This window comes from Anthonomus grandis, chromosome 10 (genome assembly GCF_022605725.1).
Source record: "Anthonomus grandis grandis chromosome 10, icAntGran1.3, whole genome shotgun sequence".
NCBI classification, from domain to species: domain Eukaryota; kingdom Metazoa; phylum Arthropoda; class Insecta; order Coleoptera; family Curculionidae; genus Anthonomus; species Anthonomus grandis.
Genome location: NC_065555.1, coordinates 16088583 through 16376940, shown reverse-complemented (window position 1 = coordinate 16376940; position 288358 = coordinate 16088583). Strand labels below are relative to the sequence as shown.

The 288358-nt window shown below is 33.9% G+C and overlaps 3 protein-coding genes across 5 annotated transcripts; 1 reads left to right on the top strand and 2 right to left on the bottom strand.

Annotated features, from left to right (window-relative positions):
* Positions 1–39637: 39637 nt before the first annotated feature.
* On the bottom strand, positions 39638–42547 carry LOC126741295 (uncharacterized). The gene is made up of 5 exons (XM_050447680.1): positions 41586–42547; positions 41321–41530; positions 41105–41265; positions 40806–41051; positions 39638–40340 (listed from the first exon to the last, which is right to left on the bottom strand). The coding sequence occupies exons 1-5, from the start codon at positions 41653–41655 to the stop codon at positions 39771–39773; spliced, it is 1257 nt and encodes a 418-aa protein (XP_050303637.1). The 5' UTR covers positions 41656–42547; the 3' UTR covers positions 39638–39770.
* A 12851-nt stretch (positions 42548–55398) lies between these two features.
* LOC126740990 (kynurenine formamidase) lies at positions 55399–84980 on the top strand. Its single transcript, XM_050447216.1, has 5 exons — positions 55399–55815; positions 55873–56016; positions 56070–56171; positions 56225–56444; positions 84514–84980. The coding sequence occupies exons 2-5, from the start codon at positions 55902–55904 to the stop codon at positions 84965–84967; spliced, it is 891 nt and encodes a 296-aa protein (XP_050303173.1). The 5' UTR covers positions 55399–55815; positions 55873–55901; the 3' UTR covers positions 84968–84980.
* A 201-nt stretch (positions 84981–85181) lies between these two features.
* LOC126740989 (protein dissatisfaction) lies at positions 85182–191541 on the bottom strand. Of its 3 annotated transcripts, none has more exons than XM_050447212.1 (8): positions 191404–191541; positions 177948–178028; positions 177683–177844; positions 101667–102034; positions 90859–91017; positions 86377–86616; positions 86242–86323; positions 85182–86137 (listed from the first exon to the last, which is right to left on the bottom strand). In XM_050447212.1, the coding sequence occupies exons 1-8, from the start codon at positions 191411–191413 to the stop codon at positions 85875–85877; spliced, it is 1365 nt and encodes a 454-aa protein (XP_050303169.1). In that variant the 5' UTR covers positions 191414–191541; the 3' UTR covers positions 85182–85874. The 3 variants fall into 3 exon arrangements, with proteins under 3 accessions (XP_050303169.1, XP_050303171.1, XP_050303172.1); XM_050447214.1 differs by having other exon boundaries at positions 90859–91014; XM_050447215.1 differs by lacking the exon at positions 191404–191541 and adding an exon at positions 178096–178233.
* Between the last annotated feature and the right edge of the window lie 96817 nt (positions 191542–288358).

The window sequence follows — 288358 nt, the reverse complement described above, 5'->3', positions numbered from 1 at the left end:
AGTTGCAGGTCGCAGTTTTTATATCAAAAAAATCGTATTGCTTCATTTTTATCAAATTAAATTGGTTAGGTTTCATTCTGGCATTTAAAATGATATTATCCCAATCCTCTGGTCTCTATCGGCTCTCTCCAGGCGTCTTTTCTTTTTCTCTATCAGGGCAAAATCCAAATCGTTTGGCAAAAAGGAATGACCCCTCATTGGAAATATGTATTCTACTGAATCAACGATTTTTAGAATATTGACCAAGGTGTACAAAAAATGAGCCATTTCGTAATTTTTATTTTGCCCTGGGCAACCGTCACTAAAAATAACCAAACTGCGGTTATGAATGTGGTTTTTAAGGAAATGCAGTAACATCGAAGTGACTTCATTGGCACCCTTTTTGGCTTCATTTTCAAGATAAGTGTACATCCAAACATTATCAGTTCCAAGGTCATGTACTCCAAAAACATTATACCAAAGTTGACGGCTATAAAAAACAGGGTTATGTACATACATGGTATGTGAGGAAGGGGCAAATTTTGCATAAAATCAAAACTAATACACATTACTTCTCCAGCTTTTGCTTTGATTTTAAATTTTCGTTTTAGGTCAAAAAAAGCTTCAGCTTTACGAAGGTGTATCTCCTTTTCTAATTCTAATCTATTTCGTTCTTCTATGCTAAGATCTGTACGGTTTAGTTGCTGAGCAAGTTTGTCACATTCTGAACAAGTGTCAGATTTTGGAAATCCAAATTTCGTGTTAAAATATGTCTTAAATACTTTCCAGTAACTTTTATATGGTATGTTTATATTATAACTTTGTAGGAACATTCTATGCATATCCCTTAACGTAAGAGATTCTGGTAAATAGGAACAGTTTGGATCTTTACGACGTGAATAATGCGAGCGTCTAGCGGAAAATAATTTTATATGGATTTTAATAAGTCCTGTAATGTGATCTGGAGTTTTTGTTGGCCTATTTCCATGTATTCCTTTTTTGTCGATGGGAGAAGCTCCAGTAGTCATAAGGGAATCTCGAATTCGCCTTAAACGAGCATCTTTAATGCCATATAAGCTGAGAAAAGCTTTCTTACACACTTTTATTTCAGATTCATCCACCCTTATTTTGTAAGTAAAACTAGCACCGTGAGATTTTTTATTTATTTCAGATTGGGGACCTCTTCTAATACTATGGTTCATTGATATGAGACTAGTTAAATGAGAATCTTGATTAATTTTGTCAGTCACATTATTAAACTGGGTAAGAATGGCAATTCTTTTTTCTTCAGCAACTTTGGAAAAACAGGAATTTTTGCAACTATAAAAAAATATTTTTTTTATTTTATAAAAAAATATACCCTCTAACATACCTGCATGCTTCGCCAGTTTTACGCGCTAAAACACGTTTGCCCTTGTGATTTATGTGCTCTTCACCACGAACTTTTAACTCTTTGATCACTGTCTCCTTCTTTATTTTCTTTGGCTTTTTTGTACGCCAATTAGTTAACACTTCTTCACGATCTTGCATTTTTTTAAGTATAATTTTTGAGCAAGAAAACGCAAATTCTAACCTCCAGTCAAAAATCACAAGAACACGTCTGGTTTATAGATAAAACAATAACAAACTGACTAATAATCAAGCGCTTCAGCGAGATTTTACGACAAAAAGCACACATGTCCTATCCTATCGCACGGACTAATGCTGTATTTGGTGGAAAAACAATGGACATGTGTGTTTTTTGCAGAATTATCGAATTTTCAATTAGCTCTATCTTAGTACTTGTGCCGTTTTTGTAGAATCTTATTTTAGGATATTAAAAACATCATATTTTTAAACTAGATGGTGCCACTAGCTCAATTTTGGACATGTGCGGTTTTTGTAAAACACGCCTCATATATATATTTTATTATTCTGATAATCTTGAATCTTATAAATCTAAACTTAAACTTGAATTTTATAAATTCTAATACCACGAAAATGATGATCTTCATTTAAATTTTTGCTTGTGTTTACTTAACAAATTCAGTTAAAAACAATTTTATTTTTTTTCTATTTTTACTTTACAACTTTTACTTTCCTTCTATGTACTGTTTCCACATTAACATGTACAACCATCTATAAAAATTAAATATAGATGATTTTGTGAGGGTTTGTAATTAGCAAGGGTTTATATAATAGAAATAAACAACTTTGTGTTTTATTCTATGTTAAACAACACAGACAGATAATTCACAATAATTCTGATGGTGATATATATGTTACGGGTAAAGTTAGAATAACGGTTAAACTTAGGTTTACCCGGATAAACTGCACAATACCCAGAAAACATGGGTAAGGTCCAAAATATTAATAAAATTGTACAAGTTTCGGGCTTTACCCGGGTAAACCGCGTTCTATCCGCCTTGGCGTGGTTAATATTAAAAAATAACGCCATAAATATTTGGAGAAATTTATTTAATTAAAAAAACAGATTTTACAAATCAAAGGTTACACTTAAACTGTATCCTAACAAAGTAAAAGATAATATAATCTATTTGTTCAAACAAGACAAGCTGCTGTGACATTTCGAATTACAAAGATTTCCAATAGCTTTACATTTACATTTATTGGTCATGCATTTAGTTTTACAGTTGCATCGTTTATAACCTTGACCTCCTAAAAGTGTTCGTTTGCAAGTTGTCTTAAATTTTTCTTTTCCGGTGATACACTTTCTATCTCAATAAGCTTCTCACTGCACACAGAAAATTGGTTCCTGGAAAACATTTCTTCGATAGTTCCTCTCTTGTTCGCTAGCTTATACAAATCGTCGTCAGTTTTCTCGATAACTGTCATGAGAATGTTTCTAAAATCACCCCTTCCTCGATCAACGTCTGGAATTTTTACTCTCACTGTATCTCCAACAGAACATGGAGGAAACTTTGAATTAGATAAAGCTTCCATCTTCTTTGTGTGTTTTTCTAAATTTCTTTTTGCGTCTAGTCTGTTTGACTGTATGTTCCTTTGGTACAAGCAAAGTTCACACCTTATATTCCCTGATGTATTTAAATTGTCACACTCTACACACTTGGTCTGACTTTCTGAAGTTTCTGTATTACTAGCGTTTTCTTGATAATTATTGTTACCATTTTCCATATTGCCACCTTGAGTAATATATTCTTGCAAATTGTCTTGTTCTGGGTCACTATCCATAGACTGGTTTATATTTATTTCTTGTTGAGACTGTTCACCTAAACCAAATTCCCTTACCACTTTCTCGAGCTCTTCTTCGGTTCGTAGATTTTCAATAGCTTCTTTTGGAAAAGCTGATGTGGATAGGCCGACTTTAATATCATGCCCAAATATGGCGGCATAAGGAGCTTGTTTTATCCCATCATGGTATGCCCTATTTTTCATTAACTGAACAAATCTTAGACCTTCTGACCATCGCGTGCAGTTTTTATCGTCCATCCACGTCATAAGCATGTTCTGTATATCTTGATTTGCTCTCTCCACGCTGCCTTGTGACTGACTGTGACGTGGTTTCTCATGGACTATTTTAAGGCCACTCCACATCGTACATAACTCTTCAATGACATGGTTGGCGAACTCCCGGCCGTTGTCCGATTGTAGTATAGATGGGGCGCCGAAAATACAAAATATGTCTACCAGGCTCTTAGCTACTTCCTCAGCCCTTTTCGACATTACTGGACGTATTTGGACAAACTTAGTTAAGTGGTCCTGATACACCATAATAAATTTGTATTCTCTATCCGGATGGGATTGCATGTCAATTTGATCCACTTGACAACGGCTGTTCATCTCCGAAAAAACCATTGGTTTAACCACAAGTCCTTTTTTGGCAGATTTCAGTTTCTTTTGGCACCCTTCACACAAGCGCATATATATAACTTAATAACATCTTGAGTTATATTCTTGTACTTTTTTTTACATTCGCTTTCCATACGGTGCTTACCGCCATGTCCTATAGCTAAATGTGCATCATGCAAAATGTCAAACATTTCGTCGTTTGTAACGTAATATTTAATGCTAGATTCACCTGACGATACACGAGCAATAAGCTTTTCAACGCCTCTAACAGAACATATGTCAAACCTCTTTAACCGCCGATATTGTAGCGTAGTCTTAGTTTTAGACTTTTTTGCCAACTTGACTGATTCTAACATTTCTTGGTATTGTTCATTATTAAAATAAAAACTATTTGCACTTTTCGTAGACACCAACTCGTTAAAAACTTAATAAAAACGCTGTGCTAAACGCGCACGTCCACTCTCTTCGGTTGCCATTTTAGAACTGAACTGAACGTGGTGAAAGATGATGCAATAAGAATTCCTACATCCAACTTTACCCACGCAAAAGCGGATAGAACGAGGTTTACCCGGGTAAAATCCGAAATATGTGTAATTTCAATATTATTTCGGACTTTACCCATGTTTTCTGGGTATTGTGCAGTTTATCCGGGTAAACCTAAGTTTAACCGTTATTCTAACTTTACCCGTAACATATACACATTTTTGGATAACCATGCTCATTTAGAGAAAAAGTTGGTTGGTTTATTAAAATTTTTTTAAGGACTTGTCTTTTTGTGACCAGCATGACATTGTAAAACAAATTGTTTAAGATAACACTAGCTTAATAATATATAAATATTTATTAAGGATTGAAATCAAAAGCCAGCTTCAACATCACAACAACAATCTTTAAGTGTTGGCCATTCTAAAAAACAGAAAAAGTTTTGACAGTCTAAAATGTTTTCAAAGAAACAAAAATCTTGAATATCCTCATGATACACAATCAGAATCATTTTGTTTTTTTTTTAAACTTTTCAGCTAATAGATAGCGCTAGATATTAGTAGATAATATCTTGTTTTTAAAAAGTCAATTCAGCTTTTTGAAAATCACTGAATTTAAATTATTTTAATTATCACTTAAATATTTTTAAAATACCTAAGCTAAATTACCTGAGACATTTTGATAGTAAATCCTATGCTTTTTACAGTCCTATTTTATTGCCTGACTCATAACTAAAATCATGTTATTTGCTAAAAGTAAAATTATAGACTAATATAAAACCCTTTAAAGTATTATTTAGAACCTTAATTTTGTGATCATAACTACTGTGATAATCAATACTTACTAATAATAAAGACTTACATATATTGGATCATTAGGATGAAATACTTATTAGAATAATTAATTTTAACCCAATTAGGATATAATATTGAATACACAATATACTGCCTTAATCTGTTTTATTATGTTTCATGTTCCATGCTTACTGGAGACAACCCCACTGACTTGTGACATCTTTACCTGATTGTGACTAACCAAAAATCAAAAGTTGTATTTTGTTTTCATTTGCTTATACTTAAAAAAATAAAAACATGCAAAAAAATATGTATTTGTGTGATATCTAGTCATTATTAATTAATTTATTCACAATGAGAAGCCGGATTTATTTTAAGAAATAGGTTTAGTTCTTGTTGTTATTTGAGTTTAGATTTTGTTTTCCATATGTGGATATATATTATTTTGTTACAATTGTATAGATGGTTAAAAAATATATATGTTTAATTTTTTATTTACTATGTTACATGTTTCTTATAATGTTTTAAACTCTTATGGAAACAAAAAAAAAGCAGGTAATTTTTTCTGAAAATCCAGAAATTATTAGGATTTTCAGTTAAAATATGCTTTATACCTGCAACAATTCCATTTTTTACATAAAAGGTCTTATTAAACCATACTTACAGTTTACAGTATTTAATTTAGAATATATTGTGACTATTTTTATGCTTTTTAAAACCTTCTATTAAATTTATTTTAATTCATCTTAAAATAAAAGATTTAAAAGAATTTAGTTTTGTTTCTTTTATTTCAAATTTGCTCCCATACCGTGCCAATTTATAATTCTTGGTAAGTATCTATATCTAAATATCTTAAATGTCCTAAGTAAGCAATATCTTGAGAACTAAATTTAAATCAAATAATATTTTAGCTGATGTGTTAATTCTTGAATAAAGTGATGAGGGATGTCCGATGCAATTTTTTTATCCCAGAATTTAAAATTAATATTTTAAAAAAATGTGGCTATTTCTAAACTGATAAGCGTATTTTAATAGTATTAAAATAAAATAAAATTCTATTTAAATATATCTCTCATCACTCGTCAGTTAACGCATCAACTTCTGTAATTCTACAAATTACTTCAAATTTAAATATCGCGTAATAGATCAGGCTTAAATTTCCCGCCAGACGCCATCCAAGATGGTTGCCCCCGTCTTCGTCAACAATGTCAATAAAGCTGTCAACAGGATTTCTGTCTATTCATTAGGCAACACGCATTTCTCTATATTTGTGTTCTGTGCCCGCCATGTTCAACCTTCATACCGGTGGTTCAGAGTAGTAAAAAATAACAATCCTATATATTAAGGTGCGTATTGACTTGCATCAGAATACTACGAACAAACCAAACGCGCCGCGCACTCAATCTGCAACAAAAAATTTTGCGCGGAGCGTTCTGGCTGTTTGCGGTGTTCGCTGCTTTTCGATCAGTAATCAACAAGTGGCACCGTATTTATATATTTGAAAATGTTTTGTGCGTTTTGTTCGGTTCGGCGCAACGTACTTACTAGATTTGTTACAGCGCGCGCGGCGCGTTTGGCTTGGGGTATTTTGTTGCAAGTTAATACGCACCTTTACCGTTGATTGAATATTTGGTTGCAAAACGTTGGTTAAAACTCACATTTATTTATCTAGATTTAAATATAAACTTAAAATAAAATAATTAAAATAAAAGTCATTGTATCTTATTCTATATAAAAATAGGTCTTAAAAGCTAAGGCGGACCAAAAATAATACTAATAAGTATGTATAATATACACAATACTAATATTATGGCTGCCACATCTTCAGGGTCCTAGGGTGGCTGGCCGTTGTGGGGGTGGTTTGCTGACCTGGGCGGAAGTGGAGGGGTTGACTGGGCAGGGGATCAATCCTGCCGCAGTGTGTCGCCGGGGAGGTGGTTCGGGGCATTGGGGGGGAGGGAGGGGGCTTTGGTTAAGTGAAAGATCCGGATCATGCGGTGCTTCAGAGCGGTGGTCAGGTACTTGTCCTTTAACTTCGTCAGGTGATCTGCCAAGGGTTAAGCTTGGAGATTTCGCAGGATGGTAGTGTTGTGCACATAACATGGTGCGCCTAAAGCCGCGTATCCACTGGCATTAACATTTGTAAACGTTTGCGAATATTGATAAACGCTTGCAAAACAAAGTACCCACCGATCAGCACATGTTGTTTGAAATTGTTCACAAAGCAGTTTTGAGAGCGTTTGTCGCGTATCCAGGTCTTTTTTAATTTTGAGGAAAACCGAGAATAGAAAAATTGTAAAAATGGCCTCATTAAGTAGAAAGAAACTTGCCGCCTGTGCTGCATTAGTATTTTGTGCACTAATAGAAAAAGAAAAGAAGAAAAAAAGAAGGAAACATAGATTTTAAGTGTCTCATTTTTTAAAAACTAGAGTTTCTATGCAGCTGATTTCTGATATCAAAACTGACAGGAGTAACTTATTCAAAAATTTTACTCGAGTTTCGCCAAGAGATTTTGATTTTCTGCTCTCAAGAATTTCTCCAGAAATATCTAAAATTGACACGACGAGATGATACTGAAATGTTGTCCCTGACTAATATTAAAAAAGTTCCTCGAAAGTCTGCAAAAATTCCTCAGGAAATTCGTGAAGAATTTGCAGCATATTTTTGCAACAATGGAGCTATTCCATGGCAAAACGAATATGCTTAGCTAAACGTACAGTGTTAGTGTTTTTGTAAAGAATGAGTTTTCGCTTGTGAAATTAAAGTAAAATAAAAAATATTTCTCCCCTCTGAATCTTCTATTTGGGAATGAGTCATCTTTTTTGTACTGCTGACAGATTTCCTGCATTTATTCTTATCCATAAGAAATCCAAATGCCTCATAGGCAAACCAGTGGCTTGTGTGTACCTCCTCCCGCTCTGCAAATTTTCAGTTTTATTGTTGGCCATCCTTACTAATAGTAAGCCTGGATCCACATGGATACGTGATCACGGATCCGTTGCGATCACGTGACTGATATCAACCAATGGCAATTAACCATAACAAACCCTTATTAGTCGAGAGCAGTCAAGTGGTTGCAACGGATCCGTGATCACGTACCCATGTGGATCCAGGCTAATGGTTAAAAACATAAAATACTGCACTTTAAAGCGATAATGCTGGAAGCTCCTCCAACTTTGATGTCAAAAAGTATTAAACAAGAAAAACAGGTTCACTATATATGTATACAGACCTTTTCCTGTTCCCAAACTTTGAGTTTCTTTGTTTCTTTCTCTTCTTAGCCTATTTTAGCCTTTACAATATCGATGGTTGCATTCATATTTTGGGCTTTATCGGCCCAGGCGTCATTTTTCTTAATTTTATTATAATAAAAACCATGTCTGGCATTCCATAGTTCCGGTTTTTGTCTATATAAATTTATTTAGTAAATACACTGCTCGTGGTCCCATTTCGTAGTAATATTCATCATAAATAAACAGATTAAATAAAAAAATAATGATTATTGTTCGAGTTATTGATCAATCACTTTAACCACAACTTTTATAAATACTAAATACAAGTAAACAAACACTAATCGGTTATATCTATTTATCTACAAACGTAGAATATCGCGTCTCCACTGAAATCAGGCAGAAATCCACAAACAAGTCAAATCCTTGAAGTTACCGACTTTTCGCGGAACAGTGACAAACGCCTGCAAACGTTTGCAAATGTGAGTGACCGACGTATCCACCGAATAAACATCGTGTTTGTAAACAATTGCAAATGTTTCTAAACTTTCCGTTTGTCAGGTGGATACGCAGCTTAACATAATTCAGAACGCCCTTTTTCCCACTGCTTAGAGCCTCTGCATGTGGCGGGGCTGGATGTCTGCCCAAGTAGGGGAGGCGTAAATGATGATTGGGCGGATTTACGTTTGGTAGATCCGAATCTTGGTCCTTCGTGACAGTTTATTCTTCGGGTGGAGGAGGGAGTAGAGGGACGACAGCTGGGCTTTGGCCTTGCCAGCTTGAGCCTTGGCGTGTTTTTCCCAAGTTAGCTTCCGGTCGAAGATGATGCCTAGATAACGGGCCTGGGCGGACCAGCCGAGATTAGTGATTCCCCATTTCAGATGGCCAGCCGGTGCTCTCTTCCTTTTAAAAAAGAACACCAGCTGGGTCTTCCTGGGGTTGACCTTCAACCTCCAGTGATCCATCCAGGAGTGGAGTGAATTAAGGTGTCTTTACAGCCTTATTTTAATGTGCTGGGAGAGGTAATTTATTGGGAGAAGTGGTGAGGATTGTCATCGGCGTACTGGAGTATTGTGTTGTGTTGGGACAGGGGTAGATCACGCATAAAAATGTTGAACAACAGAGGGGAAAGAGGGGATCTTTGGGAAACACCTGCTCTTATTGGGTGGGGAGTAGAAACGAAATCGTCGGCACAAACAAGAAATGATCAGTTGGTCAAAAAGGAGTGGATAAGTTTTACGAGACAGTCGGGAAAACGGGCATCGACTAGTTTATGCAATAAACCGTCGTGCCACATTTTGTCGAAGGCTTTACTTATGTCCAGAAAATCCATGGTTTGCTCCGGAGAAAATGTGGAAAGCAAGCCGGGTTGTTTGATGGGTGGTGGAGTGTTTGGTTCTGAAACTAAACTGACCATTAGGGATTATTTCGTGTCTGTTGCAGAACGTGGTGAGTTGGTTAAGGATAGCTCTTTCGGTGATTTTTCCCATTGCTGAGAGAAGACTTATTGGCCTGTAGCTCGAGGGGTTCGTTGCTGATTCTCCCTTCTTGGGGAGAAGGATGACATCAGCGGATTTCCATTGGGTGGGGAAGTATGAGAATTGGAATATACCATTGATGATTCTGGTAAGATCATTAACCTGAATGTCGACTAGATGTTTTAGGGCTAGATTGTTGATGCGATCCGCGCCGAATGCTTTTTTGTCATTAGTGGCTTTAATTGTTCTGAATATTTGGGAAGATGCGCAACCTTATGGACGAAAATGTACCCGACAATGGGATGGCAGCACCGTCGCGTCGCTTTCGGTGAACCCGAGAATTTTTCCAAAGGCCAACCACATGCACAAAATACAACTTTGTCCAGTCTTCTTGTCTCAAATATTACAATTATTTATATTCAATATTTAACACACTGGCGACATCTAGCGGCTCCAGATTTTTTCATCTTATATATATTGACAGTTTTAGCATGATGGCTTGCCTAGAAATGTTACTAACTAGAAATGTTACAACTATCGTTACTGTAATTATTCATCATTCAAAATTAATTAATGCCAAAAGTCATTTGACAATGGTAGGATTCGATCTCCAAGACGGCATTCTCTTAAGTTTACTCTTGACCATTTTCCTTTGACACCTAAGATTCCCAAATAAAGGAAAATTTACTGGAATTCGTAATCGAAAGAAATTCTTCTCATGTAAAAGCGCCATCTATTAATACATTTCAAATTATTTTCTTACATCTATATAGGGCGAATCCGATTGGAGAGCAAGGTGACTAGTTGCGGCGCCAGTATATTGAATTTTTAACGAGGGAAATTTGAAAATTTCAAGTCACAACCCAAATCGAAATTACTGTACAAAATATCGTGAAAAATTAATCATTCGCATTCAAGTTATGAGCGGAAGGGTTTTCATTATCGATTGATTAATAAAAGTAACCTTGAACGGCACACCAGACTACATACAGAGAGATATTTTTGAAAAATATCAAGCTCAACATACTAGCGATATCTGGCCGTGTTCCTGTTTACTAAGCCACGATATACGTTACAGATTCCTGCATTTTAGGAGGATCAAAAATTTAGCGAACTTACCTGTGAAGTTCAATCAAGTTTTGAAAATGTTTCCTGGCTTTTTTATGGGAATCCGTATTAGAACGTACTCATAAAACGAACAAACTCCTTCCAAGCGTCAACATTAATACAGGTGACGTAACTCAACTATTTCTGTCCCTAAAAAATTTTGTTAAGTCTGCGAAATACCACCATGTTCGAGACTTACCTTGATAGAAGCCAAAAACATTATGGAGGAAAAATATGATGATGATCTTCAAAGAAATCGAAAACGCAAAGTTTTTCCAGATGAAAAAGAGGGGGCGAGGAGAAAGGGAGTCTCTCGGTTTTGACAAGAAGAGATCACTTAAAAATTGAAACATATATTCCTATTCTAGGCAGACTTGCTATGGAACTAAAAAAAAGATGTGAAGCATACGAAAGTGTGTTTAAAAAATTTCGATTCCTCTTTCATCTAGAAGAAAGTACCCAAGAAGAGCTAATTGAAAGTGCTAGGTATCTACAGCAATGTTATAAGGATGACCTGGAAGACACATTCTCAATGGAATGCTTGCATTTTGCGGAGCTAATAAAAGAAGAAGCAAAAAGTGAAAAATATTCGTTGTCTAAAATGCTTTCACACATTCGGGATAACAATTTGGAGGTAGTTTTCCCCAATGTTGACATTGCCTTACGTATTTTCGTCACTATGGCGGTCACAGTTTGTTCAGCAGAACGCTCATTTTCTACCATTAAACGTTTAAAAACGTACCTAAGATCAACTATGGAACAAGAGCGGTTGAATGCTCTGACAATTTTAGCAGTAGAATCTGAATTAACTAACAGTTTGGATTTTAATACGATTATAAACTCATTTGCTGCTGTTAAATCCAGGCAAAAAATAATGTAAAGTGTAGTTTTAATTACAAATAAATAGCAAATTCCTCTAGTTTTTTATTATATATTTCCCGAATAAACCGGAATAAGGGAAAAAGTCACGCAGATTCCCTTCCACATATCCCATGTTAAATGGATTGTCAACCCAAAAAGTTAAAAAAAAACTTAAAATTACTAATAGGTATCAAATTTAAACAAAATATAATTATTACTTCAGATCTCGATTTTTAAACTTAGGTATATTATGGTATTGTAAGACCGTTTTGACTCAGTTAAGCCTTGATCTGTACTACAAATAATGGTATTTTCAGTGACGTTTTTGGAGTTAAAATAGGGCGTGGCACGGAATTTTTTTTCCGTAATTTTTTTCAATTTTTTTTCACAATTTTTCATTTAGGCGACATTTCACACAGGGCGTAAGGCGGAATATTACTACGGCACTGCCCAGTGGTTCTCAAAAAAATTAAAAAACATTATTCTAAATATTAATTCTCAGTCCAATAATGGTAATACTAGTCTTCCAAGTGAAATGTTTCTTGGTGATTCTAAAGCAGTAAAGCTGACTCTGCCCTTTCTATTGCTGAATTGTTTGCTTCACACTCCTCATCTGTTTACAACACTAGTATGTTAAACACTGCAGTGGGAACTGAAAATGTTTTATATAATCATGATTTTGAAAGATTTAACTTAGTGTCTGATGTATTAATAAGCCCTAGTGATGTTAAATGCTCTCTTTCTAGACTAGACATCAACAAAGGAGCTGGACTTGATCTTATACTCAATAGAGTGCTAAAAGAATGTTGGCATTCACTCTATCTACCTCTTTATTATATTTTTAATTAATCTTTATTACTTGGCGAGTTTCCCAATAATGGGAAATTATCAAAATGTTTGTCCAATCCTTAAATCTGGTAACAAGAATGACGTTTCGAATTATCGCCCCATTAGCATCTTGAATATAGATTAGGGTTTCTTAAAAAACCTACCTATACCTGCTCGAGCAACGGCTACTGCATTGACGAGCCCTTCGATGACATAGGTCCAGTTCAATAAATTACACAGTTGTGATTTACGATTACATAAGGGTTTATTGTACCTTTTGGTTAGTAATAATTAACAGGTATAGACTAATGAACGATTTACAATGTTGAAGTTAGTTATTTACCAGGGTTTACAATATTAGTTGACGTTACCAGCCTTCCAGAATCACAAGACCAATAGCAGGAACTTAGCAGGAACCAGGAACGGCATTAGCACTAACGTCACCTTGGTTTGTGCAGCTATTGACAACCACTGTTGCACTCACAACGTTGCACTCACTTTCAGTTCAGTTTTCCACCTTTACGCACACTTATTCACTATAGACCTTTTTACATAACTTAAACTACTTTATCGTAACAATTAGGTATACATATATGAACTTTAGACAAATACTTAAACGGAAGAGAGTGAGAGAGAGAGGAATTGCTTGCGCCAACTTGCTCTTGACTAACTTATTTTCTCGGTACTTTAAGCTTTGTGAATTCCTTCACTGGTGAAAGAAACCTTGTGTTTCGGGGGCGCGAGAGTAGGTACTTCTTTTTGCGGCGACGGAGTGAATACTGATTTTTTCTCGTGGGACTCGGGGTGAAATGTTGGGTAAAAAATGTGGGATGCACGTGTGTCATGGGGCCAACACTTAAGTGAACTTGAGGAGAAAAATGGATTTTTAAGTGCACTTAAGCTAAACTGGTAACAAAGGCATTTCTTAAAAAGTAGGTAAAAACACATGTTGGGATTTGGGAGAAAGTTCAGGCAAAAATTATTTACTTGAGAAAAAAGGTATTATTCGTTTGACAACCATAAACTTCGATTCCATAAAATCATAAAATAAAATAAATTGTTAAAATTAACTTTTAACATACTCCCCCCTTTTGAAGGCTTTGCCTTCAACAAACATTATACATTATAACTTATAGACAAAACTTATCAAGAAATACTATGGTTAAACTAAGTTACTATCAGATTTGGGCAACGGGCATAATTTGGTTATATTTCTAGTAAATATTCCATTTTTAGTCCTAATTTTTACCAAGCGTATTTTACCATCTTTATTAGGTAAAGTGTCTACTACTCTGGCCAACGGCCAATCAAGAGGTTTGGTGTTCTCATCTTTAAGAAGAACAAGGTCATTTGTTTCAATATTGGGGACTGGGGACATCCATTTAGGCCTATTCTGAAGATTGTTGAGATACTCTTTGGTCCATCTAGTCCAAAAGAATTGTTGAATCTGACTTAACCTTTGCCAACGATCTAAGCGGTTTTCAGGAATTGACGAGACATTGGGCTCAGGGTACGAAACGAGAGGACTTCCAACTAAAAAATGTCCAGGGGTAAGACAAGTTAAGTCCAGTGGATCAGCTGATAGGGGAAGAAGTGGCCTGGAGTTTAAAATAGCCTCAATTTGTGCTAAAATAGTGGAAAAATCTTCAAAGGTTAAATTCTGGTTTCCAATTAATCTTCGTAAGTGATGTTTAGTACTTTTTATAGCTGCCTCCCAAAGACCACCCCAGTGAGGAGAGAAAGGAGGTATAAATTGCCACTGTATTTCATGGCATGAGAAAAATGCAGTCAATTGCTCTTGTGTCTGTTGTGACTTAAGCGTGTCATAAACTTCTTTAATTTGATTGCTGGCACCAGAGAAATTTGTACCATTGTCACTAAAAATTGTTGCCGGGCATCCACGTCTTGAAATAAAACGTTTAAAGCATGCTAAAAATGCTTGTGAAGAGAGACTTGATACTAGCTCCAAATGAACAGCTTTAGTGACCATGCATACAAATAAAGCGATATACGCCTTTTCAATTTTGGCGCGTCGAAGAGATGACGATTTAATAATAAATGGTCCTCCAAAATCGACACCTGTTGTTAAAAACGGTCTAGAAGGGACAACTCTGGATTTAGGGAGATCTGCCATAATTTGTTCTCCTGTTTTAAGCTTAAATTTATAGCATTATAAACAGTTTATAGAGATCTTTTTTATTTCTCTTAATCCATTTAGCGGCCAGTATTTAAGACGAATATTTGACAATATCGTTTGAGGACCAGCATGTCCTAACCTAATGTGTTCCTTTTTTAGCAAGAGTCCAACAACATGGTTTTTTGAGGGCAATAAAATTGGAAATTTTTGATCAAATGATATGGGTGCTTGGGATAATCTGCCTCCAACCCTTATGAGATTGGAGGTATCGATAAAGGGGTTTAACCTAAGGACTTGCTTGTTTGAAATTTTTCTTTCTTCTGACTTTAGTTCACTGATTTCCTTTGAAAACGTTTGGTGTTGAACTTGCTTTACTATAAAAATTTCTGCAGCCTTTAATTCAGTTACAGCTAAAGCACCATAAAATTTTTTACCATTACCTTTACAATTATTTACAAATCTATGTATAAATGCAATAGTTCGTTGCAATCGCGAGAAGTTAGAAAACCGATTAAAAAGTGTTATCCAGAAATCTTCGGAGTTAACAAGCAAGACCGTTTTTGCTTTTCTTGCTTCTTCTTCAGTGGAGCAAGGTCCCTTTTCATACATTTTTAAATTTAAATTCGGGTCCAGTAAGAACTTTGGGCCGTTCCACCAAAGCGTAGAGGTGAGAATCTGGTCTGCGGTAAATCCGCGAGAAAGATGATCAGCTGGATTATCCGCAGTTGGAATATGACGCCATTTGCAGTCTTGGGATAAAACCTGAATTTGAGAAATGCGGTTTGCTACAAACACATTGAAACGAGAAGGGTGGGCATTTAACCAAGCAAGTACAATCTCAGAGTCAGTCCAAAGATTAATGTTGTCAACTGAAAATCTTTCTTTTAATATGGAACACACACGAGTGACTAAATTGGAAAGTAAAAGTGCTCCACAGAGTTCCATGCGGGGAATTGTAATTTCTCTTATCGGGGCTACTCTACTTTTGGCAGTAATAAGTTGACAAGAGACATTTTTGTTAGGATAAAGGGCTCTTATATACACACACGCACCATATGCCTTCCTGCTGGCATCTGAAAATCCATGAATTTGAAGTGAACTGGGATTATTATTAGCTAGGAAAAAACGTGGAATTTTTAAACACATTAGTTGGGGAAGATCTTTAATAAAGGTGGTCCATTGGGTTAAAATGGGTTCTTTCAGGGGTTCATCCCAATTAATTTTTTCTTTCCAAATGTTTTGCATAATTAATTTAGCATTTACAACAATGGGAGCTGTGAATCCTAAGGGGTCGTACATTTGCGCAATTTTAGATAAAACTATACGTTTAGTAATTATGCTTTCGGACCTAGTGTCAGGTAAAGAGATAAAAAACTCATCTGAGTCGGGATTCCAGCCTACACCAAGGACTTTATTTGAAATTCCCTCGGTTTCTATGGTGAAACTTTCTTGGGACCCATTATCACAAGTTTTAGACAAAAATAAATTGCTATTTGAACACCATTTATGTAAGTGAAAATTTCCAATCTTGCAAAGTTCCAATAGCTGCCTATGTAATTCTACCAAATTTTCATAGGTATCTTGCCCACAGAGAACATCGTCCACGTAACATTGAGATAAAATAGCTTGAGACGCAAGAGGATAATCGTCTTTATGAATAATGGCAAGTTCATTCAGGGTGCGTGTAGCCAAATAGGGGGCACAGTTCGTGCCATAAGTGACGGTGAGTAATTCAATGCATTGCATTGGCTGAGAGGGATGGTCGCGCCATAAAATATTTTGCAGGTAAGTTTGATTTGGGTTAACGCGCACCTGTCTATACATTTTTTCGATATCAGAAGTGAGAGCGAATTTAAAACTTCGAAACCTAAGTAAAATATCAAACAGTTCAGGTTGAACTGTATATCCTTTATGCATTACGTCATTGAGTGATAGCCCAGAAGACGTTTTCATAGATCCGTCAAACACTACACGAAGTTTAGTGCTTGTACTGTCCTCACGAATTACACAGTGGTGAGGCAGAAAGTATCGATTTTTGTGATTTTCAGTTTTAAGGGAAAGGGGAATAATTCGTGCATGATTGAGTGAGATATATTCACCGATAAATTTTTTGTATTCAAGAAAAAGGTCAGGAGATTTTTGAAAACGCTTTTCTAAGTGGTGAAACCTTTTCTTGGCTAATGAATATGACTCTCCTAGCGGATGTGACTCTTGGGGCCTTTTAAGGGGTAAGTCGACTTGAAAATGACCATCTTTAAATACCGTGGTATTTTGAAAATTCTGTTCAACCATAGAATCTTCAGGGGATAGGGGTTTTTCGTGAGTGGGCGAGACATCTTCTAGTAACCAAAATTTCTCAATTAATGAGTCCAGTGAGCAATCTGAATTTAATGATTGCACTAAAAAGCAATTCTTAGAATTTGCCAAAGGGGTTTTGTGAACGAGAGCTTGGGAGGGGATTAATCCTGAAAGAATGTGGCCAAAGTAGGTACCTACCAACGTTAAAGAGTCGTTGTTAACCTTGGTGTATTCGCCTGAAAGAATGTGGTAGTATACATCTGCTCCCAACAATAAATCTATTGTAGAAGGCGTATCAAAGTAGGGGTCTGCAAGCGGTGTATTATTGGGAAGGTTCAACATAAATTTGTTGACTTTAAAGTGAGGGGATTTTTCTGTGATTTTGTCTAATACACAGCAGTTAACATTCAGGAAGTAATCGTGATTGTGACAGGAATGAATTCTCAGGGAAATTGCGTGATTAGAGTGCTTAATTTTGCCGCCAATACCAGAGATTTGTATTGGCTGCGTCTTAGGAGAGAGATCAAGTCTTTGAACCAGCGATTGGGTTACTATTGATATAGTACTCCCGGGATCTAATATTGCCTTTGCAATAATAAAATGACCATTCTTGTCGGGTATTTGAATCAATGAAGTACCTAATAAAACTTCATTATCTTCAGTGGCGAAAACTGACAAAATCACAGGTTTATTAGCGTGAGGGCGATTCGAGTTAATTTCATTGCTTGTGCTTGGGATTTGTGGTTCTTGAGTCTGAGAGGAGCTTTGGCTTGAACCTTGATTCCGAGAATGGGAGCTATTTATGAGAAGCGAATTTCTGTTAAAATTTTGAGATCGTTCATTTTGGGTTTGAGGATTTGGCCTCCAATGTGAATTTCTGCTTTGCAAGGGCTGTGCTGCATCATCCATTGGATGCAAAAGAGAATGGTGTTTCATATGACAAATCTGGCACCTCTGAGATGTACAGGTTTTTACTTGATGCCTTGAACCGAGACAATTAAAACATAGATTATTATGATTAACAAAATCCTGTTTCTGTTTTAAACTAAGATCTTTAAATTTAAAACAAGTATAAATTTTGTGATCAGGGTGCTCACAAAAGGGACACTTTTGTCCTGCAACAAAATGTGAGCGAGAGTTTTGAGGAGAGTTTTGAGGTATGACTTGGTTGCCTTGGCGTTGCCTACCATGAGCATAGTGTGAATTTTTTTTAACAAAGGGAGTGTTGTGTTGAGAAGAACGTCCATGGGAATAATTTCTAGTTGAAGGGCTTTCAGAGAGATCTTCTAACACCGAACAACGCTTTTCTAAAAAGCTTAGAAATTCTTCAAGCTTAGGGACCACATGTGAGGAAGAGCGCATTTGAGAACCTCTCTCGGATATATATGCCTTTCTTGTGCCAAAGTCTAATTTTTGAGAAAAAATATAAATTAAAATTAAATCCCAGTGGTATACTGGAATGTTTTGATTTTTCAGTGAATCAAAGTTCTGTTTTATGCAAACTATAAATTCCCTAAGTGTGTGTGAGGATACCTTATTTAGGATAGGAATGTCAACTAAATTTTTAATATGGGCAAAAATAATTGATAATTGATTATCATATCTTTGTCTAAGGGTATTTAGGGCAATTTGGAGGTTGTCAGTGGTCAATTGTAAATTATCGACCAAATTTAGGGGTTCATCTCTTAAATAAGATTTTAAATAAATTAATCTTTGAATATCAGAGAGAGATTGATTATCTAGAATAAGGGTAGAGAAAAGTTGAAAAAAGGCATTCCATTTAGTGATGTCTCCGTTAAATGGAGGTATGCTAATTTGGGGCAAACTAACATTTGGGGAATGAGAGTGTTGGGGAACTATATGTCTTACTTGAGTTGGCGCTTGCGGGGAAAGTTCTAAAATTTTACGTTGCATTTTAGCAACACACGTTAAGTATTTGTCTTCTACATCATCCTTGTCTACTTTACTTATATCTAAAACTACAATTTGTTTTTCTACCTCTTCAAAATCTTTAAAAGCGTGGGTTAACATACTTTCACGTACCTGAATTTCTAAAAAGTCATGTATACTATCATTATTTTCTAAAAACCAATTAACAATTCGTGTTACTTTAGCCTTTAAATATCCGCGATTTTTAACCAACGCTTCTACTGATATTTCTATTCCTTCAGTCATTTTACTTTTTAGTTTTAGGCTTACAGAATAAACACAAAAAATTACGAGACAACCAGATGCTTATTTTTTGGGAATAGATTTTCTTTAAATTTAAACAATAATTGTTAAGAGAAAATAAACTAATTACCAATAAACAATTTAAAAGAAAAAGTAAAAAGTGAGTTGCTACTTATTTCCAAATAACAATTATAACAAGTAAAAATAACAAAATAACAAGGGACAAATAACTAAAAGGTTTGTTAGTAAGTAATTAACTAAAATACTGTTTACTCGAAGGACCACCGACACATATGTCGGAACCAATTATATACTTTTTACACAAGAAGTATGTTTTGTTTTTGCTTAGATGAATCGTAAAATCACAACTTGGGAAGATCCGGCTCGAAGGACCATGAATATAGATTAGGGTTTCTTAAAAAACCTACCTATACCTGCTCGAGCAACGGCTACTGCATTGACGAGCCCTTCGATGACATAGGTCCAGTTCAATAAATTACACAGTTGTGATTTACGATTACATAAGGGTTTATTGTACCTTTTGGTTAGTAATAATTAACAGGTATAGACTAATGAACGATTTACAATGTTGAAGTTAGTTATTTACCAGGGTTTACAATATTAGTTGACGTTACCAGCCTTCCAGAATCACAAGACCAATAGCAGGAACTTAGCAGGAACCAGGAACGGCATTAGCACTAACGTCACCTTGGTTTGTGCAGCTATTGACAACCACTGTTGCACTCACAACGTTGCACTCACTTTCAGTTCAGTTTTCCACCTTTACGCACACTTATTCACTATAGACCTTTTTACATAACTTAAACTACTTTATCGTAACAATTAGGTATACATATATGAACTTTAGACAAATACTTAAACGGAAGAGAGTGAGAGAGAGAGGAATTGCTTGCGCCAACTTGCTCTTGACTAACTTATTTTCTCGGTACTTTAAGCTTTGTGAATTCCTTCACTGGTGAAAGAAACCTTGTGTTTCGGGGGCGCGAGAGTAGGTACTTCTTTTTGCGGCGACGGAGTGAATACTGATTTTTTCTCGTGGGACTCGGGGTGAAATGTTGGGTAAAAAATGTGGGATGCACGTGTGTCATGGGGCCAACACTTAAGTGAACTTGAGGAGAAAAATGGATTTTTAAGTGCACTTAAGCTAAACTGGTAACAAAGGCATTTCTTAAAAAGTAGGTAAAAACACATGTTGGGATTTGGGAGAAAGTTCAGGCAAAAATTATTTACTTGAGAAAAAAGGTATTATTCGTTTGACAACCATAAACTTCGATTCCATAAAATCATAAAATAAAATAAATTGTTAAAATTAACTTTTAACACATCTTATCATCTATCCCTAAACTTTTCGAGCACTGTGTGGAAGATTTTTTATCTAAAGTTTTTCAAGAAATAATTGTTGATCAGCAGCATGGCTTTATTAAGGGGCATTCAGTCGAAACAAATCTTTTTTTGTTTAACAACTATATTTTTAAATCTTTTGGAAAAAGCTGTGAAACTCATGCCATTTATACAGACTTCAGTAAGGCATTTGATAAAGTCAATCATACCGTCTTACTCGATAAACTTGCTAAACTTGGCATTTGTGGCTCTTTATTACAATAGATTAAATCATATTTAACCAACCGTAAGCAGCAAGTAAAAATAGGAAGCTGCTTTTCTTCACCATTTCAGGCATCTTCTGGAGTTCCTCAAGGTTCCCATCTCGGACCCCTGCTTTTCAGTCTTTTTATTAATGATCTTGGATCTCTCTTGGAATCCCATTTCCTGCTTTTTGCCGACAACCTAAAAATTTATTATAAGGCAAATTTCCACTCAAAATGATGTTATTACTTTGCAAAAAGAAATGATATAAACACAATATATTCCTGGTGCCAATGAAATGACAGGCTACTTAACGTAAATAAATGTTGTTTTATGAGATTTAGTATACAAAAAAATCTTCATGCTGTTGATTATTCCATTAACAATGTTGCATTAAAGAGTGTTGAATTGGTGAAGGATCTGGGTGTTTATTTCGATCCAAAGCTTAGTTTTTCTTACGTTTTTATTTTGATATTATTATCTGTAAGGCAAATAAACTCTTAGGCTTTTTGAGGAGATCATGCAAGGATTTTACGAACATTCCGGCACTGAAAACATTGTATCTATCTTTAGTTCGATCGAATCTTGAATTCGCAAATATAATCTGGTTCCCTTATTGCCGAGGGTCAAAAAGCAGGACCTTGTAAGTAACATTTTGGAAATTTTTCAGGAGAGCAATAAAACTGTTTAATTTTTGTAATAAACGACAAGTAATGATTTTTTTCATACATTTATTTATTTAGCAGTAAAATAATGACATCAGTCTAGAAAAAAATAATAATTTTCTTTTTTTTATAGAATAAACTACATTTACGAGGTACTGTATCTAAATAATACAGATACAATGAATTGCATTCTTAAAAAACTACTAAAAAAACACAAATAAATTTTGTGTATTTATTACAGAAAATAAAATAAGAGAATATTCAATATTTTTTGCAAAGGAGTATTAAACATTATAAAAATTTGTGTACTAATACCCTAAACCTATTTCCTAACATAATTAAATACCTATTAACATTCTAATAATATCATCACATTATCAGGTACTTTAAAAAGTTTATGATCTGGTCTTTTTCTAAATTTAAAAACAACATCTTTTTATAAAAGTATTTTTTATGTAGCAACCTAATACAAATAAAATTAAATTAAAAAAATTAAAAATAAAAGCTGACAAAACTTTTCTTGGCAAAATGTTTTTACTTGTAAGGCAACTGTTCATAAAAACTCCAACAATCTTTAGGAATTGTAGCCTTAATGCTCTGTATATTATCATATTTTGTTTTCGTAATTGAAAGAGGCGATTGGTAAAGAGGCTGAAATATTACATTGTTAAAGTCAACATTTTTTGGTCTTAGGGGAAGAAGGTGAAAGTCTTCGTCAGAAAATTTTAACTTGAATAAAATTTGCCGATTACAATATTGTAACGCTCTAATATTGGTCACAATAGCCCGATCATTATTCATTCTTGAAGGCCGAATCGAGGCATACTTTAAAAAATCTTTAAGGCCGTAGTTTTTGAAAAACTCGTAGCCCATATTCTATACCAAATAGGGATTTTTAATATGTGCTTGCTTAGTGATTTTTAAGTAATCACTTGGTAAATAGATTTTTTTTGTTTTTTAAGCAGGTTTCAAATAGCACTATTGGCAGAGTCACACTCCATCTGAGTGTGACCCTTTTCCAAAAACTTTTGCGTAATTGAAACATCATGCTTCTCTGATAAATAAAGAAGAGCATTAGCGAGCACACTATTCCTATTTTGCGCCGTACAGCCATCAGAATAAATAATGAAAGATCTTTTGGCCTCTTGAGTTAAAAGTTGCTCTTGAGGGTAGTCTACTAAAAAGGAAGCATAAACAGATGCTTGCCCATCGGCAATAGTTTCGTTAAACCAATAACAAACGGCGTGAAGTTATGGCAATACAATTTCTGTTTATAGTACAACGTGCTAGCTGGTATTTGCGGAGATAGCTTCACAGCTTGCACATCCATGGTAATCATGTGAAACTCACCATTTATCGCCTTCTCCTTATCTATTTCCTTTTCACGTCTTGCTGAATTTTTTTTCTCAATGTGTTCCTTATATTCTTCCGCTTCTATATTTTCGTTCTTATACTTAAAACAGACATCACATTGGTCCTTTCTAGGTCGGAATATTGAGATTTTCATTTCGTCGGCAAGTTTAGTCATTGTAATAATTGACATTGCATTTTGCCCGTTTTCTTGGCATTGCCCCATGTAGACACGGTATAAATCGGACCATGACTGAAAAGACTGTTCCAAGTACATTCTGTTGGTATCTTTTTGACAGTAATGTGAAGGAAGCTTGTTTAAATTTTGAAAACACTCGGTAAGAAAGTTTCTGTCACATTTAAAAATATCTTGTCGTTTTTCTCTCCTGCCTATATCGGTTTGGTTGCTACTAGCCATGCCATTTTCAGAATTCATCGCCCAGGATCGTAAGGATCATTCTCCGAGATTAAGGGTATTCAAGTACATTTTCTTACAAACAGTAATGGATTGATTACCGATAATAAAAGAGTAATTTAGTGTTTGGGATCTACGAGATGAATCGATTTGTTTCGACAGCCTCGCATACTTGGACCGTATTTCCAACAAACACTTTTCGCTGCTCCTAAGTCATATCTTCCCAGAACTTCTTGAATAACTTTTCTCGATCCTCGTTTGACATAAGAAAACATTTTTTTGTAGCATCTTTCACTTTTTCTTTGTTTAAACACTTACACCTTTCTTTTATTTTCCTTTCCTGGCGATTTTTGTTTTGAAACGTATTTTTTTGATTTTTGAACTTTGTGAATCCCATGTAGCTTTTGCCTATCAGCCTTAGTTTTTTATTAGTAGCCCTTTTATTATATTCTTTTCGCTTTCTATTTTCATGTTCACCTACAGGTTGTTCTTCTAAATCGCTATCCTCTTCTGAAAGTTGCCCTTGCGGTCATTCATTTGAATTGTCTTCGACCATACTTTCTTCAGATGAGTTGGGGTCATCGGGCTCCATAGTGGCGTCGTAATCAGGATCAGACAATGTGTTTTCTTCGGCTACGTCATCCGTAAATGAATTTGTAACGCTTTCACCCAAACTGGCTTCCATAGAGTTTGTTTTAAGGATGGGATCTGATATCGTAGCTTCTTTGATTTCCATATTTGCCATTTGATCGGGAGAGGTGCTGAGAATTCCTGGCTCCGAATAGCTTTCGAATACGACCTCCGCATTATTGATTAGTTCAGAAATATCCTCAGGGCTTAGAATTTGGTCCAACTCAAGCTCGAGTAAAGACTCATTGTTAAAATCACTTATATTTGTCAAGTTCAGGTCATTTTCTTGTCCTAGGCATTTAGTTACTGTATTTAATTTATTTGAGTTTAGATTTTTAGCTATTGTCACCATTTTTCTTGCTCGGCTAGACATTATAATTGTATTAGTAGTCTTAAACAGCAACTCGTAAGCATTAATACAATTTAAATTTTAAAAAATGCAGGACCTCGTAAGTGTTACCTGGAAAAAAATGTGGTTTAGGTAAAGAAAAATTATATTTATTCTAAAATAAATTAAAAACAAACTACTAACAACAACTTTAAAACAACTATTTTCAAAGTTATATAAAATTTTAGCTATTTTAAACATCTTACAAGCCAAAAGTACAAAGCACTTCCACGAACAACAACAGTAACGGTCGCTAACAAGGGTTAACTGACAAATACGAGGTAATGCTTTCAAAACTGACGCCAATGTAAATACGAAGTTATGATTTTTGCGATTTGCCACTAAAATTAAAAACTGATTAATCTTGGTCAACAGATGCCAACCATCTATTCTACGCATAATGGTATATTAAAACTAATTTAGCCAAAAATGTTAGTTACGAGGTCCTGCGTTTTGACCCTCGATATCTCGAATTGAAAACATCCAATCCAGATTTATAAAGTTTGTAAGATACAGACTATTCAAATCTGGGGTAGTTCTTAGTACGGAGCAAACTATGTCTTATTTGTCTGCATTGTCACTAAGAAGAGAAATTTATGTCTGTTTTGCTTACAAGGTACTGAGTGGCCTAACTAGATGTCCTGAGTATTTGGCTCTTTTCTCAATCCATATCCCATTTTATGAACCTTCTGCATATTCCTTTTTGTCGAACATCATATCTGTTAAATAATCCAATAAATTTAAAAGGATTTCTGCAACTGTTAACAGGTATGCAGATAGCCTTGATTTCTTTTGCAGTAATTTTAACAAATGTGCACATGCTATCTTAGCTTAGTTTTCTATTTTTAGGTACTTAATAGTTAATATTATATATTATGTATACCTATTGTGTATTATTTTAGAATGTTTATGTAAACGTTGATAGTAATAAATAAATAAAAAATAAATTACCTCCTCAGCTATGTTCTGTGTTGAGTGCTGATCCTCTGGTTCATATTTTTCTTGGAGCGAGTTGGCCCTTCCTGCCTCCGTCCTCCTCTCTGAGTATAAAGAACCTTTTGAAGATGTCTTTCTTGTTGCTGACTGATGTACCCTAGAAGATGGTTTTCCTTTAGATATATTCAATTCTTTACTCAACTTCTCAGCTGCCTTAGCTATTTTGATCTTTTCCCCAAAATCTTTTCCAAAACGATATTTATCAACCTTTTGATTATCTGCAATTTCTTTGGTTCGAGTATTTAGGATTTTGGACACTGATTTTCTCCTTTCATTTTAGATTTAGCTGCATCTCCAAGACACGATAAGATTTCTTTGCTTATATCTTTATTGGAAAGTAAAAAATTCATCCCCATTGATACTGCTGAGATGGCTCTGACCTAGTTGAGTCTGCCAACCTACAATTTTTTGTTCCGCCTTTCTCAAAAAAGCTGATAGATTAGGAATTATTTCCTCATTTAATATTGGAGCTTTCACAATTTGTTGGAAAAAGATACAACTTGATAATAGTTCCTTCATTCCTTTCCTTCTTTTTAAAACCCAGACCTTTATGTAAAATAAAGTCACCTAGTAGCTATTCCACCATGTACAAAGGTCTTCTTTGATCCACTTTCAGGAGCCTCACCCAAGCAATTTAACAGTTCATGGTCAGTCAGGTCAATAACATCTTCATCCTTTGGGGAGGAAGTCTTATCAAAATTAGCAAAATTCAGGGGGACAGATGGTCTGGTATTTTCTTTATGGGGATTTCGAGACCTGGACCTATAAAGTAGGTTTGGGGATCGATATCATGCTTGTGTGGAAACTCCACGTCGTCGCAATACTTGGCGAATTGCGGCTCTAGAGTTAGATCTTGATGACGAAGAACTTTATCGACATCTTCTATTATAGGAGAAGTTAGAGCTTGAGGCTCTATTAAAGCTTTTACTATCGCTCGAAAACTTTCGATCTCCAGCATGGCGTCTACTTGATCTACTAGACCAAGTTGACCTTCTACTTTTAGCAATTGCTCGGTCTGATAACGCCTGCTCGAGTCGCTTAATACGAACCTCCAAATCTCTATCTTTCTTTTCCGCATCCATTTTTCCTAAAAAATTCTAAAAATCTACTAGGATGCCATAAATATAATTTCAGATCAATAAAATAATAAAAAAAATATATGTCTCACACATACCGCACAAAAAAGCAAGATGACTCAGATGACTGACAAATGACAGCCGGTGATACAAGGACCTGGAACTTTTTTTCTTCTTTAAAATTTGTGGCCCAACGCGCAAGAAGCACTACTACAAGTATAAAGCCGATTTTCAGCATGGAATGGTTCTTAATTAGTATTTACCAATGCGTTTCTGCGATTCTGGTTTTAAACAAAATAGGGGAAAACGTGACGTCACGGATCAGCTGTTTGGCGTTTGGTATTTACCAATTATTACCCGGTTTTAGACCCGGTTAAACTTTCGGTTATACAGTCCAGAAAGATGCTATGCTTAGTGTCGGGTGCATTGATGTAAAACTACCCGTCGTACACCAATACACGGTTCGTTCGAAATAAAAGCCCAAAAATATTGACTACACTTCCATTAACGAAAAATCAAGCAATTAAAAAAGTATACACGAAATGATGTACTAAAACTATAATCAACGTAAAAACACAAAAGAAGAAAACTAATTAAATTTCGCGGCACGGTAAAGAGCCCGTTCACCGATCAAAATCTATCAACGTTAAAAAGGTACTACTCTTAAAAAATATCGATGCCAAAGCTAAAGCGATCCACATAAAAGCTTCTTTCATGAAACATTTGTTTTGACTACAAACCGCCGATAAAAGCATACTAAGCAAGAATATGTTATCGTTATGTGTATCGCGCGAGGCCCTATAACTATCAAGGATATTCATAATTAAATCTAAACAAAACTAAGAAAAATACTGCGGCGGCTCTGACATCCTCCCACCTGAGTCAGGTTTTAACACAAAAAAACATCTCACCAAATATCAGAGACAAAAAATAAAGAATTATAGAAGGCATCAGATTACATTAACAAAATTTAAACAAACTACTAACTAGACATGCAAAACTAATGCGTCAACTAACATCTAATCTGTTCTAACAACTTAAGCGGAGCACGCACTATTCGGCCACTTCGCGTAACATACGGCATCACCTCACTTTCAATTGTTTCGGGATTTTCGGGTACTCTGTTTTGAATTACTCCCGAATTCGCGCCGTCCTTATCACTCACGTCGTCTGCATTCTCCAGATTTTCCTGATTCTCGTTCATTATCCCCATCGACTCTGTACCTTCCAGTGGATACAGACGTTGCACGGGTCACAAAAACTGACCTCTTTCAGTAATAACTCCAACAAGTCTAACCGCCCCATCCTTCCCAGGTAAGAGATCTGCCACACGTCCAAGCGGCCAGTTTGTTCTGTTCTCCACATCGTTTCCAATAAAAACAATGTCCCCTACCTTCACCTGATGGTTAGAGCTTTTCCTAGACCACAATTCCAATTGTCCCAAATATTCGTCTCGAAATCTCCGACGAAGATTTTCATTTAACTTTTGCCTGTGTTTTACCCACCTAGTTAAAGACTGCCGGTCAATAACATCACAGTCAGGCACACCACTCCTGATCGTTGCTTGGTCCCTGAGGAACATTAAAGGGACCAAAGGCGTCAAATCACTGGAATCCGTAGACACACAAGTTAATGGCCTGGAGTTGATGACATTCTCGCAGTCACATATTACAGTCATCAAACTCTCATAATCCAGTGAGGTACGCCCTAACACCTTTCGTAACAATTGTTTTAAAACTCCCACAAGTTTCTCCCAAAAACCGCCCCACTACGCGGCCGCTGGTGGGTTAAACCGCCACTGAATACGCTCGACACTACAGTTTTCAGCGATTTTTTGAAAGTCGACTCGCGAAAATGCATTATCGGTCCCGACAAAATTTGTCCCGTTATCACTATAAACAGTCTCCAGTCGACCTCGTCTGGCAATAAAGCGTCTTAGAGCCTGCATAAAACTAACCACCGATAACGCAGTGCAAAGTTCAAGATGAACAGCCCCATATATATCACACAGGTGAAAAGACATACCCACACCTTTTCTCCGGATCTTAAATACAAGGGTCCGGCGAAGTCAATTCCAGTTACTTCAAACGCCGCCGCATCCCTGACCCGATCCATCGGTAATGGAGGCGACTTTACAGCAATCGGTTTGGAATTATACCTCTTACAAACTACACACTTGGAAATTGCCGATTTTACTACTCGACGACCGCCCAAAATCCAGTAATTTTGTCGCAATATACTCATTAATCCCTGAATTCCACAATGACATAATTTCAAGTGTTCCATAAATATGAGCCGATTGAACAAAAAATGTTTTCCTGGCAAAATTATAGGAAAGAGAAAATTGTTACAATCAGGCCTATTACTTATTCGAAACTTCAATCTGATAAGGCCATTTTCATCTTTAAAAACATCCATACCATTTAATCGTTTATCGTTACCTCCCACAATATATTCATCTTGGATAAGTCTTAACACAAAAATTTCAGCCTGATTAATTTCCTCCGAAGTTAGATGCCCTGTGCGCTGCTCTTTATTCCTTACATTGTAAATAAATCGAAATATCCATGCACACATCCTAATGGCTTTCATATAATGGGAAAAATAACCTAAATGCCACTCCTCAATAGATATTCTCGATGTCCCTTGGTTAACTAAGACCGTAACCAATTTTTTCTTCATTTCCTTACCGATTTCTTCTTCATCACAATCGAGATCTTCTTGAATAGCGGTAAATGAATCCTGATAAGGTCATTCTGGTGCCTCCCACCATTTTGATTTAACCAGCTGTGATACGGAGCATCCTCGTGATGGGAGGTCAGCTGGATTTAATACTCATGGCACGTGACGCCATTCCAGATGACGACAGTTTCCTTACTTCTGTAACTCGATTCCAGACAAATGTAGACCACTCCTCGGATATTCGTATCCATGAAAGTACGGTCGTCGAGTCGGTCCAGAAGAATGTTTGTATCTCACCATCAAAGATTTCTTTTATTGTGTTATAGAGCCTAACAGTAACAGCCTCCATCAATTCAATTATATAGATAGCCTTCGAATAGATATTGCTTTTATTGGTGCCACCCTTGATTTTGCCCCTAAAAGTCAAACAAAAACAATGCCATTATGTACTCCCCTTAAAAACACCACTGCTGAAAAAACCTCCTTACTTGCATCGCAAAAAACGTGCAAAGCCAATTGCTCAGCTTCCTGCGCTCCTGATATGATCCATCTAGGTATTCTAATGGATGACAAAAGTGGAACTTCTCTAATCCAGTTCTTGAAAGATGTTTCTAGCACATTATCTACCGATGGATCCCAGCCCAACTGCTTTTTACATGTCTTTTGCAATAGGAGTTTCGGAATCAAAGTGGTAGGAGCACTGCAACCTATTGGATCAAACACGCTTTGTGCTAGTGACAACATGACTCTCTTGGTAACAGGTTTATCTTCAATGTTGTCCATCATCCTGCTTATTCCACTTCATACCCAGAACTGCCGTCGTAGGGTCGAGAGTTTCATCCTGCACCTGACCAGTGTACTCCCACCTTCTAAGGTCAAATTTACCTTCCGCCATTATTACTATTGACCCCTGGATAAATGCGTCTAGATCTTCGTTTGTACCTACGCTAGTCACGCAATTATCGACATAAAAACTTTTGAAGAGTTTTGGATACAGGAATATCATTTACTTCGCATTTTTCGGCCATTTTTGACAAATGATATTCCAGCGTCTCCCTCAGTAAAAATGGGCTGCTGTTAATACCAAACACCACCCTGCAATGACGAAATACCTTTTCTTCGCCCTTTTCGTTGCGCCAAAGAAATCTAAGAAAATCTCGGTCATCCTTGTTGACACTTATTTGCAAAAATGCTTTTCGAATGTTTGATATTACCCCTATTTTCTGTTGTCCAAACCTCAACAAAATATCTGGAATCAATTCTATCAAATTAACTTCTCCAGACACTGATTCAAAGAAGGGCTGTCCTTTTCCCTTGCTGAGGCATCAAATACAGGGCGAATCTTCGTAGATGCACTCTCTAATTTGACGATTGGTCGATGTGGTAAATAATGGGACTCTCCATTTTGATGCATCTCTTGAACCACTTCTATGATTTTTTCATTTTGCCACTCCCTAAACACCTCATCATATGCTTTGTAGTAACCATCCTTGGTTACCTTTTTGATCGTGTTATCTAATCTTCTTCTTGCAATGTTGTAGTTACTGGGCAACGCCAGATGTCCCTTGAACCATGGCAGCCTAACTTCATATCGTCCTTCAGCATCAATTAAAATAGTATCAAGAAACAAAGCTTTTGCTGCCAATGCTGTTTCATCACGAGCCTTCTTTTCCGCCGGATCACTTATACCCAACACGTCCAGTTCCCAAAGATTAGATATAGATGCATTATTGACAAAAAGCGATATCGTAGTCATAGATAGGGTTTTAGGTTCTACAGGTGGTATTCTCCCCATTAACGTCCAGCCTAGTAAAGTTTCTACAGCCACTAATCCACATTCTAAAATATGCCTCCTCCCAGTATAAAGCTTCCCTGCAATGTCTGCTCCTATCAATAACTCTATTGGAGCAGAATCATAAGAATCCGATATCTCAATATTCAAAGTCTGCAATTCTTCCATCCAGGGTCCATTAAATATGGAGGCCACAGTATTACAAATCATTAGCTGATCCAGAGCCTCAAAAGTGCAGCTATAACTATTGCGATTTAATCTGACGTCATAACAATCGTGAATCTGCGGTAACTCAGTCCCACCAAACAAACCATGAATAATATTTATTTTCCTTTTAGACTGGTACCCCATAAATTCAGCAGTCCGTTTCAAAACATAAGATCTTTGCGAACCAGTGTCTATAAGCGCGCGCACAAATCGCGTTTTATCCAAATGACACATCTTTATGCGTAATGTTTGCAAAAAAACCTAAGTGTTACAACTATTCGCAAGTGTCTGATCTACTGTATCGGTTGCATCCATGCTGCTCTTTTGTTCAGAACTTTCCCGGTTAGCTTTATTTGCTGAAAGTTCAGTACACATCAAAGGTGAATGTGACTTGCTGCAAATAACACAGCTCAAACGAGTTCGACACTTTCTGGACTGATGACCCTATTTCAAACAACGAAAACATGCCCCGCTTTTAGATAAAATATCCTTTTTTTGTTCATAGCTTAATTTCTGAGCCTTAAAGCAGTTTGAGCTATCATGAACATTTTGACAAAAAATACATTTTAATGCTATATCCGAGTTAACGAACCCCATAGCCGTATGAAACTTAGCGTCAGCTTCTTGACCCGTTTTTGATTTAAAGCCAACCTTCTTCGTAGCATTTTGTAGGTCAAAACCACCGTCTACAGATTACAACAAGTCAGACCACTTCCTATACCGCCCGTGTTAAAGCAAAATTGACCTTGAATCCCGCTGTTTGCTGCGTACGAGCGTTTACCAGGGTTTATCGTAAATATTGATGAAATCAAATTCTGAGGCGCGCTGATTATTTTTATACGAGGAGTATTCATAAGAAGTATTTTAAGTCATAAAATAAGAAATTTTTTTATAGGACTGGAATAGAATGTGTTTATATGACAGTGTTTCTTAATTATTAACGTTTTTACACATTTTTTATATTAGCTTTACTTCTTTGCCTTTATGTAGCAATGTTTGTATGTATGTATATAATAAATCTAAGAATTCTATTAAAACTATAACTTCTACTTGTCAGATTGTTTTCAAATTTTGTAGGTGCTTGGCTTTCGATAACAAGGACAGTTTTTAAAATGTTTTTGAGTTTCCCTTTTCTAAAATTGGTGTATCTAGAAGTTTTGATCAGTTCAATGAATTTGAACTTCTAAATAAATTGGAAGCGTTTAATATGGCGGATTCAAAATGGCTGCCTTTAAAGTCAAATATAATATATAAAAAGTGAATTTGAAAAAACCTTACTTGTTGAATTGTTTAAATTTGCTACATTTTTAGGAGTCTTATCAAAAAATAAATCTAAAGTTAAAATAAATAAACAATTAAAAAACACATTTAAACGCACTAAAAAATATAACATAATTTAAATACGGTATGGGTTATTTTAATTTTTGAATTAGGTCGTTTTAAAAATACAAAAGCGCAAAAGAATAACAAACAATTATCATAATAAGCGCTAAATAAGTAGTTTTGTAAATTATATACTTTGTATTCATTTGTGGATATAGTAAATATATATAAAAAATGTTAAAATCTCAAAATTTACCGGGTCTTAAACGCCGACATTGGTGGCCGACAAAAAGAAGTGGGGTGTGTTGGTTTGGGATAATAGGTTGTAAAATCGGCTAAAACTATTCCAGTAACATTAGGGGGAGAAAATAAATAATAAACTATTTTTTAAGATTGTAATGCTTTTATGTAAAACACAAAATACAGAACAAAATATTTAACATATAGGGATGAAATACATACTACTTTATTATTGGGTAATTATATTTATACAAGTAGTATGTAACCAAATTATTGTCTAAAACGCTACAAGCAAAAACTCTCTCGCGAAACGGATGCACACAAGTTAACGTACTTGCGAAAACTAAACCTGGGTTCTACCCAGCCGATGCATGGCGAGGTGAGGAACGGGGGGTGGGTCAATCGATTTCAGGGCCGCTCGAGTGGTCTGACTTGTTGTAATCTATAGACGGTGTCAAAACCTTCCACGGCTAAAGAAATACGTTGTTCGTTATCGACTTCCAATTTTAAGAACTGCATAAGATTTTTAAGCCGATTTTCCACTGAAGAAACCCCCTGTGCGTTTTCCAAAGATACCTGTGATCCGCGATCTCCCGTATCCGGTGTCCGTTGCCACATCCTTAATAATTCCGACGGTAAACACGATTCGACCAACGGAAACAACATTGCCGCATATTTATCGGATGTGATACCGAGAGTCTCTAACGCCCGTAACTGAGTTTCTAATTTATCATATAACAGAGTTATATCGACCTGCTTATAGCGAGACGAGGTATTGTTAATAACTAATTTAAGTAATTCCCGCACGTAAACTTCGACTTGTAAGTCCTCACGACCAAACCGCGATAAAAGACAGTCCACCATTTTAGTATAATTACTCCCAGTTGCGGGAAAACTATCGATTAGTTGCCTTGCCCTACTACCCTTAACTGTAGCTTGCACTAGATACTCTACTTTATCATTAACATCAATGTCCGGATCATCGTGTACTTTTTGAAACTGAGACCAGAAAGGCAACCAGTCTTTAATGTTCCCGTCAAACTTTTTTAATTCTAACGTCGGCAATTTAAATTTACACCTACCTCCGAAAGCACAGAATTTACCTCAATATCCTCCCGGTCCATTGGTCTAGGCTGCAAGCACTCTCCAGCATGGGTATTAAGTTCCGTAAATTTCCTAAAATACCCGTCAGCGGTTTCCATTTCTGTCAATATATTTGCTTCACTGCTACCTTGTTCCAACATGAGTTTACAAATCTCGCTATCCAGTTTCCTTAGATCCTCAAATGTATGCCTTAAAATTTCTAAGGAGACTGTTCGCGGCACGGTAAAGAGACCGTTCACCGATCAAAATCTATCAACGTTAAAAAGGTACTACTCTTAAAAAATATTGATGCCAAAGCTAAAGCGATCCACATAAAAGCTTCTTTCATGAAACATTTGTTTTGACTACAAACCGCCGATAAAAGCATACTAAGCAAGAATATGTTATCATTATGTGTATGGCGCGAGGCCCTATAACTATCAAGGATATTCATAATTAAATCTAAACAAAACTAAGAAAAATACTGTGGCGGCTCTGACACTTAGATTGTAAAAATTGAGAATTTCGATATGTGCGCCCTTTATAAATTAAGAAAAATAAATACCAATTAGTTTTAAATTATGAAGGAGAATAAGTAGTAATACGCTACTTAAAAAAAAAGTTAATTTAAAGGAGCGAAAATTTAAAATTAATTCCGGCAAATGTTTATGGCTTTACCCATGCAAATTTACATGACCATTATACAAAATTTATTTTAGATCCAATAAAAGCATTTTTATTCGAGAGAAAAAATGGTTAAGACTCTGGAAAATCAAAAAAATCAACCTCATGTTTTAATCAAACAAAAAAGAAAAAACATAAACTCTTTAATTCCTAATAACCACTTCATTTCAGCGACTGTTTCTTTAAATCGGAATTTTGAAGTGGTGGGGGAACAATACCTCACACTTACCTGTCAAAGTTGTCAAACAAAAGAGTACCCGCGGGTCTTACCAATTCAACGCTAAACATCGGCTTAAGTGATCTCAAGGACGAGGCGCCCAATTATAATTTTAATGTGGGTTTGTGGGTTGCCTAGCAACATTTCTCCGGCGCGATATTTAAATTTCGACAAAATTGCGAAAAACTTAAAAATATCAATACCCAAATTAAACCTGTAATAAACAATACAGCAGTATTTTCTCTTTTTATTCATTTATAAATAAATAAATAAATAATATCTTTATTTAGCAAAAGCTACATTCAATAAAAACATAAATAAAAATAAAGTAAAAGTATAAGTTGGCCATAACTGTATCAGGACACTCCGGTTTGTCCATGGATGGTCTTGGTAATCCAGAAACAGCATCCCGGTTCCAGAAATATCCTGTCAGAGGTAGACCATAAATTAAAACTAGACTTAACCTAAACATTATTTTAAACATTATTTCCTTGCCCACTTATTAAAAGCACAGTTAATTGTTGTTTGACTTATAATAATGAAAATAATGTCGACTCAGGTTGATCGAGTCGGTTGCAATCAGCCGATGACACACATTTGGAACTTGGTTGACCTTGCTGACTAGATACATTGGTCCCCCCGTGTAACACTTAGAAATGCTTCGGTAGTTCCAAGAAGCTGTAACCAGTATCCCGGTTGGCCCAAAAATACCCAGTCAACAGATAAACCAACAATCAAGATGATGATTGGAGCGGAAACAATGCATACTATAGTAAAACTTAATAAACTACATAATTAAAATAAAATAATAAAATAACAAACACAATTTTACTTATTCATAATAAATTTTCTCAAGAGCCCTCTGAATTGATTCAAAGTAATACAATTTTTGATGTTAGCAGGCAAGTTGTTAAGCAAGCAAGTTAAATAGGATTAAACCTTTGTATAAAACTGAATTATGCATTTGGGTTGTGTTACATCTGTCGACTAGTATGAAGTCTATACGATTTCTCGTATTATAGTTATGTATATCTCCAAAAACTCTTAATTTATTACAAATATAATCGGGGAGCATCTGATGTTTTAATTTAAAAATAAACAAATAAACGTTATACAAAATTCTTTGATGTACAGACAACATATCTAGGACACCCAACATAGAGACAACAGGCGTGTAACGATTACAATTTAGAATCAATCTCATAGCCCTATTTTGAATTCTTTCTAGTTGGTCAATTCTATACTGTGGCAAGTTAAACAATAATGTTGAACAGAACTGTAAATGAGGAAGAGCAATGGCGTTGTAAAGTTTTAATTTGATGTACATTGACAAATTTTTTCCAATTCTTGTGATAAATCCAACTTTTTTTGAAAATTTTCTCATTACATAATCTGCATGAGCACGGAAATTCAGATTGGCATCGAAAATTGTTCCCAAATATTTAATTTCTTTGGCATACAAAATACTTTCCCCATTAACAGAAATCTGTATATTGCCCATGTCTATAGAACTTAATCTAGATTTCTTGCCAAATATACAAAACTTGGATTTACTTGCATTTAAACTTAGTTTATTTCTACAGAGCCAGATGAATAAGTTATTGAGTTCAATGTTCATGACCTGTTGCAGTTGATGAATGTCTTTACCCACCACATATAACATTGTATCGTCCGCAAACAACACCACATTACACCCCCGCACTACCTCCACCATATCGTTGACATACAATAAAAATAGCAAGGGGCCCAAGACCGTTCCCTGCGGTACACCATGCTTTACATTAACACTTTCAGATGAACTATTTTTGTACATGACTCGCTGAACTCTACCACTTAGATAAGATTGAAACCACTTCAATACATTATGTTTAAGGCCTAACCGTTCTAATTTCCTAATTAACATTTCTCTACTCACGGTTTCAAACGCTCTCTTAAAATCCAAAAATACAGCAAGTACTAGATTATCAGAGTCAAGGGCCCTGAGAAAATTATCAACTATATTAATAATGACAGACTCACATGAATGATTCTCACGGAACCCCGATTGGTTAGGCACAACTATTTTATTTATATTACAATGTTCGAGTAGCTGTTCCTTAACACATACTTCAAGGAGCTTCTCATAAATAGGTACGGTGTTAATTGTCCGAAATTCATTACACAATTTAGTGTTTTGCACTTTTGGAACAGGAACAACAGTAGAAAGTTTCCAGGGTTGCGGAAAAATCCCAGTACTTAAAGATGTATTGATAATATCCAAAAGACGATCACCCACAACATAAGCAACATCGCAAAGAACCTGCTTAGAGATGCCACTCCACCACCAACGTTTTTTAGATTTTTAAGTATTTCCTTCATTTTAGTCATCGAAACTTTATTAAATTTTGTCAAGATTTTCTGGACTGAAGGTGGTTCAATGAAATATGTTTGGCCATTTGCTGCTGGTGGAATATCTGCAAGAATAAGATCAATACTATTCACGAAATAATTATTAAATCTATGTGCAATATCATCCTCCTGTGTAATGATTTCATTTTCAAACTTTATTTCATTAGGCATGTTTTGTTTTTTTCCTGGCAAAAGCGTCTTCAGATTTTTCCAGAGTTCTTTTTGATTATTTTTATTTAGATCTATGGTATTCGCAAAAAATCTATCCTTTTCTACTCTTATCTTGCTTACTATGTTATTTCTTATAGCTTTATATTCATTCCAAACGTTGTCGTTGTTTTCTATGGCAGCCCTGTTATATAATCGATCCCTTTCCTGCATTTGCTCCCTTATATCTTGAGTTATCCATTTTTTATGGGCATATTTCTGTTTTTGCACAATTTTAATCCTTGGGCACATACTGTCAAGAATTATTCTAATATCTCTGACAAAAGTATTAGCTAGTAAGTCAACATCTGAACTATTCTTAGAACATTGAAAGGCCTTTCAATGTTCTAAGGAACTATTTCTATTCCAATTGCATGTAAGCAGTTCTTCCTGAAGTTTATGGCATTTGTAGGTCTTAAAAGACCTAGTATAACTTACTAGATCCATTGGCTGTTCCTTCGATTGATCCATAGAAATTGACATAATAGAATGGTCACTAATTTTAGGAGTTTGATTGCTTTATGCGAGAGAGATTTGTCATTTGAAATTAAATAATCGATCAGAGTCTGACTTCTTTGGACTATTCTAGTTGGAGTCTTAATTATTTGACTAAACCCATTGGTATAGATGATACTTAATAATTTGTTACTATAAAAATTGTTTTTTAATAAATCAAAATTAAAATCCCCAAGGATAATGTTGGTGCCATTAAATCCACTAACTTGCTCTAAATATCCCCCAAAAAACTCTATAAATTTGGCATCTTGTTTCTGAGGCGAATGGTACAAAACAGAGCACAAATATTTACCTCCACCCATAGATAGCTCAAAAGACAACAACCAGACATAATCATCAATAGACAACACAGACCCCACCTTATATCTAATATCGTTTCTAATAAGGGCCAAGACCCCACCTGTTCTACTGTTGTTACTAGTGCATTGCTCCAAATTGTACCTCCATCAACAATCAACTCACATGGCTCTATAACCGGGGTTACGTGAGTCTCACTCAAAAGCAAGATCTTAGGCCTCCAGCCATTTACTAGTAAAATAATGTTATCTTTATTGTTTAGATAACCTTGGCAATTAAAATAAACAATGTTGGTGTTAAGTGCAATATTTAGGTCTAATTGCTACTTAATATATTTATTCCTTTGTAACTCTTCAATTCGCTTATAGGAATCACAACTAGTTACATCCCAAGAAACGTGATTGACGTTTAGCCTAAGACCATACTTTTCATTAGATACTACACAATTGATACACTTAACGCTACTTACATTACATTCTTTAACATCATGGGATCCACTACACTTTGCACACACTTTATTTTCTTTACACTCTTTCAGTAAATGACCATACCAACAGCACTTGAAACACCTTCGGATACCATATTCGTTGAAGACAGGACAACGGTTCCAACCAATGTTCATCTTCTCCTTTTCAATAAACACTGCATACGTGGTAGCATCAACTTCCAAGATCATATTGAACTTTTTGTTTACGATTTTAGTTTTTCTCAAAATTTGAATTTTTCGGTTTGGAGATTCTGGAACATTATTTTGACTCTTTATTTTGGCCAAAATTTCATTATCTGATAGGTTGTACTCAGACTCATTAATGCCCACCACCTTAATCCTGTGCTCTAAAAGTTTTGGTACCTCAACACTGTAGTTGTCACTCATGTTGTTCTGGATCTGCGACTGTATCGAAGTTAGCTCCTTCTCATTGCCACACTTAATGATAACGCCGCCACTTTTGGTTGCTTTTCCTAGAGATAAACCGGCTCCAATAACAGTAGGATTGACTTTCTTTCTCAAATCCTCCTTCACTTGCTTTACATCTTTCTCCGGACACTTTTGCTTTACAACCAAAACTTTGCTATCATTTTTGGTGCCTATTGCTGCAGCATATCACAACTTGGAGTTCACACTTGATGGGGCTGTTGACGGCTTACATTCCTTCAGGCTGGCAATTTCGCGTTTCAAATTCTGGTTTTCGTTTAACAGGAGATCGACTTTTTGATTTAACTCGTTAGTTTTACTGACTAAGAGCTGCAAGGTGGCCATAATATCTCCTACATTATCTAAATCAATAACAATATCATCTGTGCGGCTCCTTTTCCTAGCGCGCTCTGTTTTGTATGCACTATCACTAGATGCAGAGGGATCACACGATTCACATTTCCATGTCGATTTTCTCAAATGAAAACCGCGCATGTCAACATTAACACACTTTCCATGAAAATACTTAGCACACCTAGTACATTGTATTATCGACTTAATGTCATCAAATACTAAATTACATTTAGCACAATTACTTTCTGGATCACCGTCATCCGTAGTACTTCCTCCAGCCATTATTTCATTAGTTAATCACAATTTTAAAATCACCCCGTATATGAATTAAATATAAGTTAATTTAGACAAATACTGTTTAGAATATTTCATTTTGTTCAATTAAAACTAAATTGTGGTTTTATAAAAGTTCATTATTCGTAATGATTTTATTACAACAATATTACACTTTCAAATCTGAAATTGAACCTACTTAAAATTGTTATTAACAATAAAATGATTGTTTCAAATTGGAAGAACAAGCGAAATTCACGTATTGCACTTAAACGAATAAAATGATAGCTTATTAAGATACCGTTAAAATGTGCAGTTTTTTACTCAATTGCTTCGAATTTGTTATGAGCAAATCTCCAATATGAATCCCCTTCTTTAACACATTGGGTGGTACCTCTATATACACACAACTTTGAGTGGTGTAAGGCCTCTTCTTTTTTTTAATGTTGGTCTTTGGTACAAAACCAGCTGTTTTCGGTCGTTCTTTCAACTTTTCTTGAATAATATTGGGACTTATAGTACCATAACTACCAGGGCTCACGCTCTTGTAGCCCTTGCTTCTGTTCAACTGGTTTCTCAAGTTCGGCTCTTTCGACCTTCTCGTGACCTCCTTCAGCCAATGACAAAACACTTCTTCGTTTCGCTGCACCTTCAAAGCTCGATACTCCTCGATAAGTTTCTGACGTGTGATCTCCTTCTGACGCACCATTTCCATTTGACGGTCGCGTAATTTAATTTGGCGGGAGCTCAAGCCGTATTCGGACCTGTAACCGTTGTAATTTGGCAGATTTCTTTCGCTGTTTGACAGCCTCACTTCGTCGCAACATTTTCTTTGGTGAAGCTGAAGTGGTGGAAGAGTCACCTGTAAAAGAAATTTTTTTCTATCAAATTAATTGTATGAAGACTGGACGAATTAAAGTATTCGAACTTTTTAAACTTGGCGGCAACAGTCGTACGATTGGCAACATTGTATTTGTCCCGAGTAAGGTCACATGTTCATGCATCCGTTAATATGTGCAAAGTGAAGTGGCATCTATTGGTCGAAATCTTGGATTCTCATTGGGCAAAATATTATTATCAATAAGAGATTAGTATTTTAATCAATAAGAACGAATTAGATTCTGGTTAACAATAGGGCAGCATCCTAACATTGATAAAAGAGCTCTCTTTTACTCGATTGTGTTAAAGCTAAAATATCAAATAATAAAAACTCGAAGCAAGAGCGAGATATCAATAATCCATGAGAAACAAGGGTGGGAAATTGTGACAAATACAGTACTGCAGTTATATTTTGATCAGACCTCGTATATTTGATATAGTGACTTACTGGTGGCTTTTCATGAATTTCCAACTTTTTAATGGACATCGCGATGTTGTCTATCCTCTCAATACAGTGTTGCTTGCAATGAATTTCTTGGCTTTTCATTGTCTTCTTTTGTCTTTTAGCCGGTTTTTTAGACTTGCTAGAGCCAGTTTCCGAGTTAGGTTTTTCTAAGCCCCTAGAACTGTCTTTTAACGTTTCCTTGGGTTCAGTTTCGGAGGTAATCTCCTCACTACTTACTACTTCTTCCATCTAAAAATTGCAATCTTAGTGATAATTTCCATCTGACGTCATATCTCACTTACTTCATTCAAGTCGTTATTATACTCAGCTAGAACAGCCTGTTCGATCACTGCTTCATCAACTTCTTCAATTTCCTCTTCTATATTAAAAATTTCGATATCATTTCGCAATACTGTGTTATATGGCAGCTTTATTTCTTCAACTTTAAACTCCTCCTTTTGTACTATAAAATGATAAATAATTGTGTATTTAAAATATATAAGAGAAGAGGCTGTTACCTTCCTCAGTTCTTATTGGCAGCTCGTCAACATGATCGCTCTCAATGCTGTTGACGTCGTCATCTGTTAAATCTGGTTCAAACGACACTAGTTCATCTCTAAATTTAACTTTGGTGGATCTGGTGCTCTGGGGGGTTCCATTAAAGAGGTCAAAGTTAGCCTGCTGCACTTTTTCAGCAAGATTATACGGGGAGGACGAGGGTTGCAGGACTAAAATATTGAAATAATCGATAAAAAGCAGTTTATTTTAACGGAAAGTACTTACAGAAGCAACCGATCTCTTCCTCCTCCTCGTGGTCATTTTGCGTACTAGATACCTCACTTTCTAATGCCATATTAGTCTATTTTTCATTTCTTTTTTTTTTGAAAAATTGCCGCAATACGTATATGTGTCCTTAGCAACTGTGACGCTGTGTAACAATATGGTTGGGATAGCAACGGTTGCTGGAGCTCCCACAATTGATCAATCAAAGCACATCGTGATAATGCTCTTAGCTAATCAATGATTTTAATTTTTTTGCAGTGCTCAAGATATTTTTTCTTTCTTTTAGAAATAAAGTCTTTCCTGCTTTAGAATGTATTACAGATAAATAAAAAGATTTTACCACACTTTCAGAAAAAATCATTTTTCTATAAGCCATTCTCAATCGGTACCCACCCTGTCTATATATAACAAGTTAAAACGAAATAAAATTAAACATCGTGCAAACCAAGTAAACAAATGGAAATCGAGACGATAGCGGTAAAAATCGATCTCCTATGACAGCCTTTTCCTGCTGAAATGCTATAGACCAGTCGAATTAGAGGAGAACAAGAATAATATTATTTATTACAAGCCTCACAAAAATCTAAATGTTTTGAAATCCTATGTAAGAATTTTATATGAAAGCCGGTAAGTTACTTTACAAAAAAGGTCCTTACAAGTTTCCTTGTAAATATCTCCGTTTTAGAGTTTTTGAGTAGTTGATTATTACATAGAAATAACCTGGTTATTTAATTAATAATATTAGTGCTTACTTTATGTGTGCATGTTTCAGTTTGCCTTAGCTAAGCTAATCAGCTATTTTAATTACCTTCAACTTCAGCTTTACGAGCTTAACACTGTTTTAAGTCTTGTAACAATGCAAGTGTGCATTCGTGTAAGGGAGAGCGCCCACCAAAGCAGCCATATGCTTGAAGTGAAGCGTTGGTGAAGTGTACCTGAAACGAGTCAAGTGTACAACATGTGTGCGTCTTGCGATCGCATACCAAAATGGTGTACAAAACGCATGCAAATTGAAGATATTTTTTAAACTGTCGTCGTCCGATGAAGATGATTTACTTGCAATATTGCATTTAAATAATATTAACCAGGCTTTTATAATTCAGGTTATTCTACAGGATGAGTCAGGAGACTTTCCAACTTTTAACTGAGAAAGTCCGCCCTTTGATTTAAAAAAAGGATACAACCTACCGGCAAAGTGTGTCCGCAGAAGAACGTCTGCTTATTACTTTGAGGTCAGTATAAAAATGTTTCATAATATTTTAAAGCATAATACATTTTTTTTACAAGTAAAAACAGAAGTAGGCTGTGATTTAATTTAAAGTTAGCTAAGTAAAAAAATCTGCTATTAAAATTTTCTTCATCTGTCTGATAAATAACACTGGCTTATTAGAATTGTAAAATTTCCATTATTTGCGTTAAGCCAAGATTCGTAGCTTGTTCTTCTTGCTGAGGGTTGTTCCAAAGTAGATTAGTATCTTGTTGCTATGCTGGTTGAAGTACTGTAAACTGAACAACGCTACTATTTTGATTTTGTTCTGAGCACTAAGTTGGGGATGAGGGATAAAGTACTTTAATCACACTTTTCCCTTCTAAAATATCCGAAGCTAATGACATTATACCAATCTTGAATCTTCTCTTTTGTTCCGGATTCATTGCTTACATGTCCGGAACCATACTTAATAAACGACACTTCACGATCTTGCGTTACACCTTGTGGAAATGCAGGAGTTCCTTTGGACTTACGTCTTGATTCAAAATAATTAAGAGCCGAATGATTGACATCTTCGAGAGTAGTGCTTGTTTTGCATCTTTTAGATGAAAAATTCTTACTACTTCTATTCTGGTTCACGCTTTTTTGCTGAGATGGAATTGGTTCCCGCTGTACCTGATTTAAATGAGTTGACGAACTTTTTTGGCTTTGTCTTTGAATTCGGTCAGTTTGAACGTTTGAAGTAATATTAATTAAATCTTGCTGCTGCCCTTGAAGATCTTCTTCTAGATTATTTTCGGGTTGATTGGCAATCTGTTTAGCATCATTTGATTCTAGGCTCACCATACTCGTATATACGTATTTTCTGTCCCGTCTTCACGTTCTATTGCACCGATACTGGATTGGGAACTATCCGGAAGCTCAGAATGTGAAAAGTCAACATCTTCTTCAAAATCCTCTGTTCTCTGTAAATTGCTTTTGCTTTTTCCAGAAGTGGTGAAAGTGTCCAAAAAATTCATATATTCTGCTAAGTAATACTATTTATATTTTACACATCCAGATCCTGAAGACTTATAGTTCTTCTTTTGTCTAACATAACACCCACAGGTTTCTCCATCGTAGCTTACACTCAGAAGCGGGAATCGAATAAAAATTATAATACGTGTATTTATTATTATAATTAATATTATACTAGTTTTATTAAGCGTTAAAGATATTAAGCAAATTTTTATTTAGTTAATAGTACAAAGAACCTGGGATACTAAAAACTAATTAATACTATTTTATTACAGATATTTTGCTACAGGATGCAACTTAAAAGCTCTATCGTGCTACTTTTTAAGGGGGCATACCACTTTGAGAATGAATATTAGAGATATGTCAGTTGGAGAGATACGCTTCATTCATAACAAAGATATGCTTTGCAACAAGAATATATGCCTAGCCCTACTCTAGAACTTAGGACTGATACCGCAAAGCATTATTGGAAACTCTGGAATCTACCAAACTGCTTTGGAAGTATAAAGAGGAAGCACATCAGATTAAAATGCCCTTCAAATACTGGGTCGTCACATTTTAATTACAAAGGATATTTTTCTGTGGTACTATTGGCAGTGTGTGATGCCGATGGTATGTCTTTAACAATAGATGTGGTTGAATTTGGCAGAAATAGTGATGGGAGAGCTTTAAAAGAGAGTAAATTTGGTAGAGCTTTGTCAAAAGGAGTGTTAGGAATACCGGACCCCAAACCACTTTCAGGAGAAATAATAAATTTCCCATATTCTTTCGCAGCTGATGAGGCTTTTCCGCTGACACAAAACATTTTAAAACCCTATCCCAAGCGAAATCTAACAAATAAGCGCATGGCCGAAAATCAGTTGAATGTGCTTTTGGCATGTTAACATCCAAGTTTAGAATTCTAGAAACACCAATTAATTGAAACGTCAAGCAAGTAGATGACATCATCCAGGCTGTATGTGTTTTACATAACTTTATCAGAAAACGCGAAGGAGTTTTTTCAGTGCCAACAGTGGACCAGCAAATTCCAACTTTTCATAACAACGAGCATCTTCGGCTCAGAAACCAAAATCGAGCGTTAAATACAGCTCTAGCCTTTAGGGACCAACTCGCTTATTTTTTTATGACACCTACAAAATCTATACCATGGCAAAATATATATCTTGCGCAAGAATAATATTATAAGAAAACACTGTCAAAGTTTTAACTTTTTTTTGGCTTCACAGCTCTAAAAGTTAAAAACAATGGCATAATACGTATGTATATATTTGTACATAACATTAGAAAAATGAATCTAATAAAAACAAAATAAACAATTTTAAAACTTAAAAAAATAATTTTTTTTGCTTACCTGATGCATTTAATTGTTTTGCTATAGTTTGCCAAGCTTTCTCCTGCACATTCACTCGATGATAATCTCTGCTAGTAATATCGTAGAGACATGGGTGAGATTCTATTAACTGTACGAATTTAACATTAAGTTCTTGATCAGCACGCATATTTTTAATAAATGTATAAACAAAAGTATTAAAACTCAATTTTATGCATAACCAAACATAATATTAGCACCTCTACGTTTCAGCACGCATGCAGTGAGGCACTGCATCGAGATTATCAAGAAGCTTTAAAATCTTTCCAGGGACCGTCGCGCAGCTTCGGTGAGCGTCGTTCCATATAAAAGCAAGGAACACTGTACTTAATGCACGCCTCATTTGCTCATCATTCCTTTTCTCTTCAAGCGCACATCTTTGGTGGGCGCTCTCCCTAAGACAAGGAAAGGAGTTTAACGTAATGAGGAGAAGCTAAAATTAAGTGCAATATGAAAATTAAATTGTCTAAATTTTGCCCACTTGCTTATGGCTCATCAGCTGTTTTAACTAAATCGCACTTAAGCTGTACGGCTTAATACTGTTATCGGCTTAATACTGAAAAGCTTTGGCGTGTGTAAAAAGCATCCAGTATCAATTAAGTGCAATGTCGGAGTTAGATTGTCTAAATTTTGCCCGTTTGTCAAGGTCGATTAGCTCAAGCAAATCGTCCTTATGAGCTTAATACTGCTTTGAGTCTTATAATGTAAGTGCAAGCATTCGTTCTTATAAGGAAAACGCTATAAAGGCATAGAGTTTAACGGAAGAAGGAGAAGATTTCACGTGTGTATATAGCATCCGGTTGCCAATTAACTGTAATATTGGAATTAAATTGTAATATGTTCATTACTTATCAGCTGTTTTAAGTATATTCTACTGAATCTGTACCAGTTTTACAAGAAAATCGCCTCGTCTGACAATAAAAACACTATATAAAGGCACTAACGTAAAAAGTAAAAGTTTTGACATGTGTAAACAACATCCGGTGCCAATCAAGTACAATATCGGCAATAAATTATAATTCTTACATAAACTTTGACTCACTTCATGTCCTAAAAACTGTTCCTCTAAGTTATCATTCAAAAATATCGTGGCAACTTTGTCTTTTGGCACAAAATAATCTGTCAATGTCATCGCTGTCAAATGTTAACGCTGTTATTAATAGGACGCTTTTTCTGGTTTCATAATATAGAAAGAGAGAGATAAGTCTACGAAATGTATCCGCCATAAATTCTTAAGGTTGCTTTAGGTCCCTTTTGAGAAATTGTTACTCGTCACCATTCAAGAATGTCTTTAGCCTGTCTAAGCGAGGCTTGGTTAAAACCAAAAGTAAAAACCGGTTCATACAAGCGACATTTGGTATTTACCGAAAGACATCAAATGACGTCATCGGTTTAACCGCGGGTAACCCTACTTAGGAGGAGAGTTATATGCGGTTGACAGCTGACAAATAAAAAAATTCGAAACTGAATGTATAAACAAACAAAAACTACTATATTATTATATATATTTGCCAAAATATACAAAAAATGTATTAGGCCCAATATTTTTTAAGAACTGTAAAACCACAAGTGGGTTTTGTTCAAACTCCATCCAAAAGAATAATAAAGTTTTAAGAATAACATCCATGTACACAATACAGCGCCACAGAATATACATGTAAACAAGTAACCGATCGACCGCAATATCATAAAAATCCAGCTAAGCGATAGCCTTTACCGTGACGTCATTTGACATTTTTGACAGTAACCGTTGGTTCTTTCCAGACTAACGCTTGGACAGGCTACTTGTAAACTTTCAAATTTTCTTGTAAATTTTCTACTGGCAGTTGTCAATGTCATCACTGTCAGATTGAAAGAGATTGAAAGAGAGATTTAAGTTTATGAAAAATCTCTAAAAATCCTATTATGAAGAAACTTATAGATTTTTTATCGTTTTTGACTGGTCAGAGCCTAAAAGCAATTGAAAACCACCAGAACTTAAGGTTAGGTATTGGAATATTCGCAGCGAAACATATCCCTAAAAATATTCTTTTTTATAAGCGAATTTTAATATACGAGTATTGGATTTTTCACAACATAGATACCAAAGAGTTGTTTCATGCAAAAAGGTTACTCAGGAGACTTATTCTGGCCCGGAATCACTACAGCTACAGCAGCTATAGAATTAAAGTGCAAAATTTGTCATAGACAATAAGATACCTTATAAGACGGAGACCATGACAATATCTTCTTTAAAAAATGTGTTCGCAATAAATAACATTCCTCAGGATATATTTTCAGACAATGGTTCAAAAAGTCAAAAGTCAAAAATCATTTATTGTCTTAGATCCTAGAACCATAGCATAGACACGTTACAATTACTATACAAAGCAATACATGTGGTAAATGTATAGGTAGGTATATTCCCCAATCAGAAATATGTCAAAATAAAGGGTGTCTCACTAGGAACGCACATTTTGAATTGCGCAGCATTCTTTTTTTATCGCAGTATGTCAAAAAAAAAACTGAAAAGAATAATGTAAACAGTTTGCGATTAGTAGCCATGGAACGATATACGGTCAAACAACGAATTATTATTGTTAAAACACACTACAAATATGGAGAATGTTTTGCGGAAACAGTTCGTAAATTGCGGGGCATTTTTGGTCGACACGATGCACCAAATCACACGACCGTCCAAAGACTAATTGATAAATTTGAACAAAATGGTTCTGTCGTGGATGTAAAAACACCAGTGCGTCACCATACTAGCCGTTCTGTTGAAAATATTGCCGCAGTGCGTGAAAGTGTTGGCGAGAATCCGGGAACATCTATCCGTCATCGTGCACAGCAGTTGCACATTTCGAAGAGCACTACCCACCGAATTCTAACAAAAGATCTTCATTTACATGCCTCTAAGATTCAATTGACCCAAGAATTAAAGCCAGTGGACCATGCGACGCGCCGTACATTTTTTTCTTGGGTATTGCAAAAACAACAAATGGATGTCGATTTTTCGAAAAAAAATTTGTTTACCGATGAGGCACACTTTCACCTTAATGGCTTTGTTAATAAACACAATTGCCGGATTTCGGGCGAAGAAAATCCTAGAGTCATCCATGAGAAGAAAATGCATCCATTAAGAATCACTGTTTGGTGCGGACTTTGGACAGGTGGAGTAATTGGACCGTACTTCTTAGAGGACGAGGCTGAAAATGTAGCTACCGTGAACAGCGAACACTATCGTAATATGCTCACTGAATTTTTATGGCCTCAATTGGATGGTATGAATACGGGCGGTATGTGGTACCAACAGGATGGTGCGAAAGGTCACACTACACGTGAAGCAATTCAATTGTTGCAAAGAAAGTTTCCCGGTCGTGTCATTTCACGTAGTGGAGACCAGAACTGGCCCGCAAGATCATGCGATTTAACGCCTTGTGACTTTTTTCTTTGGGGTTTTTTAAAATCCCTCGTATACGCTAATAACCCAACAACAATTCCACAGTTGAAAAACGAAATTAGACGTATTATTAGCGAAATTGGGCCGCAATTATGTGAAAATGTAATTGAAAATTTCTCAAAACGAATAGGAGTCTGTCACGAAAGTCGAGGCGGCCATTTGCCAGATATTATTTTTCACGTTTAATTGCAGTGTATTAGCTTTACATTAAAATATAAATAACACTCAGTTTAAAATAAATTACGACTTGTACTTACCAATTAAAACGTGCGCTCTTATTGGGACACCCTTTATATGTCAAAAAATAAATATTAAATATTTTGTATGTATATTATGTATATTAATATGTAATGTTATTAAATAATGAAATGTAACTTCTACTACTTTATTCATCTTTTGGCAGTTGTCAAAGTCTGTCAAGGTGATTGCTGTCAAATGTCATTTCTCTTATTAATAAGTCCACGAAATGTCTCCACCATAAATTTTTTGAGGTTGGTTTAAGTTCTATAAATTGTTTCCCCCAAATCACTATTCAAGAATGACTAACAAGCTTCATTTTTCTTCTGGCAGTTGTCAAAGTCATCTGTCAATGTCATCGCTATCAAATGTCAACTCTGTTTTTTTCTGGGCTCATAAGATAGAAAGGGAGAGAGAAAGAGAAGTCTACGAAATGTATCCACCATAAATTATTTAGATTGCTTTAGGTCCTGAAAAATGCAAGAGTGTCTTGCAATCTTTTATTCTTCTTCTCACAGTTCTCAAAGTCATCTGTCAACAGCGCAAGTCTACAGTCGTGTGTCAAAAGGAAAACTCTATAAAAACATGGAGTTTAACGTAAGAAGTAGAAACTTTGACGTGTGTAAACAGCATCCTATGCAAATCAAATGCCATATCGGAAAATTAAACTTAATATAATAATTATAATTGATAATTTTGGTAGGTACAGTAACCCTGTATTTACCCCATTTATTATCTAAGTATCTAATATACACACAAAAGAAAAGAAATTAAAGCTTAACTAAACTAATATATCCAAACTGTTTATCCCAAGCAAAAAAATTACTATAAAACATTTAATAACCAGACAATCTATAATATTCCAAACTAATAAATAACAGCGGCTTACTTAGATAACTTAACACTTGTATGTGTAGTACTGTTATCCAATAAACAATAAATAAAATAAAATTATAAGAAATATCACAATTTCCAATAAAAATTTAATCACATTTAAATTAAATACCTACTTAATTAACACTTGCAAACTTAAACTTACATCTAAAAGAGTTTTTTTAAACTTTCTGTTTTCAAAAATATATGATCGCCATTTTTTCTTAAAAACATCAATTTTTTGGCAATTTTTAATTTCAAGGGGAACAAGATTATTTATTTTGGGTGCAAAATTATTCATAAATCTCAAATTTGCATTAGTATTACTTTTAGGTAATTCTATAAAATTATTGGTTTTATTTCTTGTTTTATACTTATGATTTACGTATTTTTTCAATTCACAATTTTTATATACAAAAATACTTATTTCCAAGATGTATAAAGACCGTACATCAAAAATAGTCTTAGAGTATAACAACCTCGTAGGGTAAAGCCTATTTTTTCTATAAATTACTTTAAGTAAATAATTTTGTACAACATTCAACGAACTGAATGTACTCTTATACATAATACCTCATACAACAATGCCGTATCTTAATAAGGATTCTACAAGAGATTTATATACAGATAACCAAAGGTTTTTATTTAAAATGTTTCTTAAGGCATAAAATTTATAAATTATTTTTTTAATAGAATAATAATTATATTTCTCGAGAGTTTCTAAAAGCCGGTCATGTGGAACTGTGTCAAATGCCTTTGCTAAATCTAAAAACACAACTATACATTTTTAATTGTTATCCATACTGTCAGTAATCTGCCTTGTGAGATGATAAAGAGCATTTGACGTACTCAAGTTTTTTAAAAAGCCAAACTGTTATTTTAAATTGATCTATATTTTAAATTGATCGGGTACAATACCATTTCATTATAATGCTTTGAATAATACCATTTGTGCTCCAAGGCTGACGTTTATCAAAACGCTTCTTAACTGTCCTAATAACTGTAGCTTGTCAAAGCTTTTTGTTTATTAATTGATAAAAAGCATCTGTAGCTTCCGTAACATTTGACGACTCTAGAACTATATTCCAATTTTGCTGTTAAATTAAATTGTGAAACAATTTTTCACTTATTATTTCTAAGAGTATTCTGCTTAATATTTTTTTATCTATTTTTATTACTAATAGGTTGTATTTTACCAATATTTAACATAACTGGATCGTGATCAGTTAAGTCCATGTTTAATCTAAAAGAGTTAAAATTAAAAGTTTTCTTTTTTGTTTTATTTCTAAGAAAAAATGTGATCAAGGCATGATTTTTCTCTGGTTGGAGCATTTATACATGATAGAAATCCGAAATGGTTAAACATTGTTAAGTAGGAGTTTGCAATGTTATCAGCTTTGTTGTTTTATTATTATCATTGTTTTATTTATTATATCAATATTAATGTCGCCAACTAATATATCAATAGTTTTAAGGGCGGCTTAATGTCCATTAAATAAGTTTCTATTTCTTTTAAAAATATTGAAAAGTTAGTAGGGGAAGTCTTTTCTCCACAAATAAAATGCTAATCCTCTAATTTCAGGAGTGATGCATTTCGGCAAGTGTTCTTGCCATCATCAGACTCTAAAATATATTACAAACAGTTCAAAAACATATACGAACATTTTTTTCTTGACAGGTGACATAAAAAATTATGAAATTGTAAAATACTTACTGAGTTACTTAACACATTAACACAATAATTTTTCCTTAATCTAAAAATATTACCTTATTTGTGTCTGGTGATCTGTATAAACAAATAATATTAAATACATAATTGTTTTTCTTTAACAAAATATTACTGGCTGTTACGTCACATCTATTTAAGAGAATATCCTTTACCTCATATAGAAGTGTTGATCTAATAAACATTATTGTCCAATCGTTTCTATTGTGTTTAGCACCATTAATATACATATTGAATCCTTTTATATGGTATTATCCATCATAACTGCTAAATGTTGCACTAAAAATTATTATATTACAATAATTTAAGTTGTAGGTCTCAAAAACACTCATGAATTGATTAAAGTTTTTGTGAATACTTCTAATATTAAAGTGTATTATGTTTAAAAGTTTTTGGTATAAATTAATTTTATTTTGTATTTCATTTCCCAATATATTTTCTTGCTTGATTTCCACCTCCATCGCTTCCAAGTCTTGAATGATCCCCAATTCCGGTTGTATATCAGCCATTTCCAATACCATAATCGATTTTATCGATCTCAAAATGTTTAAAAAGTATTGATAAGATGGACATTCCAAGTCACTCGTTTCATGAAAAGCATTATATTTTAAGTTATATTTTTCATTAGCTGTTTGACAATTTATGCATTTTTTATTTAGTTTTGGCAGTTTTTGCGATTATGCTCTCTTAAACAGTATTCACATACCTCAGGATTAGTACACGTATTTAATTTATAAGAATATTGTTGACCTAAATCATCTCACCATAGTCGAGTTCTCAATAACGGTATAACGTTGCCAGTTAATATATACTTTTCTTTGTGTCATAAGCTTGTGGAATACATCCGGAGAACATTCACCAAAAACTGTAGACGAGGCGTTTGATTTTTTGTGTCTACGTATGTAAGTTATTTTGAGGTCATCATTTTGGTCCAAGAAATTATTTTGTTCTTTAATCGCTTTTGTAATCTGCTTTACAAGAAAAGCAGATTGCAAAAGCGATTAAAGATTGGATTTGACTGACAGTCAAATCCAAGTATTTTGAAACGTGGTTTTCTCATCTTGGTTATTTGTACGCAGATGATACTGCATTATTGTTTTCTGATAATTCTTGGAAGAGAGTCTTTAAAAAAGCCGAAATTGGCCTTAGTAAAATGTATGAGTGGCTCAACAATAGTCTTTTAAGTTTAAACTTTAATAAAACTTATTATATGAGTTTTTCCGCAACATCAGTAGATCAACCACCGCCCACAGAGATTGTTATTCATAATAATGACTGCTTATCGCATAATGATGCATGTAATTGTATCAAAATAAAAAAAGTTGAAAAAATCAAATATCTGGGGGTTATACTGGATCAGTATCTTAAATGGGAGGAACATATTGCATTCGTTAATAAAAAAATTAGGAATATTTTCTATAAATTGTATCAGGGGTCGTATTTTTGAAACCATTCGACTTTGATTCGCATACGAATTTAGAGGATTTCGCACGAAAAATCGATATTCGTATTTTTGACCGCTTCGTATGCGAACTTTTTCGCATACGGTTTGTCGAATGGGTATATACCATTCGAATTTCAAAGTTCGTGTGCGATTCTGCCATTCGTCTTGTTTTGATTTTAAACTAGCTTTGTTTTTTTTTAATTTGTGAGTTGGTTAAGTATTTTCGTAGTGTTTTTTTGTTGTTTATTGAAAAAAAAATAACAATAATCAAATGGCAAGATTAAACAATCTAGTGCAAAGAAACGTCGTCGATGCATTGGAAGAGACTAAAACTCTGGCAGATAGAAGGAATAGGATGTACTCTTCATTTCTTGACCCATTTGAAATTTAAGCTCAATTTAATAAATTATATAGATTAAGCAAGCCTATTACGATCGAATGATTAAGCTTATTACAATGATGTGCTCTTTATGTGCTCCAGAGACTGTATAATCTGTCCGCTAGTTTTATCCACAAGGCTTGTGCAGTTTTAGCCGAAAAATTTTGGGTGAATTTGCCCGACTTTAATTCCGGGTGCTCTTCCATAAATGAAATTAGTTCTTTCTTTCGCTCGCTCGACACAAAACCGCAATATTTTTTATTTTTTTAATTCATTAAAAAAAAAGTCAATTCGCAAAAACCCAAGAAACGCCATGAAAAAACCTCAAAATTCCCTGATGTTTTTAAACTTACATTTTAGGTTAGGTTAAAAAATCTTTATCGTCTTCATCCCGGTTGACACGGCCTCCAATAGCACTCGACTTTGCTACGTTGCCACTACATTTCATGTTCGCATGCGAATGAAATTTCGAATGCTGTTCAAAAATGCACTTTTTAATTCGTGTGCGAATTTTGCCGCTCGACTTTGTTCGCATTCGAAGATTCTCGCATGGTTTCGAAAATACGGCCCCAGGTACGTGAAATCCTAAATGTAAAAATGTTAAAAACTTTATATAACGCACTAATAGAATCCAATTTAAGGTACTGTATTATTATATGGGGTTGCGCGTATAACAATACTATAAAGAAGTTGTTAATCACTCAGAATTCTGCACTAAAAATAATATTTAAAAGACCATATAGATTTTTAACTGGTGAACTATATAATAATCTAAATTTACTAAGTGTCAGAAATATTTATATCCATTCCACTTTAAACTATGTCCATACTACATTATCACCAATTAATAGTGATTCTATCAACTATCTCACAAGAGCAACAAAAGAGATAAATATGTTTATTCCATTTAAACGTACAAATGTGACCCAAAGATTTGTAACCTATTATGGACCAGTTCTTTTTAACACACTGCCTGCTGAATTGAAAAAATATTATAATTATCCAAAAATTTTCAAAGCCAAAACCAAACAATTTTTATTGAAAAATCAAACATTTTTTGAAACGTTGTTCTGAGTGTGTGTATATTGGATTATTTTAGTGCATATTAGTCGTAATTTTTACTACCTTTTTGTTCTCTCGCCTGTTTTCCGTCTGCATAGCGGCCGGGCTGTTGCCGTTCTTAACCTCTTAATATCTGTGCCATTTTTGGAAGAGGAAATCTGCACACAAGGTACGTCATTAGATGGCCTTAGGCCGATTCCTCTTCTTGGATTTTTACATTAGGTATATAGGTATTTAACGTTATTTTTCGTCTCTCATGAAATAGGGTTGTTATCTATTTTTATTTGTACCTGTTTTTCTTATGTAACAATAACACTTTTGTATATAACTTTATGTAATATATTTAATTTTGAATTTGAATTTGAAAAAAATTGAATTTGTATATCATAATACTTTAGTTTTCCTTCCGCTTCTTTTTTTAGAATATCCATGTCCGATTTTTCAGAACATTTAATTATAATACCTCCATTTTTTATGTTCCGTGTTCCTTTTATAGAGATTTTTAATTCTTTAGTTGGATTTCTTGTTTCAGATCGGTGTTTGTTTTGTTTGTATCTTGATGGTTCTTAGGCCGTATGATAATATTTAGCATATTAGTAATAGATAGATTAGTATTTTATCTCTCATTTTGTTGTAATACCGTACTATACTTAAGTGGTGAAACAATTAATCGATTGATTTATTTTTTGACGTAAAAGCTCTATTATTTGATCCTTGGCTGTTATAATATCTGCTTTATCATCAATAGCTGCTTTTAGAAGTTCGTGAGTTTCAAATTTTTCACATTTAATGCAATGGTATTTCATCTTCCTGTCCTTTAGTTCTAAGACCTTTATTTCCGATGACGTTAGTTGAGACACATACTAACATAATATATTCCATATAACGACATTATATTCCATTGTTATGAACAATAAATGAAAATGCCGTAATAATTGTACCGAATATTGTACATATTCGTTTCAGTCGGTGACCCTGTCTACCAATTTCAGACTGCTCTCGCGGTGATGAATGGCTGGACTTTGGTTTTTGTGAGTTGTTTATTTCTTTATAGATTTATTACGCGACTAGTTTTTTGCAATTTTCACCTATAAAATGATTTTCTACACTACAAACTTTACATAACTCTAATAAACGAATCTTTTACAAAACTATTGGTTCTAAATTCGTTTATATTATTGCACTTTTACCAGCGCAAAACACAAAAAACCTGGGAGAAGCGATATATGTTACTCTTTCGCGAAGGTGAAAATAATACTTTGTAATGATCCGTTAAATGCGAAAATTCAATTTTGAGTAGCCGATCATTGGATCCTCACTCCTCAATAATATTCAACTTCTTTGCACTTCTCTGTCCCATTCTACCGGGCTAAAATAGTGAATGTGCGTCAAATTTATGATATCGCAGTATAGAATGTCGTCATTGCTTGTTTGGAAAGGTTAAAATCGTAATAAAATATATTAGTTACTGGTAATATATAATCACAATCTATTTATAATAAATAAAATCAATATTTTTGTTTTTTAGTCGGTGTAGCAACGAGTTCCATTGGTAATATGGCTTCTTCAGAAACAAATATTGATTTGGAAACCTTATACTCGCCCAGTAGATGGTCAAAGAGAATGAACCAGGAACAGGTGTTGAAAAAACATATTGAGTTTCTAGACACAAGTAAGGAGATTTATTGTGTAAATATTGATGTATTTATTTATTAATTCTTTAAGAGAGTAGAGAGGTTAAGGAAAAAATACCGTGTGACCTAGATATACCATATGGAACCGGCGATTGCGAGAAATTCAGTATTTATGGAACAAATCTAAATGACGGTAATATCAATAATTTTTTCTAGTTACATCAGCTTATAATATGTTATTTTTAGGTTCTCCCTTATTAATCCATATACATGGAGGGTATTATCAAGAAAAAAGTTTATCTTACTCAAATAACGGATTTATTTCAAACATTTTTTGCCAAAATGGCATCAAAACCGTCCTCTTAGGCTACGATTTGAGCCCTCAAAAGTCGGTGGAGGAAATTTTGGAAAGTTTGAAAGTTGGTGTCGCCAAATGCATTAAATATGCCAGAACGGTAAAATCTGAGTAAGTAACACTCTTGGTAATAAGCTTCTGAATGCACCTTAACGTAAGTTATCCAGCCCGGTTGACAACTTTTACAATTCGTATGTAGGTCCTGTCATAGTTGTTAATACAAATTAATCAAACTAGAAGTATTCAGAGTATGAGCCATCATCAGTGCTAACTGGGATGAGTTGGGTGTTAATATGCGTAAAAAACATTATAGTTAAAGGTGAACGAATGGAATGTACACACTTGTCAGTTAAGCCCAGAAGTTTTCCATAGTGGGAACATATTTGATAGTATTAAAATTATACATAACATTTAGACACACTTAAGACTATACAGAACACTAAACAGGACGAACAGTATTTAAAAAGGGGAGCACGTTAGTCTCCTTTGTGTTTTGTTTCCATTATATTGTGGTTTCTTAGATGGCGGGATATACTATGTCAAATTAGGTTAACCTACAGTTAACTTCACTTTAAAATTAATATTTATATTATGCGAACCTATCAGAAAGGTAGTAGCGACAGATCGTAAATGATGTGCGGTAGTGCGAGTTTTATAGTGCGAGTTGGTTATAAATTCGTGGCACAAATTAGACTACAACAGTGAATTTTTGTTCGGATAAGTTGTTATCCTTTAACAATGTAAAAGCAAACTTTTAAATTAGAAAATATGCCAATGTTTATAAAAATTTTTAATTGTGGAGTTTTAGAGGTAACCTATTGGAGAATTTTAGAATTGGACCTGGAAATTTGTAGTTCTGATTGGTGTGTCTTGTTGTTATTGTTGATTTTCTTATTTAGATGAGAATTAATGAATGGTAGAGATATAAATTTACTATCTTTTTTAACATCAGGAAAGATCTGTTTTTTAATTTTAGCTAATTTGATTTTTCCGATTAAAAGGGTGTCCATTTATAAACTGACACATTTTGACTGCTTATAAGTCGAGAACGAAAAATGACAACAATGTGCGGTTTTCACAGAACTTCATCAATATTTTTAAAGTTTTATTTGACAGTGTTGCAAAGTTTCAAAAATTACCTGAAATAGGAGGAAAAAAATTGATAATTTTCAAAGGCCGATTTCTCAAAAATTTGAAATGTAACACCCTGTACTTTTTAATTTCACATGAAAGCCTGTTAAATCTCCTTTTCGAAAATGTATAAATTGTCTTAAATTCATTATTTTTTTTTACAGAGCCAATTTTAGTAAATGACACCTTTTTGAAAATTTTCCTACAATAAATACCTATTTAATAACATTCTCGGTATCAAGTGACAACAATAACAATTGTAGCTTGTCAAGGAGGTTATGAGTTTTACAATTTGTTTCATGGGCTTCAACTACTGTCAAATCTTTTTAACGTCATTCGTTGGGCAGTCCCAATAATTTGATTTCTATATGTATTTTTGCATTTTTTAAAGATTTTGAAAGGTTTAAATATGTTTACCACCCGGGAAAAGGCACGTTGCATGTTATTATTTAGTGAATGCAAATCAGTTACGCAGACGAGAAGAAGATTTAGGCTGATTTTTGAAAGGGCTCCACCTTCACGCAATTCTATACTTTATTGAGTACGCCAATTTTCCCAGGAGGGAACAGTTAAAAGAAAAGTTAGAACAAACCTAAATGCACAAGATAATCTGTTGGATGATATTTTGCTGGTAAAAGAAGTGTTGTCCCTAAACAATAACCAAATATCTATTAGGAAGATAGCTAAAAACGACAAATATGTCAAAAAGTAAAGTACATAAAATTCTAAAAATAATTAAGTTTAAACCCTACAAAATTCAAAGTTTCCAAAAAATAGAAAATCGGGCCCTTGAAAAAAGATATTTAATGTGCGAAACACTACTAGATCTTTTTAGAAATGAGCCGGATACCAATTTAATAATGTCTGATGAGGCAACATTTTACATCAGTGGTCGAGTAAATAAGCATAACTGCCGAATTTTGGGAGATGAAAATCTTCGAGTGTATAACGAATTTGAAAGAGATTCTCCTAAGCTGAACATTTGGTGTGCAGTATCGAAATCTAAAATTTATGGGCCATTTTTTTTTCAAGAAGCAACAGTGAATGGAAACAATTACACCGATATGTTGGAAGCATTTTTTTATCCTTAACTTCAGCAGGCTGGAATTTTAGACACGGTCTACTCCCAGCAAGACGGTGCACCACCACACTTCTCCAGGGTGGCAAGGGATTCCTTAGATATTACTTTTGGAAACAAATGGATAGGGCGAGCAGGTTCAATCGAGTGGGCACCTTATTCTCTCGATCTAACCATTCCAGATTTTTGTATATGGGGATATGAAAAAAACTGCTGCTACAATCTAACCCCAAGAAATTTGGATGAACTGCGCAACAACATAGTAAACGTTTTCAACCAAATTACACCGCGAATGCTACAAAACGCCTTCGGCAACTTATTTCTTCGTCTACATTTTGTGTTCCGAGCAAAATAGGGGTCATATTAAGCAGCTAATTTATTAGTTATAAATTAAAATTAATTTCTTCAATTGTTTGTTGTTAAAATTGTTGTAAATAGGCGTAATTTAATACATAGAATGAATACTTTTTATAGACATGGCAATAGCGCAAATTATTTAATTATGATCATGCTAAAGCGATACATAGGCAAATACCAGAAAATTTTCATCAATCACCGAATATGTATTCTAGAAAAATTTTCAAAAAGATGTCATTTACTAAAATTGGCTCTGTAAAAAAAATAATTTAAGACAATTTATACATTTTCGGAAAGGGGATTTAACAGGCTTTCATGTGAAATTAAAAAGTACAGGGTGCTACATTTAAAATTTTTGAGAAATAGGTCTTTGAAAATCATCAATTTTTTTCCTCCTATTTCAGGTAAATTTTGAAACTTGGCAACACTGTCAAAAAAACTTTTAAAATGATGATGTTCTGTGAAAACCGCACATTGTTGTCATTTTTCGTTTTCCACTTATAAGCAATTAAAATGTGTCAGTTTATAAATGGACACCCTGTATTAATTAGTTTGGAGTCATTATTTATGTATTGTTAAGTCTAAAAAATTCAAATTATTGTTCGTTTCTATTTCTAGTGTGAAAGAAATCTTTGGTTTAGCTTGTTTAAGAATAACTGAGCTCCTACTTTGTCGCAATTTAAGAAACAGAGACAATCGTCAACATATCTGTACCAATTGAAAATTCCTTTATTGTTATCAGACATTATAAAATTTGATTCCAAGTGATCCATAAAGACCTCGGCAAAAAATTGAAATAAGCAACTGCCCATAGCCAGGCCATCTGGCTGTTGGTAAAACGTATCATTAAAAAAGAAAAAATCTTGAGAAAAACAGAGGTTAAGTAATGTTATTAGGGAAATAAGACTATTGTTATTTATTTTTAATGTCCTTCAATTATTTTTAATTATATTCACACTTTCAAATTTAGGCACTGTAGTGAAAAAATTAGTTACAACAAAAGAAACCAATAGATAATTATTAGGTGAGTCTGTTAGTTTATTAACAAGATCAGTAGAATTTTTAACACCTAATTTAGGGTAGAAGGTTGTTAAATTTTTTAACGATTTAAGGATTATATCGGATAAAAAGGAAATTGGAGTAATGGTGAAACTAACTGGTGGTCTTATTGGAATGCCGATTTTATGTAACTTAGATAAGCCGAGAGACATCGGGTTGTAGGGTTGCTGGATATCTGTAACACTTCGGCCTGAGGTAAGGGGAATGCAGTAGGGAAGACAACATGGCCGACTTCATTCATAAAATGGACAGTGGCGTGTGGTATTATGTGAAACTATTTAAATACGATTTAAGGAAAATAATTTTATAACTTATTATTAATAAATTTTCCTAATTAATTATTCTTTTGTATGTTTTATGGTTTTAGAAATAAGTTCTTTTTTTTTTTGGTATACAGGGTGTCCCACAATCAACGTCACAGGCTATAATTTTTTTATTTAAAACTATAAAAATTAAAAAAAAAATTTAATAGCTATAAGACCACTACCCAAAATTACTTAAAAAAACTACCCCCAACAAAACATCCCCCAAAAATGAATTTGTCGGGGGTAGTTTTTTTAAGTAATTTTGGGTAGTAATCCTATGGCTATTAAAAATATATTTAAAAAAAAATCTACTTAAAAATAAAAAAGTTATAGCCTGTGACGTTGATCGTGGAACACCCTGTATACAGGGTAGCACGGAAATATCTCTGTTGCTAAGCCGAATTTAAAAACAAAGTTTAAACAAAAGTTGCTAAGGTCACAGGGGGCCACGTCACTGCAATAGTACGTGTATTTTAAAGGTCAATAAAAAATACAAAACAAAAGTCAAATGTCGACTAAAATGAGCCACCTGGTAAAGATTATAAAAAACGAACAGCATAAGCGTTTTGGCAATGATAAAAGTTCGGTTAAACTAGGAACGGGAATTTTTATGTGAACTTTTCACTCATTTTGGTATTTCCGAAAAAGTAAGGTAATTTGAGAAAAATATAAGGTGAATAACTTACCTAATTTTTCGTTTACTGTTATTTATGTTAATGTTTTTTTTAAGTCTCACACACTTCACTTAAACATGTTTTTATTTTCACTGGTGAAATTTTTTTGTGTTTTGTTTACCTTCAGCCTCGTATTCACTATCGTATTCACTACTACTGCCATTAGTATCACTGTCCTCATTTCCTATTGTGATGACAAGGGGCTCAATTTCTTCCATGATTTGGTCAGTTTCCCAGAATTTATCCTCCACAGTTCTGACGTGCTGGCAAAATTTCTGCCGATCATTTTCGGAAATCGAGGATATAGCATCCTCAGTAACCTCCTTTAAGGTTGTAATGTTAAAATTGCCAGTAGTATTCCGACTTCTTATTAAAAATTTGAGTCTTGCCCAAGTTAATTCAATTGGGTTTAACTCGGCGGTGTTCTTAATGGAGTATGCCCATGGGACCTTATAATGCGATCTACTATATAATTTTTTTGGTCACCAGGTGGTTTGTGGCGTAAAACCAAATCGAAAAGATAACATTTTCTGGCACTTGCATCGTGACTTATACCTATATGTAATACATAATAATATACAGGATAAACCTATTCCACCACATTTCTTTCAGCCATTTTCTTAAAAAAAAATTTTTTTGCCAATCGATATTAAGGGACAAATTTATTTGGTATTTTTAACCTCTTAATTTTAACCTTACGCAGGGGTGACTATCAACCCCAAAATCTTAAATGGTAAGGGTATCACTCGACACCCCTTCCTATTTAAGATTTTGGGGTTGATAGTCACCTCCGTATGGGGGTTAGAGTTAAGGGATTGAAAATACCAAATAAATTTGTTCGCCTAAAGTCAAAAAACGATCATCAAAAATTTTTTTTAAAAGAAAATATCTGAAGAAACTGGGGTGGAAAGTTTTAATTAGCTCACCGTGTATGTACATATTATGTAGGTACATTTATATAATTTAAATTTTAAAATTTATCAGTTCAAAAGGCTTAATTAAGTTGTTATAGCTACCTTTCTTAGTTAACCAGGCGATTATATCTCTTTTTAAAGAGGATTTTGTTGGGGTTTTATCCTCCTGCACCGAATGATAAGGAGCATTGTCTAACATTATTCCCGAATTGGCAGGTATATTTGGGAGAAGTTTTTCCGTGAGCCATCTAGTAAAATTTTCCCTATTCATTTGGCCATGGTAATCACCTGTGGCCAATCCGGCTTTAAATATTAAACAGGCATTGTCCACAAAACCCTTGTCGGAACCTGCATGAAAAATTATTAGCCGACCTAAAATATCATTTAAAATATATATATTTCTCAAATTTAACGGGTCCTTGCCCGTGAAAAAATATATGACTGTAACTTATACACACTGTTTTGTATTATATGCTTACCCGTTGAACTAATATTTTTTAAAACACCAGTAACCGTATCGCTCTGCCAACATTTCTTGAACGTCAAATCGTTATCCACCCAAGTTTCGTCCAAGTAAATAATGTTTCGGCCTTCTTCGCGATATTTTCGTATTTCGCGAAGATATTTGTATCTCCAGGAAAAAATATTGGGTCTCTCCATTAAGATTTTCCTCTTATTTTGACACTTACGCCAAAAAAAGCCATTTGACTTTAATAAAAGCCGAAGCGTTTCCCTGGAATAAGAAAAATTTGCCTCTTCTTTTAATTTTCTTAACAACTTTCTAGTTGTCGGAACCACTTTATATTCCAGGTAAAATCTGGTGATACAATGCCTAACTATTTGAAAATGAAAACTGTCATCTTTTTCGACGACAGTTTTCCGTGGCCGTTTTTCCCTGGACTGGCTAACATTTCATCAGGGTTATTTTGTCGTTTTTCTTCATCTTCCTTGTGAATTTTTCTCACAGATGATACGGAGACTCCGGTATAAAGGGAAACGCGATCAAGCTTACGCTTAAGAGGTAATTTCATCGAATTATTTGCAGCTTCTTCATCGCAAATCCTAATAATAACATTTTGAATACATAGTTGGTATACAAAAAGCAATCAAATATAATATAAACTACTGTTTTTTTAAAAGGCATAATGTATTTCACTTTTTTTTAAATAAATTATTATAACTTACCCGTAAACGTTTGCTATCACTTCCCTCGTTTGACTATGAAGGACCTTATCCTCAGTGAATTTATTCATTATAATAAATGTTATTATTCGTATATATGTAGATAATAATAAAACAAACTAAAAAATTAAATATTAGGTATTTCATGTAAGTAATAAAACAGTGAAACTCCAAACCTACGAAAATTACACACACTACATAACACTAATATCAGTTTTTTTAATTAATAGCCACAAATAAAACAAAATAATAAATAACATATAAAATAAACGGAATCCAAAAATCAACGATAAAACCTACGCCACTGTCCACCCTTCAATAGTAATCAATGTTTTGAAACGGCAGCAAGCATTGTAAACAGGTGACAAAGACGCTGTCCAATGAACTGTCGAAATAATTCATAACAAAAACACGTGCGGCGAGGGAAACCAATCACAAGCGTTCAGGTTCATAATGGCTGACCCCTATTATACCAGAAGTAGAGGAGTAGAAGTAGGAATGTAGAGGTGGAACGTAATGTTGCCAGATTTACTAAACATGATCCATTTTTTGGACAAACATTTAATTGTACCATATTTAATGGTAAAACAATTGCGTATTAAAATGGAATAACTATTTAGATTATAATTCTTAACATTTTACCCTCTATATCTTGTGATTGTAAAAAATCTTATATTGCATATTATTAGAAAGTAAGTCCCGCACAATTACGTTTTGAGGTTAAACGTGGCAACGTCGAATATTTTGGCCCACATTCCTGCCACTGGTTTCAGATCCACTTGTCAGACTGTAAGAGGGTATGCGGAGCATAATGTTCTTCTAAAAAACGGTCAAATTGTTTTATAAAAATGGAGGTCCTTCTGACAAAGTTGTTAAAAGGACTGGACTTTAGTGGTTTAAAGTTGTTTTCAGTTAAAAAAGTTTCAACTTTGAATACATACAATGCTTTTATCATGATCACCAAGCAATATCCTTTATCTGCTTTTGAGATCACCAAATTAGTGTTTCTGATTTTGTTTTTAATGGATTTTAGAACTTTGTCTGGAGAGTTTAAGTAAGATTTTGATCTCCTAAAATTAGATTTAAATTTATGCAATATACTAAATAGGTCGTTGCGAAGAGGCGTTTTTAAATTGATGTTGTTAGAAATTTGCTCAATAACTGTATCAGGCTCAACTGAAAATTGAAGTTAATCATTTTGGGAAATTTCTTTATTAAAACAATGTTAAGCCGAGTCCATTTCGGCTCTATCAAAATCAACGTTAGAAAAACTCTTTACCCTATCATGAAAAACAAATGCAGAGAATTTGTGAGAATTTTGTTCTGTCCTATGTTGAAGAAAATTCCTATGACTGATAAGATTATCAAGTTTTTGTTTTAATTTATTGTATTTTATTTTCTATTCAGTAATGATCAAGTCTTGTATATCATTGAGAAAATGTTTTTAGGATTTCACTGTTTTAACCTTTACACAGGTCAATATAAATCAGTTTTAGTTTACAGTTTATGAAGTCAAGTTTAACATAGTGTTTGCAGATTTCAGATTTAATTAACTTAAGTTCTATATATATAGTTGTTAATAGCATTCATGATAAGGGCCACCCCAGACAAATTTGCATAGTGCGTAGCATAGATTCATTGACCAAGTTTTGCAAGCAATTGATGCAAGAGACGTTCAGCACATATTGCTTTTACATAAGGATTTTCCATAAAAATAGAGAGGTTATGGAGCCTTACTATGCGTAGTCAATCAAATTTGTTTTTTGTAGGTCACGTGATTCTTGATAGTTGAGAACTATTGTGATTGATAAAGAATCAAAAACAAAAACTCTTAAAGTTATATATATATTAATATTTTTAAAATGACTTCAAAAATCGTCGTTTCTGTTTGGTCAAATTTCTTCTGCTATGTAATTTGTCTGTTTTAGCATTATAACCTTAAGTGCTTTATGGTCGTATGCGTCTATGCTTTGCATTATGCATGTTTGTCTTAAGCTGCCTATTGGTTCGGGTTACAACCGACCAGTTGACAACTTTAACAGGGATGTGTGACGTAATAGACAATAACCATAACCAATAGTTACGAGAAAACCAATTGACACTAACTAGGTTAGTTCAAGAGTTTCTTTTGTCAAAGGTGTCAATCGCTTAAGGTTGTTTACAGTTATTCCTTGGCTTGGTTAAATACCAAACAATTCCCTTTGAGAGAGACCTATGACGTCATGACCATAACCAGAAATATTATGCATAATGTAAGTCTGTATAATGTATTAACTTCCCATTAAAATATAAAATAAAATATAGGGTGTTCCATTTAAAAAAATTAACTTTTCACCATTTTAGTAAATGAAAGATTTTAATTTAGTTTTTGTCGACCCTGTATAATGCTAATTGAATCAGGCTATAATTAATTAAACAGGCATCAATCAGTTAATCAAGATGGTCTCTGAAAGTGAAGAAGAACTTAAATAGCTGAAATATAAACAATTACTTATTCCTTGATTTTTAACAAAAAACACGGAAAATTATTTTTTCTCAAAAACCGCTAGAGATACATAGGTATAGGCAGGTATGATTAAAAGAGACTCAAATTGAAACAGAGAATCAAAGTATCTAAAAATAAATAGGGTGTTCCATTTAAAAAATCAAAGGTGTTGCCATTTTTCTATATAAGCGGAATTGAAAATATGTTAGACCGATAGACCATTGTCTGTTACCATAGGTACCAAATTTTCAGAAACATGCCACGTTCCGTTTTCCATATACGGCTAACGTAACATCGATCATCAATCACCCTCTGTAATAAAATTATTTACTAAATAAATACATTAATGTGACCACTTTTTCTCTTGTACGATGACACCTTTAAATTTAAAATACCGCTTTCTGTCTTTAGAGAGCCATCATCAACTTTGTTTTTCCTTGTCGGCGCTTTATTAGTCATTTGCAGTTTTAAATAGCCCATTTAATGGCCATTTTAATAAGGTATCTTGTATTTTCAATGAGTATTTAGGATCACCCCTATAAAATTATATACCTGTCTCTTTTTCGCTCACGGAGTTCTTACCAAAATTACGTGCTGGTAATGCTGGTAAAGTGTGATACACTGTGAAAAAGTAATTAAAAGACTATTAAAAATTGCAAAATTCCAATATGGCGTCCATAAGAAAAAACAAGGTCCCCATTATAATGGAAAGTAGATACAGGGTGATTCCTTTGGACAGGCTGAGATATATCCCTAAAATCTTAGATATAAAGATACAGGTCAAATGATACATCATCTTGAAGCTCTTGAAAAATGCTTTCCAATGATGCTATAGAAAGCCACATTTTAGCAATTTTTTCTCTGTTTATCAAGGAAACCAATAAATGAAAACACATTTTTAAAATTTCTTATTATTATTTAATTAAATGTTCAAAATAATGGCTACCGATATATACTGGCATGAATCAATAAGAAATGTACTTAAATTTCATAAGTTATATCCCTATAAATTGCAAGTTAGTTGCTTCAGTAACTAGTGTAACTTTTATTTAAATAGGCATATTAATAAGCAAAACTGTCGTTACTGACGAGAGTCCATACGTTTATTAGAAGGGCAGACCCAGTACACCCAGAAAATTAATGTTTGTGCAGGTATATTGGGAGATGGTATTATCGGCCCAATATTTATACCAGGAAATTTAAATGGCGACATGTAGGGTAAAGTCGGGTGAGATGGCCACCGTTTTCAATGGTAGGCGCCTGTGAATTTTTGGTGAGGGATATGTCTTACGATTATTTTTTTTATCATAGCCTATTTATCATCCTAACAGGTAGATAAATAAATACGATCAAAATACTTTTATTTTTTTTATTATTATTAGTATAGAAAAAAGCTACATGTGGCCATCTCTCCCTGTTTGATGGGGATAGTTGGCCAATGCAGTGAGGGAGAGACGGCCACCGTCTAAAAAAGAAAATAAAATGGAAAACATCTGAAATTAACACATTATTCATAGGATTAATAAAAAAGATAGTCATTAGCAAGTATTTTGCTTCTTTTGAAACGCAGATTGACCACAATTTTGGCAAGTATTTATATAATGAGAGCAATTTTCATGAAACCACTTTTGGCATATTATGCACTGCAACCAATCTTCCTTTTTTCGGGTGTTGTTGTAGCTTTCTCCGCATCCCGCACATTCCGTATCATCCACTTCGGAAAGGGTGGGTATCGCTTTCCTCTTCATACTAAATTTCTATGTCCTCGTTACCAGAGCTAGGTGAAGGTGAGCAGCGTTTTCTCTTTTGAACTTTCGTCTTTCCTCGAATTTTCTTTTTTGTGGGGTCGTTGAGTTTTTTATTTTTTTTTTTGCGGATCGCTCTCTCACAGTTGCAATATGTTCAGGAGAGGTTAAAAGGGTAGCAACCTTCTTTGTTCGTTTTTTTGCAGAAACAACTAGTTTGGGTGTGGGATTAATCTGATCAAGAAATTTACCAGGTGTCAAATCTGGAAGAGTTGTTCCTCCCACTGGAGTTGTACATCGAGAAGGTTCTGATGTGTCAGCACAGCTACAGGATAGCACTGCATCATCCATCATATTGATTGGGCGTCTAACTTCTTGTGTTTCTTCCGCCTTATTTTCTTGAGAAATGGAATGTTGACTGTTTGTTACTTGTGTGAGTGTTTCCTGGCGTCCTGTGGTTTCGCTGTTTATTATTCCATCAGAAACTGTGTATGCATAATTTGGTATGGAATCGGGGTTAAATGGAAATATGCCAGTGGCTCTGAAGCCGGACATTACATTTCCAGCGGTCGCTGACTTTCCCCAGCTTTTCATTAGAACTTCACCAATTGAAGACGTTCATGAATTGAAGTGTGTGCATCCATTCTCTATACAAGCTTGATAGTAGAATGACTTCAAAGACTTAAAAAAAGCTCTATCGAGAGGTTGCAAATAATGAGTGGTATGCGGTGGTAGGCACAACAAAACGACATTATTTGCCTCAGCTGTTTCTAGAAGTTCAACACAGGAACAATGAGATGCATACCCATCAAGAATTAGTAATGTCTTCTTCTCTTCACCTTTACGAGGCAAGAAGTGGTTTTTGAACCAATCCAAAAAAATTTTAGCAGTAACATAGGCTGATTTTTGAGACATGACAATATATGAGCCAGGCGGCATTGAATCGGTCCAATCACTCTTCAAATTCTTGCCTTTAAATATGCAGACTGGTGGCAGAAAAACACCCTCTGCATTACAGCATGCGTTGCACGAGATTGTCTCACCCTTTTCCCCCGATCTTACTGTAACAACATCCTTTGCTCCTTTTTTGGCTAAAACATGGCCAGGTCGATTATTAAGTCGCAGGCCTGTTTCATCAACGTTATAGATGCACTGAGGTTTCTCGAAAAGATCAGGTCCCATTTTACCAGTTGTGGACACATTATTTTTTATTTTTCTTTCAAGGGTTTTTCTAGGAATTCCATAGTTTTTTGAAGCGCCATTGACAGAACAACCATTTCTGACATCTTTAATTGCCCGTCTGAGATTTTCTTCAATATAATTTCCACGATTTGATTTTCCTTTTATAGTTCGTTGGCATTTTTCCGCAGCAAACACTGGAAACGAGGTCAAATTGCAAAAAAAAAACACGTTAAGACATATGGTCATCTATCCCTACTGTTAGGTGGCCATCACTCTCGAATGCTAGGGAGAGATGGCCAAGGTGATAATCAAAAACCCCTGCACATTAATAATTTTTTTTGTGATTAGGATTACCTAATGAACATTCTACTCACCTAATTTGTTGAATTCGGCAGTAATTTTTCGCCCATACATTCACAGTAGAAGGTAACACAGATATATCATAAAATTTCACCAGGACGTGATATTGTTTTTATTATTACGGCGGTCAAATTCGACCTCGAGGTGAACATATACACACTGGCTGTGCTGATGCATAAATGATTATTGGCGGAGAGGGCTGGCAGCGCCATCGCATGGTGCGTTCTTCAAGTTTTAACCGTTGGCCATCTCTACCGGCTGGCCATCTCACCCGACTTTACCCTATGCTAAAATGCTACAGAGGTCTATCGGATTCCAACAGGATGGAGGAACTGCTCATTATGTAGTTCCCGTTAAGCAAAAGGTTGAAATCATCATTATTCTAACCAATGGATTGGAAGAAGAGGTCCTATTGAATGGCCACCTAGATATCCGGATCTAACACTTTTTGACTTATTTTTGTGAAGTCACCTAAAATCTGTGTTTTCTAAAATGCAACCTGAGTCACTAGAGCAATCCAGCATAGAATATAGTTTAGAAATTACTCATTACTTATTTTTATTTCAAAAATTTTGTACAAAAAATTATTTTTTAAATTATAGTTAGCTTGCGATAAATAATAACTCAGTTTTTCGTTCCTAATATATGGCTATTTTAAGTTTTCAAATTGTCACCCTGTATAAGTTTGATTATAATACAAATACATACACGACATAGCTTTTAAAATAACATTATGGGAAAGAAAATTATTTTGAGAAATTTCGGTTAATTTCAGAAATGTTTTGTTTTTTTTTTAAATTTTAGAAATAAAGTACTAAATTGCGCAATTTCTCTCTACTGTAACTGCTTTCGAGACCCTGTATTGATAACTTTTTGGAATTTTGGCTCTAAGGCAAGTTTAGCTAAACCGCAATATTCTTGGTGAATCCTAACTAGTTTTTACTTAAATACCATAAAATTAATAAACTGATTTAAGATTTCCTTAAAGAAGTAAAAGAAAGAAAAGAAGAAGTAAAGAAAGATGTAAAGAAAATAACTCATTTTAATTGTTGCTCATAATAATTGAGAGACAATTTTTTTAGGACATCGGTTTAGTTTTTGTAGATAAAATGAATAATTATAGATTGCTAATATAATAATATAATTATAGATAATAATAAATAAAGATTTGTTAATAAGGCTTTGAGTTTTCCATTTTAGGTTATTATAAATCAGAATCTTAATTAATAACTGCAAATATTTATCAATCTGCTATGGACATAGGTTCAGTATATTTATTTTTGTTTTGTCTAATAATATTTTATAAATTGACTTGCCGAAATTATTACTTACTTTTGTATGAGTATGACAAAGTTTATTAAATTAAAATAATTTTTTTAACCAAACAGAACAACTAAATTATCTGTAGGTATATCTTATTTTATAATTTTTAATTATTATGGACCATTGGGTGTATATCTGTTTATTTTTATACTACTATTAGTGTTACCATTTTAAATGTTAATTTTTCGTTCTGTTGTGCTGTCTAAAATGATTTTGCTTATATTTGTTAAAATAGGTTGAGTAGATTAGCCTTTGGCTAGACTTCGCCTATGTACACTATATTGGAAAGTACAAATAAAGCCCTTATTTATTTAAACACTTTTATGGTTTTGACATAAATTTAAAAAAATGGTCTGATGGCGTTATTAGAGAAAATATATTATTTGATTTAGTAATTTTTATTAATTTGAAATGTTTCTTTTTTATCGCTTACTTCTGATTTATCTTTTTTAGAAAATATTCACAATTGTTTTCACATTTTGGTTTCTTTATAAGTGGAACTACTTATATTGCTTGTAGATGCAATTTCGGAATAACCCTAAGTTACATTTTTATTGGCTTTAATATCTGAAATTAAAACTTCACTGGTTTGACTATCATCGAATTGTAAAAAGTTTTGGACATCTCTTTTACAAATTCCACTGCCCAATGATTTTTGCGATCTAATATTAATGTTACAGTACAAAGCAATTCGAAACTGCTAAACACTTGACTTTGCTTTGTATATACAGCTATTTCTTATTACAGAAAATAAATTTTCTAGGGAATCTTCATTAAGTTGTCTAGTTAAAACATATTCACAATGAAAGGAGTTTGTCAAATAAGGTACCGGCGGCAAATAAAGCCCGGTGGTCAATAAGGCCCACTGACCATATCTTTAATATTTAAAACTATAACCCAAATCTGACAACTTCAACCCCCCTCCTTAGATATACCACATATTACCACAGTCTAACACAGTCAAGTCACTCGACCCTTTTCGACTAACCATCCGCACCTGCCGACGCCGCCCCTCTCGCCTATCGGAGTTTATCAATCCCCCGCATGCGGGGGACGTATACCGGTTCGTCGACGAAATGTGGTTATAGGGTTAACTCGGTTCAGTTTATTTTCGACGTTTACCGAGTGTGCCAATATTTTTTGTTTTTGTGAATTTAATATTCTGTCATTTAGTGCTAGTTTTACGGACTTTTACTTTAATATAATTTATATTAATAGTAGTTGTTTGATAATGGCTTCTCACGGACAATACTGCTGTGTTGAATCTTGCAAAAAACATTTATTATTAAGAATAATAATGCTGGATTGAATAAAATAAGAAATAAAATAAGACTAAAATAAGAGTTCAATTTACACAAACCCCCATAAGGCATTTATACAGCAAAATAAAATAAGAAGTTGGCCAAAATGCAACTAATATTTTATTATATTTGAAAACGAGTACGCATGCGTTTTGGTCAGAAAACCCATTGAAAGACAAAGAGATAAAATTTACCTGGTATGTGATTGGTAATTCCTTATTTCTTATTTTATTTTATTATGCTGTTATATAATGCATAAATGTCAAATAAGGCCTTATTTTATTCTATTTGTCTGTATAAATTCAGCTTAACTAGTCAATTAAGGTATACATTTAGGTTTACACCCTTTATATTAGGTACACCTTTATTAAGATTAAAGGGTTTTTCGGGGATTCTAGTTTTCTTAACAACATTCCTAAGATTTTGTCTCAAATTTAAGCGTTTTATTAGTATTATAACAAGAAATAAAAGCAATGAAAAAATGGCGACTGGATGCATACATAAATATATTACCTATTACCTAGTTGTTGTTTATTTAATGTGTCACGATGAATAAGCGTCAAAACTCATCAAAATATTTTAAAATAAAAAACCTTGATTTTACCCAATAATATTATTACACTTAATACTTTCCGTATTGCCCCCCGTAAACGTATTTCTAATGTGAACTTTGTGGACGGACTTGTATCCTGTCATGCGAGGGGTGCCGGCGTAGTTTACAAGTGATTTACGACCGCTTATAAAAACAGGCGGCATTTTGAGGCGATCAAAGAAGTGATTCTACTTGTTGAAATCTATATACTTTGATATTACTATAACGAACTCAAAGGAAGCAGCACGCGGGAACAGTGTTAAATTATCTTCGGAGTTGATGTGTCGCAATTGTTCGTTTTATAATTCTCGTGTGCCACATTTTCGTTATATTTTTTTGGACTTTTTGGTTCTACTGTTTGGGTTTCTTACATTCTCCGTTTCACAGAGCATCTTTTGATGTAAAAATCTAGTCAAAAAGGTAAATAAGTTTTTAATTAAGTAGATTTTAAATAAAAATTGCCAATTCGGATATTAAGGCCCACCGAATAAATGGCGGGCCTTATTAAACGACAAGGTTTCTATTTTTAATTTCTCTCCAGAAGGATACCTAAAATGCCAGGAGAAAGAACAAAACGTGCAATATGGACGTTAGAGTAATTTCAGTCTGCCATAAATGCCATACAAACTCAAACCATGTCACAAAGACAAGCCGCAGAACATTACAGAATTCCGAGAAGAGCAAACAGCAAAAGGAAAATCAATTTTCGGAAAGAATCATTCGTTTGTGTGAAATTGGCATGCCTTTAACTCCTCTGTTAGTGAGACGATCGGCTTTTAAATTCTGTGTCGACAATAACATTAAACACCCGTTTCGCACGTCTAAAGGTGTAGCTGGAAAAGATTGGCTTTACGGATTCTTGAAGCGCAACCCACATCTTGCTAGACGGAAAGCTCAACTTATGAATCCTGGGAGAGCTCAAAAGTTCAATAAATTCATAGTAAATGATTATTTTGCTTTCTGAGATTTACAGAGAAATGAATATTCAACAGAATCCCATGCAGGTTGCAGGTTGACCATCCACCACCAGCAACAAATTATTGGGAAAAGAGGTGCCAAGCGCATCCATCTCGTGGCACCTGAACATGCCGAGAACGTGACCATTGCAGGATGCTGCAATGCTTTGGGGAATTCCATACCTCCTATGATCATATTTAAGGGCAAGATTGAAGCCTGAATGGCAAGATGGTCTGCCACCGGGTTCCCTTGTGAAAATGGCAGAGAAGGGTAGTATGACGACAGAACTTTTCATTGCATTTCTACAACATCTATCTCGCTACAAGACCAACGGACCGGCTGTACTTATCTTTGACGGAGCTTCTAGCCACCTAGATATTTCAATCATTGATGCTGCAGATCAAGTGGGACTTAGACTGTTTTGTTTGCCGTCGAATACCACCCACGAGCTCCAACCCTTGGACAAGGCTGTTTATCGCTCGTTCGAGTATCATTGGGATCAGGAGCTTCTTCGATATTGGGATACGCATCCAGACCGACGTCTTAATAAAAGCCGCTTTGGTTATATTTTCTCCAAAGTCTGGAGCAAATGTATGACTCCCGAAAATATAGTCAATGGATTTAGAGCCACTGGTTTGTTTTCACTGGATCCAAGTGTCATAACTGAATCAGCGTTTGTCCCATCGTTAGCAACTCAACGTCCTCCAGAAAATATTGAACAGCCTCAGCAGGAAATTAACATAATTCCGGAACCAACAAATGTTACCGTTGTGAGCACTATCAATAATATGTCACGTGACTATGACTCAGATGACTCTGAAGATCACATGCCTTTAACTACGCTAAAGGAGATGATGAGAAATTCCAAAATAAACAAAAACCCACAAGCTATTACTAACACTACTTCTACTCAAAACATTATTAATGACCATCTTAATAAATCTTTTAAAGAATTACTACCAACCCCTGAACCTTTCGAAAGAAAAACTAACATAGCAACGAAGAAATCACTTAGCTACAGGACACTCCTTTTGCATCATTTACCAAACCCACCACGAAGCCATCCAAAATATCTGCTTCTAAGGAGCCGATACCGTCATCTTCAAAAGGTATTGGAAGAAGGACTTAAGGAAGGTATTGGAAGAAGGACTAGAAGTAAATCCTTCAATTACGAACTCTTGGTTTTGTTTTGTTTGCCAGACACAAGATAAAATCGACATGAGACAGTGCATAGCGTGCGGGACTTGGTGTCACGAGGCGTGTGTTGGTTTCTCACAAGATGATGATGACCACTTTATCTGCCCAAACTGCTCCTAGATTTTAGTAGTCAAATTTGTTTCTTGGTTAGAAATGTATTTTTTACGTTTATATTCTTAATTAACCGACATCATTAATTTAATGGGGCCTTATTTACCGAACAGTCGGATAATAAGGCCCACTTTCATATTTTTTTACAAAGCTTGTCAAAAGCCTAATCAAAATAATAGACTTTTTAATTAATGTATTATTTTGTTAAAAAGGCTTCATATTTTCAATATTTGGAGTGTCTTGTTTTTGTTTACATTTTTGATAACACAATAAAGCATTTTTTCCTTAGCTGGGCCTTATTTGCCGCAGGTACCTTACTGAAGTAAAACGAAGACTGAATTAAGGATCTAAATAAATCCGTAAATGCAGTGCATATAATTTCTTTCTTCAGTTTAATTAAAATAATTAAGACCAAATTTAAAAAAAAAAATAAAAAATTAAATCTGAATGAAAAATTGAAACAAAATAGCTTGTAGGTTAAATTGAGTTCCATAATTATAACTACATATTTTGTGAAAATTCTGTAATAAATGAACCTCTCTTTTTAGTGAACAAATAATATAAGAATTATATGTAAACCAACTTTCGAACAACATTTCTTCTTACTAGTTTTTTTTTGTATGTTCTTACGTAAATATCATTTTCCAAAAAATTATTTTCGCATATCTAAATATATAAAAATGAATCCATATTTTCCTTGGTCATTAAATAACTTGAAAATGACTTTATCGATTTTATTAATTCTTTTTTCTTAAGATGTATTTTAGTTTGTAGAAGGATATTACTGAATAAACCATCAGGAAAATTGCACCAGAAATTGGAAATTTGCAAAAAAATTAAAAATGCTTTGCGCGACATCTATCAGTTTCGATTAGAATAAGACAGTCTAAAGAAATCTATCGGTCAAAGTAATTTAAGAAATAGAAAATAGATAGCGCTTTCAGCAATTTCTATGTGGGGACTTGTATCGCCCTCTCACTCACTCCGAGAGTGGAGTGGAGGCTGTCAATTGTCAGGATGGATTCGATCCATTATGGCGGATTAGGTTGCACCTGAGTCGTGACAGAGACTGGTTGTAAAAGTCGTTGACTTCCACGTGTCTAAGCTATGTAGCTGTTTTCTTGTACGATTGGTACAATAAAGTATTGTTACCCGTTAACGAGTGTATTATTTTGGTGTTTAAGAGTATAGGATCTCTCGTCTGGTGACTACAAAACCTACAGTGGTGACCCCGACGTTCATATAGTAACGGTTGTGCGTGTGCTGTAAGTTAGCAGTGAACTAGTACGCTATTTGGTAATTTTACCCTGGAACGGTGATGTGATCGCTCAGTAGTGTTGTTAATGAATTTTATTGAAAAATTGTGCCGTCTTCAGTATCCTTACCGCCAATTTTTCCCATCTGCCATCGTGTGCGTCCGGCTTTGTGATTGTTCGTATCGCTAGGCAGAATTCTGGCACGCAGTTGCTGCCGGTTGAAATTGTGCTGTGTGCAGCCGGCTTTTTCAGTTCGACTGTTGGCCGCACTTGTTGGTAGTGTTCGTACGGTTGCTGTTTGCCGGTTGCCGGATGTTTGGCTGGTTGCTGTACTTTGGGGCGCGACGTTTCGCCACTTGACTTTTGCATCTCGCCGTCTGACAGCAGGATCAGCTGATTTCAAACTTCAAACTTGTGATTGAGGGATCAGCTGATTTGATACTTCAGTGCAGTGCGTAAAGGTACAAAAGTTTAAATTTCTTAAGTTTTTTATTATGGATGTGTGATAATCATCCCTTTTGATTAATTATCGTCACTGTTTTTACTGTATTAAATATTGTGTTGGAAACTATTTTTAATTTAAAATTAGATCATACTTTTTTATTTTTTTTTATTCATTTATTTCACATATATTATTCATTTGGTTGCCATAATGTCGGCTGAAGAGCTACAAGTGCAATTAGATCAAACTAATGTTCAACTACGTGATGTCAGGGACGCCCTGGCTAATGTTATTGCCGGTAATGGCCGTAATGAAGGCCGCATCGACGCTGTTTCGCCTAAAATTCCCAAAATTATAACTTCTGACATTCAGTGCTGGCTTTTTCAGGTCGATGCCGCTTTCCGCCGTTCCAATATAACTGTAGATTCTACAAAATTCGATTATTTAGTTATGGCTATTGACGATGCGGAAGCCTTCAAATGTATCAGCTCAATTATTAAATCGAGTCCGCTTCCGGGTGATGCGTTTGAACAAGCAAAAGCCAAGCTTGTTTCACGTTTTTCCTTATCTAAGGAGGACAGCTTAAAAAAGTTATTAAAGGGTCGTGTCGATGTTAATTGCAAACCTTCTATAGTATTGAGTCAACTTCGTGATTTGAATGAAAGTAACCTCTCGGATCAAGTTCTTAAAACAATCTTTCTCGATTGTCTTTCGCAACAACAGCGCGACATTCTAACGATTGTATCAGACAAGGACCTTGAAACTTTAGCCACTATCGCCGACAAGATATCGTGTCAACCTGGTTCGAACGCTGAATTTCCCCAAGCTTTCGGGGTGTTTAAAAAACCCGTGCCATCATTGCCGGTAGACCGCTCTGAATTTCAAAAGCTCGAGGCAAAATTTGACACCATGATGGAATCATTTAAGCAAATGCAAACGGAATTTAAACGCTTATGCAGTCGCGGTCGGTCACGGTCTGGGTCCAATCAGGGTCGCAGGGGTAATTCTGCGAAATCCGAGTTATGTTATGCGCATCAGAAATACCCGAATAACGCTCTTTCGTGCAAAGAGTGGTGTAAAATGTTCGCGGAATTTTCGGCTAAGCCAAAAAACTAAATTCTACACCTTCCTGTTTGGAGGCGGCAGGTAAAGGTGTGATTGGACCTTCTCGACGTCTTCATATCCGTGACAGAACCACAGGTCAAATTTATCTTGTCGATACCGGTGCGGACATTTCGCTAGTGCCAGTCGATCCTAGGTTTCGCGACAGACCGGCTCGGCTAAAACTTTATGCCGCTAATAATAGCTTCATAAATACTTATGGTGAGGCGCTTCGTACTCTGAATTTGGGGCTGCGGCGCGACATATCCTGGAACTTTTGTATCGCGGAGGTTCCATATGCCATTATTGGCGCCGATTTACTTTTTCAGTATAATTTGGCGGTTGATCTACGCAAGAAATGTTTACTGGACACTTCAACTGAGCTATGCTCTAAAGGAATTGTCAAAGAGGCTCCTGTACACTCCATACATTGTGTGCTGATAGATAGTGAGTGCAAAAAAATTCTTTCAGAATTCCCAGAAATTACAGGCAGCTCCTGCAATATTCCTCCAAACATTCCTAGGGTTTTCCATCATATAGTTACCTCAGGACCTCCCTTGTCAGCTCGGGCTCGTCGGCTACCGCCTGATAAGCTTAAGTATGCAAAAATGGAGTTCCAGCATTGGATAAACACTGGTAGGTGTAGACCCTCTTCTAGCTCTTGGGCAAGTCCCATTCATATGGTCAAAAAGGGTGACACCGAGTGGCGGGTGTGTGGTGACTATAGACCGTTGAATGCGGTCACCAAACCGGATAAATATCCCATTCCCCATTTATATGACTGCTCCAGTGAATTACATGGTAAAAAAATCTTCAGCAAGCTTGATCTTATTCGTGCTTATCAGCAGATTCCAGTTCATCCTGAGGACATCGAAAAGACTGCTGTAATAACTCCCTTTGGTTTGTTCGAATTCATGTTCATGACTTTCGGCTTGCGTAATGCTAGCCAGACCTTTCAGAGATATCTCAACCAAGCCTTGAACAATCTTGATTTTACCTTTGCTTATCAGGACGATATTTTGGTATTCTCCAAAACCATTGAAGACCATCACACTCATTTACGAGTAGTCTTCGAAAGACTTAGAGAATTTGGTCTTCGCTTAAATCCCGCCAAATGTGTTCTTGCCGTTAATGAAATTGATTTTCTGGGTTATCGCATTAACCATCGTGGTATATCTCCTATTCCTACTAAGGTTGAAGCCATTTTAAGTTTCCCCAAGCCTTCTACGGTCTCTCAGCTTCGCCGCTTCTTAGGCATGGTAAATTTTTACCATCGCAATATTCCTACCGCGGCCTCCTCTCAAGCTCCTTTAAATGCATATTTCAAGGACTCGCGTAAAAATGATCAAAGTCCTATCATCTGGACGGATCAGTCTGAACGAGCTTTTGAAAAAGTTAAACAGGAGCTTGCTAGTGCAGTCTTACTAGTCCATCCCCGCGCTGGTGCGGAACTCCGTGTAGTATCCGACTCCTCTGACATTGCGATTGGTGCTTCCCTCGAACAACTGTCTGAACCGATTGATGGAACGAAGCAGTCTTGGGAGCCTTTAGCATTCTTTTCTCAGAAATTGTCCCCTCAGCAGACTCGATACAGTCCTTACGATAGGGAATTGCTAGCCATTTACGAGGCTATTAAATACTTTGAGCATTATCTTGAAGGTCAGGAGTTCAAGGTTGTGACCGACCATAAGCCCTTGATCTACGCTTTTCTTCAGCGTCCAGACAAAGCTTCTCCCCGGCAATCTCGCCAACTTTCATACATTTCCCAATTTACTACGTGCATTGAATACATTAAAGGTTCAGATAATGTGGTGGCTGACTGTTTGTCACGTATTGAGTCTCTTTCTCTACCCATAGACATCTCTCTAAAACAAATTTCTGATTTGCAGAGCAAAGATGAAGAACTGGCAGAGCTTATTAAGACCCCCCATAAAGACTTCTGTTTTAAAACCTTCGACTTTGGTCCTGACAAGACATCTTTATATTGTGATATCTCTGGCGACTCCATTCGCCCCTTTATCCCTTTGCCAGTACGGCGCGTGATCTTTGATCGTATACATAACGCTGCCCATTGTGGAACCAAATCAACTGACAGGCAAATTCGCATGAAGTACATTTGGCCCGGTCTGCACCGTGATGTTGCACTATGGTGCAAAACCTGCTTAGATTGCCAGCATGCCAAGGTTTCTAGGCATGTCAAATTTATTCCTGAACATTTTGTAACCCCTGATGGTCGTTTCGACCACGTACATATCGATCTGGTGGGCCCTCTGCCTCCAAGCAACGGCTTCCATTATATTTTGACAATGATTGATCGGTTCTCCCGTTGGGTAGAGGCCATTCCAATCCCGGATAAATCTGCCCAAACTGTTTCGCGGGCCTTTTATGATACATGGGTCTCTCGTTATGGGTCTCCCAAAGTTATTACCTCTGACCAGGGTCTTGAGTTTGAAGCCACCTTATTTAAAGCCTTACTTAGCCTTATTGGCACTCAACACATCCATACGACTGCTTACCACCCCGCGGCAAACGGAATGATCGAGCGTTGGCATCGTTGCCTTAAAGCCGCTTTGAAGTGTCACAAGACAAGAATTGGACGCGGACCTTATCCACGGTTCTTTTAGGGTTGCGCTCTCATGTTCGTGCTGACACCGAGGCATCGCCTGCCGAATTCTTGTTTGGCAAAACACTTCGCATGCCTGGCGAATTCTTTCTTGAAGGGGATTTTACTCCTGATCCTCGCACATTCATTGAGGAGTTTCGTGAGTTTATGCGACTCGTCAGGCCTGTTCCAGTCACACATCACCACAAGAGGCGCGCGTTTGTTTTTAAAAATTTATACGAATGCTCCCATATTTTCTTACGTAATGTTGTTGCAAAGACACTCGAACGAACTTATTCCGGACCTTACAAGGTTGTTAAAAGACTGTCCGATAGGGTGTTTGATATCGATATCAACGGGAAAACGAAAAGCGTCTCGGTTGAGCTACTTAAGCCGGCATATCTCATGTCTGAAGACTTGTTAGCTGATACACTTGATAGCGACCCTCCTTTAACCACCCCTTCGAGTCTAGCTGGAACCCAGGACTCGAATGGTGCTGGCAATTCGCCAGTCACCTCATCCAGTTTGGCTGGAACCCACGACTTGGACGGTCCTGGCGATTTGCCAGTACCAATGGTTGAAAAGGTTTTAAAAACTTACGCTCGTAAAAAGCAAGTGAGATTTTCAAATATATAATTTTATTAATCTTTGCATATTATAGTGTTTGTAACTTTGTGTTATTCTAATGTTGCTAATGCATAATTTTATTAATCTTTGCATATTATATAATGTTTGTGACTTTGTTGAATTGTAACGTTCACACTAGGAGGGGAGTGTGTGGGGACTTGTATCGCCCTCTCACTCACTCCGAGAGTGGAGTGGAGGCTGTCAATTGTCAGGATGGATTCGATCCATTATGGCGGATTAGGTTGCACCTGAGTCGTGACAGAGACTGGTTGTAAAAGTCGTTGACTTCCACGTGTCTAAGCTATGTAGCTGTTTTCTTGTACGATTGGTACAATAAAGTATTGTTACCCGTTAACGAGTGTATTATTTTGGTGTTTAAGAGTATAGGATCTCTCGTCTGGTGACTACAAAACCTACATCTATTTAGCGTGCATGCATTCTGCAACATAATAAGTCAGTTTTTCGCGTTTGACAGTTGCTTTTAATAATTTGCGTCATTCGAAACAAAAATGTATTTGTTTACCGAGTTATTTTCAAGTTTGTTTAGCGAGTTTTAGTGAGTTTTCTTCTTAGTTCAGCTTAGTGAAACTTTTTAGTTTTTTTTTAGTGCAACAGTGGTTGTTTAGTGTAGCAAATCGTTTCTATTGAACAAATGAACGTTGTGTGTCCACATTGCAAGCCAATGAACTTTAAAAATGAGGCATTTGGATTGTGTTGTGCAAGTGGTCAAGTCAAATTCATTATTCATTCATTACACCATTGGTACCGCCTCCAGACCCACTATATTCATTAGTTTCCGGAAATTATCCAGATTCAAAACATTTTTTAAATAATATCCAGCAATATAATAATTGCTTTCAAATGACGTCATTTGGAGCAACAAAAATTTGTAGAGATAATTTTATGCCTACTTTTAAGGTAAGTAGCTTTCAGTAATATGGTACGGAAAGTATATTGGTAACTATAAAAAAGCCACTAGAAGTAAAAGTGTTACAGAAGTTGCTTTTGCCAGTATACTCTATATGTATAATATTTTATCAGGTATTGCAGCTACGTTGTTAGAAGACGGTCGAACAGCTCATTCAGCACCCAAGTTGCCGTTAAACATGCAAATTATCGAAAATCCAACTTGCAACATTTCGAGGAATTGTGCGATGGCCAAAGTCTTACAACAAAGCAAATTAATCGTTTGGGATGAGTGCACAATGGCAAACAAAAAATCTCTGGAGGCATTAGACCGCACAATGCAAGATTTAGGACACACCCAGAACCGGTTTGGTGGTGCGATGATTCTATTGGCAGGTGATTTTCGACAAACATTGCCGCTAATGCCACGATCAACATCAGCCGACGAACTTAATGCATGTTTGAAGTCGTCAAATTTATGGAAGTATGTCAAAACACTTAAATTGAATATAAACATGCGAGTCGAATTGCAGAACGATCAATCTGGAGAAGCTTTTTCAAAACAATTGCTTAATATTGGTAATGGCAAAATTCCAGTAGACACATCATCGGGATACATTAACTTCCCTCCCAATTTTTGTAACTTTGTTGAATCAAAAACCGAACTTATCGAGGAGGTGTTCCCAAATATTGTTCAAAATTATAAAAACCACGATGGGTTAAGTGAACGAGTTATATTGGCTGCGAAAAACGTTGATGTCAACGAAATAATATTTGAAATTCAAAATAAGATTGCAGGCGATCTTATGACTTATAAATCCATTGATTCCGTTACAAACCAAGATGATGTCGTTAACTATCCAACCGAATTTTTAAATTCGCTGGAAATACCCGGATTTCCACCTCATAATCTGCTATTAAGAGTCGGATCGGTTATTATTATGTTGCGGAAGATAAACCAACCACGTCTTTGCAATGGCACCCGCCTTGCGGTGAAGAAACTGATGAACAATGTCATCGAAGCAACAATTTTGAAAGGGAAGTACAAAGGCGAAGACGTTTTAATTCCACGCATCCCCATGATTCCGAACGACATGCCATTCGATTTTAAGCGGATGCAATTTCCTGTGCGACTTGGATTTGCAATGACGATAAATAAATCGCAAGGGCAGTCATTAAATGTTTGTGGCATAAATTTAGAAAATCCATGTTTTTCACATGGTCAATTGTATGTGGCCTGCTCCCGTGTTGGAAAACCTTCCACATTATTTATTTTCGCTCCAGGAAAGAAAACTAACAATGTTGTGTATCAAAAAGCGTTACAATAAATATTTACTAGCTTTTTGTAATATTGTTTTGATTTTTTTATTAAATTGTTAGGTATTAACTACGGCGGTACGAAGTTCGCCGGGTCAGCTAGTTACTTCATAAAAAAACCATATTTCCACGAGTTTGAATCCACTCAAAAAGTATTTGATTTTAACCTTAAGATTTAAAGAAACTTACATTATTTTTTTTGTTTATTATGTTATTATGACGTCCCCTATAAATAATACTTGTTTTGATTTGGTGCCAGGATAACGTTATGTACATTACGTGTACATTATGCAAGAGAAGCAGCTTTTAACTACGCTACTAAAGATAATAAATAAATGTGTATCTCCCAAAATGTCCACAAACATTTAAATAACCTTTTGAAATACTCCTGTTAAAAACATTAATAGATATTAACTCAAAGCGCCTGAGTTGTCAGGTTGTAACAGTTCGCACAAGCCTTTCGCAACATTTTCGGATTCATCGAGAGCAATGCGACGGTGTCGCCATCCCATTGTCGGGTACATTTTTGTCCATAAGACTGCACATCTTTCCAAATATTCAATAAACGGTATAAATTTAAATCAAGACATGGTTTTTGGTTTATAATGCAGAAGTAACAACAACGACCGATTAGTGACATCGCACATCCTTGGCAAACCTCTCCTGGTTTTTCAAGTCAATTGATTCGGAGATAACCCATTCGGTTGACAACTTTGACAGAGATGTCTAAAGTCATGATCATAATCAAATCCGCCGGCACGAGTCTTTGTCTTACTGGTTATTATAAATTTGATTGGGGCCCGTTCATCAATCGTCTGTTGGTTCTGTCAAAGTTGTCAAACCTTTTCTGTACTGAGATTCTAAAATTACGATTCGACACGATTACTCGATATGACTGATTCTAAATAAAATTTTCAATTGTGAGTGTCTTGCGGATTGCCTAGTTTTTAAGGATTTTTCGACAACATGCTTGGGTATATCGTATGCACCAGACGATATTGCTTCTTCCTTATTAAATACGTGCATAATGTGTCAGCATCCTTTTTTAAACGTATTTGTTTCATTCATTGTTTACCAATAGTCCTTCCATACTAGGTTTTCATTAGTATATCAAGAAGCTTTCTTAAAAGCAACAACTAATAGATCTAATTCGACCCTATTTTCTACAACCTTCTGTTAATATTAGAGGCAGAGGAAGTAGAGTTACCATTGAATGCCACAGATTGTTATCAGTGAAGCATTGGACAATATTTTAAATTTGGAATTAGCGAAACTACTGCAAGTCGTTGGATCCATAAAATTACTGAAATTATTGACAAGCACCTTGCTGACCGACTCATTAATTTTCCAAATATAAGAGATGAGAGACAAATTAATAAATTAACATTTATGGAGAGATCCAATTTCCCTGGTGACCTTCCTCTGCCTCTATTATTAACACAAGGCTGTGGAAAATAGGGTCGAATTAGATCTATTAGTAGTTATGTTTTAAAAAGCTTCTTGATATACAAATGAAAACCTGGCATGACTATTGATAAACAATCAATGAAACAAATACGTTTAAAAAGGGATGCTGACACATTATAAACGTATTAAATAGGGAAGATACTATATCGTCTGGTGCATACGTACTGGTGGTTTGTGCCTGTCGTCGACAAATCGTTAAAAACTAGTCAATCCGCAAGACACTCACGATTGAAAGTTTTATTTAGAATTAGTCATATCAGTAATCGTGTCGAATCGTAATTTTAGAATCCCAGTACAGAACATGTCAACTGACTCAGATATTTTTTTGGGTTAAGCTGCGTTGCTATGGAAAAGACGAACGTGGCTGGAATTTTTTTTCTTATTCATTGTAACAGTGATTTAATTTATTATGGCAGTGATTGTAAAGGATCATCGACTAGTTAAAAACTGTCGTTCACCTGTTTTTAGTATTAAAAACACACCTATATTATCATTCTTCCTTGTTTTAGGGCAATTTTCATTTCCGGACACTCGGTCGGTGCTCATGCAATTGCCACAATCCTGGCCGATCTGAAAAAGTCTCTCCCCGAAGAAGATGCGAGACTAATAAAGGCCATCTTTTTAATTTGCGGAATTTATAACCTGGTGCCAATAACAAAAATGTCCGCTAACGACCTTCTGAACCTTAGCGAACAAAGAGCTCTACAGCTAAGCCCAGCTTTGTTACCCAAAATCAGCTATGGGAGCACTGTGGTGTATGTGATTGCTGCCGAAAATGACAGTCCAGCGTTTGTAGAACAGAGCAAGGAGTTTACCGAGAAGTTGAAAAGAGACGGAAACGAGGTGCACCTCCGATGTTTGGATCAAGTGGATCACTTTGACGTAGTTGAAAATTTATATTACGAAGATTTCGAGTTGACGAAACTTATGTTGAATGTTATTAATAATAAAACTGATAAATAAAATTAAATAGTTACTTTATGTGTTAATAACTAACAAAAATGTCTTGGTTATTAATGCATCACTGTGCACCAGATATACAAATGTAAAACGGTATATTAACGGTCTTTTATAGCGTTTTACCTTTGTCTAAAAAACCGTCGTTTAGTGACACTTTTACGACGGTTTTACCACTCTTAAGGCATATGAAGAAAAGTGAATTAGGTATACTCTAGTTCGTTCAAAGAAAAACACTATTTTAACTGTAATATAGCGTTTTCCTTTACTACACTAGCGCGATGAAACGAAAACGCTATTATTATACTGTTTTCTTTTGTTACATTGCTAAGATTACAGAGAGAAGTTGCAACTTTCAGGGCGGAATCTTCAAAAGGGGTAGACAAAGGTAAACAAATTTTTAAAATATGTTTTATTACACATAGTTTTTACGGAGACACTTATATTCTTAAATGCATTAGAATTTAATACAAATTTAATGAATAATTTATTTTGCGCCGGTTACTTTTACAAGATAATAAATATTCGTACATCACCATTTAAAAATCGTTTCTATTCTACAAATTTTATCTTACAAATCCTTAATTAACCAAACTAACAAAGTAATATAATTAATATATCACAGAAAAAGACTAGTACTCGGTAAATAAACTTTGGGCATTATCAATTTTTCGGTCATACCAGTGTTCTTCTGGCCACATCTGACAACAGCGCTTGCTCTAGACGAGCCGAGCCTACCCGATTTCTAATCAGCACATCCCTACTGGGTGATTCATATAGGGCATGGCATACCTTTAAAGCGAGCGCCGTTGCCACATGTTGACAGCAAGTGGAATGCCTTTTTGATATAAATTCAAAATGGTAATAAGTAATTGCAATTACATACATCAACTAAACATAATTATAAATTAAATTATTGGGCACCGGTAGCACATTTTTCCATATAGTACATGTCGCCTAGAAGCTGCGTAATCGGTATTTCTCCGATGGTTTCTTTGAAAAACAGCAGCTCCACCGTCATTGACCTGATGGCTCTAAGACTTGGGACGAGGAGCAACAGTCTGCCGAACCTGGTGGGTTGTCTAGGATAGCGCATGCGCACATAATCACCCAGAATGCATTGCGCTTGGTCCTGGAGCATTTCTACCGGTTGCACGTCACACAGACCAGCAGTTTCTGGAAAAGAACACAAAATTGTCTTAAGTCTCCAATTTCTGGATAACACCCATTACAATATTATAAAATTAATTAAAAAAATATATGCAGAGATGTTAATTTACCCGGGGTGAATAATAAAATGGCCTTCATACATCCGCATTCGCTCCCATCAGGAGATATTTGACGGAATCTGCACATAATTTCCTAAAAAAAAAATACATAAAAATTCATCAGTAATATTATCTCTATCAATTTACCTGTATAGTCTTAATTTCGGTAGCAGTATGGATATCATTAGGCAACCGTTCTCTGGCTTGCGAGCACCCCAATAGGACAGACAGGTCCCAAGGAACACTCCACTGGGCCAAATGTAACAGGAACAACTCTTTCCAGGACTCCTGGAGAAGCAGCAGTTGGTCGTTTTTGCTGAGAGTCTGGAATGGGGCCAGACAACGCACCCATCGGACTGCCATGAACAGTAGACGAGCTGTAGTTTCCTATTAAATTATTTTAAAATGATATACCTTTGTATTGCTTTTAAATATATTATTATCAAATTACTGTTTAAATTAAATGAAAAAAGTAAAAATCTCGATATTTGTTATTTAATTTTAAATACATTATCACAAGTGACGTGTTTTTTTCAATTGAACCTTACGATATAAAAATTGTTTAAGAACTCACTTTCTTAATTAATTTGCATGTAAATTACTAAATGGATAACGAATGAAACGGTTTGCTGCGAATTTATCAGGGAAAGTATCGAGCAAGCGTTGCAAGGCATAGAAGCACCAGAAAAGATCATAAAGTTAACCAAACTATGAATAAAATAGTTAAGATAGAATAGAACAACACTGAAATATTTTTCACCAACGGAGCTTATCACCATTGCTCTTAGCATAATGCTGGTCATGGCTATCAAAGCAACGAATATTGGTCTGGAAATATTTACAGATTATGGCACAGAAATTATCTTGGCATATGCCGATGACATTGACACGATTAAAACAAAAGAAATGTTAAACGTAGATAAGGGTACTAAAAAGTTAGGCCACAAGATCAACGAGGACAAGAACAAATATATGTTTGTCAGAGGTAGAGCAGGAAGGGCAGAATAGGATAAAACATAACTATGGACACTTATAATTTCGAATTCGTAAACCAATTTCAGTACGTAGGAGCACAACCTCGTATAACGATATAAATAGCGAAATTCAGCGAGAATACAAAAGAGCAATACATTTTTTTCGCTTTATCAGATCCGTTTAGCTCCCGATTGATATGTAGGAACTACGGATATATTCGGTAGTAATCAAACCAATTGGACATAGACAATAACGAAGAAGAACGAATTAGTGATAAGGCGCTTTGAACCAAAGATTTGCGGAAAGTCTTTGGGTGTACAGTAAATGAGACAAATCCAAAATCAATATCGAATGAGACCGAATGAGGACCTCAAGAAAATATTAAGTAACTGAAATAAAATCACAAATGTTCAAATGTACAAAGATCGTCGAATGAAGGTCTCATTAAATAAATAAATATGCCTTTATATTACGGAAATAAAAAATTACAATAATAATTATAAATGCTTTATTATTTATAAAAAACGTTTTTAATTGCTGGTGCATGGCTTTTTCCAGTATTTTGGAAAGGGTAGGCAGGATGCTTATAAGACGGTAATGTGAGAGCTGAGCAGGGCTATTTACTTTGGAAATGGATTATAAATCCGCCTTTTTCCATTCGCTGGGAAATCTGGATAACGAAAGAGCCTTATTGATGATGTGTGTGATATAAGGAGTAAGGTAAGGGACTAAAAAAGAAATCATCTTAATGCCAATAGCATCAGACCCAATTAAGACAGACTTTATATTAGATATTATATTCTCAATATGACTCTCACTCATCTCCCTAAACTTAAATTTGTTCTCAACATTAGGGTGTACTTTATTAATATATTTGATATTTATTTCATTATTAAGAGGTAATGAATTAGTTTTCGCAATACTATTAATAAAAAAAGAATTAAACTGTTTAGCATCGATAACAGTATTGGAGTGAGCTAGTAACTTTTAATTTTTAGGTGTTATATTAAGACACTTTAAATGAGGCCGAATCCTCTTTAAATTTATAATTTAGAAAAGATTTTTTTTCATTTCGAACTGCGCTTGTTACTATATTTCTAATTTGCTTAGATTCATTAAAAGAGTATTCAGATTTTAATTTTTTATACTTTGTAATCGCTTTTTGTCGCAATTTTATCATGAAACGTATATTATCAGTCATCCAAGGCTATGATGAATCTTGAAGTTTTAAAAGGTGCATGAATATTAAACACATCAATCACATTTTGCTGAAAAAAGGAAACCATTTCATCCACATCAGTCAGATTAAATCTTGCCAATTTATATTAAAAATGTTATTAAGAAAGTTCACAAAAACGGAATAATCATTAAGAGATTATGAGCGAAAAACCCAGTGGAAAAGAGACTTTTAGAAAGAACAAAGCTCAGATGAAGGGACAATATTGAAAAGTATGTAAAATTCTTGGGATTACAAGACTGACAGGAGGTTGCGTTGGACAGGGATAGATAGAGATGAGTCGTAGATGTAGCTAAGGGCCACGATGGGTTGTGACACTACGAGAAGAGAAGAAAAGAATGAAACGTTGAAAATAATAATAATAATAATAATAATAATAATAATAATAATAATAATAATAATAATAATAATAATCGTATTTTATTAAAAAAAAAAAAACAGATTGACAAATATTACAAATGAAAAAAAAGATGAAGTCTAGCCTAAGGCTACTCAAACTTAACCCTAATAAATAATAATTTCGGTAATCATACATAATAATAATAAGAAAAATAATATAAAGATGAAATATTATAAATAAAAGAAATAATTGTTATAAATACCCAACACGGGGGAGATATAAAACTCACAACCTGCACCAAAACAATACTGTACACAAACAAACACCCTTGTATGTAATCGTACACAACCATCATGCTACCTCTGAGGCACACGATACTAGTGAGAAAAAAAAGGAGCTCAACTGTTCTCTAAATAAACAACCTAAATCCTGACTTAAACTTGGTTAAATTATGAAGTAGTAAATCATTGTTTGGCAAGGAGTTACATGTTTTAATCGCATTCTAAGTAAAAGACTTCTTGTATGTTCTTGTATTATGTCGAGGAATAATATATTTAAATTTATTTCTGGTATTTATATCATAAACGCTCAAATTGGTTTTAAATTTATTTTTTAGAGATTTAGATATAAATTTCGAATTAGTAATTAAACCATAAAAACTCCCAAATGTTGAGTTCTATGATTTCACATATTCGTCAGCAAAAGCTCGTATCTTTCCGACATAAAGAGAGCTTATAAGTTCAGACGTGTAAATAATAAAGAAAAGGGGATCAAGGATAGAGCCTTGAGGTACTCCTGATAGTATGGCACTAGATTCCGAGTACACACCATTAACAAACACTTTTTGTGACCTGTTAGAGACGTATGATGCGATGAATGAGAGTGAGTCGAGGTCAAAACCGTAATATCTTAGCTTTGCCAACAAGAGTCGATGACTTATAGTGTCAAATGCCTTGGAGTAATCTAATAGTATAAGAATACTTTCAAGTCCATGATCCAGTGCCTCTATTATATCATCAGTAACTACAGCCAAGGCGGAGGATGGGGAATACCCCTTACGACACCCGTTTTGCAATTCTGAGATTATACCGTTATCATATAAGTATGAGTACATCAGGCTGTATAAAATTTTCTCCAAAATCGCACTGAAATATTAATTTTTTAGCGTAGTTTAACTTTGCACGGACAAAAAATAATATTTCATTATAATCGTTAAAGATTCTTGGGGCTGACGTGGGTTTTAATATCAAAAAATTGGTGAAAAGTCTACTTCCTAAATTCAATTAAATTGTAAAAATATCTTTATAACATGACTTTCTACATTATTAGACAATATTTCATTCCGACCGTTAAAGTTCCTTGGAATTGAAATGAGGTTGAATGGCAAGAAATGGGTCAGAAGTGTACTTCTTGTGTTTCTACCGCAATTTATTCAATCATTACGGTCTCAATTTAATTAAATTGTAATACTTTTATGTAATTTTTGATTTAGATGAGAGGACATTTCTGAAAAATTTAAATCAAATTTTTTAAATAATTTAAGTAAAATTAATTTTATATTGCCAAATGAATATGATTTAAAAAATCACTTTCGTGATCGACTTCCAATTTTTTTTCCTTAACACTTACTTTTAACCTTAACACTTTTATCTGGATTTTCTTATTATCCAAAAATTTAATATTATCCTTTAAGATGAAAATTTAAAATGATAAAAAAAAATATTGTTGTGTAATTAGTCAAATTTACATAACAACATATACATGTTCAAAAGTCGTTTCCTTAATCAATCCGTACCTTAACGATAAATTAGTGTCCCTAACACGCAAACTCCTTAAAAAACCATCCTTTTTACCCAAAAACAAACTTAAAAACCACCCTCGCTATCTCCACATAAATCCCCAAGTAGGCGTTCCCTTAAAACCGACTCGTAATATGGAGCCAACGAGAGATTCCCAGTCGAAAAGTCACCGCGAATGAAAGTCAAAGGACCTCCCTTCCCTACGAATCTCCAGCTATTCCCGGTTTGCCGCAAAAATTCCCAGTTATATCCGGATTTTTGCGTTTATCCTTGCTTACCTGTAACATTTCCCAAGTGGGTGTCAAAGGAAGCGGTGGTGGCAGGGTAGGACTCAACGGGGGTGGCAATGGTAGTCCTGGACTCGATATACTCAGTCTACTGCTAGACTCTGAGGCTGAAGAGTCTGTCGGGGTGATTTTTGTTCCCCAAACGAGCTCCTGGAAGAATTATCCCTATAGTAGTGTTTTTAATAAAATAGTATTTAAGCTCTGATTTACTGTCTATAATAATCTACCAAAGAATTTTTGGAAATTTGTATACGACCTATGAGCCTTAAAGAATAAATTATTTGTGGGAAAAAGATGGAAAGTTTAACAGTTTTCTAACTCAAATATGGTAAATAATAGCATCTAACTGCCCGAAGTCCTAAGCATAATTTACACGTTATAATCCTTTATGGCCGTATTGAAGTGGGAGATGTGAATATAAATCGCCGAGATATTATGAAAGTATACGTTAGGTGCTGGATAATAAATTTAAATTTAAAAGATGGAATTGTTAATGCAGCGTTAATAGTTGAGCTCCTCCTTGAGCAACAAAGCTATTACCTCAGTTTAACAATTTTTGAGGTTATGTCAGAAGTTTAACGGTTTCTTAGTTTAAATTGTGTGTTTTTTAGTGGCAAAAACTTGCATATGAAAGACTGAATTTGAATTACACATGCGGAAAAATCTTAAGTTACACAGATTTTTTTTTATTAATCAATACTCTTTTAATCTATGATTTTCTGGAAGATTAATATAATCTGTGACGAGAATAAAATAATGAGTTTTGGCTAGTGGTAAAACTGTCTTGTGATTTAAGACGAAGCTCCCAACCATAAACCATAGGACTAGGACCCCTTGTTTTATTAATATCCAAATATCCTCGTACTTTAGAATAAAAATTAAATTTTGTTATCACTTTCGTGGGAAATTCAAATTTCGATTTTACTCTATTTAAAAAAAATTGAGGTTAATCCAGGGGCTAAGAAAGCATGAACTAATGATCTCAGGGATAAATCACACCTAGCAATTTATTTTACAGCGATAAAACTTTTTAGAACTTCAACTCAAGGTTATCCTTGATCCTTATGTGGTAATTTAAGAAAGATGAAAGCTTACCAACTGCTAATAGATTACGCATTACAAATCTAGAAGTCTAATTTTGATAAACTGCACATGAATGTTGGCCTTACAAATGAAATAAAGCGAGTTGGCAAAAAATTTGAATTTTTATCTCCGTGAAGTTTTAGCTTAGTCCTCTATTTAGGTAATAATTTATTAATCCAAATTTAACAATGAGAGTTTTAATCTAGGTTACACGTAACAATAATTCGAATTAGCGGCTAATGCGAATTAGAGCAAAAACGCTTTGGCATATGTTTACACAACGGTTTTAGGAAGAGGTTTTAACGTTGACGTTAACCACCTATTTTGTACTACCAACCTAATTAATTTATTAAAAATTACTTAGGTTGGGAAGATTGAGTAAAAATATAGATATGCGCATTACAGCGAGATCATCCATATACTTAAAATGTATTAAAATAATGCGAATTAGGAACGCAAAAACACTTTATGGGTGTCTATACATGCGTTTTATCTTAATTAGCATTTCGCAAATGCGCATTAACGGTTGTGTGTAAACATAGTATATGATAAAAGATTAAATGATATCTCAAATTATGCTAAGGCAATTACCAAATACAAAGTAAAAGATACATAAGATCACACAAAGGTGAAAAATGCCGCAAAGCGTATTTTAATAATCACCCTCTAAATGCAACTAAAATGAATATATAAATAGGTTAAAACCGGTTAAAATTCACAAATTACAACAGTTAAACAATAAAACACGTAATCAGCATTGCATAAAAATGTTCAGGCTCATGGTTCATTATAGTGTAACACAATCACAAAAAACACCTGGATAAATAATAGCTCAATAATATAATATAATATTTATAGACACAACAATTAATCTGAGACAATATTCTTTAAATGGCTTTCAAAAGCAAAATCGCCTAAGGTTTTCATGGCATGCGGAAGCTAATTATACAGGGTGTTTGGAAGGTGAGTAGCCAAACGGAAATGATGAATAGGTGAGGTTACTGGTTATTTAAAACGCATAGTATTTTTTTGTTTTTCCTCAAATTTAAGGAGTAATATATTTTTTCCTTTTTTTATTAGATTTTCCCCGTTTTTTTACTTTAACCTTCAATTTTTTTTTATTTTTTGGCCAAAATGGCGCACAATTAATTTTATTTTAAAGACTAATGTTGTCTCATTCAGATTTAGGTAATAGCTGAGAAAATTATTTAAAGAGAAACTAATAGTGGAGTAACAAACTTCCTCAAATCAATAGAAAAAAATGTTACGTGAACTTTACAATGGAAAAAATAATAATAAAAAAAAGTTGTGTGATATTAAAATGTATTAAAAAAACTTCTCTAGCTAATAGTCTTTTTAACGATGTGCCACATGTAACACAAATAATTAGGTAACTTACGAAAAACAAATAAGTCTGTCTTCAAGGACGTGTGAACCAATGTCTTGAAAGCAACCTAATTGTGCAGGTATAAACTTATGCCTCTTTCTAACACAGCTAAACCTGTTACGCTATAATCTCCTTTATCATTCGGCGACACTCCCTTCGTGCCCCGCTACCTTAAACTGTTACTGTTGCCTACTATGGCTGGTGCCTTTACAAACGAGGAGTACGCCGATATCCTAATGGCATATGGTTGAGCTGATGGAAATGGACGAGAAGCAAAAAGAATTTACCAAGAGCGTTTTCCCAATAGATGCCAACGGTAGACGCTTAAGAGAAACTGGTAGTCTAAATCGCCATGAACTTGGAGTTCGCAGACAACATAATGTTGCTGATGACGAACGAATTCTGGAAGCTTTTGACGAAGATCCCACAACGAGCATCCGGACTGTAGCTGCCAATCTAAACCTAAGTGTATGGAAGGTCTGGTCTGTTCTTCATGCCAACGGAAAGCAAAAAATAAATTTTATTTTGTCTTTGTTATACACTCATTTACCCAATGTTGAAGTAAATGCTTTTAAAAATAAGCTAGAACTTAAAGTTAATAAATTTAAATCTAATCACTTTAAAAAATTAAATAAAAAATTAAGAACTTTGACTCAAGCAAAACAAGAACGAAATACGGAAGATCAACGTAAATTTTCAGACCATGTTTTCCTCCAAAAAGTTTTAAATTTATCTAACTGTCAATTTCCTCCTATAGAACAGAAATTCTTAGAAAATGGTCTTAGATATAGCCCAAAAATATGTTATGATGAAAAAAGTATTACTTCATTATTGGCTGACATAGAAGTGGCTTTGGGTTATGATACGTTTGAATTAACAAATTCCATAAAAGGTTATTGTTAGCAAGATAGGCAAGTCAAATAAGAGATACGCAAAAAATTGCAATTAAACGAAAGATTAAAACTCGTGACTTAGTTTTGGGAAAAGCAGATAAGGGCAATTGTTTGGTTATTCTCGATAAAAAGGATTATCAAAATTATTATGGTATGGTAAAAATTCACAAAAATAACTTTCCAATTAGACCAGTTGTTAGTTTTATAAACTTAGCTGCCTATTATTTAGCTATTTGGCTAAAAGATTGCTTAAAAAATGTATTGTCGTTTTCTAGTAAATGTAGCATTAAAAACACTTATGAACTAATTGACGACCTTAAAACAATTTCTTTGCCAGACAATTATCTTCTCGTCTCCTTTAACATAGTTAATCTTTTATAACTAAGCTAAGCTATAATAGAAAATGGCTTATATAAACATCAAAATCTAACACCTAGAACTAAAACGGGAATTATACATTTGTTGCGTGCGTGCCTTAATTTAGATTTCTTTAGGTTTAATGATAGATATTATAGAATGTCGGATGGTTTACCAATGGGTTCTGGTTTGTCTCCCCTACTGGCTGATATCTTTATGTTAGATTTTGAAGAAAAACTATTTAACACACAATACCAGTGGCGAAGCGTGAACTTTTTTTTCGGGTAGACAAACAATAAAAGTCGTTAATTGGAAAAAAATGTGTATTCAATATTATTCACTTTAATGAAATAGAGAATGAAAGCGCAAGAAATATTAACTCAAAGAGAAAAATTATGTAGTGATATAAAAAAGAAAAAAATTATTACTACTAGCATAAAAAGATAGATAAAAAAACACAACTAAAATACAATTGCCAATATCGAACAGTCGTTCATAAATAACCACTAAAATATCCACTAAAAAAACCTTTTCTATATACCCAAAAATAAAAATACTTATTAAATTACTATAGCACGCGTCCGCATCAAATGCCAAATGCAGATTGATCAAAAAACAAAACTGATGTATTGCGGCCGACCAGATCAAGCGTGTCCAAAAGCAATAACCCTCAACAGCATAATAAAATAGCTGGTCGACTTCGATAGACAAAAGCTCGAATGTCTTTCCCGCGAGTAAATTTTGCATATATGTAATAGGCTAAATGCTGATGCGGCCGGACCTCTGTCACCTGCTTGATGCGTATATGGTTCGATTAGATGCTCCAAATTTCGGAAGACAAATATCAATGTGTCTTCCTGGGGCTCAAATACTGGGTTCTTAATAATTAAGTCTTTAATAATTGGGTGTCAGCCCTGCATTTTTATTTCAATTGGTTCGTCAGGCGGGGCGCGCCTTAGATATTATAGCCGTTTAGATACTATATAATAATAGTAAGGAGAGCGACTACGTTCTGTGTTAATTTTTTTAAAATTTTAATTCAACAATTACATGAAATAATTACGTAATAAATTAATGACAAATAACTGGATAATTTTGGGTAGACAGTGTCTACCTTGTCTACTCGTACGCTTCGCCACTGCACAATACAATCTTATCAACAAGATTTTAATATGGAGACGGTTTGTGGATGATATATTTTTTAATTTGGACATGTTCCAAAGCGGAATTGCAGAAATTTCACGTTTTTCTCAACTCTTTAAATCCGAAAATTCAATTTACGGTCGAAATAGAGTGCAATAATAAATTAAATTTTTTAGATCTAACTATTAATAGGATAAGTAAGAGCTTACAATACTCCATATATAGAAGACCAACACAAACCGACAATGTCATTCCTGCAAAATCAAACAATTTCTTTGGACATAAACTGGCAGGTTTTTACGCATTAATTCATAGACTCTTTACGATCCCTCTTTTACCTTTGGAATTCTTAAAAGAACAGAACAATATCTATCAGATTGCAATTAACAATGGATACAAAAAGTCTTTAATAAATAATTTGATTAGAAAAAAGTTCTCAAAAATGTTATTCCGGTCCCTCTCTAGTGAGCCCCTTGATCAAACCATTCATCCTTACCAACCTTCGAAATATGTAAAAATTTCCTTGATTGGTCCGATTTCTTTAAGAATAGGTAATTTACTTTAAAAGCGAAAAATTGAATATATTAGAAAATCTAGAAATAGCAAAACTAGAAATAAATACACAAGTTAATTGTCTGAACGAACCTATTAACGCCCACTACCGAGAAGCGACCAAAATTGTAAATTTATTTAAGTAGTTTCCACATTCCTGTGAATTTACTGTTTTTTAAAATGTTCTGTTAACCGCATTTAATCCTAGATGTCTCTATTAGTAATAGTATTAAATATCTGTGTATAATGTAGTACCCATGTAAAATTTTTTAAAAACCAAAATCCGTTATTGTTTGTAAATACGGTGTGATGGCATGCTTTTAGATTAGTGTATTGTCATGTTATGTGTGTGCCGTTTTTTGACCTTTTTATGGACATTTTGTAATAATATCATGTAAGTTTTACTATGTTTTTAATTAATTTATTAGTTTAATAACAACCTTTTATATTCTACTTACATAGTTTTCGCTTGACAATGGTTTAACAACCGAAACGCGTCGGGATTCTTGAAATAAAGATTGTGAAGTAAACAGGACCCTTCATCTATTATTTTGCTTTGCATAATGGTACTTCACCCTGGAGAAATTTATGGTTTTCTTGGAAAGCATCCCTTTCATTACACTCCCGTGCAAGATCTTGCAGAAAACGACTACCAAAGACGCATTCAGTTTTGCCGCCTCCTGCTACATATAGACGTGGATAACCGCGATTTCTTGAAAAACATACTGTGGACAGATAAATCCAAGTTTTCAAGGGAGGGAATTACCAACTTTCATAATTTGCATTATTGGGTCTCAAAAGAAGAAAACCCAAAAATGAAGAAAGTCGTGTCCTTTCAAAGGAAATTCTCAGTAAACGTTTGGGCAGGCCTAATTGGTAATAACCTTATTGGTCCACACTATTTATGGGATAATTTGAATGGGGATAATTATCTAGATTTTTTATTAAATGATCGGGGTTCCAAATTTTCTGAATGAAGAACAAATAACGTTCCAACACAATGGGTGCCCAGCGCACTGGAGATTGGCGATCCGGGAGCACCTAGACAATACATTTCCCAATATTTGGATTGGCAGAGATGGCCCTATCCCATGGCCTGCAAGATCACCGAACTTGACGCCGCTTGATTTTTACGTCTGGGGCCGTGCAACAGAACTTGTATATTTCGAACCTGCACTACAAGTAATAATGTGACGGGAACTAACATTACAGTATACCACAAGAGAAATAAGAAAGCGATGTTACGCGTGTATTAGAAATAATGACCATCAATTTGAACAAGACTTATAAATAAACGATATGAAGTAAAAAATTTTTTTTTTTTAATCGACCTGTAAAGGAAAGGGTCATGAAAACGAAAGGGCACAATAGGTTTAGCTGTTTTAGAACGGTGAAAGAGATAGCGCAACAGATTTAGCAGTGTTAGAAAGAGACATAAGTTTATACCTGCTCAATTAGGTTGCTTTCAAGAAATTGGTTCACGCGTCCTTGAAGACAAACTTATTTGTTTTTCGCAAGTTACCTAATTATTTTTGTTACATGTGGCACATCGTTAAAAAGACTATTAGCTAGAGAAGTTTTTTTAATACATTTTAAAATCACACGACTTTTTTTATTATTATTTTTTATATTGTAAAGTTGACGTAACATTTTTTTTCTATTGATTTGAGGCAGTTTGTTACTCCACTATTAGTTTCTCTTTAAATAGTTTTCTCAGTTATTACCTAAATCTGAATGAGACAACATTAGTCTTTAAAATAAAATTAATAGGGCGCCATTTTGGCCAAAAATTAAAAAAAAAATTGAAGGTTAAAGTAAAAAAAACGGTGAAAATCTAATAAAAAAAGGAAAAAATATATTACTCCTTAAATTTGAGGAAAAACAAAAAAATACTATGCGTTTTAAATAGCCAGTAACCTCACCTATTCACCATTCCCGTTTGGCTACTTACCTTCCAAACACCCTGTACATATGAGCATGACTTGATAGATATGTAAAACAACATTTAAGAAAATCTGTTCTGTGGCGTGGAATTGATATGTTATGTATGAAACAAACATTGAACTAATGAGTGTCCCCTATGAACTTATTAGCTTAGCTAAATAGATGGGTTCTTTAGAACTTTATGAATGAGGCACCCTATATGAATGTACCATCTCCGAGTCATATTATGGCCGAAAATATCAATGACATAAGCACTTACATGCTCTCTTCTAAAGAGACATCTCACATACAGCATACATGTATTCTGCGTCCTATATAGTATTTGTTATTATTCGCAAGAAATCGCCTATATTAAAATATCCAGAGATAGACAAATCCAAACTTGTCCAAGGCTTATCTTTTGATAGAATTTATTTAAAAAGACAACTCTTAACTCACAGTCTGATATATTCTACAGTAGCAAAAAGACGAGCTGGAGACGTATGTAAACACACTTGGAGGTCATCAGCATACATGTGGTACTTACAACAGGATATCTGATGAAGAAGGTCCGACGTGAAGACAGCAAACTGTCAAAAGCTTTAGTCATATCCACCAGCGCTGAAGGACAGCAAAGTAAATTGTGGAAAGCAGCAGATGTGTCGGTGATGATTCTTAGTAGAGCGGTAGCACATCCGTAATGTGACCTAAAGCCTAACTCCGGCAGTGTATTCCTAACAGAGAGAAACTGCACTATCTGACACTTTATCACCTTCTCAAGGATTTTAGATGCTGCCTGTAATATATTTATTGGTCTTAACTCATTAAAATTTGATGGATTATTCACCTTCGGTAATAGAGTAATAAGGGCCATTTTTCAGAAAGCCGGTACAGTGCCTGACTGTAAAGAAAAATTTACTACAATAACTAAAGGCTTCAGACCAGAGAGCCAGATGATTTTAACATCCTTATTGAAATCTGATCCACTCCAGCGTTGCTGTTAATACTTTCAATAGATGTCAACACATCCTCCTCAGCCCCCAGTGTAAAATGCAAAGGTTCTCCGAGCGCCAGAGAACTGGTTCAGCCTTATTTGTGAAATCTCATCCAAAAAATAATTGTTTACTTCATCGGGGTTTTTAAATTTCATTAAAGGGTATTTATTATCTTTCAGTTTAATATTAAATCTCGATATCTAACCCCAAATAAGTTTGCTTTTATTAATACAAATACACTTGTTTAATTGAGCTTGGAAAAATGCCCTTTTTTTTCAACGTTGACTGCATGTGCTACATACTTTTTTAGTGAAGAGTATCGTTTACTTTAAAATGCTTTATAAGTTTTGAATTTTTGAATCTTTCTTTGATTATAGGTAAGCCAAGAGGGACCTCCAAGAGTTTTCTCAGTGTAATTCTCTTAAGAGGGCAATAATAATAAAATATATTCAATAATTTTTCATTAAATATACAAATAAAGTTAAGTAAAGTTATCAATATCACAATAAAATTAGATATTTTGCCAGTCTATTTTCTGTAAATCGGATTGAAATTGCTCTGAATTTGACAAGTTTAGATTCTACACTCTACTATTTTGCTAACATCTTAGACCATTGAAAGGCTAGAATAAGCATTGCCATGGAACTAAGGGCAGTTTGTTTGCTTGCAATATTTCTGATGTAATGCTTATGTAGAAATGCCAAAAAAAAACACACTTTATGATATCATCAAAAAATTTGTCAGTTGACAAACTTGTTTTGACAGGCGCAAAACAATATTATTCCTTTTCAATAATATATGAGGCATTTTTTTTCATAAAATATGATAACATACTCTATAAAGAAGTCAACAATCAAAGTTAAATGAATGTAGATAACGTATATTAGAGAAAAAGGCAACAACATCGCAACGCCGCTCAATCGCATTGTTGATTCCACCGACACAAGTAATCTTTATCAGTGACGTGGTCAAAAAATATTTACATGATAAATATTTATTATTAAGAAATTATGCTCTAAATTATAAAAAATATTACCGTTTATGAACTCTTTGTTTTTTAACGCATTTCATTAAAGTAAAGGTTTGATGGAAACTAAATATTTTATATTTATTATAGATTTCTTAGTAGGTTTTCCTTATTCTACGTTGATGACAACGGTTCACAAAATTTTTCAACAATTCAGAAAAACTCTGAAATAACTCAATTTTCAACGAAAACTAAAGAAAAAACACGGAACTTCATAAATACCGAATGTAAAGACAAAGCCGTTTATCAAGATGACATCAGCTTTTGCCTGCGGTGTGGCCATTTCACATTTTTTAGAAGCGGTTTTAGAAATACTAATTCTAGCCTTTCAATGTTCTAAGGCTAACATGTTTGGCTTTTTAAAATTTTAAAGAGCAGAAAACAGCCTCATGATTAGTCTAGTCACACCACTATACAGCTTTCATTTCACTTTCGGACCGGTTTACAAAAAATAAATCTATAGTGACTGACTATTTGTTGTTATTTGAGTATAATCCTTAAATATTTGACAAAATTTAAACAAATTAGAAATATCATTTATAAACCAGTCTAGCCCGCGACAAAAAGTATATGTTAAAATCTTTGGCGCATTAACAAACATCACAGTTAACATTTATTTAACAATATGCAGCTATATACCTATACTTATACAAATCAGCATACCTATACAAACCAGTTTTACTTTTCCACAAAATACGAATTAAAGGACACGTCAGCATTCACCCAGGTTTCGGAAATAGCAATGATCAATGTCAAAATTCTACTCAGAAATGTAGTTTTAATTGTCAAAAAACTCATTACAAACTGACCAAGGCTTAGATGAACAGTTCTTAGAGTACCCACATTATTACCAATATCAATACCACATGTTGACTGATGTACTTCATAAAACATTCTTGACCTTCTATCAACAACACAGTCATCTGGCCAAATTTAATTTGATAGATATCTCTCCTCCAGTTTGACAAGGTATTCCCAATTTGAAAGCTGCGATATTTGGATTATGAAACCTTGAGGGCGACTTATGAATTGACAGGCATCCAATAACCCAGGATCTAGGACAGCCACCACATTATCTCATTTTGTTTGAACACTCAGACTGGATAAATAGCAGCATCTGAATTAGAGGCATTCCTAGTGGTCTGTACGAGTTTATTTATTTCATCTTTCATGTTTGCTTAATTTGTTCCAATGCTGCTACTTTAACTTTAAGGTCTTAAATCTCTGCTCTAAGTGATTTGCTTAGCTAAAATCTTCAAAGCAAAGTGATTTGGCGCGAAATTTAAATAACTTTATTTAAGTTCAATCTCAGCAATTACCAAAAAATGGCAGCAGAATTAAACTACTTGTCGGATTTGAACGTTGCAGATATTAATGCAGTATTGGAAATTTGCAATAATCTGACAATAAAGTTTCAAAGGTATTATGTATGACCTTACCTGACACTTTTCAGCCGACATAAGAACATTTAACAATCCGGGAGGTGGCGGCAGTTGTGGATGATGAAACAGCGGAGGTCCCAGTGGAGGTCCTCCACTTTCCAAATGTCCCCTTGGAGGGCTACCCAACCCTGCAGTATGGGGTGGCAAGGTAAGAACTTTTAAGGGATGGTGCGGGGGCACGAAGAGACTCGTCGGGGCGAAATGAAAAGCAGTTCCGGGCTGCGGGTTGATTTTACTCGCGGATCCTTCTGGTAGTGGTAGTTGTAGAGGGTGAGAACCAATCGTGGTGGGATGGTGTGATGTCGTTTGGTTACTTGAGATGCTCTGCATTTTCGGTTTTCTTGGACCGCGTTCGTGTTGGACGGCTGAAACAATATTAATAAAATTACGTTATTTTATTTGAATGAATTATTTGACATAACCAAGCCGCTTTAAGGGATCCGATAGATTTACTTATTATGACTAAGGGGCGTTAAGCGTGAGAGAGCTTCGGCCAGTTTACATTGTCCCTCGCGGTGAATCTCATTTTGTCCTATTCCGGGACATCGTAGCTTCTACGATATCGGGGAAACTGAATTGGAAATTTAACCGAGCGTTCCAAATGCCCGAAACCTCTTGCGGTGATAATCGCCTTTCCTAGAGCTAAATTTGAAATTCACCCGAGCGAATGTTGTCCATGTTTAACAGTCAATAGGGATGGCAATTCTTATGGAAAAATAAATTTTAGGTGGTGTTATCGGTTAATAGACAATTCGACTTTTTCAAAAGAAAAATTCTCTTATAGGGAGAAAAAGGGAAATATTTCATACAGATTTCCCGCTGGCAGTATTTCAATTAATGTATTTCAAATATTAGCAAAAGAAGTTAATTGTAATTTTATTATATTGCTACTCGTTTGTTATTTTTACTTTTTTGAATATACATAATTTTTTGAATTTCCCGCTACCAGTATTCCAGAAGCATATTAACATGCTTTACAGACGCTTAGCACTCTTCTTCTTCGTATAGTTCCTATCCGTTTCGGATGTGGGCTATCATACGGCATATCGTGGGCATCTTTACTTTGTTCACTGCAGGCCGGAATATCTGTATGAATATGTCTATCCATGGTTATTTCAATATTCTGCGATACAACTATAACTCGAATGTTTCTAATTTCTTCGTCATGGCTTCAGTAAATGTCTTATCTTTGTGTGCAATGTTATGTGATGGCTTGTGGACAGATATCTCATCTTGTTGAATGAAGTGCTGGCCTTTTCAATTTTGCTTTGCATATCTTGCGAATGGTCCCATTGCTAGTTCACCAGAGTTCCGAGATAAATAATACTGCTCACTTGTTCTATCAGTTTTTATAGTTGACTGGACTCTGTTATGCTTCTATTCATGAGATTTTGTAACCTCTCTATGCTGTCGATAAAACGACCGTATCGTCTAACTAACGTATATTTTTCACTCTTTCTCCATTCAGGGCTATTGCTGACTCTGTGTATTCTAAGACTTCTCTAAGTATGAATTCTAAATAAATCTTAAACGGTAATGGGACAAGAATGCAGCTCTGCCCTATACCTTTTAGTATTTTCATTTCCTCTGTTGTCTCATGATGCTTTACTCTATCAGAAGCCTTTTGGCCAACAAAACATTCAAACACACTTTTTAGCTCTTATTTTTTAAGTAAGGTGATAAACTCCGATGTGAGTCGCTCGTGCAGAATCTTACCAGAACTTTTTAATCTTATTAAACATTTTTGTTGCCTTCATCAAAAAGTTTAAAGAACTTTATATTGGGTCCCGAGAACTTTCCTTCCTTCATGGATTTTCTTGCAACTTTGTCAATGAGGATATCTATCTGTCTCATAATCTACTTTGAGAGGTTAGGGTGTTGGGTCATAAAAATTGTTCTATGTATGTTTTCCATGTAGTTTTTAAGTCCATTAGTGTTAGTTGATAGGGGTCTATATATTTATAGTTATATTTAAGTTTAGACGTCCCAGTTAACTCTTTAACCTTTCTGTGTACGTTTAAAGTATTGTGCTTTGATTGCATTGTTTTTATTTCAGTACATTTTTTTTTAATGTCCCTTTTCTTGGCTTGACGAACCTTTATTTTAAACGTTTTGTTTATGCTATTGTATACGATATCAATTAGCGTTGCCGTGGAACTATGGGCAGTTTGTTTGCTTGCAACATCTCTGATGCAATGATGTCAAATGCTGTAAAAATGGCAAAAAAACACACTTTATAATATCATAAAAATTTGTCACATATACACCCCTTCATAAAATAAGATAAGATACTCTATAAAAAAGTCAACATTCAAAGTTAAATGAATGTAGATCACGTATATTAGAGAAAAAGGCAACAACATCAACGCAACGCTGCTCGATCGCATTGTTGATTCCACCGACACAAGTAATCTTTACCATCAGTGACGTCGTAAAAAATATTTAGGGGAGAGTGTTGTCTCTTGGACCGGTCTATCTTGGACTGGTCAGTGTATTTTCTTTTCTACCCACTGTTAATATTTCTTCGATGTGTCTAAATAATTGTTTAAAGATACAGTCGATAGGTGGCAGCTATCGACTATGGGTGGGATGCATGGGTGTCCAAAAAGTCAACGATAAGCCGATAAAGGGCAATAGACCAGGTGCTCAGGGATTCAAAAAAAATATTAAAAAAATCTATCTTGAGTACTTTTAAAATTATAGGCATTCATAGGAAAACCGAAAAAAATTGACACCCCCTGTTGACCTTTTTAGTACTGTGGCTACAAATTTTCGAATTTCTTAACAATTTTTTTTTAATAACCCTATATGATAGTTTTTGAAAATGTCCTTCAGGAATTTGAACATCGTCTATATCATTGTTTGGCCAAAAACGGGTAACATTTTGAACACTTATTGAAATAAAAACTGATATTTTCATGTTTTTGTTTTTTATCTGAGCAAATTAAGATAAACAAAGATTTTTCTAATTTTCTCGAAAACGAATCGACCGATTTAAAAAAATCAAACGTCAAAATAAAAGACTTTGAAAGACCTTTTAAACAAGCTATTACTCGATACCCCTTGCCATTTAAAATATTTAAGAGGATGACCCTGGGGGGCAGAGGGTGAAAGGGGGTGAAGTAATTTTAGGTTAGAAAGTTGTCCCCCTTGACAAACCTTTTGACGTATTTCGGCGTTTTTTTTTAAACAGTGGTTTTCGATAAATCCGTGGTGGGAAGTTTTCAAATGAACACCCTGTATATGTAATGTATCGAGTGATGAACTAGTAGATATCCTGTTCCAAGGCCACAAGAAACCAAAAAACGAAGGCTACCTCGAAGTTACTGTACCACTGTACAATAGCCAGGAATTTGTTGATCATTTTCGAGTTACCAGACAAGTGGCTCAAGATATTGGCCATAGAAGAAAGTGAGTTTTTTAAGTCACAATCTGGTGGAAATGGCACTCTTCTTCATTTAGAGATGTTGGAGATAGATTTGACATCACAAATAGCTACCTTTTTTACGTTCTTTAAAGGATGATACATTTCCTAAGTAGAATGTGACCAAATGGCCATCTGATCTTGAAAAGACAACTATTGAATAACGTTTCAGAGAAAAGGAATTCCTAGAGGCCATTGGGGCTATTGATGGTACTCCTATAAAGATTGATAAGCCTAAGAATGATCCAGACTCATATTTAAATAGAAAGAATTTTTACTGGATCCAGGTCAGTTAAATAAAAAATAGCTATTTATAGTTTTTACTGAGTTTTACCACTTAAACCTCTAGCATTTTTTTATTAATATAATCTTGGAATATTAAGTCTGAAGATTCTGTTTTTTAACCTAAACAACTATTTTGTCCACTCAACCTTTTAATATTATTTTCAGATGCAAGTGGTTTGTGATCATGATTTATTGATACGGGATATTTTTGGTGGATATCTTGGCTCTGTTCATGATAGCAGAGTTTTTAAAATTCTCCTCTATGTGCGTAATTGGTAGAGGTGTCAAGATTTTTATTTACTGGGAGACAGTGGCTATCCCTGTTTAAAAAATCTTTAAACTCCGTATAAAGATAGAGAAACTTTACAGCCATAGAGAGAAACTATAATTTAAAGCTATCAACAAATCGATATGTCATTGAACATTGTTTAGGCTTGCTGAAGCAAAAATGGCGACAACTGTACCATATCAAATTAAGCAAAGTTGATAATATAAATATAGTGCACTTTATTCGGGCCTGCTGTGTCTTACACAATTTATCTCTAATGAGAAAAAATTTAATTGCCGAAGCTGAAATAAACATAGAACTACCTTTACCCCTTAACGATGCCGGACAAGATAACGATAATCAAGATATTAATGATTAATTCATAATAATAGGGATGCTGCTGACCACAGAAATTTTATTGCTGAAGAATGTGGGGGGTGAATCAGCAAACTTGGCATAGGTACCCCATGAAAAATATTTGTGTCATCTTTATTATATAATAAAGATATTTTATTTACTGAAGGTCGAGAACTTCCTGGCTGTGAGTTTATAAAAGAAAACTGTTGGGATTGTTGTATAGGAATTGATGTTTGAGTATTTTCTTTGTTAGAAAATGTTGTTGTTGGTGAAATAAGAAATTTTTGGACGCCTACAAATAAAAATATTGGCTGTTTAGAGAAAGTTCCTACGGCATAGTCGTAAAATTACGATTAACATCAATGGTATGTATTTAAAAAAATTATATTTATTACACTTATAATAAAATAATTACTTTTATTGACTAATATTTAGATGTTCAAAATGAATAACACAAAACCTAACCAACAAACATATTACATTGAGGTTTTGAGTTACGAAATGTCAACGTCATGTCTTAAAAACGAAACCGTTTGCAACGCGGTTCCAGTCTGGTCATGCGAAACTGTGATATACAACAAACTAGTTTCAAACCATCCCAAATTTTCTGCTAGAACAAACCTAATGTTATCTACTCTTACATAAGTCCTTTAAGTTTCAAATTTCATATTGCGATTATTTCAGTCAAATCATCGAGGGAAGGCCTTTCTTCATACCCCAAAGATTAAATAGACTTCAGTTACTTCCTCCGCAGCACATGCGATATAAAATTAATAGGGCTGTTTATCCATACACAAGACATCCTAAGGTAATCCGGAGCGTGCGAACTCATCCAGCTGGACCACACTCCCTGCATCCCCCTTGCTCCCTGCATCCCTCCGCTTCCCCTTTAGTTAATGATGACGTGTTGTGGCTCCGGCAACCTAGGGACTATTTCACTTCTGGCGTTCCGGGATGAAAAGGCCCTGATAAATCTTCGGGGTGAACACGGCAATTTTTGCTGCCTTTAGGGCGGCCGACGAACGTGAAAAATTATCGGGGGTGCGCGGAAATATAATGGAAAAAATGGTCTATAGGAAACCACCTGGTGGTTAAGATAATGGAAATGAATAGAAAGTCTTTTTTGTGTTTAAAAGTAGTTTTTTTTCGGGAGTCAATAATTTTTTGTTTTTTTATTTATTTAATTTATACATGACTCCAAAATATGTTTACTAGTAACTGAGCCGCAATTTTACAATAGATATAATATATAGCAATTACTATAATTTAATCTTATGTATAATAATAATGTTAGGGTTCGTCGGAATTTAGGAATAGAAATAAAACACTATTAGTGAAGAAATAGTCCATACTTGCAGTGAAGTCGCAGGTTAAGGTAAAATAAAAATCCTGCAGTCTCCCTCCACTTACTTATTAAATATTTAGTGATTTAAAATTCCCTACATGTTTCGGATACAGTGGCGTCCATTATCAGAGGGTACTAAAAGAAAGTAGTTCCGAACAAAAGACAAACAGATACAGAAAAAACTTAAAAAATTAATAAAAGGTACACTTACAAAGGTTTAAAATAAAACTAGTATTAGATATACGCTTCAGGGTTTGAATCCATATCAAAAAAATCCTCTATTTATTATTATTGTTTTTTTATTTTATAATTTTTTTTATTAATTATGTTTATTTACATTCTGTTGTTGACAAGCACCGAACAGTATGCCAAAAAATATATATTCTAAACACAAACGTAGGTGACATCTATGGGAGAAGTTCTAAAAAGTACCATGGTACCTGATGGTGTGTTACTACAATTCTTTGATAAAAGCAACAGGAAAGCAGAAGGTCCATAGAGAACATATTAGATGGCGCGGTTAACATAATAATTCGTACGTAGAAAACCTTCTACCAGATGGGCAGACCCCAATGTAAAATGCATTGCAATTCTCACTCGACCCCATCTGATAGACTCCTGATTTTTGTTCTGGCGGGATTTTGTTCTACAGTGTTGATAACAAAAGATCTTAATGTATGTTTAGTTTGAAAGCTAGTATTGATGTTATGCGAATTAAATATGCTTTTGATTTGTTGTGAAATCGTACCCCAAAAGAAGATTGGATAATATTTTTGATCGTCTGATTATTTGATTATCAGATTTTTATTTAAATGTTTGAAATAAATTTTATTGATTAATTTTAGGGGAAAGTGGTTCTTAAAAAGAAGCTATTTGTTTTATATTATTTAACTTTATGTTGAAGTCAGCTTTATCTAGGGGAATCGAGAAAAGTCTAGAAAAGTGGAAATGGAAAGCTGCGAATTTATGGCTATTAGGGTGGTTTGAGTTATAAGGGATGGTACTGTCGGTGGATGTAGGCTTACGGAATATCGAAAATTTGATCTTATTGTTTATACGTGTTAGTTTAAGATCTAAAAATACTAAAGATTCGTTGGTTTCAATTTCAAAAGTAAAATTAATGCATGAGTATAAAGTGTTTAAGAACGTGATAAAATTTTGAAGGTCGGAAGACCCTTAAAAATGGCAAAAATATCATCCACATATCATGTGATAAAGAAAATGTGTTGAAAGAGGGGACTATTTTTTATTTTATTTTCCAAGTCTGACATAAACGATTCAGCTAAAAGAGGGGACAGACTAGAACACATTGCAACGCATGAGTTTTGTTTGTAGTATTTATAGTTAAATTGAAAAAAAAAATGTTGTAAGTCAACCAGAACATAAAGGTTATCAATATGGACTTTCTCAAGATCAGTATTTTTTTTAAGAAAGTCTGCAACTAAAGGTAAACAGTCCTCAGGAAGAATGCTAGGGAAGAGGTTAGAAACATCAGAAGATACTAGAAAGGATGAATCGGGTAGAATGATATCTTTCAACTTTACTCTTGAGCTAGTTGAGTGGAATTTTTTATAGAAAATGAACTTTTAAACTTAGTGGGATAAAGTAAGGTGTGGTTGAGCCAAGAACTCAGCTGTCACAATAAGAAACCACTGGACGAATATCATGCTTGTGGATCTTGGGCAAGCCGTACAACAAAGGGATGCACGGATTTATAGGTATTAGTTTAAATTTATTTGTGTTAAAATATTCTAAAGTTGTATTTACTTGTTTTAATGTATTTTTGAATTTAACCAAAAATTTGTCAGTAGGATAGAGGTTGACAACAGAAAAATGATCTGTGGGCAAAAAGGTTTCAACTTTTTCAACATATTGAACTCTGTCCAAGATCACGAGACAGTTGCCCTTGTCTACTTTAGTTAAGGTCAAGTTACTAGTAGTGATCTTATTCTGTAAAGATTTTAGCGTCTTAAGATTAGGGGAAACACTCGAGGGAGAAAAGCTATTGCTGAAGCAGCCTGGGATCTGAGTGCCTCCTCTAATGGGAGATCATTGATTAAGGTAAAGTTGTTCTCGCACTCGACCGCCAACAGTTTCAAATCCCTTCTTTGGAGGATGATGTGAAAATTATAGTTTAAACCTAAATTCAACATACAGTTTTCGTTATTTGTAAAAGTAACATTGCTTAAATTAAGTGTTCTGGGGTGAAAAGAGAAGTTGAGTGAGTTATTGTTGGAAGTGTTATTGCAAAGTTCAGATGTGAAAATTGAACTGTCAAAACTTAAATTCATAATAGATCTGTCAAACTTACAGTCCGTGGAGTTGAAGACTTCGTCTATCTTAATTATTTTGTTTTGTTCGGAAGGGAAGTTTAGTGTGCTGTTAGTAGTTTTGGCGAGAATATTGATTTTGTTTTTTAGACGTTGGAATTTTAAATTTTTTTGATCATACACATAGTTAAGAAGTTCTGAATTAAAAGAATCCCACTCGACTGCATGCATCAAATCATTTAAATTTAAGTATAAAAATTTCAGTTTAAGATCGATTATGCTAAGTTTAAAATAGAATTTCCTCTTTAATCCAAATCTTGATTCACTTGATTGCTATCCTCAATACTTTGGTGGCTGATGTGGACGTACTTTTGGACCTTAGGGTGACATAGTTGGGTCTCAGGTTTCTTCTCAAACACTCCTGGTTAATTTCAAACCTTTGTAAGTGTACCTTAAATTAATTTTTTCAGTTTTCTCTGTGTCTGTTTGTCTTTTGTTCGGAACTATTTCCTTTTAGTACCCCCTGATGATTGACACCACTATGTCCGAAACATGTAGGGAATTTTAAATCACGAAATATTTAATAAATAAGTGTAGGGAGACTGCAGGATTTTTATTTTACCTTAAAACACTATTAGTTTAGTGCGACGTATCGCCAGCTTCTTCGGGCACTTAACAATCAGTAACAATAGGCGAAATGTCGCACTAAACTAATAGTGTTTTATTCCTATTCCTAAGTTCGGATGAACCCTAACATTTTGCAAAGAAGTTAATTTAAGGAGACGAAACATACTATAATATAATAATAATAATTAAATATTATAAATATATTTAATTATTATTATTATATATAAATTATTGGAAATACATCTTAAGATCAAATCAAAATATATTAGTAAAGTTACGAACAATACATTGTTCAATGAAAAATTTCTACAAATACCACATTTAAAGTTCCTATTATAGCTCAGTACATTATACAGGGTTTCCATCTATAACCACTAGACACATTTTAACTGCTTATAAGTCGAGAACGGAAAATGACAACAATGTGCGGTTTTCACAGAACTTCATCAATATTTTTAAAGTTTGTTTTGACAGTGTTGCCAAGTTTCAAAATTTACCTGAAATAGGAGGAAAAAAATTGATCAAATGACAACAATAACAATTGTAGCTTGTCAAGGAGGCTGTAAGTTGCACAATTTGTTTTGTGGGCTTCAACTGCTGTCAAATCTTTTTAACGTCATTTGTTGGGCAGTCCCAATAATTTGATTTCTATATGTATTTTTGCATTTTTTTAAGATTTTGAAAGGTTTAAATATGTTTACCACCCAGGAAAAGGCACGTTGCGTGTTATTATTTAGTGAATGCAAATTAGTTACGCAGACGAGAAGAAGATTTAGGCTGATTTTTGAAAGGGCTCCACCTTCACGCAATTCTATACTTCATTGGATACGCCAATTTTCCCAGGAGGGAACAGTTAAAAGAAAAGTTAGAACCAACCTAAATGCACAAGATAATCTGTTGGATGATTTTTTGCTGGAAAAAGAAGTGTTGTCCTTAAACAATAACCAAATATCTATTAGGAAGATAGCTCAAACGACAAATATGTCAAAAAGTAATGTACATAAAATTCTAAAAATAATTAAGTAGGGTTTAACCTACAAAATTCAAACTTTCCAAAAAATAGAAAAGCGCGCCTTTGAAAAAAGATATTTAATGTGCGAAACACTACTAGATCTTTTTAGAAATAAGCCGGATACCAATTTAATAATGTCTGATGAGGCACGATAACGAATTTGAAAGAGATTCTCCTAAGCTGAACGTTTGGTGTGCAGTATCGAAATCTAAAATTTATGGGCCATTTTTTTTTCAAGAAGCAACAGTGAATGGAAACAATTACACTGATATGTTGGAAACATTTTTTTATCCTCAATTTCAGCAGGATGGAATTTTAGACACGGTCTACTTCCAGCAAGACGGTGCACCACCACACTTCTCCAGGGTCGCAAGGGTTTCCTTAGATATTACTTTTGGAAACAGATGGATAGGGCGAGCAGGTCCAATCGAGTGGGCACCTTATTCTCCCGATCTAACCATTCCAGATTTTTGTATATGGGGGTATGTAAAAGACCGTTGCTACAATCCAACCCCAAGAAATTTGGATGAACTGCGCAACAACATAGTAAACGTTTTCAACCAAATTACACCGCGAATGCTACAAAACGCCTTCGGCAACTTATTTCTCCGCCTGCATTTGTGTTCCAAGGAAAATGGGAGTTGTAATAACTCAGGTCTTAGGTTCGTTTTTAGAGGCCATTAATAATAGTCAAAATTCAACCTTTCTACATAGTTTATTTAACTATTCTGATGACAATATGGGTCGTATATTGACCGGACATTGCACTTGCTTACTTTGCAGAATTGCATAAAACTATAACGATAACAATTTCCCTAGCATATTAATTAATTCTAATAATATACCGGATGATTTTATTTATATTAAAAATAAAGAGAGAGTTGCTCCTATTGCTATATTAGAAGCATCGGTTCGAAGTATAAACTCGCTGTTTCCTGAAGAATCTGGATAGTCTAAAACTGGCGGACAGCTAAGAGCGTCCTTGAGAAACAAAAATGATTTCTCACATTCATTAGACCAGTCAAAAGTAGCGTATTTTCTACACATTTTATTTAAAGGTATAGTTTTTTCAGCAAAATGCGGAATAAATTTTCTATAATAATTTGCGAAAGCTACAAATCTTTTAACTTCATTTGTATTAGTGGGTCTGGGATATTCTTTAAGAGCTTTAACTTTATCATTATCAGGAAAAATTCCTTTTTCAGAAATAATATGTCCAAGGTATAGAATTTCTTTTTTTAGGAATTCACATTTTAAGGAATTAAGTTTTAAATTAGTTTTACGAAGCCTATTAAAAACAGCAATTAGATTTTTATTATGATCTACAAGATTTCTCCCAAAAACTATTAGGTCATCTAAATAGATAAAACTGCTTTCATAATTCAAACCTGACATAGCAACTGTCATGAGTCTTGAAAATACGCTTGGACTAATTTTTAATCCCATCGGTAATCTTTTCATCTGCCATTGCCCCCGATCAGTAGTAAAAGCTGTATATTTCCTACTTTTCTTATCTAACTTTACCTGGTAGTAACCTTGACTAAGATCCAAGTGGGAAAAATAAACAGCTCCTCCTAATGAATCAAAAATGTCAGTAATATTTGGAAGGGGATGTTTTTGGTCTTGCATTTGCTGATTTACTAACCTATAGTCTACAGCTAGCCTAGTTGAATCTTCATTTAACCCTTTTTTTGGAACCAATAAAACTGGAGAATTCCATTCACTTTGTGCCCTTTCAACTATACCATCTTGGCACATTTTAGTTACTTTTTTATCTATTTCATCTTTTTGTGAAAAAGGTAATCTATATGGTTTAACATAAGAAGGTGTGGCATTATTTTTTAAGTGAATCGATTCTTTATAAACATTTGTGACAGTTAACTTATCGCCTGGCATGTGAAAAATATCTGCATATTTAGCACAAATACTTTCTATTGCATTTTGATCATTTGGATCTAAATAACTTAATTTTAGCAAGTCGAACAGTTTTTTCACACGATTCACCGATATGTCATCTGTTGAAAATTTGCAAAATTCATAGTTGCCTAACTTTTTTACTCCAGGAACACAATTTTTTAGAGAAACCTCAGTTTCCCTAGTGTTTAAAATTTTTACAGGTATTTTTCCATCTTTAGGTTTTACAATCATGCCCGCTATAAAAACACCTTGACACAATTCTCCAGGTAAAACCACATATTCTTCTGTAAAACCAACAGATACATAAGAAATTGTTTCACATCGTGGAGACAGAGTCAAAACATTATCATAACACGTAGGCTTGAAGGGTAAGACAACGTTAGTATTATATTTTGTTAAAGTTAATGTATTCTTTTCGTAGTCTAAAATACTCTTATATTTTCTTAGAAAATTTTCTCCTATAATTGCATCACTAGAGCAAGTAAGAGAATCAAAAACGTAAAATTTTTCTTCGAATGTAATACCGCCTGCATGTAATTTAAGATAAACATAGCCTGTTGACGTAATTGTTCCACCAACTCCTTTAATTTCTATACTATCGCTACGTAAGTGTAATTGTGAATTTAAAACCTCCGATTTTATGGCACACAATGTCGCGCCTGAATCGATTAAAAAGTTTACGTTTTTATTAAATATTGTAAAATTAACGATGTTTGTATAAGAATTAGAATAAGTAAATATTTCATCATTTTCCGTATTAGGAACGAAAAAAATTATTTGTCGGTGCTGATTCTAATTTACTAGTGGAGCAAAGTTGCACATTTTCTTGACCTAAGTTACTCTGATGAAAAGTGTTAATATTATGGTGTCTACCTGACGGCGAAAAACGCGAACCATGGTTTCCTCGGTTATTAAACCGTCCGCGAGAATTCCGCTGAAACCGCTGATTGTTTTGAAAATTTCTGTTGTTGGAATTACTATTATGATGATAATTATTGTTATGATAATTATTATTTTGACTTGAAAAATTGTTGTTTCTATAATAATTATTGTTTAATCGAGAACCCCTATTGTGAGAAGAACTTCTTAAAAATCTTCCTCTTCCTCTAAAGGCGTTAAAGATTTGGGGATTACCTCTAAAAAAAGTCGTTTCTTCGTCTTGAGCTACTCTAATAGCATCTTTTAATTTAGAAAAATTTCGAGAAGCTAATATTGTACCTAATCTTGGATTACGCAACCCGTCTGTGAAGCGTTTTATAGCTAATCTTTCGTTAATTGGCTTTAAAACAGCGTAAGCATTTTCATCACTTCTAGCCTGCGATATTGTTAAATTAACAAAAAGGTCTTCCAATTCTTTTCCAAAATCTTCAATGGACTTATCGCCTTGTTTAGAATTAAAAAGCTTCATTTGTAAAGCACTGTCAGATTTTACTGTTAAAAAATTCAATTTAATGTCAGATATTAGATCCCTTATGGAGTTATAACTGGTATTGAGTCTTAGTTTTGCGCTATTTGACAACCTAGTTTTAAGAACAAATGTTATTAACAAGGATTTACCCTCTGCATTTAACATAGAATCATAGAGTTCAATGGCATCGATTAATTTTAACGTGGTACCTTCGGTTTCATCCATTATAGGTAGCAAACTTACAGCAACTTTAAGGTCAAAGGAAGCCATATTGGTATTCGTTTTATTTGTGTCTTTATTTTGAAAACTTCGAATATCGTTATATATTTTGTTTATTTTTGAATTAAGTTCTTTAACAATAAAAATTTCAGAGTCGTCTAATTCTTTACTTTTTATTTTTTCATTTATTAAAGATATTTCACTTTTCACTTGTGTATAGACCAAAAGATTAATGAGGCTGATGTACCTCATTAATCTTTTGGTCTAAAATTGGAGTTTTTCGTCGCTCATAATTTAATTTCACAATATACCCTCTAATTGTTTCTAAGGCATTTACGTGTTCCTGTAACTTATTATCCCCCATTAAGTATTACCCCAAAAATAGGAAGTTGTAAATTTATCATATTAAATAATTTTTAAATGATACCTAGTTCTTGGTTTAAGGGTCCATATCTTCCTTAAAGTATACATAAAGCAACTAACAAAACAAACAATGAAAATATAAATTTAAACAGTTACAGCGCTTATTCTTCATATTTATAAGTATGTATATATTTTTACGACCTTATTATAATACTTTTAACTTCTAGTCACATCAGTTTATCCACAATTTTGTGTCCTTTTTATACAATTTTTAACCAGCAATAACCTAAAAAAAAAAAAAACATAAAACAAACAAATTATTGGTCCTCTTCCATAATATTATTTCTTGAGCGTCTCAATTCTTCTTTTGCAATTTCTCTTCTGATGGTTCTTCTCATATTTTTCTTGTACTTTTTAATAATAAAATACAACAGTACTGTTAGAGCTACAGCAACAAGTACGATTAATAAGGTGTCTGTCAAAGAGAATGCCTGGCTCGAGTTTTTAGTAGTGGCATCACCAGATGCGGATTGGGCAATTACAACTGTCTCATTAACTTTCGACTATGATTTTCCCATCTTCTTTACTAATTATTCTTCAGTAGGTATTTTAATTTAAAATATTGTAGTAATTTGGCCTTTTAAGCAGGGTCGCCATGTAATAACTCAGGTCTTAGGTTCGTTTTTAGAGGCCATTAATAATAGTCAAAATTCAACCTTTCTACATAGTTTATTTAACTATTCTGATCACAATATGGGTCGTATATTGACCGGACATTGCACTTGCTTACTTTGCAGAATTGCATAAAACTATAACGATAACAATTTTCCTAGCATATTAATTATACTCTATTTCAGAAGTGTGTAGAGCAATAAAACCTCATTAGGTATGCAAAAGTGGTACCTGGTGATCCACCAATATTTTATGCCACTACCTTAGTTGGGTATTAGTTTCAATGTAAAATTCTTTCTTTTCGTTGATTGCAGGTAGTGCCACCCGGTTTTGGGTCAATTTATGAGTTTTGCCCATTGTTACCCACTGATAAACATTGAAAACGGTTCGCCAAAGGCGTGCAACTGGGACTTGTTTTTTACCTTATAATTAATGTACTTAAATGCTATTTTATTTTAGAAAGTTACTTTTGTTTAAATGGAATAATATATTTTTTTCACAAATTTATTGAACATAATATGTAGAGTAAAACACTTGAAAATGTCACTTTTGGATCTGGCACTTTTTGAACAGTGTATAACAATTTTAAATTATAATAGATTGTAGTTTTCTTCGTCATCTGACGAACTGTCATCACCTCTTGACATTATAATTAAAGGATCGACTGTCTGATCGATGAGGTTGTCAAGATTCCACATTTTGTCCTCTTGCTTAATTATATGCTGGACTGCTTTTCGCCAATTCTCTGGTGTCGCTTCCGTAATGGCTTGATCAAACAGTAGCTTAACATCTTTCATTTTAAAAGTCGTGTTTTGTCTTGCTACAAATCCTTTTACCTGCGCCCATATCAGTTCTATAGGATTTAGTTCGCAATGATATGGCGGTAAGCGCAGTACAGTTATATTATATTTTTCGGCTATATCTTCCACGGCGTATTTCATGAAACGAGTTTTGTGTAAGTTTGCTATTGCCAGCAGTTCTTTTTTTATCAAATTTGCTTCAAACGCAATACCTTTTGCAGTCAGCCAATCGATAATTTCTTGCTTTCTCCAACTTGAAGTTGGCGTCTTCTCTATTCGCCGTGAATGATAGCTTGCGTTATCCATAACCACCACCGAATTAGCCGGAAGAAATTTTATTATTTCACCAAAATAGTCCTCGAAAACGTCTGAGTTCATGTCTTCATGGTAATCTCCTATGCGAGTCGACTCAAAGGTTAGCAGACCTTCTTTTAAAAATCCCTCTTCGCTTCCAATATGTGTGATTATAAGTCTTTTTCCTTTTTCCGAAGGTACTTTAATACCCGTAGACAGGCCTTCTATGAAAGCTTGGCGAGCACTGGTTATATTTTTGTCTTGCCACATTTTTTGGACTATATAACCTTCGTTAATCCACGTCTCATCAAGATAAAAAACTTTCTTTTGCTCCCTGCGGTACTGCTTGATACTTCTCAAGCATTGTCGTCTCCAACAAACAATTTCGTCACTCTCCAGTAAAAGTGCTTTGCGGTTATGCTTTTCCCAGGCAAAATCCATATTTTTTAAAGTTTTCCATAAAAGTTTTCTATTTATCAACGGAATACTGTCATCTCGGCCAAGCTCCATTAAAATTTTGTCTAGGGTGGGTATTTCCTTTTTAAAATAAAAAGAGTGAACTTTTCTTCGAATTATACATTTAGCATTTTCATCAAGGACTTTTGTAGGTCGTCCTGGCTTTTGCTTGGGAGATTCCACTTGACCTGCTACTTTTCTTTCCCGCAACAATTTAAAAATGGTGGACTTTCCAATTCCACTCATTCGAGAACATTTTTCAACAATTTCTTGCACAGTAAAACTAGGGTAATCGTGTTTTATGCAATCATGTACATTTAAAATAATAACTTTTTCACTCAGCGATAGTGGAGAATTTTTAGTACATCTTTTTGTTGGACTGAATACCTCCATTTTTTAAATATTGGGATAATAATATTGTGATTACACTACAGCGTAGCAGTGACTACTAACGTTTAAAATATGATTTAAAAGTATTTATAGTCTGTATATATTACCTGACCTCATTTTTGCATGTTACAAAGCGTTAAAAGATAGGTACCTATACAAAAGGATTAAAAGTATTTATTTAGTATTTAATCTCTTTGAAAATAAAGGCATTTAATCCGTGAAAATTAAATTCATAAATATTATAAGTACCTGCGCCTATGAACTACCACGAAATGTAGCCAAACAGAACGGAATTCCCCAGTTTATTGCTCTATACACTTCTGAAGTAGAGTATAATTCTAATAATATACCGGATGATTTTATTTATATTAAAATTACTTCCTACTACATTACAGAGTCATTCAGCAGCTAATTTATTAGTTATAAATTAAAATTAATTTCTTCAATTGTTTGTTGTTAAAATTGTTGTAAATAGTTGTAATTTAATACAAAGAATAAATACTTTTTATAGACATGGCAATAGCGCAAATTATTTAATTATGATCATGCTAAAGCGATACATAGGCAATTACCAGAAAATGTTTATCAATCACCGAATATGTATTCTAGGAAAATTTTCAAAAAGGTATCATTTACTAAAATTGGCTCTGTAAAAAAAATAATAAATTTAAGACAATTTATACATTTTCGGAAAGGGGATGTAACAGGCTTTCATGTGAAATTAAAAAGTACAGGGTGTTACATTTAAAATTTTTAAGAAATCGGCCTTTGAAAATCATCAATTTTTTTCCTTCTATTTCAGGTAAATTTTGAAACTTGGCAACACTGTCAAAAAAACTTTAAAAATATTGATGAAGTTCTGTGAAAACCGCGCATTGTTGTCATTTTCCGTTCTCGACTTATAAGCAGTTAAAATGTGTCAGGTTATAGATGGACACCCTATATTTTATACACACTTAATTAAATTAATTATTTACCTACTTAAACTAATACTATGGGTATCGTGAAACTTAAAATTAAAATTGTGACAAGCAATATTGCCTAAGGCGATTCGGCTTGTGCGCAACATTACCTGTCAAAAGGTTATTCGAGTATTGGTATACACGTTTGTTTACTTTAAATTTGTAAATTTTGAAGGAAGGGGGAGTCTGTCGATCAAATAAATAGAAAAACGAGAAACGGGGGACTGTGGACTGCAGCAATATTATACTTTTTCAAAGAATTTCACAACCTGCCTCTTGCAAATAGCCAAAACTTTCATAAATTTGTAATGGTGAGTTTTTCATTTTTAATTGAAAATTTTAATTATACATATTAATAATTTAATCTATAAAAAATATTAATAAAATTCCAAGGATAAATCAGAAGGGGTGCACTACAGACTAACACCCACTGAGCACAGTTTTACAATAGTCTATCAGTTGTTAATTTAAAAATGTAATATTTACGTATTATTATAAGTAAATAGATTCGCAAACAACTGTGGATTTTGAAAATCAAACTCTCTTAACTTCTTTTTAAACATGTTCTTTCTATGCAAAATTTTTCTTAATGAAGGAGGTAATAAATTGTAAATTTTTGGCACAAAATAAGTTACTGATCTTTGTGATGCAGATAGATAAAGTAAAGGTATGTTTGGATTTAGTTTAACGTTTGCTCTAGTTTGATGTGAATGATTTACTTCAGTAAAAGACAATTTGTCTTTTGATAAGAAACACAGACAACAAAAAACATATAAATTTCGAATATTAAGTAAGTCGGAATTTCCATATAATTTAGAAATTGAGTAACGGAATAGTTTATTAAGTGCTATTTTTAATAAATATATTTTGACAAGTTTGTAATAAATTTAAGGTATTTTTATAGGCACTACCCCAAGCAATTATACCATACCCAACCAGCAACTCCACTAAAGCTTTATATAGTTAAATAAAATCAGTTTGATATTTCTAAGTTAATTTAAGTTGTAAGACATTTTCCTTAGTTTACTGCAAAAAGAAACTACATGTTCTTTCCATTTAAGACGCTGATCTAGAATTATACCAAGGTATTTTTGTTTTTCTTTTTTTTGGATGTTAAGACAATCAAAATGAACATTGTTAGATAAAAGGCAGTTTTCGTTATGAATATAAATTTCATTTATAACTGGTTGATCTACAGCCGTTGCCGAAAAAGTTAAAAATTAAGTTTTTACTACGTTAAGACTTAATAAGCTAGTACATATACCCTTTCTACACCACGTTCTGCACATCTACAAACTTTCGGCAATGGCATTGGCGGTAAACAAAATAGCTGTATCGTCTGCATATGATATGACATTTGAGTGTTTAAGAATTTTACTTATATCAGTAATATAAATGAAAAAAAGAACCGGACCAAGATCCGTACCTTATGGCACCACGTTTTTATTTTTCTTTTAAATCAAATCGTCTATTAAAATTTAAGTTAATATTTTTTTAAGAACTCTGTATTTTTTAATATTAAGTTTTAAAATTCTTTTAACCATGTTTTTTTTTAATCTATATTTGAACAGAGTCTGTAATTTTTGTTTATTTTATAATTTATGATGTAGGTATATGTCTTTATTTCAGTACCTAAAGAAGCTGGAATTAAATCATCGCACTAAACTGTGTTATTCCTACCTCAAGTTCTGGCGAATCCTAATGTCTTACATAGAAATTAATATATTTTATAATTTAATATATATGTATAAATTGAAATATAACTTAAGCAGACGAACCATACTACAAGGAATATAAAATTAAAAATTATATTTCTTAGGACTATTGAAATTATGCGATAAAATAAGAAATTAAATAATCCTTGTATTTAACATGCTAAAATCATTTTTAAAATTGAACAGTTACTCGTACCGAAAATCCCCTTTTATTCAGTTTAGTCATGCAAAGTGATTAAAAGGGTCTCAAGATCACGCCGTTACTCTTTTATTTTCATCCCGCATTGTCCAAGTTAAACAAGTCCCGGAGCTTTTTACATTTTTAAAAGGGGGCTTTTTAGATTTTTAACGATGACATTTTGGGGAATTTAGGGCGTTTCGTTGTTAGCTGACGGGATCATACTCGTGAAATATTTTAATTTTAGAATGCTAATTTATTTGTTTATAGCATACTGAAGATGGGCGTCTGTATGGGCCGAAACGTTGACAACAATGAGACTCAACTTTCCTGCAACCATTTGCTCTACATTCTCTATATTCCATATTTTCACCTATAATATGCAGACTGATAGAGCAATGATCTTGAGACAGTACACAACAACTTTCTTTGAGTTCAACATGTGCTCAGTGGGTGTTTTGTTTAAAAACGTATTTACTGATTCTCTATTGTCAAGTGTACACACATTTTCAAAACATGAAATTTTCAGCTTTATATTAACATATATAATAATATTGAAAAGTTAGTAGGGGAAGTCTTTTGTCCACAAATAAAATACTAATCCTCTAATTTCAGGAGTGATGCATTTCGGCAAGTGTTCTTGCCATCATCAGACTCTAAAATATATTACAAACAGTTCAAAAACAAATACATTTTTTTTTCTTGACAGGTGACATAAAAAATACAGATAAAATTATAAAACTGTAAAATACTTACTGAGTTACTTAACACATACACAAATTCTAAACTAAATAACAAACAATACTTGAATGATACTTTGCACGACATCTAGTGAAGAGTTAAAATTATAACAAAATTGAACAATCTGAGATTAGCAGATTTCTACTCAGTACTGGGAGCAAGTGAGAGAGAACCATCGGACTGTAGTGTTATAGGGTGTGAATAAAAAAACAAACAAATAAATGTGTGTTAATAAGTCACATCAAATCAAATATCAGTGTTACTGTTAGGACCCAAGAAATTAAAGAAAGTGTTTTTTTTTTTTGGGGTCGGTGGATAAATTCTTTATGAACACTGGTTACGCGGCGCCGCCCCCAGTAGTGTGGGACTCAGTGTCGAGTCTGTTTCGTCCTATACCCATTAAAACTCCACCGCTGGGTGGTGCCTTGTGGGTCCCTACACTGCGGTCTGCTAAGAAGCAGTCCTATTGTGTCCCATATGTTTAGTCCCACAGGTTCAATTCTGTAGCTTCAAGGAAGTCCAGGATTGTGCCCAGTGGTAGATTTCTTATACCCTCTGGTGAGGGTTTCTCTTCCCCCAGGAATGTTGCCCTGGTTTGATTAAATCCTTCACAGAAGCACAGTATGTGAAGAGTTGTTTCGTCCTCCTCATTGCATCCCCTACATAGCGAGGTAACTGATTTCCCTAGCGTATGCAGGTGTTTCCTGCTGGGTGCATGGCCTGTAAATAGCCCTGCGACCCTTCGCAGTTGTTGTCTGGAGATGCCCAGTATGTTCTCACCCTTCTTGAAGGGTGGGCTGCCTATAAGTTGTTTGGATTGTTCCATCTTTGGCAGCTGCTCCCAGTAGAATTTGTTCTGGTTTGTTAGCCAGTTGCCGATTTCCTTCTTCCAGGTCTTATCGCTGACACAACATGTTGGTTCAGGGCCTACCAGGCTGTTGCTGGCTCCCTGAGTTGCAAGTTGGATAGCCCTTCTTGCAGCCTTATTGTTGCCCATATTCTCTGCTAGGATTATCTCTGGCCTATTTTGCGCTTCGGCGAGGTTCCTGAGATCCTCCCAGCAGCTTTGCACAGTCCTTGACTTAGTTTCGAACTGTTGTAGTGCAAGTGTTGCAGCCTGGTCTCCTGTGAAAATTGCGAAGGTTTTGCCTCTTGGCAGCTCTTCTCTCATCAGTTGGACACAGGTTTGTATTCCTATTATGCTTGCCTGTAAATTTGTTGTTTCGAGGCCCAGGTTTAGCATAAGTTGTCTGCCCTGTTGTTCGTCCTCCACCATGCCCACAGCTACCCCCGATAAAGAAAGTGTTACTCTCAAATTGAGTTTGCTCATTAATGCAAGTGTAAACCGGTGATTTGATGGCTTTATTTTTCTTCCAGGATTTTCAAAAGATCCAACCTTAACCCCTTCTGACAAACATTAACAAACTTATTAACATGCCGAAATGCATCACTCCTGAAATTAAAGGATTAGCATTTTATTTGTGGAACAAAGACTTTCCCTACTAACTTTTCAATATTATATTGACTCCACTTCAGAATGGACTTTTTTCTTAATATATAATAATGTTAATTTAACTTATTGGTGTTAGATTTTGGCTTAAAAATAAAAGGTAAAAATAGATATATCTTATTCTAAGCGCAAAAAAATATCTTCAATGCAAAAAAAAAATATTAACATTCTTATTCCTAAAACCGCTTCTAAAAAAATTGGAATGGCAACACCGCAAGCAAAAGCTGATATGATCTTGCGAAATTTGATCTTGTCAAACGGCTTTGTATTTACATTCGGTATTTGTAAAGTTCTGTATTTTTTCTTTCGTTTTTGGTTGAAAAAGGAAAAAGGTCTCATTTGAGTACTTTTGTGGACTAATAGGAACTATTAGGATGGTAAAAACTTGTGCCGTTTGTGCCGCACCATGGAAAAAAGGCGATTCAAGCCGATGCTGTCATAACATCAAATCAAAGGAGAACCGTCATTATAAACGTAGAATAGGGGATCATAGAAATAAACCTAAGAAAGAACTTAATAAGAAATCTATAATAGTGATAAAATATTTATTTTCCATACAAACACTTTTTATTAGATAGGTACCTTTACTCTAATGAAGTACGTTAAAAAATACTCATAAAGAGTTCATAACCGCTAATATTGTTAATTATTTAAATAATAATCTGTTATTAATAAATATTTATCATGTAAATATTTTTGACGACGTCACTGGTAAAGATTCCTTGTGTCGGTGGAATCAACTATGCGATCGAGAGGCGTTGCGATGTTATTGCCCTTTTCTGTAATATACATACGTTATCCGCATCTATTTAACATTAAATATTGACTTCTTTATAGAGAATCTTATTATATTTTAATCTAAAAAAACCTTTATATTTTATTAACGAGGAACAATAGTTTTTTTTTGTGCCTGTCAAAATAAGTGACAATTTTTTATGATAAAGTATTTTTTCTCATTTCTACATAAGCATTTGGCATCATTGCATCAGAGATGTTGCAAGCAAACAAACTGTCCATAGTTCCACAGCAATGCTAATTCTAAATTAAGTTTAATATAAACAAAATAAATTTTAATATATAAATAACCCACAAAATATGAATCGATCTCTGTATAATAGGCTTAATTTCACTAAAATCCTGTCTCCATGTACCTGCTAACTCTGCAATGGGCAATCACATTTAAAAACTAACCAAAAGCAGTTTTTTCCCACTTTTCCTCTTCTTCTATCCCATTAAAATACAACGAAAAATTACATTATAATTCTATTATATTTTCACTTATACAGCCTCAGAAAAAAAGCCCCATTTCACGGATCAAAAACTAATCAAACAAGCAGCGGTTATATGGCCGAAAAGCGTAACATTCGTCCGAAATAGAGCAGCAGCAGCAGCAGGCCTGCTCTACCATGTGAACCTGCACGTGTTGTGTAGGACGAGGCTAAACCCAGGTAATCCGACATAATACGGTTGTGTCATGTCATTCTGTCACGCCCGAGGGTTCAAACGGGGTTTCTAACACCCTCCCATCCCCCAGGTCGGGCATGAATGTGTATGTGTGCGTGGAGATGAGTGATCTATTGATATGTATGAGGGCAGTACGGCATCGCAGGAATTTTATTATGGGATACTAGCTAAGTCCAAACACTTGCGTTAAGTGGCCGTGAATGATATTAATTGGTTTTTAAGATGGGGTGTAAGAGGGGTGGTTGGATAAGATTATTTATTGATCTTTACAGGGTTGTCTACACGAATGAGTATACGGGGTGTTTTAAGCTAATAGGTCAATAATAAACGTTACAAAATGAAGGCATGGACTTTTATATTTTCTTTCCCTTGAACCATCTTTTCATAGAAAATTAAAGTAGTTTTTTAAGAACTCTAATTAAAATGACAAAAAATATTTTTTCAAAGAACTATTTTAGACTTATATTAGTTAAGAATTTCTACCCAATTTTAGATATATAAACTCATTTGAGTCGCAAAATTGTTTATACCATCTCTTAACGGATGAAACCAAGGGTGTTCTGAGGGAGGCGGATGAGGGGTGGCTGTATGATGTATTTTACAAATTTGGCAGACCGTTCCCATCTGGTTTCCTAAATGCCCATTTCCAAATTGTCATTTTCCCGAATGACAAATTTTTCCGAATAATATTGTTCTGCAGCTATTTTCCCATACAACTATTTTTCTCGAATAATAGCACTTTATACAGTAATAAAATTTGATGAGTTGGGCTTGGTTCGGTAATTTAGAAGTTCGGGTGACATTTTTTTTCTGGAAAATAGTGCTTCAGAAAAAAATTCGGGTTAACCTTAGAATATTGAAAGGCTAGAATTAGTAAACAACAACTTTGTTTCAGTTCACATGTGCACAGGGGCAAGGGGGGTATTTTGTTTACAAACATACTCACCGAAAAAAAAAAAGAAAATTTTTTTAGCTATATATCAACACAGATAATAATGTTAATTTACCTTATTGATGTTAGATTAAAAATAAAAAGTAGAAATAGATATATTATTAGTTACCTACTCTTAGCGCAAAAATAACATCTTCAAAGCAAAAAAAAATTATTAACATTCTTATTTCTAAAACCGTTTTCAACAAATTTTAAATGGCAATACTGCAGGCAAAAGCGGATGTTATCTTGCGAAATGTCAATTTGACAAACGGCTTTGTATTTACTTCGGAATTTATGAAGTTCCCTGTTTTTTCTTTAGTTTTTGATTGAAAAAGGGAAAAAATTGAGTCATTTCAGTGTTTTTGTGAACTGTTACGATAGTAAAAACTTGTGCCGTTTGTGCATGCACATGGAAAAAAGACGATTTAGGCCGATCTTTTCCCAAATAAATACCGATATTGTCATAACATCATATCAAAGAACAACCGTCGCGTCGTCATAAACGTAGAATAATAAAAACTTATTAAGAAATCTGTAATAATTATAAAATATTTAATTTTCATAAAAATACTTTTTTAAATTCAAATTCAAATTCAAATAGTTTATTGTCCAACAGGAAAGTTCCCAATTACAAGACAATCGAAATAATTAAAATTAAAATAGTACAAGTTATAAGCACCTTAAATAAGTAGTACAAAAAAAAATAATATAAAAAAATAATATAAGATCCAATATAGAGTGATAACAAAATTTAAAATTTAGAACAATAGCATAATTGTAAGAATATAAGACACACTAACCAAATGATACAATCACAGAAAAATAATCAGGTATCATTCAAATTAAGAGAGCAACACATCCTTTTTTTAAAAACATATTCAGTGCTGCTAAAGATGTCGACATCTATAGCATTCATCTGATTATACCATATACAAGCACGGCACAGTGGAGCTTTGCTGGACAGATTTGTTAAGTTAAGAGAGGGATAAAATATATGGTGCCTCCTTGTATTGGCAGGAGGAACAAATAGAGGTAGCCTGTCTAAGAGCTCAGAACAATCAATTTTATTATTGCAAAGTTTATATAAAAATATCTGACTAGAGAGAATAGTATTTTGCTTTAGTGACAAACAGTTGAATCTATTCAGCAGGCACTCCTGTTCCACACCTCTTACTGGATATACTCCATCTAACTTAACAGAAAGTAACTTTAAGAATCTGCGCTGTATATACTCCAGTCTGTTAACATGAACATCATAGATGGGGAACCACAACATAGAGCCATACATTAATTTAGACTTTACTAATGAATTGTACAATCCAGTCAAGATGGATATATTCTTAAATTGAGAAGTGGACCTTACTATAAACCCGAGGGATTTTAAGGCTGAACCAGTGACCTGTGCTACATGCTAGTTGAATGTGAGCCTCTTATCTACTTCAATGCCCAAATCCTTCACTGAAGAACAGTCTAGCAACTGAGAACCACTCAATATATATGCGTATAAAATCTCTTCATGAAGAATGGAAATTGTCATTTTTTTACATTTGTCACAGTTTAGGTGTATTTCTTTCACACCATTCAAAGACCCTATTCATGTCCTCTTGCAGCTTCAGGCAGTCCAGCATAGTACGAATGATATGAAACAACTTCAGATCATCAGCGAATAAAAGACAGAAACTCTCCATACAATCAACTAAATCATTAATAAATAGATCGAACAGCATTGGGGCGAGGTTACTGCCTTGGGGCGCACCACTCGAAGCCACGTATTACTCAGACCCAAAACCATTAAATTCAACATACTGAAGCCTGCCAGTTAGATATGAGATGAAGAACTCCACCAGACAAGGATGAAATCCAGCCAAAGCCAGCTTCCGTGCCAGCAAACCGTGATCCAGCCGATCAAAAGCCTTCGAGAAGTCTGTGTACAGCACATCCAACTGGCTTTTCTGATTTATAGCTAGATATGCTGTTTCCAAGAAACAAGCCATATTAGTGACAGTAGATCTTTTCTGAAAGAAACCATGCTGCTTTTCTGTAATTATGTGCTTAATTTGAGGAGACAATTTATCGTGCACACATATCTCAAAGGCCTTCGAAAAATTACAGAGAATTGACACCGGACTGTAGTTCTCTATTCTGCCATGGTCGCCACTCTTAAACACTGGGCATATTTTAGCCTTTTTCCACTCTTCCGGAAATGTATTGATTTTGAGTGATAAGTTGAATATTTGTAAGAGTGGTACAGCCAGGGCCGATGCACAGTCACGCAAAAGAAATGAAGACATTTGGTCAGGACCCGCAGTTTCTTTGTTTTTTAACTTCTGTAAAGCTTTTCTTACATCTGCCTCAACAAAAGATTGGACCAAAATGTTGTCTGAACCATATGTATCAGATTCTTTGGGCTGAGCAATTGAGGACTCAACATAAACACTCCTGAAAAAATCAAAAAAAGCATTTACAATACTTTTAGGACCCACAACAGTGGTATCTTTATAGCTCATAGAACCTGGAATGCGAGAGTTGTTTCGTTTAAGGCGAATGAACCTCCAGAATTGCTTTGGATCACTCCGAATAGCTGACTGAGTCCTGGATATATACTCGTGATAAGCAAGATCCATTTTTGTTTTTACTACCCTCCTAGCAGCTCTTAAATCCTCATAAGCAGCAGAGCACCGTGTATGAAGCCATCTCCTATGTAGACTTTAATTTTAATAATTTCCTAATTTCATGAGTGTACCACACAGGATATGAGTATTTACTATTAGACGGTCGAAAACAAGGAACAGCTAGACAAAAAATTTCATGGATTTTGTCATAAAAGGTTTTAACTGCCTCATTAACATCTGACTGGGTGCGTATAAAAGTCCAATCCACATCAGAGATAAGCTGGTAAAGATTGGGAAAATTAGCCCTCCGAAAATTATACTTAGGACTCTCATTGTTGGAGGGGAAATCTGCAACACTCTCGTATTTGACAAGATTCAACGAAATATTAATAGCAGGGTGATATGCATCCTCAGTGACAAGGGGTTGGTCGTCCATATCCACAGAACACTGGAACTTGGAGAGAACTAGATCAAGCAAATTATTGTTGCAGTTAAGGGCATTGTTTAATTGAGAGAGATTCAAAAACGCTAAAAACGCCCTTAGGCCAGCAAGTTTAGTGTTACAATCATAAACATTATCCTGTATAAACCTCATATTAAAATCCCCCAACAACAAAATATTTTGGTTCTGAATTGCCCTAAAAGAGGAAAGATAATCAAAGAGAGACAAGTAATTTTCTAAAGGCGAGTTTGGTGGTATATATATAACAAAAATATAAACACTTGTCTTGTTTACAGACACCCTGCAACCCACAATATCCATAGATGGTAGTATGACCTCCAAGTCCTTCAAATCAACCCTGACATATGCCAAGTCATGTCTAACAGCAACAAGAACTCCACCTCCTCTTTTGACTCCAAGGGCCTCGAGATTTCGGTCCTTACGATACACTAAATAGTTATTTTCAAAAAGTTCCCGATCCCGTACACCATCCTGAATCCAAGTCTCAGATACACATATAAATTGATAATCGCCACCGGACACTGACTTGTAGAATTCGTGTGTTTTGCTATTAAGTCCCCGAATATTCTGGTAAATTGCAGAGATATCCCCGTTGGACAAGGCTATTGGTTTTTTTGTTTACGATTGTTATCCAAGGACACAATCTTCTGGGATCCATTGGAGTAGACAATTCTCAGACCTAACTCACCAGCCTCCGTAAGCCTCTGAAGTTCTGCCTTCAAATTTCGATACTCCTGTTGTTGCCTCGGTGTTTTATCCATACTTAGAGATAGGTGTTTCAAATTAGTATTTTTTTTGAGTCTGACGGCGTTAGCAATCACCATTTGAGGGAGCTCTGGAGAGTGACATATCACTCTAATTGGCCTGATTTTATTGTCAACCTGCCTCCCCATTCGGTAAACCCTAAAATCATCTTCAGAAATGTTAGAGTCCACACACTCCCTGATCACTGATGTAACTGCCTGCTTAATATCTTTTGTTGATTCGGGGCAATTAAACAACATGAAATTCCTTTTTCTGCCTTCCCGTTCATGGTGCTCTACAATAAATTGTTCAATATCAACACTACTGTTAGATACAGTGGGATTGGTATTCGTCTCAATACCGCAGTTCACAACAGTCTTCTCCAGTTCATGCTCCAAAGAAGTAACCCTTTTAGTAAGCAGTTCATTATTTACCTTTAAGAGATCATTCTTCTTCTCCACCTCCTTTAAAAGCATTTTTAAATATGTAATTTCAACCTCGAGAGCTCTGTTGGTTATTAATGAGTTGTCTTTAGTTGTGTTACCACTTTGACTACAAGTGGGATCACCTTTTTTCCCATTTACTTGCTCAACAATGGATTCTTTGCATTTGGGACACCAAAGAAGGGTAGCACGATTTTTAAGAAGAATTGATCTTATTTCAGTTGTTGTTTTCACACCGCAGCAATTCCTACATATTGGTTTACAGCACATATCACATTTACACCCAAATAACTGTTGTTTGTCTTCCTGAGCCACACAACAGACACCACAAACATAGCATTTCATTTGTTCACTAGACATCTTTCAGGTTAGAAATTAAAAAACATGCAAAATTTTTATGCTAGAAGTGACCACTAATGTTAACTCCAATTACACCACTGAACTGGATATAAACCAGTAAAATAAGCACAGATTTAGTATTTGTAATATATTGAAGTATGTTAAAAAAACGCATAAAAAGTTTATAAACGGTAATATTGTTTATAATATAAAGCATAATCTATTAATAAAAATTTATCATGTAAATATTTTTTGACGACGTCACTGGTAAAGATTTTTGTGTCGGTGGAATCAACAATGTGATCGAGCAGCGTTGCGATGTTGTTGCCTTTTTTATTTAATATAGGGATGTTATCTACATTCATTTAACTTTAAATGTTGACTTCTTAATACAGTATTCTATCATATTTTATTTAAAAAAATGCTTCATATTTTATTAAAAAGAAATAGTATAATTTTGCGCCTGTCAAAATAAGTGACACATTTTTATGATATCATGAAGTGTGTTTTTTTCTATTTCTACATAAGCATTTGGATAGCATTGCATCAAAGATATTGCAAGCAAACGTCCCATAGTTTCACGGCAATGCTAATTCTAGCCTCTCATTGTTCTATGGGGGTAATAGATATGCTAGAAAAATGTTGAGTTATAGTTACAACACAATAATAATAGAAAACTAAGGACTACCTCGCGGTTATATAACCGATCCACTCGTTTAAATACAAGCTTGTGTGAATCGAATCCGGTTCTCTATAATCCGGTTCTTTTACAAGAAATATAGAGGTATAGTTTAAATATAAAATATTCGAACTAGGTTAACATATTAAATATAATTCTGATATACAGAGTGGTTTGGTCCAAACGTCATTAAATTTTATTTAATGACGTTTGATTTTACGTTTTATAGCAAATGTACCTACAGGGTGTCAAAGTTGGAAAAAAAATGTGTTTTTTCTTAATAACTCTTGAACCAATTGCTACATTTTTTCAAATTTTGCTTGAAGGTTAAAAAATTGTCCTTCTAAATAAAGATGAAGCCAATTAAAAAAAAAATTACCAGTGGCATACAGAAGGATTCACTCTTTCTTTGTTACCAATCTACGAAGCGACGAGATATTTTGTGAGAAAAGTTTAATTTTTAGGCTCTCTGTATAATTTAGAAAAAACAGTTGCTTCTGCAAAATGTTGATGTAAAGCACCATGTTTGAGATATTTTAGTTTAAAAGTTTAAAAGCAATCTAAAAAGAGACTAATTGAAAAAAAACGGGACAGGTACTTGTCAATAAGATAAATAAACGAGACAGTCAAGGGTCAACATTTTACAGTTTTGGTTTATTTTTGCCTATTTTTCTTATTTAAATAAACTATCCACTAAGAAAATAACACAAGAACCCAAATATGAAAAAAACTGGTAACATTATTTTCTTAAAAACAAAAAATTTCAAAAAAAATAATTAAAATTTAACTCTCACATTAAGTGCTGTAGCGTTTTATTTTTCTACTCCTATTTTCACTAACGCTCCATTGATATTTCATTAATTTCAATAATTATATTAATAATTTCAGTCAACTTCTTTTACTCATATTTCTTTAAACTCACACTGTCAATGACACATTACTACTGAAACGTTTCCGTTGACGGTCCGTCACTCTTCTGGTTGGTCTTAATTAATGTTTTCTCTGATTGGCTGATATTGACAGCTCAGGCGAGAGGTGGGGTCGTTACTGATTTAGTCGGTAGTCGGTACTGCATCCATTTTTCGAGGACTTGTTCCCGTGTCGCAGGTAGAAGCACACGTAAAAGGCCAGTTTTTTATTTCCAAAGTTTGTGAAGCAGGAAGTGGCCGATATGGTTTGTAATTTATAGTCCTTAATCTTGTTCGTTTAGGGAACCGTTTATTTCATAATTCTGGTGCAGGATGCCCAAGATTTTAATGGATAGATAATGAAACTTAGCAAGGTGAGTGTGTCACATTTTTAACGCCATTCATTTTTTTATCGACAGTGAATACAATGGCCACCGTTGTTTTATGGTTTTACTTTTCCGTTTTCCTCTTTATTCTTCTTCAATTGTTGATGGCTGCAGGCTGTTGATTTTCCCGAGAAATTGCTGAAAGCGGTGAAGCTGGAGCCAGAGTTAGAGCTAGTATTAAAGATTCCCAGTCCGGATAGCTAAGCTACAAATGGCACACATTTACAGCCTTGATTTTGAAGGCTAGCCGTTCATTTCTTCGAGGAATATACAGGCCCTTAGAACATTGAAAGGCCTTTCAATGTTCTAAGTACAGGCCAGTTTATTCCATTTATTTAAATATTAGTAACCATAGATTTGTCTCACTTACTTAAATTTTTATTAATATATCTTTAATTTCAATTTATTGCTACAAATATTTAATCAATATCATAATTTAATATGTAAATTTCTTATCTATAATTTTAGTTACTTGTTCAGTATTTTTCAGTACCTTTTTTTGGTAGTTAAGTACTTAGATATAAAGGCTGATAAGCTTTAGGTCAAAAGCTTCATGAACTTTCCCCTGCGTAATACAAATATATACTAAAAACTTTAATAATTGCAATTTATTTTTCAAGTGCTGAAATCTACCTAGTAGCGAAATCATAATTTAAATGTTACTTTTGTCAAACTTATTTTAATCATATCAACATTATTCATATTTTAATTCATAATAAATTATTAACATTTAACAGATTAGAACATGAGGTGTATACGTATTTTTGATGTAAATATAATTTGGTTGTATTGTTAAGATTTTTTTTTTTTTTGCTTCTTTAAATCTACTTTATCCAGGGTCATTTAATTGTTAATTGAAATCTATATACCAAGTATTTTTCTTAGTTTTCTTTCATTTATAAAAAAAAACTAAGTGGCGCTCTCTTATTTATTAGTTATGATCGAGTTTAAATTCTTTAATAGCCAGTCATAAGTGCACCTTCGAACAATCCCAAGCCTCCAATAATTCTGAGCTACCGTCTGCAAACTCTTAGCAAAATAGTAACACTGTAAAGTTAACGCCACAGTGCTTGAAATCAAATTCTTGGGCTTCCAGACATTTTTGAGCTCTTCTGGCTACAGAATTAATTGCCCCTAAAACTTAAACCTGAAGGTGGTTGGTCAAGAAATTCCAAATAAAGTTCAGCGTTGAGCCGTGGCCGGAGAAAAAATGGACCAATAACATAACCGTTAATAATACCTGGCCAACTGGTAACGCTAAACCCATGCTGAAAAGACCTTACACGAGTTTCTCTCAGATTTTCTTCGGCCCAAACATGATAATTATGATGGTTGAAAGTTCTCCTTCAAGTAAAACTAGCCTCATCTATCCAAAGAATTTTTTTTAAAATTGCTCATTTTCATCAACTGAATTAAGTATCCAATTACAAAATATCATGCGATGTTTTTCATCACCAGGAAGCAAATTTTGTACAGATTGCAAAGGGTATGGTTTCCTATGATTCTTGATGAAGTACACGAAGCACTTTTGACTTGGTTGTATTCAGTTGTATGACTGCTCGTCGAGAACTTAGTCGAGGATTATTGTTAAATGTTTTCAGTATGGCATTTTCATGATCATTTCTTTTTACTGGCCGGCCTCGATCTTGCATAGAGTCATTAAGGGTAAGTGTGCGCAGTGGGAAAGTGTGCGCATGTCATATATCTTTACGAAAATAGTAAGGAGTGGGGTTCCGTTGCCATGCAAATCTGTACGGCTAAATCACCTTTAAGAAGCAGATCTGCGGTCGGTTATTACCGTCTTTCTTTTTCAGCCACGTGCAAAATATAAATTTTAACCAATTTCTTCAAATTTTTGGGCAATTTTCTTTTTGTGTTATAGGTTGTGTATAAAGATAAATCCGGTAAGTTTTAATTTAGTGTATAAAAGGTTCAATAGAGAATTATTTACCTCCATTGGATTTTTAGAAACTAGAAACCTGATTGGCCAAAGAGGAGCCGCAGAACAAGTTAGAATTAGTAAGTCAGCTTTAAGAAAAAGAGTGACCTTAAAGTCTGTTGCAGTTTCGCTAGGCCGCTTTAGACCGACATTTACTGACGAGCAAGAGCGCGAAATCGCTGAGTATTGCTTAGCTATGTACAATATGTTTTATGGTATTACGATCCACACCTTACGCAGATTAGTTTTTCAATATGCCGAAATTAATAATATTCGTAATCGATTTAACAAAGTTTCTAAGATGGCAGGACGCGATTGGGTTGCAGAATTCCTGAAAAGACACCAGCAATTGTGGCTACGCAATCAACGCCTACAAGTCTTGCCAGAGCGATAGGATTTAATAACGCTCAAGTGGATAGATTTTTCATAAATTTAAATATGCTTTATGAAAAATATAAATTTGATGCTAGTCGTGTTTACAACATAGATGAAACTGGGCTTAGCACAGTTCCAAAGAAAACACCTAGAGTAGTGTCAGCAAAGGGCAAAAAAGTAGTAGGTAAGGTTGTATCTGCAGAAAGAGGCATAACAGTAACAGCGATATGTTGCATGAGCGCTACTGGTCAATATGTGCCTCCCGCTTTTATTTTTCCCAGGAAAAGGATGAAAGGTGAACTTCTTGACGCAGGGCCAACTGGTTGTGTTGGTATGGTATCCGGCTCAGGATATATAAACACAGACTTGTTTAGGCAGTGGCTGTATCACTTTAAGGATCATGTCCGTCCCCAAAAAGAAGCGCCAGTTTTATTAATATTGGATAACCATTCATCGCACATCAACCTTGAGGCATCCAATTATTGCAGACAATTGGGAATTGAAATTCCTACACTTGCTCCACACACCAGCCATAAGATCCAACCCCTAAACAGAAGTTTTTTTTGGTCCTCTAAAAGCTAAATATTCTGTAGAATGTGAGCGCTGGATGAATCAACATCTTGGAAGAGCAATAACGTACCAGATAGCTGGCCTTTTTAACGAGGCCTACAAACAAGTAGTAACAGTTGGGAATGCTGCATCTGGTTTTTCTGTCACTGGGATATTTCCGTTTAGTGACGGCATTTTCCAAGAACATGATTTTCTGCCCGCTTCGGTAACTGATGTTGAAAATATTCATCAGCAAGAGAAGATAACCACCAACGCTGAAGAATTAAATGAAACAACCGAACTTCCTGCGACCAATGAGGAGAAGGTAGATGACCATATGTAGCTCTGATCACTATTAGCCCTTTTCCAAAAGCATCAGTTTTGGAAATGAGAAAAAGAAAGACCCAAAAATCTGAAATTGTCACATCAAGTCCTTTTAAAGAAGACTTAGAAAATAGACAAAAAATGGACGAATAAAAAAGTAATAAAAAGAAAAAAATCATGAATTTGCGCTGTGTTTTTCCCCAAGCCGGACCGTTTACCCTAAAAAAAAGAGACGTAAAAAAGAAAATTTTAACTGAAAATATAAAACAATATTTTTGCCCACTTTGCAGTGAGAAATTTGAAGAGCCTCCGAGTGAAAATTGGATTCAGTGTACCAAGTGTTCGGAGTGGTGGCATGAAGCATGCACAATATACCAAACTGGAATTTTTGTGTGCGATTTGTGTCAATTAACTAGTGCGTACACTTATACCTAAAGCTGCGAACACTTATTCGCGGACAAGTGTGCGCAAACTGCCTTCAAAACTTTTTTTTGTATTATCTGAGAAATGTTTAAGTTTAACTGTATATTATGTTTATGTATTTATTAGGCATACCTAAACGTAATAAATATTCTTTTTATACAATTTTGACTTTTACATTTTTTATTTTATGCGATAAAAAACACAAAAGTGTGCACACTTCCCCCAATCGACTCTACTTTTCAAACCAAACTCTCGAAAACGACGATGGATGTTTACAAAAACACGAGTACTTGGTTGCCTTCGGTCTCAATATCTTCTTTTTTAATTAATCATATTTTAACCATACGGCAAGAACACCAGAAGTAAAATGCTGGTGTTTTGACGGGTGACCATTCTAATATATCGTTGCACTGGACTTTAAATACAAATTAGAAAATTTAAACTAAACTAGCACAATCAGTATGAAATCAGCAAAAACTGTCAAAATAAATAATGGCTTTAGATCACTTGATCATCTCGTTTATTTATCTCATTGACAAGTCCAAGCCTGTTCAATTTTATTAAAAATTCCAAGCCCGTTCGTTTTTTTCGGTGCAGCTTTTTAAATTGTTTTCGAACTTTTAAACTAAAATGTTTCAAAAACGGTGCCAAAAATTATCTCTGAATTAAACAGAGTCTTAAAATTAAACTTTTGTCACAAAATATCTTGTCGCTTCGTAGATTGGTGACAAAAGAAGATTAAATCCCCCTGTATGTTACGCCACTGATAATTTTTTTTTAAATTGGCTTCATCTTTATTTAGAAGGAGAATCTGTTAACTTGGAAGCAAAATTTGAAAAAAATTGATCAATTGGTTTAAATGTTATTAAAAAAACAATTTTTTTTCGAACTTTAACATCATTAGATTTGCTATAAAACATTTTTGAGCAAAATTTTCTTATAAAAGTCTACTTCTTTTAAAATTTGTTATTACGTATTAAAATTATTGACGTTTGAAGTGGACCAAGTTGGAAATGGTTCTACGAGCGCACCGATCTTCAGCGTCATAAAGAAAAATTATTTCTTTTCTTTCGGCTAGCGTAGAGACCATTTTAAATTATTCGCACTTCTGAATTTTGAACTCAGCATCAGAATGACAATTTAAACAATAATAATCAACTGGTTTTTAAACTTATTAGAAATGCTAGTTACTGCAGTGTCATTTTTGTACTTATTAGGTACTGCAAAAAATACTAGTAAAATAAATGTGCCAAATATACTGCAAAATGGGAATAATTTCAAAATATTATCAGCTATTTTCTCGCAAATAATAAATGCATATTTAAAAAAATTTATTTGGACTCAATGAACTTTCTATTACCCTACATTTTTACTGATAAATTGCTTCGACTTGCATCAATTTTTTTGGCGAAGTAAGATGGAAAATTGTTTGCCATTTAAAATAATGTTCACACTCAGAATAACGATTTGAAATATAAAATTTAAGGTCGATAAAATATCCATTATTCTCAGACATTGTTGGTCACTATTCGCTGGTACAGGACACAGGTAACTGGCACAGGACAAAGAAACATGGGACAATGTAGAGGAGACCTATGTCCAGGAGTGGAGGGGTTGTTGAAAGAAAAAGAAAGAAGAAAAGAAATAATAATTTAAAATTTGACTCTTTGGATCTTGTCATTTTTTTTCAATTTTTTCTGATTCTTAAAACTAAGAACGCGAGTGCCATATACTCTTAGTTGGAGGTATGTTACCAAGATATATTTTTAAATTAGTTAATTTATTAATACAATTAATTTATGGGCTTTCCTTAATAATACGCTTATTAAGCAACCCTTTGTACCATCACAGCCTTCGGCAACATCCTGGGGTCTGACAAACATCGAAAATTAAAGGAAAAAAACTGGCCATTCGACCCTCCCTTCCCCGCTGTTTTCTAATAATTAGTCCGGGGAAAAGCTACAGACGAAAAATTAGTTACTTGACAAACGTGCGAACCGAACCGGATGTTCCGAAGCTTTTGCGGCAGGCGGGGGCGTTCGAGGGTGGAAATCCACGGCGGGAACAGAATCGGTATCGCCCGCGGGACTCGTTCCCGGATTTTATCATCATATCTGCCACGAAACACGGGCGTAACACAGTTTTTTTTTCGATATACAGGGTGGGCCAATAAGTTATACCACAAGGTATAAAGGTAATCTCTGTAATTTATTTGTTTGAGAGGATGTCGTTGAAATAAAAGTATCATTGAATGAAAAACCAGTTTTTCCCTTTCTCGAAAACGATGTGCGTCAAGAGTATCTTTTTTGTAGGAAAAAGTATGGAGTTTTTAAAACCGAAGCCACATTGTAAGAAAATATTACCTCAAAAAAGTTATTCACAAAACAACCCTCTACTCTTGCAGAAACTACTTTTTTCGATTTTCCAAATAATTTTTATAATTAATAATTTTTCAGTATCACCATTTGATGTAGGGTCCAAATTTATGGCAAAGGATTTTTTTTCATCCTCAGCATCATCTCATTTTGTAAGTCCATAATTTCAAATGTTGTTTAAATTCACCTTTTCAGTGCTCTTAATAATGCATTTTCCTGTCTGTACTTGTAGAAGCTTTTTTTACTATTTTAAGAAGTACTATCACTTCCCTGAGTTTTTTTAGACCATTTCAATGACACCCTGTAGAAGATTTTGCCATAATATAAAAAGTTAAAAACATTATCGGAATTTGTTTTTGGCATTGTTATGAATCCGAGTTGCTTTGAAAAAGTCCCGGGATCAAATCCGCTCAATGTTTATAAATTTATTTATAAACGAGGCTCTCTAACATACAGACATAGCTGCCCAATTGGAAACTATGCTAGTGAACAAGACTAAAAAACTTTTATTTATTACATACAATATTTTTATTGTATTTATAGGTATTTATTATTTACAATAATTAAGTAAAATACAAGTGTAAAAAATTGAACATTGAAAGGCTAGAATTAGCATTGCCGTGGAACTATAGGCAGTTTGTTTGCTTGCAACATCTCTGATGCAATGATGCCAAAGGCTTATGTACAAATAGCAAAAAAAACACACTTTATAATATCATAAAAATGAGTCACTTATTTTGACAGGGGCAAAACAATACTATTCCTCTTTAATAAAATATGAACCATTTTTTTTCATAAAATATGATAAGATACTCTACAAAAAAGTCAACATTCAAAGTTAAATAAATGTAGATCACGTATATTAGAGAAAAAGGCAACAACATCGCAACGCCGCTGGATCGTTTTGTTGATTCCACCGACACAAGTAATCATTTCCAGTGACGTCGTCAAAAAATATTTATATGGTGCGGCACAAAAGGCACAAGTTTTTACTATCGTAATAGTTCACAAAAACACTGAAATGACTCAACCTTTCTCCTTTTTCAACCAAAAACTAAAGAAAAAACAAAGAACTTCACAAATGCCGAATCTAAACACAATGCCGAAAAACTGATTTAGAAAAATGCTGAAAACAGTTTCTATAAAACGAAAGCATAACAAAAAGATGAATATGATCTTACCCTTATCTGCAACCCCTTGAACAGGGTTAGATAAACTCCTAAAATCTTAAAAAGAAAGGGAAGTCGAATGATATATCATCTTCAAGCTCTTGAAAAAAGGCCAATGATGCCATAGCAAGCTACATTTCAGAAAATTCTTCTCTGTTTATCAAGGAAAACGATAAATAAAAAACTATTTTGAATTTTTTATTATTATTTAATTAAATGTGGAAAATGATTTTCGTTCTCTTGAAGACAATAATAAAGCCTACTTTCAAATTCTTCATGTACATTTACAAATGTTTCTCTGGCTATAGCACAGCATCCCTGAACTATTCTGTGATGGAGTTGCTCTAGTGAGTCAGGTTGCGTTTTAAAAACCACAGATTTTAGATGGCCCAACAAAAAGAAGTCAAGAGTAGTTATGTCCGGGAATCTAGGTGGTCATTGAATAAGACCTCTTCTTCCAATCCACTGGTTAGGATAATGATCATCCAACCATTGACTGACTAACGGCAACTACATAATGAGGAGGTGCTCCATAAGCGTTTTTCTAAAGATGAATTTCCGTGTACATCGCTCTGATTTTTTAACTCACGCACTATTGGTGGTTCGGTAAACCTCTGTAGCATTTCAGCATACATAAAGCCATTTAAATTTCCTGGTATAAACATTGATAATATTATCTCCCAATATACCAGCCCAAACATTAATTTTCTGGGGGTACTGAATAATGAATTTAAGGTTATGTTGTAAAATGACTTCTAGAAAAGTTGCAGGTCTTTGTATTCTCTACAACTTTTGAATTTAACTTTTTTCAATTCGACGTCCACGTTAAGCGTCAATGTTAATTATACGATTTTCCTACTTTCCACCCCCCAAAACTACCCTGCACATTTTATGAGCCTTTTTTTTGTATATAGTATATGCCCTTCAGTAGTTTTTTCTTAGGTATGTTGTTTTTGGTTATATAAATAAAAATTGACCAATATTCGTTACTCTACACTGTGTACGAGACAAAACAGTCCACCCTGAAAATCTTGAAAAATATAGAATATATACAGATAGTTTCTGCTTTAAAAATGGCTTTAACGCATAGTATGACATTAGAAACATGTGTTACTTATTTTATTGGGTATTAATTAACTCAAAAATTAAAAAGAAGAAGAAAATAGACTTAAAAAACGATAAAATGAACGAGAAGACCTACTTTTCAAAAAAATAGGAAGCTGACCATCAGCCTCCTTTTCAAGAGTAAATTTTATAGAAGATTCTTTGGTATTATCGTAATTTAAAAAATTTATAAGATCTATTTCGTTATGGTGATATATTGAAAAAATATCATCAATATATCGCCACCATATTTTAGATTTTTTATCAAATTTATTAATAATTTCAAATTTAACATTTTCGATAAATATATTACTTAAAATTGGTGAAAGAGGAGAACCCATTGAAATACCAAAGTTTTGTTGATAAAATTCATTATTGTATTGGAAATAAGTAGTTTTTAAACAATGGGTTAAAAGTTCTAAAATTGTACTAACGCTTAGTGTTGTACGTTCTGCTAAATTATTATCATTCTCTAATTCATTTTTAACAATATTTAAAGTTTTGTCAACGGAAACATTAGTAAAAAACCTTACAACATCAAAACTTAGCAATAAATCATGAGGGTTAAAAGAAATTGTAGAAAGTTTTTCTAAAAAGTGTTGAGAATTTTTAATGTAAGAATAAGAATTATTAGTGTATGGAGTTAAAATATTTAAAAGATATTTTGCAAGAGGGTTAGTAGGTGAACTTATGCTACTAACTATAAGTCTTAAAGAAACATTTATTTTATGTACTTTTGGTAAGCCATAGAAATATGGTGTTTTACTATTATGTGGAGTTATTTTTATATTTTTTAAGTAAATTATTAATTTTTCTTTCAATTTTTTCTGTAGGATCTTTAGATAATTTAGAATAATTACCATCATTACTTAATTTAATTTTAAATTTAATTTATTTTCATAAGTGTTAATATTTAAAAGAACAGTAGCATTACCTTTAACGGCTGGAATTATTTTAATAGTGTTATCGGATTTAAGTATCTTTAAATCTTTTAATTCTAAAGAGTTTAAATTTTGTTTAATTTTAAATGGTTTTTCAATTTCCAGCTTTGTCCTAATTCTAAAGTCATCTTGTTGATCTAAGTTACATTAGAAACATGTAACTTAAAGCGCAACTCATCATACAAAAACAATTCAAGATTTTTTGCAGAAAATGATCTTAGCTTTTCCACAAAAAGCTTTAAACCGTGCATCAATGCAAATCTTTTTGTGTTTTTAGAAGTACAAAACACAACACTTTGAAGGATTGTGTTTTAAATTATTTTGAGAGGAAAAGAAGGAATTTCTGAAAAGATCGTCGTTTATCGTTTATCTGACTATATGCCTCTAACACAGATTCAGCCCTAAAAGAACGGTAAGTTTGCATATCATCTGCAAACCCCTATATCTGGCAGCCTTTTACAATTTTAAACAATTCAGAAATAAGGCAGGTCCCAAAACAGATCTCAGACGTTATAAATTTGGTATTAAGGAAAGTTCGATCTTCCAAGACCACCATTTTTCCTTCCGTTGGATAAGTAGGATTAAAAAACATTATCCAATAAACCAAATTTGCCAAAGGCATGATCCTAAGGGTCAAATGCTTTGGAAAAGTCAAGAATTATAAGTGCCGTGAGGTCACCTCTATCCATTGCAGAAATTATATCCCGGGTAATATTTAGTAAGACAGATGTGCTATGTTGTTTTCTAAACCAGATTGCTTATGCGAAATAATATTAAAATGGAATAAAAAAGTCATAAATTTGCAGTTGTATATAATAATTAAAATTAGTCCAAGGTCACAGAAATAAGTTGCATTATTGATTTTAGCCAAAGGTGTTAAGAAAGAAATTTTCGACATATCAGGAAAATACCCAGTTTCTAGGCCACAGTTTATAATGTGCGTAATATGTGGAGATAGCTTTGAAATACAGTGTTGAAACATTGATGATGATATTGAATCATATGCATCAGTGCATGTGCTTTTGATTTTAGGTTTAAAACTAATTCAGAAGTTGCCACAACTTTGGCTAAATGAAATGCAAAAATTTGATCATCCTTAAAGTGCTTGTTAAGAAAATTAGCAACTTCTTCTTGGCAACTACCTAGCCGGCTATAAAGTGAAGCAAAATAGTCATTAATTCTGGTTGGATCTCAGAGATTTAAAGGAATAGAACGATTTTTAGACTTAGATTATTAGTAGCTTTTCATAACTGTTTACTATCTCTGGTGCCCTGATGAAATTGCAGATAATTTCTTTTTTCTCACGTAATCATTCCCACTACAAGATTGCGCATCTGTCTTCTAACTGCCTAATTTGCGAAATGTTATATTTTTTAAACCTTGACATAGCTTAATTTATTTTAAATAAAAAGTTGCACATTTGCAATTATCGGCTATAGGGCTTATAAATTGTTGACGTGGCAAAATGTGCATGCTTATCAAATAATGAGCAAATGTTACTAGTAAGATACTTAATTTCTTGGTATAGATTACTGATATTGTACACATTATCCCAAATAATTCTATTCAGGTTTTAATAAAAATCATTTTTATTAAAATGAAAATCATTTTGACTAAAATAGCTGAATACAACATCTTAAAAGTTGTAAGGATTCCAAAAGAATAACGCAAACCCTTCTTAATCCAAAAAAGTTTAACACATTTAAATTTACATTTAAAAATTCAGTATTATTTATTTATTTATTTCAACGGCAAACCAGTTTACAAAAAAAAATATAGCAATAACAATAAGAGGTAAAGAATGGAACAATAATCAATAATAAAGAACAAGAAAAACAAAAAAATATAAAACATAACGCTACAGATAATTTCAGCACTTTTCAGCACTCTTAACCCTCAATTTAAATGATTTAACAGACCTATCTACAAAGGGGTCAAGATTAAGCTTATTACATGTTCTCATCATTCTGGTGATTGGAGAAAAGAATCCGTAATTAGCATGGTGGAAAGACAAACAACTGGTACAGTTTTCAAAATATCACACCTAATATTAGAGAATGACCAAAAGAAATGCTCAAGCATTTTTTAATATTGAGCTCCAAACTATTATTTACATAAAAAAACAATATCCACATCAGCTTGTAAAAGTTGCGCATCAATTGCGGATTTTATCACCTTGTACAATTTTGGAACATCTGCAAATAATAAAAATTTCGAGTGACGTATAACGCAACAAAGGTCAATAATAAATAGAATTAATAAAATAGGCCCTGTGTGGGAACCCTGAGGTACACCGGAAAAAACTAACTTGAATTTCTTCAGAAATGATGTTATTTATACGCACCAATTGAATACGATTCGACAAAAATCCATCAATCCACTTCAAAAGATTATCGTCCAGACCCATCGTACGCAACTTCTGAATGAGATGTCGATAGCTTACCCTGTCAAACGCCTTTGAGAAGTCAATATAAATACCGTACACCTGACTATGGTTCTCAAAAGCATCCAACAAATATTGATGTAAGCAAATTAGTTACGGTAGATTTACCCTCAGACGAACCATATTGCTGATGTATAATTATGTTCCGACTACGCCATGAAAGCTCTCTGGCAAAAAGGCTGTCAATAACTTTGGGTATTTCAGGTTGAATGCTTACACCCCTTTGTTGGCAATGCCATTTCTATCCTCACTTAAGAGTGAGATAGAAATATAAGTATATCGGAGTCAAGAAACTTGTTTTCCAGTAATCTGGAAACATCCGAAATCAAACGAAAGGCAAAACAGATAATGTAGGGGTTTGGTTAGGGAACACACACATTTTTTTAGTAAGACTGACATTATTTCATCAGGTCTATAAAAATATTTAGTTTTGAGGCCGTCAATCGCTTTGAAAACATCAGCAAGAGATATGTTAATAGTATCAAAATTAAGATTGTAACCAAAATTATAATTGGGGCCTGTACCTTCATGTTTTTTGTAAGTTGCGGAAAAATGATGAGCAAACAAATTAATTATATCCTGACCGCCTTCACCAAATCTGCCATTCAGCTGAATACTTTCATTTTATTTCATTTATTTATAATCCAAAAATTTCTTTTTTCGGATTTCAGCTCTTTCATAAAGTTCTTTAAATGAATAATTTAAATAGCCAAAAACTATATATATATACACTATCGGACAAAAGTAGAGAAACTTTTTAAATTTGCGTTTTATTTGAATACTTCAAAACTAATGCAGTTCTACACATAATGAAAATCAACAATAATTGTTAAGACTTAATTTGTATAAAGTAAAATAAATTGTAGAAGAAAATCCTAAGATTTAATTTAATTAAACAAAATATTTATGAGACAAAAGTAGAGAAACTAAATTTTATTCCAAAAGTACAAGTTATTTCTTATTTCTATCTTAGAAAAATTAATAGTAAGTAGAGTATCCCTTATTGGCAATCACCTCGCGGCATCGATTTGGCATGGATTCCAACAGTTTCATAATGGTTTCCTCTCCAATAGAATTCCAGGAATCTTGTAAAACTTTTATAAGATCATTTTTATTACTGATCTGATGTTGCCTTACACGCCGGTCTAGTTCCTCCCAGAGGTTTTCAATCGGGTTAAGATCGGGACTTTGCGCAGGAAAGTCCATAACCCTAATATTTTCCGATAAAAACCAATCTTTGACAACCTTTGATTTATGTTTGGGGTCGTTATCTTGTAGGAATATCCAAGTCAAAGGTAAATTATCCTCAGCAAAGGGTAGCATTACATTTTGTAGGATGTCTAAATACACAAATCGATCCATGATACCCTCAATGATGTGTAATGGTCCTGTACCGAACCCAGAGAAGCAACCCCATACCATGCAGGAGCCACCACCATGCTTTACCGTAGGCTGTGTATATCTTGGATCGAATCTTTTGCCTTGTGGTCGATGTACCCATGAGATTCCATCGGACCCAAACAAATTGAACTTACTTTCATCAGTAAAAAGAACTTTTTTCCAGTCGTTGGTTGTCCAATGCAAATATTTTTGTGCAAAGTTTAGTCGGGCCTTCTGATTCTTCTTGCTAATAAACGGCTTTTTAGCGGCTCTTCTACTAAATAATCCTCCTTCCCTCAGTCGTCTTTGTATGGTCTTAGAACTAACATTAACACCAGGTAATTCACTTAAAATTTTATTTGCTGATTTGTGAGGATCAGACTGGGCAATTCTTTTTATCATCATTTCCATGTGTTTGGTTGTTTTTCTTGGGCGGCCACTTTTTTTAATGCTTTTTGTTGAAATTCGTGTTTTAAAATTAGAAATTGTCTTGCTAACAACGGACTTATGCAAATTAAGCGTTTTACTAATGTCCACTTGTCGTATACCACTCTTGTGTGCATCAACTATTTTTCTACGAAGGTCTTCAGACAAATATCTTCCGCGAGGCATGTTGATTAAAAAAACTATGCAAAACTATCAACAGAACTCACGTAAAGCGAACTAAATACTAAATTTGGACGATTGATATTTAGGTTTCTCTACTTATGTCCATCCGAAAATATTTGAATTCTTTTATTGTAAATAAACAACTGATAAGAGGCATGTAAAATGCGGTAAAAAAACGCAGTTGTTGAGAACTACAATATTTGTAGTAAATATTTAATTTAAATACATGGTTTCCGTAAATCAAAGAATTTTTAGAAGTTTCTCTACTTTTGTCCGATAGTGTATAATAATAATAATAATAATAAATCGTCTTTTATTAGATATCACAAAATACATAAGTAAGTAGTATAAAACATTAATTTAATATTTCAATGGTATAGGTGCAAGCAGTGGCAAGTCTAGCTGCAGTAGCTAGCTATTCATACTTAACCACTGAAGCACCATAGATGGCTTATTTACTAATACACTATTAACAAAAGAAAATTAAGTTTTGTTTGCAAAAAACTGCAAAAATAATTGTTAATTTCTTGCGGATTAGATAATTCCTTAGGTCATAGGACTTAAGGGTTTTAACATTTAAATCACCTAAGGATTGCCAAAGAAGTTTCGGATTAGTGTGATTTTTAGCCAAGTTATCTAAATAGGCTTTTTTCTTTCTCCGTACGCAAGTCAATGCAAAATTACCACGTTGTTTATACTCATCCCAATCAATCTGTAAACGACTTCGCTTGAATTTTTGTGAAGCATTATCTCTTTGTTTCATAATGAGTTTTAAGTTAGGAGTAAGCCAGGGTGCTTTGAATTTGGAGACTTTTATGGTTATAATACGCGCATGCTGATCAAAAGTAGAGAGAATATGCTGGTTCAAAATATTAAGCTTTCTATCAACATCATTTTCTCTTAAAAAGCTATGCCAATCCTGCCCTTCTAAATCCTGTTCAACATTATCAAAGTTAAAATTTTTATAGTCTCCTATATTTACTATTCTAGGTTTTACTTTTGTTATAGATATATTCAAAATACAGTACGTCAGGCTATGATCCGAAATATGGTTTGTATCTAAGATACCAGATGAAATTACCCGATCAGGACAGGTTAAAAATATAGGATCCAAAAGTCTGCTAGTATATTGCGTAGTCCTAGTTGGCTCACTAATTACTTGACTCAAGTTATAAGACTGCAAACAGGAAGCAATGGGATTGCCAAGGTCAAAAAAAATCTGAGTTAAAATCTCCCAAACATATGACCTGATCAAAAATGGGACATAAGTACGAAAAAACATTATCACAATCTGATATAAAACTATTCATATTTCGATCATGAGGTCTATACATAGCCTCAACTGCCAAACTAAGCGACTTTAAGGTTACCTTTAAAAACAAATATTCAAGTTCATTACTTAAGTTAAAATCAAAAGAAAAAGTTTGAAATTTAATATTATTCCTGACATAAGCCGCTATACCTCCACCCCTACCGACTCGGTCGCACCGTAAAAACTTGTAACCCTGAATTTGAAAAGCATCAGATTTATCGTTTTCGGATAACCATGTTTCGGTGAGAAAAAAAATATGAAAGTTTTGAGCCTCAAATAAAATTCTAAAATCATTAAAGTTAGTAAACAGTGATCTAATATTCAGGTGTCCAACTTTCATTTTACATAAGTAAATTCTCTAAAAATAACAAAAATGTAAATCTTCTAATGCAAAATCAAAACAAAAAATAGCATATAAATAGAAGTAATATACCTATTACTCTTAAATCCGAGTCTTTCTATGCTCTTAAGTTTAATAAATAAAAAATATGTATTAACAATCCAAAAAAAACAATATTTAAGGAGTTTACAGTACTTTTTAGTTTTGAGTTTTAACAATGTCATCTAGATCTTGCTGTGTGGAAATTCGATGCACTATATTATCCTTACACTTCACATATACACTACCATGCAAAACCCAAGCACTCCTGTAAGAAAACACTTTAACTGCATTTTCGAATAATCGCAATCGATCTTTTGTTAGGTCCTCTTTTATTTGGATACCCGTAGATTTCAACAATTTCCGCTGTTTGAGAACTGATGCCCGGGCTGCTTCAGATGCAAACTGCACTAGTACTGCCGGCGGCTTATTGCTTTGCAATTTTGGTGCGATCCTATAGCATTTTTTTATGGCAGAATTTGGAATGTTCGCATTCATTTTATCATTAAATAGTCTAGTTACTTTTCCTGCATATATATATATATATATATAACAATATAACAAAATTTGTTATATATATATATATATAACAAAAGCTTATCTATATTATAAGGTACCAAATATCATTTTAATTGTTCTCGGTGTTAAAAATCCCATTGTGTGAAATACATATATTTTGGTTGTGCACGAATCGGAATTTGTACAAAACTTACAAATAAACACATAAATTGCCAATTTCTGGAGCAACCCACAGCCGATTTGTTTTTTCCATTGATCGTATTACTTTTGGTCTCACTGCGGTTTACAAACCACCTCCAATTCACATAAATTCTTTTATTAATGATTTAGAAAACTTCTTTTCAATAAATGCAGGGGAATATTGTGAAATTTTTACTGGGGATAAAAAGTTAAACTTGTTTAATACAAACGATAGGAAAAAAGCATTCGTAAATCGGTGTATATCATCACTAAATTCTTTTGGGTTACAACAATTTATTGATATTCCAACTAGGGTGACAAATGAGACCGAAACTTGCATTTACCATTTTTTTGCAAAATTTAAGAGTGACTTATCGGCTAAGTCATTTATCCTTAATACAGATATAAGATATCACTTTCCGATCATGCTACAAATTGATTCGCGACAAATTCAAAACACACAAAAAAATACGTATCAAATAATAAATTATGACACATTTCTTAATTTAATCAAAAATTTTGGGCGGACACCATGGAAACAACAGATGTAGACTTAGCAAGTCACAAATTCACAGCAAAGTTTATAGACATTCTAAACTCGTGTAAAATTAAAAGATCTAACAAACATAAGGCAAGAAAGATAAAAGAATGGATATCCATGGAGCTAATAATTGCTATTCGTAAGAGGGACAAACTAAAAAAGAAATTGGATAAAAACCTTAGTGCACAACTGAAAAATAAGTATAAACAGTTTAGAAATTATTTGAACGAAGAAGTAAAAAATACTTTGCGTGTGTGTTTTGGGCAGGTAAGATATTGATTATGAACCCACAAACTCACGATTAACATGGAAAAAACAACTTATATAGCTTTTTCCTTATGTAATAAAAGGAGACCATTTTTTACTAGTATACAACTTACAACACTTCATACCATGTGTGCATCTACATGGACAAGTCTTTATACCAATAAAGACCGTTTGTACATACAGGTGTACATGAACTTTTAGACAATAATAATCATAGAAAAATAGTCAAGTATTTTATATAAAATACTAATATGAACTTTATAAACCTCTACAAACTTTTCACACTCATTAAAAAAAAAATACAAAATCCATTCAAAGATCAACATAAACCACAGAGCTTACCTTGAATCGATAATGCGCAATAAAACTAGGTCATGTTTTTGTTTACTACTTCACATTTTGTCTCATAGATGGCACTAGAAAATGGTTTTTGCCTGGTAAATATGTACATAAAGAAGTACAATTGGTATAAACTATGAATGCTTGCGGGTTAATTAAAAAAATTATCAATAAAGTCAGTGTACATACCCATGTACACCGGGTCTAAAGGGATTAAGGTGATTACAAACCAACATTTCACATTCCGGATAAGTACAGGCTAACTCGAACATAGTCTGAGTAAAACCCTCTTAGACCGACAAAGGAGACGCCGGCGGAATATAAACTGCAGCTAGAACAATATTTTTACCACCATAGAATATTTACACAAATAGGTGATCTACTAAGGTATTGTTTACTTTAATTTCCCTAGCCTTAATACACTTTCTCAACACCACCTCTGGCCTTCCCTGTTATGGTCGGATTACGATCATTCCTAAAGATGTTAAAATCTTGAACTCATAAGTAATATCAGCTGTAAGCCAGGACTCGACAATCACTAAAATAACATAAACGCAAGAGTTATCACTACATCGCAATTCAGTAATTTTAGTGCGAACATCACCAGTATTGTGAAAATAAATATTTAGTTTTTTGATTGTTTTCCTCCTTTGTGGCTATTATTTTTCAAAACCCCTGGCATCCCATTGATATTTATTTATTAATTTACTTCACTCAACAGAGAAACACCAATAATGGACTGAAAACGATGTATATAAACATGAAATCATCTTATCAAAATAAAATTAATATTATAGATATGACAAATTATTAATACATATATAAAAAAAAGAAGAAAGCAAGATTATCTAAACTAAGCAAATTCTTTTAATTTCGGCTAGGCTATAGTTAAATATATCGCATAGATTCTATATATAGAGTTGTATGTATTGGAAGCTCTACGTATAAGCAAACATTTTGTAATGTTGGTTCGAGGTATTGAAAGGTAAAAAGTTTGAGAACTGCATGCTGACAGTCGAGGAGTGTGTAAATTTAGAAGTTGTAAGATCTCTGGTGAGTCAATTACGCTATTAATTAATTTATGTAAGAATTGTAAATCTACCGAATCCTTTGTTTCTTGTAAGGATTTTACCTGAAATCTTTCAAGCAAACGATCATGTGAGAAGCCGATTTCCGGGTACACTATCAAATATAACGAACACAGAAGTTTTCTTCAGTTGCAGACCTGACTTCGAGCTCTTTATATGCCTTTTAATTTTATGCCGCTGCAAAAGAGTTAAATTTGCTTTTATATGGATTTCGGAGTTGCTTAGACCTTTATTCTTCAAACATAGCAATGCTATAGCTGGATTAAACAGATAAACTTTAAGAGGTATTATTTTATTATTAGTATGCCTACCGAAACAAAATGCTTTGAAATTGTCACACTGTACGTTTATTTTGGAAAGACAATCTTCAATCTTTTTCCTATCGGGATCAATTCTCGCCCTGGAGTCCACTGCACTGCTTTCCGGACGTTAGTTGCGGTCCTGGATTTCGGAATAAACATCACCTGCGCCATCCTTTTGAGAATTTGTTATTGGATCCGAACGATCATGGATAGATTTCTTTAACAGGCTAATCTCTTCCCGCAACTTCAACATTTCTTCTTCATATGTGACTGAAGATTTTAATTGTTGCATTTCCGCAACTAGACCATTTAGCATATGGTTCCACTCAGTAAGAGCATTAAAGCTACATCTTCCATGTCAATAGTTAATAGTAATAATTATAATGTATGAGGCCGTTGGCACAAAACGTTATAAGGATATTGCAAAAAGTTATTTTTTGTTATACCAGGTCATGTTAATAACATATTAACATTTAAGAACTATGTAGTGTGCACGTCACTGGTATTGTCCTCTCTCTCCACCCCCTCATCCCTCCGCATGAATATATATCTGTGCCGAACTAATGGGGATTGGCGGCTCCGCAAATAGAGCGACATTGAGCCGATTGAGCAAAGCTCGTCGATCCTTTTGCTCGTTGCGTCGCGATGAGCCTCTTCTCGGATCACCGCCTTTTGTTTTTATTCCTTATTCGCTCCGGCGGGAACGCGTCGGATTTTCGCCATCATTTTTTCCATCAAGTGTAAGAGAAGGATTTGCCGAGTTGATATAAGCGAATTAACCGGATAAGGGTTAAAGTGTAATAATTGGAATAGGTGATTAAAAAGGGGATGATGTTTGAGTAACTGAATACGTGTAATGGATCCGGTTTAGATTAATTGTATTTATAAAGCAATCTCATTTGTGATTTGAGGATCTCGTATGATTTCTTGATGAAATTTAAAAACAGCATCTAAACGACCAACGACATTTAATGTAACAAAAAAACAAACGACCAAAAAGCGTTTTAAGATTTCGCTCATCCGCACTGCCAAACAAAAGGATTTTTCCAAGGAGATATTTTAAAGAAACTCTTTTGTTGCGAATTTAATCTGCTCGGGAATTACATCAGAAGTGATAAAAAAAGGACAATAAAAGGCACTAAAGCGGTTTCAAAGAAAGCTTGTAAATGATAAAATTGAGAACATCTGTTTAAACAAAGCTAGAGGCAAAGATTTTTTGTTATGGTAATGAGACTAAAGATTCAGGGAGATTTATTTACGTTAAGTCGAACAACGTAATTTTTGAAAAAATCCAATTTCTTTTTACGTAATTGGACAATATAAGCCAACGATTTTAATAATAATAATAATAATAATAAGAAGAAGAAGAAGAGAGGAAGGACGAGGTCAAGTCGATGTTAGCAATCTACATTCCCGACAAGCAAGTGATTTACGCGAGTTTTTATACACCAAAGCTCGAACCTCAAGCCTCCATAATACCGTTGCGAAGGCAGACAAGAACTATACGCCTCTTAACCTCGCCTCGCCTGAACAACCGTAGTAAAATTGGACACTACAAAGATGGAGGAAGGAATGGGCTCAAAAAGATTCACATGGTCGATATTATCACGACCTTAACCAACTTTATATCAACAAGGAAGCATCCAACAGGTGGCTCTCGAGATGAATTTTTTCCTGAGACAAAAGGGTTTATGATGGCAATTCAAGATCAAGTCATCAATACTAACAACTATCATTAGGGATCCAAACACCGAGTCAGACAAATGCAGGAAATGTCACCAAGTATCAGAAACAATCCAGCACATAACATCTGGGTCCAGCTTGTTGGCAAATACCGATTATTTTTATCGACATCACCAGGTCTGCAATACCATCCATCAAAAGTTGGCCAATAAGTATGGACTTATTATTACTTACACTCCATACTATAAGTATCAACCCCAGAAGGTACTTGAGAACGACAACTTTAAACTCTACTACGACAGGCCCATTATCACCAATAGACAGGTGACGAATAACAGGCCTGATATATGAGTCAACTCGGTCCTTCTAATAGACATCGCGATACCAAATAACAACGTATTGAGTAAGTATCAGGAGAAGGTAAGTAAATATGCAGATCTAGCTTTTGAGATCCGATAAATGTGGCATGCAAACAGGGTCGAAATCGTCCCAGTAATATTATCATCTACAGGGCTTATACGGAAATCACTAGAAGCCAGCCTCTTGAAACTGGGACTACCTACATCGACCTCCAGAAAGCGGCCATTCTCAACACTTGCCGCGCCGTGAGACAATTTTTACGGGTAAGTTTAATAAGAGTTATTGAGAGAGCCCAACCCTTTTGATACTTGCATCCGGGGGGTGGGTGAATTTTATCATTTTATCCAGCCAATTGGCTGAGATAGTGTGTATAGTAATAATAATAATAATAAAAATAATAATAATAATAATAATAATAATAATAATAATAATAATAATAATAATAATAATAATAATAATAATAATAATAATAATAAAGTTGATGGTAATACTTTGTCTTTTCTAGAGAGCGCTATGACAAGTTGGAGAACAACGATCCAGCTCGAAGTACAGGGTAAAAGCACAGTAAGTACAAACAACATTCCATATCGAACAGGAATCTTCCAAGGGGACTCACTGAGCCCATTATGGTTCTGCCTTGCTATGAATCCTCTTTCGAACCGTCTTAACTCTACCAACTATGGGTTTAGCGAGATAATATCCGATCCTATTATCCGAGATAATAACACCGAGATTGCAAAGTTAAATCACTTACTGTATATGGATGATTTAAAAATAATGGCTGCAACTAGGAACCAACTAAACCAAATGCTGCATATAGTAGAAGAGTTCTCCAATGACATCGGCATGCAATTTGGACTAGATAAATGCCGTACTCTCAATATAATCCGAGGAAAAATTCAGCCAGGAGAATATCAGATGCAGAATGTCCAGACCATCGAGGCCATGGGCGAACACGAAATTTACAAATACTTGGGGATGAAACAATCACAAACGATTGAACAACAAACAATGAAATGCGAACTGACTAACGAGTTTGTGAAAAGGGTAAGACAAGTTTTGAGAACCAATCTCAACAGCAAAAATATGTTTAAGGCACTTAACTCCTACGCATGTTCAGCTCTTAGTTATTCTTTTGGGGTAATTAATTGGAGTAGGACAGACATAGAAAGGCTACAAAGAAAAGTGAGGACCCTACTTACTAAAACGCACAACCACCACCCTCGAAGTGCCACTGAAAGAACAATGCTTCCCCGCCACCTTGGAGGAAGAGGATTAATAGATCTGGGTAAACAACTTGAAAAACAAATCACTAACTTAAGATCCTATTTTTACAGGCAAGGAGAAAATTCCACGCTGCATCGCGCAATAAATCAAATAGACGATTCCACTCCTCTACAACTTAAGAGCGAGGAAGCGTGCAGCTACCATCATACGGACCAGGAAAAACTCCGCATCTGGATGGAGAAGCCCCTTCATGGGCGGCATCCTAATGAGATCAGCCAAAATCATGTCGACACTGCTTCGTCGAACTATTGGTTGGTATCAGGCAAGATGTTTCCAGAAACTGAGGGCTTTCTACTTGCCATCCAAGATCAGGTTATACCAACAAGAAATTATCTCAAGCACATCGTCAGAGATCCGTCCGTACAAAACGACAAATGCCGGTATGGATGCCAAACATCAGAGACAATCCAGCACATAATAGGAGGATGTCAGGCCTTTGCAGCGACAGAATACAAAGAACGGCACGACTCAGTTGGGAAAATTTTACATCAAGAGTTGGCAATGAAGTTGGAACTTATTACAACAGAGAAGGTTCCGTATTATAAATATACTCCAAAACCCGTAGTGGAAAATGACCGATATAAGTTATATTGGGACCGCAGTGTACTTACCGATCAACATGTAAGGCATAATAGACCAGATCTTATTTTAATAGATAAAATTTCCAGGAAAACAACTCTAATTGACGTAGCCATACCGAACAACAATAATCTGCAAGAGAAACACACTGAGAAAATCGCCAAATACAGAGATCTAGAAATTCAAATCGGAAGGCAATGGAGAATGGATAATGTTCAGACCATCCCAATTGTTATATCGACAACGGGTGTAATACCGAAAAGTCTACTGGAATACCTTAAACAACTAGGAACAGGCGAACAACTATATAAGCACATGCAAAAGGCAGTACTACTGGCAACTGCTCGCAGCACCCGGAAATTTCTAGGGGATAACTCTACATTTCAGGTCACTTAAGGACACCGAAAAGGCCCCCACAGACCACAGAGCTTAATCCTTTTGATATCGCAGGTATCTGGGATAAGTAAATGATCCCCCCCCCCCTTAGAGGGAGTGCGAGCCTTAACTGGCTGTAAATAATAATAATAATAATAATAATAATAATAATAATAATCATCAAACACCAACCAGGACCCAACCTGCTAAAGGTGTTGCGCAGGAAACTCAGCCAGTGCTCACCCAAGCAGGGTTACCAAGACAGCGCTTAAAATGGACATCTGCTATGAATGCGCATTTTCTTTAAGGTAACAAATCTGGGGCAACAAATGATTGGCTACAGACAACAGCAACATGCCGAATTCTGCAGACAATATCCAAATATGAACGTGACTGAGCAAAGAGTCGCTGACCAATACCGCGTCATTCTTAGAAACAACTTGATCCCAGAAACGCGAAATAACTCTATTAAAAGGGAAATTACAGCAGAAATAAATGATCAACAGGCCTTAAATGAAGAAAGGGATAATTTTCAGGACAATGCCAGCCAAGAGAGAACAGAAACGGAAGAAAACTTACACCCGCCAGACCAAGCACCATTACCAGAAGTGATAATAAATGAAGAAACCTAAAATGAAGATCAGAATAATGAACATAATGATGAAATGCATTCTAAATTTGGAACAGAGTTTAGAAGGGCATTGGCGTATAAAGGCACAAACCCCTCAACAAGACCAGCTCTTCCTAGAGTTAACTCTTCCCGCAAATTGGCCATTCTTCTTAATACTGCCAACATAATTATACCTAATTATACTCTTACAGTTACTATACTTGAACAGTTTCATCTGATAATCTACTGTGCGGCTACCGCTGTTATTAAAACCCTGGGATCAAACATAATAAATAAGCAGCAAAGTATTACACGTAACGAAAGACCGACACCGTCATGAGAAAGGAGACTACAAAAAAAGATTGAAGATATTAGGAAAGACATTGGCCGGCTAAAGGAATATATCGGAGGTACAAGAACCAGAAAAGTACAAAAAAGAGTAGAGGAAATAATGCGTCAGACCCAATAACATACACAACAGGACCCAGAAAACTGTACTCCGGAAAAATGCCTAGACACCCTTAAACAAGAGCTATCTATTTTTTTAGATCGCTTAAAAAGGTATAAATCCAGTAATAAAAGGAAACAAGATAAATCAATCAAAAAAGAATCCTCAGAATTTGCCCAATTTTGCCCAAATTTTTAACAGAAGGCACCACTTACCTCTTGTCCAAGGACTGCCAAAATACTCAAGATCCGGATAAATATCGGCCAATAACATGCTTACTCACACTCTATAAACTAATTACATCTTACATTACGGAACGTATTTACAAACATTGTGACTAAAATAGCATCACAGCGACTCAACAGACAGAATGTACCAAAGGTGCCATGGGGTGTAAAGAACAGCTAATTATCGACTCCGTAGTTTGCAATCAGGCATTTAACACCAAGAGAAATCTTTTCGTCATACATTGACTACCGAAAAGCTTTTGATGCAGTTCCTGGAACTGTATTGGAACTAATATGATTCCTATTCGAAGGGGTATATTTCAGGGAGATTCCTTAAGTCCACTTTCATTCTGCCTTGCCATGAACCGGCTATCTAGCCAACTCAATTCAACTAGGTACGGATTTGGCTTAAAAAAGGATAATAGAGAACTAACAAGGGTAAACCATCTACTTTATATGGATGACTTAAAAATTCTTGCAGGAACACGAAATCAACTAGATCAGATGCTTAAAATGATGGAAAAATTCTCTGATGATATAGGAATGACCTTGGGACTGGAAAACTACAACCAGGTGCCTTTCAAACAGAAAACGGTCAGATAATGAATGCTATGGACGAAGAAGATTCCTACAAATATCTAAGAATAAAGCAGGCGCAAAGAATAGACCATAGAACTATAAAGAATGAGATGACTACTACGTTCACTACAAGAATGCGACGACTTCTTTAAACAAGTCTTATCAGCAGAAACTTATTTAAAGCTATTACTACATATGGAGTCAGTTCATTAACCTACTCTTTTGGTATTATAGGATGGAGTAAAACGGACATCGAAAATTTAAAAAGAAAGGCTAGAACACTCCTAACGAAAGCCAATAAGCATCATCCGCGGAGTGCCGTAGAACGAACTATGCTAACTCGACATAAGGGAGGAAGAGGAATGACCGACATAGAGAAGCAACTAACTCAGCAAATTAGTAACTTGTGTTCCTTTTTCTTAAGAAAGGCTGAAACATCACAAATTTATCGTGCTGTATGTGAAGCAGACTACAGGAGCTTGAGCTGCCCATACACCATCGCACCGAGCAACAAAAAATGCAAGCTTGGATGGAAAAACCACTATATGGAAGGCATGTACGCAAGGTTCAACAAGAGTATGTCAACATAGCGGCGTCGAACTACTGGTTGACTTCGGGACAGCTTTTCCCCAAAACTGAAGGGTTTCTTGTGACTATCCAAGATCAAGTAATACCAACAAGAAATTATTTAAAGTTTGTCGTAGGTGACCCGACGGTACAAAATGACAGATGTAGGTATGGATGTGAGACAACGGAGTCTATTCAGTACGTCACCGGTGGATGTCAAACTTTTGCACCAACGGAATATAAAGAACGACATGATCTAGTTTCAAAGACACTGCACCAAGAGCTCGCAGAAAAACTAAACCTCTTATCGGCAGCCAACGTACCATATTATAACTATAACCGGACCAGTTCTTGAAAATGACCAACAAAAATTGCATTGGGATCGCACTGTACTCACAGAACAACGAGTAAATAACAATAGGCCTGACCTAATACTAATCGATAAAATTTTTAAGAAGACAACCCTTATTGATGTAGCTATACCCAATAATAACAACCTAAGAGCAAAACATAATGAAAAGATTGTTAAGTACAGGGATTTAGAACACCAGATACGAAGACAATGGGAAATGAGAGAAGTGCGGACAATTATTATGTCAACAACAGGAGTAATACCAAAGAGCCTGATCTAAAACATGAAACTGCTCAACCTTAAGGAAAGCATCTATAAGCTGATGCAGAAGTCGACGCTATTATTTACATCTCGAATCGTCAGAAAGTTCATTGGAAACGCAGATAACATCAACTAGTTTAAAAAACACATTATGTACTTTTAGTCTAAGTTTATTTTTGTAAATAAAGTTAAGAAACAGAGTCCGATAACATGGAAAGGACTCCACCAGAGCTTCATCCTTCTGATATCTGATATATCTGGGATGAGTGAACGATCTCTCCTTCCCCAGGGGGAGTGCGATTGCTGTTTGGCATGAAATCTGATAATAATAATAATAATAATAATAATAATAATTGAATTTTATAGTTACAATATTTTCATTCATTATCATCATTCATTCTGCCGCATTTCACTCTGTGATTACGTCCTCAATACGTTTAAGTTAAATATGGGAAAAAATTACACATTTATGAGTTTAGGGGTTGCTCGCTATTAGAAGGTGTTGATTTAAAAATGACATTTACCTTTGTTATTAAAAAATGTAGATTCTAAAATTTGCTAAAAAATGGTCGTTAGGTATATCCCGAAATTCGCAACTGATTTCAAGTTACAAACGCTTGAATGAAATAAATAAGAACGAACTGCATAATGGCTATTTCTATTATGGGCAAGTGTAATATTCTTACGTAATAAGTCTTTTATTTTAATTAATTCGCACTTTTCAATGTTAATGGCATAATAAATAAAATATTAGTTCCATATACAATTAAAACCATTATTTAGAATAACTGCATATTTACTTATTTGCGGTAACTTTAAATCCATTACAAATTTTGATAGATCGCCATAGATCTTTTTTGTTGCATATTATTTTACGGACAAAATTTTTCAATAACATTTTTTTTCGATACGAGCAATACTTTTCGAGTTACTTGCATTTGAACAATTAAATCGTTTTTAAGTTTTTCTTGCTTGTTCTAATTAAAAAATAATTATCAAAATCGTGTTGAGCATCTTAAAAAACATAAAATAAGATAGTTTTTAACCATCCCGCTGAATTTTGTACTTTATGCTCTCGGCAAATGCTCTATCTAAATATTTAATTAAATAAGAAAGTTCAATTTTGAATTAATATTTAATAGTTTCCAATATTTTTTTAAATTTCTCTAAAGGGATAAAGACCTTCCAAATCATTTGGTACAATTGAGAGAGCGTTAGTCTCCTAGTTTCTTAGATATTGCACTTTAAAGTCGTTGAAAATTGGAATTTTATGTGAGAATGGAATGTGAAGAAGTGGATAAAGAGGGTTGAACTTTGGTTAGTCTTTTTGTTAAGTCTAACAAAAATTCAATAGTAGTCAAACATTTATTTAAGGTTTCTATTGGTATACTCTTCTAGTCATATGGTTCAACTTAGTAGTTCTCGAACATTAAATCACAGTTTCTATAAGATTTAGGACACTATCACACTATTTTAAAACAATTGACAAAAATCTTATATGCTGTAGGAAAATCAGGAAAAAAATTCATAAAATTTTTAAACAAAGCTGGAGTTTTTAGGGTTTATAGTACGGCGTAGTATGTAGTTATTCAAAGGCTTTTTACCGTATGTACCACCAGATGGTAGGTGAGAATCCCTGTATAAATTTTAAAAAAAACTTTATTTGTAATTCTGCGTTATTTCTCTGATTTCTTAGGGAAATTGAATAAAGACAATTTTATAATTTAAAGCTTATGAGTGTCATGCACTTCAATAATAAAAAACTCGCTTCTTAAAGAAGCTGTAAAGCTAAAAAATGAAGAAGCTACTGATTAAAACGTTTCCAAAAAAAAGTGCTCTTTTAACAAACCAATTACCCTTCACAAGTGACGCATCTTAACACGTGAATGACACCCCTCCCCGAACGCCCTAATATCTCTAAATTCGATAAATCCATTACTCCTCGACCTCCCTGTCATTAATAATGTACATCTTCTTGTCGTTTCGTCGCACCGTTGCCTGCGTCTCCCTCCTCCTCCACCACCTCACTCCTCCCGTTCCTCGCAAAGGGAACATCTGTATTTTTTGCCCCGCGTTCCCAGCCTTTCGGCAATTTAGCGCTCCGTTATTTACCGCAACCGAAGCAGATTTTCGTGATGTGATTCAATAAGCTTTTTACTGGCGCGCTTTTCTTGCCAACTTATTTGAGGCCTCGTTTCGTCTTTACAAAAAGAACCGGAGCAATAAGTAAGTAAGTAAGCCCCAAAAACCGATGGGAAACGGGTTAAAAGGAGACAGACATTGGCCATAAATCTGATACTGTTTGGTTTTAGTTTTTAGATAGTGATATGTCTGAGAGACGACTATTAAGGCAGAAACATCGTTTAGATGAAGATAAAGACGAAGATGAAGAGGAATCCAAATTCAATTGCTAAAAAATTGAACTTGAATTATACCTCATCGGAATTTTTTGGTATTTTTGTCCCTGTGACTGATCCAACATTAAAGACTCACGGAACTTGATAAGGACACGATCTTCCAAGGAGGCATGGAATTTTAAGAGAACAAGGCTTCCTTTTTCAATGCCATCCATTTGAAGAAATCTCCAACAATATTTACATTGCATCTATGAATCAAAATGTCATCACAAAATGTTAGGGCAGCAAGTACTTGACTTGAAGTTTAAGGAAATCAAGCGAGTTTCAAATCAGAAACTTAGAGCGAATTTTGCCAAATATCACTTCTTAACCTTGATACCAGTTATATTTGAACCAGGTTGCTTGGACAATTTGGAGGAGAACTACAGACCATGACCTGAACTATATTTTATAAAGTGGTCACAGTGTCATGAGATTACTATAATATTTGCTAATTATTATTCATTGCAGAAAAAGTTAAAATCTGCTAAAGTAGTTAGATCTGATGGAACAATCCCCCAGGAAATAATACTATATAAGGTGAAGAAAAGCAATAAAGTAAGTCTCACAGTAAATCAGACATGTCTTATAGGAGAATAAGCTTTGGAAAGAATTATCAATCCAGCACATAAGAACTTACATATGAAAAAACAATAAGATGATGACAATTTGGTCATAATCACAAAGATGATGAATAACCGGATCACATAAAGGCTATATGTGTAAATGGGTTAAGAAACAGATAATAATTATCACAGTAAAAAGACTTTTCACTAACATGATTTTATAGAAAGCAGGATGCTGATCTCACCTATACACTATTCAAAGGAGAGTTGCCAGAGATTTAAAAATGATAAAATATCCTATATCGGGTCTATGCTGCGAATTACATTTAGGTTATGCTGGTCTAGTGTAAATTTGAAAAAAACTTTATAAATTATCCAGAAACTGACTTATGATATCCCTAATAACTCCATTGGACTATGGGTATTATAAATGTATCAAATACCACTTTCTCTTGGTAACACTTTAGCTTCTCCTAAGAATCTTTAGAAAGATATTTACTGCGAGAGGAAAGCTACTACTGTCAACTGTAAATCAAGGAATTATAAAGATATGGAAATGCCTGCAGATGATAAATTCAGAACCAATAAATAAGTTACAAGCAGTGAAGAATAGGATTACTACTTCTAAGGTCGAGACCTCAAAGAAGGTTTTTCGTAAATCTAGAGGGAGAAATCTGGAGATATGAAAGGTAGATGTGCTAAGAAGAAGTTTAGAATAGGACTTGAATCGACAAGATATGTACTCAGAAAATCAAGACAAGAAAACCATATTCCAAGAAGGCATGAAATTCTAAGAGCACAAGGCTTTCTCCTGAAACATGTCCAATGAAATAGTGGCTGAAGTGTAATGGAATCACTAGAATATTTACTAATTATTACTTATTCCAGAAGAAGACTAGTTGGTGAGGAAAGATAAGCGGGAACACAATCCCACAGTAGTTAAATCTGATGGAACAATTATTCTTCGTTTAACGTATAATAGAGTGATGAATGAACAAAGATTAGAACAATTTGGTCACCTTAGAACATTGAAAGGCCTTTCAATGTTTTAAGTTAGTCATAATCTCCAGGATGGTGAATAGCCGGTTAAGAAAAGGGTTAGCAACCCTTAAATCATATGCTGTAGGTATAGATTTAATCAATTTAAGAATGTTAAAAATGTGTAGCCCTTTTATAGAAGATATTATTATGCATATGATTAACTCTATAATTGAAACGATGACCGTGCGATATACCGGTATAATTGAAGCGATATACCGTCTCTCTGGAAAACTGCAATTGGCATCCCTTTAGTTAAAATAAATTATCCTTTAACGATAAATGATCCTTTTCCGACTTAAGAATTATAAGTATATTACCCACATTGTATAAAGTATTGGAAAAAATTTTATATGATAATTTTTTTTTCAGTTTAACAATAATAAAATTATTTCTGATTTTCAGTGCGGATTTAGAAAGGGGCTTAGTACAGCTTCCGCTTTAGCATCAGTACTTGATCATGTCATTAAGAGTTTCGATGAAGGTCTTGTTAGTGTTCTGGTTTTGTTGGACTTCTCTAAGGGCTTTGATACTTGCATCCTCACCTCAGGGTGCTATTTTTTTCCCGGTCTTATTTATTATTTACACAATAGACGTTATCGCTGCTCCTTTATCTTGTAGTACACATGCCCATGCTGATGATACTCAGATCTACTTTTTTTTCAATCCTCAAGATACTCAGGAAGCTGCCGGAAAAATAAACTCGGATCTTAATATAGTTAATTTATTAGCTTAACATATTCTTAACTTAAACCCCAACAAGACAAAGTTATTGTGTTTTGGTGGTAAAACCAAACAAGACATGGTGAAAAAGTCGTTAAATCTACACATTGGCGCTACAAGTTTATCCTTTGTATCTTGTCCAAAAAATGTCGGCTTAATAGTGGATGAGGATCGAAGATTTCGTGAACATGTACGGAAGATTATTTAAAAAGGATTTTGTGCTATTAAATTAATTTATAACAACCGACAACTGTTAAACTTTCCATTAAAAAAGATGTTGTGTGCCTTATTTTATCGCATTTTAATTATTGTGACTTTCTGTACGGGCCTTGTCTAACTGCGGAGAATAAATATAAAATTCAAAAAGGACAAAATGCATGCTGTAGGGTTTTGTATGGAATATGTAAATGTGACCATGTCTCTCATTTGATCTCTGAATGCAACTGGCTGATATATGACTTTGGAAATCCGAAAAACACACCATGATTTAAACTTTGTTCATAAAGTGCTTACTGAGGCGGAAGCATCTCAACTTCTTAAATCCAAATTTTTACCACGCACAGCAATTCACTATGTTAACGTTATATCAAGCCATGCTTTTACTGTACCACAACATTAGACCCGAGGACTTAAATAATTTTTTTTCGAACACCGTGGGCCCTACTAATTCAACATCATTAGAAAAACTTAACTTTTATAATTCAAATACATTTAGTCACTTTGAGACGGAATTTAATATGTCTTATAACTGAAAATAAAACTGTCGATATTATAAATAAAATAGGGTCAAATGCAATAGATGGTGATGGAATTTCCATTAGAGATCTTAAACTATGTCTTCCTTTTTGTCTTAAGCCATTAGTCAATATTTTAAATTCCTGCATCTTAGAAAACCAATTCCCCAATGATTGGAAAAAAGCGATACTCATTCCCTTACCAAAAATACCTTGTCCAACAGATTATAAAGACATTAGGCCAATAAGTATTCTGCCTGTCATTTCAAAAATCTTAGAACGTCACGTGTACAGGGTGTCCCGTAAATAGTGGTCCAAATGAAAACTCCTAATAGATTGGACTATTTCCAATCAGAATAATCCAACATAGCTCTAACGAAAGTGTTATGGTTTTCGAGATATTTTGATTTTTGCGAAAATTTAGAAGAAATAGCTACCTGTAATCAGTGTTTTATGGTGTGTCACAAAAAAATCACAATTTCTTCGGTTGGATATTATTTGCCGATAGATGCGCTTTATGATGCGTATTAAAATTTTTCAGTTATGCAAATATTTTTCACAGGAAAAAATTTTGAAATTGCAATATCGGATTTTTTTTGTCTTTTCAAAAAGTTTGAAGTCCTATGACGCAATAAAATAATAATAGAATCTTGGTGCCCATTAGCGTAAAAACTTATTTATCTCATGCCGTACTAAAGACAAAAACTTTTTGAATTTTTTGTTAACCTCAAAAAAAAAATGGTTGTTTTAATGCCGAAAGAATTATTTTGTGAAAAAAAAATCGTTTTTTTTTCGATGTAAATTAATTCAGTTTATTAGTGTTTTGCAATTTTATAAAAGGTGTTCAAAATGGCAACCACCTACTGCTATACACGCCCTACACCTTCTTATAAAGGATCGCTTAATCCGTTGAGCGTGGTCAGCTCTATTTATCTCTTGAGCAGCAATTTGGATGCGCTCGCGCAGATTTTCAATGTTTTGTATGGGTCTCCTGTATACAATTTCTTTGAGGCATCACCAGTAAAAAAAATCAAGAAGATTTAGGCCAGGTGACCGTGGGGGCCACACTATAGGTCCTAGACGTCCGATCCATCGGTTAGGGTAGGATTCATTTAAAAAATTTCTAACTATAAGTCTTATCAGTATTGTTAATGATATCAGGTTTAAAGAGGATTCAAAGGAAATAACTTGCCTAACTCTTTTAGATCTAAGTAAAGCATTTGATACCATAGATCACCAAATACTTTTGGCAAAACTGCACTATTATGGTTTTTCGGCAAATGCCATAAATTTTTTTAGCTCTTATCTTAAAGATGGGTTACATTGTGTCCGAACGGTGAATGATGGTAAATTTAAATTTTCAAGGTTTGTGTCATTTAGGGTTCCATATTAGGCCCCTTACTTTTCTCTTTATATGTTGCGGACATGAATCAGTGCATCGAAAATTCTAAGCTGCACCAATTTGCTGACGACTCCCAAATTTATAATTCTTTTAAAATATCAGACGTTCAGGTGGCACAGAATAAAATTAACGTCGACTTAAATCAGATTGCTTTGTTTGCTAAAAACCATAACCTCAAATTAAATGCTTCAAAGTCATGTGCAATGTTTTTTTCACAAAATAAAAGTCATCTTCTAGATTGCATGGAAAATTTTAAAATTCATATTAATGGAACAGCTATACCAACCGTTGCGGAAAAACGTAATCTAGGGGTTATATTCGATTCAAATCTCAGCTTTGCCTCCCACATTAAGAACAAAATTAAAATTGCTTACGGTCATTTAAAAAACTTATATCAATACAAAAATCAGTTACCATCAAACACCAAATATTTGCTTTGCAATTCGCTTGTACTGTCTTTGGTGGATTATGCCGACATTGTGTATGGCGACTCACTAACCGTATCTCTGTCAAGGACGGTGCAAAAACTGCAAAATAGTTGTATGCGTTTTTCCTTTAATATATCGTATAGAGACCACATTACTCCTTATCTAAATTCACATTTTATATTAAATATGAGAAATAGAAGGAAGTGTCATATGTATAATTTAATTTACAAAATAATTAAATCAGGTCAGCCGCCGTATTTAAGAGACTTATTTTTTCACCATGATTATATACACAATGTAAGAAATCCAAACTTGATTAGAATTCCATTTCATCGAACATCAGGTTTTAAAAGATCATTCCAGTATGTAGGCATTCATATGTGGAATAGGTTACCAGATTACATTAATAATAGTTCACCAAAGAAATTTATTGCATATGTTAAAGAAATTCTTCTTAATTCTCAACTAACATAGGCATTTTAACAAATTTACACCACCAAATTTTTATTAAAAATATAATTTAATTATTTTTATTTAATTGCAACCATATTATTTTTGAGTTCTTACTTTTTAAATCAACACTGGTCTTGTTGATCTTGCAGGCATAAAAATACAATTTTAAATGGTTCATTTTGAAATATCTATTCATTTTTGCGTCGTGTTGCCCTGGTTTTCCAGCCTCGGCTCGTGTTTTTTGCCGCCCTTCCTCCTCTCTGTCTATTGCACAAATGGTACCTATATCAATGTAATTGATATAGTAAATTATTACACTATATTTTTTTTTGTTTTTAGCTTTTATATGTTTTTAGGGTTTAATGACTTATTTTCTTAATAATTATAATTTGGAAAGTCTTTATTCTTCTTTTAGTTGTAATTAGGTTAGTAGGTTTTAACGGTCTGAGCAGCACATGCGCGCTAGCTCGTGTATGTGTTATCGGTTGTTTTTATAATCGCAATTCAGTCCGCATTACTCTTAGCATTGTGTAAATTCTTGTAATAAAAAAATGTAATTTTCTATTCTGTATTTTGAATAAAACAGCCATGTTTCGGGGATCTTTTATTTTCAACGCCATCAGCATATACAATCTCATACCAGACAATTTTAAAATTCTTGATATAAATAAATTTAAATTTAAATCTCGAGAGTTCCTAATGGACAGACAAGTGTGAACATGCAAGGAAATGCTGGGTGATGACCCGCGGTGGGCGGGGGGTGCCTTCGATGCTTTTGCTGCGACTGAGGGGGGTCGATTGTCTATTTCTAACATGGGTCAGTCATGAACCGAGGGGATATTATTTTTGTTTTGTTGAAAAATAGTTATAAAACATATGTCAAGAATAGCGCGTATTTAAGTATTTAAATATTTTATCTTAGATGAACCTTAAATGGGGTTGAGTCAGAATAGTAGCTTGCGAGACTTCGCCCTTTAGGTTTGCACAAACTTTTTCTTTGTTTCCATTGTACTTAAGTATCGTATTTTTTTATAACTTATGAAGGTTAATAAAAGTCGTTTTTATTTATTTATTTATAAAAGGATAATACTTATTGCAATAAATAGAATTTCTACTAACAAGATTTTGCAGGAACTAGGATGCTGATATCAATAAAAAGATTCAGCAATAACACGTCTCTAGTAACACTCAATCAGAACATTTAAAGTAGGTTGGCACCGGTTGAAGAATTATATTAAGCCAACCATCATCCCTTATTGAATCTACACTGCGAACTAGATCTATACAGCTACATGGGTTATGTTGGTCAAGTCAACAGTTGACACTAAACTGTCTACCAGATACCGCTTCCTTTTGGTGATATTCAAACTTTTTCTAAAAATCTTGGAAAAGATATTTACTGTCAAATAAAAGATACTTCTGTCGCTGGAAACCAAGTGCTTTATGGAAATCAGGAGCTAATATGGAAATGCTGAAATTTCTACTGCTAAAATTCAGACCTAGGAGAAATTTCTTCGCAGTTCTAGAGAAAGAAATCAGGAGATGATATTGTCCGAGCAAATGACAATGGAGGTCCAACTTCTCTTATACTCCTACATTATTCGAAGGCGTTTGATAAACAATTACATTACTCAACTTCTTAACATGACTGCTGCTGTACCTGTACGAAATCCAGACCTGGAAGAAATTGCTTAGCAGTTCTAGAGGAAGATATCTGGAGATCTCAAAGATGGATGTGCTAGAAAAAAGCTTGGATCGCAAAATCCCTGTAGGGCAAAGACGAAGATGAAGATGAATCCAAGTTGAATATTTGTTGAATAAAATTTACTTATATCTCATCAGAATTTCTTATTATTTTCACCCCACTATCTTAATGGCAATCATAGAAAAAAAGTGATTGATCAGGATTGATTTTCAGAAGAAATGGATCTCTAAGAGAACAAGTCTTCCTTTTTCAATTTTATGCATCTGGCTTGATAATAGCAAAACAATAAGTGAATTACAAGAAACCTCTTTTGAGGTTTTTTGCCCCTTTTCTCGTTGGGCATAAGATGAGTTTAAGGAAGTCAAGCGAGCTTCAAACCAGAGCCTTGTGGTAGATTTTGCCAAATCTCACTTCTTAGTCTTGATACTAGTTATAGTTGAACAAGGAGAATATTTGGATGAGAACGACAGACCCATAATCATGTCATATAAAGTAGTGGAAGAAGACAAGTTAGTGATGAAAGCAGTGTTGCCAGTTTGATTTTGCAAGGGGTAATAGAATATCCAATGAAAAGGTAACAGATTTGAAAAAAAGTAATAAATTTTCAAAAAAGTTGTGATTGTTGGGTTAGGCATATTCTGGGCTCGAATCTATATTTAGTTTAAAAAATAAATAAATGTTGACTGTCTAACGGATACCGATATGAAACGGAAACATTAAACCATCATGCGCGAAGAAAAAGACGCCTATTATGAAGTGTACTACCATTCAGTTTTTGCAGTTAAGTATCTCATATATCAAATTGTTTGGTTCGAGGAGTAGTGTAATATGTTTCTTTATCCCTACTTCATGGCTTGGTGTTTATTTAATCCGAGGTTATCTACATTTTCAAATTCAAATTCTTCTAGCAAGATGAGGTGGTCCATTAATATAAATGGTAGATTGTATTCATGTAAGAATCCCACTAATTTATATTCAGCTCTTTTAACTTTTAACACCCCTTAATGTCTTTATTTCATTATTATTCAAAATTTCATTATTTGTAAAATCAATAGATAAAAAAAACAAATAGTGAAATAATAAAAATATTGACATTCTGACATAAATGACACATGACTTAGTAATGACAGTCGACGGACGTGCTTGACAATTGACATATGCTAGGATGTCGCCTCAGGAGTCGGTAGTAACGCAAAGCGTGGCGGCGCGTCGCCACCGCTTCTTTGGCTCGCGTGCGAATTTCAAATAATCAGGAGTCGAAATATGAACTCAATTCATTCATATGTATATTCATATTCATATGTAGGTAGAGCGCTTTTAATTTCTTTTTAAAAGGTAATAGATTTTAGCAAATGGTAACAAGGTAATAAAAGTAATAGATCTATTACAATTGTAATAGACTGGCAACCCTGGATGAAAGATATGCAGGGACACATTGCCAAAATCCTTATGAGAGAAAAAGAAGCAAAAAAGTACTCCCCACAGTAAATTAGACAGGTCTCATAACAGAATAAATTTTAGAGCGATGATAATCCACTACATAAAAACCTACATCTGACGAAAGAACAAAGATAATGACAATTTGGTCATAATCACAAAGATGGTGAATAACTAGATCACTTAAAGACGATATGTGGAAACAGAAGAACAAACTGATAATAGTAGAGAAATCTCAATAAAGGGAACTAATATGATTTTACAGAAAGTAGGAAAGTTATGTCAGCAATACCACGTCCCTAATATTCATTTAGAAAATTTAAAGAAGAGCAATCAAGAGCAAAGACTCCATTGGACTATGGAGTACTCAAGCTTCTCCCATCCAAGAGGTCTTAATAAAATAATATAGTAAGTAATAAAGGGTGTTTTTTTTAGAGGCGGAGAACTTTCATTTGGTAACACTGTTTTTTATGACTGCCGACCTGGCAGTTCTGGGTTATTTTTAGATTAGTTTGGTTTGGCAATTTATCATGAACAGACTCACGCCGGAGCGGTTCAAATTTATTTTGAAAGACATGGTTCTATTCGAGAAACACATCGGGCATTACGTGAGTTTTATGGTGCTCATAATCGTCCTTCAGAGAGATTAATTCGAGAAACTGATCGTTTTCGCAATATTTTTACTCTAGTCGACAATACGCATCCTGTAAGATGCCGTACAGTGCGCACGCAACAAGCGATAGCTGCTGTGCAGCAGAGTGTTGATAATTTGTCGTCGTTCTCAACAAGTGAACTTATGTCCATCCACTTTATGGAAAATTTTGCGCAAAGATCTCGGATTGCGAGCATATAAAATTCAACTTGTCCAGAAGTTGAAACCCCAGGATCATCTTTCGCGCCGTACATTAGCTGAATGGGCGGAAGGAAAGATTGCTGTTGATCCACGATTTCATATGAAAATTTTGTTCAGTGATGAAGCACACTTTTGGTTAAATGGTTATGTAAACAAGCAGAATTGTCGAATTTGGGGGGAAGAAAATCCACGAGCTATTGGCGAAAAACCGTTACATCCAGAAAAACTCACCGTTTGGTGCGCTTTATGGGCCGGTGGAATCATTAGTCCTTATGTCTTCAGAAATGCTGATGGTCAGAACGTTACAGTAAACAGTGAGCGATACAGAAACAGGATAACTAACTTTTTTGTGCCTCAATTGGAAGCCGTTGCAGGCGTTGCAGAAATGTGGTTTCAGCAAGACGGTGCCACGTGCCATACAGCACGCCAAACAATTAATTTACTGCAAGATACGTTTGAGCAACGAAAATTTTCAAGGAATGGACCTGTAAACTGGTCAGCTCGTTCTTGCGACTTGACGCCATTAGATTATTTTCTTTGGGGCTATGTTAAGTCGCATGTCTACGCTGATAAACCCGAAACACGTGAGCACTTGGACGCCGACATACGACGCGCGATTGCCGAAATACAGCCTGCAGTACCGCAAAGAGTATGTGAAAATTGGACCTCTCGCTCTTGCTTGTTGAAAGTTCTCCGCCTCTAAAAAAAACACCCTTTATATAGTAAATATCTTCCAGATAAAAAATATTATTGTACCTAAAAGCAAGGTTTATCTTTATAGAATTTAGTTTAGGATATAAACATATCTGAGAATTAGATTTAAAACCAATGAACAAATTACAAGCAGTAAAGAATTGGATTACTATTGATAAAATCCAGACCTGCAAGAAGTTTCTTCCCAAGAGCAATAAGTCTGATGATGAAATAAATGTGCTAAGCTTGGACTAGGGCTTGAATCATCAGTCGTCAAGGTATGAGTATCTAAAAAATCAATAAAATAATGGAAAAGAAGTGATTGGTCTAGCTTTAAAGACTAGCTTAAAAGAATAAGTTTTCCTTCTTCAATCACATCAATCTGAATTGATAATCGCAAGGGAGTAAGTGAATTAGAAGAAAACATAAGTCCGTGACTGCACTGAAAGGAAAGAGAGATCATTGAGCTTAAGATGAGTTCAAGGAAGTCAAGCGCGCTTTAAATCAGAGCCTCGGAGCAGATTTTCCAAATCACACTTCTTAGTCTTGATCTAGTTATATAAACAAGGATGCCTGACTATTTGAAGAACCATGTCTTATAAAATAGTGTCTGAAGTATCATGGGATCACTAGATACTATACTTATCATTATTCTTTTCAAAAAAAGATAATTTGGTGAGGAAAGACAAGCAGGAACACAATGCTGCCAAAGTAGTAGGATCTAACGGAACTAGTTATGCTTTAATTAATCCTGGCAATAATACTTTATGAGGTGAAGAAACGTAATAAATATATCCCACAGACCAATTGCATGGGTCTCAAAGAATAAATTTTAGAGAAGGTGATTAGTGCACTAAATCAGAACTTACACACCTCATCAACGCACGGTCGAGATAGAAGAGAGTTATATAAGAATAAAGATGATGACCAGATGATATGTGGAAACAGGACAAGAAACAGATACTAATTATCATAATAAAGAGACTTTAAGTTCCTTAATAACATTCAATTAGAAAACTTAAAGTAGAGTTGCCAAAAATATATTAAATCCTTTATCTGACCTACACTGTGAATTACATCTAGAGCATCATAGGTTATGCTGGTCTAGTATACAGCTGAAGAAAACTCTACAAATTATCCGAAAACCGACTTTTCACATTCCTAATACTTGACATTGAACCACGGGAGAATATAAGTGCACCAGATACCACTTCATCCTAGTGATACTTAATAATCTTTAGAAAGATATTTACTGCCAGATGAAGGATACTAATGTCCCTGGAAACCAATGGCTTTATAGAAATAAGTAGCGGATATGAAAATGTCTGTAGATGATAAATCCAGAAACAATGGATAGGTGGGAAGAAGTGAAGAATGGGATTACTGCTGCTAAAATACAGATCTGAAGATTCTTCGCAGTTCTACAGGAAGAAATCTGATGTTGTGATGTGCTAAAAAGAAGGTTAGGATCTGCATTATCATCAATGAAGCATACACTAATAGTACGAAATGTAAGAAATGGGATGTCAAGGTTAGTACCCAAAAAGTAGAACGAAGATGAAGATTTTTGCCAAGTTTATTTGCTGAACAAAATTTATCTATATATCATCGGAATTTCTTGTTATTTTTTATCTCACTATCTTAATGGTAACAATAGAGAAAAACTGCTTGATCCAACTTTAAAGTAGAAAACCATCTTCCAAGAAGGCATGGAATTCCAAGAGAACAAGTCTTTCCTCTTCAATTCAATACAGCTGGATCGATAACAGCAAGGGAATAAGTAAAGCAGAAGAAACCTCCAACAATATTTACATTGCATCTATAAGAAAGCGTTGGGGGGGGGGGGGCGCAAGATCTCAATGTAATGAAAGGTAAAAAAGAGACCGTTGAGCTTAAGATGAGTTTAAGGAAGTAAAGCGAGCTTCAAACCAGAGCCTTGAAGTAGATTTTGCCATTTCTGACTTTTTAGTCTTGATACCAGCTCCAGGCTGGACTATTTGAAGGAGAATTATATACCAGACTTGAAGCGTGTCATATAAAATGGTGGCTGTCATGGGATCACTCAAATATTTACGAATTACTACTCTTTCCAGAAAAAGAGCAGTTAGCGAGGAAAGATAAGCAGGAACTTAATGCTGCCAAAGTAGTTGGATCTGATAATCCTGGAAATAATATTTTATGAGCTGAAGAAAATTAATAACATCCCACATCAAATTAGAGAGAACAAACTCTAGAGATAACGAGCAATCGCTATATAAGAACTTACATATCCCAACAACGTATGGTCGAAATAGAAGAGAGACTGATAAAAAATCAAAGATGATAACAATCACAAAAATGGTGAAAATACGGATCATATAAAGACGATGTGTAAAAAGAGGATAAGAAGAAGATAATAATTATCACAATAAAAAGACTTTTCACTAACATGATCCTACAAGAAGTAGAAAGTTGATGTCAGCAATACCACGTCCCTAATAACATTTTCAAACAAAGACTTTCATTGCACTAGGGAGATTATGAGTGCACCAGATACCATTTGCTCTTGGTGCTTCTCCTCTTCAAAAGGTCTCTAAAAAGATTTTTACTATCAGATGAAAGATATTATTGTCCCTAGAAAGCGAGACCTACCTCTATAAAACCCAGTAGCGTATATGGAACTTTGTGCAGATGATAAAACCAGAACGAATGGACAAGTTGCAAGCAGTGAAGAATGGGATTACTACTGCTGAGATCCAGATCTAAAAGTTTTTTTACCGTTCTAGAGGCGGAAATCTAGAGATGTGAAAGATGGATTTGCTAAGAAGAAGGTGAAGAATGGGATGTCAAGGAGTACCCAAAAAATTCTTGAATTATTATAAGAAAAACTATAGAGATTGAACTGCCTATGATTGTTACAATTAAAGTTTCTTCCGTTGTGTTATTCTATCCAAAAATACCTCACTATAAATCACATTTTCCAAAAAAAGCAAACAAAAGCATGCATATTTCCCATCCAGGTGCGATATTGTCACTATAAATCCGAAAATAGCCCGACCACCTGGAGCACGGTAAAATTACAAAATTCCCAACACCATTCCCGAACCTATCGGAATCACCTTAGGGGGGGGGGGGGACAATCAAATATCGCCCGGGGGTTACAAAAGATTCGATTCGAGTTTAAACGGTACACGTCGAAAATGGACAAAACAGCACGGGGAGTATTGTTAATTTTCAATTGCCCCCGGGGCAGCATAAAGGGTAAATAGAAAATGGCAATTGGAACGACGTGTTTTGTACTTTGTGACGGATTGTTATTGGATTTTGGCGATGCCTGATGTTTTCCGGAATGATATTTTTGTGGACGATTCGATTAAATTTATAAACAAAAAATTTATTGTGTTTCATTCAATAAAATATGGATGTAGTCTGGATCATTAGGCGTCCAGCAAATGTCCAGCAAATGTAGCAAAAATATCTATTCCTTGTCCAAGAATATACAGATGAAGAAATCAATTGGTACTAATTATGTAGGCCATGATGGATTAGCAGTAAGAGATGTTATTACTTGTTTTCCATTCTGTAGCAAATAAAATCCGCTCCTTAATATTATTAATTCCTGTATCATAGAAAATCAATTTTCAGACTTGTGGAAAAAGGCTATCATTAAACCATTTGCAAAAGTCTCAAACCCCAAAAAAGCTAAAGATCTACGCCCTATTAGTTTTTTCTCTGTTTTGTCTAAGGTTCTAGAAAGACACATGTATAATCAAATTAGTGGATTTTTAAATTCCTATAAAATTATATCTGAATGTCAATCCGGGTTTAGGAAACATTTTAGTACAACTACTCTGGTAAATCTTATGAATGATATTAGGCACTATGAAGAACAAAAGAAATTAACATCCGTATGTTAGCTGGATTTTAGTAAGGCATTTGACACTCTAAATCATGATATGCTGCTACCTAAATTAAATTTCGTTGGTTTTTCTAATACTTCTATTGCCTTCCTAAGATCCTACCTGACCGGCAGGTTTCAATGCGTGGAGATTGATTCTCACCCCTTGTACTCAAAATCTGAATTTATTCCTGTTACTACTGGGGTACCTCAGGGATCTTGATTAGGACCCTTATTATTCTCATTATACGTTGCTGGTATGAAAAATATTATATCTTATTTAAAACTACAACAATACGCAGATGATTCTTAGATTTATACATCGTTCTCATTAAACTCCTTACGACACTCACAAACACAATTTAATACCGACTTAAATAATTTACATATATAAGCTAAGGCTCATAATTTGAAACTAAACCCTTCAAAATCGTGTGTTTTATTTCTAGGATCCAATAGAAATAACATAGAACATGTTTATCAACACTTATTTTACCTTAAGTCATATTACCCCATATCTTAATAATCATTTAATTCTTTCAATTTCAAATAGACTCAAACATCACATGTACTCTTTCATATACAGAATTTTAAAGTCGGGAAACCCACCATATCTAAGAAAACTTTTCAATGTGCATGAACACAACCATAATACCAGACGGTTTAATATTATTAGGAATCCTCAACATACAACAGCAGCTTTTCAAGAATCATTTAGTTACGTTGCAGTTCATTTCATACTTCTTCAAAATTGTATAATCACTTTGAATTCCACGAAAATGTAACCACATTTTTTGCATCATACTTGGAGATGAGACCACAGGCAGTTGTCTTAAGGGGCCACGAGTCAAACTATTATTTTGCGACATTAGGTATATTGCAGGAATCCAACCTTGGACCAATGCTTTTCTTTTGTTCATCAATGATTCTGGTTAAGAAGGTAAATATTTTCAACATAGATCTCAAACTTTATTCTGAAGCCAATAGTATCTCTGATTATCAAAATATTCAACTAAATCTACAAAAGATATATGCCTGGTCTATAAAAAACAAATTATATTTTAATACCGATAAATGTTTTGTACTTAGCTTCAATAGATCGAGTTAGGCGAGGAAGTATTGATGAAATGCGCGATCTTGGTGGGAGTTTTGACTCACCGTTATCTTTCAGGGCACGTATTAATCACATAACTAATAAAGCATCTAGAATGTATGTCTTTATTATTCGTAATTGTAAGACATTGAATGTAACTTGTGCTAAGACTTTATATGTATCTTATGTTAGAAGCATTCTAGAATATTGCTCTATCATATAGAGCCCTTGTTATAAAATCCATAAGTATTCTATAGAGACGATTCAGAATAAATTTTTAAGATCCTTATATTATGATCAAACAATTGTATATGAAATGCACATACCTATGTTAGAGATAATGAATTTGTACAACCTTCAAGGCTTAGAAAGTAGGAGAAATATTTTTGCAATATTATTTTTATATAAAGTATTAAATAAATTTATAAATACTCCGGAATTACTCTTCCAAATTAACTTGTAAGTACCCAGGTATGTGTATAACACGTAATCCTATGACTTCTTAAATGGACAGTACTCATACTAATTATTATGAAAATTCACCATATATTGTTATGTGCAAATTATATAATCTAATTCGATCTTATTGTGGTTTGTGGCATGTGGAGTCAATAGCCAGGCCTAAGCCTATACTCTCTGAGGTATTTCATAAAAAGTGTCTGTAAATCTAAATTTACCAGGTATGTAATAAGCATTGAATTGTACTGTATTCCTTTTTTTACAATTATGTGTCCGGGAGACGTCATTTTAAAAACGTTACTTTGACGTCAATGAAAGACGTCTTTATGTCATCCTGATTGGTCATTTCAGGTCAGTTGGTCATTTCATATCCTTCATACACAATGGCGTCTACTTTGTGTTCTTCAAAATGACTTTCTTTTACCACAGGTAAATATTGAGTTTTTTTTTATTAGATAATTCATTAATAAAAAAAAAAAATTTTTAATTAAAAGAAAAAAAATATAAAAGAAGGGAGAATGTCGAGAATTGAACCGGGGCTCACCTGCACCATATTCGCTGTACAGAAAACATACATTAAGGCTGCTCAGTGTATTAATACCTTAAGAGGCAACCCGGTTTTGTAATTGTTTGGTGTTGTATTTCCTTTTGTGTTCGGTGTTTGTTTCACATTTTGCTTGTAGAACATGCTTACCATCTTAGCAAATGGCTAAATTGGATCGAATCAGGTACATAATTTATATTATAATGGCTTAAATATCGACAGGAATTTTATTTATAGCTGTTTTACTTGCTTGTGCCATGTGTTCATGGACATGGTGGGCGGCCATATTGTGCAATAAAACTAATTTACTTCTAATGTCTTTTTGCAGCAGCAGTCTTCATAAGCTCCATTTATTAAAGGGAATCATCCTTTTCACGTTTTTTATTTGATTTAACTTAAGTAGATTTTTGCCAGTTTGGAATTTTAAGTTGAGAAATAAACGCATTAATTTCTATTTATCTATGCCTTATTATATTCATGCTACATATGATTTTTTATGTAGGTGTATGTAAAAAGCTACATTGTGTATAAAGAATGTGATATTTACTACTCAGGAGGTAATGTCCGCCCGAAATATATAAAGATTAAAAGTAGGCAGTATTTTTGTACCGAATGTTCCCTCCAGAAAATCAACTGAAGAATGTTCGTTATTTTGGTATATATAAGTCCTCAAAGATCATTTTATATGACCTAAAATAGTCTTTAAACGTCGCCTTATATAAATAATTGACGCCTTCTAGGCGTCCTTTTCAAGTCCGTTTAAGACGTCTTTTAGTCCACGTTAGTACGTCTCATCGACATCATTTAGCCTTTGTTTAGGACGTCTTAGCAACGTCTTTTAAGACGTCATTTTGGATGTGACATTTGTACGTCACTTTAAGGTCGTAAGGAATCGTACGAAACACGACGTCTTCAAGACGTCATTTTGCTACCTGGGATGGATGTATATCTGTTGAGCTTGTACCAAATAAACAAATAAATATATTCTGTAAGCGAAGATTCACTTCTTTAAGTGATTAGCCCCTGGATAATTCAACGAAATCAATAAAACTGAACCGTTTAACATATAAAACGCAGAAAATGAAGTTGAAAGTAGAAGCAAACAAGAAAAAAATATGTTACCCAAATCCAATTTGTGCGTAATCGAAGACCCATACTGTTCAAAACTTTAAAAGAACTCTAAACTTCCCAGTTTGGAAAGCAAGGGGGCGACGAGGAGGGGAACGTGGCGGGGCCGAAAGGGTTGTTTAAGCGTCTTAAAGGGGTTCAAGATGGGGATGGTGGTGTCGTGTTTTGCGGCTCGACGATGCGGAAAGTTGTCGGGAGTTGGCGAAACATCGCGCCCTCTCAACTCCGGGGCTTGTACGCTTCTAAGTTGCTTGCTTGTCTTGTTACTTTTACAGTTTTTGGTAAAAAGTAAGGGAGTTTTGCAAAGAGTTTTTTAATAGTGTTCTTTTTAGGGAAAATCATATATTACATGAATAAAGATATTAATGAAGAAGAAAAAGAAACTACTGGTTGTAAAATCTTCATTTGCTTACCATCTTTGTTCATGCTAGCTTGGAAACACTTGGAAAGTCTGCAGGCCCGGCATTGGTTCCTGTGAGTTTTGTCTACAGGGCATCTACCTTTAAGGTCTCCGGTTGCTTTGCAGGTGTAGACTCGGTTGCGGTGGATGCTTCTCTTGAAGAAGCCAGAGCAACCTTGAAATACCAGAGGTTTGTTACGATTGTAGATCATTGTAGAACTACTATTTAGATGTGAATATTTTGAAGAAGGACTTGATTTTTCAAGTCAATTACTTACCATCGCAGCTGTATATTCCATAGTGCTTTCCTGAGCTGCGATCGCCACACACCTTGCACGGAATATCCAATAATCTGTCACCTGAAATAAATATTATTTGGAAATTATTTCTCGGCTATCCGCTTTATAATTATAATTCAATTCTCACAATTATAATTTTTAAATTATTATTTGCATTTAAAGTGGCTTATAGTGACGTGTATGTTCTGACGGTTCTCTTCGGTGACACTTGTCACACTAAAAAATAAGCAGAAGAAATTGCGTAAGACTATTGAAATTTTAGAATATATTTCTGAATATATGGAAATTTGCCGATGTTTTGACTATATTCAAAAAATCAGTCCTTAAAACCTCGCAATTTTGTTTTAGACTGAAGTGGTTACATAATATTGGTTATATTTTTGACTCCAAGGTGGTGACAATCTGCCATTTTGAATTTAGATCTTAAAATTTGTTGACGTTTTAAATTATGAGTTATCAAAACGTCGCAATCTTGTTTTGGATTCAAATAATCACATAATATTGGTTTCGTTTTTTTCCAAGATGGTGGGCAGCTCCAATTTCCAAGATGGCGCCCATCTGCCCTTTGGAAATTAAATCTTGAAATTTGTCAACGTTTTGATTATGTTAAGAATCATTAGTTTTAAAAACGGCTCTATTTTATTTTTAAATAGTGACGTAATAGCTGAAATCGAGTTTCTACGACTTTTATACATTGTTTTATCAATTTTGGCTTGAAGCAATAGAAAAAATTGTTACCTCAGAATATTGAAGTAACAATTTTTTTTAAAGAAATTTTAAAGATTTTTAAATTAAAAACCGAAAAAAAAGGAAAATAAAAAACATAAGATTACTGATATAATTAAGGATGAAAAAAAAATCAAGAAAGTTTTCTCAATTCTCTCCTCTCTCTTTATCAATGCAACTTTTATCATTTTGTAAATTTGTTCTTAGTCTTTTTTTGTCATCTTATTTAATAATTGCATTTTGCAAGGAAAATTATGCTTTTACATAATTTTCCTAAGCAATAATATATGAAAAAGGAGGTAACAAAAATACAGAAGATACTCAAAAAATGACATTAATTATGGAAATAATAAAAAATAAATTTTAATAATAAGTTATAAACAAATATATTTAAATCCGAAATTACTACGAAATTAAAAAAAGAGAGGAATTTTTTGAGAAAAATCAAAGCTTAAAAGAGGCAAAAATTGTTAAAAAAAAATCAAATACTTATGTAAAACTATAAAAAAACTCTTGATATTAAGCGCAATGAACTGAAAAGAAAGAAAAGAAAAAATATTTTTTATCAAAAAAAAGGGTTACAAAACTATTTTTTTAATACTTTTGACCCGCAATACCCAAAACAAAATAAAGAAAATTAATATAAAATTACAAATTTAAATTAAAATAAATAATTTAAAAAACAAAAAATAGAGCTGACATGCTCTGCTCTCAACTTAGGTTGCCTACAGCGCCCACAAAATATTCTGGATTTGCGTATTTTCAAGTTCCAATCCTTTAAAAAGGAGATTGCGTTTGATCTCAATTTTCAACCGGGAATTTTCATTAATTCTTTTTTGTGATTAAATTATTTGCAACAAATAAAGCTCTCGCAAAAAATGTGAAAAGAATCTATTGGTGAGATGTTCTTACATCCAAAAAAACTGGCTTTTGTTTATTTTTTACAGACTTTTATAATTGTTTTTTTTCTTATTCAAAAAGAATGTTGGTAGAATGTTTTAACAGTTAATGACAACCACGCTAGCGTTACGATCAAAGACTTAAGTCGATTTATTAATACGAACATTGTCATTAATTTATCTCTAAGTACTGTCTCGATTACTTAGAAACGGTATTTTTTTACGAAAGAACACATCATTTTATTAATATTACTTATGATATCGTGCACTGAGGTGGGGTTATAAGACTAAAAATTGAACTGTTTTACTTTTTTCCATATCATCATTTAATTTTTAAATGACTATTTGTATCAATCTGGAAATTGTGTTTTTCTTACGTAGTTTTTGGAATTACATACAGAAAATTTTAGTATGAAACAAGAACTACAAGAACAAGAAAGAACGAGTAGTGATAAGTTAAGGGAAGTAAACGAAATACAAGGAGTATCTTATGCATCTGTTACTAAAGCCAAGGGTACTGACAAACTACTAGTTGTAAAGCAAAAGGGAGCTCAAAAGGATACTAATGAAATTTAAAAAAAAAACACTCCAAAGTAAAATCAATTTAACTGAAATAGGAACTGGAGTATCAGTAGAGAGCTGGGGCGGTCTACGAAAAACGGTGGATTAATATTGGAGTGTGGAGATGAAAAAGAAATTTCAAATATCCAGTCAGAAATAAAAATCAAACTTGGTGAAGAATATGAAGACCATATATATGAATATGAAAGACCAACATTGCGTGAAAATAGAATAAAAGTGCTGGGATTTCATCAAAATGATACAAGACCGAAGACAATGAAATTATTGAAAAAATAAGTAAACAGAATGAGGTAAAGACAAATGAAATTGAAAATTTTGAGAAAAACAAAACTGCTGAATGAAAAATTTAACATAATCTTTGAAGAGAAGTCACAAACATATAATACACTAATGCAAAATCAAAGAATGAATATAGGTTGGAGCGGTTGCATGGTTTATACTGATTATGGAATAGTTAGGTGTTACAAGTGTTGCAAATATGGGCATCAACAAAAAGAGTGTAAAGAAAAAAATGTTTGTGCTAAATGTGGTGGCGAGCATGATGTTAAAAATTGTCATAGTAACGTGAGTAAATGCAACAACTGTGTATTGTCTAATAGCACATATGGATTGAAACCAATTGATCATACTGCATGGGACGTAAATAATTGTGAAACGTATAAAAAAGTAACAGATTTCTAAAATACCAACTAGACAGTAATACAGAGTTAATGTCAACAGCCGTTTATTTTAATTGTCAGGGTTTTATAAATAATAAAGAAAGTATTGAAATATTGGTTAATAATTGGAGGCCAAAAATATTGTTATTGTCTGAAGCACATGTCTCTGCCGAGATAGCACGATCTATCAAATAAACATTGATGGTTATCAGTTGGAGCAGTGTACCACAACAAACAAGAGAACTAGTGGGATAATGGCATTTGTACGAAACGATATCAAATATAAGATCTGTGATACAGAGTGTGTTCAAAACTATGTCTGGTTATTGTCCCTAGAAGTCGTTTTAAGCTGGTTGAAATATCGCTTTACCATTCTTTATCACCCTCCAGAGACTGAAAATGCAGAGTTTTTGGATTATTTTTCTGGCTATTTGGATCGAATGTCTAATTTTGAATGAGTCATTGTTATACATTGTAGTTGGTGATTTCAACTATGACATTTTGAAAGACTCATTTTACAGTGATAAGCTTTTAAAAATAATTTATTCCAGTGGATTCAATCAGATTGTTAGTAATTCAACACGTATAACTGCTAGTAGTCAAACACTTATTGACTAAGTGTATCGTCTCTACGGAAAAAAACCTATCACATAAAGTATATTTAACACCAAAAATCATTGCATTTTAACTATTGATATAGGACAAATGTCTGAAAATTTTACAATAAATTACTTTAGAAGGTGTTGGGAAAAGTATGATGCTGATCAGTTTTAAGCTTCACTATTGGAGGTTCAATGGAATGGCGAGGACTCAGATGTCAACATGATTGCAAATACATTTGTAGAAGATGTAACGGCATTAATAAATACAATGTGCCCTATAATAAAATCGACAATGAAGCAACAGTATAAAGATAACTTATGAAATAAGACAAATGATGAAAGAAAGAGATAAAATTTATGTTAGGGCTGTTCATCACAGAAATGCTGAGGACTAGAATCCATATAAAAGATTGCGAAATGACATTATTAATAGAATACAGCATGAAAAGGACAAATATTTCAGAGAGGCAATAGATGAAAATAAACAAAATTCAAGAGAACTATGGAAACACTTGAAGACATTACTGAAAAAAAGTGTATCTAGACTGAAGAAAATTATCTTTGAACAGAAACCATTGAGCACGGAAAAGGATATAGCCAATAAATTCAATAAGTATTTTGTGGAGAGCATTGAGAATATCATATCGGCAATAAATCGACCATCTACTAATTTCACGTACTTCAATCTAAATGAAAGTGTAGAATATCACAGCTTTACAGAGTTTACTAGGTTTGAAAACGTTTCAATGGTTGACCCAAGAAGGATAGTGAGTAGAATGAAAAATGTTAGTGGCGGTGAATCTGGTATTTCAGTATGGGTTTTTTCAGTGGTTGGAAACCGAATATTAGATGTTATAAATACATCATTTTCTAAGGGGCATTTTCCAAAGGAATGAAAGTCATCTTTGGTAGTTTCGGTACTAAGCAGCACTCGAGTCTTGGACCAATCAATACTGTGCCAGTATACGAGAAAGTATTAGAACTCAATGCCAAGAAGCAGCTACAGAGACATTGTGATGAGAGTAAGAGTAATATAATTGTTTCTGGTCAATCGGAATTTCGAGCAGGTCATTCTTGCGAGACTGTGATGAGTTTGTTAGTGCAATTAATAACAATAATCTAGTTTTGGCTGTATTTTTAGATCTTAGAAGAGCTTTTGAGACTATCAATAGGGATATTTGGATTTTGATAAATTGGGGAATATGGATATAAAGCACTTAGCCTTGGATTGGTTAAAACCCTACTTATCAGGCAGGACACAAAAAGCAAAGTATGAGTCAGCTGTATCTGAATCTATCTTGGTGAAATATGGGGTACCACAGGGGACTGTTCTAGGGCCATTGTTGTTTATTCTGTTTATAAATGATATCAATCAAATCAAAAGTAATTTATTTGCCATAAAAAGTCAATACATTTCTAGAAACAAAATGAAGAAAATATATTTAATATTTTAAATTACATCTTCTCGTGGCAAAAAGGTCTGTCCCGCGATTTGTAACAACCGATACTCTTTAGCTACTGACAAAAGAAACTAAGAGTGGGACAAACCAGTCAACTTAAAGTTAATTAATAAGGAAACTAAAAAAAAACACAAAAAATTGATCAAACTAAATAAATTATTACAGAAAGAATAACAACAGATTTGCACGAGTGCGCGCCAAGGATCAAAATAAGTAATTAGTTGTAAAAAATAGTAAAATTACATTATTTGCTGACGATACAATATGTGTCGTTGGTCATAATATCGAACAAATACAGCAAGATATCAATAATGACTTGAGTAGAGTGTTTTTATGGCTGTGTAAAAATAGTCTTAGCATTAATGTCTTAAAATCTAAATTCTGTGTGTATGGCAAAAAACATAGATTGAGTTTGGTGAATGTGAAACATTTTAATATTAATATAAATGGCGTTAAATTACAGTATGAGTAACATATGAAATATCTTAGAGTAGTATTAGATCCTCAGTTGAACTTCTTTGCTCATTGTGATTATATATTGATAAAATTTTCGCAAAAGGTTGTTTTTATATCTCGAACCGGCAAAAATGTATCAACGTATACAAAATTATTACTTTATAATAGGATAGCGGCACCCCATTTACAAAACTGTTCAGCTTTATTGTTCAGTATACCCAATTATAAAATAGCCGAATTTGACATAGTACAAAACAGAGGAATGTGCGCAATCCTAAAATGTAATAGATATACACCTGTGATGTCTTGCAATTATTCTCTGTAAAGCAAAAAATAATGCTTAATGCTTTTATATTTATATTTATATTTAAGATTAAAAATAGAATGTTACCTACTTACATTTGTGACAGAGTTAATAGCTTTATGAATGTTCATGACTATTATACCAGAAACCGTAATAATTTCATCCTAGTCAATCGATGCAACACTACACAAATGTTGAACAGTATTCTTAATAAAGGTTTGTTAGAGTTTAATCGCCATGACTGCCAAAAAATATTAAAGAATGTAAAAATGTTAATGCATTTAAAAGATTATTTAAAAATTATGTATTGTCTGAAATTGTATCCTAAATGATTTATAAAAATAATTGTTTCGTTGAATTTATCTCTTGTTTTGCTGAAACTATGACTATTTTAATGGTTTAGGACTTTAATTTGCTATTATCATTTCGTATTAATAATTAGTTCTTAGGTAAATTTCTATGGGTTTTATATGTAATGTTGGTTTTTTCTATGTTTAATGTATAGTCTTTTAATAATTCTTTTCTATAGTATCTTTTATTATACGACGTGCTCCACAGTTGGGCTTTGACTTGACTCCTTGACGAGGTACTTCTGGAAAACCGGAGGTTGCGATTGTCCATGGAATACCGGTCTTGTCATGTCCGGATCCAAAATGTCTCCACGAAAATATCCGAAATGTCCTGTTTAGCCTGAGCCAATAAAAGGTTTGTTCTCACAGCAGTAAGAAACAAGTTTTTGACAAATAAACATGCGCAATAGAGTAAAATGCGTTCGCACAGGAACTTCTGATCGGTTTCAAATCAAAAGTTTGATGTTCTTACACAAATTTCTGATCGTCATCTGATAGTCAGACTTGTTTTCGGATTTATTTCAAGCAAAGTGTCAGAGAATTCGTGTAGCCAGTCAACGCCGATCATCGAAATATGAACGTAACCTCTACATTGTTGTTTGTATTTTGTCGTTTTGTATACTCCTTGATATTCGTTTTGAAAATTGTATTTTAAATTGTTGGATTAGTCTAAAAATAAACATTAAGGAAATAAGTGATTTTGAATCGTCAGAAGAATCTGATCAGAATTTTGTTGATTCCGACACAGACTTTTAAAGAAGATTTAATTGAAGAACGGATAAAGTCCAAAAATCAAAAATATTTTGATGAAACTGTGTCCAAATTTAATAGAATAGAATTTCTCGACTATTTTAGAGTAAGTCTTGCATGAAGTAGCAAATATTCACACAACCTTAAACTCTATTAATAATATACAGCTATTTCAAGGTTGTACTATAATTTTTTTTTGTTTATGTTTATGTTATTTTCCCATTTCCCACTGGCATAAAAAAGTGAGGTTATTTTTCTTCTCCACTCAACCCGTATTTGATGTTCGCACAGACGGTGTCAAATCGATCAGAAGTTGTAATATTTTACGCATGCTCATCAAGAATGGTTTGAAAACAGTTTCAAACTTGTAAGAAATTTGCAGTGAGAACAAACCTAAAGACAACCTAAAAAACATATGTCGAAAAAATGCTCGAAACATTAACATGAGCCGACCATGAGATGCAACATCAGCACTACCATCGAATGTTGATTATCGCAAAGAAAGTGGACCAGAACGATTTAACTATTTAATTATATTGTGTATATTTGATAGTCAAAGATAATACATTATTGTTATTATAATTTTCGCATACTTGTACCATATTATGTCATAATTAAATATTTTAGATCTTCATGCATTCTATTACATTGTAAGATTTATATTGTTTTCTTGTAGAATTATGCTAAATAAATGCACTATTATTATTATTATCAGTTTTATATTTCTAAAATACGCCCTTTACTTACGACAAAAGTGCTAAATCTAAATAAAAAACTGCCTCAATTTCAAAAGTGACACTCGATCGGACCCTACCTTCACACACCCGCCTCTTATTCTATCTGTCTTTAGAGCTTCAATTTAGTGAAAAAGTAGTAAACAGACAGTACTAAAAACACAACTGACTGAAGATGTTCCATAAAAATGCCGTGAGAGTGAACCACGAGCGACGCTTCCATCATGTAAGTTACTGTTTCTCCATAAAGAGTATATTTGAATGGGTGATTGGAAAAAGGATAACATTCCAAGAATATGGCGAATTAAAGTGAGATAGTAATTTTATAACTTTTTGTATCTTTCATCGGCTAAGCGAAAAAACGATAAAATCACCGGCCACCTTCATATAACTACATTATTGCTGAGCGGAAAAAGGATAATATATCAGGAAAAAGGATAATTTACTGGAATGTTATCGTTTATCCACGCAATGTGACCTCGGTGTCATTTATTTTCCTTACTATTCTCCTTCAGGACTTATTCTCCTAATTAATACAATGAAATAATTACTTCTTCCAAGAAAAAAACAATTATAATAAGTTTCTAGTAAAACGGCTAATAAATACCGATATACTGAATTTCAAAGGCTGGTGACCACAATCTTAAAAAGATATTGTGGATATTGTGGATTAAAGATATATCATTTAACATACACCTAAACAATGAAAGGCTACATCAAGGCGTTTGAATTCATTGATGGTGTCAGTGATGGTCTTTTAAACATGAAGAAACAAGACAATGCAAACCTTCCCAATTTCAAAGCATACAAAGGCAAACTTCCTATCAAACCAAAGAATTCTCAATTTAAATTCAATTTTTCTCAATTTAACTTCTTTTCAATTTTCTCAATTTAACTTCTCAATTTATTCAAACATTATATACACATACTGTTTTACAATAGGGGGGTCATGCCTAAGTTGATTTAACAACTTGTATGCAGTACTGTCCTCAAAAAAGTTGGGAAAAAAACTAGTTTGTAATACAACTATTCTTAAAAGTCTACAATATATACAGATATACAAGGTGTCCCGCACCACCGCACCCAAACTCCGCCAGAGCACACCAGACCCAACCCCAAGCCAAACGAGCCCAAAAGCCGCAGCCCCACCCCCACCCGCTCCCGAGATACAGGGCGCCGAAGCCTCAATCACCAATTTGTGATTGTTGTAAAACTTTACATTTAAAAAAAATTAAAAATTTGGCAACGTTGTATGGTCATTAGGGGACACCCAATAAAAATGTCTTTAAACATGCAGAGTTGCCGCTTCCATGTAAAACTAGCAACGTCCCTCCTATTCCAAATAGAAATGTTGTATTTAATTACATTTTCGGATTCTACATAAAATTGCAAGAATTTTAATGTATCACATGGTATATTTCTTTTTTTTTTTTAATTTATTTTTTTTAATTTTTACATTTAACTTAAAATTAAATGTAGTCCATTGTCACAAAATTTGAGCATAACCATTTAGGAAAAAAAAAGGCAGCTATTTAGTTAAAACCCAAACACCCTGCAGCCCGGAAACAAATGAAAACGGTACCACAACTCCCAGGACCACCCGACCCAGAATCAAATCCAACACGCTGCGACAAAACCCGAATACAACGATACGGGACACCCCCTATAGCATACAAACCACTTATTAATAAGAAAAATATTCAAATAAATTCATGACTAGTAGACGAGGATGGCGACGATTGAACGGAGAGTCAGCGCTGGAGTTGTTGCCTTTCGGAACTTTTTCTTGTTATTGACAGAATTTTTTATAGCAAAAGGAAGTCGATTATATAATGTTGGTCCATAGTATGTTACAAATCTTTGGCATAAAGTGTTATTCATAAAAGGTACTGGAATTCGCTTTTGTAATCTTGATCTAGTTATATAAGTACTTTCAGAAACAGGAGTATTTATTTTTGTTGTAAAGTTTAAGGCACAGTGTATGTATAAATTTCGCATATTCAAAACATTGTAAGTTTTATATAAATCATCTGTAGGACTTCTAAAGGACTTTTTTTGTAGTATTTTTAATACAATGTTTTGACATACACATAGCCTTTTAATAGTAGTATTATAAGCACTGCCCCATACAATTATGCAATAGCGTAATATTGACTCAACAAGTGAAGTATACAGAATAATAAGTAACTTTTGGTCCAAAATATCTCTTAGTTGATAAAATTTGTAGAAAATATTTCTAATTTTTTTGTTAAGATATATAATGTGTTCATTCCATTTTAAGTATTAATCTAGTATTACACCAAGATATTTTATTTTAGTAACTTTTTTAATACTTGTGCAAGAACAGTTTTGATATTCGTTTTTACAGGCATTATTATGAATAAAGATTTGGTCTTTAACAGGCTGATCATAACAATCAGCTGTAAAAGTTATAAAAAAGGTTGTATTCATATTTAAAGAGAGTAAATTCTGATTTAACCACAGGTGTATCTGTGCCAGGCCCAACTCTGCTCGATTATATACATCTTTCCAGTTTTCACTATAAAAAAGTAATACAGTGTCATCTGCGTAAGATATAACATCAAAATAGTCAGCAATTCGTCCAATATTATTTATGTATATCAAAAACAGAATCGGGCCTAGCACAGTACCCTGTGGAACGCCCGTTTCTACTAATTTAGGTAAACTCAGTTTATTATTTATTTTAACATATTGTTTTCTATCTGACAAATAATTTTTAATAAAATTAATGGATCATCTAAATCCTATTTCTAGGAATTTTCATAAAGAAGCTCGAAGATGTTTCCAAAATAAAACATTACATGCCAGAAGACTACAGGGCTTTCTATCATGATATTCCCAGAAATCCCACAAGAAATAGAGAAAACAGTGACTCAGAAGAAGAAGAAGAATGCTGAAAAGCATACAAACATCAACAATTTTAGGTTTCTGTCATGCTTATTCCTTAAATAAAAATTAGTTGTTAGGGCCTAATTAGTTAATAGTTAATAAGGGCCTTTTTTTATTTTGTTTTACTCACGTTTTCGATTTTGAGTGCAAAAAGTGTAAGATTATTGTACTTTCAAATGTCAATAACTACTAAACTAACGGTTTCGGCGGAAAATAGTTTTTTTTGGTTTTCGAAAAACAAGGTTCACAGGAATGTTGTCCTTTTTCCAATTACCTATTCATTTACAAAAAAAAAAATAAGTAATTTAAAAAAAAAGTATGATAATTTTGGAAAACAAAAGAACGCGATTTCCACTTCTAATAGCTTTAGGATTCTGGAGTAAACCATAAGCAAGAAGACATCTGCAGCCACTTAGGAATCAAATTTGAAATTGCAAAAAGGTCTGCTATCATCTCGTGGAAGATATAATTTCATCAATATAATTATAATTTTATTTTATATTTTAAAAATATAATCTCTCTGTATTACTGTCATATTATCATATTGTCATCGTTAATTTCCTTGGCTCGCATTTATGCATTTATCTCTCTGTCCATGATCTAGTTTACTCTCATCTCAATCAATCATATGATTAATGTGATTTACTTCTTCTTGCTGAGGTAAGCTGCTCTGATCTGCTTGTGTTCTCCCAGTGAAATATTGAGGTATTATTTCCATAGTTTTTCTACTGTTTGTGTCTCTTAGCAGGTCCTTATCTCTGGACCGATTAAGTAGGTAATGTGGTTCCTAAAAAACATGTTTTTGTCTTTCACCTGCATGTTTCTTCAAAGCAACTGTACATTCTTGGACACGCAATGAATAAATGGATGCGTAGAACGACTAGAGCATGACCGTTAAACAAATGATAATAAATAATGTTATGAGGCATTTTCCCAAGATATTGGTAACCCAGGCAGTTTAGGGGCAGTTTGGCCCATTTTTTAGAGATTACCGTATTTTTTCGTCTGCTTCGATGGCGTCTTGCAAAAAATAATAAGCAGTTTAACAAATAGTGTAATAATTATGGAAAAAAAATAGGAAAAACAAAATAATTTTCGATAAAAAGTTAGTGAAGACTAATGATTTTGCTTATTATAGTTATAGTAGATTATCTTACAATACTGAACTGAAGATGTTGTCACATTCAGTCATTGCCCTATTGTCATATCTTCTTCTACGAAGTAATAATTTTTTTAAAATTATTTTCAAATAACTAAAAACTAAAAAAAAATTGATAAACGAAAATGAATGAATGAGGTATATTTATTTAGCATCAATGCTACATAAAAATAACTATAAGTAAGGTAATATAATAACTGTGTTATCCACATTAATTGAAGACTGTAAAAAGTAATACAAAAATACAATCTCTAAAGGCAAAATCCGATAACCTAAAAACGAGTATAAATAAATGATTAAAACTGTATAAATTAAACTTAAGCTAAAGATAAAGTGGTAAAAAGAAAACGCCAAAACTGAAGCTAAAAAATTAATAGACTTACTTAACCCTAACTAAAATCAATTTTCTCAAAAGCCTTTTAAACGGCTTTAAATGATTACACCTTTTAATAATCACAAGTAATTTGTGGAACCGAATTAAGCCTTTATATAAGACTGAAATAAGCATTTGACTAGTGTTACATCTATCTAAATACCAGTATGAAGTTTGTATGGTGTCTAGTTTTGTAACCATGAACATCTCCAAAGACTCTCAAGTTATCACAGATATGGTTAGGTAATAAATCACGTAAATAATGATAATAAATAAGCAAAATACTCGTTATAAAGGACATATTTCTTTCTCATTAAATTCAAGAGTTTTTTTTAATTTTTCCTAAAAACTGCACATAAAGTATTTTTTCACAAAAGATTAAAAAAAAATCTTTATAATGAGAATTTAAAAAAAAAATATTGAATAATAAAATTCCGAAATACCCATAACTAATTTGGAAAAGTGTTGAGAAATCATCTATAATCTTAATTTTTTTTCTTGTTTTTTTTTTGTCGATTAGTTTTTATTCTTATTTTTGATTAAGATTTATAACACGGTAGTTTTAATCAAAAATAATAATAAACTATATTGTCGTCTCAAGCAACAATATTTTTAAAGATTATTTTTTTAAATTAAAAATTATAAAAAATTACTTACTTAAAATAATAATAATTATATAAAAAAACACAAAAAACTGATGGTATTAAATTAAATGAATGTATAAAATGGCTCAATTAAAAATTCTATCAGTAAGAGAAAAAAACTATAAGAGGGGTAAAACTCAAAAACTGGAAATTTTTTATTTACTTATTTATTAAATACAACAAATGCTCTAATGCCCAATTACGAAGCAATAAACAACAACGATTCTTAATTGCAGAAAAAGAAAACATTTCGAACGTCGCTTTTAAATTATAAATACACTCACTTAAAATTAGAAAACTAATTTAATGAAAATGCATCAAAAAATACAGCAGTATAGGTCCAGATTTGTTTAAGAGTAAATTTTTTATTGCCTTTATCGTACATATATACATGTAAATAAATCTAGCTTCAATAAGTCATATTTATTATTTCTAAAATATTGGGGTAAAACGAAGGGTCGCTTGTAGCGAACATTGATTTTTAGTTTTTCGAGCAATTGTGAAAAATTATCTTATTTTTCTAGGATTTTTTATAACAAGTCTCTTCGTGCTTGCGATAAGTTTATGTTATGTTTTTTTAAGTTCGGAATATGGAAAACCTTGTGGGAATAGACCTTGTCTGTCTAATTTCTCGATATTTGAAAATTTTTCATTGAACATTTTTAAGGTTTTCCACATATACTGGAGACCAGATAATCGTACACTAATCAAGCTTTGACCTGACTAGGGCATAATAGAGCCTTTTTAAAACTGTTGAAAATATTGACTTATCATGAAGTTGTTCAAGTTATAAAATATATATAAATAAAATTTTTAAAAAATCTTACCTGTTCCCATTCTACGCCCAACCTGGGGCCTAAGCTTACCCCAAATCGCCGAATCAATTTTGACTAATCTACTTTTACAATATATCACCGGAGAGTCACAAAATCCCTAAACTCATCCAATCTATAACCCAATAAACGTCTGTTTCTTTCACTTGACTTTTTTAACTCAATTTTTCAAAAATTTTCTCCGAACCCGTATAATTTTCAAAATCACAAATTTAACAACAATAATACTTCGGGAAAAAATTCGGTTTCAAAAATTGGTTCTCTCTCTATTTCGCACCCCCCCAAAAATCCGCGGTCCAGCAACTCCAACGAAAATTGCCCGCGTACTGACAGAAGAGATTCTGACGAACGCCTCGGAAACAGGAAAGGGTGAGGGGTTGAAGGGACGCGGGGGTGGCCTGCTGACGACGATCTCCGGAATCGGCAGGTCTGCAGGCCATTTTGTCACCACCCCTATGGTGGCCGATATGTCATGACATACCCTCCTCCCCCACCAACCCTCCTCACCCCTGTTTCCGTTGCACCAGAGAGAAGAAGATCTATAGAGCGGGGGTTAAATGTCTTGGAAGGAAACGCGATTCGTTCTCGTTTGGAATTTTAAAAGTTTTTCTTTTTTTCTGTAGATGAAAAATGGTAAAAAAAGGCAGCTATTGGCTGCGCAGTATAAGTAAGTTTAACCAGCCTGAGGATGTTTATTAAGGCAGAAACGTGTTACTGAATATAAAATGATTTTATTTCTTTTTCTTCGGACTATGTTAAACGTTTGAATCTATTTCTTTCTTTGCTCACTGGGAGATGATTGAATTCACTTGACTACCTGGAAGTGATCAAAATATTATTCCAGGCAGTTGAGTCTATTTCTCTCTTTGGTCATTGCAAAATAATTGAATGCTCACTGTGAGATGATTTAATTCAATTGACTGTCTAGAAGAAATCAAAAGATTCCTCCAGGCATTTGAGTCTACTTCTCTCTTTACTCACTAAGAAATTATTGAATTCCCTCAACTGTCTAAGAATTTAAATTATTCTGCATTTATTAGCATTTGTCATCTAAACATATCTTGACTTTAACTTTACTAAATTTGAATATATCATTTTTTGGTAAGAAAAGTTTTTTATGAGTGATATAATAATAACCGTCGATCCTATTTCCCTAAAATATGTTAGGCGTTCAGAGCTAAAGTGGATGAAGTCCATAATTCATAGTTTTGAGATAAATTGAGTTAAAGTTATATTACACAAGTGACTCCTCAGAGAGAATTAAATGAGATTTTTCTTTTTCGAATTGTGTTATGAAGACTAACTTAAATATTCATCATGGTTTGAAAATTCAAAATTAGGAATGAAAGGTGATAATACACTTTTAATTAGAAATTATTGGACTTGATCCACTTTGGCTCTGAAATGTTTCTGACAAAAGATAAATGAAATAAAAAACACAATGAAAAATTAAATGTATTATTACTTTTTAGCCAGCATATAAAAATATCACTGAAAGTTTAATCAGACTTCATTGAAGATAATATATAGGTTCATCATCATCTGATTCTGCAATATGTTCCTCATTCAAACCAGTTTGTGATCTAGTTTGTTTCTCTGTTCGTAGGTTTTTAAAATGTGCATGGGTATTGGGTGGAAGAAATGGTAAAAGGGACAACATATCTTTTTTCTTTGCCTCGGTGACCACTCTGGCAGTTTTGTATAACAGATCTTGGGTCTCACTATATTTAGAATTTTTCGTCGACATGGTTACTTTTGAGAAAGCAACATCTGGATTTAAAGTATTTTTGACCTGCAGTGTCCAAGGTTTCTCCCGCTCATACCTCATCCACCTCATTTCTAGCCCTTTTACGGGACCACCTGCGTCAGTTTTCTTCTTATTAACTAACATTTGTTCAAGGTTTTTAGTTGTTAAAATATTGGATGTATTTACTTTGATAACCACAAAAGGCTTCTTTGACTTTGCTTTCTTGACAACTTGTAGCCAGTCCTTAGGTGTTTAAATTTGGATACACTTTCGTGACGCTGATTCAATTACTCCAAAATTCTGATCATTAGGAAGAAATGAGTGACCAGAAACCAAAAATTTATGATCAATTGTTTAAATGCTTAACTGGGGATCTAGGACCAAGTTCAACAATGTAGAGGCCACTTTAATATTTCGATTTTGGCCAGTACACGAATCCGAGTAAAGAATTACATGGGAATGATATTTGGCCTCCTCCCTAATATGTTTTGCAAGCATAGACGCTAACTCTTGTGATCCTTTCCCTCCTTCTGTCTCGTCCCATAAGTGCATGTATCCATTTGTTGAAAGAATGGATTTCAAAATTGTATACATACATATTCCGCTTATAGTATGCTATTGATGTAGTTAATTTTGGATATGGGAGAGCCTTTTGAAGATCGAATGTTGCAACATAACAGGTATTTGATGCAGAGGCTTTATCAGTTTTAAGAGTTTCTCTGGCTTGTAGGGCTTTAGCCAAGTGCAATTTCTTTTCAAGTTCAAATTGACTACGCCGTTCCAGATCATCAGTAGAAGCTTCTATCTTCGATTGAAATTCATCACATCTACTGCAGGTATCTTTTGCAGGAACTTTGAAATGTAAGTTAAATTTAGTAGAAAAAACGTGATAGTAAAACTTTTGTTTCAAAGCTTGCTTCTCTTCGCTATTGCATTTCTCAACATACAAGTCATATAATTTTCTTATATTTAAATCAGGATGAAGATATTTCCTTTCCGGATTTTTTTTCCTGCTTTAATGGCTCTGATAGGTAGGAAAAGAGTTGATATGTGCTACTATATCGGTATCATCAAGTTTATTCTTTGGAACTCCTTTCCCGCGTGAATCGATAACGGCGTGACCTTCAGGCTTTGAAATGCACCTGTAAACTCTTCCATGACTAAGCTGAAGAGTTTCCAAAAAATATTTCTTGCACACTATTTGAGAATTTGCACCGTCTCTTAAAACATAACTGTAGCAGACACCTTTTTCACCAGCACTTCCATCTCGTATTCACTTACGCTTCACTTTTTGACTCAAAACAGAACTCCTGAAATATACATTTTGTTTGCTGAAGTCCCCTAACTTCCAAAATGATTCGAATATGCACTTCCTCTGTTCCTCTGTGAATTTCTCATTACATCTTTTTTTGCAATGGCAGGGTGAGTTTTTAAAGTCTTTTTTTGCTATTGCTTTGCCTTTTACTGAGTTATAGGCGAGTCCACTATTTCTTAGTTGCTGTCTTTTTCTTTTTTTCCAAGCATTTTCATTTTTTGTTCGCTTTCTACCTCTCTCCTTCTTTGCAGGGTCGCCTTCATGATTTTGTCTACTTGGTCCAGAAAGAGGTTCAGAAGCTGTCACTGGTTCCCTCTGGTTTGAGTGAGAGTTATCTAGAAAGAAAAGAAAAGCATTATATAATGTGTTCAATTTATCTTAATAAACTTTTGGTTCACTCTGCTTTTTGTAACATATAAATAAAACAGTTGGTCAACAGGTTTTATTTATATGTTACAAACGAAATAAAATAAAACAAAAAACACTTTTGCCATTTTTTTCTAACAGAAATAAGGAATAAAAATTTTAATCTTATTTCGGAATAATTTTAAACTTGGAAACTTAAAAATTTTTAAAATACCGTGAAAGAAAATGTTACCAACAAATATTTAACGCACGGTATATTTTAAAGAAGAATTTTCCAATTATTACTAATACCACTACAGGCCTGTATAATGTATACATTCAAGTAAGGTTAGGTTAGAATTTGTAATTATACTAAATAAAGTACATTATTTTACTATACCTTCAGATTCTGACGTCGAATATTCGTTTTCTGGCGGCTCATAATCAGAGAATGAATCAGAAAAGTCCATAAATGATGTATCTAAATCCATTATAGTCACTTTTTAGGAACACACGTAAACAAGTACACAAACAAACACCACGTGCTACGATTCTAATGAGTTTGGACTTTGGTCCACTTTGGCTCTGAAATTTTATTAATTTTTTTCAGAACCAAAGAAAACTACTGGCTTCTGTTGGCAAACTACGGCATTAGGGACTTGATTCACTGTGGCACTGAAAAGATACACTTTTATTGGGAATTATTGTATACTAAACCCATTTTTTGAAATTTTGGACTTGATCCACTTTAGCTCTGAACGCATCATGTAGAGATAATACGCAGTTTAGACATGATTAGACTTGATTCTCAACTAAAATGTTAAGAACATGTTGCATAAAAGATAAAAAAATGAGTTTTAGAACAGGATAAAGTTATCGTATATTATTTAATAAAAAAATGAGAGATGTCTGGATAATATTTTCACCTTAACTGATGGATTTACTAAGCCAATTGAACTTACTCACGCCTCAGACTACAAAGGTATCTTATTTCAAACCCAATATTTATCCACAAATTCTCAAACGAGAGTCTGTTATAAAGCAATACCAGAAGATGGTAACTCTAATCTATACCAAAACATGCTCAAACCCATTTAAAATCGAAAATGCTATTTGACGTACTCACAAATTTCTTCAAATCAAAATTATTTAATAAAGCTATTCCCAACAAGCAAGTAAGCTGGTTTAATAATGACTTAAAAGATATGCGATAGACTTCATTAGTTATTAAATTTGAATAAAAGAGATCCTAGTGCTATGTCAAAGAGTACAGTAACAGAATATAAAAAAAATACAGAAAATCTATTAAATCTCTAAAAATCAAAGAAAATGATGAATTTATAAAAAAATCTAGTAACCCTTAACAAACTATGTGGGAGCTTATCAATAACAAAACAAAAAAATAATACATTAACCCAAATTCAAAGCTCGATACAAATAATTTTAATAACCACTTTTGTTCAACCTCTTACTGAATTAATAAATCAATGTAGAGATTGCAAAACATTTCCTCTTTTTAAAACTGCAAAAGTGGCACCTCTCTTGAAGAATAAAGACTCAATTAATGTATACAATACTGCTTCAATACTGTCAACAAATGTCTATGAACGTATTTATACTGCTGAACCTAAAGATAAAAAAGCTTTAGGAAAGGGTCTGTTTATAACAGAAATATGCTCTAAGATGCAATATCATATACAAACCGGGTGATTACTTGGTTAATGCAATCTCTCACTTAATCAGACCAAATGATTGTAGCCAGTATGATAATTTTAATGTAATATTGATAGATGTAAGATAAGGCAAGGAATTTATCATTTGCAGTGGTTTTTTTTAAATATTTGCACTACTTTTTTTTTAAATATTATATTTTAGATATCGATCTTATCTCAACGTTACCTCTTCCATTTTTTCCATACCAATTTTATTCCGGACATACGTTATTTGAGTATTTTTCTAATACAGCCACTAATGTTTAAGTCCTCTGCTTAAGAAAAATAGTCAAACAATCTCAATTAAATATTATTAGTTCCTTAAATGTTACTTACATAATACGTAAGATTGTACTTTAAATGTTTATTTTTCAATTAAGTTAATAGTAGTCTATTATTTATTATGATTTGCTAACACGGTAATCCTTATAACACGCTTATTTTATTGTGATTCTTCACTCAACGTTTCATCTTGAAATTGACTTGAGTATTTCTTTAGTATTTGAAACAAACACCATTTGGTTCCTTGTGAGCATACAACGATCATCATATATCGAGACACTGCAGAATATATCGACGAAACTTTCCGACGAATATAAGTAATAATGAAAACTTATTATGATGAATATTTTACAATATACAGGGTGTTCATTTGAAAGCTTCCCACCACGGGAAGATTCATTTATCGAAAACCACTGTTTAAAAAAAAACGCCGAAATACGTCAAAAGGTTTGTCAAGAGGGACAACTTTCTAACCTAAAATTACTTCATCCCCTTTCACCGTCTGCCCATCAGGGTCATCCCCTTAAAAATTATAAATGGCAAGGGGTATCGAGTAATAGCTTGTTTAAAAGGTCTTTTGAAGTCTTTTATTTTGACGTTTTCGAGAAAATTAAAAAAAATATTTGTTTATCTTGATTTGTTCAGATAGAAAACAAAAACATGAAAATATCAGTTTTTATTTCAATAAGTGTTCAAAATGTTGCCCGTTAAGTTTTGCCAAATCTACAATTCGTTTATAATTTAAAACGGAAACTACCAACATAAACAGCAATTCCGAAGTTTAGACGTGGAAAAAACTAAATAACCTGAATTTTTTTCCGCATTCTTTTCATCAACACAGATATCCTGGAAGAACTCTATTTATTGTTATACCTGCTTAGTTATTTATAGTTGCTAAGGAAAATAAAGAATTTATTTTGCCGTCAGTTACATTTGTGACAGTCTTGGAATAGTGAAAATTTATTTGTTGAATTGAAGATTTTACTTCCAAAATGGTTTACACACTAGCCGAAAGAGTGGAAATTATTCTAATTTATGGTGCCCAAAATCAATGTGCTCGGCAAACTGCCGTCACGTTTAACGCCAGACATCCGGAGAAGATAACTTCGCATAGATATGTTTTGGACCTTGTTACTAAGTTTACTAAAACTGGATCTGTTGAATAAAAAACGTGATCATCGGCGAATTTTGGATGAAGCCGCTCAAGTTTAATTTTTTTGGTCATTTTGGAATAAATCCTAATACTTCATTACGCAAAATTGTTGCTGCCACTGGTATTTCATTAGGCTCTGTTTACACAGTTACCAAACTTCATAAATTTCATCCATTCAAAATGAAAATATTGCAAGAGTTAACCGAAGACGATTTCGATAGGCGAGTTGAGTTTTGTGAAAAAATGACTGAAGCGATTAGTGATAATGCTATTCATGTAAAGAATATCTGCTTCAGCGATGAATGTACATTTAATCTAAATGGATTTGTTAACAAGCATAACTGTAGATATTGGAGCAATTAAAATCCTCATGCATTTGTAGAAGGGCATACCCAGTACCCTCAAAAAATTAATGTATGGGCAGGCATTTTAGGAAATAAAGTGATTGGGCCATTATTTATTAACAGAAATTTAAATGGAGACATTTATTTGGATATTTTTGAAAATACGATCAATCCGCTTATCACTGAATCCATTGAAAACCAAATCGATGATGATGGAATCCCTATACTTGATGAGGCTGAAATATATTTCCAGCAAGACGGCGCTCCTCCTCGCTATGTTCTTCCCATTCGGCAATGGCTAGATGACGAGTTTCCAGATAAATGGATAGGGCGAAGGGGGCGTATAGAATGGCCTTCTAGATCTCCTGATATAAGGCCGTTAGACTTTTTTCTATGGGTTCATTTGAAATCTATTGTGTTTACTCCCCAACCTGAAAGTTTGGATGAACTTCTTCAACGCATCATCGATAGCTGCCATGATATCCCACAACATGTTTTTGAAAATGTCCGTCAGGAATTTGAACATCGCCTATATCATTGTTTGGCCAAAAACGGGCAACATTTTGAACAATTATTAAAATAAAAACTGATATTTTCATGTTTTTATTTTCTATCTGAACAAATTAAGATGAACAAAGATTTTTCTAATTTTCTTGAAAACGAATCGACCGATATAAAAAAATCAAACGTCAAAATAAATGACTTCGAAAGACCTTTTAAACAAGCTATTACTCGATACCCCTTGCCATTTAAAATTTTTAAGGGGATGACCCTGGGGGGCAGTTGGTGAAGAGGGGTGAAGTAATTTTAGGTTAGAAAGTTGTCCCCCTTGACAAACCTTTTGACGTATTTCGGCGTTTTTTTTTTAACGTATATAATAACCAAATAACGTATATATTATGGTGTGTAACTTCTGGGTATATCAAAGAAACCTCAAAAAAATATTTAAAATGACATTTTTGTTAAAAAGTTTTTTTTTTAATTAATAAACGGTTCGCGATTAATCAGTTTGTATTCACAACCTAGCTATTAACTACTTCACTAGCAATATCTTGGAGAGGTTTTGAGAAATATCTTGTTATCCTTGCATAATTTTTAGACGATCTTTCTACAATTTTCAAGATGGCTGGAATTGCATATTGATCTTGATCGAGAAGTTTGAGGTACCACAAGCTTGTTTAGGTACCACAAGCAGGCCCCACGTTGTTTCTCATTTTTCGAGAATTAAGCTGGTTCATTTTTATATGACCTAGCTTACTCTCAAGGTGAAGAAGTCAACACCGTGTTATTTGCTGATGACACAACTTTTTATATAACCCTCAGCAACTGATAATTTTAATTACAAAACATTAGAAAAAGATCTATTTCAATAGTTTTTAGAAAAATCGCCTCTGCGACATTTAAACAATTCAAAATCGCAAAGTATTAACTTCACTATTAAGAACAACAATGATATGTACCATCGTGCCGAAAAAACTGGGACATTAAAATTTATGTAGGGAATTGTCTCCTAGTTTATTAAAGTAAATCGCATTCCTTGGGTATGGTATTCATATTTACGCATTATGAATTTTTGGAGTCTTAATAATTACATATTTAAATAATAATATTGATACAAAACATTTTTATTTTTCGATATTTATTTTTATTTGGAACACATTTTTCAGTCAGACTTTGTTTAATTTCCTTGACTAAATCGGTATTTTTAAGTCTTTTATTGATGCCTGGCTGTCAGTTCACGGATTCCATTCCCTGTACCGCTACTAGTTTTGACTGCATCGGTATACCCTAACGTTCAGCATTCATACAAACATTAGACTTACAAACTGTATATGATTTAAAGATATTGGTTAAGATTTTATTCTTAGTAGCTTTTCACCCTACCAATGCAGCTTAGATAAGCTTTGGCTTCAGTGTAGCATCTACAGAGTAAAAGCATACTTAAGTAAAATTTGAATATGTTTTAACCATACCCTCTTGTAACAAGTGACATAGTAATTTAAATTCTGAGTATGCAAAGTATTTTCAATGAGAATCCGAACCAAATTACACTGATGATGTGCAAAACATGAAAATCACTCTCTAGAGTCACTCATTCAACAATAGAGCCCTCAACGTATATTTTATTTAAGGATCTGCCTTCTTCCTGCTGTATGTGAATAAATACGTAGATCTTTGCAAGAAAATTGGAAGCATTGACTGATATATAAACAGAGATATTGGTTAATTTCACATGTTATAAATAAATCAAAACTAAGAAATATCTTTTTTGATAATTGGAATAAAAAATTATTAATACTTAGTAAGCGCACCGTCGGCGTCGCGACGGTTTGCAAGCTGTAATTGATAACGACGCGTCGGTATCAATTACAGCTTGCAAACGTTGTGGCATTCTTAAAATTAAGTTTCTGGTTTATTCTTCGGTTATTTGGTCCCATGCGTCATCTATCTTTAGGCGTAATTCATTTTGATTTCTAGGCCTAAAGTTATCTTTATACATATATTTTGCCATTTTACCCCAAACGTTTTCAATTGGGTTGATATCAGAGCTTTTCGAGGGCCACGGTAAAACTTGAATTCGTCTTTCGTCTAGATAGTTTTGAACTATACGGACTGTATGTATAGAAGCATTATCATGTTGGGAGATAAAATCTTGCCCATAGACTACACCAACCGATGGCATCATAACATTGTCCAGGATATTGCAATATCATAAGACATTAAGCCTTCCCTGCAGTATTTGACAAACGCCTGGTCCTCTAAAACTAATCCAGTTCCAAACGTTTATGCTAAAACGTCCACTTTGATTAGTCTTATATGTATATCTTTTATCATGTCTGGTCCTGTAAAGGCAGATTTTGCCATTATTGCACAATTGAAAGGTTTTTTCATCTGAAAATATTATCGTTTCCCATATGTTGTTTTGGTGTGCATATTGATAGGCAAATTCTAATCTTCTTTAATGTTTGTTTGCTTCAGTCAAAAATATTGTATTTGTTGCAGAGCAACTTTTAATTTCCGAATTTCCTACTACGAGCTGTATTAGCAGAACCAGGAAAATGCGTGTCTTCTTTCGCCTTTATTGCTGTTTCAAATATTCATGTTTTGGATTGTTTCTTCAACTAACTCTCTATCTTAAATGTCGTTTGAAATTTTTGCTCGACCAGAATCTGGATTTCTTACAACAGCTCAATATTCTGCAATTTTTGCCTTAGCTAAGGAAATTGTATTTTTACTAGTGCCCAATTCTTCTGCGATTCTTCTTATAGGAACTCTATCCATCAGACGAGTGTATATTATTGCTTTTTGTTGAGGAGATAATGCAGGCATTTTGAAAGAACGATTTTGTTGACGCGGCTGTCACAAAATTAAATTAACTTTAACAACATCAAAATATACTATTCTAATAGACCAAGAGATTTAGCAGATTTTGCTGTCCCAGTTTTTTTTCGGCACGATAATACATGATTCCTTGCCTTAATCTTGAATGGAAGCTAAATTTCTGGCTGTACATTTAGGTGTTTGATTAACCTCGGAACAACACCTTGTAAATCTTTCAAAAAACTGTTCTTTTTCAGATCAACTTTTTTCAACTTTTAATGGCATATTACAGTAACTTCCATTCTATTTCAACTCATGCTATTCTCGCCTGGGGCTGTTCAATTCCTGCCATATTGATAAGGCTAAGGCATGCGGCTTACAAAGAAAATGCATTCCTATAACCTCCGGTCTTGGCTAGAGAGCGAACTGTCGAACTCTAGTTATAAATCTTAACATTTTAACCTTATCCTGTGTGTATATTATGCAATGTTTGTTGCACGTCAAACAAACTCTCTAACTATACAACTCATGAAAATTTCCACACCCACACCACAATAAAAAAACAATAATTTTAAACCTGTCTTGAAAGATCCAGAAATGACGAAAGATATTTAGCAATAAAATTCATTAAATGCGTAACAGCTAAAATTAGCAACTCAATTAGTTCAAAAAACAAATCAAGAGGTACCCTAGCTGCATAGGATGAAGAATGCACAATACATTTAATAAGTTGCTTGACAAAGTCTTAGCGATTACAATTAAAAACAACATGAAATTTTTGTTGCGCAACAAGATGTATTTTTTATTGCACAAACATAAAGTGGATTCCCTGTGGAATATGATTTTTTTCATATGAGTTGGCAAAGTCATCGCACACCTATAGCGATTCCAGTATAATCTAGTATATAGCGATGATTGTTGCTGCATTTTTGTTTCCTTTTATACGTTTAAAAATGTTAATTGATGTTTTATTAGTCTACGGTATGATTCTTACATTATTGACGACTTAATCGAAAATAATTGATTGGAAAGCTCACGTAGTTGGCAGAAAATAAATAAAAGACATAACATCGCCACTTGGGCGATATGATGCGGGTACAGAGTGTCCGAGACAAAACGATTTATCCTGAAAATCTTGAAAAATAAATTGTTTAGCCAAAAACGAACGAACTCGTCAAATTTAATATTGAGGGGAATATTTATTGATAGAAATTTCATTTCTCTGACGTCATCCCCTCACCCTCTCAAAGCCATAGGTCAATATTTTTAAATGGGAATAGGCTTCGAGTGAGGCTTTAAATTAAAGGTAATTTTCTTCAAAGCCCTATTTTTATTTTTTTTGTTTTATCAATCCCTTATTATGAAAAATTAATAAATGTAGATAAAAAAAAACCCTATTAAATTATGAAAAAAAAGTATCTAACACCTATTTTATTATATGTTAAAAATGATCTCCGTTGACCTCTATACAAAAAATGTTATAAAATTAGGTGCAAGTATGTTAAGAGTGCATTGTTTGAATCAAAATAAGACTTTTTTCCTATTAACATGTGTCCTAAAATGATCCCTGAACATTTGCAAGTCCCCATTTTTGGGTGCATTATTTATTTTTCGTCCCAAAAATCGTGCAAATCTTCTGCTTACCCTTCTCATGGCCCCTATCTTATGTTTTCGATAAGAAATGTACAAATCTAGCAACACCACCTAGTTAGCGATAAAAAAATCTAAAATTTTTGTCTTCTGCATTTTTTCGAAAAAATTACTGGTTAATGCAAGGGGAACATTATTAAACCCGAATAAACTATCAAATTAGAAGAAAAAATAAATGCTTTACCTAAGCCCTTCTGAATCCTTCCTTAAAATTAGGTTAATATAATTATGAGCACGGAAAATGACAAAAGCACCCAAAAAACATGGGGACAAATTTTCATGCTATTTGATGCATAACTGTTCCAAATAAACGATTTTCTTCAAGAAATTTGCGCAAGCTGTAGCTCTGAGGGGATGCATTTTAGGACACATGTATATAGGAAAAAAAAGTCTTATTTTGCCTTTAACAATACGCTCTTAAAACTTTGCACCGAATTTTGTTACATCCTGTATAATTGTTGCTCAAAACGTCTGCGCACATTATTAAAACCCAATAGAAATAAGTGATATCTTTGACGTATTACGATAGTTTTGAAGTTGACAGCAAACATTGAGATATGGAGGTGTTAATGTACAACAAAAACCCAAATTTGAGATGCACATATGCACGTGCATAAAAAAAAACCTCGTGCTGCATCAGTGCCTACGTTAAAAACTCCCTCCATTCGGCCCCATTAAGCACCTTCGACCTTAACAAATAAGCACTTTTATCACCCCAAAACGCTCATTTCCAAGACGGCAATCCCATCCCCCTATCGGCAGCCTAATATCACGCCAACCCAAACCGAAAAAGCCCGAAATCAATTAAAGATTCAATTAACTTATCCCGCGTCTCGTAGCGCTACCTCAACTCACCCCACGTTTCCAACCCTTCCCCTTCCCCACACCTTTCCATCATCCCTCGGGATGCTAAAACATAAGGCATCGTTCCCTTCAGACCGCCGCCGAGACTTCGCAACGTCGAAAGTCGCTGACTGTCGGCCGAGAGTCGATATGACGACGCCCTAGGATTGGCCGGGACTAGGGGGTGGGCCCCGCCCTTTTGCTAGCAACCCCTCTTGTAAGCGTTACGCCCCACGTGGCTCTTTCCCACACTTTACAACCACGGGTCACTTGGCAGAGCTGCTGTGTTCATGATGTCGATTTATCGCCCGGTAATGCGTGACATATGGTGATCAGGAGTGGGATTCTTTTTTTGGGGTATTTTTATCTTATATTCTGGGGTGTTCATCATAGAACAGAAAAGAATAGTTATTTATTTACTTATTTTTTTATTTTTCCAACAGGCCAGAGCCCAATCCAATTTAAGGAAAATTAAAATTAGCAATGGTAAAATATAACATATAAAGTACTAAAAACTAACAAAAAAACTAAACTCTGGATTAAATTATTTAACAGAGCTAGAGTTGAAATTAAATTATAAAATGTAATACAAAGTAAAATAAAATACTGAGTAATACTTTTGAAAAAAGGTATGTACCTACAAAACAGAGGGAGATAAAAACAACCCATCCTTCAGCGACTGCCCAACTCATTATCTAACAATCCTCATGATTACCTGTGAAATTAGGTGCTTCAGGGAGCATTGAAAGATATCACAGGTGGAAGAAAATTTCTTCAAGTTTTTGCAAATGATAAAAATAGGATATTTAATGTTAGTTCTGGATGACCAAGAGCAAAAGTAACATTTGTTCTGGAGGAAAGGTACGGCACCTGCAAAAATATGTGACCAAGAAGAGTTGTAGAATCTATGTGACCATTGAGGAGTTTCCACAAGAATCCATCACTCAAGTCTCTCTCCTCAAAACAATAGCTTCTAAGTTGAACACCGGGATGACAGATGATCGTGATTATAACCTTTAACTGAATAGGCCTCTAAAAATAAAATATTTCAAAAAGCGCGTTTGGATATATTCAAGGAAGTTAATATGGCATTTTTAAGATGGATACCAAACCAGAGACCCATATTCGAGCTTGAATCGAATCAAAGGGAAATAAAGCATAATCAAAGAAAATGAATTGCTAAAAAGCCTGCAGTTCCGAATAATAAACCCTAATATTTTAAGGAAGCAGCCACTACGTAATCAATCAGGGACGAATGTGAGCTTATCATCAAAAATAATTTTATGCGTCAAATCTCCAATTTGTATCTCAAATTTGTATATTCTGTATTCCCGTTTTTTTAGGTGTTCTTTTCATCATTTGCCCCAAAAATGGTGTGAATCTAATTTTAGGGCAGGATTCAGGGGGCTTATCTTTCTGATGTCCTCTATCTTACCCCATGCGCATTCCTCAGTATTTGTCAACATTCACCAATGATTTACAGGTAATGGACCTAATGAAGAGCAAAATAGACTTAATATTCAGCAAGAAAGGAATAATAACAGGATTTTCGTGAACTTTATAGGAATTTTACAACAAGCAGTCGAATAGCACACTTCGTTAAAAATTCTTCGAGTTTTAAAAAGGACCATCAACATGAATTTGGAACCTAACCAAGGTTTAAGAGAAGCTGATGAACAGCGAAGGTAATTTTTTTGCCAATAAATTCTTCGATCAATTGTGTAGAATATGTAGTGTTTATATACTATATTATATTAACTGACTGATAAATCGTACTAACCCACAAAAATCCACATGTCATTTGGCCAAGAAATTTTTAAGTAGAATTAAGTGTAAATATTTTGCTTGGAATTTGTAATAATTAACTATTAGGATAATTTTTATTACGAGGACGAATTAGTGGTGCAAAATTTTTTAATTATTTCTAATTAATCCAGATATTGCCACTGTTCTTTTAAAAGCCATACCTGCCATTTTGCCAGAAAATTTTTTTTTTCACTTATTATTTTAGAAGATAAGAAGTACACCCCTGGCCATAAGAATAAAATAGAAAATTATTAAATTTGCCTTTCCGTGAGTCATTTGCGAGAAATTAGGTGTTCTTTTTAAAGGACAGTGGCATAATGCACTACTATTATAATCTCGTAAATATTTTGTTGATGGCTTACCCAGTTAAAAAAATATGACCATAAGTAAGTATATTTATTTTATTAGAAATCTTAACACAAAACTTATGCTTAACTTATTATTAACTCCTGCTAAAACTTATTTTAACAAAAAAATTTTCCCGTAATATACTAATACTCTAAGAGCCCTTAGAACAAAAAAAACTTCAAATAAACTATTCTTTTGTGTGATATTGCTCGAAACAATCCTTGGGATGTAAGGCTACTTTACACTTCTTACAAAAAAAGTTGCTTTTTTTGTGACACAAAGCACAGCGAGTTTGCTTTTCTTGGTAACCAACTAGGATCATATTTGGAAAAAGCATGTGCTTCTTTTGGAAGTTTACTTGTCCTTCCTTCTGATTTCTTTTTGAACGATTCCAGTATTCCCACCGCAATGGACCGTCTGAAACTAAGATGATCCATTTTTCCATCATTGAATTTGTGAAGACGCCGCGAGTTTTGTAGAGCCATATCAACAAAATGACTAAAAAGGGGGAAGTACCATGTTTTGCCTCGAATGAATGTTCTGTATAAACTTATGTTTTGGTCTGCCCTGTCTACTCCGCCCATGTTTTTTTTATATATTTTGATAATATGCGGCTGTGGGACGAGAATCACCTTGTTATCTTTCTTAGAAAATCTTTTGACTTGTATAGTTGGAAAAACCATAGAATAATTGGAAGCGATGTTGATATATATATTGGTATGATGAGAATACTATTTTCACGCCACTTGCAGACCACAATTTAATTCTCTTCTGTTGTAGCATAGTCAAAATTACCACGTGGTTGTTTCTTTATTTCACTGGCTGTCACTATTGGGCAATTTTTCGGTAAACGATTTTCCCAAATTGTTCCAGTACCTTTTACGCCTGTAGATTTTAATTCAGAAAGCAGCGGCAACGACGTAAATAAATTGTCAAAAAAGATGGTAATTCATGTCTTTTTGAGAAGCCTTTAAAGCATCTACGAACTCAAGGACAATACTTGCGCCCATTCCTAAAGGTTTATATTCATCTGACAGTTTAGTATTTGAGCCTTGATATGGCTCAAACCACTCAATATATCTGTTGGTTCCAGTCCATATTTTATATCCCCAGCGAATGGGTTTCCCACGAATGAATTGTTTCGTTGGATGTCTTCCGTAGTAGGGCACTATCAACTCGTCTACACTGTGATGCTCGGCTGGAGGGTCATTTCCATAAACTTTTTATTCAAAAGATTTATCATCGGACGAAGTTTTCGAAATCTGTCATCAGGCACAAGATTAGCATTGTCGCAACAATGTAGATTTTGCATTATATGACGATACCGGTTTCTTAACATTGAATTAGTGACCAAGCTATTGTTAGTATCAGGAGAATTTTCCCAATACATTTCCCGACGCGAAAGATAATTGTAGCCACTTAGTAACAATATTCCAATAAAACAACGCATTTCATTGTTTGTTAGATCAGCATTACGATTATTACTACTGGCGTACAAATTTGTGTAAGTGACCAGCAAGTTTATCATTTCATCGTCAAAAAATAAAGAGAACGCGTCCACTGGCAACTGTTGTTGTTTTGGCATAGAAACAGCCTCCCAAGTAGTTAAATCAGAAGTGATGTCATTTTTGGTCCACGAAAATTCATTTTTTGCTTTCGCTGGCTTGGACATTTTTTTTCTTTTTACAAGACGAGATAATGGTGAACTATCTTCACTATCGGAGTCGGATGTTCTCTCAGGATCAACATTTTCAAAATTTACCTCAGCATTAGCTCTAAGCTGTACTCTATGTAGGTTATTTATGTCCACGTTACCTTCATCGCCACTGTCTTCATCTGTTATATCATCGTTTTCAGGTGGGAAAATCATTATTTCAGTGGGAACTGCGTCATCACAATAACTTTAAGTTCCAACTCCTCTGCCTCAGCTAAGAGTTCGTTGAGAGTCAGAGGTCTTTTCCAGTAATAACTGAAAAAAAAACAAATCTTTTTAATGCCAACAGACATAAAATAGACAAACATTGGCAAAACAGACGATTTGCGCATTATTCGAAAATATATTATTTTTTTATCGAGCTATAAAAATATTTATTTGGTCAAATTTGGCAGTGGATTTTGCCACTGGGCTTTTAAAAGAACACACGTACAAACACTAACCTAACATAAAAACCATAAACTATATCGATGTCATATTTATTGTTGAAGAGATACCCATTGTTTGTTTATACAATTTTATAAATCATATTTTTATTTTACAAGTATTTTAAAATATAACTTACTTGAAAAAATTTGTGTCTTTTTGCATTTTTACACCAAAATAAAAAACTATATGTTTGCAAAACAACACTCATCGAAAACTAATGCCGGCCACCAAACACGTGTGCAACTAAATACACATTAGCGAAAAAGTAGTGCCATCTCTAGGAGAGCAACCTAAGTTACGCTACAGGCGCCTATTGATCGATGGCCTTTAAAAGTACAGTGGCTAAATATGATGTCACTTTTTTTACTAGTTCTGGCGTTATCTACGTTAAGAGGAAATATTACACTAGAATCAAGATTATCGGCTTGGTTTCAACTTGACAGTAATCCACCCCACTTTCATAGAAACGTTAGGAACTGGTTGGATAAGAATTTTGCAAAAAGATGGCTCGGACGAAATGAGTCAGTCGTCGGCTACCTTGGAGCCCTGATATTACACCTTTAGACTTCTTCATATGGGCGTTTTTGAAAGAAATCTTATATGCGACTCGTGTAACTTTACTGCGACTCAAGAAAATAACTTCGGCTTGAATAAATGTAAAGTAAAATACTTTTTTCATGCATAGAACTGTTTATTACTGAGATTCGAATATGTCCTTTAAATTCGTTTTTGAGAGTGGCTGTTGAGAGGTTTTTTTTGAAGTACGCGTTTCGTTTAAAGTCCAGTTCAGAGATCTATTAGAATCTTTAATGTGTCGCAGATACCGCACTAAATAGTCCGTGCGTCTATGTTGTATTTATTGTCGCATGATATACATGTTTAAATGGCAAAATATTATATAATTTATCTATGAAATCATTTTAAATATACGTAAAACATGTTTTACATAATTTTTTATTTTTCTTTCGATTTTCTTTCAAAATGTCAATTTTAAGAAAGAAAATAATATCAAAAAATTGACCGCGGACTAAAATCCAAGCATCTTACAAAACATTTTAAACACTCACAGACTTCTCACCTCTTTTAAGCCAGTCTATTAAACAAAGATAAGACCTGCGTTCTAGCGATTGCTACTTTAGGCTGTGCAAGTGATTGTGTATCTCTCTATATCCCACAGATTTTGAGGATTACGGGGCCGTACCCAGATATATTTTTGGGCTGTTTTTATATTACCTTCATCGTGTTTTAATCGAGAATTTTAAGGATGGGTCTATCCCCTTTAAAATAGTTCTTTAAGGATGGTTCTATCACCTTTAATATTTGGGAGAGAGATCATGTGAGGTTGGATGGGTTTTGCCGGTTTTGCTTTTTACACGTTTATGGAAGTGGAAAACTTAGAATTTGGCCTGTATTCGTCTAAATTTTTTGCAGTTTTTACTGTGAGGAAGTGCGTTTTTTTATTTGTGTTTGTGGATTTATTTTGGTATTATACATAAAGACCTTAAAATGTTTCGACCCTGGGAAAATAGGCAGGAAAATTTGGCAAATGAAGAGGAAAGTGTTTGTGCGGGCTTATGGAGACCGTGGGTGCACAAGAAAGACAATAACATTTGTGATGAAAACCATAAGAGTGATCTGGACAGTGATTTAGACTCAGATAGTTCTGATAGTTAATTTTCTAGTATTGAGGAAACAGGGGAAGTAGAAGCTACAGGGGAAAATCAAGAAGTTTTAAAGCGTAATTGTTTAAGTACAGACGTCAAGCAAATTTCTTTAAATGTCTATAACAATCTAAGGAATGATCCTCAGTTCACAAATGATTGTAGTGCTTTGCAAAAAACAGCGTTTTTAACAGGAGTTCCCTATAGTACAATATGCTATTTTGTAAAAAAAGGGATTAAAGACATAAAAAAAGGAAAGATGCAGGACAATCAAAGGGACTTGACACGGATATTTCCAAATTGTTAAGGGAAGTTGTGTATTCAAAATACAAAAACAATGAGGTTTCGACCATAGAGATGGTAGAATCTTAATCTTGCGGAGATACCTGATATATTATTTAGCCGAAACGTGGTATGATACACATGTCATTGAAAAAAAGGGTTGGACTGATAGTTCTAACAAATGTATCCTAAAAGATGTTCCACCAAACAGGATCTTAGATGATCATTTATTATTGTGGTTCAAAAGAAGGTTAAGTGAAAGATGCACTAAAATTGTGTGGCAAAAAAATAGTCCAATGTGGACTATCATAAAAACATGTATGCATATATATTTGAAACCTGGTTTGTATTTCATTTTATTGCATGTTTTCATTTGATGCATTATCCTTTTTCTTGGATAATGCATCATACCATTCTAGGCTTTCTGAAAAAGTCCCAAACACATCTTCACATAAATTGGAAATTGAGATATTTTTATTTAAACATGATCTCAATTTTCACGAATCTTATACAAAGAAACAATTATTGGAAGTTGTAAATACCAAATAATAAGAAAAGCAGTATGTAGTAGATAACATAGCTAAAAAGTATGGTCATACTGTCCTCAAACTTCCTCCGCATTATTGTATATTTAATCGTAATTAATTACATCGTAATAAATAATATCGTAATTTGCATCAGATTATTTTGAATGGAGGGGACCATTTCATTATAAATTTGGATAATAATGAATCTGATGCAGTCATTGAAGTTCTGTGGCTTAACTAGTTACTGTTCCATTTGGTAAGAAAACCCTATTTTTATTAATTAAACAAGTTTAAAATTTGGTTTTTTACAGATTTTTGTCCATGATTTGTCTTACAGAGACACTATAAAACCAGTTTAATTATTGTTTTACAGTTACTGCCTCACTTATTTTGTCCCAGAGAGGCAAGACTACTTTTTTCATAATTTACTGGAAGAAAAACGACTATTTTACATCTGAGTTGTAATTATTTTAAAAAAATTCTTGTAAATTTATTATTTTAATTAAATTTAAAAATTATTTCTGCTACCTCTTATCGGTTTTAGTATCCATATACTAAATGGTACTAAATATAGAGATAGGGTTTTCATGAGTAAGTTATTATAATAATATATCATAATATGTATAAATAAGAAAAAGACATTAATAAAGAACATTGAATGTGGCAGCCAAAATCCCCGTTAATAATAACCACCAAATAAAAATAAATCTCAATACCCAAAAAAAGGAAATACAGTGGACTTCGGATATAGCAAACCCGTTTAAAGTGAACATTCGGTTATAGTAAACGCCTATTCAAATACCCAAAAAAACTACCATAAGACCAATGTAATTTTTGTCCGTTTATAGTGAACCCGGTTATAATGAACTCTCGGGTAAAGTGAACTAAATTTTATCAAGACCAAGAAAAATATTTCGCTTGTAGTGAACTTTTCGGGGAATCCCACGGTAATTCCCCGAGAATTAAATTTAGCACGATCTATATAGTTACTTACTGTGAGTTATTTATACGAGTGTTTTGCTGTTTTGTGCTGGGTGCTAAGTCTTGGATAGTCAAAATGGAGAAGCAAAAGCGTAAAGCTTTAACATTAAAAGAAAAATATGACATTATTCAAAAAATGAAAAGTGGTGTTAAACAGAGTGATATTTGTCGTGAATTAAATTTGCCAAAATTAACCGTTTGCATAGCTTGGAAAAAGAGAGAAGAGATTTTATCAGCATATGGTAAAGTTAATGCAAAGTGTAAAAGACTTAGAAAATCGGCTCATGAAGGGGTTGATAGAGGACTTTTACAGTGATTTACACAACAAAGAAAGAAAAACGTTCCATTAAGTGGTCCTATTCTTCAAGAAAAAGCTAGTGAAATGGGTAGTAAAATTGAAGGAAAAACTTTTGAATGTTCTAGAAGCTGGATTGAACGTTTTAAGAAGAGACACTGTATTACTGGAGGGAAAATTATTGGTTATTGGTGAGTCTGCATCAGTTGACATGGATGTTGTTAATAATTGGTTTACTACTGTTTGGTCCAATATTCGTAAGAATTAAGACATTTTTAATGCTGACGAGACCGGACTTTTACCCAGAAGAAACCTGTGCTGGCGGAAAACTATCTAAAGTTAGAATAACAATGCTAGTCGCTGCAAACATGTCTGGAACAAAAAAAAGAAAGTTGCTTGTTATCGGTAAATCCGCCAATTCTAGATGTTTTAAAAACAAAATGTTACCAGTTAAATACAGAGCAAACAGTAAGGCATGGATGACATCTAATTTGTTTACTGAAGAGATGCTTCAGTGGGATGCAGAGTTTCAGAAGAACAAGAGGAAAATATTACTTTTAGTCGATAATTGTCCAGCACATTCCGAAGTTCCTCTAAACCAAATTAAATTGGTCTTTATGCCTCCTAATACCAGTTCAAAGCTGCAGCCTACGGATCAAGGAGTAATTCATTCACTGAAGAGTCATTACAGAAAAATAATGATAATAAAAATGATGACAATTAATAAAAAATAAAAATATAATTAAAAAATTTAAATATAAAAATTTAATAAAAAATAATGATAAAAATAAAAATTTAATAAAAAATAATTAATAAAAATACAGAAAAATAATGACAATTGATAATGGACAAGATTTTTCAGTGAGTCTTTTAGATGCTGTAAGCTTCATACATCTAGCTTGGCAGGAAGTAAGTGTAAAAACCATTGCAAACTGTTTTAAGCATGCAGAATTTTTTGAGGTAGAAGATGAATTTGATTCAGACGATGACTTGCCCCTAAATGAATGGTTAAAACACATAGTAATCAAGAAAATACTGACATTTAAAGATCCGTTGAAGAGGAAATGAGAAAAAGGATAAATGACTTTGACTTGCAAAAATTCATTTCTATTGATGACCATGTTATTTCAACCGAATCTATAACAGAGGAGCAGATTATCCAGTCAGTTTCAAAAGGTACTATAAAACTAACTTTAGAATAAAACTAACCTTTTGTCTTTTATTTTTTTTAGCAGTAAATGTAGAAGTCGGAAGTGATGATGACGAAAACGATCAGAAACCTAATGAGGATGTTGAAATAAATATTCCATCAATTAGAGAAATGACGCAGAAAATTACGAAAATACGCACTTTTTTGCAATCACGTGAAGTTCCAGAAGAAATCTGGAATAGTTTTTCTACCCTAGAGGGATATATAAGTAACATAAGTTTTTCAAACAGACTTATACAAACTAAGATTTCTCAGTACATATACTAAGTATGTAGTTACAGACACGTAGATTATGACTTAGTAGCTATGTATGTACATATTGTATATGTGTTATAAAAACTGTATGTGCTGTTTATCCTTATAATAAAAACCAGTTATAAAATACATATACATACATATTCTAAAATTAACACCATGCTGTTTTTCTTTTAAAGTGAACTTCGTCTATAGTGAACATTTTTGATGTATTTTTCAAGTTCACATATCCGGAGTTGACTGTATATAAAATTTGGAAACAAACCAAATGTTACCCTTTTGTGCCAAAAAGTAAATCTTAAATGCCTTAATCTACAGAACAAATAGGCCTAAGTAATTTGTACCACCTATTCCCTCATCACTTATTTATAAACACCCCACTGATGGCGCTAAAAACTAAACTTAATAAATTAAAACTTTTGGTTAAACTGATCTTACGTACTTAAATCTTATCTTTAAATTAAATATTATCTTTCTATCAACTATCCTGAATTTCTAACTTTATAAACCCAAAAATCCCGAATAATAAAATTTTAAGGCCAGAAGTGCAACTTTTCACCTTGAGGGGCTGGGACAGGTCAGACGTCTAACAAAATAGTACGTGGGCATCTGTAGTAAAATTTTACGAATCAAATGTATAATTAATTTAAAAAAAAATCAAAACATTTATTTATTTAACCGAATAATTAAATATTGCTTAGAATATTACTTTATGACTCTTTCCAAGCAACACCGGCACACTGACTATTCGCGGCACACCAAAGATTCTAATAGATCTCTGAAGTGGACTTTACAAAGATAGTTTTATTATTATGTATCATATCAAATCTTAACGATTTCTTCATGCATGAGAATATGTTTCATTTTATTACTCGTAAACAATGCCTCGTACGTAAAAAATCAAGAAACCGAATTTGCTACAAATTAAATGATGATTTTAAGAGCAAATATTACTTAAAAAAAAACTAGTGGCGTATATTTTTTTTAAATACTCAGTCTCGATGCAGAATGGATGCCACTTGTCCTAAATTTCATAGACATATTTTAAGCAGTGTAAAAATTCTAAATAAAAAATTTTTTTTTCTTATAATTTTAACACCCTGTATCTCAAAGGAAGCATTTGTCGACACATGTTTACCTGATCAACAAGAGGGCTTAATTTTAACGTAGAACACGTGGTTACAATTTCTTGGTTAGGATCTGGATCACCTAGTGGTGAGGTGCTTTTTGTTGTTTTTATCTTTTGAAACAATCGCACCACCCTCAGTGCGATATGATGTTAACATGCTTGTTCTTCCTCTTCCTCTTCTCCTCCTTATTTTACCTAATACATTTTTCTCTCATGCGATTGCTTCTAAAAATGATTTCTTTCCTTTTCTGCGCAAATAATTTAATTGTTTATGAGTTCTTGTGTGCCGGAAAGCATCGAAAATTTAGTTTCAAGTCCCTTCACTCTCCCCGTTCAACTACCCGGAAAATCACACGCGTCCTGATCCCGGATGTTTACCGGACTCGAGTGAACCACGTGACAAAACAACCGCCCAATAGGCTTCAGGTCACCAGCAACGGCACGTACGGGAGATTAGCCTCCTCCCGGTCACCCCCTCGCCCCTTATAAGGGCGACTGGTGAGGGGGGAGGCTCGCAAAAATTGACCCGCTCGACGATAATCTATGGTAAACATTGTCAATGCCCCCGGTAATTGTTGCCATTGTTGTGTTAGAGAGATGAATACGCCGTTACGTATGGTCGTTGTTTTTGTTAGCTCGATGAAATAACTTTGGATAGCCGAATTATAGGGATTAGCGAGCTTTGATGGGGAGTTTAAAAGGAAATTGGTCCACTGGTGTAGGCTGGATACAGTCATCTAACTATGACCTTTAGACAACTATTCCTGCTAAAGCATTACAAAATCACAAGACAGCTTTAACACCAACCAAAATTCTTTATTTTGTTGTTGACACTTGTTTCGATCTTCGGGAGAAGATTAACACTAAAACTACTTACAAAACGCCTTATACAGGATATTTCAAATAAAATGATATACATAGGGATTTTGTAAACGGTAAGCCATCTAGTTTCGGTTAAATGGGGACTGCTGTTCCAAGCCCAATCAGATGTGATATTAAGATTCACGATATCTACAGGAGTTTTCAAAATATCAGGCTAAATCTGAAAATTCCGATTTTAATAAAATTTGGTAGTTTTGAGTTATCTACTATGATCAATCAATTAATATTAACGACATTTTTCTAGAGATTTTAGACTTTTTGCAACCATAGCAGTGGCTGGACACGCCACTGCTAAAACCACTGCTAGAAGCAACAAAAGAAAATTACTTTAAATGTTAAAATTTATTGAGGAGTTTATATCTGAATTTATAAATATTTTAACCTTACTTAAAATGCAACTCTAATCTTTGGCTTTGTTTTGCAAATTCGTCAATAACATTGTCGTAAAAATTTGGTTCTTCGAAAAGTTCCTGAAGTAGTTCTTTGTTCAATTGATATCATTGCCAAAGCAGAAAATCTTTCTTGTCCCGTAGAATTTCTGATAAAAGTCTTAATCCTCTTGAGTGTAGAAAAACAACGTTCTGCTGATGTACTTGTCACAGGTATAGTAAGTGTAAGTTCACAAAGCTTGAGCGTTTAGGGGCAAGCAAGATGTAGTCCACTAACACTATTTTTATTTAGGCCTTCTGAAGTATTGTATATAACAGACAGTTCAGAACGCAACGCGGGAAAGTCAAAAAAGTTAGGGTAATTTTGTCTTAATGAATCAAAAGAAAATATTATATTTTCTTTGAAGTTGGCAAGCTCTAGAAATTTTAGACTTTTAAGGCGGAAACAGACTACCATCACGTCACGTGAGCTCACATGATAGCACGCCTCTGTTATCCCGCCAATTTACATTTTGTAGTGGAACGTGATATTACGTTTAGTGTTTTGACACAGGTTTTGGTGTAAAAAAATCATATAAGTATATGAAAAATGGACGAGAAGTTAATTGAACTTGTAAGAAATCATGAAGTACTATACAATCACTCATCAGCCGAGACAGGGACCAGACGATTCGGCAAGAAGCTTGGGAAGAAATTGGTAGGCACTTACAAATAACAGGTAAGTTCAGTGATTTTAATCTTTTATTATTAATATATATAAACGCATTAGCAGACGACATATACAGTATATACAGAGTAAAACTTTCTAATGAAATGAATGAATTTTGATGACGTATTAGTCTATTAGAAAGTTCCATGCTATAGATATTTAATTGTTATCACGGTCTACTCTGCCTTTGCGAACCATATCTATCTGCCAAGGTACGCTACCCGAAGATGAATTGAAAAATTCCGTATAAGCTTCTCGAACTCTAAAAGCTTCATTAGTGCAATTTCGTTTCATTCCGTCAAGATACTGAAAGGCAGCATCAGGCATATTCAAAGTGACATTATCAGGTTCGTATGCATAGGAACACAACATGTTATAGAGGCAGCAACAAGCAAGAATAATTTTATCCACCAATTCTGGTTGTACTTCCAAATGTCTACGAAACACTCATCGCGCTACCAAAATGCCAAACGCATTTTCCACAACGCGACGAGCTCCTGATAATCTGTAGTTATATATTTTATGAGCGTCATTTCCTTGTAGGTGATATTTGCTGTATGCACGAAGCAGTATGTTTTCAGTGGGAATGCTTCATCACCCACGATGACATGAGGCTGAGGTGGTCCATTTGATTCCAGTGGAGAGTGCTGCATGTTCAGTGTTCTGTTCTCAAGTATTTTTTCTTGAGGCAGCAACAAGCAAGAACAATTTTATCCACCAATTCTGGTTGTACTTCCAAATGTCTACGAAACATTCTCCATCGCGGTACCAAAATGCCAAACGCATTTTCCACAACGCGTCGAGCTCTTGATAACCTGTAGTTATATATTTTATGAGCTTCATTTCCTTGTAGGTGATATTTGCTGTATGGACGAAGCAGTATGTTTTCAGTGGGAATGCTTCATCACCCACGATGACATGAGGCTGAGGTGGTCCATTTGATTCCAGTGGAGAGTGCTGCATGTTCAGTGTTCTGTTCTCAAGTATTTTTTCCCATATCGGACTTTTTTCTAATATGCCGCCATCTCTATTCCTGCCGTAGGAGCCAACCTCAATGGCAATAAACTTGTAGTCTGCACCAACCAGCTTCAACAGAACTATCGAATGACTTCCCTTGTAGTTGTAGTATACGGATCCTGCATTAATGGGGCACTGAATATTAACGTGTTTGCCGTCTATGGCAGCAACGCAATTCGGAAAATTCCACAGTTGGTTAAATCGACTTCTTCCATAACTTTTCCGTTGGTTTTGGCAGTACAATAGGCCTCAAATTTTTCCATATGGCATCACATACTTCGATTACTATTTCACGAACTGTACTGAATCCCATTCTGTAATTAAATCCCATACTCCTAAACGAATTTCCAGTTGCCAGAAATCTGAAACAAAGTGTAATATGTATTTCGTTGGTTTTACTTCTAGCGGACAACGCCAAGACAAAATGGGACAAACTTAGACGATGTTTCTGTAATGCAAGAAATAGACGCCTGTCAACACAAAGTGGCCAGGCTACCAAAAAAATTACGCCATGGAAATTTGAACAGCAGAGGACATTTTTGCTGCCGTATTTAGAAGGTCGAAAGTAAATAACTTTTGAGTTTTAATTACAATTCTATGTAAGTGTTTTTAGGACGCGCGGCAATTTGCAGAAGTCTCAAAATGAACATAAAATTCGCGTTCCCGACGAAAGAGAAATTAACGACGATGACGTTGACGCAGACTAACAGCAAATACAAGAACGCAGTACAGACGCTAAAGATATAGCTGATGAAGGGGACCAAGAATATATTGTAGTTATACAACAACAAACACCTTCGCAAGACGATATATTGCTCGCCGAAAATACTAAAATATTAAAGGATATGAAGAGAAACAAAACGTGTTCACAAAAAAAAAAATACTGCAGTCCAGAAAATGGCGGCAATAATGGAACAAAATGCTGCTCTCAGAAAAAGAAAATTCGAAGAGAAACTAACAGCGCAAAATAAACATACATGTTTTGAAGATATGGACGAAACTGACATATTTTTCCTAAGTTTGGCGAGAACGACGAAACAATTACTAAAAGCCGAACAAGCAGTTAAAATAACAGTAAGCACTGCAATCCTTCAAGCTGAATTAAGAAGCGCACAAGCACAAAGTGCTCCAATACCTGCACCATCTTCGTCATATGCTTTGCAACCATTGTTTTCACGTCACGACAATTCTAGACAGGCTACGTCATCATCGTCATATTCTGTGCAACCCTTGCCGTCACCTCATGAATATTCTAGACCATCATCAGAATCCTCTAACATGCAATCGGCTCTCCCGCCGCAGGAGTATGATAAAGCTGGAAATGGGCAATTTACAAATGTTTCACAAACAAGCATCTACCCTACAGCAGAGACAACTCGCGAGGAATGGAGATCGACGTTACTAGATATGAAATCTATGTCTCTGGTCGACTTAGCTATCATTAAACTTTTCTATTGTTATTTAACGTGTGTAGCGATACTTTTTGCAAAATAAAATATTTATTTCAATTATTGGTAAGTGCTTACCTTAAACACACCGCCAATCTTTGTTCGGTCATTCTAAAATACATGTGAATCGGTCTGGATGTTCATTAAATAATTCGTGAACTAATTGATGAAATTCCCCACTTCTTCTCTACGCTGATTTATTTGGCGAATCCAATCACTTCGCTGTATACCATCATTATCTACTATAAAAGCAGTTGCGTTTTCTATATCTTCTTCCCAGCCTGATGATCTTGACGAAGAAGAATCTATATTTCGCTTCATCACTACGCTAAGTACAAACATGAACTACAACGTGTCCAACGTGAGCGTACCCAAGTGTGTCTCCTAGCGTAATATCACGCGACGGTTCACTTAACATGATAGCACGTGAGCTCACGTGACGTGACTTTAATGTGTTACCGCCTTTAAAGTTATTAAATCTATCGTCCATGTGAGCCGAAATATGGTCGATGATTTCGAAGAACAGTTTACGAGTTTCAGTTTTTTTATCTATTTTCTGATTGTCTATAGTATCTTCAGTTCGTGTTCTTTTTCTTTCTGGTTCTCTAGACAAAATTTCTAAAGTTTCGAATTTATGCCAAAATAATTCATTAAATTGTTCCCTTTTAGATAAAACTATTGACTTAAATTTCTGAATTTTTCTTACACAAAAATTTATCACTCATTTTACTCTGTAAAACGTTATCACAGAATGGAAATATTTCAGAAAATATGAGTAACAGATGATTAAAATCAGTTTCTTTTAGTAACATGTTCAAGTATCCGGTAGAACAAACCACCGTTTCATTATCCTAATCCTGTCTGTTATCCATAATTTTTTGAAAGAAGTCAATAAGCGGTAGCCGATATTCAAAAACAGTCTCTAGGAGCCTACTATTATAATTCCAACGAGTGGGGGCTACTATAGGCAATCTTTTATGAACCTCTTGATCCAATGCAGTTGAAGGTTTTGAAGATTTTGAAAAAAATGCTGCTAGACCGCTTAACGCCTGAAAAAATATTTTGCATTGTTTTATTTTATTGAGAGATTGTTGCATCACCAAATTTAGTCTATGTGCCATACAATGAATAAAAAGGGCTGATGGGTATACTTCTCTAACTTTGGCTTGTAAACCCCCTAATTGACCTGCCAGAACTGCTGCTCCATCATAGCTTAGACCTACTAATTTTGAACCGTAATCAAGATCTTCAGTAGTTAATTGACCAATGCTTTTCAGAGCTAAAGCTGTTCGTTGCATTGAGGCTTTAAAAAAAAACAAGAAATCTTTCTTTTATTTCGCCTTGTTTTATCACATAGCGGATGATCTTCGATAGTTGACTCGTATTATCTCATCTAAATTAGGAGCAACAAACGATGCTTCGTTTATCTCATTTTTAATTTTTTTTTGGACAACTTCCCCCACACTTAGGGTCGTTTTGAATCAAGTGGGTCCTTATGGTTAATTTTTCCAAATGGAATCTTAAAACTTCATCGTATTTTGATGAAAAATAAATCATATCGACATAATTTCCCCCATTCGTTAAGCTCCCAGATTCAGTTCAGAATGACCACGAAAAGATAGCTCATGTTTACCAAGGAAGCAAACCACATCTATCATCTTTTTTAGTAGTTCACGATTTTTTCTTACTTCTTCATTGTCTTTCTGTACTGCCAGTTTTTGTTGATTATCTAACATGTGCTCAATTCTTGTTTTACCGAAAGTCTTTTCTTTGATGATGGCCTGTATATGCGATTTGCTACTGCTGTGTCTTTTAATTAATTTACGTAACTTATTCATATCGCAAAAACTATTCTTATTTCACAAGCTCTTCTCACTAGAATATAAAATATATGGCCAAAAATAATACAGACTTCTTGTAGCAACTTGTTAATCACTCACACTTGTTATAATTTTCTTTTTGAAAATGTCTTACATATGATTTAGTTTGTTTTATTCGGTCTTTTTTAAAACTGGAGTTGGCCTTCCTCTTGAAATAATCTGCCTTTTTTCTTTAAAACTGTAATATTGAAATCTTAGAATATTGAAAGGCTAGAATTAGTAAACAACAACTTTGTTTGAGTCCAACATGTGCACAGGGGCAAGAGGAGTGTTTTGTTTACATACATATTTGCCGATTCTCTGTTGTCAAGTCGACACAAATTTCCAACGGAGGAAATTTTTAGCTATATTTTGGCAACCATTATAATGTTAATTTAACTTATTTGTTTTGTATTTTATAGGAAAATTTAAAATAAAAAGTATAAATACTACAATTAACCTATTTTAAGAATAAATATAATATCCTTAAGGATAAAAACAAAACTATTAAAATTCTTATCCCTAAAACTGCTTCTAAAAAATTTGAAGCAACAACACTTTTCATCATTTTTGGTTTAAGAAGGAAAAAGGCCACATTTTAGTGTTTTTATAAATTGCTAGGATGGCAAAAACTTGTGTCGTTTGTGCCGCATCATGATGAAAAGGTGATTCAAACCGATTTTTTCATAAGTAAGTACCGATACTTTCATAACATCACATCATGGGGCACCATCATCATAAACGTAGAATAGGGGATCTTATAGATAGATATAAACCTAATAAGAACTTGAATGTGGAAGTGTGCGTAAAATACCAAAATATTTATATTTTTAAATCTAAATATTTTTTTGAACATATTCATCTATTAATAGGCTATAAAAAAATATAAAACTAGAATTTTATCCATTGTTTTTACTACAGGATTTTATTTATTTTTTGTTGTTTTGGCAGAAAAAGGGCATAATACCTATGTACCTATCTATACATAGGTATGTTTTTTTAATATAGACATTAGGTAGATAATTATAGGTACTAATTTTTAATTACCTTTAACAAATTTTGAAATTTATTTAAATATTGATACTATATATAAAGTTAATTTTGTCTTTCCCTAAAATTTAACTTTTACTGTACCCCTGCAGCTTTTATTATAATATACGTATATGTAAAAGCTATGCAGGGATAGCTGTCCTGAAGTGTGAAAAAACCTCTTTAGCTTCCAAAACAGTATATAGTACAAACAGTGCAGCTAATATAGACAAGTATGGACAATTAAAATAGATTTAGACATATTATATGTTTTTGAAATGAGAAAGAAAAGGAGAATCCAATTTTTTTACTAATATACGGGGTGTTATTAGTAAAATTATTTAAACTTTTAAAAACTAAACCATTTAAAATAACATAGTTGACAGTCATTTGTTTATGTCAGTGGCGGATCTACGTGTCAAGTTAGGAGGGGGTAATCAAGTTTCAAAAGTTCTTTTTACTACTTAATATACATATTAGGTGAATAAAACACATATATTTAAATACGTTAAAAGAAAAAAAAATAGTAATATACCTAAGAAGTGAGCTTTTAATTAGCCAACAAATTATTATTTATTATTTTGTCTTATAGAAAACAAATCTTTGGGATGGGTTAGGGGGGTAATAACTCCCTTTACCCCCTCCCTGGATCCGCGCTTGGTTTATGTTCCGATAATAATTTGTTTTTTGGTAAAAAATAAATTGAAAGATGTTTTAGAAAAAATATCGGATTTCAAACATTAGAGAAAGATCGTCGGTGAAATTAATTTGGATCCAGATATTATTTCCAATTTTAAATTTCCATTATTAGTGTCGATATGGAAAAAAAAATTACAGGTATAAATATTATATATCTTAAATGACAAACGACATAATTTAACGAAGGAACTGAAACAGTATTTAGTAGTTAGGTAGTTGTTTTTTTAAGATGATTAGATTATGATTTATTGCAGTTTTAGTATGTATTTGAAATGTCTTTCGTTTGGATTACTTACATTATTTTTTTTTATAAAAATAAATGCTATTTTAAACATTTCATATTTTTTATTTATAAAGATAAGAAACTGTTGTATGTTAAACGATAATTATTTTTTTCGTTTTTTTTTGTTGCTTTTTTGGCATTTTTCTTACTTTTTTCACGAAATATTTAGCTTTTTTAAGAACTTTTTTTTTATTTATTTTTGCTTATAAATCCGATCTTTAGTTATGACTCTTTAAATAGGTGAAAATATAAATGTAGTTGGCGCTACTTACAGGTAGAGGCCAAACTAATATAACATTTAAATTTCTCATGTCAAAAAAACCGTAGATAAAAAATTTACTAAAATATTTTAAAAGTTATTTATAAAAAACAAAAATGACACCTTGTATATTTAATAATATCTTGATTATTTTAGAACTGACAATTTCGGTACACGGAGTGAAGAGAGTATATTTGAAGAACTTTGCAAGAACAAAGCTGCACTAGAAGCTAAAGGTGCTAAAATTATTCTGAAGGACAATCCATTAATAATCGTAGTTTTAACTCCCATTATGAGGCGAACGCATTTTCAGAAATTTTCAAAAGAAATTGTATTTGTTGATTCCAGCGGGTCATGTGACTTAATGAATACATGCGTTACATTTATGTACACAGCCACCAAAGTTGGTGCAGTTCCTTTAGCGTGCATACTTCATACATCCCGAGAGTAATTACACCCTAGCTTTTAACACTCTTAAAGAACATTTATCTACCATAGGATTTGGTGGTTTAGGATACCCACTGGTCTTTATGACTGCTGATAGTCCTAGTAAACGGAATGCTCTAAAATCAGTTTTTCCTTCTTCTCATTTGCTCCTCTGCTTATATCATCTTGCCCAAGCATTCTGGAGGTGGCTTTAGGCATCTAAAAATGGTATTTCAAAAGAGCATAGAAGACCTATAATGAAAATGCTTCAAACTATAATTCATTCACCTTGCACTGAAGTAGCTCAATATGAATATAACAATATGTTGAATGATGAGCGATGTAAAAAATATCCTTTGCTTTTAAGCCATGTCGATTCTATTTAGGAAAGAAGAGTCGAATGGTGTTTATGTTGTTAAGTGAGGAAAGATTTTATTACAAGAGGTAATAATACAAACAATTACGTAGAGGCCTCTATAAGAATATTTTAAGATATTGTTCTTCAACGCTGTAAAGCATTCAATGGTTGTGCCCTTGTTGAGTTTATAGTTACTGTTTTTGAAGGTTATCATAAAAAACATTACTCGAATTTGCTAATTCTAGACGAAGTCAACCAAAATTACTTTATTTAAAATTCTCCCAAAAGGCAAAGAACGTAAATGTTTATCAAATTGATACGCAAACATTTAGAGTTTGTTCGGCAAACGACAGCCTTCTATTTTATACGGTATACACAGATATAGCACTCTGTGATTGTCCCTTTGGCGTAGGAGGTCGATTTTGCAAGCATTTGTGTGCAGTCCAAGAACAGTTTTCATTAGTCATTGATACTTCGCCATTATTAAGCTATGATATTAGAGTTTTACTGGCAAAAATGGCCTTAGGAGATGAAGCAAATGTAAATTAATTAACTACAGAATGCAATAAATCAATTTCAAGTCCACAATGTAATATGAGTATGATGGATTTAAACGAGAATGAGCAATCCGTGAAATTGGAGGAAATAGAAAATGATGATGCAAGTTCAAGCAATATTTTATGTATCCAAGAAACAGATGCTTTAAAAGATAATTTTATAAGAATCTTAGATACAGCTGTTAAAAACCCCACACCTGATGTAATTGAAGCTATGCACAAAATTAACATTATACTAAATAAAGTACAGTCCGCGACAGAAGTGCAATCCTGCATTATTAATATAGCAGGCAAATTAAAAAAAAAAAGGTATAGTAGACAAATTGGGGTACAACCTACTTCTACTGCCAGACGTAATAATCGAGATGGTTTGAAGAGTGGTTCAAAAAAGAACTCAAGCAGGGAGACCCTTAAATGTCGAAAATAAACGAGTACCAAAAAAGAAAAGAAATCTTTCAGTTAATATCTATAAAAATACCGCAAATGCCAAAGGTCATTAATTTAAAGAGGTTAAGTATTTTTTTATTTGTAAAAATGTATTTTTAGCTTAAATTAGTTGTTTTTTTTTAATTTATTTAATAACAAGATTTCCAAAAAAACTATCCTTATTTATAAGATGAAAACCACTTTGTCAACAAGTGTTTTGCTATAGCATTCGTTTTTAATATTAATTTTGCGTCTTTAACTTTTTTGCGTCTTATTGTAGTAAGGTATAATATTTTTTTACTTGTAAACAAATTATGTGACCATTTTATAATAAAACATAAAAAAAAATTCGTTTTAGCTTAAATTAGTTGTTTTTTTTATTTATTTAATAACAAGATTTCCAAAAACACTGTCCCTATTTACAAGATGAAAATCACTTTGTCAACAGGTCTTTCGCTACAGCATTCATTTTTATAATTAAATTGGAGTCTTAACTTTTTTGCATTCTATTGTAGTTACGCCGATTTTTGCATTTTCTATTGCAATTCGACGTCTCAAATTTTGAGATATGCGTCCAATCGCAGTAGAGAGTGGCCAACGTTTTTCAGCGTACTATGTCTGGCATCTTCTACTGCATTTCGACGCTGTAATTTTTAGGCCTGCGTCCTATCGTAGTAGAGAATGCCAATACGCCTACCGGCACCGTCAAGCGCGACACTACTCGAAGACGCCAAATAACTTACCGGTTGTCGGTAAACAATCGAATATAATGCTTTTTTTACGCGAGATAAAAGAAACAAAGTTGACTATAGTTACCATAGTCAACTTTGTTATTTCTTATGAATGCCATATTGGATTTATATGTCTTTAAATAGCACGTAAAAGGACCTTAACAACCCTATCTTGATATGGCCGAAAACATAAATTTATGCAAAAAAAAAACATTTTATCACTTAGTTGACTGTGAAAACAAATGTTATATAGGATTGTTATCAAGGCGATGATTCAATCGCTCTGTCAACACCTTTAAACTTTTAAAATAATTGTGATATTTTTAAAGTTATTGATCATTGTAGTAGATTTAAGATTATGAATAATTATTTTTTGGTTTATTTTATTAAGATTTATGTTAATAAAGTGTTTTAAAATACGTAAACAATTTCGTTTTTGTGATAAGCTCTCTAGGAAGTAGGAAAAAAGATATCCAAATTGGTATGATAGAAAAGTCATTGAATTACTAAAAAAGAAAGAAAAGGCTTATAAGGATTATCACAAGCACAGGACTAAACTATTACTGAAATATTTTTAAGGATTTAAGGAAGAAACTTAAAATCCCAAAAGACACGATAATATTAATAATAATAATACTTTTATTATTCCATAAAAATAATGCAATATTACAATAATAATAATAATAATAATAATAATACGCTGTATACAAAAAAAACAAAAACAAAATTCCATGGAATAAAAGGCAACTTCAGTTTCCATTCTTTACACAAAGAAATGGCTGTTGAAGCCTTGAATTGACAAGATGTGCTGATGGCACTGCTGATTAAATATTGGGATAAAAAAGGCTATAGAATATTATTATTTAATAATAATTTACGGAAATTAGCACTATAAAATTTTAAACACTAGATACTATTAATATAAATTAATACATAATAAGGACTAAAAAAATTATAAAGATAATAATAATCATAAATATAAACTACTTCTTAGGGACCAGAGAGAGGGTTTTGTATTATATAGTTTTTAAAACACCCTGCAGATCCAGTAAAATCATGTATTTTAAATTTGTTTATGGTTGATGCGATCAAATATGAAAAGGACTTCTTAAAAAGTTGTTTTTTATGATATAGAACTGTTAAAATGTATTGTCGTCGAATATTTAGATTATGAACATCCGTCCGAAATCTAATCTTATTTAACAAGTAGGGTAGACTTTTAAATTTTATTTTATGAAATAAACACAAAGAGTTTAAAAGGCGTCTTTTAACCATTGTCAGCCACTCCAATTCTTTTAGCTTATAAGAGACAGGTTGTCTTCGTCGTATTCCATATATAAGACGTAAGCAAGATTTTTGCCTTTTTTCAATACGGTTTATATCAACGACATCCAAAAAAGGACCATAGACCAAATCCGCAAAATTAAAATTTGATAGTATTAGAGATTCACATAATAAGGCTTTAGTCTTAGAAGTCAGTGAATGACGGTGTGCATAAATTAATTTTAGTTTTGAAAATGCTTTTTTTAAGCAGAGACTCACATGTTCCTTAAATTTAAGTAGATTATCAAGGATGAGCCCTAGGTTCCTCGCAGAATCCTTAGAAGATATATAATCAACCCCTAATTTAATGCTCAGTCTATCCATGAGAATCGTGCGATAATTTGCAGGACAAAATAATATAGCCACGCTTTTGCTGCGATTTATTTTAAGTAAATGATTATTTGACACAGTTAATAATTTGTTTAAATCATAATTGATATCAGCATTTGCATTAATAGAGTTACTAATGGGAAAAGACTTGTATATTTGCGTGTCATCACCGTATATATAGTTGATACTGACAGTATTGCAGGGATTTTATGAGATTTAAGCTAAAGATACTATAAAACAAAGGTCCCAATATTGAACCCTGAGGAACGCCTACGGTTACCCGTTTTTAATTAGAAAATATATCCTCTACAACTACCCTTTAAAACCTATCAGTTAAATATGAAGAAACAAGATTATAAGCGGTTTCCTCAAAACCCACATATTTTAAAATCGCGAGTAGCAACTTGTGATTAATCATATGGAACGCTTTAGTATAATCTAATAGAACCAAAGTAGTTGCTTGGTTTTGACTATATCATCTATTATGTCATAAAGAGCAGTATTGCAGCTAAATCCCAATCTAAAACCAAATTGTTTCTCTGGAAGAATTCTATTTCTGTTTAAAAATAAATTGATTTGATATTCCATTATTTTTTCTATTACTTTTGAGAGCACAGGCAAAATTGAAATGGATCGAAAATGGCTAAATTCAGTCGGATTAGCTACCTTGGGTAAAGGAAGCACATTTGCAAGCTTCCAAGTCTTGGGAAAATATTATTTGCTCAGCAGTTTATGATATGGGTCAAGAATGGAATAATAAAAGGACAGCAAAGTAAAATTAATGTTATATTTAGATCATTCATTCCAAAAGCTTTTGATTTAGTTTTTAGTATTATATTAGAAACCTGCTCTTCTGTAACATTGTTAAACGAAAATCATAAGTTAATTTACTATTAAGATAAAACTGAATTGTTTCTTGTTTTAGTGTAGAAGCATTCTTAGAGAGTCGAGTAAAGTAATCATTAAGTTCGTTTGGTTTTCAGGTATCAGGTAACATCAGCACATAGCATACAAAAAATTCATTAAATCTACCGAAGAAAATACAAGTAGGGATATTTCCGAATTTTGGTCGTTTATTCAATCAAAAAAAGGATTTTCTAGAATACCGAGTATTTTGACAAACGGCTCTATAGAATATTCGTCATCCCAGGATATCGTTAATGCTTTTTCCAATATCTTTGAAAGTGTTTTGACAAACTGAAACCCTGTACTTCTAGGCAACTCAAACCCAACTTCGAATCAAGCGATAAATATACAAAATATTAAAGTGAGATCAGTTATGCATCTAAAAAACTGAAAAATAAACAAACATCTGGCATTTATCAGATACCCAGTTTTGTGGTTAAGGATTGCATAGCAGCTTTTTCTACACCTCTATATATTTAACCTAGCCATTACTTCTGGTAGCTTTCCGAATCGTTGGAAAACTGCCCGTGTTGCCCCAATATTTAAGAAGGGGTATAGAAACTGCTTACACAATTATAGGCCTATTTCAATTATGTGTAATTTTTTAAAACTTTTTGACATTTGTATTTATGGTCAAATTTACACACAAGCAAAATCGTTTATATCTTTAGACCAATATGGGTTTATGAAAAAAAGATCATGCGTTACAAACTAAAGCTGCCTTTTTCAGTTTACTTGTTCTGTCCTAGATGATCGGGGTCAAGTAGATCTCATCTATACGGATTTTCAGAAGGCATTTGATCAAATCGATTTGTTTATACTTTTATATAACTTAGAACAGTTAAGGTTCTCTAAAGATTGTAAAGTCAGGAGTTCCACGAGGTTCAAATTTGGACCCCTTGTTCTTTTTAATGTTCATAAACGACCTTGGGGAATGTTTAAAAACCGCCAGCTATTTTTTGCTGATGATCTTAAGTTACACCAGCAAATATGTACAGAACAAAATTGCCTTCAATTACAAAATAAACTTAATATTCTTAGTGAATGGTGTGATAATAATAGGCTTAACTTAAATATTTGAAAATGCTTTGTCGTTTCATATTCTAGAAAAAAATATATTATAGATCATCAGTATGAAATGAGTTCAGAGAAACTTAGACGACTTTGTACAGTAAAAGACTTTGATGAATCATTCAATTTTCATAATCAAATCTTAAAAACAACACTTTCTGCATCACAATCACTAGGTTTTATTTTAAGAAACAGCAAAGCATTTCAAAACCAAAAAACACTACAGATTTTATTTAATTCGTTTGTTAGATCTAAATTGGAATATGCTGTAATCATTTGGTATCCTATCTATTAAGTTTACACTAATGCTTTAGAGTCTATACAGAGGACATGTCTTAAATACTTCTACTGCGAGCGTCCAAACAGCAATATACTTGCTAGATATTCATAATACTATTTATGCCAAATATTTCATGTATTTGGAAATAAAACCGATTTATTTTCGGATTCGCTGGAGCCCATTAAGAAAAAAATATTACTGTAAAGAAGTTTCAAATGTTTTATTAATTATTATTGTGTGTATTGCTTTTTCTTTGTTTATCTACATTTTCTTGGTTTAAAATTTTTTGATTTCTTATAGACTTATTATTATAGTAGGTGCAAAGTATCTATACATTGGTAATCTATTGTTTAATTTTCATATAGTTTTCTTTATAAATTTAACTACATTTTTGTATTTTCTGTAAGTGGGTGATTGTTGGAAATAAAGTGCTATTTATTTATTTATTTATTTACTCAACAATAAGTTTAAGATGAAGAGATTTGCAAGTAGAGAAATGGTAGAATTAGGGAAATGTACAATAAGCTCTTTATAGAAAGACAACAACCAGGTTTGGTAAGTTTCAGTAGATTGCGACAGAGTGTATTACATTTCAGTGATGTGGTCGGAAAAAGCAAGTTTACAAACGGTGGTCTCTTTAATAGACATAATATTTATTGGGCCGATGAGCATTCATTTAGAAACCGCACCATCAAACAAGATAAGGATTTTATGTTGGGATAAAGATTTTAAATGGGCATTTTTTATTTAACATTTTTAATGACAACCTAACAAGACTATTATAATTAGAAGTTCTTGAAAATTACGTTGATTCTAGTTTAGAAGAGTTGCCCCTTCAGAACGTAGCCAACATGTGGTTCCAACAAGATGGCGCCCCTGCACACAATTCTGCAATTATTTCTAATTACTTAAATGAACATTATGGAAGTAATTGAATAGGAAATCGAGGTTCTATTGCCTACCCGCTCACCTGATTTGACACGCCTTGATTTCTGTGTATGGAGATACCTAAAAGGTCACCTAATTAAATTCGTAAGTATTACACTAATCATACTACAATGGTAGAACTTGAAGCAGCTGTTCGATAAGCAATTCAAGAAATGCCACAACAAATTGTCATTAAGACAGAATTGAGGCAGACGAAAAATTGTCATCAGAAGAGTGTATTAACAAAAATGGAGGAGTTTTTGAATACAAAACTTTTGGACTAAACTACTTTTTAAATGAAACTAACGAATTAAACTAATAAATTAAACTAAACTAACTACTAGATAGTAGTTGATGATTTGGTACAGATTACCACAATACAATAATTTAAATAAGGGAGAATATATCTAATACTAGCCATTCAATTACAATTTATAAACAATAAAAATTTTAAAAAAATCTTCTGACTCTAATATGCATGTTACTGATTATCTCATAAAATTTGCCTTACTTTTGTTTTAAATCTATAAATAGAATTCGAAATATCAGTTATATCGGGTGACATTATTGATATGACAAATATCATAGGAGAATGATTTTTTGAAAAATTGATTTTTGTGTTTAGGAATAGTTAGATTTAATTTTTAAATTTAAGTGGTGAATGTCTGTCTGAAATAAAATGTTGTTGTACAGGTAGGGAGGACTGCGGTATTTAATAATTAAAAAAATAGCACACTGGAATATAGCTTACGTCTATTAAACATATTAAGCCACTTAAGATCATTAAGCTTATGTGATACATGACCTCGCCTATTAATACTATAAATAAAACGAATACAAGAGTTTTGCATTTTTTTGAACTCCCACGTCACAATGATTAAAATTTTACAACACAAGAGAGTCGCATAGCTCACGTTTCATATTCAGATCTAAGTAATGTCTATGAGGGTACATGGTTTTTAGAGCACAATAGGACTTTTTAAGATTATTTGATATGTGACCACTAAACTTTAGCTGTGAATCAAGTATTAAATCAAGTGTTAACTTGAAGTTTTTGATGTCCAACAAATAAAGAAAATTCTTCATAAATAGTTTTTATTTGAACTTTACTTCTAAAGAGAATAACTACACATTTTTTAGGGTTTAATTTTAACATAACGTGTTTACTAGAGACCTTAACAAGTGCATCAAGATCAGAATTTATATGGTTCAAAGCAGTTAAATAATCAGAAGGTAAAAAGGAGTGATACAACTGCGTATCATTTGCATAGAAGTGATACTTACAGTGTTCAAGATATTGATGAAAGCATGTTGTATAAATACTAAATAGTAGTGGCCCTAATATACTACCTTGAGGCACCCCATTAAGAACTGAAAGACAACTTGAAAAGGTTGCATCAATATTTTACCATTTGAGACCTATTACTTAAAAATGACTTTATTAAAGGTATAGCATTATTTGAGAATTCTATGTAGTGCAGTAAGGCTACCAATATTTGATGATTTAAAAAATCGAAAGCTTTAGTAAAATCTAGCAATTACAGAGCAGTGACTTTGTTATTGTCTCGGGCATGAAAAATGTCATCGATAATATCTGCCATTCCTGTTGCGCAACTATATCCACTTCCAAATCCAGATTGCTTAATGGGTAATATTAAAAATCTATTAATATGGTTCCTTATTGTACAAATAAGGAACCAATTATGTTCCAATCACCAATACGCGTCACCAAATCATCCAATACGCGTTTTAATATTTTGGATATAGTTGGGTAGCACACTAATGGATCGAAAATGTGTATAATTAGTAGGATTACTAATTTTTGGAAGGGGTAAGACAATGGCTTTTTTTTCAACAATTGGGAAAATAGTTAGTTTCTTAGCATTTATTTATTATGTGTGTAATATACTCGCAAATATGAGGACTGCAAAGCTCAATAAGAGTTAAGATCATAGAGATAATAAGAGCAAAGGCTTTACTTTTTATTTTTTTAATTATGTCAAATACCTCATAATTTTCCACTGGCCTGAACTGCAAAGAGAAACCTATGTCACTTTTTTTATTGCTTCAATAAAAATTTTAAAGTTCCTAATCTAAAGCAGCCTTTAATTTTTTACGTTTTGTGCGTTTTAATTGTTGAAGGGTTGTATCTCTTCATTTCTGCATTTTCTTAATATTCTCTGTAATCCTAGGTAAGAAGGGTTTTTTAGGCAATGTAATTGTTTTAAGAGGAGCGTGAATATCAAATAGGCTTGTTATAGCGTTGTTAAGAAATACGACTTTTTGATTAACATCAACGATATTGTAAACATCATTAAATGGTATCGATTGAAGGTCATTTTGAAATAAGTTATAGTTTATATTTTTTAGATTTCTTGGTCGGAAAAATCAGAACAGATAACACCGGTGCATTTAATTTAGTCATAATTAGTGACTATTAAATTAATTAGGGAACTAGAAGATTTGATGACTCTGGTTGGTTCCATTATAATTTCTTTTAAATTGAAGGCCTGAAACATCGAAACTAACTTTTTTGTTAAAATATTATCGCATTGTAACATATCAATATTAAAGTCTCCTATAAAAAATATGTTTGACTAAGAAAACAAATTAGAAACAATTTTCTCCATTTTGTTTAAAAACTGCTGAATACTCGATCTAGGTGGTCTATAAATTGTTCCAATAACAAAATGTTCTTTCTTTTTTGTAATTTTTGCCCAGATGTACTCTAAAAACTCATGACTCTCAGAAAAGAGAACTTCAGTCTTAAATTGATTTCTAATATAAGGAGCCACATTGCCCCTACGGCTGCCTATACTTATTTAATTTTGTATTATTATTTTGTATATCTAGACCTAGCCAAGTTTCAGTCACGCCAACAATGTCAAAATTATTGTTGAAAATGGTAGTCTTAAACTCGTCTCAATGCGGAACTAGTGATGTAAGATTAATTTGAGAAATACGTAAAGACATATTGTACCTACACTAAATAATTATTTGAAGTGAGACAGAAGAAAACTAGAAAAAAATGCAGCAAGTATTTTAATTTTTTCTACTAAAATTAGCAAAGAATGTACAAAGTATGCCTAATTAGCAATTTTTCGACGCGACAACGTTGCAAATTGCAACGTAATGTTGCATTGTTACGTTGTCTTAAACGTAGAGACAACCCCGTTTTACACCAATTTGAAAGATATTTTTTTGGTTGTGTTAACGTTACGCAGTGACTAGCCGTTAACTTTCTAAACGCTTTTGTAACGTTTCTAGAGTTACTGATTTTTGGACGGATGGATCCCATAACAACAGAAAAATTAATTACTGTTTTAACAATAAACTAATAGATAACTCCAGTAGGCAACTACTCCAAAAATAAAACCTTTTTAATCCATCTTTTGAACAGCCATTATTAATATTTGTTTTGTATGTAGTTTAATATAGTGAATTATACGGGTAAAATACCCGTTTTGAAAGATTTCCAAGCACTTAATTTATAAACGGAACATAGCTTACTGGGAAAAGATGTTATTTTAGCCCTAAATAACACGCGCGCCCTAAATTTTTAGCAGATTTCAAAAAAAAAATAAGTAGGTAATTTATTTTATTAGTTACATAAGAAACCCGCTGTCGTTGTCCCTGGTTGGCCTGAAGCAAGAGGAAGAACGAATGGATCTAACCTAAAATTTTAATATTTCAATTATTGTTTGCATATATAGATTAAGTAGGTTATGTTGATTCAATATTTTTTCTTTCTCTTATTCTCTCTACCTTTGTTTTTCATCTTCTTCCTGAAACTCTTAACATATTAAAAAGCTCCCTCTACAGCGAAAAATGCTTAACACAGACCATCAGGCAATGTAATATCCATTCGCTAACGTTATTCTTACTGGGTTTTTGATTCGAAAAATATTACACGTCTGTACGTCGTTGTTTTAAGTTTAAATTACTACTGCTACCATCTATAGTAAAAAAATATGTTGTAAAAATAGCAGAGTTTTACAACAGTTGCGATACAGGTGCAATACGTCGAAGTTTGGTCGAAAAAAACGTCGTTGCAAAACCAACTAAATTTTGCACTGAAAACAACGTTGCAACTAGTGAAAATAAGAGTAATCTCAACTTAGGTGACTGCAAATTGTTTCTTAGGTGTGCACAACAAATATAATATTTTCTCCTCATCTTTCTGGGAATTTAAGTAGGTATTATAAAATAGTCCTTTTTCATAGATTGTTAAGTGTTAATAGATTAGGTATTGCAGTATTTAAGGTTATTAAATTTATTCTGTAAAAATAACAATCACAAGCGATAACTAACGTACATAGGTGTATATTTCACACCTAGGCGTTACAACAACTTGAATTTGTAATAGTGATCAGGCAAAAAATTTGCAGTTTCTAGTAAATTAGTTAAAAAATCAATAAATGTGGTAGGATGTCAGGGTTTACTGATCCCTCCAAATAAATAAATGAAGCATGGCTTAACAAAGTTTAAACACCAACTAAACTATACAATTGACTATAAGGGATTGGACTTTTATGCCTAGGAAAAATTTTTGTATAATGCTAAACTTTAGTATGCATCGAATTTTCTTGGCTTTTTAACTCTCCCATATTTCACATGAGCTAGGTAACATACATGTTTTTTAAAACTGACATTTAAAGAATATACAGGGTGTTTCAAAATTCACTTCATATATTTTAAGGGCGTATTTCTGAGGTCAAAATAAGACTTTTTTTCCTATAAACATGGGTCCTAAAATGCACCCCCTTCAAGCTACAGCCATCGCAAGAAGTGTAAAAAAAAATCGATTTTTTAAAACTGCGTCTACAGTTTTTGCATCAAATTTAACGAAATTTGGACTACCCCCGTTATTTTAGGCGGTCTATTTACTTTTTATCTTAGAAAAGGCGTAAAACTAATTTAAAGGGGTAAACTAAAGGGGTGCACACTTTTGACGGCCAACATTTTATGTGTACATACATTTTTTTAAAATTAAGCTACACCAAAAAATAGACCATACAAAAATTTAAATTTTTGGTCTCTTGCATTTTTTTCATACGACTATTAGTTTTTAAGAAAATCGCCGGTGAATAAAAGGATAGCAATATCGTAAATTAAAAATCAAAGAAAAAATTTAAGAAGTAGGCTGTGAGTATTTGTTTTAGACATTTTTTTAACTTGCTTGACATTTGGTGTAAAATAAATTTACTGTCATTGTTGACTTTGTTTAATTCCAGTAGTTTACGTCCCGTTTTAGATTTAAAGTGTAGTTTTTATTTCTATGTTTCATTTTTAAACGCTAACATTGCTAAAATGAAAAATTGAACGTTATTCATTCGAACATCTTGCAGACATCCATTTTGTTTATGGTCTTGCTGATGGTAACGCGTATGAAGCTCAAAGATTGTATCAGTTAAGGTTTCCTAATCGCCGACTCCCGAATGTACGAACATTTTTAGAGTCACATTGGCATCTTAGGGAATACGGTAGTTTTCGGACCCCCAGGAACAATGCAGGCAGACCGCAACAAGCACGAAACCCAGTGACAGAGGAGCAAATTTTGAATGCCATCGACGACGATCCTGGCATAAGCAGGAAAATAGCTTGTATCCATACCATATTCAAAGAGTTCAAGCGTTGAATAGGCTTATTATTCAATCAACGGTTCAAGCTTTGCTACCTCAAGATTGCCCAAGGCGCTTACAGTTTGCAAGGTGGTTACTTCAGAGATGCGCGAGAGATAATAATTTTTTATCAAGTATTCTATTCACAGAAGAAGCTCATTTTTCACGGGAAGGGGTGGTGAATTTTCACAATGTGCATGTTTGGGCAGCAGAGAATTCGCATGAAATTAGGCAATCTCACCACCAGGAGCACTTTAGCCTTAATGTATGGGCAGGTTTAGTGGGAGATGAGTTAATTGGTCCTTTCTTTTTTCCTAGAATTTTAGCTGGGGATACTTATTTAGACTTTCTACAGCACCATTTAAATGGTTTACTAGACAATGTACCTTTAAATGTGCGAGCGAACATGTGGTTTATGCATGACGGGCCCCCCTCATTTCCGTATAACAGTGCGTGACTATTTGAACTTTGTGTTTCCTAAGAGATGGATTGGTAGAGCAGGCCCAATACCATGGCCTCCAGTCCAGTGGCGGCTCCTTCTTAGGGTCAATTGGTCAATGACCCCCCTTAAATAATCTCATAAAAATACCAATTTTATTATAAATATCTTTTATCTAAAACTTCATTGTGAATTATAAAATTCTCTAAGCAGTCTGCATTGGCAAAACAAATAAATATATTATCGCGCCTCGCGCGCATCACAAGCCCCTCGGCTGGGCCGTATTTTAAATTGTCCCTATACAGTTCTTATGGCTTATGGAGAAATGCATGTAAAATAAAACAAAGAAGGCAGATTAGCATTTCGTGAGCGGGAGTGAGAGTCACCTTTCAGTCCTATATCGCTAACGTAGTCGACGGCCCGACTGGATGAATGTTTTATTGTTTTGTTTTAGTTAGTTACTGTTTGCCGCCCGCACGAAATAATTGCCTTAAAATCTGCTGGATCATTAAATTATGAACGGCGGCTTGAGAAAAAGGAAAGTGGTCGACCAAAACCAAATATGAATTTAAAACAAACAACAAAGGATAGGGGTAAAGATATTCAAAGATATTTTAAAGAATTAATGTACAATTTGTGTGATTGGATTTGTGGCTGCAGTGTGAGAAATGTATTTTTTTGCTACCCGTATTTATTGTTTTCGAATGACGCTGTATGGGCGAAAAATGGAGTAACTGACATTAAGCATTTAAAAGTGAAAATTACAAAGCATGCTTCTTCCACTACTCATATAAATTCATCAATGAGTTACGCAAGTTTAGGACGTGTTAACATAAGACAGCAACTTGATAGTGTATATCGTAAATCTGTACATGACTTTAATGAATCAGTTTCTAAAAATAGGTATATTTTAAACAAACTAATCGACTGTGTAAAATTTTGCGGAGTTTTCGAAATTGCATTGCGCGGTCATGACGAAAGTATCGGCTCCAATAATCCTGGAATTTTTCTGGGCCTTATCGATTTTGTTTCTGAACTGGATTTAATGTTTAAAGAACATATTGAAAAAAGTACAGTATTTAAAGGCACATGAAAAACAATTCAGAACGATATTTTAGAATCAATGTTAGCCATTGTACATACTCATATAATTAAGGAGATTGGCCAGACAAATTTTGTGGCAATTCAAGTAGATGAGACCACAGACAGCTCCAATAAAACGCAGATGATTGTCATATTGTGATATGTATTAACTGATATTGTACATGAAAGATTTTGGAAATTTGTTAACCCTCCAGGTGCCACAGCACAACACTTAACTAATGTAATATTGGAAGAACTTCAATTATCAAAAATTAATGAAGCACCTGAAAAATTAATTGCCCAAAGTTACGATGTTGCATCAGTCATGAGCGGTAAACTGGGAGGAGTACAAACAAAAATTAAAGAAATATACCCAAATGCACACTTTATTTACTGCTATGCCCATCAACTTAATCTTATCCTGCAAAAAGCGGCGAGTCAACATAAACCGATAAAAATATTTTTTGCAAATTTACACGCTTTTTCGTCCTTTTTCGGCCGATCTCCAAAACGTACGATGGTTCTGGATAGAGTGGTTTCGATAACCTGTTTATACCCTTTTTCCTATATTTTTATTTAAAATATTTACTCTAATAAAAAGGCAAAGTTAATATTCGGAAAACGATTTCAGCATTTAAAGTTATTTTTACCCGCTTAATAGGATAAATATCTCGGTAAATATTATTGAGTTTTATCTAAGTCTGTATTTTTTAATCTAAAATATAAATGCTAAAAGATCTTTCAAATACTTTAAAAAATCAATAGTTTGATTTGTTTTTTTTTCTATTAGAGTAAACTATAAGTTTTCAAACCAAAATGACCCCTCTGAAGATTGACCCACGAGCCGCCACTGGCCTCCACGCTCCCCGGACTGCAATCCTCTGGATTTTTTTTTCTGGGGATATGTAAAAAGCCTCGTCTATAATCCTAGTCAAGTGCCTTCGCTCGAGGTCCTAAGGCAAAGAATTATTGATGCCTTTGAAACAATAAGAAATACTCCCGGAATTTTAGAGCGAGTAAGACAATCTATGAGAAGACGAATGGAGGCTTGTATTGCAGCGGAGGGTGCGCATTTCGAGCACTTTTTATTAAAAAAATATTTGTTTCTCAGAAGTTTATTGTTTATTTAAAAAATAATTAATTATTATGTTAATAAATGTTAAATAATTTTTTAACCAATTTTTGTATTTTTATAAACCGTCATTCTTTAATGTAAATAATTGTTCATCAATTTATTGAAAAAACCTCAATAACAAAGTTTCAACAATAGCAAAACCAGTCTACCTATTTATTGTTAAATGTCGTGCCGCTTAAAAAATGTCTTAAAACAAATAGTCAGCCTACTACTTAATCTTATCTGTTTAAATTTTAATTATTACGTTATTGATAGCGTTTTATTAATCGGTGATTTTCTCAAAAACTATTCGTATTATCAAAAAAATGCAAGAGACATAAAATTTAGATTTTTGTATGGCCCATATTCTGGTGTAGCCTAATTTTTAAAAAAATGTATGTGTACATAAAATTTTGGCCGTCAAAAGTGTAAATAGACCGCCTAAAATAACAGGGGTATTCCAAATTTCGTTAAATTTGATGCAAAACTGTAGACACAGTTTTAAAAAATCGATTTTTTTTACACTTCTTGCGATGGCTGTAGCTTGAAGGGGGGGCATTTTAGGACCCATGTTTATAGGAAAAAAAGTCTTATTTTGACCTGAGGAATACGCTCTTAAAATATATGTAGTGAATTTTGAAACACCTAACTTCCGCTATATCACTTGAACTAAAAGTGATGTAGCTCTTACAGGATCTCCAGGGTTTAAAATATCCGCCCTCACTTTCCGCAGGTTCTACTATAGTATGGAATGTGAAGAGGAAAAGGAAACCTTTGGGCAAGTATAGTGTTAACTGCTAAACTGATTTTATTATTTAAACTTTTTCTAATAATAATTTGACAAACTTGTTAAACCGGTTAATATCATTAAAAATAGAAAACGTTGTAGCGGAGTTTACCGCAAGAGCTTAAAAGGATCTCGATTTCACAATGGCATAATGGCGTCGTCTCTCTCATTTAAATAATGACGTCGCGTCGTACAAAGTGTCACTTTGGTGTCGCTTAATGGAAGACCCGCAGATCCGGGGAGGCGAGGATCCGACTAAGTGCCGCATTTGCCAACATTATTGACGTACGAGCCTGTAGAAAAAGAAACTAAAAAATCTGAGGGCTCCAAAGTCCAAAGACTATTTTTTTTTGTTATAGCAGGTAGTTGAGTTCTGATTATGTAAGTTCTGTGATTTCAGGTAATGCTGTCATTCAGGCTTTGGTTTTAGGAACATAAATATTTTTTTTATTTCAGCCAGTGGAGGCAATAACAAAAGAATGTTGTCGGTTTATGGTTGTTATTATCACACTCAAATCACAAAATAATTTAACCACTAACACAAACTCTTCATTTTATTCGCGACACGTGTTTCGCTAACAAAGTTAACATCTTCGGGAAAAGATTAAAAATAAACACTACTTGCAAGTAACCTCATATGCTAAAGATGGAACTAATAGAGCGAAAAATCCAATGAAGCATGGCTAAATAAAGTTTAAACAGTGACTAAACTATACATTGAATGATTATAAGGGATTGGACCCTTATCCTTAATAAGAATAGTTTTTTGATTTCTTGTTATTGTCAAACTCTCGTATCCATCTAAGTTTCAATTGGTATTAATTGGAAAAGAATAGGATTATCGGGATGCTCCGTAAGACAGGAAGCAGAACAAATATGGTACCTACCGACACGTATTTCTGGTTGTTCTACCCTGAAGAAGCCAAAAAGCAGAAGCACGTGTTGGCAACTACCATGTTTACTTGTTCTGCTTCTCGTCTTACAGAGTATCCCGATAAACCTGTTCTTTTGCTATTGAACTCTGTGTGCTATCTTTAATTTTTTGAAATTACCACTTCGACTCAGGTTTAGGTTGTAGCATACAAATGGCTTATGTTTCCTTAGTGTGGATGCTGTATTTTTGCTCCAAAACCAGCGCTAATAGAGCTGGTTACACAAATAGGTTGTTTGCCCCTGTTCGTGATCCCTTATGTTTCTTTTCTTTAGTTTTTCCATTAGTTCTTTGGTTGCCCTGTCCTAAAGAAGCCAAAAAGCAGAAACACGTGTCGGCAGGTAATATCTTTACTTATTCTGCTTCCCGTCTTACGGAGTATCTCGATAAACCTACTGTCCGAGCTATCTTTAATTTTTTGAAAGGTATTAATTGGTTTTACTAATTTTAAATCTGTTTCTACAGTAATAGCCAGTATTTAAAACAACGTCAGCCAATTTTGACTTTTCAACTATTTCATATTTCATATGAGCTACATGTTCTTTAAATCTGCCATTAATTAATTTTTTTGTTTGCCCTATGTACTTCTACTATCACATCTTCTTCTTCTGCTATCACAATAGCTGCAATGAATCATTGGTCTTCATTTTATCTTTTGGGTTTTCTAAAAGATTTCTTAATTTGGCCGAACTTTAATAGAATATTGTTAGACTAAATCTTTAAAAACCCTATTGTCAAGATAGGATTATATGGATCCATTTATAGAAGAATGTCATAACTGTAAAAATTGCATTTTATACATAAAGAATTAAAAAAAATAATACTGTAACTTAATATTTACGTGAAAGATCGTCACAACTAATGTGAGGTGTAAAAAACGATACTAGTGAGGTGTAAGTAGTTAGGTGTAAGTGATTACTAGTATAGTTTTATACCTCTGACCTCTAAACTAACTTAACTAATCGGTTATACGGAAAAACGACACTTCTAAGCAGGTCATAATAGAAAAAGTGTCGACCGCTATTTAGTTGCTGTGTTTGACTTATAAGTTGTTCTGCTGTGCCTCATGTATCTCTTTTTAACTACTAGTAGAAGATAAACAAACGAAGAAAAATAACCAAGTCACGGTCTCACAAACATTTATTATCGACGACACGTGTTTCGCTCTATTATAGCATCATCAGGTCTAAAACTAAAACACCAAAATACACATCACATTTTACACGTTTTTCTTCGTTTGTTTATGTTGTACCTAATCTCTTTGAGAAAATGGATGAAGCATATTTGTTACTAGTAGAATTTTAAATTAAATCTTTAAAATTTTACCGTCTCTACCAAGTTTATACGAGCACCTTAAAAAGGTTTAGTGGAAATCGGTTTAACATAATTCGCATATATAAACATACGTAAACAAACTGCTTTAGCGATCGTAAACAGGTTTAACTTAAATCGATTTAAATAAATGGATGATGCGGTTTTAAACCTTTAAACTGCTGTGTAAACACCTGTCACCACTCAACCAATTTAACTTCCAGTGCTACTAACACAAATGTGCAAATGCTTAAAAAAAGAAATAAACCAATATTTTAAGGTTATATGTTAATTTCTTGCCAAACCATCTGGTTATCACTAAAACTAGTTAACTTTTTAAGTACTAAACTAACTAATCAGCTCAACCAAATTTTTCATTCCTAGGTTGGCAATGGTAAACAGCTGTTTAATCTTAAAGTGAAATCCCTTTCTTAATCCTCTTATATAAACACTAGCCAAACTGAATTATCGCTAAACCGGTTTAGCCGCTAAAGTGGTTTAATAACCCGTATAAACTTGGTAAATGAAATGAAAGGAAACACAAAACACACGAATATTTCTGCTCTGTCTGGGATGAGACCAATGGCAATCGAGGAGCAAATGATATAGGATCTTGCTTGCTGAGCTATATAAAACATAATATATGAAAAGGACTGAATGTGTTTTGGTAACATAAGTACATAATTTCAATGAATATTAATGCTCTAAAAAGTATCATAATATTAGATATGCCATAAATTCCTTGTAACAGGACATTCGCAGAATGGAAAGGATTGTACCTGTTCTGTTTCGTTCCCAGACAGCACAAACATATTTGGTCACAAACATATTTGGTGCATATATTCAGAATATCTAATTGGCATATTTATATATGCCAGGCATATCTGTTGCATATATTGGCGTTATTAAAATCATACGCCCGTAATATTTTTTTCGTCTTTTATAATATATCCAAGGCACATCTAACTATTTATACAGGATGTCAATTTGAAAAGTGTCAATGTGAATATTTCGTAAAATATAAAAGTTGCAAGCATGCTGTTTGGAATAATTGCCATGGAGGTTGGAAAAACTAGAACCACCACATTTTTGTCAAGATATGAGCCATCCTTATGCACCTCCCACTACAACATTCAAATTAAACCAACCCCTTTTTTCATAATTTAAATTAAGGGACTTTTTGAATAGTATTCATCTACACAAGAAAAATTGTCTTATTTACTGCTCAATGACCGTTAATTAAATTGCCAAAGAAGGATCAATAATAAAGATATGGTGGTTCTCTAGTTCCACCCGCCTCTTTAAAACTTATTCCAAACGGCATTTTTTCAATTAAAATATTTTCTTTATTAAAAGTTGTCAAATTGATACTCATTGACATGCTTCCTTTTTATTTTTTTTAATTTATGAAGACTCAATTCTTATTTTTTTCTTAAAGATAAATTCAAGTCAAGATTCTTTTGCAATTAAAATAACAAATACCATGTAGAACAAAAAAAAAAGAATTAAATGATACTTACTGTAAATTGAGAACATTTGTAAATAAAGAAAATGAGAAACAAACTACTGTGCAACAAATATTTACAATATTTTATTTATCAATGTTTTATTATTTCCTTTTAAAAGGTTTTAAAGTATCATTAGATTGAAGAGAATAATAAAACAAATATTTTATAAATACAACTTTAAAATAAACATTGATCTTGAAACCCAATAAAAACTATACATTTTACAGGAAAAAACTAAAAAAGATTTAAAAAAATATATAAAAACAAACTCTTCTGGATTAAACTTACAAATTATTAAAATAAATATTTTCCAGATATTTAACTGTTTATTGATTAGTCACTTAATCGACTTTATATTACACAGGTAAAAACAATAAATATTTAAGAGTTTTATTTTTCCTAAAGCTGGCTTTCAAAAGTACCTCTATTTCTAAAAAAAAATCAATATTGGTTAATTAATTACCAATCAAAATATACAGTTTATAAATGAATAGTAAAACAGGGAATTAGAATAAATCCTTACATAGTAAATCAGAGCATGATTTACTATGAAGACGATGCCCTCCAATTACCGCCCGATTGCACTAGTTCCAGTAATATCGAAGATTATGGAGAAAGCAGTCAACCAACAACTGTTAAGATATCTGGAATCAGCGATCATCAATACGGCTTCCGAAAGCTTAGATCCACCGGCGATCTTCTGGCCTACGTCACACACTTGTGGACGGAGGCCATGGAGAAGCACGGCGAGTCCCGCTCAATCGCTCTTGACATTTCCAAGGCATTTGACAGAGTGTGGCATGAGGGACTACTAACCAAGCTCTCCTCAATCGGCATACAAAACTCATTATTGAATTGGATCAAAAGTTTTCTTGAACAACGAACAATCCAAGTAGCCGTCGATGGATATCTCTCCGACAAATTTAACATTAACGCTGGAGTCCCTCAAGGATGCATTCTATCCCCCACCCTTTTCTTGGTATATATCAACGATTTGCTAGGAACCACTGTCAATCCAATCTACAGCTTTGCGGACGATAGCACACTTATTTCCACATTTAAGTCCGCCAAACCAACGACAGCCGCAACTTCTCAGCATCTTAGGCAGCATTAAGTAGCTTTAACCAACAACGATATTAGAGCAATCTTGGAGTGGGGCGATAACAATTTGGTCAGTTTTAACGCTAAAGAAACGCAGGCTGCAGTATTTACGATGAAGACTAACCTTGGTGGCCCGGAGCTGGTTATGGCAGGGAAAACATTGCCAATGAAATCATCTTTATATCTTCTAGGAGTCGAGGTCACCAACAGTGTGTCCTGGCATGACCACGTTGCCGAGGTCGCCAGGGCGGCTTCCAAAAAACTCGGAGTGCTTTTCAAAACGAAAAAACTGTATACACCAGAATAGCTGCTGACTCTTTATAAGGCTCAAATACGCCCTTCCCTCGAGTATTGCTCGCATGTCTGGAGCTCTGCACCCAAGCATAGTTTAAACCTGCTGGATTCTATACAGAAGAGAGCTATTCGTCTTATCGACAAACCAGAACTGACAAAGAGTCTGGATAGTCTGGAGCACAGGAGAAAAGTGGCTGATCTCTGTTTATTCTACCGTTATTATCACGGTAAGTGCTCCTCTGAGCTGGCAGGCCTGATTCCACCCAGGGCTGTTCCGGCAAGAAGAACGCGTCTAGCAGTTGCGGCTCATCAACATCGAGTCCACCTGCCTACCCCAAGGACGTCGCTGTATCGGGACTCATTCATCTGGAGAACATCTTCTTTGTGGAACAGGCTTCCACTTCACCTATTTCTGGACGCATACAACCTACAGCGATTCAAGATAAATGCCCACAAATATCTTCGTGCAAGCACCACTCCAAGAGTAACATAGGACTTTCCTCTTGTGCTTGTGTTTACCATAAAAAAAAAGATAAAGTCATAATGAAGGCAGATGACAGTCACCGATTATCGGTACTTACATTTTTCTGATAGCTCTGATACTTTAGCTAAATAAATACAATAAATCAATTGTATTGGAGCAGAAGAAAGCAACTAAAGATATAATAATATAACTAAATAATAATTATTTTTAAAGTGATATATTAACTACAAAAATGAAATACAAAAATACTTCAGAAACTAAATTTTGAAAATTAAATACATATATGTATAATTTATTAAAAATAGAAAAAAAAGTTTTATTTATTTTAAAACTTATGACGCTGGATTATCTGACAGGTATGAAAATTGGATATTCGCGGGATATCTGTTAAATATATGCCAGAAATATTTTGCAATTGCAAATATTTCAAAATATTTCGTCAAATGAGATATAGGTATCATATTCCAGGGATACTGGGTGCCATCTGGGTTGGAAACGAAAAATTAGGCGATATCAGAATTCTAAACATTTTTTAAAATGATCTATTTACTTAATTAGTTTAGTTTTCTATAAAACGTCGTTTTCTTAGGCAGAGTTTTCGAAAATGATGGTCAAAATAGTTTGCCGTATGGGTAATATATCACTGACCCTTGAACCTGTGTAATAGCCGGGTACTAAGGGCAAGTAAAACAAAGAAGATTCCCCATCTAAAACTGTTTATTGAATGAATTGAAAAATATTTCCATACAAAAGTAATTGAACAGCGTCACAGTTACCTTATTAGACACGAGCCGCGATATAGCTTATTTTGCAAATAGCTGCTATACTAGGTCGACTAATTATTGCAACCAACTATTAATGTTTATAATAAATAAAATGTAACCTATTTTGCTTTGAAAGAATTTGCCTAATATTATAAATCATTCCTTTACATCATCCCCTTTTGGAGAAGGACCTTCATTATGGCCACTTGTGAAGGTCATTCTTTGGGAAAATATAAAACATTAAACATTTTTTAAATGTTGAATTACATTTATTACTTAACCTACCGATTCTTAAAGTTAAGCTTAACTTAATAAAAAAAGACTTGAAAAACCTATAAAAACCTTAATCCTAAACCTTAAAATACCTATAAGCGACTTTGCATATATGATTACATTTCTTACTTAAAAATACTCCCATAAGTATTAAGTACATAAACAATAAATTATAAGTATATGAATATAATGTAACTACAAAAACATCAAATTAATCTTATTTATATAAAATATTTTCTCACGCGGTTTTTGTGTAAAGTAATTGATTTTCCTTTATCGTCCATTATAGTGCAGTTTGGGCCTTCTGTGCCGATAACTGAAAAAGGACCATTGTACCACGAGTCAAATTTATGCCGACTTTCATTTGTAACCGTAACTAAATCACCTGGACTCAAATTGGATACTTTTGCGTTTATGTCAAGTTGGGCTTTTCTGTCCAACTTTGCTCATTTAAGAAACTCCCCTGCCATTTTATGTGCCAATTGTAGCCTATAACGAAATTCTTGATCGTAAGCATCTATATTGTACAATGGATCAACTTGAGAGTTATTCAATGAGTCTTGAAAATCAGCTTTTTTCCCAAATACCAGCTCGAACGGGGTAAAATCATGATAAGAACTTGGTGTTGTGTTGTAACAAAATGCGTAGTATTGAGTCCATGTAGACCAGTCTGTTTTTGAATCGTTAATGTACATCCTTAAATATTCATTTAAAACGCGATGATTTCGTTCACAGCCTCCAACTGTTTGGCTGTGAGAAGCTGTTGAGATTTTATGATTTATTTTTAGGAATTTAGTTACATTTTCAAATACCTTGTTTTTATATTCGGATCCCATATCTGTACTAATTTCTCGCATAGGACCATAAATAAGAATGAAATTTTTAACAATAGCTTTTGCAACATTTGAAGCTTGTTTGTCTGATATTGGAATAATTACTACGTATTTTGTTAATTCGCATTGTATAGTTACCGCATATTCGAAACCATCGTCAGATTTGGGAAATCTGCCGATTGTATCTATACAGACAATACCAAAATGCTTTTGGGGGGTTGGGGTAATTAGTAGTGGTTCATCGAGTTTCATTTTAATTTTGTTTACTTGGCATTTACGACACTTTTTTATAAAATTGGCGACGTCGCGTGACTTATTTTTCCAAGTAAAACTAGCCTTCAACTTTTTTAAAAGTCGTTTTTGGCCACAATGTCCGCCCAATATAGGGTTAGCATGGTAATCCTCAATTAATTTTCTTTTTTCATTTTGATCTGTAACTAATTTCTTTACTTGCGAAAGAGCAATACTAGTATTTTTTAAAATGTTAAGGCTTATCTCTTTAAACTTATTAATTGCACATAAATTAAAAATTGAATCTCCTAAGCTTAGTTTTATTTTGTTTATATTTAAATCTCCAGCTATATTATCCAACTGAGACAACATACATATTTCAGGCAGTAATTGATTAATTTACAACTCTATAGGCAGTTCTCTTACGTATATTTCTGTTAATTTTTCATCATTCATCAATTCATAATTTTTTCAGGCCTGTGATTTTATGGTTTTGCAATTTCAGGCAGTTGATCCAGATACTTGTTTAAATTCCAAATAGAGAAACCAGATTGTGGAAGCAGGATTATTTAAAATTAATCCAGACTGTGGAGCTAACACCGTTTTTATTTTAATTTTAAACAATTACACTTTGATGTCAGGCAGCTAATGATTTTATTGTTACACTAAACAATTTTCTATGAAATCAAACTGGATTCTCGGATTTCGTACGTCGATGGTCTTGTTCATTGTCCCAAGAAAGGAGCAATTTGCGACGTCTCCCGGATTACTCGGGACTATACAACGAGCAATATAGGTATATAAGAGGTTCGCATCTCACTTCAGGTGACAAATGAACGCGCTAACTTTTCAATGGGAAAACGGCCTTACCGCTTACCGGGATGAGATATCTCCCTTGCTACATGGAAACGCTGACTAATGTACCTTAATTTAGTTGTTATTGTTGCTCTCGCCTTGTTAATGATTGTATTATTTTATCACTTACTGAGGGATAAGTTATTGATTATTTAAGGTAAAATGAAAATCTGCAGTCTTCCTCCAGTTATTTATTAAACATTCAGTTTTTTAAAATACCCGACATACACAGTGAGTTGAAAATTGTACTCCCTTTTTCAACTCACTGTGTTTTAACTCTTCATAGTCTCTTAATACATCTTTCTTGCCCATTACAATTTCTTTTATATAGTACTAGAGTTGCCAGATTTTAAAAATTGAAAAGCGGGATGTGGGTTGGGATTTTGAGGGAAAAATAAATAAAGAGGCGCAGGATTTTTTTTTGAGATATCACGCCTTAGTTATGTTACATTTTAACATAAAAAGCATGAAATTATTGTAATAAAACATAAATTAATTAAACTTGAAATAAAGATAATTTATATTGAAACCATTTAACAAATCTTGACCAATTTTTGGGGGAAAAAACGAATAAATAGAAAAATATCAAAACATAAATACTAAATATTTTTAAAACCTTAAGCTAAACAAAAAAATATTTTACATATTAAAAAAACAAATAAAATAAAACCTTATTCATAAAAAGTGAAACACATGAAAACTAAATACATTTACGTATGTAATGTAATAGCAAAAAATATCGCCAAACGTTATTAATATTTTTAGCAATATTTACATAACCTTTTTTATAATATTTGCACAATCCATTTTTAAAAATTTAATAAATTAGCAGGATTGGGTAAAATTATATTTGATCTTCAACTTGGCATCTAATGTTTTTATGTCCAGTCTGTTTATCTCATTTCTCCATACCAAACCCATTACATTAGAATTCCTTTGGTCATAACATTTTAATGCGTAACTTAAAAATTAGGACATTATTTCATCTGAAATAGGCTACTTATTGCTGATCTGCAGTTAGCTCTTCAAGATTTCCCAAAAAGTTTTCTTGGGTATCTAGTAAGATAACATATTCTTTAATAAGTAAATCTTCGTTAACTTGGATCTGAAAATCTTTAAGAATTTTCGAAAAATTATTAATTTTTGGCTTGATTTGCAAAGCCATGGCACTAAGTGATTAAAACTTATTATCATCATTAAAGTTGTAACTGCAAAGTAATTCAAATATATTTTCCACATAGGGGAGAGTGGGGCAAGTGAATCATAGGGGGCAAGTGCGTTTCTAGAAATATGTCGAGCAACCGGCATCATAGCACGACAATGATCAGTGTAGTGTACATGTTTATTAGCGCGTATTGTGTCCTTAAGCATTTAGCTGAAAATTACTAAAATTAAGGTAAATATTAACATTTTCTAAATTTTGCGTGTTGCTTTATAATATTTTAAGCGAAATCAATAAGGATTTTCCCCAATTTAAAGGCATTTTCTTAATATTGTATGAAGTGCATACCATAACCTTATATTTGCTTAATACCGCGTTATGCTTAGAATGTTGCCACATTTATCTGTCTTCAAGATTTAAATTTTTATATTTTAAGAACAGTTGGGGTAAGTGAGTCAGGCATGACTCACTTACACCACTGTAGTATAAAAAGTTCTCATGAATATATTTTATATATTGCAGAGGAAAAGTGGTGCATAACTACGTGCGCAAAACCCAAAAAGGATCATCCTCAGAAGATGCCATTCGTGGTGCCTTAGAAGCGATTCAAAATAAAGAGATGTTAATTAAAAAGCTAGTGTGGTTTTTAGTATTCTGAGAACCACCTTACAATCACGATTAAAGCGTCGACAGCTCACTCCACTTGTAAACCACGGCAGGTTCAAACCCGTATTCACTGAAAAAATGGAAAAGGAATTATGTGAATACATAATTTTGTTGGAAAAACTATTTTATGGACTTTCGACCACAGTTCTTCGAAGGATTGCATTTCAATTTGCTGAAGTCAATCAAATAAGTCATCCTTTTAATAAAGATCGAAAACTTGCAGGAAAAGACTAGGTGAGCTCATTTTTAAATCGTCAGAAAATCCTCTCCATTCGAAGACCTGAAGCAACCAGCATTGCAAGAGTAACAGTATTTTCCAAATCTAGGGTTAATGATTTTTTTCAAAACTTAAAAAAGACCTTGGACAAGTTTAATTTTCCGCCGCATCGGATTTTTAACTGTGATGAGATGGGGATCACCTGCGTTCAAAAACCAGGAAAAATTTTAGCTGAAAAGGGAAGAAAGCAAGTGGGAAGATTAACTTCTTTAGAGAGAGGAAAAACACAACTTTATCAGCTTGTGTCAGCGCTACAGGTACGTTTATTCCACCATTTATTGTCTTCCCTCGTTTTTTTTTTCTTTTTTTTATGGTAAACACAAGCACAAGAGGAAAGTCCTATGTCACTCTTGGAGTGGTGCTTGCGCGAAGATATTTGTGGGCATTTATCTTGAATCGCTGTAGGTTGTAAGCGTCAGGAAATATGTGAGGTGGAAGCCCGTTCCACAAAGAAGATGCTTTCCAGATGAATGAGTCACTATACAGCGACGTCCTTGGGGTAGGCAGGTGGACTCGATGTTGATGAGACGCAACTGCTAGACGCGTCCTTCTTGCCGGAACAGCCCTGGGTGGAATCAGGCCTGCCAGCTCAGAGGAGCACTTACTGTGATAATAACGGTAGAATAAACAGAGATCAGCCACCTTTCTCCTCTGCTCCAGACTCTTTGTCAGTTCTGGTTTGTCGATAAGACGAATAGCTCTCTTCTGTATAGAATCCAGCAGGGTTAAACTATAATTGGGTGCAGAGCACCAGACATGCGAGCAATACTCGATGGAAGGGCGTATTTGAGCCTTATAAAGAGTCAGCAGCTGTTCTAGTGTATAGAGCTTTTTCGTTTTGAAAAGCACTCCGAGTTTTTTGGAAGCCGCCCTGGCGACCTCGGCAACGTGGTCATGCCAGGACACACTGTTGGTGACCTCGACTTCTAGAAGATGTAAAGATGATTTCATTGGCAATGTTTTCCCTGCCATAACCAGCTCCGGACCACCAAGGTTATTCTTCATCGTAAATACTGTAGCCTGCATTTTTTTAGCGTTAAAATTTACGAAATTGTTATCGCCCCACTCCAAGATTTTTCTAATATCGTTGTTGGTTGAAGCTACTTGTTGCTGCCTAAGATTCTGAGAACTTGCGGCTGTCGTTGGTTTGGCGGACTTAAATGTGGAAATAAGTGTGCTATCGTCTGCAAAGCTGTAGATTGGATTGACATTGGTTCCTAGTAAATCGTTGATATATATCAAGAAAAGGGTGGGGGATAGAATGCATCCTTGAGGGACTCTAGCGTTAATGTTAAATTTATCGGAGAGGTATCCATCGACGGCTACTTGGATTGTTCGTTGTTCAAGAAAACTTTTGATCCAATTCAATAATGAGTTTTGTATGCCGATTAAGGAGAGCTTGGTTAATAGTCCCTCAAGCCACACTCTGTCAAATGCCTTGGAAATGTCAAGAGCGACTGAGCGGGACACGTCGTGCTTCTCCATGGCCTCCGTCCACAAGTGTGTGACATAGGCCAGAAGATCGTCGGTGGATCTAAGCTTTCGGAAGCCGTATTGATGATCGCTGATTAGTCCAGATGATTCCAGATATCTTAACAGTTGTTGGTTGACTGCTTTCTCCATAATCTTCGATATTACTGGAACTAGTGCAATTGGGCGGTAATTGGAGGGCAGCGTCTTCTTACCCTTTTTGGGTACAGCTTGCACTCGAGCAGTTTCCCAGCTTGTTGGAAATTGGCCCTGCTTATACGATGCCGTAAACAGTCTACATAAGGGAGGAGTCAATTCGTCTGCACAACGTTTTAGTATTAGGGCTGGAATTCCATCGGGTCCAGAAGCTTTGTTGGTGTCTACGCTTTTAAGAATTTTATTTATAATTCGTTGGGGAAACGAAATTTTTGCCATCGATGAATTCACTCTAGGCAAATATGGCGGTGTTTTGCCTTGCGAGTGCAGAGTAGAATTGGACGCGAAGAGTTTACCCAGTAAGTTGGCTTTTTCCCTTGCTGTTACCGCGATAGAACCATCATCTGCTGTTAGGGGTGGCAAGGCCGACTTAGTAAATCCTTGACTAACGGCTTTCGATACCGACCAGAAAGATCTTGTTCCATTTGGGCAGTTTAGCAGTTTGTTTTTGATCCTGTTGTTGTGACTATCTTTGCATTCATCAATAATTCGCTTGCAGCTATTTCTGGAGGCTAAAAAGTTCCTCCGATTTTCGATGAAAGGATGTTGACGCCATTTGCGATATGCTGCGTTTTTAGTGTTTACTGCCTTTTTGCAATTCAGGTTGAACCATTGCTTGTTTGATCCGTATTTAGTAGAAAAAGGGATATAAGCTTCCATTCCTGCCAAGATCGTTTCTGTAATTTGGTTTGCACATTCTGAGATGTTATTGGTTCTAAAGCAGACTTCTTTCCAAGGGAATGAGCAATAAAATTCCCGAAGATGGTTCCACTCTGCTGATTTATAGTGCCATACCTTCCGCGGCATCGGAGGATCCTGCGTTTTAACCTCCAACTGGCAAAAGACTGCTATCAATTTGTGGTCCGATGTTCCTAGGGGGGCATGTACTGATACAGTGTACGAGTCAGGGTCTGAAGCCAAGACCAGATCTAGGAGACTCGCGAACTCGCCGTCTCGATCGGGGATTCTGGTAGGTTCTTCCACAAGCTGCATAAGCCCGCATATGGTGACAAATAGCTCAGCTTCTCCTCCTTCATCGTCGTTATTGTTGCAGAAGCGCAGCCAGTTGATATTGTGAACGTTAAAATCACCCATGACGATGATTTCTGCGCTTGGGTAGTCAATTTGCAGATGGTTAATGCAATCAACCAGGTTCAAAAAGAGCCGTCTATATTGGGTGTCTCTTGGTGGTCTGTAGATACAGCAGATAAATTTCGTGGCACAACTGGCTATTATTTTAAACCACATGACGTCGAAGTCAGGTTCAAGCGTTTCCTCCCGCTGGCAACTTAAATGGTTCTTGACAAATACTGCAAATCTAAAGTTTAGTCGAAATCGGGTGTGTAGATCGTATCCAGGATAAATGAGGTGAACATTTGTTGTTGAAGGTTTCAACTTTGTTTCTGCCAATGCCAGAATATGAGGCTTATTTGATTGCAGGTGTTGGTGTACTGCATTAATATTGGTGTTTAAGCCTCTGATGTTGCAGAAATTGATTTTTAGGCTTTTTGATCCGCCTGATGGACCCCCCCGACCAGCCTTCGCCCGGAGATCCGAATGTGAGGCGAGTTTACCTCCGGAAAGTTTTGATCGTGAGGGCGCCATCATGCATTTACTTTTCTTCTCCATTTCCCCTTTGGAAACCGGACACATCGACATGGCGGCGAAACGTGAGTTCCATGGAACCACTTCACGCCGCCTAAGTCCTATGTGGTGGTATTGAACCGGGCGATGCAAGTGGACAACATCTACCACCAAAGGGGTTGCTCTTTTAGTCGCCTTTTACGACAGGCAGAGCGTACCGGAGGGCTATTCTACCACGGCCCTCCCCGGGGAAGTTTCGAATGAATCCTGGCTTTTTGAGCAGTTAATTTCCTGGACCAGTAGGATTTCCTGCTTCATCAGGCTGGATGGATGCTGACCTATTTATCAAATTTTTAAATTATTTTATAGGCTGCATCAAAACAACAATAGATTGTCCAATTCTACTTATACTAGATGGACATTCAAGTCATAAGTCCATTAATTTAGTAAACCTGGCTAGAAAATCAGGAGTTTCTATTATAACCTTACCTTCTCACACATTAAATAAGTTGCAACCGCTGGACGTAAGTATCTTTGGGCCATTTAAAACCTATCTGGCAGGAGAAATAGATCACAAAAACTTTTTAATAAATACTTGATCTATTATTTGAACACAGTCACCGGATTCATATATCTCTTGCCAAAATTCTGTCTTTAACAAAGTATTTAATTTTTCATGGTTAATTTCTTTTTTTGTTTGAGCTTTATGCTCATGGTGTTTTTTTGTTTTTTCAATGCTTAAGCCAAAAGCTGCTTGTATGACAAAATACTTTATTAAACTTATTTGATTTTGAATATTTACCGTTTTCAAAAATAAATGGTCTATTATAGTCAAGAAGGTTTCATTTTCTCTCGTAGGTTTATTAATGAATGAAAAAATCCCTTTTCAGCTAAAATATTAAAGTGAATATTAACATTAAAATCCCTATCATCTTTTAAATTTCTATTTAAGTCTCCCACAAAAATTTCCGTTTTTTACCAAACCAAATCATCAAAGAAATTCTGAAGCTCCTCTAAAAAAGCAATTACATTTGAACTTGGTGATCTATAGCAAGCTGTTATTCCATATGTATGTACAGTCTTCATCAAGTTTTAAAAGATATCTCACTTTATTTGTTTTACATACTTTAAAGATATTACATTCAACATAAATATTTTCTCTTATATACAATATTAATTCATCGTTTTTATTATTTGAAGATTTATTGTAAAAAGCATTAAATCACCCAATCTCAAAATCATTAAAATTTTCCACCTTAAAAGTTTCAGACAGCACTATAACATCTATATTATCCAATTTTGTTTGGTTTAAATAAATAATTAGTTCTTCAAATTTTTTTTGAATACTACGGATATTAAAGTGTAATAAATTAAAAGTATCATCCTTTAAAAAATACTTCACCTCTTGAATTCCATCAAAAGAAAGCTCCATATTATCAAGCTCAAGAAAACAAACAGTTATGAGCTAATAGAAAAAAACGTGGATAAAATCCCGTACGTATTTTTTTACATGCCGAGAAAAGCGAGAGGTTTCTTTAAGGTCACGGGAATCGGGAGGTTAAGTAAAAAGCGGGAACCTCCCGCCTAAATCGGGAGGCTTGGCAACCCTATATAGTACTAATCCGTTACTTTCCTTCTTCACAACGTACTAATCATTATGTTAACCGTGCCATCTTATATGTTCTCTATGAACCTTCTGTTTCCTCTTGAGTTCACCAAAAAAAATGTAATTACCTGCTATTAGGTATCATGGTACTTTTAGAAATTGTCCCATAGATGCCATGTTTTTTAGTAATATACTAAAAAACACATTCGGTCTTTGTTAACAACAGAATGTAAACAAATAAAATTAAAAATAATACAATATATAAAAAAAAAACAATAAATACAGGGCTTTTTGACATGGAAGCAAACCCTGAGGCGTATATGTGAAACCAACTTTAAACCTTTGTAAGTGTACCTTATATCCTTTTTTTAGAACCATTTCCTTTTAGTATTTCCTGATGATAGACACCACTGTGTCCGAAACATGTCGGGTATTTTGAAAAATTGAGTGTGTAATAAATAAGCGGAGGAAGACTGCAGGATTTTCATTTTACCTTAATCTAGGGCTCCACTGCAAGTATAGACTATTTCTTTACTTTTAATTATTTATTTCTGAACGTGCGATATACTATGACATTGACCGTCTAAATAAACAAAAAAAAACACAAAAATGCAAAATTTTTAGTACAATTCAACTAAACCATCATTAAACTACGCATCCAAAATGTATTTCATATCGGACCTTCAGCAAGATCTGAAGTTTCTGAAACCTCCACCAAGGAGTTCGAGTGCTTCGTTATTTGCCAGAAGTAGTCGCGGATCAATGGAGAGTATTTGGAGAAGTAAAAGTAAAACCTCAAAGTTAAATATGCTCGTCCCGCTTTGTCGTAATTTGAAGAGATATGTCCGAATAAGACAGCAGATATCGAGGATTGATAGTTTGTTACAAGTTCTCTCTGAACTTGAAAAGTTCCTCTTAACTTGCGAAGAAAAATTAGAAAGAAAATCTGTGGAAGAGGAGGAGAACGAGGGGAACAATTTTAAATAAAATCTTAAGCAAAAAGTTTAATTCATTGATTTATTTTGTATATATGGTTTTAACAGCAATACTCAATACTCAAGATATAGAAGTGAAGTATAGCGGGTTAAGGACAGAAATCAAACCTCAAGATTTGAAATTAGCCGACGTTTCGACGTTTATTTACGTCTTTTTCAAGGCTGAAAAAGATACAATTGGTACAAAATGGTGAAAGCAATAGTTATTAATACAATAGTTAAGAAACCACCAAAGAAAAACACAAATAAAACGGAGAACAAAGCATAAAAGTTAAAATTAAGATGACTTACCAAATTTACATTAGAGGTTTACGTAACAATTAAAACCTAATAACATCTCCATCATACATACACCACAGATACGATTGTTATACATTAAAATATGCAGCATAACCATTAAGTAAAACCAAAAAAAAAAAAAAAAGAACACACAGATTGATTCACAGTGAATAAGTAGTACGTATAATAATTATAGTAAAGAAAAAAAAAGCACCTTCTAAGTCAGTGTTTAGTAGTAACTGTACGCAGAATTTATTGTTATAAAGCAGGAATGATGCACATTCTTTTTATGTCTGTAAAATAGGTTTAATATTACCTGGGCTCGTTGAAAAGTTAAGTACTTTACAGTTTGGATTTATACAGCTTTAAGATGTGATTATATTGTGTACTTAGGCCCTGAGTATCGGTTCGGTGATTAACAGAATTATGCAGTTGGATGTGTATCATTTCACTGATATTGCGTTTAAGATAGTGCCTCTCTCTATCAACTATACTAACATCATTAAAATTGAAGTTATGCCCTGTGGAAAAGTGATGCTGTGCTAAAGCGGTCTTATCTTTTTTGTTCATATTTATGACTCTACAATCATATTGATGCTGATATAGTCTGTTCTTTAAATGCTGCCTAGTGATACCTATATAACACTGTTCACAATTACGACAAGGTATGCGGTATACCAGACAGTAAGAAGAACAAGAAAATTTAAGGTCCAAATGTATCCATAGTCTAACCAATTTTATAACATCTACAAATGGTTCTTGTTTTAATCAACAACCATACTTGAATAAAATTAAAAAAGATTTTGCATTATGTAAGAATTTTTTAAGACAACATCCTGAAATGGTTGTTATGCGCTCTGACAAGGGTGGCTCTACTGTCGTCATGTATAAGAATGAATATTTAGCTGGTGTGCGTGATTTATTGAGTGATGCCAATACTTATAAAACCTTAAAATCTGATCCTACTATGAGGTTTCAAAATCAAGCAAATAAAATCGCTAAAGAATTATTAGATAACAATTACATTAATGAGTCATTCTTCAGAAAGTTACGTACAAATAATAGTGTGTTTCCTAAACTTTATTGTTTGCGGAAAAAACACAAACCAAACCTGAGCTTAAGACCAGTGGTCAGTTGTATTGATATTCCATCATATAATTTAGCTGTCTTTGTTCATGGTATTCTAAACCAAGTTACATCAACTTTTTGTTTTAACATTAAAAATTCCTTTGATTTTGTAGAATTCTCACAAAGTGTGTCAATACCAGAAAATTATATTTTAGTGTCCTTGGATGTTACGTCATTGTTCACAAATATTCCTAAATCGTTAGTTCTAAATATTATAAAAAAAAATAAATGGGGCACTATATCCGCTTACACAGATATACCTAAAAGTCTTTTGCTGAGAATTATTGAATATTTATTCGATAGCAGTTACTTTTCTTTCGGTGGTCAGTTCTACCAACAACTGGATGGTTCAGCTATGGGTAACCCTGCCAGCCCAGTTTTGGCAAATTTGGTGATGAACGAACTCCTAACTAACATAGTTCCTAATTTACCTTTTAAATTAGCTTTTATTAAAATATATGTTGATGACACAATTTTGGCGTGCCCATCTAACAAAACAAAGGAACTTTTAAATCATTTTAATGATTATCATGACAAGCTTAAGTTTACCATGGAATTAGAAAATAATAATTGTATACCATTTTTGGATATTATGGTAGAACGGAACACCGATGGGACTTTAACAACTAATTGGTACACAAAACCTTCATCTTCAGGCAGAGTAATTAATTACCTATCGTCACATCCAATGTCAAACAAAATAGGAATAATTAAAAACTTATTGTTTAGATCCTATAAATTGAGTAGCCCGAAGTATCATGAATCTAATACAATGAAAATTAAAAGTTTTTTAAGAAATAACAATTACCCCACAACATTAGTAAATAGAGTTATCAATAATTTTAAACTTTTAACAGATACACAACTGGTAAGGAATAAAGAAACAAAATATTTCAGATTTCCATATGTAAAATCATTCTCAGAACAAATCCAACGACATATCCGTGAAAAAAATTACAATTTTAAACTGGCCTTTTACAACATAAACTCGGGCAGTGTATTGTTTTCCCAATTAAAAGATCGTACTCCCCTTGAGTTGAGCTCAGGTTTGGTATACCGCATACCTTGTCGTAATTGTGAACAGTGTTATATAGGTATCACTAGGCAGCATTTAAAGAACAGACTATATCAGCATCAATATGATTGTAGAGTCATAAATATGAACAAAAAAGATAAGACCGCTTTAGCACAGCATCACTTTTCCACAGGGCATAACTTCAATTTTAATGATGTTAGTATAGTTGATAGAGAGAGGCACTATCTTAAACGCAATATCAGTGTAATGATACACATCCAACTGCATAATTCTGTTAATCACCGAACCGATACTCAGGGCCTAAGTACACAATATAATCACATCTTAAAGCTGTATAAATCCAAACTGTAAAATACTTAACTTTTCAACGAGCCCAGGTAATATTAAACCTATTTTACAGACATAAAAAGAATGTGCATCATTCCTGCTTTATAACAATAAATTCTGCGTACAGTTACTACTAAACACTGACTTAGAAGGTGCTTTTTTTTTCTTTACTATAATTATTATACGTACTACTTATTCACTGTGAATCAATCTGTGATATAAGCCAATTTTATTTTATGTATACTGTGTATTCTTTTTTTTTTTTTGGTTTTACTTAATGGTTGTGCTGCATATTTTAATGTATAACAATCGTATCTGTGGTGTATGTATGATGGAGATGTAATTAGGTTTTAATTGTTACGTAAACCTCTAATGTAAATTTGGTAAGTCATCTTAATTTTAACTTTTATGCTTTGTTCTCCGTTTTATTTGTGTTTTTGTTTGGTGGTTTCTTAACTATTGTATTAATAACTATTGCTTTCACCATTTTGTACCAATCGTATCTTTTTCAGCCTTGAAAAAGACGTAAATAAACGTCGAAACGTCGGCTAATTTCAAATCTTGAGGTTTGATTTCTGTCCTTAACCCGCTATACTTCACTTCTACATCTATTGGAGGGACGCTAATTTTTGTACCACTCAAGATATCAGTGGCGGCTCGTGGGTCAATCTTCAGAGGGGTCATTTTGGTTTGAAAACTTATAGTTTACTCTAATAGAAAAAAAAACAAATCAAACTATTGATTTTTTAAAGTATTTGAAAGATCTTTTAGCATTTATATTTTAGATTAAAAAATACAGACTTAGATAAAACTCAATAATATTTACCGAGATATTTATCCTATTAAGCGGGTAAAAATAACTTTAAATGCTTAAATCGTTTTCCGAATATTAACTTTGCCTTTTTATTAGAGTAAATATTTTAAATAAAAATATAGGAAAAAGGGTATAAACAGGTTATCGAAACCACTCTATCCAGAACCATCGTACGTTTTGGAGATCGGCCGAAAAAGGACGAAAAAGCGTGTAAATTTGCAAAAAATATTTTTATCGGTTTATGTTGACTCGCCGCTTTTTGCAGGATAAGATTAAGTTGATGGGCATAGCAGTAAATAAAGTGTGCATTTGGGTATATTTCTTTAATTTTTGTTTGTACTCCTCCCAGTTTACCGCTCATGACTGATGCAACATCGTAACTTTGGGCAATTAATTTTTCAGGTGCTTCATTAATTTTTGATAATTGAAGTTCTTCCAATATTACATTAGTTAAGTGTTGTGCTGTGGCACCTGGAGGGTTAACAAATTTCCAAAATCTTTCATGTACAATATCAGTTAATACATATCACAATATGACAATCATCTGCGTTTTATTGGAGCTGTCTGTGGTCTCATCTACTTGAATTGCCACAAAATTTGTCTGGCCAATCTCCTTAATTATATGAGTATGTACAATGGCTAACATTGATTCTAAAATATCGTTCTGAATTGTTTTTCATGTGCCTTTAAATACTGTACTTTTTTCAATATGTTCTTTAAACATTAAATCCAGTTCAGAAACAAAATCGATAAGGCCCAGAAAAATTCCAGGATTATTGGAGCCGATACTTTCGTCATGACCGCGCAATGCAATTTCGAAAACTCCGCAAAATTTTACACAGTCGATTAGTTTGTTTAAAATATACCTATTTTTAGAAACTGATTCATTAAAGTCATGTACAGATTTACGATATACACTATCAAGTTGCTGTCTTATGTTAACACGTCCTAAACTTGCGTAACTCATTGATGAATTTATATGAGTAGTGGAAGAAGCATGCTTTGTAATTTTCACTTTTAAATGCTTAATGTCAGTTACTCCATTTTTCGCCCATACAGCGTCATTCGAAAACAATAAATACGGGTAGCAAAAAAATACATTTCTCACACTGCAGCCACAAATCCAATCACACAAATTGTACATTAATTCTTTAAAATATCTTTGAATATCTTTACCCCTATCCTGTGTTGTTTGTTTTAAATTCATATTTGGTTTTGGTCGACCACTTTCCTTTTTCTCAAGCCGCCGTTCATAATTTAATGATCCAGCAGATTTTAAGGCAATTATTTCGTGCGGGCGGCAAACAGTAACTAACTAAAACAAAACAATAAAACATTCATCCAGTCGGGCCGTCGACTACGTTAGCGATATAGGACTGAAAGGTGACTCTCACTCCCGCTCACGAAATGCTAATCTGCCTTCTTTGTTTTATTTTACATGCATTTCTCCATAAGCCATAAGAACTGTATAGGGACAATTTAAAATACGGCCCAGCCGAGGGGCTTGTGATGCGCGCGAGGCGCGATAATATATTTATTTGTTTTGCCAATGCAGACTGCTTAGAGAATTTTATAATTCACAATGAAGTTTTAGATAAAAGATATTTATAATAAAATTGGTATTTTTATGAGATTATTTAAGGGGGGTCATTGACCAATTGACCCTAAGAAGGAGCCGCCACTGCAAGATATATTTCATGTTATTATACAAAACATTCACATATACGTCAGTTATGAAATATAATACAAAAACTAAAGGAAATAGAACAAAATTTAAAAGTACTTTATCCTAGCAGTTGATTTGTAAATACTAAACACCAAGCCTAAGAGGGCTATTAAAATCCCTACATTTAAATGATTTTTATTACAATTTATTACAACATAAGGACATGCGCTCAGCTACTGATTAAACAGTTACACAGCTTAAAATTGTATATTGGACAAATTCTTTACAAGAGTAGAAACAGTTTGAACATAGAATTTTCCTAATTTTAATTTGAAATTGTTTCCTCCCTAAATTTTTAATAAAATCAGGTAACACATTAAACAATTTAATGCAAATATAACCTGGGCCATCTTAACAGATTTTCACCCTGTGGTACTAAGACCCAAAAAGTCTGCTAGCAAGGGGCGAATGACCTCAGACCAAAATACCATAAGTCATGACAGAGTGGAAGATTGCATGATACAATATTTTCAATACATTCCATGAGATACATTGTGAGAGACTCCGAAGCACAGAAAGAGCCCTGCCCAATTAAACTGAGATCTGGTTTATTTCAGACTCCCATCGAAGAGCAGTATCAATGTGCACTCCTAGGAATATCACACTCTGCGCCTTATTGAAGTCATTGAAAAAATTACTCGCTTTGTTTTCTGCTAATTTAAGAGAAGCCAGTCCCCCAGTTGCGTCTGTACCCTCGTAAGCTGCTGAATAACCTGGTCAAGTGATCCCGCTGTAAAGGAGACCGTGGTGTCATCCGCAAAGAGGGTGTATTTACTATTTGTAAAATTGGTAGGGAGATCATTAACATATATTAAATATATAATAGATTCAAGGATAGAGCTTTGAGGTACTCCTATGTTCACAACCCCTCACAGTTTGTGATCTGTTTTCTAAATAAGATTTTAATAGTGTAATACTATCCTGACTAAAGTTATAGTATGGCAGCTTTCCAAGCAACAGATCATGAGATACATAGTCAAACGCCTTGCTCAAGTCCCAAAAAAAAACAGCATTAAACTCGCGATTTTCAAAGGAGTCATAAATATTGGCTACAACATTTAATATTCCAAGTGTGGTACTCCTTTCTTTTCGGAATCCAAACTGACCCTCAGCACAGCAACCATTTACCTCCAAGAACGTTGTCAACCTCCTTGCCATACACTTTTTAAAAACTTTTGAAATAACTGGTAATAATGAGTTGTCTCTAGTTAGATGTATCATTTATGTCACCTTTATTAAAGTGCTCGTTTTAAAACATCAGGAAAAATATTTAGTAATAATAATAATAATGAGCTTTATTTCCAACAGGAGTTATGTGTTTTATATTGAAAATACACTTTTAAAAAAAACTAATTTTATTAAATATGACAACCAAAAAATAACTACGTTCAAGACGAGAATTAATTATGGAGTGTTCTTCTATTTCTAATATCGATTAATCGTAAGCTAATTAGTATAACAAAATAATATAAACTAAGCACTTTCATCAGAACCTTGAGGTCGATGTCCGGGTTGTACTAGAACTGGGTCACATAACTCAGGTTACAAATACCCAGTTACAGGAAAATCAATTAGATATATAAATGTACAAGTATGAATGCATGAACTGTATTAGATCCATGCAACTAAACTATAAAAGAATTGCTATGTAATAAAAAAAGTAGTGAGTTTGAGAAAATAAATAATAAAAAATCAACACTAAATTAGAATAAGAATCAAGAATTAATTTAAATCATATGAGCAGAAAAAAAATTAGTAAATAAATCTATTCAAACTAAGAACTAAATAACCTAGCCTCCCCCACCGACCATAGAAAGGTGACTCAAAATAAGTGCCAGATTGTCATAGTGAATATCACAAGAATCAGCAATAGTGTTAAACTTTTGACACATTAAGTGAAGAGGACTCTGGTACAGAATGTTGGACCTGGCTGTGTCCAAGTTAAAAGCTGGACCAAAGAAAATAATAGTAAACTAAAACAAAGATAATTATACTAACTATTCGTTAATTATCTTTGGCTGGACACTGTCTAGATCCTGGGCGTGGTATATGAAAACAAATCCTTTGCAAAAGGGATGGGCAGTCAATTTTATGGTTAAGTAAATTAAACAAGAATTTCACTGAATGCATTTCTCTCCTCTTCGCAAGTGACCGTTCAGTATATCTAGAGAGCAGCAGGTTATGGTCAAAACCCAATAGGATTCCAATAGGTGAATGTGCTGGTTGTAAATGGGAGACCAAATGAGGGAGCTGTAGTCCAGCCTGGATCTAACAAATGCATAGTAGAGAGTTTTGGCAGTGGCAGAGTTCGAAAAAAGTTTGCAATTTCTAATAATAAAGCCTAGCATGCGAGTAGCTCTAGAAACAGCATCTTCGATGTGAGGGATAAAAGAAAATTTTTGGTCAAAGGTGACTCCAAGATCCTTAAAACAGGTAAACCTTGCCAGAGACTCTCCATTGACTGAGTAATTAGAGACAACTGGACTTTTGATTCGAAAGTAGCTGGCCAAATTACACTTGGGAACATTAAGGTTAAGCCTGTTCAAAGTGCACCAATGGTGTATAGTATTGATGTTCTCTTGCAGTTGACCACAATCTGCTATAGAGTGAAACCTATGGAAAAGTTTAAGGTCATTAGCATATGCTAATCGAGAGCAATTGAGGGTGGAGATCAAGTTAGCGAAAACGTTAAAGAGAAGAGGGCCCAAGTTAGAGCCCTGAGGAACTCCAGAGGTGGGTGAAAAACAAGCAGATCTAAAGCCTTCAACTATTACAAACCGAGAGCGGTCAACTAAATAGGAGTTAAGGAACTTTATCAAGCGATCGGAGAATTTAAACTGGCGTTCAAGCTTATTTAATAGGATGGAGTGATCAATCTGGTCAAAAGCCTGTTGAAAGTCCGTGTGGATAACATCGATTTGACCTCTATCATTAAGTGCCTCACACACAAACTGAGAGAAGAATGCTAGATTTGTAGTAAATGAAGCCATGTTGATCGTTGACCAGCATGGACTTAATCTTGGGAAAAATTAATTTATAAAGAGCCAACTCGAATAACTTTAAGAACTTGCACCGAATGGATATAGGGCGGTAATTCTCTATTGTTCCAGCATCGCCCTTTTTAAAGATAGGGCAAACTTTGGCTTGCTTCCAGATATCGGAAAAAATACTAGTGTGAAGGATCAGATTAAAAATGTGGAGCAGAGGGTCTGTAAGTGTAATAGAGCAGTCCTTAGCTAAAAAACTAGGAATTAGATCTAGGCCAGAGGCAAAATGAGCCTCTGAGAGGCTCATTTTGCTTTTGAGACACTTGCTCGCCATTATAATGTCGATAGCCGTGAGCGCAACGTCTATGCAAGTTAAGGGAGGTTCAGAGACGAAAGGTAATCGCTGGGAAGTGAGTTCGTGTATACACTCCTGAAATAATCTCCAAAAGCTGACACAGTACTATCAGGCGCATTGTATGATTGGTTAGAAAGCTTCATTGAGCCGGGGATTTGAGACTGATTACGTTTGCTTATAATCAAAGACCAAAATTCACTAGGATCGGAGGTTATTTTGTTTTCAATACCATGGATGTGCATTTTGTAGGCTTGTGCAGTTAGAGCTTTAATTGTCTTGCGCAGAGATCTAAATATCTCTAGATGATGATTAGACTTGGACATCTTAAAATCACGATATATATATATATCTTTTAATATATATTACGAATTATATCCCCCGAAAACCAGGGAGGGAAACGTCTTCTACGTTTTACCTTGAAAGGTACCGCTCTAGCGAAATTGTTGTTTAGTATATCATAAAAAACATGTTCAAACAACTTTAGACAAAAACATAAGGTAATTAACTTAGTTAGAGGCCCGATTATTATATTTTTAATGTCTTTCATTAATTTAATACTGAGACCGTACACATCACAGCTGGCTTTATTTTTAGTGCTATCTATAATATCTCTAACCTCAATAAAAGAAACTGAGGAAAAAATAAAAAAAAAATTTGTTACAACAACTACCTATTTGAGAAAAACATTTCTGTCATTCTGGTACATCGCACATCTCGAAGGTTAAGCGGGAATCTTCCGGAACAGCGTTCTGCCGTTTATATAAAGAGCCGCATCGCCGATAGTTGTCAGTGCGGTGAAGTAAATTTCGGAATAATGGCGCGAAATTTAAATAGTTGTGAGTAAATACTGTAAAAATAAATATCTACAGTAGTCGTGAGTGATACTCAATAATTGAGTTACCTTCCCATTCATCTTTATCGGAAGATTCAGTTTCAAACAGAAACCTAAATATACGCTTTAAGGGTACTATGACTCCGCCTGCTCATAAGTCGGCAATGTACGAAAGATCGTTTATATATCAAATCAGCAAAGTCTATAATGTCTTTACCTGTCTTTTAAATTTCTATATGTTAGTGTTTTATTTATATTTTTATATTTCGCTGAATTGTTAACAATTATTGTGCATTTCCGAATAAAGATTATTATTATTATGATTTTCAGCCAAAATAACTCGCACTCCCTCAGCGGGGAACATTCACTCATCCCAGATACTCAATGTATCAATTGGAATGAACTCTGTTAGGGCCCTTACCAGGTTATCGGGCCCGTGGTGACGATCAATGGTGTTGGTTCCCAGAGATTTCCTTACAATTTGAGCTGTATTTAATAGCATTACGTTCTGTAGTTCTCTGTATATATGTTGATTGAGATCTAGTTCTTCAATGCTTCTTGCCGGGTTCTTTGGTATGACTCCCGTAGTCGACATTATAATTGGTAAGGTTCTAACTATATTCATTTGCCATTGCCTCTGTAGCCGTACTTTTAGGTCGCGATACTATGAAATTTTTTCTGCGTGCTTTTGAACTAAATTTTTAATATTGGGAATAGCTACTTCGATAAGAGATGTTATCTTATGTTGCTTATCCAGACCTGACTAAGTAAAACTAAGTCAGGTCTGTTACTACTTACAGTTTGGTCAGTTAAAATAGTATAATCCTAATAAAACCTAAAGTTTTCATTTTCCAGAATCCTTTCTGGAATATACTTTAAAGCAGAAGTTTTTGCTTTAGAGCGAATTCTTGATGTATAATTTTTGCTAGCGCACCGTGCCTCTCTTTGTATTCTGTGGGCCCAAATATTTGGCAACCTCCTATTACGTGCTGGATTGTGTCAGATGATGATGATGATGTAATTATTATTATTAATATTATTATTATTATTATTTTAGGACATAGTTTTTAGGACATTATTGGTATTTGGTACTGCTATGTCAATTAGAAAGGTTTTCTTTTGGGCTCTGTTTATTAAGATTATATCTGGTCTGTTTGAAGTCAGCGTCCTATCGGTCAAAACAGTTCTGTCCCAGTAGAGGCGAAAGTCGTCATTCCCAAGTACGGTTTCTGATTTGTACTGGTAATAGGGGCAAGTTTCGCCAATTAGATGATAAAGTTTTTCCAGTTCTTGATGAATAATTTTTGTCACACAGTTATGTCGGTGCAGATATTCGGCAGCTGCTAGAGATGTGCATCCTGATGTTATATGTTGAATTGTCTCCGGTACGCGCAGGCATTTTCTACATCGATCGTCGATTACTTTCTCATCTTTAGTAATATACTTAAGGTAATTTCTTGTAGCAATCACTTGGTCTTGTATAGCCGTTATAAAGCCTTCAGTTTCAGGAAATAGATCTTCACGAATCAACCAGTAGTTCGACGTTTCATAATCGACATATTCGGCATTAAGTTCGTGATGATGCTTTCCGTATATTGCCTTCTGCTTCTATGTGTTAACTTTAATGGCTGTGTGCTCTGATCTTGTTACAGTAATGTATTCTGCTATACCTGCACGGAGATTCAAGGGTGTGTATCCGTTATCCGCTAGCGCCACTGCTCTATGAAGAGAAGAGGTTTCCCTCAGAGTGAGGAAGTATTTTTGAAGATCTGCTACTTGTTTTTTGAAGAGAAAAGAAATATCAGTTAGTCCTCTGCCACCCTTGGATCTGGGAAGAGTAAGTCTTTCGATGGCTGACTGAGGGTGGTGTGCTCGAAACGTCGTGAGGGTTGTTCTGGTCTTCCTCTCAATCTCCTCTATATCAGTCTTTGTCCACCTAATGACTCCAAAGGAATACGTTAAGATAGGGATAGCGCAGGTATTAACCGCTTTAATTATGTTCTTACCATTCAGTTTAGTTTTTAAAATTTGCTTAAGACGATTGATATATTCCTTTTGGAAGTTCTGCTTCATTTTCTTGTGCTCTGTATGGGCTGACTGATGTACGCCCAAGTACTTATAAGTTTCCCCTTCTTCCATAGCCCGAATGAGACTACCATCTTGTAATTCAAAGATGTTGGTGTTGTGTTTACCTTTGATAACTGTTTGAGTTTTGCATTTATCGATACCAAAGCTCATTTTAATGTCCTGGGAAAATATTTCAATTGTTCGCAGCAATAAGTTGACATGCGTTGATGTCCCAGCATAGACTTTGATATCATCCATGTACATTAGATGTGCATTCAGTTTCATTGCCAGTGTTAAAATTCATCTGCTGTAAAACAATCTTCTTCTTGGCTGCAACAATCAACCCACCTCCTCGAGTTTATTCATTGTCTCGATCTCGTCTAATAACATTGTATCTAGCATCGAAGAGCTTAGCATCTTGGATGCTACAATTTAACCATGACTGAAATAATTAAATGCCATAAATGCTGATCATCATGGATCTGCCTCTTTTACAGTTTAATTAGAGCATTGTTTCTAATCTAATTGCTTTTTATGTATTTTTTAAAAATATATATTAACAAATTTTTACTATTTCTTGATACACACACAAAAATTCAATACAGAAACAGCCTTTTCAATTTTTTTCCCTAATTCTGCGTCTCCAAATCAATACCAGCCCCCCACATTTCCTGTGTATTCCCTTTAAAATAAAACCCAGAAAAATGAAGCGTCGGTGTGCGCTCGTAACCTCCATCATTCCCAAAGTGCAATTATTCGGTGCATCACTTCACAATCGCGTACAAAACGCTCGTAAGCCCGAAGGCTTTAACAGCGTTAAGGCCTTTAGGCAATTTTGCGACAGATCGGATGGCCACGTTCCGTTTGATCTACATAAAAATACACACCGACGTGCATTCGAATAGGGGATTTGCAGACAGGAACGCAAATCGAACGGTAAAAAAATTCGAAACGGTTTTCGTTGTTTTTTTTTCAGAAAAATCCTATAAAAGGAGCCTTCCCTTTATAGGATTTTTTAATAGCGCAAAGGTTCAAAGGTTTTAAACTTAAACGTTTTTTCTCTAAGCTTTTTATCATCATATTTGTAGCAAAAGTACATAAAAAAGAAGTAAAACATTCAGTAAAATATCGCTCTCTATCGAGTTTCACTGAGTTTGCATTTATATACCGCACTCCGTCGAATAATTAGACTCTTTGAATGATTAGACTCCGGTGATAATACTCAGTTGGAGAAGATAAGGAGTTATTTCATTGGGGCTTTGATAGAAGCTATCGTGGTAAACTTATTAGATACGGTAATCCTTCCACAATATCTGGAAGAACATAACACCTTTAATGAACTGCATACTGCTCTGTATGCAGCAGCTGTAACCGCTATCAGAATGAATAAATCGGACGTCCGAAACCACTCGGATACAAACTACAGAAAAGAACATGTCCGACCTTGGGAAAGGCGATTAAACAACAAAATAACCAAACTTAGAAAAGATATTGGCCAACTCACTGCCTACATTCAAGGACAAAGAAGCAGTAAGTTAAGCAAGCAAGTCGAGAGTGTTTTGCGGCAATACAAAACCCATGCCACATATAACCCTCCCAATCATAATATAGCAGAAGTGTTAGACACTCTCAAACAAAAACTAAGCGTTGCTGCACAACGACTTCGAAGATATAAAAAATCTAACCTTAGGAAAACATCCAATAGGCTGTTTCAGAACAACGAGAAACAGTTTTATCGGAGGCTTTGAAATGTCACCAATAACGACAGCGGTAAACCACCATCTAAATGACAAGTCAGAGTTTTGGGAGTCGATCTGGTCCGTACCTACAACTCATAATGTCGAAGCACCCTGGAAACAAAAAGAGATTGACAGAATGAAAGAACTAAGACCAATGGACGAGTCGATAATATCTCCTGAGCTACTGAGGCAGATAGTGGAGAATTCATAACTTTTGGTACAAACGGTTTAAATGCACTCATACACATTTAGCTCATCATTTCAACAGATTTTTGCAGGAACCAACCACAATACTAACTTACATTGCGCAAGGACTAACATATTTGCTGCCAAAAGATAACGATTCCGAAAATCCTACAAAATAGAGGCCTCCAATCACCTGCCTGCCTACAATCTATAAACTGCTTACAGCATGCATTGCAAAAATAATTTATAAGCACTGCGAAGACCACGGAACTATCACTCTAGAACAAAAGGGCTGCATTAAGAGGTCTCAAGGATGTAAAGAACAGTTACTTATAGACACTGTAATTATGGAACAAGCAATACAGAAGCAGAGAAACTTATACACCGCCTTTATAGATTACCGTAAGGCTTTCGATACCGTTCCACACACTTGGCTGCTTAAGGTCCTTGACATTTATAAAGTTGCACCATCGCTTATTAATTTATTAAAACATATGATGGGTTTCTGGACCACACAGTTCAATCTTAACTGCAGAAATGAAACTTTAGCGATTGAGCCTATTAAAAGACATCAAAGCCTTTTCCAGGGAGATTCGCTGAATCCCCTCTGGTTTTGTCTGGCTCTGAATCCCCTCTCCCATATGCTTAATCAAAGTCAAGATGGATTTACCGTTAAAGATACGTACCTCAAAAGTAAACGTATTACGTACTATGGACGTATATAGGACGTCCACTTTTCGCAGGATTCTACGTCATATGTTCGACATAACATGACATATCTAGAATGTTTACACGACTCCTTATTTTGTGTGGTAAAATATATTTGGGCGAAAAAATAATATATCATATAAAAACTGAAAATATATTGATTATAAAAATATAAAAACATGTATATGTGTAAAAAACAAAACAAAGAATAAACGTTTAAGAAAATACAAAAAAAAACATAATTCTTCAATTTTCTTTGTGCTTTCAATTTTTGCTTGTAGTGCTGCACCTTAAAATTATATTTTAAAATAAGCAAATTATTAAATAAGTAATTCATTACTACCAAAATGAATAAATATGATTTTACCATGAATTGGGCTAGATCGTAGTGAATCCTTCCTATCACTGAGTGAACAATAAAACTAAATTCAAATTTAATAAAAAAAAAATTATTAGAAGCCGAATTTTGATAAATCCTAAATTCACAGGAGTGTAAACAAATTACAAAGGAACAATCCACGACATGACGCCACTACTACCAATCCATGAACTTATAAATATACCTAGACTGCTAATGCATATGGCCACCATACCAAAAAATGACCACTGCATGATGGCCGCCATTTTTATAGTGGTTGTGTCCATTTGATGTTGGTCACTCTGAAAATTTTTAGTGTTGCCAACAAAAAATATATTAAATAACGGTAATGAAGTTGACGACGTTGACATTTGACGTGTGAGTATAGCGGATTGCCTAGTTTTTGGCGTTTTGTAAACTTGCACCACAAAAGGCAACAAATATTTGGGAGAGATATACTGGACCCAGAAGCATTAGGTACTACAGCAGCAAAAGACCTCTACCAGCTGTTACAAGGCAGCGAGGTGCCAGACTGGGTAGTATACTGGGTGTCTTAGGAAAGTGGTTCGCTCCTATACCTTTTTTAATTTTTAACTTAAAAAAATTAAATTTTGTAAGTATTTAGTTGTTTTCTGTCGCTTCCGGTTTAACCGGAACAGATCCTAACTTTCTTATTTTAAATGGGACCCCCCCTCCCAACTTTTTTAACATATTTTGATATGAAATTACAATCTAAGAAAAATGACACCCCATATGTCAACTTTTGACATCTAACTTTTAAATTATTTAATTTTTTAAATTTCAAAGCAGAGTGCCATGAATAATTTAAACCCGTTAATTTTACATCAAGTAGTCCTAGAAAAATATAATTGAATTTCTTTTATTTTTCACAGCTTTCCTAGATTCGTCTAAAGTTTGCCAATTCGTATTTTCGGTTCTACCTCAATTTTCTCAAATGGTGGCTCATTACCATAATTAAAAAGTGTGTTTTTTTTCAAATAATTTGGTATAAGACAATCGATAGTGGGTACTTTTATGAAACCAGCATTATTTAAATTTTATTATTTATCTCTTGATATTGAATTGATCGCAGCGCCGTCGCGTCACTATAAATTCGACTGTAGTGGACTTCCCCAATGAAAAAACAACTAAATTATTTGACGGTTGACATGTCAAATAATTTATTAAGGCACAAAATGCTCAAAATGACCACCCATTTGTTGCGGGAAAAATTGTCTGAATAACTATTATTATTGGAAAATGTATGAATAACTCGAACTACAGTATTGGCCATAAAAGTTGGAACTTATTTTTAAAATTTATCCAATGTTTTAAATTTATATTTTATGTTTGTACATCCAATCAATAAACATATTTATAAGCAAACAAAAAACATACCAGAATTTCAACCTTATCTTGTTTCAGACAATAACAAATACTTTAAATTTTTGTGCTGGACAAAATGCTTGGAACTTTTTATAAAATATGTATTTTACAGGCAGTCTTTGACACACCAGTGTGCAAGTGGGTTCTTTTTATTTATTTCATTTTGTGTTACCATGGGAAAAGGCAAGGCCTATTCCAGCGACATTCGCCAAAGAATTTTAGATTTTTACAATCAGGGTGTTAGGCAGCGTAATATTGCTCAAAGACTAAACGTTCCTAAGAACACCGTGTCACGGATAATTAAGAAATATCGTATATTTAGAAATGTGGTACCAGGTAAAAGCACTGGAAGACCTAAAGCCACGACTGCCCGTTTAGATAAGCGAATTTTAAATATTTCCCAGAATGATCCATTTTTGTCATCCTCTTGTCCCCTGCTAAAAAACCTTTGCTGCGGAAGAAAAATGTCAAGTTACGCGTACAATTTTACAATTTGCAATGGATCATCTTAACTGGACTGTACAAGATTGGAAAAAAGTGCTCGTCACTGAATAGTGACGAATCTAAGTTTAATCTGTTTTCCAGTGATGGAATACTTCATGTAAGACGACCGAAAGGTGAAAGACTCAAGAAAAAGTTTATCCGACCTACGGTTAAACATGGAGGTGGTAATGTGATAGTATGGGGATGCTTTTCTTGGTATGGTACTGGGCCAATACATAAAATTGTGGGGAAAATGGATCGATTTATGTATCGGGATATTTTGCGAATATAATGGAGCCTTACACATTTGAGTCTATGCCAGTAAATTTTGTATTCCAGCATGATAACGATTTGTCAAAATTGGTAAAAGAATGGTTGGACCAAGAAAGAGTCCAGACTTAAACCCGATTGAAAAATTATGGGAACATCTGGATCGCAAAACTCGGGCATCTGGAACAGTCAAAAATGCTGATGAACTATTTCATAAGCTTGTTGAAGCCTGGACTCACATTGACAGACAAATAATTGAAAATTTGATTGAATCAATGCCCAGAAGAATGCAAGCAGTAATTAATGCTAAGGGTTACCATACCAAATATTAATTACTAGCTGAATGCCCGCGGCGTTGCTCGCGTGAAAATAAAAGAAAAATCGAAGAAGGCCTCCAATAATAGTAAATGCCACCCACAATAGACAAAAATAAAATCCGAAGCCTCGCCTCATTGATAGTAGATGCAACCCACAATAATTGCCACGCCGTTTTTCTTGAGGTCAAGGGGCGCGATTAATATAATATAATTATTATAAAACCAAGACACAAATAATCTTAAAATTGATTCGTTAGATGCAGAGCGAGCGGTAAGACTGAGTCGAGTAGAGATGGGTTGCTTTTTCGTAAGCTGCTACTTTGTAGCTGCTTCTTAACAGTAGCAGCTTCACCCTACTTTTTAATAATTAAAAAAGCTGCTTCTCGAAAAAGCAGTTTTGTACTAAACGTGAAATCACGTCACAAAAGTTGGCATTGGCAACCGCGACAGAGGCAGTGTGAAGCCGACAGCAGTCGACTATTGAGTCGACCGAAGCAGTGTGAACTAGTGTGAAGGTGAACTTGTCAGCGTCGGCTGGCTGTTGGGTTTATCTTACCCACAGAGCACAGACGCCGAAACAAGCTACTTCGAACTATGAAAATTTTTTTCTATGAAATTTTTTCTTACACCAAACCTCTTATTTTGGTGTAAGAAAAAATTTATATGAGATATGCGATGCAATGAGGAACGAGGGCATGAGGGCAAAGCTGTTAGATAGAATATAAAATATATACTTCAAAGAGTTTAATTACTTCAAAAATGTATTTTGTACATGGTTTTTTTTTTTAATTAAAAAATAATTACACAGTGCTTACTGCTTATTTTGACTGACCGATATAAAAAAAAACGTGTTTCTTGTTTAAATATATTATATTATAATACCTTGATTAATATACAAAAATAAAGATTACATTCTACAAAAGCAGAAAAAAACAACGTACTAATATAATAAACAAGTATTTAAAAAATCATATATCTTAAAAAAATATAATAATATATAATTATATTTCTGAGAGCAGTTCCCCAGTTTTTGAAAACAGGCGTTCACATAGAACCGATGTTATACGATAAAGTTTTTCGGCTAGGTAAACTATATGAATAAGAGTCACAGAGTCTTCGAAAACCAGGATTCTCTACAATAGAAAATGGTTGGACATCTATCACTATCATTTCCAGAATTTTTTTTCTGATGAACTCCTACTTTTTTTGGAATGGCAAGCTGTTGCTGGCAATACCTTTTTGGCTTTGGGATTGTTCCTAAATAATTTTTACTTTGTTGCATACCTGTGATGGTTGTAGCGTTGGGTTGGGTTGCAGTGCTAATGGTCGATAAATCCGATGATTGAGAAGGCGACGCCGATGACAAAGAAGATGAACTTGGTGCTGGTGCAAGCTTTCCTTGCTCAGCTTGCTGTTCCTGCGTCGACTTACTTAGCTCACTTGGACTTTTAGTTTGTTCTGCGGTTGTGTTACCAAGATTTACTGATGGATCTTTTCGCAGAACGTGCTGTCTCAAATTTGTAATGGAAGTTTTGTGTGAAATTAATTGATTACAAAAATTACATTTTGCCATATGATTTTTTTTAGGCGTAAAAAAGTTCCAAATAAATGACTAGAGCCTAAATCTCCCACAAAAAAAAGTCAGTGCAACTGGCCGTTAATATTATTTACTAATAAAATGTATAAATTAAATATGATATAATTACAATAATATACTGTGTGTGTGTGTAAAGGTGTTATTATTTTTATAAAATTAGATCCAAATTACCCTGTATATTATTGATTGTCTGAGAATTATAAGAGCTTGTAATAACTTTTAATTTTAAACAACTTTTCTTAATATACGTTTTCGAAAAGAAAAGAAACTCTAATCTTAACAAATTTCATTAAATCATTTAAAAACCATCAACCGTATCAAACGATTTTATTTATTTTTTCAACATATTCGTTTAAGACTATAAGCAGGAGCAATTCCCAGAATATCAGAATTTAGCCCCAAATTTTTTGTCATTTTTACCTTACTAACACTCTATCCGTGGACACACTGTATAAGAAATATATATCAAGTACTTACCTAAATCGTTTTTTAAACCAAAAAAGTAATATAAATAATAAAACTGTTAATCAAAATATTTGTTAACTGACTTAACAAACACTAACAACTTTAAAAAACACTTATTAAAGCAAAACTGCGTTGAAATTTTAAAAAAGCGCAATTAGACTCCAGGTCTAATTGCCAACAAAAAAGCTGAATGCGAAATCAAGAAACAGTAAAAGTAAAACAACACAATGCCAGAGATTTCCCAGACGGCTTACAAATCTCGCTAGTTTGGCGGCCGGTGATTCCCCGCTTTGCTTTGCGATTATTACACCTGTAGACCAGCACCAGCCAATCAATAATGGGAATTTTCGCCCTGAGGCCCTGATACACATTTACACTTCATAAATTATTATTTTGTGCAGATAACTCAAATTATTTTATTTAAGTTAATTACAAAAAAAATTAATTTATATATACGTATATACATATATAATTTTAAGAAATAGGTATACATAATTTATTATTGTAATAACTCCATAGCATTCACAGCGGAAGCAATGCCATATTTTTAACGCATTTCGCAGGCTACACCGCTTTAAAATGCTCGATAGCTTATTTTCCCATGCCTATTTTTAAACTGCTTATACGAAGCTGCTTTTTCGAAGCAGCTTTTCAAAAAAAGCAGTAGCTGCTTTAGCAGCTTCTTAAAAAAAGCAGTTTTGCCCATCCCTAGAGTCGAGTCACCTCTCGGGTATCAGTCTCGCATGGACCCGCATTGTTATGTTTACCAAAATATAAATAATACAGAGGCACTTTTTCAATCGTATTTATTAATCAGTTTTATGCCGCTATGCGATATTTATCATATCGCTAACACCCCTTATAGGTGGAATTTCGAAAAATGCATTCTTATCCGGTGCCAACATTATAAAAGGAACCCGTTGGCAAAATTTCACGTTTCTATTGTAGTTTGGGCTCTGCGATGATGAATCAGTCAGTCAGGACAAACTCTTTTATATATATAGATAATATTATGGTTTCAATAAGTTATGTTTTATGTCGTTTTTAAATAAAAATCATTTAGTTCCAAGTATTTTGTCCAGCTTTTTTTTAAGTTTTATTCCGAACTGCTACTGGTGCTGAATTTTTGTCAACATTTAAATTAATTAACACAAGTTTTTCGTGTACAACAACTTTATAAAGGAAAATAAAATGCTAATTAAAAGGCACACAAAATATAATACATTTTCAAAAGTTCCAACTTTTATGGCCAATACTGTATATCAAACTGACAGGTTGCCGTGACAATTCATAACAATGATATGTCAAATCCAAGGAAAACTTATTATTGTATTATAAATACCGACAAAAAACACTTCAAAAGCTCTTCAATTTACCGTTAATAATTAGACAGTAAGTGTCAGAGTCCAATTTATCGTAAATCTTGGATGTTTAATAGATGTTAAGCAAATGCTACTAAATGCTAAAAAGTCGCTACAAAATCTATTTAAAACGGAAACCAATATTTTATTAATTCACAGCAATCTTTGGGTTTTTTAATTGGGATAAACTTAGAATTACCAAATATCGATTGTCTGGTATCAAATTATTTGTAAAAAAAATACATTTTTTAATTATGGTAATGAGCCACCCTGTTTTTTGAAAAAAACGAATTATAGCCGAAAATACGATTTTGCCAACTCTAGACGCATCTAGGAAAGCTGTGAAAAACAAAAGACAGTCAATTATATTTTTCTAGGTCTACTTGATGTAAAATTCACGGTTTTAAATTATGCATAGCACTCTAGATTTAAATATACAAAATTAAATAATTTAAAGGTTAGGTGTCAAAAGTTAACATTTTTCTCAGAATGTCATTTTCTATCAAAATATATGAAAAAAATTGGGGGAACCTATTTAAAAGTTAGGATCATTTCCGGTTAAACCGGAAGTGACATAAAACAACTGAATACGTCAGCCAATCCCAATTTGGGTGCTACACCTACGTATCAAATTTCATTTCTTTAAATTAAAAATTAAAAAAAATTATAAGGGCGAACCACTTTCCTAAGACACCCGGTAGACGCATACCGGGGTGAGCACAATAAGTCTTTAGGCTGAGGTGTATTGGCATAATGGACAAACCTCATGAGAAAAAAAAAATACTTTGATCTATTTTATATATTTCTTTATTACAAAATGATAATAATTAAGTGTCCCCCCCATCAGCATGATTGTCTAACGTATAGGTCTACAATTACAAATTTATGGTGTTTCTCAAATTTTGCTATTATTAGAACTGGATGTTATTTTTATAGATTGCGCAAAAGCATTTGATGAGGTTTATCATTATCTCTTGCTTGAAAAATTGAGCCTTAAAATTATTGCTTTAAAATTTTAGAGTTCTGTCCATGGAGTATTCGGCCATCTCTAGTGTTTCCCAGGGTAGCAATTTAAGCTGTCTTTTTTTGTGTAATTTATAAATGACTTGCTAAATTGTCTTAAATATGCCTCTTGTTTGATATTTGCTGATGAATTTGAGATGTTTAAAGACATTGAAAACCCGAATGACAATTTTGTTTATATACTTGCCTGCAAATAACATCAAATACAGGTATTTCATTGATTAATTAGATTAAGTTCCTTGTCCCTAAAATCCATAGATCTTACACTAACATAACCTATCTTATGTTAGATATCTTTAATTTAATTAACTCAATCAACGATCGCCCGAAATAAATCGAAAACCAAATTTTTGTATTTTTTTTTGTATTTTTAGAAAATCCCCCTTAAAGACCCTTTTTCCTTTCGCCCATCTAATAACTTAAAGCCGCTGCAATAAGTTATTAATCCTTAAAAGCCGCCCCACCCCGAGGAAGGGTTGAATTTCCTCACTTATTCACGGGACTGGGTTTACTTAAGGATCGGGCCATTTACCGCTCGAAAATTAATATTTAAATTAAAACTTCCCACTTTACTAGTTGATTCTGGGAAAATATAAAGGGGCGGGGGTAGAGGGTGGCCAATGAGTAACAAGTGTTTGAACAGAAAAATGAGTTATAGCAGTTTAGTTTGGCTGTACGGTGTTCCCAAGCAGCTAGTAGGGAGAAATAGGCCTAATAAGTTTGTCCTAAATAAACCTTAATTGTTGCCTCACTCCTTAAAACTGTAAAAGTAAAAGAAAAACAGCCCGACCCAACGTTCCTCGGTTTTCCTAACCGCGCTTTTCTGCGCCCGTAGAGATTTTAATTTCGAAAAAGCAGTTCGGGAAAAACGACAGAATATAAAAGGTGGACCCGTTGCTAATGAAAAAGCAATAATAAACCTGAGTAATAAAATTTAAAAAAGAAATCGTTATACTCCCTGGAGTTAACATTGAGGGCGGCCAGAGGCGGCTCGTTCATAAGGGCAAATATAAGTTAATGGTTAACATTTAGGTAAATTAAAATATGGAGTTTTTGAGATTGTAATTTTTCCAAGAAATGAACCGTAATTAATGAATTTTTAGTATATTTGAATTACTTAAAAACTAGACTATCTATGTTCCAAAAAATTGCCCAAAGGTGCACAAGTCAAGACCTAGACTATCCCGTCACTTGTAAAATTGTCATTGACTCAATAAGTAAAATATTTCTAAAAAACATACATTTGTATGTGTATCCTAAACAATTCACAAAATGCCCATCACTCCAATACTGAATAAAATTTGGGAAAACACACGGTCTCGCAATATCAAATATTAAAACACACGTGTTTCGCTCCAGCTAGAGCCTCATCAGGCAGAAAATCATAAATATCATGAGCACCACATCTCACATTTTTAGATTATAATTATAAAAAGTTAGTGTTTTTTGTATTAAGCCTGATAATAGCTTAGCTAGAGCGAAACTCGTGTATATTGGTCTCTTTGGGAAGAATGAATGAGATTTTTGTATTCTAAAACTATATAGTAGATGAAAGTTTGAAAAATTGACTAATTTCAAGTTTGTTTAATAAATATATAAAATGTTAACTTTTTATAGTCCATCAAAGCCTACAGCTGATGGCCTCTTGGTTTTGAATAGACTATAGGGATTTAGAAATTTGTACACGAAGATTCTTAAGATTCCATACATGAAAGATGTGAATAATTATTTCCAAAACAGTGAAAAGTTCTTTTACATTTTTGCAACACATCCGATTACATCTAACGTCTGGAATAAAATGAAAAATTATTTGTCTGATGTACAGATGTCTGAAAGATGCACCAAAAAGTAATTTCCAATCATGTAAAAACTTATGAAATGAGATCAAAAGGAAAATCTCTGAGCAATATAAAGTTTGCTGTTTCGTCCATACAGTTGAAACCAGTTAACTTTTATTGCTTAAAATAAGAAAATTAACATTTGAGGCAACTAAAACAACAAAAAACAAAAAAAAAACAAAATTTCATCATTTTTCCAGGCAGTTGAGACTAAATTTTCACTATTTGAAACTCGACTTTGACTGCTTGAAAGAAATAAATCAAAGAGTCGAGTTGTTATATCTGAAAAGTAAAAATTATCATTTTAAGGCAGTTTAAGTGATCTTCAAACTCTTTAATAAAATAATTTGTTTCTATATTCCAGGCAGTTAAAACCATCTGTTTTTTTTGCTTCTGCTTCTTCTTCTTTCAATGTATATCCACTAATGGATGTTTTAGATGGCATTTTCATTGCTTCTCTGTTCCTTGCAGCGTATCAGCGACTGCACATTATATATCCCTGTCCACTTTCTGATATTACGCAGACATTATTATGGCATTTTCTTTCTTTATTTTCGTTGCATTTCAATTTAATTTCTTCCGATATTTCTTCTTCGCTCTTCAATCTTGCCCTCGATCATCTTCTCCAAATATGCCGTTTTCCACTTCTTAATGATTTCAAAGAGTTCGCGTTCCTTGTTAACGCATACGAACTTCCTCATTTGTCAGTTTCCACAGAATCCTTGAGATACTTTGGACGGTACGGAGTATCTCAAGGATGCTGAGATACACCCACATCTCAAAGGCCTCCAGTTTGTTATTGCACTCATCCAACCTTCCATACCACAGAGAAACAATACCCTAAACTCTAGGAATGCTTGCCGAGCTAGTTCAATGACTTAAAGTCATATTTTCTGTGATTTACAGGAAGTTGAAGTAATGTTTTTAAAATCCTGGAAATTAGGAAGAACTTTACCCTAGAAATAATAGAAATCCCTAGAAAATAAGTTATGATAAATACTTGTAATAAAATAATAAATTGCGTTAATGACCATAGGCCTTGAAAGCTAAAAGGTCTCTTAGCTCAAATTCCTGAAATGAAATGAAAAATTTCGTCAAATGACTGAGTGCTATGAAACTTTTCTAAAAAAGCCTGGAAAAATATTTTAAATTTTTAAGATATATGAGAAATGACGTCCAATCTCTGGTACAAAATTAAAAAAAAAATTAATGACAAAAAGACATTAAAAATTATTTCCAATAATAAGTGGACAATATAAAAACATAAAAAAGTCTTTCAAATCCATATAAAACATAAGAAATCCTGAATGGAAATGCTTGAAAAATATTAATAACTATTTTAAATAAAAATAATAAATAATTTGCAGTGGTTGGAAATCTAGAAAACTATGGAAAATTATTTTTAATGCCTCGAAAATATACGTAAAAGCTGAGAAAATTATTCCAAAAGCCTCTGAAAGTAAAAGACGTAAATAAATTTAAAAAAAATAAATTAAGAATTTACAGAGACTTACATCTAAAAATTACTTTTAAAAACGAGTAAAATGACATCAAATGTGTGAAATAAAATTTAAAAGAAAACTTTAAATGGATGTGAAGCATGGAAACTAATTCTCAATTAAACGATTAAAAATCATTTGCAATACCTTTAATAAATAAATAACGAAAAAGCATGAAATAAAATTTATAAATACTTTAAATGACTGTGTGAAATTAGACATAAATGTTCAATACCTGTGAAAAAAATTAGTTATAAAATGATTGAAACATAAGAAAAACTATGTCTAAAGCCTTGAATACATGAAAAACGAGACAGCCTGGAATAAATTACTTAAGGTTAATAAGAATTAATAAAAATCTTGTAAGTCAAGGCTTTAAAAATCTTTTAAATGTGATTGGAAGACATAAACAATCATTTTAAATGTCTGGAAGATATAAGAAATCATGTCAAAGGCATGACATAAAACCACTTTAAAAAGTGTGAAATATGAAAAATAGAAGACATAACAAGGTAATCCAAAAGAAATTATTACTGTTCCATCTTAGATGTAGAAAGATAAATAATAAAATTCTTGAGCTGAATTTTCTACTAAATGAGGTCAACCTAAATATTTTTTGTGCCTCGGAACACTGGCTAAACAATGATGACCTAAAGAAGGCATACTTGCAAGTTTAGACGTTGGTCTGCTACTCTGGAAGAACTAAACTGGAGGTAAAGGCACACTATATTTCAAAAACCTAGAAGGATTTCAGCAAATAGAGACCGTCAGACCGATGTAGTAGCACTAGAAATACATTGTGAATTATGTGTATATCAACTAGTTCTATACTTGTATGAAGTTATAGATCCAAGAGACCAATTTGCGTCAGATTTATTTATCACAATAATCGCAGAACTTTTAGACAAAAATTTATTGCCCAAGGCAACATTTAATTCCTAGTGGAGATTTTAATGTAGATTTCTATAATAAAAGTGATCTTACATTTTCAGTTTTTCAACTATTTTTAGGTAATTATCTGATGCATCATATAAATGGATTGACTAGAGCGGGTCCCACTTCTGGTACATGCATTGATGATATCTTTAGAACCATAGTGTCACATATATACTACTGATATCTCAGATCAGGTTTGTATGGTCAGGTTTTAAGGTTCCATGCAGTGGAAGAAACGTTTCTTTACTAATACAAATATAATCAAATTTATTACACCAAAGAAATTACCGCGCTGTGACATTATTACTTTCAATATTAAAGGTATTTAAGAGAGTAATAGACAATCGTCTTATAAATTTTGCTGACCAGCATATCTTTTCAGAATCACAAAATGGCTTTAGACCAAAAAGATCCACAATTCCAACTAGCAATTTAAAAGTTGATATATATTGTTGCAAATGTTGATAGTGAAAGGAAGGTTTCTAGGTTGTTCTTTGATCTTTCTATGACATAAGTCATTTGATACTATTGACGATCAACAACTGTTTCAGAGGCTACAAATTTATGGCATAAGAGGCAAGTGTGTTTCCTTAATAAAAATCATATCTCTCTACAAACGTTCAACAGGTTTGCATAAGCCACAATGGTAAGGAACATACTTCACAAGCCACAGAAATAAAGCAGAAAGTGCCCCAAGGATCTATTCTTGGGCCTGTCCTGTTTTTATTATATGTAAATACACTCAGCAAAGAGTTTATAACCACTCTGGTTTCACAATATGCAGATGATGCATCTATAATACTGTCGGAACTAGATTTGTCTGATGTTTCAAAGAAGTGGCTAAATAGGTGCAAGAATAGTGCAGCGGGAGGTGTCTAAGGCTCAATTCAGATAAGACAAAACTTGTGCGCCTTAGTAAACAGGCAAATTAATGATTCTCTCAATGTCCAATGTTTTCTCACTGTGCCTGATGAAGGCACATACTGCATGTTTCTTGTAATGTTCGGAAAGACATTCCCAACAACTTTTTAGCACAATTATGATTTTAATCCTGAGGACATGTCAGTTGTCACCAGAGGCAGAGAAAATCTTAACATGCCTACTTATTCATAAACTTTTGTTCGAGGTCGATAAGGATAAATTATATAGATAAATTGAAGAAAATAGTGCATGCGCTTTTATTAAGAGAAATGTCTATATTCCCTCAATTTTGAAACTGAATTTTTGTGAAAATTACATTTCTATATAATTAGTTGTTTGTATTATAATCTAGTAATATGTCTGAGTATCTCAAATAGATATCTTTATGTGAATAAATATACCTTATATAAAAAGTGATTTTTTGTTCATATTTTGGAAAACTATAAACATTCGTATCTCTTATGTTATGTGTTTTTTTTTTCAATATATGTGCTGTAGATGACTATGTATGAGGAGGTGAAAGAGGTTACTATGTAGCCCGAGAATCTCAATACTTTCATTGTTACTTTTCCAAGTCCAACGCTTTCATCTGCCAGATCGGTGTATGTGCTCTACTTCTCTGTAATGGTGTTCAGCTTGTTGCGAGTCTTTGATATTGCCACATCTATAATGACCGCCTCATTCTTCTTTTTGGTCTTCTTCTGATCGGTTATAATTAAACGGTCTTAGTAGATAGTGCACGGCGGCGATTCAGTAACAGCTGGTGGATCGCATTTATAGTAGGGGTTCTCGGTGCCTGTTGACATATCTCTAACCTGAAGCACACGCACAGTTTTTGATGTATTACCGCAAATACTTGATTGTGGCGGAGTAGGTAGTCGTTTTGACATAGTAGGCAGCATGCTGCTGCAATGTGTTGGATGGCTTCTGGCTTCTCTTTGCACTTTCTACACCTGTCATCCCGTATCAGGGAATCCTTAACAACGTGTTTAATAGTTCCTAGTGTTTACTACCTGGTAATGGATAGCTATCATGAATCCCTCCGGGTCTGGGAAGAGGTTTCCACTTCTTAACCATGCGTTCGACGCTTGGTTCTCTTGTCGACATGTTGTTAGTTAAGGCTCGTTTTCTTTCAAATCAGATCGTTTATTTCCATCGACATCATCACAATGTAAGGAATTATCAAGAAAAAACTACAATGCTAATAAAAATAGTATAAAATTACAAGATATGAAACGAAACAAATTTAACTAAGTTTAGTCAATAAATCTACAGAACTACAGAAAAGGACATTCAGCTAACAGGATCCTAAGAGCTTTCTTAAAAGTTGGAAAAGTCTTAGCTCTCTTAATTCTACATGGGAGATGATTAAAAATTTTGACAGATGTAATTTCCGGACCATCCTGTACCTGCGACAACCGGGTAAAAGAGATGTATAATTTATTTGAATTTCGACTTTTATAAAAATTAAGATCTCCAGATCTCATTTGGTTGAAAAGATCTTTATGTACTTGACATGCGCACTCCAAGATATAGATGTTAATTATAGTTAAGATTTTTTTATTTTTAAAAGTACCACGGCAAGTTTCTCTAAAGGAAAGTCTAAACATCGTACGTACAATGCGCTTTTGATTTATTAGCACTCTCCCAATACTGGAGGAATTAACTCAGGCTAATAAGGCATATGATTGAGAGTGGAATGCACTGAGACATAATAAAAGGTTTTAAGTGTATATGCATCCACATAGTCTCGGAGCTGCAAGATGGGGACAATCTACTGCACACATATTCCACCTGAGGATTCCACGATAGATGGCTATCAATTACAATTCTCAAGAACTTGGCAGAATGTTGTTGGCTGATGCTACTTGATGACTACTCTCAAAGGAGTAAGCTCCGGTCCTGAATAGCTTGAATCGGAGTGAAACCAATGACATTGCTTTTCAAACTATTCAATCAAAAAGACAATTTTTCTGGCACCACCCCGCAATATCAGCTATACACTTGGTGACTTTTAAGTGGATAAACTGATAGTCAGTACCTGATACAACTGCTGATGTATCGTCGGCAAAAAGTGTTATGTAGCTGTCATTAACCAGGAGAGGCAAGTCATTAATAAAAAGTAAAAACAAAATGGGCCCAAGAACACTACCTTGTGGAACCCCAGTGGCGACAGTTTCCCAATCAGATATCGTCACCCGACCACTAATGATTAATGGTATCAAATGCTTTAATAAGGTCAAAAAAGATTCCAACAGATTTTAACTTCAATTCAAAATTATTCAATATATTTGTATAAAGAGATATTATAGCATCTGATATAGAGAGTCCAGACCTGAATCCAAACTGATGACATGACAGTATAGCAAAAGAATCTAAAAACGCAATAAGGCTTCCTTTAAAAGATTTTTCGAAGACCTTTGAGAATACAGACAGGAGAGCAATAGACATATAATTACTCACTTCTGCTGTCTCCCCCTTTTTATGAAGAGGTATGACAACAGCTATTTTTAGCTCTTTAGGAAAATTTCCAAACTGAAATGATAAACTCAAAAGATAGGTAAGTGAGGAGATAATATGCTCAGCACATGCTAACAATAAGTAACAAAGTACCTCGTCTACACCGGATGCCTTTTTCCTGGAGGAAGATTTTATATTCTCAAGTGTTTCACCTTCAGTGAGTGGGAATAGAAAAACAGATTGGGATAAAATGTTGAAAGGCATATTCATACCCATGGGTGCCTGAAAATTATCTGTGATCTTTCGCACTTTCGCACAAAAAAATTATTAAAGGTTAGCAATATTGAGGTTGCCAGTAACTTTCTTTCCATTTTCAGTAACCAAATTAGGAACACACTTTGTTCTGCGACTTGAGAAGTTCGTGATTGAGTTGATAATTTCCCATAAGGCTCGAGTTATATTATTAAAAGTAAACAACTTTGTTGAATTATAGGCTTTTTTAGCATTTACGATATTTTTTTATGTACCTTCAATCTCCTTCTATAAGATGTCAGTAACTCATGGTCATGAACGGTCTTTAGTTGAGTATGAAGTAGTCTCAACTGTTTGCCCTCATTAATTATCAGTGGTGTTATCCACTGCTGAGACTTTCTGTGATATGGCTTCGATTTGCTTACATAAGGAAGGCTATTAAATAAAATGGAAAACGTGTGTAAAGAAGTAATAAAATTTACTTTCAAAATCCAGAGTCTCAATAATTGACAGTCAATGTTCTTTGGACAACAAGTTGTTAAAATAGTATATGTTTTCATCAGAAAAGAATCTAGAATCTAGAACTCATAGAAAATTTGCTTAAATCGTGACTGATTGGGTTTCCCAAGTCAAAACTCTATCTGAGCACAATGATCAGAAAACGCCACTTCAAAGGTTTCAGTTGAAAACAGTGAAGCGTTAGTGAACATATTATCAATTAAGGTACCGGATGATCCCTGAATTCTAGAAGGTTCAGAAAAAACTAGTTTAAGACCATATGAGCTAAATACGTCCACAATTTGTACTGCTTCTTTACATCTGGAAATAAAATCATAATTAAAAGCACCACAAAAACACATTAAAATATTAGGTTTATATAAAAGCTTTAACAATTTCTCAAAGCATAAAATCTTAACACTATATACAGCCGGGTGAAGAGAAGCAGCACATTCAAAGTTACGAGACATTGAAGAGTCTATATGTTTTATTGAAATCAGTTCTGACAAATATTGCCACAACACCACCACCACATGATTCTCTACAGTAGTATGACACGACCTCATAGTGCAGAGCAGCAGAATTAAGTCGAATGCTTCTTGCATTTAGATTAACAATCTTCAGTTTGTGATTTTAATTTTTTTGGCGTTTCCCGAATACCCGGTTTTTCTGTAGGCCTTTGGTTTTGGGGATGAAAAAATGTGAATTTCTTGACAGCTATTCCTTCCGGCTTGTTTTGAGGCTATAGCAGATTTTCCTCAATTTCTCTCAAGTGCCTTAACTTTGAAAGCCTTGTATTCCTTAAACTTTACATCTGTATTTTCAATTATAAATCTAATATTTGTCAATATTTCCAAAGTTTGCCTTGAGATATTCCATAAGGAGAGTGATGGTACCATTTCAACAGTTTAACTTGCCCATAGGTAATTCGAGTAGGTTTTTGATTAGGTCAGTAAGGCCTCTTCCTCTTCCTCCCACCCTTCTCGGTATTATCATCTTTAGCGTACTAGAGTGGTGCTTTCTGTGTTTAGTCAGAGTTCTTGTTTGACATAACATTGTCATGACAGCGACCAGATCGATGTCTGTCCATGCAATAACTCCGAATGAGTATTTTCATATCGGTTTCGCCAAAGTGCTTATTGCTTCAAAAAGATGTTTATGATTCAGTTTAGTCTTGCAGATTCTGTTCGCTCTGGAAAGATATTCGTTCAAAAGATTCTCTTTAATACTCGTGTGATTGATTATCCTCGCCTGTTGATACCCTAGGTATTTGTAAGCATCTTCTTATAATATAGACACTTCTGTTTTGCATTTGCCTTTTTCTATATTGATTACATTACATTTGTCCAGGCTTTATTTCATTCTGGTATCTTTGAAGAATTGTTTAATGCTTAAGATAGTCCATGTAAAGCTGGTGTCATACGGTGTGCATCACTTGGCCTTCTTTTAGCGTGTATCCTATTTTTGTCCTGTTCAACGGTCTGGAGATTGGTTTTAATCTCAAGCAGAATCTTAGCGAGCTGGGTGAATCTCCTTGAAATATGCTGCAGTTGATTTTGATTTCCGGGGTGACTTTATACATTGACTTCATATTGAATTGGATTACTGTTCCCTAGGTCAGCATCAGGTGGTGTAGGTACTTTATAGGGATCGGGTAGACTTTATATATTTCCAATACCTTGATTAGCCAGAGATGAGGGACAGTGTCGTAGGCCTTTTGATAATCAACATAGCAGCATAATAATTTCCTGATTTTCCTCTTCACCTCCCTTAAAATAATCGATTCCATGGTGAGCTGCTCCTTGCACCCTTTGGTTCTCTTTGCACCCTTTTTGCTGTTCAGTCATTACCTTTTGTTCTGCTACATGTGCATTGAGGAGTTTTGTGCCATTTGCAAGCGCGTAATCGGTCGGTACTTGTATGGTTCTTTGCTCGGTTTGCCCTTGGGTAATAAGTAGGTTTTTTCTGCAGTCATAAATCTTGGTGTCTTCTCTGGAAACTTAATAAATTCATTTATATACGCTTTTTGTATCTAAAATTATGTATGTTATCACTTCTTGGACTTTTCCAACTATGGATACTTTTGACGACTTCTACTGTTACTATGGCTTCAGTGACATCAACAGCCTGCAATAAAATGGACAATTTGACTTACCTAGACGACATTACAAGTCCAAAAGCCTGTGTCTTTTTTTAGTTTTTCCAGTTTGGAGACTAAAGATGATACGAAACGTCGAT

Bases quoted from the DNA above. Each gene is read 5' to 3' on its own strand.
- LOC126741295 (XM_050447680.1), bottom strand. From the start codon at position 41,655: ATGGCATTAGAAAGTGAGGTATCTAGTACGCAAAATGACCACGAGGAG. The intron at 41,266-41,320 runs GTAACAGCCTCT...ATCATTTTATAG, and splicing joins GCCAATAAGAACTGAGGAAG to TACAAAAGGAGGAGTTTAAA. The intron at 41,052-41,104 runs GTAAGTGAGATA...TGCAATTTTTAG, and splicing joins ATAATAACGACTTGAATGAA to ATGGAAGAAGTAGTAAGTAG.
- LOC126740990 (XM_050447216.1), top strand. From the start codon at position 55,902: ATGGCTTCTTCAGAAACAAATATTGATTTGGAAACCTTATACTCGCCC. The intron at 56,017-56,069 runs GTAAGGAGATTT...TAATTCTTTAAG, and splicing joins TATTGAGTTTCTAGACACAA to AGAGTAGAGAGGTTAAGGAA. The intron at 56,445-84,513 runs GTAAGTAACACT...TCCTTGTTTTAG, and splicing joins GCCAGAACGGTAAAATCTGA to GGCAATTTTCATTTCCGGAC.
- LOC126740989 (XM_050447212.1), bottom strand. The intron at 177,845-177,947 runs GTAAGTAATTGA...TGGTATTTCAAG, and splicing joins TGGAATATACAGCTGCGATG to GTTGCTCTGGCTTCTTCAAG. The intron at 86,617-90,858 runs GTAAGCAAGGAT...ATAATTTAATAG, and splicing joins CCACTTGGGAAATGTTACAG to GAAACTACAGCTCGTCTACT.